This window comes from Acipenser ruthenus, chromosome 8 (genome assembly GCF_902713425.1).
Source record: "Acipenser ruthenus chromosome 8, fAciRut3.2 maternal haplotype, whole genome shotgun sequence".
In the NCBI taxonomy this organism is placed as follows: domain Eukaryota; kingdom Metazoa; phylum Chordata; class Actinopteri; order Acipenseriformes; family Acipenseridae; genus Acipenser; species Acipenser ruthenus.
The window spans coordinates 24,419,705-24,661,727 of record NC_081196.1 but is presented as its reverse complement, the minus strand read 5'-3'; the positions used below and the strand labels follow the sequence as shown (position 1 = coordinate 24,661,727).

The 242,023-nt window shown below is 42.0% G+C and overlaps 2 protein-coding genes across 4 annotated transcripts; both read right to left on the bottom strand.

Moving 5' to 3' along the window:
- Positions 1-489: 489 nt before the first annotated feature.
- Positions 490-128,462, bottom strand: LOC117407398 (integrin-linked protein kinase). 3 transcript variants are annotated; one of them, XM_034012376.3, is made up of 14 exons: positions 128,212-128,462; positions 127,985-128,107; positions 112,127-112,398; positions 96,619-96,784; positions 90,178-90,273; positions 71,060-71,156; positions 58,071-58,154; positions 53,084-53,169; positions 35,620-35,729; positions 35,238-35,365; positions 25,869-25,990; positions 11,805-11,904; positions 3,463-3,593; positions 490-1,625 (listed from the first exon to the last, which is right to left on the bottom strand). In XM_034012376.3, the coding sequence occupies exons 3-14, from the start codon at positions 112,213-112,215 to the stop codon at positions 1,476-1,478; spliced, it is 1,359 nt and encodes a 452-aa protein (XP_033868267.1). In that variant the 5' UTR covers positions 112,216-112,398; positions 127,985-128,107; positions 128,212-128,462; the 3' UTR covers positions 490-1,475. The 3 variants fall into 3 exon arrangements, with proteins under 3 accessions (XP_033868267.1, XP_033868266.1, XP_033868268.1); XM_034012375.3 differs by lacking the exon at positions 127,985-128,107; XM_034012377.3 differs by lacking the exon at positions 127,985-128,107 and having other exon boundaries at positions 112,127-112,271; positions 128,212-128,461.
- Positions 128,463-159,210: 30,748 nt separating this feature from the next.
- On the bottom strand, positions 159,211-185,072 carry LOC117407301 (splicing factor U2AF 35 kDa subunit). Its single transcript, XM_034012158.3, has 8 exons — positions 184,942-185,072; positions 182,232-182,319; positions 177,297-177,363; positions 174,813-174,862; positions 174,314-174,412; positions 169,222-169,355; positions 168,408-168,500; positions 159,211-160,041 (listed from the first exon to the last, which is right to left on the bottom strand). The coding sequence occupies exons 1-8, from the start codon at positions 184,983-184,985 to the stop codon at positions 159,903-159,905; spliced, it is 714 nt and encodes a 237-aa protein (XP_033868049.1). The 5' UTR covers positions 184,986-185,072; the 3' UTR covers positions 159,211-159,902.
- Positions 185,073-242,023: the final 56,951 nt, after the last annotated feature.

The window sequence follows — 242,023 nt, the reverse complement described above, 5'->3', positions numbered from 1 at the left end:
TTTTTCTAACTTGTAGGAGAAACTACCATTCCTCTCAATATATAGATTATATAGCACCTTTCATAGTGGACCACCATCACAAAGCTCTTTATAGAGGTAGGCTGTGAACTGTGAATTATATGCAGAGCCATTTACAATAGGACACGGATTTAACATCTCATCTGCAGGATGGAGCACAAGGAGGTTAAGTGACTTGCTCAGGGTCACACAGTGAGTCAGTCAGAGGTGGAATTTGAACCAGTGACCTTCTGGTTATAAGCCCTGGAATTTAACCACTGGACCACACTGCCTCCTAAAGTGTAAGATCAGAATAGATTGTCAAATGTTGTAGTCTGAACACAGTAAGTTCTGTAAATGAATATATGTTTAATTCAGTTAATAATTTATTTGGTTGGACCAAGACAAGTGACTAGAACTAGGGTAGTAACATTTCATTATTTCACTGTAATCCTAAATATTAAAAAAAAAAAAAAAAAAGATTCCAGACTATTTTACAATATAGCAATATGCAATGTTTAATAAGGCAACCAAAAAGTAGTTTATTAACAAGAATGATCTCTTCCACAGCGATGCAGAAAAACAAGGCAACATATTGTGTAGGTATCAGTTTCTAGACGCAGCTGAAATGTAAATAAACTGCATGGCCTCAAGGTTACAATGGAAATGCAATTAAAATTTTAAATTCATACATTTGTATAAGACATGCTTTATTCACTTTTGCATCTGCAGGGAGCAGACAGACAGGTCAGGTAGGGTACACATGAGTGGAAGAAGATAGGAGAATAACAGGGTGTAAAAAAAAAACCAACAATATTAACTACATATATCAAACTGAGCACCAGAGGACAAAGGCAGCAGCACCTTTATTACTTTCTTTCAATTTGTTTGGACGTCATCTTCAAGTCTTGATCTCCCCCACTATCTCCAAAAATACTGATGTTGATTTTTAGAATGGCCCATCACAGTGAACAAGTGTCAGACAATTCAAGATACAGAGTACTCTGAGCCCATTTTAAATTCATGAATTAATGACAGGCATAGGACTTGATACAGGGGGTACAGGCACTGTATGGGCTATTTCAGTTCACAGTAACTGTATCTGAGTGATGGTGGAAGACAGCAGTGGTATAAGTTGTCCCTGTTGCTAGGCTGTTGGCTTGATTCAGTTCCACTGTGTACTCACTTCTGACAGAGATAATGGTAAGCCTTTTAACTTATATTGCTCAGTGGCAGGTTTCAGTTAGTTAGTTTTCTAGGTTATTCCAGCCAGACAATGGGCTAGAGTAGGGGATAACTTAACGTCTGTTTCATTACTGGAATTACAACCAACACGACAGATATTAGCACAATGGTATGTTTAGAGCAACAAAAGTGTGGCAGAGCTGCTGGCTGAAGCTAGGTTATCGTGGCTTGCATTGGGTGCAGTAGTGAGTTAAGGCAGCAGTGGTTTGCGCAGGGATTATCAATGCTGCCAGTTACTTGTCCTGCATCTTCTCCAGAATGGGGACGATCATATCGAATTTGGGCCGCTTGGCTGGGTCCTCATTCATGCAGATCTTCATCAACTTGCAAATGTGGGGCGAGATGCCGGGGGGGATGGTAGGCCTCAGACCCTCAAGAGCAACCTGACAACAACAAACAGCAAATAAGTGGAGATCAAACCCAAAGTCACACAGGCACACAATTACTATTGTTGTCGATTAACAGCAATTTTAAGCTACATTAAAATGTACTTGCAATCCTATTTTAAGTCGCCCCTGAATTCGAGTCGCACCCGCAAATGTGAAGACCAGCACGGAACACTGAATTGGAGTAAGTCACCTACTATATTACAAATACAAATGGGAAAAAAATATGTACAGTACTTACAATATTGCTACCAGTTATTGCATATACAGTTACAGTGTTGATCACACATACATTACACTACAGCCCAAACCAAATAACATAACCTGCCATCTAGGCCTGGCTTAACCCTATATACTGCAGCCCTTAACACAGTCTGTCCTTCCAACGACGTGTCGACCGAGCCCGGGGTTTTTACGTCTTTGAATCTGCATAATAGGCTGGTGATCTGCTGGACGGGTCTACGCAACAGGCTGGCTGTGCAGTGCGGTGTCGACCTAATCAGGGAGCGCTGCTGCTGAACTCTGTGTGGAAGCTCTGTGGAGACGGGTAAATCAACACCCAGCAATAACACAGTCCTGAGCTCTCTATACTTTAACAGTCTCTGAAAAAGTCTATTTTTAAAGCTAGTTCCAGTACATTACACTACAGCCCACTATTTACTTTTTTTTTTCCAGTCACTTCTAGCACAGTCCCAAAGCAGCAGCTTGCTCCTCACACCCCACACCTTCTCATTCTCGCACCGCTATCAATGCACTGCCATAGGATGCAAGTATCCTGAATGAAACACAATTTAAATCGTGAATCCAAGTCATTCCCACCAAATCTGAACTTATTTATTTCGGCCAAGTGCGACTTTTGAGAAAATACTGTATACAAGTTTTAGGTTAGGTTCAACATTTGTAAAAAAAATAAATAAATAAACAGCTTACATCATGTGTACAACACAGTAATTATTTTTGCAATCACATACAGTAGTCATTTTTAAATTTATGCTGATGGAAGCAGGAATCAGGTAAAATTAAAAATAAGCACATTGCAGTACGGTAATTAATGTGTTTATTTTTTCCAAACATAATTCAGTTAAAACTCTGTCCACTCCTGGCAGCTGATGGCCCTTTTCAGCCTTTAACAACATTGGCAAGCCCATCTTTTGTTTTGTTAGGTTTTATTCTAGTTCTAATCCCAATACATAAAAATATTAAATCTTATTCCCTCTGTACAAAATATATATATATTCTTTTATAAATGTAGTCGTTGCCAATTATTTTTTTATTATTTTCTCCCAATTTGGAATCACCAATTATTTTATTATGCTCAGCTCACCTCTACCACCCCTGCGCTGACTCGGGAGGGCGAAGACGAACACACGCTCTCCTCCAAAGCATGTGCCATCAGCCGCCCGCTTCTTTACACACTGCGAACTCACCGTGCAGCCGCCTCAGAGCTACAGCGTCGGGGGACAACGCAGCTCTCGGGCAGCTTACAGGCAAGCCCGCAGGCGCCCGTCCAGACTACAGGGGTCGCTGGGTGCACGGTGAGCCGAGGACACCCTGGCCGACCTAACCCTCCCCCCCCCGGACGGCCCACGGCCAATTGAGCGCCGCCCCCTGGAAGCTCCCATCCTCGGTCGGCAAAGGAATAGCCTGGACTCGAACTCGCGACGTCCAGACTATAGAGCACATCCTGCACTCCACACAGAGCGACTTTACTGGATGCGCCACTCGGGAGCCCCCTGCACAAAATATTTTTGATCTACTGAATGTAAAAATGCCATCATGTGTGACGCAGGTCTCATATGCTTTCAGACAATTCTGTACAGAAGTCCCAACCTACCTTCATCCCAATCTCCATGTTGGACAAATCTGCAAAGGGAACCTCGCGAGTCACCAGCTCCCACAACAGCACCGCGAAGCTCCACATGTCAGCGGAGCGGCGGTTAATATCCTCCGGCTTCTTCTGCAGAGCTGCCAAGGAACGAGGGCAAAATACACAAAGACTCAGAGGGATCGGGGGGCAGGAAGTTAGTTTAGCCCACTCCAATACAAACAGCAATGTTACTACAGCTATGGCCAAAAGTTTTGCATCACCCTATATAATTAACTAATTTTGCTTCATAAAGTCAAATGAAACCTGCTAAATAATGTTATGTTAACATATTGAATTGCATATAGCTTTCATATACATTTCAAAATATAACATGAAATAATGTACTACTATTATGGCTTCCAGACTTTTGCAATATCATTTTGTAGTTTCTTTGATTACATGATGTTAAATTATAAATATGATATATAATATCACACATACACAGTGCCTATAGAAAGTCTACACCCCCTTGAACTTTTTTCACTTTTTGTTGTGTCAGTGCCTCAGAGTTTCATGCATTTAAATGAGGATTTTTTTCCACTTATCTACACACCATACTCCACACTGTTAAGGGAAAAAAAGTTTTTATTGAGAAAAAAAATTATATATTAAAAATACAAAACTGAAAGATCATAATTGGATAAGTCTCCACCCCCCTGAGTTAATACTTGGTGTTAGCACCTTTGGCAGCAATTACAGCTGTGAGTCTGTTGGGATAGGTCGCTACCAACTTTGCACACCTAGATCTGGCAATATTTGACCATTCTTTTTTACAAAACTGTTCAAGCTTTGTCAAGTTCCTTGGGGAGCGTTGATGGACAGCAATCTTCAAGTCATGCCACAAATTTTCAATTGGATTTAGGTTGGGGCTCTGACTGGGCCACTCAAGGACATTTACCTTTTTGTTCCTTAGCCACTCCAGTGTAGCTTTGGCTGTGTGCTTTGGGTCATTGTCATGCTGAAAGGTGAACTTCTGTCCCAGTTTCAGCTTTCTTGCAGAGACCAGCAGGTTTTCCTCAAGGACTTCTCTGTACTTTGCTCCATTCATTTTCCCTTCTATCCTGACAAGTGCCCCAGTCCCTGCCGATGAGAAACATCCCCATAACATGATGCTGCCACCACCATGCTTCACAGTAGGGATGGTGTTCTTTGGGTGATGTGCTGTGTTGGGTTTGCGCCAAACAACGCTTTGCATTTAGGCAAAAAAGTTCCATTTTAGTTTCTTCAGACCACAAAACTTTTTGCCACATGGCTACAGAATCTCCCGAGTGTTTTTTTACATACTTCAAACAGGATTCAAAGTGGGCTTTCTTGCCACCCTACCATACAGGCCAGATTTGTGGAGTGCTTGGGATATTGTTGTCACATGCACACTTTTACCAGTCTTGGCCATAAAAGCCTGTAGCTCTTGCAAAGTTGCCATTGGCCTCTTGGTGGCCTCTCTGATCAGTCTCCTTCTTGCTCGGTCATCCAGTTTGGAGGGACGGACTGTTCGAGGCAGGGTCTTGGTGGTGCCATACACCTTCCACTTCTTAATAATCGTCTTGACAGTGCTCCAAGGGATATTCAAGGCCTTTGATATTTTTTTATACCCATCCCCTGATCTGTGCCTTTCAATAAATCTGTCCCAGAGTTCTTTTGAAAGCACCTTGGTGTTCATGGTTGAGTCTTTGCTTTGAAATGCACTACCCAGCAGAGGGAACCTACAGGAACTGCTGAATGCATCCTGAAATCATGTGAATCACTACAATTTAACACAGGCGGGGGCCACTTAACTTGGTGTGTGATTTTGAAGGCGATTGGTTACATCTGAGCTAATTTAGGATTGCTATTACAAGGGGGGTGGACACTTATCCAACCAAGCTATTTCAGTTTCTATTTTTAAATTAATTTTCTACAAATTTCTAGAATATTTTTTTCACTGGGAAGTTGTGAGGTAGGATGTGTAGATAAATGAAAAAAAAACTATTTAATGCATTTTAATTCCAGGCTATAAGGCAACAAAAGGGGTATAATATATATACATTTTATTAGTCTCAATACCAAAATTCTACGTGATGCAAAACTTCTGTCCATAGCTGTATATTTACAAATACATCAGTCAATAAATAAAGCATTACACTAATAATAATAATAATAATAATAATAATAATAATAATAATAATACATTGTTTTTCTTTTCAGAGGGCATGCCCTTAACTTGTTAAATTTGCAGACGACACAAAAATAGGAGGAGTGGCAAACACTGTTGCAGCAGCAAAGGTCATTCAAAATGATCTAGATAGCATTCAGAACTGGGCAGACACATGGGAAATTACATTTAATAGAGAAAAGTGTAAGGTACTGCATGCAGGCAATAAAAATATGCATTATAAATATCATTGGGAGACTGAAATTGAAGAAGGAATCTATGAAAAAGACCTAGGAGTTTATGTTGACTCAGAAATGTCTTCATCTAGACAATGCGGGGAAGCTATAAAAAAGGCCAACAAGATGCTCGGATATATTGTGAAAAGTGTTGAATTTAAATCAAGGGAAGTAATGTTAAAACTTTACAATGCATTAGTAAGACCTCATCTAGAATATGGTGTTCAGTTCTGGTTACTTTGTTACAAAAAGGATATTGCTGCTCTAGAAAGAGTGCAAAGAAGAGCAACCAGAATTATCCCGGGTTTAAAAGGCATGTCGTATGCAGACAGGCTAAAAGAATTGAATCTATTCAGTCTTGAACAAAGAAGACTACCCAGCGATCTGATTCAAACATTCAAAATGCTAAAAGGTATAGTCAATGTCAACCCAGGGGACTTTTTTGACCTGAAAAAAGAAACAAGGACCAGGGGTCACAAATGGAGATTAGATAATGGGGCATTCAGAACAGAAAATAGGAGGCACTTTTTTACACAGAGAATTGTGAGGGTCTGGAACCAACTCCCCAGTAATGTTGTTGATCCTTCAAGAAGCTGCTTGATGAGATTCTGGGAGCTACTAACAACCAAACGAGCAAGATGGGCTGAATGGCCTCCTCTCGTTTGTAAACTTTATTATGTTCTTATGTAATAAGAAGTATGTTGAAGATTTAAAGTGGGGACTCTTGCTTTGCAAGCCCCACTAATAATAATCATTTGGATATAATTTGGGGATCTTGCGCCGTTTACAGTTTGCTTCTATCATGTGTACATCCAAAGTTATTAAACTTTCAAGTTGACAGTTGAGCTTTTATTTGAAATACAAACCAGCGTTTGGCGAGTGTGTCATTCAGTACGTTAAATACCGTAGCCTAAGTGTTGATGTTTTTAAACGCATTATCTTACGTGTTTTCACATTTGCACATTAAACGTTCCATTATGACTCATTAGCTGACTAATATTCTATCTAAAATTGAGACTGTAAAGAGATATTCAGGGTAAAAACAAGAACACGATTAAATATAAAAAGAAAATAACACGTTGATGAATTAATCCTTTAGTCTTTCTTCTCACACTGACATCAGTATGAGAAGACTGACATCATCGCGGCTGAAGATATTGTTGCAACATTGAAGCAGGGTAGCAACGTGGTTCTCCGAAAGGGAAGAGAGAAGGAAACTTTTCAAGTGAAAATTATGAAGCTTTGTGGTAAGCGTTTTTTTTTCCCCCTCGCAAATTATATTTTATTGTTGTATACAATTCATTAACCCTTTGCGGTCCTATGTCAGACCTGGTCCGACATCGCAATTTTCCTTTTCCGGTCCAATGTCGGACCCTGTCCGACATCATCAAAAAAACGCAAAAAACAGGTCTCTAATTGTTTTTTTTCTCCGGAAAAAGCAGAGAAAACCATTCAATGACCGAGTGAGACCGACAGGAGCCGAGAGAAGCCGAAAAAAATATATATATAAAAGGTGGGCGTATCTCATGAATACTGATAGACCCAACACTACATAGATAACATGGACATACACAAACAAGATAGCTGCTTCGGCATTCCAGCGCTCAAAGAATATCACAGACATTTGCATAGCTTTTTGAGATGTTATAGTAATAAAATAACAACCTGGATCGCATTATTGAGGAGTTTGCTGGAGATGCAGTACTGAGTGTCCTGTTGATATGCAGTGCCTTTTAAACCTGTTTTACTGTGAAAAAAAATACTTTTTAACAGCACGTCTAAAATAAACTGTGTGTGTGAAAATAAATTGGACCTGATGTGCCTGACACGCGCTGAATAAATGGACCGCTAAGGGTTAATCTATCTTGTAATTTTTATTTTACGAGATGAAGAAAAGAATGAAGCTTTGTAACAATGAAAGCTGCCATCCAGATAAAAAGAGGAAGCTTGTCAATAAGCCAAAGGTACGATGTTATAGGCTACACATTTTGTATTTATTTATTTATTTTACCAGGAAATTTACCCATTGAGCCCAAACGCTAATTAACAAGGGGGTCCTGGAACACAGACAAACAACACATTAATACTTGTGTGGTACAACATTTTTAAAAGATACTAAAAACAATAAAATATGTAGGCTAAATGTAGTGCTCAGGTTGTATTGGGCTGCTTCAACTCCAAAATAAGTAAACTCAATTTTAAACATTAAATTCCCTTTCAAGATTGTGCTATTTGGAAAGTGTGTGCTACTGCTTATACTAAAATACGTTTTATTTTTGTACACAGGCAAATGTCATCGCACAGCTCCCATCGCCGCAACCGCCTGTCTGCATTTCACCTATGCAACAGCAAACCCACATTGTACCTGCTCACCCGGCAAAGAACTCCATTCTGAAAAAGCTTGTGCTGCAGAACGAAAAACAAAGGAGGAGCATTAACAGCCTGAAGCGGCAAATTGTACATCTGCACGAAGCTGTCGGATCTGTTACCAAAGTTGCGAAAGAACACTTTATGCATGCAGAGTCACTATGACAATGAACCACTGGAGAGTACACGGATGTGTGAAGCAGTACCAGAAGAGCATGTTACATACCCTGGGCATGACAGTACAAGAGAGCTCAGTGCATTTCACCCAGGACCCCATTTTGGCTGCCATACCTGCCCCTTTACCGGACGCCGGTACCAGGTACTATGCAGTGCCACCGTCTGCCAGACATTGTAATCAATAGCATTAGCCTGGAAAAGGAAGTGGAAATCCATGCCTTGAGCCGAGGAAGAGTGGAAAGATCTTGCAATGTTGTTCAGGGCGCTCATTACAACTGAACGGCATCACGAGGGGGCATTCATTTTTTTTTGCAATTTGTTCAAATAAACATTGTATTCACAGTACATTCTTTATGTGTATTTATACATGTGTACTTACACACCCCAACGTAACGTAGAACACATTTCTTAACATCCCCCTCCCACAACACATTGAATAAGCGTTGATCTGCCTCCACCCATTCGACAGCATGTGAAATCACTTAAATTCCCTTCCCCCAGATTTATTTTTGGTGATTACTGGCACACATTCAAAACAGCGAAATATCAAAAGAAAACAACATGTTGATGAATTAATCCCTTAGTCTAAAAAGTCTAAATCAAAACAAAAAACAGCTATCTTCACAAATCTCTTAAATAAACAAAATTCGATTTTTTTTTTTAGAACGTTTTCTTTTACACAAAATATGAAACGTGTTAACTGTAAACATGTAGAAAAAAATAGATGGAGACTAGGGAGTCTGGTACAGCACAAAACATTGTCCTTAAATTTTAAAAAAATATATAGGCCTATATTGTATTGAAAAAAAATAATATTCAACACAAACTATACCGCAAATGAATAGGAATCAGAGAGCTGATATCGGGAATGTGCTAATTTAAAGCGGACGGGCAATATAGCCTATAACCTATCAGAAGATTTAAAAAAAAAAATCTTGCGGTGTCACAAGAGAATTCAGTAATAGTTTCTAAAGAAAACGGCAGGCATTTTTATTAAAGTGCATGTGTTTATTCCATTTTTCAAATCCTTGTTCTTAAAAAACTCCACATGGGGTTTGAGTTTGTCTGTGCAGGAGTGGGAACATTGTTTGTGTGTGTGTGGACCTAAATATTTAGTTTTTTTGTATTATGACAGTTTTACTGTGTCCTTAAAAATACATATTCCCTCTATTCGCTGGGTAGCAGCCTTGTTGCACTTTAATACATTACCTCATTACATAAGAAAGTTTACAAACGAGAGGAGGCCATTCAGCCCATCTTGCTCGTTTGGTTGTTAGTAGCTTATTGATCCCAGAATCTCATCAAGCAGCTTCTTGAAGGAACCCACGGTGTCAGCTTCAACAACATTACTAGGGAGTTGGTTCCAGACCCTCAATTCTCTGTGTAAAAAAGTGCCTCCTATTTTCTGTTCTGAATGCCCCTTTATCTCATCTCCATTTGTGACCCCTGGTCCTTGTTTCTTTTTTCAGGTCAAAGAAGTCTCCTGGTTCGACATTGTCTATACCTTTTAGGATTTTGAATGTTTGAATCAGATCGTCGTCTTTGTTCAAGGCTGAAAAGATTCAATTCTGGATTCAATTCTGGAAAACCATAGAAAGGGAAACATATCTTTGCAGAAAATATGCAAAAATAATTTGATAATATATTTTACTGTTAAGTTGCGTTTAAATGTATAATATAAATTTTAAACGAAAATATTTTTAATCCACATTTACCGTTTAAACGTTTAAACCCTAACAGCCCTATTTAAAATTACAATTTGCATTTCAGGCAAACTGAAATTGTTAGTGCTGAATTAGGCTATTATTGAGCACTTTTGAGATTGCATGTATTATGCCCCCTCATTTACAGTCTACATGGATAACAATCCCTTAACCTATGTTCTCACCTAAGCCAGGTTAAATGCTAAGGGACATGGGTGGGTAGCCGAGTTCGCAGACTTTAATTTTAACATCAGATATCGGCCAGGCAAATGTAACATTGATGTCGATGTGGTATCTCGCATTCCACTCGACATGGAAAAATACATGAGTGAATGTAGAGCAGGAACACCCCAGATGCAATTCATGCTGTTGTCAGATCTCCACAGGCTCAGACAAGCCTCTGGAATACAGCTTTACCACAAACACCTGCACTCTGGAAAGCGCCCTGACTGATACTCCACAGTCAACATGATCAGCCGTGAAACTGTGCAGGACTCAGTTGGAGAATCTGATCGTCAGAAGGGTTTTGTAGTGGAAGTCGAAGGGATCCAAAACCCAGGTGAGGGTGGGCAGGAATGGAAGCTAAGTCAGTTGCGGCTTTGTTGCATGAATGGGATAAGCTGAACATTGACCAAGACGGTATGCTGTATCAAAAAAATTCTCCCTGAGATAGACAACAGGCGTACAAGGCATTACATGAGGATATGGGGCATCTCAATGCAGAGTGTGTCCTCAGCCTCACTCAAGACTGCTTCTGTTGGCCCCTTAAGAGCAAGGACATTGAGCATTATGTGATCTGGGTCTGTCCCTGTATTAAGCAAAAGCAGCCTAGGTCGGTCTTTAACAGCACCCTTGATTTTCATCAGCACCACAGAACCTTTCAAGCTGATTTCAATTGATTTCCTTCATTTAGAGAATTTTTTTTTTTGGGGGGGGGGGGTTACATCTTGGTCGAATGGACCAGTTCACTGGGTTTGCTCAGGCATACCCTACACGAAACAAGTCTGGCAAAACAGCCGCCAACCTCATTTTATTCTAGAAATTCGGCATCCCAAAAAGAATGACAGGGGAGAGAATTTGAAAATCAGCTGTCCTACCAGTTATAAAAGTTGTGCAAAACTGTAAAGTCCTGTACCACCTCATACCACCCCCAAAGCAATGGGCAAGTAGAGCGCTTTAATAGGATGCGCTTGGGAATGTTAAGAACGCTCATTCAGAAATTCAATTAGGCAGATCACCTTAAGAAGATGACCTATGTATATAAAATCGCAATGAAACAGGGTACTCTCCATTCTACCTGTTACATGGTCGATCGCCCTGTTTACCCATTGACCCTATATTGAGTTTGAAACTCCCTGAGGAACCTGTAAGATAAAATGATCATGCCCATGTGGCACAATGGCAAACACACATAAAGGAAGCTGTGTAGACCTACATAGAAACTGTTTTTCAGCAGCAGTTTGTTCATCTCCACTGGTTTATAAAATTTGCTGATGTTTCATCGATCTCCTGTGTCGTGTGTAACAAAACAATTAATATTAATTATATAGTATATTATATTAATATAGCTAGCTTTGTAAACATATGAATAAATTAGAATATAATTTGTAAATATTTCATATATTTTATTACAGAGTTAAATTCAATATACAAAATGAATTAAAAGTAGTTGACATCAAGAAATAATAGCCGTACCTTCTGGGGCGATCCAGGCTGGAGAATACATTCTCCCAGGGCACTGGAATGAAAACTTAACATCTGCCATGCTGATCCTAGCAGTCATATCCTCATCAATCTGGGGGACAAAGAGACATCATTTTACAAACAAAGACTATGTTAGGTTATTATCATAACCCTGTGAAGTAGGGATTATAAACTTAACAAACTAACAACTAACCAGGGTGTGTATATAGACATTACACCAGCTGTAGCCACCAGATAACATGTGATGTGAAGAATACCAGGAGCCGAAACCAACCGTGGACTGTGTACCTGATAAGCTGCATGCAAGGACAGAGGGAGAACTACCCCAGAGCCAAGTACAGAAACTTCCAGAAAGTTTGTCTTAGGCAGCCCCTGCGGCAGAAGCAGCACCAATCACCAAGTTACAAATGGACTCACACACCTATGCGGCAAACTTTAACCAATAAGTGGTACTAATTGTACAATCATAATGAGGTATAAGTAACGTTGCAAACTGTGGCATGCCACTCGTGTAACCTCAACGGACTGGTGTGAATTTATTTCCCCTACATCACCTGGCGCTGCGAGCAGGGTATTCCCCGATCCAAGGTTCCGTGGTGAAAGTGACAGATGACTAGAGAGACGGTAAGTACCTTTGTTATTTGCCCTCTGTCTGCTCATTGGTTACTCGGTGGATTGTGGAATACCTAAGAACTATTGTTAAAAGGGGGAATCCACCGGCGTTGCATTTGTGTCAGTAGGGTGTTGTTGTTGTTATTGTCTAGACAGATTGGTATCGGTGCCTGACGGGATTGGGATGCTAAGGGGAGCTCTCCATTCGTGGGTGAAAGAGACCACAAGGATCGGCACTCGTAAGAGTGTCAAGGGAAATGTGAAACAGGGTTTCCATTTTTGTTCTATGTGGTCGGAACTTGTTTGTCTGATTGAATCTGTATTGATCGATCGCCGTTTGCAATTGTACATGTCAATTGAATAAGGAAGAGAGACTTGGTCAGTCTCAGGGTACATATTGGCAAAATTAGAGAAAGTTAAAACTAAAATGGAAAAAGAGGGCTGGTCTCCTGACCAGCCCTTGGAGGTCAGTTTGGGAAAATACAAAAGGACAATAAAACTGATAAGGGGACCATTATTGTAATAAATTAATATAAGAAAAGGCTGAGATCAAATATAAAAACATGCAGATGGAAGTGACAGATAAAATGCAAAGTACAGCGTTTAGAGGGTCAGGTTAAGTCGCTAGAAAAAGAAATAGTGGAAGTTACAAGGTAAAAAAAAAAAAAAAAAAAAAAAAAGACGAGTGGGACTAAAATGTGCACGTTTAATTGGCGCAGTTAACGCACTTGAGTCGAGTGAAGACGATCCTAACTGGGATTATATTGATTACGAAGCAAGTAAATATGAGAGTGGCATGTATGGGGGATCGCTTGCAAGCGCCCCCCTCCCCCGTACAGGAACTAGGCGCAGTAGTTAATGCAGCTAACAACCGCATTGAGTGGCACCGACCCAATGGCCACAAAGGATCGCACAGCACGTCAACAGCACACTGCGCCACCATACAGCCCCCGGCACAAACATTCAACCGCAACTGGAAACAAGAGGGGCTGTACGGTCACATATGTTGCATGTTCCCCAACGTATGGTCTACACACAAAAACGACTGCTGATTAGTACAGGGGGGAACCTATAATGGTCACAGGACCCCTCCATAAACCACACAGGCAATAGCCGTTCAAACCCGAAGCATTAGATGCACTGAAAGAGATAATACATGATTTATTGCAGCAGGAGACACTAACTGAGTGCCGTTCAACCACCAACTCCCCCGTGTGGCCAGTCCGCAAGCCAGATGGCACCTGGTGCCTTACAATTGATTACACAGCACTGAACAAAACTGCACCGAAAGCCGTTCCAATCGTAGCGAGTCCCAGCACTATACTCACTTGCCTCCGTCCCGTGCATAAAGTGTTCAGCGTGTTAGATATCACCAATGGATTCTGGAGTCTGCCTCTGGACCCAGAGTCACACGATCGATTTGCATTTACATTTGGTGACAGGCAGCTGACCTGGAAATGACTACCACATAATGGCAAAAGCAGTGGCACAATATGTGCAATATGTGGATGATCTGCTCATAGCATCAGCCTGCGCAAGACAGCATGCGCTAGTGTTAGCTAGAGTACTAAATGTTTTAGAACAAAGTGGGCTCAAAGCCAGCCCCAAGAAGGCTCAAATCAGGCAACCACAGGTCACATACTTGGGTCACCTGATATGGCAAGGAAAGAGACATGGCAAGTGACCGCAGAGAATGCATACGTGTAACACCTGCAAGGTAGCTCTGACTACGCCACTGAGGGAATTGCACCCTCAGAATTAAAGTTATTTTTTTGGAGGGCAAATCAGGGAAGAGTAACCAGGACACAGTTGTTGTCAATTAAAATATTGTTTTATTGCACAGAATTAAGAATTACCAGCAGATCATTACCATAGCACATAAGTGCTTTGTACAAAAAAAAACAATTAAACAGGGGTTTCGTTTAAAATCACAGTAAAAATCCAACAATAAAAACAAACACAAAACGCCAGTGCGTGCAGTGGTGGGAACATCGATAAACACTATTCCTAACGACATCATCATCACAGCAGCAGCAACAAGTACTAGGATTACCATTTATTTTTGTTCCGTCTCAGGTCCCCTCTCCTACACGCACAGACAGACAAGACAAATGGTGGATTAGTTTCAATTGCCGGGTAGTTAATTTATTAGCTGAGTGGGTAAGGAACAGTAAAGTGCTATAAAATAAATCACAGTGGGCTATAGTGATGTCAGATGAAGTGGTAGCCTCAGGGCCCCTCCCCGGACACCTGTCCGCCCAGGTAGCGGAGCTACACGCGTTAACTCAGGTCTGTATGTATGGCGCTAACTCAAGCTTGACCATATACATCGACAGCACCGTGTAACAAATTTTTTTTTTTTTTTTGGTTCCTGGGTAGTAAGTGTTATTTCCTAATTGCTTATGCCTCAAAAAGTATAGAAAATGGCTATGATTCCCCACAAACTTTGCTTTTGTGACCAGGACAGTGATATTTTGAAATTTACTTATTTTCCAGAACATTCCAGATAGATTCAGTGCTGAGTAAACTTGGAGTAACTTCTAGAACTTTCTAGAACTTTCCAGTAATATAAATAGTAGTATAAATACAGGGGCCTTAAGCCCACCAGTTCAGTTTAGTTCCAGCTGCCTAAGTGGATACATATCTGCATTTTTCTGATATGGCATCAATGTGACCAGTCTGTTCGAGGCAATCGGAATCGCCTGTAACCAGAATGAGTGGCGCCTCTTCATTGACAGCTCATCCAGGAGCCTCAAAGCCGTGCTGCTCCATAATGGTAACAAGTACCCGTCTCTTCCCCTGGCTCACTCGGTGCACCTCAAAGAGGATTACAACAGCATCAGGACCTTGCTGGACGCCTTGAAGTATGAGGAGTACGGCTGGGAGGTCATAGGAGACTTCAAAATGGTGGCATTCCTGATGGGTCTCCAAGGTGGTTTTACCAAGTTTCCCTGCTATCTTTGCCTTTGGGACAGCAGGGACACCAAGGCGCACTACCACAGGCGGGACCGGCCACAGCAGACCGAGTTCTCTGTGGGGAGGAACAACGTCAAGTGGGAGCCACTGGTGGACCCCCGGAAGGTGCTGATGCCACCACTGCACATCAAATTGGGCCTTATGAAACAATTTGTCAGAGCTCTAGATAAGGAGTCGGCAGCCTTCAAGTACCTTCAAGACTTCTTCCCTAAGCTGCCTGAGGCAAAGGTCAAAGCCGGTGTCTTTGTCGGACCACAGATAAAGAAGATCCTGGAGTGCAATGAATTCAACAAGAAGCTCACTAGTAAGGAGAAAGCGGCTTGGAACAGCTTTGTCGCAGTTGTTCGGGGCTTCCTAGGCAATCACAAGGCCGAAAACTATGTGGAGCTGGTTGAGACTCTGGTGAAGAACTACGGCACAATGGGCTGTAGGATGTCCCTCAAAGTCCATATCCTTGATGCTCATCTTGATAAATTCAAGGAGAACATGGGAGCGTACTCGGAGGAGCAAGGCGAGCGCTTCCACCAGGATATACTGGACTTTGAACGCCGCTACCAAGAACAGTATAACGAGAACATGATGGAAGACTACATTTGGGGGCTGATTCGTGAAAGTGATTTACAGTATAATCGTGAATCTCGAAAAACTACTCACTTCTAAATCTTTTGTAGTCATTTTTGTATTACTTTCGTATAAATACATGTTAATTTGGATTCATATGTTGTTTTTTTCTGACTTTATGTGAACGAAAAGACACAAATTCGCCCGTTTTCTCATTGGAAATAGGTAAATTTCAAAATATCACTGTCCTGGTCACAAAAGCAAAGTTTGTGGGGAATAGCCATTTTCTATACTTTTGAGGCATAAGCAATTAGGAAATAACACTTACTACCCAGGAACAAAAATTGTGCTACATAGTGTAGTCGATATGCTTTTGGGGTGGTGCACGATTATTCAGGTAGCTGGGAAAGGCGTGGGTGTGTAACAACAGGAGGGCAGATGAGGCAGCCAAGGCAGAGGCCCGGCAGCCGGTGCCAAAGCCCTATGCCCCTATCTTCACAGCAAGCCCGGACGTGGTGGATATCTGGCAATTACACGCTCAGAGTGAGACAGCTGAAATAACTAAATGGCAGCAGGTAGGAGCCCGGCAGGAGGACGGGATCTGGCGGATCCCCTCCACTGGACAGGTAATGGCCCCTGAGAGCATACTACACTCACTATTGGAGCTGTACCATGGGTCCTCTTGTGGGGAGGGATGGTTTGATTAACACATTAAAGAGAGATTGGCTTTGGCCTGGAATGGTCAGGGAGGTAGGGCTCCATTCTGGCCTGCGAGACAAATGGCATGGGCCTTACCAGGTGTTGCTTACTACCGATACGAGCGTGAAACTGGAAGGGGTCACTGGTAGTCAGTGGAAACACTGGTATCAAGTAAAACATATCTAACTGCAACTACTTCTGTTTCTTGTGTTCACAGGAAGGCCCGAGGACGAGATATTAACTACTTCTGTTCTGGCCCCTTCTCCTTTCTCAACCAGGCCGTCAATGATGTGTGAGCTGCACGGAGGAATGCATCTCGGGAGGATACTGTTGCTCCTGTGGATGAGCGGGGCCTGCGGAGGCCTCCCGTGTGAGGAGATGGACTGGCATTGGCAAACTAACCCTCCACCTCCTGGAGTGCTTCGCTTTAACTGCATAACCCAGCAACCGCTCAGCTTCTGCCGTCCAAAGAACGTCTCAAGGGAAGTATGGCCAATCATTCCCTTACAACTAACCTTAGGACATAACAGGGCAGTACAACGCCTTCAAACTAAATTGAACACATACACTGACCACCACATACACCGCGAGCACAATGAGGTACACATCTAAAATCACTAGCTCCTGCCCGGTGCAACACTGGTGCCAGGTACCCCAAGTGAAAAGGTTCTACGGTAGCATGTGGGAGGAGGATTGGTCTTGCATAAGTGAAACGGCAGACAACCCAACTCCAGGTAACAACCTGGGAACAGTTGTCAACCTGTCCGCGGTGATGTAGAACGAATTAATGATACAATAATAAGGGTAAGGTACAACTCAAGCAGCCTACGTACCATTATTGAGAGTGACACACATAGAGCTGACCACATAGAACCAGGAAGTTACAAATTTCTAGGGGTTATAAAATTTCCATCACAATTACTTTGCCATTGTAACGACAACACCAATACTCAAACAACGATAGTGATCTTTACCTGGGAGTACAAAGGGCAGGGGCCACAGCCATGGGAACCTACCGAAAGCCACAATTACACCGGCTGGGTTCCGACTGAGCTCAGACCAGTGGACAGCAGATGGGGCATACCATTAATAACAACAAAATTGCTGGAGGGCGGGGCAAGTGTTAGCCTTAAAACTCCAGGGAAGAGTGTCCAATCTATTATCACAACGAATACACCCACTACTGCTCGAATCAATAGCACCTGAGTTATCCACTTCTCCCCCATGGGTGTGGGGACATAGAGAATCTATGCGGGCGCATCGGTCCACACTGGGACTAGCATTCAATTCGACCTGTTAGCCCCACTGGGAATTCTCCAGCCCGATAAAGCGAGGATGGTCACCTCATTGCCTATTGTTAGAGCCGGGCATGTTACCCGGATAGTAGGAGTGGCATATACTAGCACTGGTACCCAGGGAACGTTGTACACCCAGGATTGTTGCACCCACTCAGACCAGGAGGTGCTATGCACCTGTTCCACTGACTCCATGGCCAGCCTCACCGATCAACCCTGGCACACTGAACTGTTACAAATGAATGAAACAATGTGGTGTATTGCAAGGCCCAATAACTCAATAGAGATCAACGGGAAGGTTTGCCCCTCTGTCGCACCATCAGTGTGCATGGAAGTGCCCCGTCGTGCCATACTCACCGTTGGGGGGCGCCACCTCTACCGCATACCCCTCCCTCCGACGTAATCTGACCTGGGACCCTTCGTGGCACCACGGCAACGATGAACTGATTCAGGGGCTGACAGCATTAGAGGAAGAAATAAAGAAAATGGTGGCGGAAGACAAACACCACATACACCATGCCCAAATGCAGTACACCCACATCACCGACACACTTCAGCAAGCAGACCAAGGGTATCAAACAGAGGAAGTCCAGGCGTGGTAGTCAAGAGCTCGATTTACTGACGAGGAGTGACTGGGGCAGGGGTCAGTTGGGGGTGGATTTGGGTGGTGTTCTGTCAAATAATGTGGGGGTGTCAATACGTTCCTGTTGGTACTAGTGCTATATAAGAAACACCGCTCTAAGCTTAGAACATTACGAATTTTGTACTGGACCAGTCGGGCACAGGAACCACTTGCAGGGGAAGGTTGTTGTTAACTAACTTGTATATATGTGTGTGTTATCTCCTTGTCGATTCAGGCACGTCCCGGGACAACAAACCAACTTCAGATGTCCTGACCTTGGCTGCCCACCCTGGGAGGAGCACCAATGTAACTTGTAGTTTTTACCCGCTTCTGTGCTCATGTTGCCGTGCTGCCAGAATCTGTCCAGGGCCCTGGGAACTCACAGCCCGTCGCTTCACTCCTCCCATGGGATGGACCATCGACAGGAGGGACCTGAGTCGAAATTTAAGTTTGTACGCTTTGCAGAAGTAAAGGAACTAGTAAGTAAATGGCCTCATGTATTCCCATGAAGAGCTTAAAGTAATCCTGCTGTATTTTCGACATAAGGTATTGAAGTTTTTGAGATGTTTTGTAGTTACCCCCCCCCTGCACTCGCCCATTAGGGCTGTAACTCAGGTCCAGCATTCGGGCCCGACCCTCGACCGTAAGAAGTTTTATTCCCCCAAATATGGTTGAAACCTTTTGGAGGAATAACAGGAGGGACTGAAGTAGGGATTATAAGCTTAACAAACTAACGACTAACCAGGGTGTGTATATAGACATTACACCAGCTGCAGCCACCAGATAACATGTGATGTGAAGAATACCAGGAGCTGAAACCAACCGTGGGCTGTGTACCCGATAAGCTGCATACCTGATAAGCTGCATGCAAGGACAGAGGGAGAACTACCCCAGAGCCAAGTACAGAAACTTCCAGAAAGTTCATCTTAGACAGCCCCTGTGGCAGAAGCAGCACCAATCACTAAGTGACAAATGGACTCACACACCTATGCTGCAAACTTTAACCAATAAGCGGTACTAATTGTGCAACCATAATGAGGTATAAGTAACATTGCAAACTGTTGTTCTGAGAGCTTGCCTTGTGGAATGCCACTCGTGTAACCTCCCGGGCTCGTGATTAAGCTTTTCCTTACCACAAAGACAACGGACTAAGCGTGCGACTCCTACCACATATAATGGGGTAAGAAACTCCTCATCTGCGACTTAACTGATTACAGTTAGTCTAGCCAGACACCTTAATCTGAAATTATAACTATCTATCTATCTCAAATTGGTCACATACTTGTTCAATAAAAAGTGGGTATACACCTTTAAAAGGGGGACAGTATAAAAACACACATCTGTCTAGTCGGGGGCGTTCCTATTTTGTGACTTCACTCTGCCTCTGCACCTGTGCTCCTGATTGGGTTTGTTTATTTTCCCTCCTGTTTGTTTTTCTTTGTTGTTTTTGCATTTTTACCAGTAAGAGTTGTTTTCTTTTTTTACATGTTAGTATTATATGTGCTAACTAAGAAACCTATGGATTCTGTAATCGCTGGATAAAGCAACCTATGGATAAAAAACCGTCAAAAAAACCCGTCAGCGGATATCTGGACTTATAATCAAGGACATCGGGCTCAACAATTATATTATATATATATATATATATATATATATATATATATATATATATATATATATATATATATATATACATATACATATACATACACACACACATATTGTAAATGGAAATTTATAATTTCTAAAAATTTCTCAAACAAAGAATTATAGGAAAAATCGTTTGTGGATGAGGGAAAAAACAAAAGTTACAAGAAATAGATTATTTACAATTATTTATTTCAGCAATTACCTTGACAAGGAAAATTAAATTAATAGCTAGTTGAGGCATCTTTAGCAATATTAACCTCTTTTAAACGATTAGGATATTTGTCAATTAGCTTTTGTCATGATTCTTTAGTGATCTTTGACCATTCTTCAACACAAAATTGTTCCAGTAAATTCGAGGACTTCTCTTGTGCACAGCCTTCTTCAACTCATACCAAAGATTCTAAATCAGATTTAGATTGGGGCTTTGACCAGGCCATTCCAGAACCTTGATTTTATTCTTCTTTAACCATTCTGAAGTAGATTTTGATGTGTGCTTTGGATCGTTGTCGTGTTGGAATGTCCAGTTGCACTTTAAACCAAGGTCTGTAGTAATGGGTTTCAGTTGAATGGCCAATGTCTTTAGGTATGCTTTGGAATCCATTTTATCATTTACTGGAACAAAATGTCCTGTGCCATTAGAGAAAAATATTAGGATATTACCACCTCCATGCTTGACAGTAGGTATGGTGTTCTTTTCTTTGTCTGCCAGACTTTCGCCAAACGTAACAACTATCAGCGTGACCAAATAGCTCAATTTTTGTTTCATCACTCCACAAAACCTTTGACCAGAACTCATATCCATCATTCAAATGCTGTTTTGCAAACTTTAAGTGATTGTCCTTGTGACATGCAGTCCTTGAGACCTTCACCATGCAATACTCGACCTATGGTTGAAATGGAAACCCCACCAGTCCCACTTCACTTTGAATATCATCTTTATTAAGGGTGCTAATAATTTCTAGGGGACTGTATATACAGTGCAGTGAAAAAGTATTTCCCCCTGTCTGATTTTCTGCATTTTTGCACATTGTATTTGATCAGATTTTTTTGTGGGTTGTAGTAGTATATAGAGGGAGAAAAAATGACACCAAAGTTTGGTGCTTCTTTCATTTTTTTGGTGTGCAAGGTAATCAAACATGCTATCTTCAGGTGTGAAAAAGTTATTGCCCCCCACTAGTTAACTCAACCCAATTAAAGGGATAATTAGGGTCAGCTGTTTGAGTACTTTGGTTAACAACCAGGCCTGATTTGGACCAGCCCTGCCCAATATAAATCTGACTAACTTTGGCTCTTACCATCAGAATGAAGTTGTCAGCACACAGGTTCTAGAGGCACATCATGCCACGAACAAAAGAAATTCCTGAAGACCTCCGGAAAAAAGTTGTTGATGCCTATCAGTCTGGAAAGGGTTACAAAGCCATTTCTAAGGCTCTGGGGCTCCACTGAACCACAGTCAGAGCCATATTGTCCAAATGGAGAAAGTTTGGGACAGTAGTGAATCTTACCAGGAGTGGCCATCCTGCCAAAATCTCTCCAAGAGCAAGCTGTCTTTAAAGACAGGAATTTCAGCTCTGCTGAATGTAGGGGTTCGAATGGTGGTCTTGTAAGAGCATCCTGCACTACACTGAGCCAGTAGGGGATCTAAATCTCTGAGCACCCTTCATAAAACTATCCCGCCAGGAAGTGTGGTCCTGGGGAGTCAATTTTGATATAGCACGCCCATACAGCTGCCAGGTAGACCTTAAGTGTGGAGGGAGATTTCCCTTCATTAAAAAGTCCAACAAAAATTGCAGTTTATCTGCCATGGGGCATGACGTGGGGTCCAGTGCATGCAACTGACACCAAGTACTGGGAGTGCATAGACGCTGCCCTGGCATGCTGAAGAGTGACAATGACCGTGTCAGATGACCTGAGGTGACTCAAATGTCTCAGCTCAGGGGCCAGATCCAGACCTGCAGGCCTGCTGGGTCTGGATGCCACAGAGTGCCCCGTGTCTGATACAGCAGGTCTTGACAGGCTGGCAGCTCCCACAGCTGACCGTACAGGAGCTGTGCCAGTGCCAAGAACCAGATCCTCCTGGGCCACTGCAATAAACATTGGACCGTCCAGTTCTGTCAATTCTTTTCTTTTTATGATTTCAAGGTGAAAAAAACTAGCTTGTTTTATGCTGATGTTGCATTCATACCTTTTGCAGATACTAGCTCTGCCAGCATAGTGACTGCCCAAACGTTCGCAAAGTACCAGCTAACTTGGGGAAAATGTGGCCTCGACTTGCACAGATTCTTCATCATACATTATTATTATTATTATTATTATTATTATTATTATTTATTTATTAGCAGACACCCTTATCCAGGGCGACTTACAATTGTTACAAGATATCACATTATTTTTACATACAATTACCCATTTATACAGTTGGGTTTTTACTGGAGCAATCTAGGTAAAGTACCTTGCTCAAGGGTACAGCAGCAGTGTCCCCACCTGGGATTGAACCCACAACCCTCTGGTCAAGAGTCTGGAGCCCTAACCACTACCCCACACTGCTGTCCTATCAGCATGTCAGGGACATTAAACTTAATCACAAACCATATATTACATATTCCACATGTAAAGTGTATATACTGAGACGTTTCCCCTAGTTTTCCCGATATTTCAATTAAAAACACATTTTTACCAATTTTATCCCTACTCTAATATATGTAAAATAACATTTCTGAGAAAAACGTATTAAGAAAAACCAAAAATGTGGAACGCTAAGTATACAGTACATTTGCGTGATTTGCAATTTTCCTGAGGAGTTTTTAACTAAAAATGAAGTACTTTGATCATAAGGAGCAGAAGTCTAGACATGAGTTTGTGATAAAAAAATAAAAAAATAAATAAAAAGAACTAGAGTTGCTGCAACTATAAAGGCTTCCATCCAAGCAGTTATCGTGAAATTTAAGCGCATTGTTTATTATAGATGAAACGTTATCATCACAACTGTGCTAACTGTCAATATTGGCACAAATATGAGAAGACTTTTGAAAATTGCCCAAAATTTTCATTAAATCCAAGATGGCTGCCACACCATGTGACCAAAGGCCGCCATATTGACCACGACACAACATCACATACTCCTCAACATCTGTGTCAAATTTTGTGCATTTTGGTGCAGCCGATAAGAAGTTATACGCAGTTTTATAGCCAGTTGCGTATGTTGATGTCATGCAGCGTGGACGTCATGATTTTCACAGTAGCAACTTCCCTTGAACAAGCGTAACAGATGACCATACTGAGATGTTTTATTCCAATTTTTGTTTCAAACGGATAAGTGGTTTCAGAGAAGATGTTTGAATTTTGATGATTTTACATTTTTATGGTAATTTTATGTCATTATCCCTCAACATGTATAGCAATTTTCAGAACTCTGCAGTAAGCGGTGTTTTAACAAATTCTGCAAAATCCAATATGGCTGCCGAACCATGTGACTTGCGCAAATTTGCTGAATATCACCGACTATCCCCCATAGGCATCTACCAGTGTACCGAATTTCGTGAGTTTTTGAGCATGTTTTGGCAGAAAAAATAAATAAAAATAAAATAATAATAATAATAATAATAATAATAATAATAATAATAATAATAATAATAATAATAATAATAATAATAATCCTAACAAAAACAATAGGCTTCCCCAGCCTACGGCTTGGAAGCCTGATAATAATAAACACAGCAATAAAAACAGGCTTCCCCAGCCTTTGGCTTTGAAGCCTAACAATAATAAACACAGCAATAACAATAGGCTTCCCAGCCTTTGGCTTGGAAGCCAAATAAAAAACCCTTGTGACAGAAGGTGATTGGCAGCTTTGACAGAATTGTCTTTCAACATCATGCAAACTGCATACAGTATGTATATGTGTAAATTGATCTATGACTAGAGGCAGTCCGAATCTGTGGGAAAATATGCAATTTGTAGTAATAATGGCTTATAAAATGCATATCAAGTAAACAATCATATCAAACAATTTATCGGTTTTAAGTACATCCAGTTTAATATAACAAACATTTTGCCAGTAAAATCTTTAGGAACTGTCAAACAAAAACATCACATCACATGAGACTTGTTATTGAGCCACATTTTCAAAGCCTTAACTCCTACTTTTTGAAGGAGACAACAGATCTGTAAATTGAACAAAACTAGAACCGAACAACTAAGTTCTATATTTCATCTCACTTTAGCAGTCTGTTTATGATAATTATAATGACGATGTAGCTGCAGAATATGGTGAACCTGTGGAAGACTGAATTCTGAGGGAGCCTATAAATTCTGCAGTTTGAGGAATTCTGCTTTCTGCAGATTTGGACTGTCTCTATCTATGGCTCTATTAAAGTACAGCGCAATATTACAAGGAAGCAATAGTATAAAAAAAAGAATTTTCAGGGGTGTTTGTACCCTTCGTGCCACCAAAAATAGTGATCTTTTAACCCTTTGCGGTCCTATGTCGGACCCTGTCCGACATCATCAAAAACGGGTTTTTAGTCGTTTTTTCTACGGAAAAAGACGAGAAAACCATTCAATGGCCGAGTGGGAGCGACAGTACTGCATCAGTGCTCAGAGAATATCACGGACATTTGCAGAGCTTTTTTCAGATGTTATAGTAATGAAATAATGACTTGGATCGCATTATTGAGGCGTTTGGTGATAAAACGAGTGATCAGGAGATGATTGATCGGTATGTACGACTATTATTATTATTTATTTCTCAGCATATGTGAAAGCTATAGTGAACGAAAGGGTGAGGCGGGGCTGGAGATGCCTAGTGAGTGATCAACAAAGCACTCACTAGGCATCTCCAGCCCCGCCCCACCCATATCATGCAGGGCCTTTTAAACCTTTTTGACTGTAGAAAAAAAAATACTTTTAAACAGCGCGTCTAAAATTAACTGCGCGTGTGAAAATAAATTGGACCTGACGCGTCCGACGCGCACTTAATAAATTGACTGCAAATGGTTAAAGTACTCCTGGCAAACCATGGATCACCATGTTTGTTTTGGAGCTTTTTAATCGGCAGCAAGGATTTGTGGGTATCTGATCACATGACCAAGAAATCCAGCCATATGCAAACAAAATGGTTAAAATGAGTATATATTGACTCATTACTCCCTTGGGAAACATGTCGTAAGAATAAAGGTAGCAAACATTTTTATAGGTGTCAATGAAAAAAAGGCCATTTTATTATAGCAGAAAAGGAAAGAAACTAACATAAAAATGTCCAGAGTGAATGCAGAGAACTCTTCAGGAAGTGTAAAAATCAGGGGGGTCCCGAATGGCGCATCCAGTAAAGACACTCCGTGTGGAGTGTAGGATGTGCACTATAGCCTGGAAATCGCAGGTTCGAATCCAGGCTATGTAACTGCCGACCGTGACCGGGGGTTCCTAGGGGGCGGCATACAATTGGCTGAGCACCGCCCGGGTAGGGAGGGCTTAGGTCGGTAGGGGAATCCACAGTTCACCGCGCACCAGCGACCCCTGTGTCCGATAGGGCGCCTGCGGTTCTGCAGTGGATCCATCAGATCTGTGTTGTTCTCTGGCACTATAGGACTGATGGCCTATTTCTTCTCATTTTCCATGCTTCCCTTTGGGAAATAAACTCACCATGATGCTCTTGCTGTTGAGATAATGTCGGGGGATCAATGGTTCCAGGGTGTGCAGGAACGCCATCCCGCGAGCGATGTCCAGCCCAAACTTCACAGCCTGTGTCTGATCAACCACAAAGTCTGAGAGCGAGAGAGAGAAAGAATAAATGTCTACATTATTATTCATTCAGCGATAATACAGAACATTAGGTTGTTACTATAACCCTAGTTCACTAAAACAGAAATGTAACCATTACCTAACGTGATTATATATATATATATATATATATATATATATATATATATATATATATATATATATATATATATATATATATATTATATCTATCTATCTTATAGCCTGAATTACCTGAGCACTTATATCAAGGCTACTCCTTTAAGAGCCCCCTATGCATCAGACGTCGTTTCTGCCCCCAGGAGATAAATATAAATAATAAATAGTAATGCATAAGGCTCAGCACCATTTTCTCTTCAGGCCTGCTGCGAGTGAATGCAGCAACCTTGAAGGGTAATGGTTTCAGGGAACCAGGGTTATGATAATAACCTAACGTTCCCTTTCAAGTACGAAATGTAACCATTACCAAATGGGATACAATACCCAAGCCGTCGCAAGTGAAGGACTTGCAGCACCTGCAGTTGTGCTAATAAGGAAGAAAAACTGCATTTAGCATTCTACAGTACAGTGAGGGAGCACCCTCATGCAGTGTATGTGTGTATGACTAACTACCCCAGGACTTAAAGTAGAACATAATAAAAATGTTTTAAAGAGCAGAATGAGAGTTCTGCTGATCTACGACATTCAGTCGGTAGAACCTGATAAGTTTGAGGCGTGGCAAATGTCTGCGACAGATACACCCTGGAATAACGCCCAAAGAGGCTGCAAAGTCTCTTGTGGAGTGACCAGTGACCTCTTCTGGTGGGGGCAGGTTGGCTAGATCGTATGCAATCTAGACCGTGTCTGCAATCCACCTCGACAGCTGCTGTTTAGACAGGGCTTGTCCGTGGAACTTAGACCTGAAGCAAATAAACAATTGCTTGGATTGCTGCCAACTCTGGGTGCGGTCAACATAATATGCCAATGCTTTAACTGGACAGAGCGTATGGAACTTTCTGTCTTTGTCAGACTAGAAAGGAGGTGGATGGAAGGCCTCCAGTTCCACTGACTGGTTGATATGGAAAGCAAAAATTCTTACATGGAGAAAAGTAGGATAAGTGCGGAGAGTAACCTTCGTTCTGGCCACAAAAAATAAACAGTCTTTTGCCGTTGACAGTGCTTGCATTTCACCTACCTACTTAGCGGAGGTAATAGCAAGCAGGGAAGCTATCTTTAAAGACAGGCATTGTTTTGTAAGCGCATCCAGCACTACATTAAGCCACCAGAGAGGGACAAGGCCACTTTCAAACTAAAACAACTACCTTTCCCAGTGCAGCTGGGCAATGTCCCTCCTTCCTGACTTGTATCTATCATTGATTCGTTCTGAATACTTTAAACACAAATGGAGGCTTGTTCACAGGATTTAAAGCTGTATTACAGTTAAGATACAGAGGATTTAAAACAGAATTGCAAATTGTGGTGAAATGTAAAAAAAAATGTCTGCACACAAAAACAGCTGAAGAATGTGCCTGACCATAAGGATGCTGTTGTCTAAGACAGCAAAGGAAAGAAGGTACAAGTAACTTAAGTGTGCAAGTACTGGTGAGTTACTATACATATTGACAGAAAAAAACGCCCAAGCATTTTGGAAAGTAACTGAAAACAATAATTTCATACAGTATATAAAGAGTGAAAGCCCTGAAAAGATTTACAGAAAACTCAAATAGCTCAAAATAAGCACCAAAAAATATAATTAATAAAAAATGAAAAACAGAAGTCCTAAATATAATCCATATAATTCACGCTGAATGGTGATTGGTGGGGAGGGCTCTGTATGTCATTGTCTCTGTGTATCTTTGTTCTCATTGGTATCTCTTGGAGGTAAGCAATAAATGTGCGCGCAGGGCGGTGAACAGCCAAGGTGTTCTCGGCTCACCACGCACCAGCACCCCTGTCGACTGGCCGGGCACCTATAAGCTGCCCAGAGCTGCCCTGTCCTCCGACGCTGTAGCTCTGGGTTGGCTGCATGGCGGGCCTGCTGAGTAAAAAGAAGCAGTCGGCTGATGGCACACATTTCGGAGGACAGCGTGTGTTCGTCTTCGCCGCTCCCGACTCAGCGCAGGGGTGGTAGCGGTGAGCTGAGCCTAAAAATACAATTGGATATTTCAAACTGGGATAAAAAAATGGGTAAAATCAATTGGTGACTGTGGCAGGGTGGCTAAGTTGTGACGTCAGGCCAGAAGCAGGAAGGAAAAACTGACACCAGGTAAGTACTGCAGTGACAAAAAGATGCTGCGCGTCATTTTATTTTTAAATAACAAAAATAAAATAAATGTTTAAACACAAAACACTTGCTCACAGTGCAAAAATAAATATTTTAAATAAAACAAATCACGAACACAAAACACTAAACAATACAGGTCAGGCTGGGCAGTAGCCTTCACTGATCCTGCATTTATCTGCTGTTTTAAATTTCTCTCTTCTCCGCTCTCGCTCTCGTTCCTCCTCTGAACACCCACCCTGAGTGCAGAGAGCTGCAGGCATTTATTTACTGTGGCCGAGGAGTTAATTACCAATTACCTCATTACCCCTCGGCCACAATCTGCATGAGGTTTTTAATCATTCCTGGCAGAGGACTAGCACTAATCTCGCCTCTGCCAGAACACGTTTAAAATAAAACAAAATAACAAAACATACGGCACTTTGCAGTCATATTTACAAAACAATAAACCATAAATAAAACAATGATAGTGTCTTCCGGCACTTTCTGGGGGGGACTCAAGCACTGGATTAACAGTTACCTTCAGCAACACCCCTGGAATAAAAATACTGATATCGCTAAAGATTCTGAATTCCGTCAGGCAAACAAACACCTAAATCTACAAGCTAAACATGCAGCTTGTTGTGACTTAAATTATGTAAATCATAAAAAGCAGATTTCAAGAACAGATCTGAAGAAACTGTATACATCTAGAACGGAGTGAAAAAACATCTACTAACTTGCTCTTAACCACTTCAACTCCAGATGTAAAAATGAAACCCCTTCCCAGGTACCAGATTTTGAAAATTATAATAATGATGTTTTCAAACCTGTAATTGCTATAAAATGTTAACATATGATAAATAAAACACAAATAAATGACTCAAACTGTGTTTTTCATTAACCCTTTATGCTGCTGTGTACTACATACCCATATACAATATAGATATAAAAACGTGTTTTTTTTTTTTTTAACAATGAAAACAAAAACGCTGCTAATAATAATAATATTACAATAATAAATCAGTAAACAGTATTTATCAAATAAAAATCAAAACAACATCAAAACGTGTGCCAGTATCGACTTGCTCTATTGCAATGTTCAATACAACAGAACCCGGGGCTGCCTTCGCAACCACTGCACATTTTTCTTGTGTCTTTTCTTTTGTTTTCATTTTCGTAGCAGACCCTGTGCCTTTTTTTTACGGTGCCTGCTTCGCTTGTGTTGGAGGGATAGTCACAAATGCGTGTACACAGCTACTTTGCGCAGGCATTGTGATGGATCTGGCTGAAGCATTGCCTGTACCCAGTGCTGTGTTTTGATAGTATTTCGTCACAGCACTGCCATTTCAAACCAAACAGCTTCCCGTTTGCAGCTGGCTTACCTGTAAACTAGCTGCATGCTCTTCTGTTTGTACAGTTTGTATTGTTCTTGGCTCCAATCCTCTTCATCATAATCGCTGAGTGATAAGTTAGCATCACTGTCGCTGGTATCGAAATCCTCCGAACCAACTTCACTCCTGTTGCTCATTATAGAAAGACCACATACGTTGCCATATTTAGCTTTCGCTAAAAACTATATAAACTATAACTAAACAAGTAAAACTAATAATAAATCAAAAATAATAAATTTAAAACACTAATATACACTACCGGTCAAAAGTTTTACAACACCTCAATTTTTCCAGTTTTTATTGAAATTTACGCAGTTTAATGTCTCAATTTACTCCGAAATTAAAGCATAGAACAAATAAACAATTGGAGATAAAAAATAAATCTGACCAACTAGGCGTATACCAGAGGGTATTGCATGGCGCTGCAAAATGCTGTGGTAGCAGTTTTGGTTCAGGGTGCCACTCACTCTGTGCAAGTCGCTGACTCTGGATCCAGCAAAAGAGCCCCAGATCATCACGCTTCCTCCTCCATGATTGACAGTTGGTGTCACACACCGAGGAACCATCCTTTCGCCTACTCGACAGCGTACAAAAACCCTGCGTGATGAACCGAAGATTTCAAATTTTGATTCATCGGTCCATAAGACCTTCTTCCAGTCTTCAGTAGTCCACTGGCGGTGCTTCATGGCCCAGGCAAGCCTCTTTTTCTTATTTTGCCATCTTAGCAATGGCTTTCTTACTGCCACTCGACCTGTCAAACCTGCAGCTCGAAGTCTTCTCTTCACAGTTGAAACTGAGACTTGCTTACTTCGACCAGTGTTAAGCTGTGCTTGAAGCTGTTGTCCTGTGAGCCGCCTATCACGCAAGCTGTTGACTCTCAGAAACTTGTCTTCTGATTCTGTTGTGGCTTTGGGTCTGCCAGACCTCTTCCTGTCAGAGTTTCCTCCAGTTTCCAAGTGCCTTTTGATGGTGTAGGAAACTGTACTCACTGACACCTTGGATTTCTTTGCAATTTCTCTAAAGGAAAGCTACACTTTTAAGGGTTATAATGGTCTGTTTGTCTTCCTTTGTTAACTGCCTTTTTCTCGCCATTATGAGAGAAATATACTACTTCCTGCAGTACAATACTGTCCAAATAATGCTTAAGAGGGTGTAGTAACACAGTCTGTTCCAACACTGCTTTTATACAGACAGAGGGTTTGTAAGTAATCAACAAAAGTTGGGACACCTGTAGGAATTGTTAGCATCAACTTTCAAGGCTTAATTTACTTCCATTGCTGCAGAACAGCTGTAAGTTGTTAACCCATTACTTGTTCCCTGAAAAAGGCCTTTTTGTATAACTCTGAAATGTACATTATTTTTCAGTTTTTGGTAACCTAAACTTTTTTTTTTTTAACCTCTGGCAGTTTACTGCTTACCTTTGTACCATTTCAGGTTATTCACTGGACTTGAACTGCTGAAATTTCAATAAAAACTGGAAAAATGGGGGTGTTCTAAAACTTTTGACCGGTACTGTATGTATATATATATATATATATTATATATATATATATATATATATATATATATATATATATATATATATATACACATATATACACACACACACACACACATATACATACTTGTAAAAGCTGAATGGCTTCCTGCAATATATCTCAGCCTTCTAAACACCCACAACTAGAGAGTGGAATTGAAAATGTCACCTGAGCCTCCCCCAATTTTCATTGCACATTCCACAGTACTAGCACTGCTTTAGAGAATGAAACCTGAAACGCTAGACTGAGAAACCGATCATAGAATAGAATGGGAAACTTGACGTACGCAGGTACGGCATGGCACTGTAACTGGGTTTTCATTTGACGTACGTGCACACGTCATGGTGTTGAAGTGGTTAAAGTATGGTTCGAGTACAGTTTTTCTTTCAAAGACGAGGAAACTAAAACACTGCTAATCTTTGTAAAAATAACTGTTGTACTTACCAATGGCACTGGCCGTGAGTATGTCACTCAAACATCAGCATTACAGACCAAAAATCACCAAAGTGGTTTTAGGACAATCCCAATACCGGATATACGAATGTACTCACAGCCAGATTTCGAAAATGGTCCTATAAAAAGTTTAAGCTGTAAATTTCCAAATTTCAAACAGGACAGCCAAGGCTTTTTCAAATTCCATGTAAAGTGGTGCTGGAGTTTAAGACGGGCACATTATTTTAGTTTCTGGACACAAGAGCGAACTCAGTCTCATGAATTACGTGACAAATACCAATGCAATGCAAAAAAAAAAAATAAATACATTTCTTCATGCAAGTCTTCAGGAACAAGTCCTTCCTGCTGTGACAGCGATGCTAGCAATACCTTTCCTACACCAAATCAGAGCAGCTGTTTCACCTTTTCAGTTACTAACAACGCTTCAGGACACTTACATGCTAGTGGTGCAAGCTTTACAGGATGTACATTTGTTTTTAATAAATAGTTTTATCACGTTATGGTCGATCCTGGACCAAAACATTTTTAGAAGGGGAGAAGGGGGGTATAAAAGATATTTGGTGTGTCTAATCCTTAAGTGTGTGATTTATAATACTGTTTATTGGTATTGCGTCTGGGAAGGGGGACATACGGGCACGTTAAGAGAAATTCAGCGGGACATTTTTTATTTCAGGGGGCCATTGGTGCAATGATGTGGCCTAGCGCGAACACTGTGTGTGTGTGTGTGTCTATATATATATATTATTATTATTTATTTCTTAGCAGACGCCCTTATCCAGGGCGACTTACAATTGTTACAAGACATCACATTATACATTATTTCACATTATACAGATATCACATTATTTTACATACAATTCCCCATTTATCTAGGTAAAGTACCTTGCTCAAGGGTACAACAGCAGTGTCCCCCAATGGGGATTGAACCCACAACTCTCCGGTCACGAGTCCAGAGCCCTAACCACTACTCCACACTTCTGCTAAGAAATAAATAATAATATATATATAGATATATATAATTACTGGTTTACCATACTGTTAGTTGTACCGTATGTGTATGCATATCAATTTGAGTAAAAACCTACAGATATCAAAACTGAATATATTACAGAGAATTATCATATTAACACTAGAACCGCCAAGATTTCGGACTACATACAACCACCGCACCCGCAAAATGTGCGGCTCCATTTTAAAACGGCTTCGATATGAAAATGAAAAACAAAAAATGAAAAACCAAAATGAAAAACAAAAAATCATATACAACTTAATATTTTTATTTATGAACATCTTACATAACATTTTCAGGCAGAAACACCGTATTTACATTGAAAATTTAACTTTCTTATTTTTTTTAAAGAAGAGCACATATACATAAACATGAAAAACTGTAATAAAATAAACTTTATGCAATAAACTTCTGTGTAAACTGGTGTAGAAAGCTGTATGCACATATAAAATTACAAAACATAAATAACTAGTTATAACTACATGGCAACTTTACAAGTAAAGTTGTGGGGCTTGCTTTAGGGAAAGTGGTCAAAATTTCAGTTGTTTATAAAAAGTTAGAGAATTTAGTTGATGTGGTTACTAAAACAGCTGTCTTGTTGGGAAAGTGGTCAAAGTAGCTGATGTGTCTGTGTCTGTGTTTACAACACAGCTCCTGTACGCAGGCACAGTCAGCAGGCAGACCGGACGTAGTGTTATATTTTCTTTTTATGTAGTATAAGAAACAATTAGATGGAAATTTACAAGTAAAGTTGTGGGGCTTGCTTTAGGGAAAGTGGTCAAAATTTCATATTTGAATAGCAGAGAAGTAGAGGAAGATTCCATATACTCTAACTTTTTGTCTTACTTGTTGGGAAAGTGGGCAAAATTTCAGTTGTTTATAAAAAGTTAGAGAAAATTTAGTTGATGCGGTTACTAAAACAGGTATACCTCTTGATTGGTAAAAGTTATTTCTGTTTTAATTTCAGATTTGAATAGCAGAGAAGTAGAGTAATATTCCATATTGTCTTACTTGTTGGGAAAGTGGTCAAAGTAGCTGATTTGTGTCAAAAGTTACATCGTTTACAGTAAATAGAATGTTGAAATTCTGAGAGTTTTTAAACAATGGGGAGCTTTAAATGTTGAAAAAGTCCCATTAAAGTGAATGAAGATGGACAAAAAAAGGACAAAAAGCTTAATAGTTTAAAATGTATAAAATATATCAAAAAGGAATAGTGTGCTTGTATACAAACACACTATTCCAGAACGGTCTCCACGTTTTAAAGTTTGAACTGTGTTTCTAGCTTAAACGGTGTAAGAGGAGTAGTGTGCCAAAGAAAAAGAAGAAGTAGTATGTCGAAGATTTAAAGTGGAGACTCTTGCTTCGCAAGCCCCACTAAAAATAGCATAACACAAAAATATAACATAACTTCTGCAACCTGAAGGCGCTTTCAGTGAAACAGAGTTCATAGGCTCTGTCTCTCTGTTCAGGAGTTCTATTACAGCTTTCTACTGTACAGCTTTCAACTGTACAAGTGCATTTGCCACAGACTGCCTTTTCACAACGGGCACAGACATCAAAAGTTCTGTTTTTATTGCATTTACCAACCTGGCATTGTCTTGGATTCCATGTGCCAGTGGCTGCAGCGCTGGCTGAAGGTTGAGGGGCATTTACCAGCCGGCTTTCGTGTCTCTTATCAAAATGTTTCTGCTGTACTTCCAGGGCTAGCTGCAAAATGAAGTTCCTCCGAGTGATAGTGTTGCCGGTGCACTCCTTGTACAAAACCAAAGCGTTGATGGCTGCCAGGTCTAAAACATTATAAAAAACAGCCACAGGCCACCTGCGAGTACCACTTTTGACAGAACACAGCCGTGCCTCTGATCCAGTATATCCACACCGTACTTCGTTGTGTTGTAAAATGCAACAGTCTCTGGCTTTTGTTTAGCACCAGTCCCGATGGTCACTGATCTGTGCAGAGCTTAGAATATGCACATTTTTTAAAATTTGCACTGTCACACTAAGGGTGGCACAGTTGTTCTGCCTGAGAAATGTAGTGTAAATAATAATATATGATGTTTAGAATGACTTTCATCAGTGTTTCAAGCACTCAACAGGATTATAATACGTTATTTCACAATGACTTTGATTTTATTACAAAGCCCAGACTAAATTGTCAGCTACATTGTATTGATTTCAATATGCAGCATAAGCTGCGGGTCTGGCGGTTGAAGAAGCAAGTGCTTATAACTTATTCATTTTTACAATTCTGCAGCTGAAACACCGTATGGGTATTTAATGCAAATATTTAGTAACACTTAAGAACGGACATGCATGAGATATTCACATACACGGAGATATTTAAATCTGAATTACAAAAGCCGTTCAAAAAGCGGCTATGGCAGTGCTAGTGTTAATAAATCCAACACAGGGCAATTCATAGTTTGCGCAATATTGTTAGAGCATCGAAGGGGCTTCTGGGTGCATGGAGGATGAAGTGTGGGGACAGAATGTCTGTGGCAGAGACACACTGTGGTGCACCATTTGGCCACCGGGGGGGTTGTCCAATAGCGTCAATGTTTGAGTGGAACTGATGACAATGAAAAACACATGTTTCTCAGTAGCAATCTGTGCATTACTTACTTGTTCCCTCATGCAGTACATTGTAGAGAGAGCCATAGGGCATCCAATGCGTGATGATTATTGGATGGGGGGCAGGTGGGGACTGGCAGGCTCCCAGCATGGGGAGCACATTGGGGTGGGAAAATATCCTATCAAAAAGAGAGAGAGAGAGAGAGAGAGAGAGAGAGAGAGAGAGAGAGAGAGAGAGAGAGAGAGAGAGAGAGAGAGAGAGAGAGAGAGAGAGAGAGAATATTTTACACCACTGCTTGGTTATATACAAACATTTTGGTAGTTATATTACATACATAAAGGATTAAAATGCAGTTATAAATAGATTCCCCCCCCCCCCCCCCAAAAAAAAAAAAAAGTTCAGACAGTCACTATAAAGGCTGCACTGAGGTACCTGAGTTTGGGATACTCCTCGTTGAAGTCACGACTCTTTCTTGTGGTCCAATCTCTCACCTTTAGTACCTTCACAACAATGTCGTTCCCCTGCCAGCGCCCCTTCCATAGCTACACAGCGGGAAAAAGATAGAGAATTACACTATGGACTCAATAGCCTTATGGTTAGGTAAGTAAGTACAGTTGTAGTCAAAAGTTTACATACCCCAATGGAAATTTATAATTTCTAGAAATATCTCAAATAAAAAAAAATAGGAAAAATCTTTTGTAGCAAAAGTTTTGCTTTTGTGGATGAGGAAAAAAGTTAGTGGTGGACAGGAGTTCTGGTCAAAGGTTTTGTGGAGTGATGAAACAAAAATCAAGCTATTTGGTCACACTGATAGTCGTTACATTTGGAGAAAGTCTGGTGAGGCGTATAAAGAAAATAACACCATACCTACTGTCAAGCATGGAGGTGTTGATATCCTTATATGGCACTGATTTTCCTCTAATGGCACAGGAAATTGTGTTCCAATACATGGTAAAATGGATTCCACAGCATACCAAAAGATATTGGCCAATCATCTGAAACCCTCCGCTACAGAACTTGGTTTAAAGCACAACTGGACGTTCCAACACGACAACGATCCAAAGCACACATCAAAATCTATTTCAGAATGGTTAAAGAAGAATAAAATCTGATTGAGAATCTTTGGTATGAGTGAAGAAGGCTGTGCACAATAGAATTCCTCAGAATTTGAATGAAATGGAACAATTTTGCAATGAAGAATGGTAAAAAATCACCAAAAGAATCATGCCAAAGCTCCTTGACAAATATCCTAATCGTTTAAAAGAGGTTATTATTGCTGAAGGTGCCTAAAACTGCTATTAATTTAATTTTCCTTGTCAGGGTATGAATACTTTTGATTTTAGCATTTTTGGAGTTTTGCTGAAATAAATAATTGTAGACATCTATTTTTTGTAACTTTTTTTCCTCATCCACAAAAGCAAAACGTTTTCCTACAATTATTTGGCTGAGAACTTTCTAGAAATTATAAATTTCCATTGGGGTATGTAAACTTTTGACTACAACTGTATGTATGTATACAACACATTGACATCTTTTTATTATTATGAATATTATTATTTATATTATTTTCATTGTATGGATATGGATGCCGATGATGCAGAATATGCATAGCAGCTAGTGCAATGTAAATGTTTGAGATATTTTATTTTAAATACATTGCCACTGACACTGGGTTAATGGCACTATAATGTTTAATTTAAATATACATTTCAGTGCTGGGTAGCTCTTCCTTTTCTCTGTGTGTACTAGGCAGCTTCATTCAAATTTCCTCTTATCAGTAAAAAAATAAATAACTGGGGATGACTTTGAACAAATTATTCTCTGAAGCATAGCAGCATAACCTGCGCAGACATGACTATGAATACAGCATTTTCTACAGCAGCGCACCGCAGTTTACAAAAACAAAACTAGAAGGTAAGAAACATAGAATATATAAATTAATAATATGGGTCAGAATACATTTCCACACAAAAATATGTCCCTTGTTAGTTCTGAGCTACCAGTGCAGTCATGGCTACGCCCAGACCCGGTGCCAGGAATTACACCAAACGAGGGGACACCATGTTTTCTGTGAGGGGTTTGTTTACATATACTACGTATAGGAAGATACACACACACACACACACATACATGTGTGTGTGTGTGTAACACAAACATTGCTTGTACCGGTATTTGATTATAAGAACAAGTGACATAAATAATAACCAACAACAGCAACAACAACTATTATTATTATTATAATAATGATGATCCCAAAGTGTTTTACAGTTTTAGGAGGGGGACTCGCTTCATCCACCACTGAAATGAGCAAATGACAACTAAATAAGCAAATAGCAACTAAATAAGCAAATAGCTATCAACAGAACAAAAAAATATAATGACAAAGCACATTGATTAAATGCAAAACTTACCAATGTTGTAAAGAAAACATCCTCAGTAAAGCTGCAATCTAAGCTTTCCTTTTGTATTAAATTTGTTCATTACTACTTCTTTCCACACAGCGGAACTTGTCAACTCCTTCTCAAAGGCCAGTTGTATGAGGTGTGCTTTGCGGTTGTGAAGTGTGCTCCTTCTCTGTGTTGTCCTTTAAAAGGAGTTTTCACACATAGCAGTGGATGCCCCAAAAGTCAAAGCAAGTTTTAACACTCGCAACACTTGGCATCGCTTCAAGGGTGCTGTGAAACATTGGTCCATGTAGGTGGTCCACTTTTCATTTGCATTTGATTTTATTTGCTTCTGAAGAAACTGACATGCAACTAGCAATTCAGATTCAACAATTGCCCATCTTGATTAAATTAACTAAGGGTTGCAAATCGGCAACTTGTAGAAACGTTGGGCTATTGGGGTCAGCAGCCTGTAGCGCTGCAATAAGTTTAGTACTGTGTTCATTAAAACAAGCTGAGAGTTTGAGTACAGCATCCAGCACACCATAGTACATCCTCTTAAGCTCACTTTCGTTATCAGTTTCACCTCCTGGCTGACCAACAGGTCCCTCAACCACAAAGTCTTCTAGGCACATGCTTAAAACTCTTTGTTTCTTACATAGCACAGCTGTTTCAACAGACTCCTTCATAAGATCATTAAAAACGGCGTCACAACGCAATGCCGCAATACACTCTGACGCACTACGAATTACTTCTACAGCAGAAAGATTGCTTTTTTCTACCTGAAGCATTTTGTTTGGTGTCCAGTATACTAAAAAATGTGAGGACCACGTGTGCAATGAATTTAAAGTCCATAGCCGACACCTGCTTTAATACAGTAGCTTCAATCTTAACTTCAGTTTCATGTCCTTGGACTTAACAACCCCAACTGTACAGTAATGCCCAGTCCAGTGCTGCTCAAGTAATCATTTAAGTTTCTCACCTTTGTAGAGAACAGCAACAGTTGGCTTCCTTACAAAGAGTTGCACACATTGAAGAATTCTTCTTCCTTTTCTTCCGAGGACAATGCATGCACAATGACCAAGTGTAGCTGGTTATTAAAGCAATGGATGTACTGCATCTCCCTTCACAGTTTTTTCCTGCAAAAGCTTTTGAACCCCTCCAAGGCTGCCAGGCATAACATTTGCTCCGTTGTAGCACTGGCTTAATATTTCAGAAGGGCATAGTCCTGTTTCTGTTATTTCACTTACAGTGGTGTTTGCAAATGCTTTTGCACAAAAACTGTCAGTTGTAGCTACAGTTAAAAGCCTTTCCCTGATTTCATCAATCGCAGTTACAGAACAAACTACAAAATCGAGATGTTTTCACGTCCAGTTGGGTCTAGTGTTCCATCAGCTTTTACAATATACCCTGAATCCACGATTTCTCACACTATCTCTTCCTTCCGTTACACACATTATTTCGATTATTTCATTCTGTATATCATAAGAGGTGTACTTAGCGTTGCCTGGTATTGTTTTATAAACTTTTGTCAGCTCTGGATTTTTTCTTATCCAGAGTGCCTCGTACTTTTCTTTCATTCCAAGCAGCCAAACGGTGCAGATGTCCCTTACTTAATGCATGTTTATTTAAACCTTTATTGGATTTGCGTGCTTCCAATCACACTATCCAGTAACAGTAAAGGCAAGGTCGGCATTTTCTGTTAAGAGATCCACATTTTTTAATCTGACATAATGGCGTACTCTAACCATTCTCTCTTGTTACACCTAGACAGATGAAACAATCTTTTTTTATCTCCAAAACTGCGCAACGGAAACTTCTTCAGGCATGGCTGAGCTGGGTTTTCCATACCTAAAACATCAGGAGTGGCTGCTGCTACAGGGGCCTGAAAGCTGTTTGTGCTGGTTGAGGGCTTTTAATCAGGAATCCCACTGTTAACTTCCACACCGCTTGTCTGATAGGAATTTACGACTAGCATCAGACTTGCTTTTATTCATCCACTTTCGGATATCCATCATTGTAGGTTGTACGAGATATGTTTACATACTTAAAACATGTAATTCTCTGAACCGCTCAGGTTGCGCCACACAAGCCCCTGCCACGTTTTCCAGAATGTGTGTTGTACTGCGTCGGCAATTATTTACGCAAATAGGGTGGAGACCCCCCCCGCCCTGCCCCCCGTGGCACCAGCCCTGGCTACACAAGTCAAACTCTGTGAAGGCAGTTGTGGGGACAGACCTGAGAAAAGGTATTTTGATACTTATGTTTGGTACACAGGCACCACCTTGTTTTAAATTTACCAGTTGTATTTTACACAAGAAGACAGTGAAGGTGGTCCAGAATGTGGTGAAAAATTGTGTGTGTGTAAGAGAAAAAAAATGGAACAAATGTTAAAGGGCCTTGATACAGGCAACTGCTCCCAGCAGAGTTGCTGCCGGCAGAACCGGAAGGAGAAGCGCCGCCGTCTCCCGTGGCAAAGAGAGAAGCGCCGCCGTCTCCCGAACCCGAGGGAGAAGCACTAAAGATGGACAATTTGGGACTTTTGGGGAGGTTGTTGGGATGGTGTGTGTGCTGCACACAGGGGGAGAATACATGGCAGATTTGGAAGGAAAGATGCAGTCCTGGAGGATACATGACTACATTCCCCAGAATGCCTCGGAGCTGATGGGCTATTATTAAATTAGGGACATAAGAAAGTTTACAAACGAGAGGAGGCCATTCGGCCCATCTTGCTTGTTTGGTTGTTAGTAGCTTATTGATCCCAGAATCTCATCAAGCAGCTTCTTGAAGGATCCCAGGGTGTCAGCTTCAACAACATTACTGGGGAGTTGGTTCCAGACCCTCACAATCCTCTGTGTAAAAAAAGTGCCTGCTATCTTCTGTTCTGAATGCCTCTATCTCCATTTGTGACCCCTGGTCCTTGTTTCTTTTTTCAGGTCAAAAAAAGTCCTCTGGGTCGACACTGTCTATACCTTTTAAGATTTTGAAGGCTTGAATCAGATCACCACGTAGTCTTGTTTGTTCAAGACTGAATAGATTCAATTATTTTAGCCTGTCTGCATACAACATGCCTTTTAAACCCGGGATAATTCTGGTTGGTCTTCTTTGCACTCTTTCTAGAGCAGAAATATCCTTTTTGTAACAAGGTGGCCAGAACTGAACACAATATTCTAGGTGAGGTCTTACTAATCCATTGTAAAGTTTTAACATTACTTCCCTTGATTTAAATTCAACACTTCTCCCGAGCATCTTGTTGGCCTTTTTTATAGCTTCCCAACATTGTCTAGATGAAGACATTTCTGAGTCAGCATAAACTCTTAGGTCTTTTTCATAGTTCCCTTCTTCAATTTCAGTATCTCCCATATGATATTTATAATGCACATTTTTATTGCCTGCGTGCAATACTTTACACTTTTCTCTATTAAATGTCATTTGCCATGTGTCTGCCCAATTCTGAATGCTGTCTAGATCATTTTGAATGACCTTTGCTGCTGCAACAGTGTTTGCCATTCCTCCTATTTTTGTGTCGTCTGCAAATTTAACAAGTTTGCTTACTATACCAGAATCTAAATCGTTAATGTAGATCAGGAATAGCAGAGGACCTAATACTGATCCCTGTGGAACACCACTGGTTACCTCGCTCCATTTTGAGGTTTCTCCTCTAATCAGTACTTTCTGTTTTCTACATGTTAACCACTCCCTAATCCATGGGCATGCATTTCCTTGAATCCCTACTGCATTCAGTTTGAGAATTAATCTTTTGTGCGGGACTTTGTCAAAAGCTTTCTGGAAATCTAAATAAACCATGTTGTATGCTTGTAATTATCCATTGTCGATGTTGCATCCTCCAAAAATTCAAGCAGGTTAGTTAGACACAATCTCCCTTTCCTAAAACCATGCTGACTGTCTCCCAGGATATTGTTACCATATAGGTAATTTTCCATTTTATTATAGTTTCCATAAGTTGACATATAATAGAAGTCAGGCTTACTGGTCTGTAGTTACCTGGTTCGGATTTGTCTCCCTTTTTGTGGATCGGTATTACGTTTGCAATTTTCCAGTCTGTCGGTACAACCCCTGTGTCAAGAGACAGTTGCCTGTAGTGAAGCAGGCATGTATATATAAACAGGTCAAACTGTGTGAGGGTGGTCTGCATGAAGGCTGCCTGTGGGAAGCCTGTGGGGACAGACCTGGCAAAACAGACCTAGGGAAAAGATATTTTGATACTTATGTTTGTTCACCAATAAATGGCTTAGCCGTCCGGTTCATTAGTTACAGCTAGAACTGTGCAAAATTTAGCTAAGCGCTCCTTGGTGGAGCTAGACTTTTGTTTAGTTTTTTCTGTTTTGTACTGAAAATAAACACACAGGCAACACCCTGTTTTAAATCTACATGTTGTTTCAAGTACTTCTTTTACACAAGAAGATAGTGAAGAAGGTCTCGAACAATATATATATAAATATATATATATACACACACACACACACACACACACACACACACACATATACACATATACACACACACACACTAGTAAGTTATATCTGTGAATTTATTTTTCTACCCAGGCCTCATTTCCTTTCAGATTTTAATCTAGCCTTCCCCATTCCATTTCTAGGTTTAAATTTAACAATTTAAATAATGCCTAATGCTGACAGCTAAAATTAATACCATTGTGCAATAACATGTGCTTGTACTTAAGGGCGTGAGAAGATTGCTCCATTTAATTTTGTAACATGCCATATGTAAGCTTGGTACACAAGAAGTTCAGTATGGAGAAAAATTTAAAAAGATGAGACAAAAATTGAAGTGTTATTGATCTGCAATGGTATGACCAAATTAAAGTTCTTAATTAAAGTTCGGGAGGAGGGTCAGACACCAATCTCCGCGTCACCAAATTGAATCACTCAATTTACACATTAGCGAATTAAGGTACTAAAGCACTAAAATGCCCTCTTCACTTCCCTCAGTTGCGTTTCAATTTCATCGTAAATGTACACATCATGGTCAACATTCTGGATTATTCAACCAGCCCTTCCCAGGCCAACTCCACGACAACTTCGGTCGGCGGTATTTACCACTCCAAACTTCTCTTCCCAGATGTCTGCGCCTCCTGTCTGCGTGGCTCCCGCCTGGCCGCTCGTTCCTCCGCAACTCCTGACATCAGAGACTGGACGATCTCACGGCTCCAGCATTATCTTCATAGCAACAACATCCCATTCAAATCTACAGCACGTAAGGAGAATTTGTTTACTGTATTTCTCTCCACTCTGCAGCATCCTTTCCGTCGCAGGCGCTATAACATCAGCACAGATCGTTGCTTTACAGCTCGCCCCCAGTGTTGCCAAGTCTCATGACAAAACAAACCCAACCCATGTCAGTGTGGGTGTTTCTACAAATTCCAACCCGCGACTCTCAAAAAAACAAGCGCGATTCCGCGTATTATAAGCAGACTTGAAACACCTCGCCCCGCACCCACTGCATTTCCACAAAGTGTGTCTACATCCAGAAAACTCAGAAGATGGGACCACAGCACCTGTCAATCAAAGGCTCATTCAGCAGTTCCTGAGCATTCTGGCTCCAACTATAACCTTTCAGGTTACCTCCCCTCACTGCAGGCGTCCAGCAGGGACCCCTCTGGTCACTATGGGTGTCCAGCAGGCCCCCATAGTGGCCCTTTTCTGTGAAATGCTGTTCTTTCGGCTCATCAGCAGTTTTGAGCACTTGGATCCAGAGACAGTTCTTACAGTTAGGAGCAGCTGCTCCCGCGATCCATCCCGGGGTTTCGACATACCCCACTGGTGTCCAACAAGCAACTGTAACATTTCAGGTTACACCCCCCCACCCCCCCCTTAGTGGCCATTATGGGCATCCAGCAGGCCCCCATAGTGGTTCCCTCTCTGTCTAATATTCCTTCTACCGTTTCAGCTACAAGCTTTCAACAGGACAACACAGCCCCCTTCTATTCCTTGCATCAAACGGCTGTCCAGCAGGGCCCCGCTCTTCTGTCCACTCCTCCTTCCTTCTCAGTGGTACAGCAGGCCCCTGCTTTCTCTTTTCCAGGCTCATAGCAAGCACCTGAATTCATTACTTCTACATTGGGTTCCCAGCAAGCCCCATTAGCAGGGTCTGTGTTCTCACCTGAGCCGGGCCCAGTTCTCTCTTTTTTTCCCCAAAGGTGCTCCCGCCTCCTACAGGCCTTGCCGGCACCCCTCAATTCCCCCAGCGCTCCAGTTTTTCCCTAAAAAATGCTGTACCCATGTCCCTTGGCCTATGCAACCAGATTTTAGCAGGTGTAGATATTAACCTCATTTCACTACTCACTAACACGCTAGATTCCGTCAGTAATAGGGTGGTCCAGTGTGCCAACCTCTCAGTTAAACTTAAAACCTCCGACCCCCGCTTATTCAAAACACTTCCATTTCCAAGTTCATTCTAGCTCTCAGCCATTTCAGGGACATCATATGCAAGTTCTGTCCCGACCGCTGGCGCGAGTTGGATGATTATATGTCGATCATTTTAGACTTCTCTGTTAGATTCAGAGGTTCCCATTTCTTTGAATACCACAAGGCCTCCTCTGCCAAAGCCGCTGCCCGTGGAACCAGAGGAGCTACTGGGGTGCACTGGACCAAGGTCTTCGGCATCTAGCATGCTCAGTATGCAGTTCCACCGCTCACCCCACCATTTCCTGCTGCCTTACTGACCCTCCACCCCGTCCCCTCATGTCCCTCCCTCGCAATCCTCCATCTTTTCATCCTCTCCAGATCAAAAGACAGTCAGTGCTGCAATACTACATACTCTGGATGCCGCCAGATTTGTAATAACTTCAATGAAGGAACCTGTCCTATTCTGCCTGTTACATCCTTCATTTCCGCTCACCGTAACTCCACCATACCCAGCATCAATAGTTTAATCCCTCTGTGGAAGGGTGGTGGGTAATTCACTGACACAGGAGACAGAAATGAGGCTGAAAACACCGCACAGGTGCCCAGTTTTATTAGAAACTTATTTTGGGTTCAGCCCGCAGATGGCGCTGTTGTCTGTGGCCTGCCGTACCAGCTATGGTAGCGACAGAGCCACAACTATACCGGAGCGGTACAGGGTACAGAGGTTAGAACAAAAAAATACTAATCAAAAGGCAAAAGAAACAGAGAAAACAAAACACAGTAAACAAAACTACAAAATAAAAAGTGCTGCACTCGGCAGCTTCTCCCCAACCGTCGCTACTCGTACGGCCCGGGTCTCCGTCCTACTCTAGCGGCTCCCTCAGCCTGCTATCCACTTTATCGGGGCTGCCCAAGAGTTTGTTTTTTTTTCCCCGCTACTGCTAAATCTTTCTTTCTTTGTTTTCTTATTTATTTGTCTCGCCGGGATTTTTCGTCCCGGCTGATTTTCCTCCAGCGCTTCCGCACGCCGTTTTACGTCTCCGTGGGCAGACCTGAGGGAACAGCAGAATGAAAATTATAGGGTCAGCAATTCCCCCCAAGACCCGCCTCCCAGCCACTCAGAGAGAAGGAAAGTCTGCACACCCACTCTTCCCCCTCTCCGTGTCACTGCCATGACTGACAGGCAGATATTGACGAGCTGCTGCCCTCTCCCTGCAGCACTATGAACACGTCAGAAGAGTCAGCACAGGTCTCCCCCTGTTACATATCCTCCCCCTCAGAATGGCACCACCGGTCCATTCGAAAATCCTACAACCCCATGCCTTCCCGAGAGAAAAAATCTGCATTTTGATGCAGTTTCCCTGCTCGGTGGACTACCCTGAAGGCATAGGGCTGCAGGGCCAAGTACCATCGCGTGATTCTGGCGTTGTTACCCTTCATCCGGTGAAGCCATGCCAAGGGGGCATGATCTGTAACCAGGGTGAAGTGTCGCCCCAGGAGGTAGTACCGGAGTGACTCGACTGCCCATTTTACTGCGAGACACTCCTTCTCGATGGTACTATAGTTCTTCTCGCGGGGAAGGAGCTTCCTGCTGATGTACAGGACCGGGTGCTCGCTTCCCCGCACCTCCTGAGACAACACTGCCCCGAGACCTGTCTCTGACGCATCCGTCTGCAGGGTGAACCTCTTACCGAAATCCGGACTGCATAGCACTGGCTTACTACACAATCTCCGCTTCAAAGCGAGAAAGGCCCTCTGGCACGGCTCCGTCCACTGAACCGTATTTGGGGCAGCCTTCCGGGTGAGGTCTGTCAAGGGAGCAGCAAGCGTGGCGAAGTCCGGAATGAACTTCCTGTAATAGCCCGCTAGTCCCAAGAAAGAGCGCACCTGGGTTTTGGTTGTAGGGACCGGCCAGTCAGCCAAGGCTTTCACCTTAGCAATCAGCGGTCTGATCTGGCCACCCCCTACTCGATACCCCAAATACTCCGACTCACTCTTCCCAATGGCACATTTCTTTGGGTTAGCAGTGAGCCCAGCCTCCCGCAAGGATTGCAATACCGCCGCTACCTTACACAGATGACTCGGCCAATCCTCACTGTGGATAACCACGTCATCTATGTAAGCAGCGGCGTACTGCTGATGGGACCGCAAAATGCGATCCATCATCCGCTGGAAAGTGGCTGGTGCTCCGTGCAATCCAAAGGGCATGGTCCTAAATTGGTATAATCCGAAGGGAGTCGAAAACGCCGTCCTCTCTCTGGATTCCGGGGTCAGGGGTATCTGCCAGTACCCCTTCGTTAAATCCAGTGTCGTCATAAAATGAGCCGTGCCAAGACGCTCCAGCAATTCATCTACCCGGGGCATGGGGTAAGCGTCAAACTTCGATTTTTCATTAACTCGCCTGAAGTCAATGCAAAATCGAGTTGACCCGTCCGGCTTATCCACTAAAACAATTGGACTATTCCAGTCACTTTGGGACTCTTCTATTACCCCCAGTCTCAGCATTTCATCAATTTCCGTTTTTATTACCTGTCTTTTACGTTCAGGTACACGGTATGGCCTCTGGCGAACTAGCGCCCCCGGCTCGACTTCAATGTGATGATGGGCTACTCGAGTCCGCCCCGGGACGGGAGAAAACACATCAGGAAATTTCGTCACCAGCGCCCGAGCCTGACATTTCTGTGTTGGTGTCAGATTCTCTGCAATCTGTACCGACCCTGTTTTCGCCAACACAGAAAGATCAGGTCCCAGGTCGGTGACGTCATCTGCCTGCGCCACTACCAATGCCTCCGGTTGCAGCCAGGGCTTCAGGAGGTTAACATGATAAATGTGTTTCTCTCTCCGTCGCTCCGGCTGGCAGATCTCATAATCCACCGCCCCAACCCGGCGTGTAACCTCGAAGGGTCCTTGCCACTTAGCCAGGAGTTTTGACTCAGAACTGGGTAATAATAGAAGCACTTTATCCCCCGGCTGAAATGTGCGCAACCGGGCTCCTCTATTGTATTGGGTCTCCTGTCTGTGTTGTGCCTGCTGCAAATTATCCTGCGCCCATTTTCCAACAGACTCCAGACGTTTGCGCAGGTCCAACACATACCGGACTGCATTAGTCGAATTATCCTGCTGTTCCTCCCACATCTCTCTGACCAGATCGAGCACACCCCGGGGTCTTCGCCCATACAGCAGCTCGAATGGAGAAAACCCCGTGGAAGCCTGGGGTACCTCTCTGATCGCAAAGAGAAGAGGAGGAATCAGCTGGTCCCAGTAACGCACATCACTACTAATAAATCTGCGCAACATGCTCTTAAGGGTCTTATTAAAGCGCTCCACAAGACCATCGGTCTGAGGATGAAACACCGATGTCCTAATGGTCTTAATCCCCAAAAGTTTACATGTTCCGCGGATTAGCCGAGACATAAAGTTGGTGCCTTGGTCGGTCAGTATCTCCCTGGGGATCCCCACCCGGGAGAAAACCTTCACGAGCTCGTCGGCAACAGACTTAGCGGACATAGATCGGAGGGGTATAGCCTCTGGATAACGCGTCGCGTAATCCAAAATGACTAATAGGTGTGTGTATCCCGCCGCACTCCTTTCCAATGGCCCGATTATGTCCATCCCAATACGCTCAAACGGAGCTTCCACTAGGGGCAACGGCACCAGTGGTGCTCGTGGGACGGCTCTAGGGCTAGCTTTCTGACACTCCCCACACCGTTCACAAAACCGTCTGACGTCACCATCCAACCCCAGCCAATAGAACCGTGTCACAAGCCTCGCTTTGGTTTTGTCCCTTCCTAAGTGACCAGACAGGGGAATAGCGTGAGCAAGCTGCAGCAAATCCTCCCCCGTCTGGGGTAATTTGTCAACACGATACAGCAGGTCTCGATTAATCTCAAAGTGAGGGTACATGGCGGCGCGTCTGGGCTCGACCACCCGACCATTAACCACTGCTGCCTGGTCAAAGAGCCTGCCCAGCACGTCGTCACGCCCTTGCTCGAGTCGGAAGTCACGGGAACGAGCTAAAAAATCAGCTCCCATGGCTTCCAGCTCTGGGTCGGGTCGGTCCGGAACGGAGGCAGCAGAGCCGGACGCCTGTGCCGGCTCCGCAGCCTCCCCCCCGACTCTTCACCAACCGCCCCCACCTGAAACCTCTCGGACTCCTTCCATCGCCAGCCCTCATTCTTAGCGGCCCGACGTTCCTGTTTAGTTTTTCGGGGTCTAAATCTATGGCAAAACCAATTCGGGTCACAGAAGGGGAAGATCTCTCCAATTACTTCCTCCTTCTTGGCCAATAGGGTGGGCGGGGCTGTCAGAGCAGCTAACCAATCCTTAAACTGCCCACAGTCCCGCCCCAGAACTACTGGTACTGGCAATCGAGGACATAACCCTACATGCACCTGCGTCCCCTGCTGGCCAATCGTTATATTCACACTTATCTTAGGGTAGGAGCGTACATCCCCATGAATACATTTAATATGCACCTGTCCCAATAACCGTTTATGCCCCAGTGAGATTAGGCTATCCTGTATTAGGGACTGACCACACCCTGAATCCAGGAGCGCCTGGGTTTTTGTACCATCCACTGTCACAGGAATAACAAAACCCGTCTGCTGAAGTGACTGAGGTAATTGAACAGGCTTACCTGGTCGGCTGAGGTCACACTCCATCACGGGGCAATCCCGCGCGAGGTGTCCCACCTCCCGGCACGTCCAACACCGCAGTGGGCTAGTTTCTCGCCCTGGAGCCTCGGCAAGAGGTGGAAACACCGGAGCCATCAAAGGGGCTCGACGGTAAGGAAACCGTGCGAGACCCCGGTCCGACCCCGCAGCAGCCCGCGGGGAACCCCACGCTGCCCCGGTCCCCGGGCCGGGAGCTCGCACAGCCCCCCCCCGCCCAAAACCTTGTACACCCCTTCCCCCCAGTCCCTTCGCCCTATCCGGGGCCGGTGGGGCCGATGATGCCGCAGTGCTTCTCCCCGGCAGCCTGGCTGGCGTTGGTACGGCTGCCCGGTACTGCTCTGCCAGTGCGACCGCCTGATCCATGGTGGCGGGTGCCTGCCGCTGTACCCACAGCCGTGGTTCCGGAGCTAGACACTCCAGAAAGCGCTCCACCACAATCACCTCCACCAGCCTCGCTTTCGTGGTCGCATCCGGCCGCAACCACCCCATGGCATACTCATTTAGGCGATAAGCGATGGTTCTAGGGTGCTCCTCGGGCGGGAAGCGCTCCTCCCGAAACGATAGCCCTCCGGTGTGGCCCCCACGCGATTCAGGATGGTAGCTTTTAGCGTGGGGTAGTCCATCATCCGGTCGGGAGACAGCGTCCTCGCTGCTGCTTGCGCCTCCCCCGTTAACTGGGGCAAGAGGTAACTGGCCCATTGGGCCTGATCCCACCCGGCAGAGGTCGCCAGCGCCTCGAACACCTCCAGGTAGGCTTCGGGTCGATCCTCTGCCGTCATCTTGGTTGGTCTCATCAACCGGGGGTCAGGTCCCGCCGGTCTAGCCGCCCCTTGCACCGCTGCCGTTAGGGTCTGGCGCAGGAGATTCATCATCTCCGCAAACTGGGAAGCATCCATGCTGGTGTGCACTGCTTGAAGGGGGCAGTGCCAGTGAATCCCACTTCTGACACCACGTGTGGAAGGGTGGTGGGTAATTCACTGACACAGGAGACAGAAATGAGGCTGAAAACACCGCACAGGTGCCCAGTTTTATTAGAAACTTATTTTGGGTTCAGCCCGCAGATGGCGCTGTTGTCTGTGGCCTGCCGTACCAGCTATGGTAGCGACAGAGCCACAACTATACCGGAGCGGTACAGGGTACAGAGGTTAGAACAAAAAAATACTAATCAAAAGGCAAAAGAAACAGAGAAAACAAAACACAGTAAACAAAACTACAAAATAAAAAGTGCTGCACTCGGCAGCTTCTCCCCAACCGTCGCTACTCGTACGGCCCGGGTCTCCGTCCTACTCTAGCGGCTCCCTCAGCCTGCTATCCACTTTATCGGGGCTGCCCAAGAGTTTGTTTTTTTTTCCCCGCTACTGCTAAATCTTTCTTTCTTTGTTTTCTTATTTATTTGTCTCGCCGGGATTTTTCGTCCCGGCTGATTTTCCTCCAGCGCTTCCGCACGCCGTTTTACGTCTCCGTGGGCAGACCTGAGGGAACAGCAGAATGAAACTTATAGGGTCAGCAATTCCCCCAAGACCCGCCTCCCAGCCACTCAGAGAGAAGGAAAGTCCGCACACCCACTCTTCCCCCTCTCCGTGTCACTGCCATGACTGACAGGCAGATATTGACGAGCTGCTGCCCTCTCCCTGCAGCACTATGAACACGTCAGAAGAGTCAGCACAGGTCTCCCCCTGTTACACCCTCACAAAGATTTCTCATGCAAAAATCGATCATGCCATATCCTTAATTAAAATTGCTGGGAAAAACGCTAAAGCCGATTTATATCAAACACATTTAAAATTATGGATCCTGCCCTCTGGCACCTCTTCGGAGCACAGTGGCGTTCCAAATTTTACTTTTCTGTTCGCCTGCAGAAGCAGCCCCAAGATATTCGATGCCCTGTCAGAAGCGCTGTGCTGGATCCTCCTTAACTACCGCATTCCTTTTGTGCTGCATCTCCTGGATGATTTTCTTCTCATTGATTTTCACCACGCTTCCCCTGCCCAGAACCTAATGATCTCAAATCCTTATTTTCAAATCTCGGCATCCCCTTAGCATCAGAAAAGACCTTGGGACCTCTCACTTCCATTGAGTTTCTAGGCTTCACCCTGGATTCCCAATCTTTTTCAGCCTCACTTCCCCGTGGGAGAAAAAAAAAAAAAAAAAAATCATATTCTATCTATAATTTCCACTTTTCTGTCCGGTCCCCCTCCTACCAAACGCAATCTTCTGTCCCTCCTAGGCCATTTAAACTATGCAATGAGGATAATTCCTCAAGGAAGAGCTTTCATCTCCTACCTTCTTCTCTTGATCCCTTCCATTGATTCCCTCAATGATGTCATACTTATGGATACTTTTTGCTGCTAGGAACTCCGCCTCTGGGAGCTCCTACTAAAAGAATGGAATGGCATTACTTTCTTTTATGACTGTTTCCTGCTGTATGAAGACATTCAACTGTTCACAGATGCAGCTCCCTCTCTGCTTTGGAGGATACTACAAGAGAACATGGTTTTATGCTCCATGGCCCGAATAATTCAGCACCATTCCTATACCCGATCACTCCTCATCATTGTACGAAATGTATCCAGTTGCTGTAGCCGCATACCTTTTTGGGGGTCTTCCTGGGACCAAAATTCCATACTTTTCTGCTCAGATAATTCATCAGTTCATTCTCAGAGCTCAACACATTCTCGGCCACCTGAATATAATCGCCGATTCTTTCTCGTTTCCAAATGCAGAGATTCAGAGCATTGGCCCCCAAAGCCGACCTGCTGCCAACTCGGATTCCTCCCTTTTCAGACCTGCATTCATGTGAGCCATCTGCTGCATTCCATAATTCTGCAGGCTCAAGAAACAGCTCTTCTCAGCATTGTTCCCCGCTCACTGCAAATGTACTGGTCATCCTGGAATTGCTTTAAAAATGTTCACATTGCATTCAACATTCCTTTCATTTTCAATGCTCGTAGTATCATCCTATATTACGTCCCTTAAGAATAGAGCTGTAAGAGTTTCCGCCATCAGAATTTCAATTTCCGGCATCCAGTTATTCCACAAACTCATTTTAGGCACCCCCAGCTCTACACTCAGCAACTCACAAATTTCACTAATCCTGAAAGGGCTTCAACGATCAGCATCTCCTTCTCCACCTGCTTGCCTATCTATCACCATCAACGTACTCTCCCAGTGCATCTCATTCATTCGCTCCGGTTACTCCTCCCAGTTTTTAGATTAAACCTTAGAAGCTTTTTTGGGGGCTGATTCGTGAAAGTGATTTACAGTATAATCGTAAATCTCGAAAAACTACTCACTTCTAAATCTTTTGTAGTCATTTTTGTATTACTTTAGTATAAATACATGTTAATTTGGATTCATATGTTGTTTTTTTCTGACTTTATGTGAACGAAAAGACACAAATTCGCCCGTTTTCTCATTGGAAATAGGTACATTTCAAAATATCACTGTCCTGATCACAAAAACAAAGTTTGTGGGGAATAGCCATTTTCTATACTTTTGAGGCATAAGCAATTAAGAAATAACACTTACTACCCAGGAACCAAAAAAAAATAAAAATTGTTACACAGTGTTACCTATTAACATTTAAACTACTGAGTACTTTGATATATGTTTCAATATTAACTAAATCAAGTTATTAATCAAACTGATAAATCTTGTTACATGCTGGTCATTTATTTATTTAAATGTTTGTATACACTGTTATTGTATTGATTACTGGCATGTTCACAATCGTCTTAAAATAATGCTAGAATATGTTTTGTTGGAAACTAATTTTTTTTAAAAAAGCATTTGTCTGATTCAAATTTTGCTGCAGATGGATTTAATTTTCATAATTTTTTTGTTTAAGTGGCGCAGCTGCGCTCTGAATTTTTATATTGGGGGGTTGCAAGCCAACGAAATGATTTTGCAAGTTGTATTTGGTTGTACATAGTAGTGGTGAAAAAAGTAACTTATGCAAGGCTCTCATTTCCTTCTGTATTGTGCACGTGCGTCTTTTTTGTGCATGACAGTTCAGCGTGAGAGGTAATGGCTGGACGTTTTAGTTACACAGTGTTCAGAAATTAGGATTTAACAGTTATGTTTTTGTGCACGTTGTACTGGCTTTACTAATTTAAAGGTTTGATAAAAACATCTGTTTAGTTTTTGCAATTTATTTTATTTACTAAAATAAAAGTGCTACAAAAAAATTATTTTCACTCAGTACATATTCTATGTGATTTCCATCTTTCACAATAGTTATTCAAATGAATAAATAACAGTTTAGATTAGGTTTATTTATAATATTACAGGTTTAAACACATTTTTTTTTAAATTTTACATTTTCCAAAGGAGTGCTAATAGTGGGCTGCAGTGCCAAATGCAGCTGAACATGTGGGCCTCAGGTAAAAAAAAGTTTGGCAACCCCTGTCTTAACCCACCATGGTAAAGGCACTGATCAGGGCTCTCTACTCACCTCTCCAGAGTGGTTTTCGTTGATCTTGTTACTCAGGGACAGCTGTTTAAAATCAATTCCTGCATGCTTGTTTAGGGTGCCATTTCCTACAAATTCAACAAAGAGGAAACATCATCAAACATGTAGGCAACATATACTGTGGTAAATGGATACTGCCATCCACCACTAAAGCCCACTGACTTTTTACAGGGCATAGAGCATTGGTTGGAATTATCAAGTGAAGGTTAAGGATATGTCTTGGGTACATAATGTTACTGCTCTCGCAGGTATGGATAGAACGATTAATTTTGTATCTATGAATCACAGGATTTCTTTTACAGAATATATGCTTTAATAAAGGTTTATATTGTGATACATAACTAACAGCAATACTTATCTAAATACTGTATATTCCAAATAGTTCTTGAATTGTGGATAAATAAAGTATTTAGTTGGTATGAATGACACTCTCATTTAGGTGCCATTTATTACACCAAACTGCGACGCAACAGAAGCACAAAACTGAGCAGAAACAAAACACATCAGGTTATAGCTGGCCTTTTGAATCATGTAGGGTCTGAACCCGAGCAGGCATGGTGTCAATGCGATTCTGTATTGCTCTCTGGCCCAGATGTGGTCATAGTTCGATGCGTTTTGACCGCAGTTCATTCACATTGTCAGGTAGTTTTCTGCAAATTATTTATCAAGGTATTCCCAGACATGTTTGATAGGGTTCATGTCAGGACTCCGAGGAGTCCAGGGAAGGAGCTGAACCCCTCTGGTCTCTTTCAGGTAGTGGTGATTCTGGACATATGCATGTGGTACAATGTATAAACTGCAAAACCACAATTCATCTCCAGCCCAGTGGTTAAAGAATCAGGCTTGTAACCAAAAGGTGCCCGGTTCAAATCCCACCTTAGCCCCTGACGCATTGTGTGACCCTGAGCAAGTCACTTAACCTCCTTGCGCTCTGTCTTTCGGGTGAGACGTAGTTGTGACTCTGCAGCTGATGCATAGTTCACACACCCTAGTCTCTAAGTCGCTTTGGATAAAGGCGTCTGCTAAATAAACAAATAAATAAACAAATAATATCAAAATGAGCCTATTAAAATTGAACTGTTGGAATTGGGACAGAGGTAATCAGAGATCAGAACGGTCCCCCAAAACTGTAGAGGTCTGTCTAACACCTGCCAGGCCCAGTGCTTTCTGTGCTGTACATTTGCATGGGTTAGCAGGGGGTTCTGTCAGGTCACTCGCCCGTTGTAGCCCAGCATATGCAGTACCCGTTGTGCTGTATGTTGGCTCATGTTCATGGAGCTGATGATGTTCCGAAGGCTTTGTCGTGGGTTGAGATGGACCTGGCGAGCAAGTGCTCGTTGTGCATGGTTTGTGACTGTCGATGAGCAGCCAGGCCTCCACTGTGCAGCGGTCAAGCTCTCCAGACGATACTTGTTATGTGATACAATAATGTTATGCACACACCCATTCAAATGCCCAAGATCTCTGGCAAATCAGCCTTTTACTTTGCCAACAGTCAGAATGCCCAGTTGCATGACCTTGTGTAAAGGCATATTAATCTACTCCTTCTGAGCTCCACAATGCAGACAGCTGATATTTATACCATCGTGTGACAGGGTGACTGGGCGGTGACGTCAGGCAGAAGCAGGAAGGTAAACACACACCGGGCAAGTACTGCAGTTAAAGTAAATGCCGCGGCGCTCCTTTTAATTTTTGAAATAACAAAAATAAAATAAATATTTAAACAAAAACACTTACTCACAGAGTGAAAATAAAACAGTAAACAAAAATAATCACGAACACAAAATATAACACAACACAGGTCAGGCTGGGCAGAGTGCCTTCACTGTTCCTATGTCTTTTAAATAAAGTTTTGTTTTTTTCTCTCGCTCCGCTCGCTCTCTCCTCTCTAACACCCCCACGGAACTGAGAGTGCTGCACGTTTATATGCAGGTGACCATCTCCCGATTTAGTAATAAATTAATCACCCAATTAATTCGGGAGCTGGTCACCTTCTGCATGAGTTTATTAAATTATTCCTGGCAGAGAACAAGTACCCACTCTCGCCTCTGCCAGAACACACTTTAAATAAAACAATAAACAAATCCTGCGGCGCTTCGCCGTCACAAATACATAAATAATAACAAAACATACGCTGCTTCTCCGTCATATAAATACATAAATAAAATCAAACAAAACAAATACAAAATACACTGCACAAGGGCGGAGGGGGACCCCGTTCTAAAATAAAATAAACAAATCAATGTACAGGGCTGCTTGCCCTGTTACACATGGATAGGGAGGTATTGTGGGTATTTCAGATGATACCACTATTTTTTTGGGGTGCTCATTTTAATATGGCAGGGCACTGTGTGTGTGTGTGTGTGTGTGTGTGTATGCGCATGTATTAGGGCTGTCAATTAAGCCTCAAAATAGCAATCAATTAATTGGGCACACAAAAAATAATCGTTTGAATAAAAATCGATGATTGCACCACCCACGTACATTTCGCTCTATCCCCCCCTCATGGGATTATTTTAACATCATTGCAGTCAAGTAAAAGCTTGTGCACAACAATTGAATGCGAGTGGTAATAAAAAAACACAACAGTCGCAACAAACCTAAAGCAAGTTTAACATACTATAAGAGTGTTACTAAAATATTTATTTCAAACAGATTACAGTACTTTGGAACGCAATCTATATAAACTAGACATGAATTTATGAAAAACGTCTTTTTATTTAGTGACAGCTGCAGCATCACGCATTGCATCTTGTTAATACTGTACAATCTAACTTTCACTATCTGTGAAACACACAATGCGGAAATCCCTGCCTAAAACATAATAATAATAATAATAATAATAATAATAATAATAAGTAGCTTGTCCCGTTTTTTAGTGCATCATTTTCTAGGATACAGTTAAATGCATATCGGCTAAATGCATAATTCGCTTAATTGCATAAAGCTATGCGGTCCCAAAGTCCATTGTACATTGCATTTTAATTCGGATAATTGCATAATGCAAACAACGTGTGAGTGTTTTAAAAAAAACAACAACAAAAAAAAAACACGTGCGTGTTTCAGAAATAGCAGTGACGTAGAGCGCATAGCAACGGTATTAACAATAGTATTGTCTACAAGGTGCTAGAAATTTCAATATGGTAATGCAGAACCTAACTCAAGAAAAGTCTAGAAAATGCTGGATTGTAGGTGAACTTTCTTAGAGTATAAAAGGGTTAGGCATAGGATGATTGTTGTTATTACCAATAAGTCAATACAGGACAAAGCAAAGATCTATCTGAAGACCTTAGGCAGGAAATTATTTGTCAAACCTGGAGAAGGATACAAGAATATTTCCAAGCATTTGTGTATTCCAATTTCAACTATTGTTTTTATTATCAAGAAGTACAAGACTCCTGGTACTGTCACAATGCTCCCTCAGTCTGGAAGAAAGAAGGTTCTTTCATCAAGAAAATGCCACTCGCAAGGACAATCACTTAAAGTCTGCAAAACAACATTTGAATAATGGATGAGAGTTCTGGTCAAAGATTTTGTGGAGTGATGAAACAAAAATCGAGCTATTTGGTCATGTTGATAGTCATTATGTTTGGAGAAAGTCTGGTGAGGCATACAAAGAAAAGAACACCATACCTACTGTCAAGGTGGAGGTGGCAATATCCTTCTATGGGGCATGTAAACTTTTGACCAACTGTAAATATAATATCTCTACACATATCCGCACACATACTGTATATATGTGTATAGTATCCTGTACTTATTACACCTTGTGGCAATGTGCCCCACCCATGTGTATTTTTTATGTTGTATGTAGTGTGTAAATATTGGTGTATTGTAGTTGGTACATGGGATATAATGTGGGTAATGAGCATGAGTGTTTAAAATGTATAATTGTATTTAGGCACAGGGATTGCACTTCACGTGCATTTAAAGTATTTAATAATACGTGAGCACGGAGTTGCACAGAATTAGTGCTGGGATTCAAGTGAATAATTAATTAGTAATTGAATCCCGGCACAACAGTATTATATATATATGCACGTTTCACTCACTCGGGGTTGGGTGTTTGGTGAGTAGAGAACGGGAGAGAGAAGGAGAGTAAAAGGAACTAAAAGAAACTAAAATAATGACTGTTATTTGATTTGACTCACCGTGTTTGTTTATTTATCCACTGTTTGTTTAGTGTTAGTCCGTTTTGTTTGTCCATTTATTCTGGTGTAAAGTGCCGCGTCCTGTGTTTTGCTCAACCTTTTATTTTTGTTTGTTTAATAAACCTACTGCGCGCAGCCAGTTTCAACCCCAGTACTGTCTGTCTGTGTGATTCTTTCTGGCCTGACGTCATCCCTGCAGCTAGCCTGTCACACACCTGTACTGTTTTATATATTTGAGGTGCTGAAATGTGACAATACCAAAAATTATTATAATGGACATCACCCCACACACACACACACAGTCTAGTAGATGTGATCACCTAGTGAATAAGAATTCTTATTGTAGCACTCCCACCCCCCAATAAAGCAACATGAGTGCTGGGCTGACCTGGGGAACCTTCATGAACTGTGGGAAGAGAAATAATTATTTCTTACACGAGTAGGACCCCAGTAACTCATATGGAGTGTTGGTAACTCAGCCCTACTATTTGACCCCTGTGTGGTCCAGTGGTTAAAGAAAAGGGCTTGTAACCAGAAGGTCCCCGGTTCAAATCCCGGCTCAACCACTGACTCATTGTGTGACCCTGAGCAAGTCACTTAACCTCCTGGTGCTCCGTCTTTCAGGTGAGACGTAATTGTAAGTGACTCTGCAGCTGATGCATAGTTCACACACCCAAGTCTCTGTAAGTCGCCTTGGATAAAGGCATCTGCTAAATAAACAAATAATAATAATAATAATAATAATAATAATAATAATAATAATAATAATAATAATAATAATAATAATAATAATACTGAAAAGTACAAGAGCCTCTTACTAGGACGGGTTCGAGTGGTTCCCTTCCAAAAGCTATCCTTGTAGGGGACCTTGGCAAGGCTCTGTCCCAGCTTTTCTGCTCGTTCTGGAGAAGAAAAAAAAAAAAAATACATCAGACACTAACCAGTAACAAATGTATATTTCACACAGTTAAATAAGCCCGGTTTCATTTTATTTGTGCAGGACGAACCCATAAGCATAGTGTTTCTGGAAGAGGTCTGCACTGTTTTTGCCTGCCTGACAGAGCAGTGTGTGGATCAGGCAGCCCCTGGTCTCTCAGAGGCCTGGAAATCCTCCACCTGAAATCAGCAACAGCCCATTCCAGGCAGCAGGAAAGCTCTGAGGCCTGAAACTGGTTTACCTGACAATCCTGGGACATCAAAGTAATTGACTGCTTGTTTCTATTTTACCACAGCCTTTACTGCACTGTAAAAAACATTGAATATGAAATGCATGATATGGCCTGCTATTCCTGTGGAATGTTTTTAATAGTTAATGCTTCTTGGTACTTGTCTCCCTGGTGCCAAAGTCAAGGACATCGAACTGAATTGATAAACGTGTAGGTACCTATAGAAAAAGGACCCTGTGGATTATTGTGCACGTTGACATAAATGCCATTACGAGATACATAAAATCAAGGAAAGGAAAATTTCAAATCTCTAATCAAGAAAATGAAAAAACTAAGGGGAAAAATGTCTGTCAGGTTTACTACCAGTTATTGGCAAAGGGGGATGAAACTTTTAGCAAGATATGAGCAATAAACAACTGGCTGGTGTGAGCAAGAAGGTTCACTTCAAAAACAACTGAGACAGTTTTCTGGGAAAACCAGGATTCTTTTTTAAAAGAATGCACCTAAATAAGCTGGGGGCGGACTTGACAAAAACACCCTTAACACAGTGATTGGTAGGTGAGGCTGCTAGAGTACATGCTAATAAATAATATTATATAATTATCAGTTTAGACACAAATTAATGCATGCTCATGTTTGTTAGCAGATCATATTTTACTTTATATAAAGAAAAAAAAGTGCAGATACAGGGGTCACTATCGACAAACATATCGTCAAGAAAAATATCACGGTTCCATGTGAATCAGCACACCCCTAGTGAACCACTGTGAATTTTCACTCTTATTCTGACAACAACTACTACACTTCTGTAAAATCTTGTGGCACCACTGTTACTTCAGCCTTGTCTTGTTGAATTCAAAAGTTGTCTCAAAATGACTTGCAACTGAACTCAGATAAGACAAAAGTTTTGCTGTTAGGTTCTCAGCACCAACTGGAGCTTGCAAATTCCTTAAAAATAGATTTGGGCAACCTGAACTCTAATATAAAATCTGATGTGAGAAATTTGGGGGTTATATTTGATTCTGAGTTTTGAGGCTTGTATTTTTATCATCTATGAAAATTACACCGTGTAACAAATTTATTTATTTTTTTTTGGTTCCTGGGTAGTAAGTGTTATTTCCTAATTGCTTATGCCTCAAAAGTATAGAAAATGGCTATTATTCCCCACAAACTTTGCTTTTGTGACCAGGATAGTGATACTTTGAAATTTACCTATTTTCCCAGAACATTCCAGATAGATTCAGTGCTGAGTAAAAACTTGGAGTAACTTCTAGAACTTTCCATTAATATAAATAGTAGTATAAATACAGGGGCCTTAAGCCCACCAGTTCAGTTTAGTTCCAGCTTCCTAAGTGGATACATATCTGCATTTTTCTGAGATGGCATCAAGGTCAAAGGAGACTTCAAAATGGTGGCATTCCTGATGGGTCTCCAAGGCGGTTTTACCAAGTTTCCCTGCTATCTTTGCCTTTGGGACAGCAGGGACACCAAGGCGCACTACCACAGGCGAGACTGGCTACAGCAGACAGAGTTCTCTGTGGGGAGGAACAACGTCAAGTGGGAGCCACTGGTGGACCCCCGGAAGGTGCTGATGCCACCACTGCACATCAAATTGGGCCTTATGAAACAATTTGTCAGAGCTCTAGATAAGGAGTCGGCAGCCTTCAAGTACCTTCAAGAATTCTTCCCTAAGCTGTCTGAGGCAAAGGTCAAAGACGGTGTCTTTATCCACAGATAAAGAAGATCCTGGAGTGCAATGAATTCCCCAAGAAGCTCACTAGTAAGGAGAAAGCGGCTTGGAACAGCTTTGTCGCAGTGGTTCGGGGCTTCCTGGGCAATCACAAGGCCGAAAACTATGTGGAGCTGGTTGAGACTCTGGTGAAGAACTACGGCACAATGGGCTGTAGGATGTCCCTCAAAGTCCATATCCTTGATGCTCATCTTGATAAATTCAAGGAGAACATGGGAGCGTACTCGGAGGAGCAAAGCGAGCGCTTCCACCAGGATATACTGGACTTTGAACGCTGCTACCAAGGACAGTATAACAAGAACATGATGGGAGACTACATTTGGGGGCTGATTCGTGAAAATGATTTACAGTATAATCGTAAATCTTGAAAAACTACTCACTTCTAAATCTTTTGTAGTCATTTTTGTATTACTTTAGTATAAATACATGTTAATTTGGATGCATATAGTTGTTTTTTTCTGACTTTATGTGAACGAAGAGACACAAATTCGCCCGTTTTCTCATTGGAAATAGGTAAATTTCAAAATATCACTGTCCTGGTCACAGAAGCAAAGTTTGTGGGGAATAATAGCCATTTTCTATACTATTGAGGCATAAGCAATTAGGAAATAACACTTACTACCCAGGAACAAAAATTGTGTTACATAGTGTTATCATTGCTAAAATTAGGTATTTTCTTTTTGTCTGATGCTGAGAAGTTTATTCATGCTTTTGTTTCATCTAGATTTTAAAATCTACTGGCATATAAAGCACTAAATGACTTGGTGACAGATTACCTAAGAGAAATATATAAATGAGATGAAAGTGAGAAGTAAAAAAAAAAAAGCTGAAAAGTGGCAGGAATCTGGGATCCACTGCCGTGTTGAATTTATTGCTGAGGAACACAAAATGAATGAAGTTAAGATTCAGATTACACCTGAAATTAGAATGTATCCCAAATAATAAGTGAACTTTAACTGCTGGCTCACAAACCCAGAGATGCCAATACTTGAGAGTGAACAAAACAGCACCTGCCAAGCAAAATTAGGTAAATCTGTACACTTTCAATTGTTCTTGTTAATTTCTGTTTTTGTGGCACCTTCCTTTCCCTCCTGTTTTTTGAGCTTTAATAACAAATAATAATAATAATAATAATAATAATAATAATAATAATAATAATAATAATAATAATAATAATTAGCCTAAACATTGAACCTACAAAAGAAGCCACACACAATGCTTTCAGTGCGGCGCACACAAGGCAAGAGCTCTTGAACTTGAGCTCATCCGCTAGTTTGGGCTTATTTGCAATACGAAGCATTTAATATTGTAAATGTTTATTTTAAGCACACAGTTGACATTTATGGGGTTTCCATGCGTTTTTTTTTTTTTAGCTCAAGACATTTGCTCGAGAAATATCTTGTGTAAAATGCTTTTTTGAGTTTCCGTTCACTCAGTTTATTTTACTTGAGTAAACCGGCTTTTCACCCGACGTCATGCAAATGAAAGGTGGGGGTTGATATGTAAATTAGCTATGCGTAAACTACTCTTACTGTCTTTGAAGGTTACTAGTGACATTGAGAAAATGTGGTTTCCGGGCGCAGATAACTGGCACACGAGTGAATCTAAGCTGTTGTAATAAAGCAAAATACCTTGTGCCTGGTTGGTTAATAATGTGTTTTGCTGCTCTTGCCCAAATTGTTTTTCAAATGTCATTAGTGGGGTGTCACGTCGTTAGTAGTGAACACTGTTTCAACTAACTTAGCTTATGACTCATACATTGAAAATGAACTTGGAGGTATAAAATGAAATTGACCAACAGGTATTGCAGATCACCATGGCTGAAAACCGGCAGAGACGTTTTTCCCTTTCATTCAGGCAATACAGCATATAGGGGGTCAGGTGATGCTGCGTATACTACCCTGGCTTAGAAACCCTACCCTTCCGGACAGCTGACAGCTGCTGAGGAAGCATTCAACACAACGCTTGGGCAAATACGGGTAGTGGGCACTTGAAAGGGAGGTGGAAGATACTAATGAAATGGACTGAAGTGCAGAGTTAGTTTGTTCCCAAAATTGCCACTGCCTGCTGTATCCTGCACAAACTTATCAACAACAAAATGAGGTGTTCAGGAATCAGTGGCTGCCTGTGAGACAGACGGGTAAGGTTACCAGTGTTGCCAAGTCTCACGAGAAAAAAAAGCGGCATTGCCTTTCAAAACAAGCTAACCCATGTTAGAGTATGGGTGTTTATGCAAATTCCAACCCGTGACTCTCGCCAGCAGTTTCAATTGGACAGCAGCGATCTGGTGAGGCTCATGCTGTCAGAGATTCTCTCCTTTCTTTTAAGTTGTGTTGGATTTACTGTTGTGTTAAATATTATTTATTAATGAAGCAAACAAATAAAACACAATCAATACACTCATTTGCAATCTTATTTGGTCAGTTCTGTTCAGTTATGTGGTTGTGCTGTTTTGGGCGATCGAGCTGAATCACAACATCCAGTTCACCAACTATATTAACGTGGAGGACAGACATGTGTTGTCTTCAAACATACAGACGTGCTCAAATTTGTTGGTACCCTTACAGCTCATTGAAATAATGCTTCATTCCTCCTGAAAAGTGATGAAATTAAAAGCTATTTTATCATGTATACTTGCATGCCTTGGGTATGTCATAGAATAAAGCAAAAAACCTGTGAAAAGAGATGAATTATTGCTTATTCTACAAAGATATTCTAAAATGGCCTGGACACATTTGTTGGTACCCCTTAGAAAAGATAATAAATAATTGGATTATAGTGATATTTCAAACTAATTAGTTTTTTTAATTAGTATCACACATGTCTCCAATCTTGTAATCAGTCATTCAGCCTATTTAAATGGAGAAAAGTAGTCACTGTGCTGTTTGGTATCATTGTGTGCACCACACTGAACATGGACCAGAGAAAGCAAAGGAGAGAGTTGTCTGAGGAGATCAGAAAGAAAATAATAGACAAGCATGGTAAAGGTAAAGGCTACAAGTACATCTCCAAGCAGCTTGATGTTCCTGTGACAACAGTTGCAAATATTATTAAGAAGTTTAAGGTCCATGGAACTGTAGCCAACCTCCCTGGGCGCGGCCGCAAGAGGAAAATCGACCACAGATTGAACAGAAGGATAGTGCGAATGGTAGAAAAAGAACCAAGGATAACTCCCAAAGAGATACAAGCTGAACTCCAAGGTGAAGGTACGTCAGTTTCTGATCGCACCATCCGTCGCTTTTTGAGCGAAAGTGGGCTCCATGGAAGAAGACCCAGGAGGACTCCACTTTTGAAAGAAAAACATAAAAAAGCCAGACTGGAATTTGCTAAAATGCATATTGAGAAGCCACAATCCTTCTGGGAGAATGTCCTTTGGACAGATGAGTCAAAACTGGAGCTTTTTGGCAAGTCACATCAGCTCTATGTTCACAGACGAAAAAATGAAGCTTTCAAAGAAAAGAACACCATACCTACAGTGAAACATGGAGGAGGCTTATGTTTTGGGGATGCTTTGCTGCGCCTGGCACAGGGTGCCTTGAATCTGTGCAGGGCACAATGAAATCTCAAGACTATCAAGGCATTCTGGAGCGAAACATACTGCCCAGTGTCAGAAAGCTCTGTCTCAGTTGCAGGTCATGGGTCCTCCAACAGGATAATGACCCAAAACACACAGCTAAAAGCACCCAAGAATGGATAAAACAAAACATTGGACTATTCTGAAGTGGCCTTCTATGAGTCCTGATCTGAATCCTATCGAACATCAATGAAAAGAGCTGAAACGTGCAGTCTGGAGAAGGCACCCATCAAACCTGAGACAGCTGGAGCAGTTTGCTCAGGAAGAGTGGGCCAAACTACCTGTTAACAGGTGCAGAAGTCTCATTGAGAGCTACAGAAAACGTTTGATTGCAGTGATTGCCTCTAAAGGTTGTGCAACAAAATATTAGGTTAGCGGTGCCATCATTTTTGTCCATGCCATTTTCATTTGTTTTATTATTTACAATATTATGTTGAATAAAAAAATCAAAAGCAAAGTCTGAGTTCTATTAAATATGGAATAAACAATGGTGGATGCCAATTACTTTTGTCAGTTTCAAGTTATTTCAGAGAAAATTGTGCATTCTTCGTTTTTTGTGGAAGGGTACCAACAAATTTGAGCGCGTCTGTACCTGTGATCAAAAAAAGGACAGGAATTAATTCAGTACTTTTTTTTATAGTAGTACCACAGTATATTATAGCACGGTATACTATACTACATCATAGTATTTTGCAATAGTACTTTAAGACAGCATATCTTTCCTAAAAGCTAGTGATACAGCAAAACAAATGTTTTGATAAGATGTACATATCTTTGGACCATATGCTTGTCTTCAAAAGGTTAACCCACTGAAAAATGTATAATTTGTAGAGATTTCACAAATAACTAAATCAGTAATTGTAGAATAAAAACTTTATTATTATTAGTTAATTTAATGGCATAAATAAATAAATAGGATACATGAATTAATGCATGTACATATATAAAATAAAATACAAATAAATGTTTCTGGATTAACTGCAAACACATCTGCAGCTCCTTCTTCCTCATATAAAAATCCTTCACACCCTATTGCAAGTTTGCATCACCAACTACAGAACACTTGCTGGTCAGAATTTTTGCAAGTATGAAGTGTGAAGCAACAAGCACAATTGCTGCTGAAATTGCATTTACAGTCAAGTTTTACTTTGACCAATGATATGTCAACAAATCGCCCATTCTCTAACTGACCTGCATGATTATTTCTCTTGGTGGCTCTAGTGTAGTTTACAGAACGATCCAAAGTGTGATTAACAACAAAAGATCAAAATATTCACCCACTGGATCTTTTAAGATTGTATTGGTAGCATGTTCTACAGCTAGTCGATGATGACGGACATTTTGTTGTTAAAATGGTGAGGAACATACAGAGTCCCACTAAATAAATTCAAAAGTACTCTTACCTTTATAATGAAATGCAGACACACCCCATGCTGAGCCCCAATCTCTGCAACTGTATGGCAGGTGCAAAAGCAGGTGTACATTAAAAGACATTTTCTAAGCCATACAGCATCTCCATTTTCTTAACAAATTTTTTAAGAGCACACTTTGCTGACAAAATTGTACTGTCTGTCATTTTATCTGCCAATAACAAATCAATAGCATAAACAAGGAGGAACCAATGACACAAATAATGTTTTGGTAGAAACTGGGAAAGCAAGGGTATTCAACAAAAAAAAAAATTAATCAAAATTTAGATGATGCAGTATAGTTTGGGAAGTGAGCACTCCTAATGGCCAATAAATCATCCAGCGCTGCATCAGAAAGTCCATGTTTCAATACAAGGCCCATTAGCAGAACTTCACTCTGTTCTCTTGAAATACTGGCTCCTGTCTGATTCAGTGGCCAAGAGTTGCGTCGCACAGTGAAGAACTTATCTGAAGCAGCAGAGAGCAGCAGCAACTGGCTGTGGTTGAGACGGAAAGATTCTGGCTGGGGATCTCAAGCACAATAGAAAGAAAGAAACACTGATGTACGGGTAAGTAAGCTGGGCTGAGTTGAGTGGGGGACGGAGTGGGGTGATGCTGGGACGCCAGAATCACCGTCGAGCCCTCTTGGTGTCGTGGGCTAGTCGACGAAACACTGAGGATGGAAGGTGCCCACTTGAAGACCCCAGAGATGTACCCTACTTAGCTCAATCCAGATGGTTGTCATGCTGATGTGCTAGGGAGACCGCACTGTGGTTGATCCCCGGAGCCAGCATCGCAGCCGTTGTGTGTGCTGATGCGCTAGGGAGGCAATAAGCAATAAACTTCAGCCATCAACACCAGACAGAAGGATATCTACATCATATGGAAGGAAGCGCAAATGGATGGAGACACAGATGGATCACATTAGTTTACTGTAAAGCTACGTCTTTGTTGGTGCTTATCTTGGCGAGAGCCGAGTTCAAATCAGCATGAAGTTTTAACATCTACTCTCGTGTAATGGAAATCATGAAGATCTGGATATGTCCAGTGACTGCTGTGAATAGTGCAGCTGGCAACAAGGGAAAGACCTTGTGACAGCCTGGAGAGACAGCTGACAGGAGGAAAGAGACCCCATTGGGGCTGGCAAGGGTTAGCTACCCTTGTCGGCAGTATCTAGCTCTTTGTTTATAGGATGCTGGAGACACCCGCCCAAGGCTTCTAAGAAATTAAAGAGAAAAATACCCCTAGAGTCTGCGAGAGCGGGGGCGGAAGATGACTCAACGTTGGACAACACGGTTAACGACTTAGGAACGGAAATGAATATGGAGAGTGAGTATGGAGAGTACTTCACAAAAGGACTAGTTCAAGATCTGCAGTTAGCAAAGACATGGAACTCCAGGTTTGTGTCTGCGGCTGGAGCAAGGCGACAACAGTCAGGGGTTTGAAGATTCATCAAAGGAGAATGAAATGCTTGAGGAAGAAGGGACAAGGTCCTCGCATTACGAAGTCAGTCAAGTCAGTCGAATGAAATCCAGCGACAGGAAGCAAACCACAGTTCGCAGGATATCAGCACCCCTGTCATAGACGTGAGGAGGACTTGCATGGATACAGTTAGTGATTAACCTAATGATCCTTGTGAACCCGGTCAGACAAACCAGCATAAGAGAGAAAAGAACCTCAACAGGCACAAGTCTGGAGTTAAATGGCCAAGAGCTTGTGAGAAAACTGCATGGGACACAGTAAACACAGATCTCTGCTTTGCGTTGGAAAGGTTAAGTGGAACAGTTGAAAAGAAGCTGGATAAATTTGGGGAAATCATCTGCGCATATGGAAGTGAGAGGTTTGGAGTTGAAAAGAGGAAGGAAAAAGTACAAACTCCCATGACTCCCAGCTTGGGATCAGGTCGGTGCTGAGCGGAGGCAGCCGAGCCAGACCCTTGTGCCAATGGGAGGATGGGGCCGTCACAGCAGCCAACCAATCTTTAAACTGCTCGCAGTCCCATCCCAGAACTACAGGCACTGGCAATCGAGGACACAAACCCAATTGCATTCGCATCACCTGCTGGCCAATTTTCAAATGCGCATACATTTTGGGATAAGTACGCACATCCCTGAATCTGAATCTAAGAGTGCCTGGGTTTGTGTTTCATCCACTGACACAGGAATTACAAAACCCGTCTGCTGGAGTGACTGATGGAATGGAACGGAACAGTCTTACCCAGTCGAATGAAGACACCTCTCATAGCAGGACAATCCCAGTCGATGTGGCTCACCTCCCAGCTTGTTCAGTGAACTGGTTTCTCACCAGGAAGCTTCAGCAGGAGGTTCAGACACAGAAGCCATCAAAGTGGCTCGACGGTAGGGTGGCTGCGCGAGACCCCGGTCCAACACTGCAGCAGCCCGTGGGTGACCCCACTCCGCCCCAGTTCTCAGGCCAGAAGCTCCCACCACCACACTCCGTCCAAAGACCTGGCTACCCCTCCCCCCCAGTCCCTTCGCCCTCCCTGGGGCCAGTAGAGGGGGTGATGCTGGAGTAGCGCTGTTTCCAGGCAGCTTAGTGGGCGTTGGTTCTGCTGCCTGGTAATGCTCTGCCAGTTGGATTGCCCGATCCAGGGTGGCAGGTGCCTGCCGTTGCACCCACAAGCGTGGCCCCGGAGTAATCCTGCAAGCAGTGGCGATGGCCCTGGGGTGTTCCTACACAGAGAAGCTCTCCTCCTGGAATTTGCGGCGGTAGCCCTCCGGAGTCGCACCCACGCCGTTGAGGATGGCAGCTTTCTGCGTGGGGTACTCCATCATTGTCGCTGGATTCAGGGTCCTCGCTGCCACCTCGTCAGCTGGGGCATGAGGTAGCTAGCCCACTGTGCCTGGGCCCACCCGGCAGAGATCGCCATAGCCTTGAAGATCTCAAGATAGGCTTCAGGTCGATCCTATGCCGTCATTTTCATCGGCCGTACTAATCCTGGGTCCAGGACCGCAGGTCAGCCACCCCCTGCACTACCTCCGTTAGGGTTTGGCGTAGGAGGTCCATCATAGCGGCGAATTGCTGCGGGTCCATTCTGCCTCCCTCTGCTATTGCACTGCTTTGATTGGACAGTGCCAGTGAATCCCACTCCTCACACCACGTGTGGGAGGGTGGATTCACTGATAGACACGGAAGACAGAAGGTTTACTTGAAAACACCGCACTGGTGCCCAGTTTTATTATTTTAGAAATTTTCTTTTAGCCCGCAGAGGGCGCGGTTGTCCGTGGCCCGAGTACCGGCGACAGTAAACCAGTAATACCAATACTGGTAAACAGATAAAAGCTGGCGCACTCACAGGTGCTCAAAATAATAATGAAAACAAAAGGCTAAATGAAAAGGGAAAATAAAACACACTAATAAAACTACAAAATAAAGGTGCTCCTTATGCAGTGCCCTCACTGCTGCTAAGCTGGTCAGCTCGGGATCTCCGCCCTACGCTGTTATGCATTATTTTTATTTTTTATTATTATTTTATTATTTATTATTTATTATCCAGCCCTTATACACTGGGGTGGCCAAGGTTCCCCTATCACTACACAAGTCCCCTCGGGTACGTAACAATATATTTTAACAAATTATTTACTTATTACTCCTCAGCTGTGCTTGCCTGTTTTGGTCGCTCGCTCCAACCACTGGCGTTCTTGCCTGGTCTATGTTTACACTGGTCTTCACAGTCAGCGTCTCCTGTGTATTCCCAATCACAGCCACCCGAATGCATAACCAAGCGCAGTACTTATGGGCAGAGTAATCCCCCAAGGCTCGCGTCTCAGCCACTCAGAGAGAGGGAAAGCCAACACACCCTCTTCCCCACCTCTCCGTGTCACTGCCATGACTGACAGACGGATCTACGAGACTGCTTCCCCCTTCCTGCAGTACCACACATCCCCCCACTAAACAACCACGTGACAATACAAACGATTGTAAAGCATGGGTGAATAAAACAAACACAATGACAAGCAAAAGACCTGCCGCTGTCTATCCTGCTCCAGGGAAAGGATAACATGTTAGGCAAATTTAATCGCCCTATTAGAATGTTTAGAAAAGAAATGCACTAGCAAGAATTATTTTTTAACAGACAGCTGCACACACAGTAATTATTGTGTAAGTTGTGCTTTTATGTGACAATACTTTTTTTTTTTTTTTTCAGGATACACATGCAAACATTTTCCATGCATGGAAAAGGAAGTCAGCTATCAGGACAAAACTATATAATGAAGACAGACTGTTTGCAAGAAGGAGTGCCACATTAGTAATAAATTAATAAATAAAAAGTTCTGAATAGAATATTTGTTTTAAATTACTTTAAATGAAAATATCTGAGTTTTTGTTTTATCTCTAATAAAGCATTAAGGTAAGCAATACTTCACTGTGTATTATACAGTATAATAGTAATTTTAGTACGGTAATAGTACTGTAGTACAGTAGGCTACACGTATTTTACCATACAAAGAAATACTAGTGTTACCATAAAAATACTATAGTACATTTTGAATACTATAGTAATAAAGTACTATAAAAAATACTATAGTACTTTATTACTATAGTATTCTCATTTTACTATTAGTACAGTACTGTAGTATTTTTATAGTAATACTATAGTACTTTTTTGAACGGGTACGTCTACATGTTTTCTGCAGAGAATATGGGTTTCCAGGGGTTCACATAACTGGTACACAGGTACTCACGTGGACCAATAAGAAAATGCAGACTTAGTTACTGTTGTGTAAGACGTACCATCAGTATATTTTTTACAGGCAAGCATTTATAAATTTATATTCTAGGAGAGTAGGGGGGTCTCCATGCTTTGTCAACAATGTCCGCGATCAACCCCTCCCCCGTTGCTCGCTGCACAAGTGAAACAGAAAACGAAATATATATTTATATTCATTTTTCACCAGCACCTTCCTTTCATTCCATTATTTCGGCCATTTTCTGCAATGTGAACTGTAGAACTGCACCGTAACTGTTTAATGCACAATACTTGTTTGTGGACCAATGAAATAGCAACTTGCCAAGACAGCCGTCTGCAGGCACCAATGGGGTACGTAATGTAAAAACAACCGCCTTAATGAAACTGTGCTATTTATTTATTTTTTTTGGTTTGTTTTATGTAAAAAAAAAAAAAAAAAATACAAATCCTTCCAACTGGTCACAAATGTGTTAACAGCTTAAAAACTATAATAAATAAACAAATAAAATAAATAGGGAACACTTATTCCCCCCGGATCTGCAGTGATCACATCAATAGCCCCGGGGGTAAAATCAGCTGAGATTTTTCATCTCTGATATAAACCTCTGCACACTTTAAGGTCAGCTAATGCCGGCATTTTGTTCCTCCCAAAAGGTAAAATTGAAAAGGAAGAGAAGAAAGTGCATTTAGTTATAATGGTCCCAGATTGTGGGGATGAGATGCTGCTTCGTTCAATATTTCAGTCAAGATTAAAGACTTACCTTTATAGTTAGCCTTTTAACCGGATTTACAAATATCATTTTTAAAATCTATTTTACTTGCTTATTTTTGTAATGTTGTGTTTCATCTATCATTCTTATTCATTTCTTGTTTTTATTTGTTTTTTTATTGATATTGTTAATTTGATTCTGTATTGTACATTTTGTAATTTTTTATATTTCTTGATACTGCAGACTTTTCTGTTTTTAACCAACATGTAAAGTGTTATATAAATAAATACAACTAAATTGAATGCTTGTTACATTACGTAAAAATGTAACTAGTAACGCTTTAGAACTGCTTTGTTAAGATTTTGTGTTTTAAGTTATAGATGATATATGTAACTACTGTTGATATCAAGAGGGAATCCCTGGTAACAACACATTCCTATTCAGATTTCCGATCCTTCTATTCCCCATCATGCTGGATCTCCCCTACCTTTCAAAATCTCCCGAAGGTGTGGTTTGGCCTTGTCCAATGGCGTCTCTCCATATTTGTTACCGATGCTGACCTGAGCTCCGTTGGTGACCAAGTCCTGGGGGATGGGAGACAGCAGGTACTTGTAGTTATGAACTGAAATCAGAGCTGTGCACAAACTACCTCCACAGAGGCACATGCAATTTCAAGATCTCTAAAACATGTTGTGTAAATGTTTAGTTCAGAAAAAAGTTATCATAGTACCTAGTAACTTTAAAAGAAAAATACTCCAAATCCTTAGAGATATATACACACTGATGCACAAAAGAAACACAACACATGTCTAATGAATCTTAATAAGTTTTTAGTATGAAACGTGACACACTGTAAAAATGAAGGCATTACAAAGTTAGTATCGGGTATGACCTCCCTGAGCATTAACAATCCTGGCAGTGTTGACGCAGACTTTACAGGACATGGCCTGTCTCTCAGAGCTGGTTTCTCTGGACTAGTTTGCTGACTGTTGAAGCAGAACACCTCATTCTCCGGGCAGCTTTTCTCACAGACATGCCGCCTTCAATCATGTCGATAGCAACCAGGCGATCTTCATTACTCAAGCGGGGCATGGTCGTATCATTCGCTGTTCTTGTGTAAAATCATGTCTTTTCAAATAGCTATTTATACAGATTAACCAACTAATTTTGGCAATTTTTTTGGCAACTCGGACACCAAACACAGAGCACCTGTCGTTTATGAAATCACACGACTTGAGCTCAGTATTGTGTTATCCCAAGGAACAATACTACTCAAGCAATCAACAAACCTATCTGCTCGCTATTTAAAATGTAAATAAAACGTAGACTGTTGCTTTTTCATTGTGCATCAGGAATATGAATATATATATAAATAAAATACATATATAATACATTACATACATAACATATATTATTATATATTACAGTATATACATGGGGAAATGGGAAGAATAATTACTTAGAAAATCGGAAAGAGAACCTTTAGAATACATTCGGTTTGTAGATGATATTTTGGGGGTTTGGACACATGGAGAAGAGTCTCTTTTCCAGTTTCATAAAATGGCAAATGAAATACACAGTAATATTAAGGTGGACCTTCGTGGGCAAGGAAAGAAATAGAATTTTTATATACCATAGTAAAACTTGAAGAAGGTTCAATTGAGAATGACCTCTTCTGTAAACCTACTGACATGCACCAGTATTATTTACACATGTCCTCTGCACATCCGATACACACTAAAAGGGCAATCCCAAAGGGTCTAGGAATAAGAATACAAAGAATATGCTCAAAAGAAAGTGACTATGTAAAACAAAGAAATGTATTAAAAACAAATCTTAAAGAGGATACAAAGAAAGAATTATAGAGATGGAGTTAAGAAAAGTGGATAAACTAAAAAGAGATGATCTACTAGATTATAAAAATAGGAGATAAAAAGGTCAAGAGAGTCCCATTAGTAATGACTTACTCTAAACTTTTGCCCAATATTTCTAAGATAGTTTGGAAACACTTGCGGATTCTACATAATTCAGAAAAATTAAAAAAAGTATTTAAGGCCCCAGTTGTAGCATTCAAGAGAAGCTAATTTAGGTGATATTTTAGTTCACAGTAAACATAAAAGAATAACTGTCAAAATAGGTTCTACGAACATGTGCACCAGTAAATGTAAAGTGTGTAAATACGTAGACAAAAGTAAAAATATAATTAAACATAAGAACACCACATATCCACTAAAAACTAATACCTACTGTAAAAATAGCAATGTCGTTTATGGAACAGCCTGTGAAAAATGTGATGAAATCAAATATGTTGGAGAGACTGGAACTACTTTATATAAAATAATTCATAACCACCTTTCATTAATTAGAAATAAAAAAATGAATGAATGAACCAATAGTACATCACTTCACCAGTCAGGGACATGACATAAATGATGTAAAGTTTGTAGTATTAGAACAGCTAAAGTTAGACAATGCGACATATAGAAGAATAAAAGAAAGTAAATGGATAAATAGACTGAACACGATTATGCCAGTGGGACTCAACAGAAAAGAATGAACTAATTAACTTAAATAAATATATAACATTTAAATAAATAAACAAAATTCATTCAAAAGTTGTGCATGCCGATGCGCTGGGGAGGCCAAATCTAGACTGATCCTCAGAGCCAGCATTGCATGATACAATAAAAATATACGTTTATATAAAGTAGTGTTAATTAGAATTAATACAGATTCAAAGATAGAAGTAAAAATTATGTCACAATATATAGAACACCATTACATCATGTAAGAATAAATCATGGATTTGAATGTAAACAATAACAAATAGTTGTCACCCTATCCCTGCCAGCCACCAACACATCTAAATAAACCATGTCATATGCTTTGCAATTATCCATTTTCGATGTTGCATCCTCAAAAAAAATCTCCCTTTCCTAAAACCATGCTGACCGTCTCCCAGGATATTGTTACCATATAGGTAATTTTCCATTTTAGATCTTATTATAGTTTCCATAAGTTTACATAGAATAGAAGTCAGGCTTATTGGTCTGTAGTTACCTGGTTCGGTTTTGTCTCCCTGTTTGTGGATCGGTATTACGTTTGCAATTTTCCAGTCTGTCGGTACAACCCCTGTGTCAAGAGACTGTTGCATGATCTTGGTTAGCGGTTTGTAAATAACTTCTTTCATTTCTTTGAGTACTATTGGAAGGATCTCATCCGGCCCAGGGGATTTGTTTATTTTAAGAGCTACTAGTCCCTTTAACACTTCTACCTCTGTAATGCTAAAGTTATTTAAAACTGGATAGGAACAGGTCGACATGTGGGGCATGTTGTCCGTGTCCTCCTTTGTAAAAACCTGTGAAAAGTAATCATTTAATATATTTGCTATTTTATTATTCATCCCCCTGCAAAGTTTTCATATTTTGTTGGCACCTGAGCTTAATCCACGACACTTTCAAAAATAAACTTTACATGTATAACCTACACAAACTACTCCACATTGATAAAGTAAAAAAAATGCATATTATTTGTTTGAAAGGTCACAAAATTAGTGAAATGGTTTCATCCTGTGTGTACTCAAAGTGGTTTAACTTGTAGATAATTTCCCTCAGGTATATAAAGACTTTAAAGCTGCAACTCGCATAGTGATCCAACAAAGACCATGAAGACCAAGGAGCTTTCGAAACAAGTCAGGGATAAAGTGGTAGAGAGGCACAGAGCAGGAGCAGGAGCAGAAGGGTACAAGAACATTTCAAAAGGTGCTGATTATCCCTCTCAGCACAGTGAAGTCCATCATTAAGAAGTGGATGATGCACCATACCACCCAGACCCATATCAGGTCAGTAGTAATATTACTATAGCTTATGTCAAAAATCTAATTTATGACCCTTTTGACCTTATAGGTATGAATTTATGAATATATAATAAGGGGCGTGGATTTATGAATTTATGAATATACAATGAGGGGGCGTGGACTCATGAATATATAATAAGGGGGCCGTGGATTTTATTATGGTTACAAGACATATATGCTTATTGAATATAGGTATATATTATATATATATCCCTATAAACTTATGGCACGTCTTTTATAAGATATGGACAAAAAATCTGTATTTAATATGTTATTTATGTAATCGGGATTGTGGGCTACCCAAGTTTTTATAAATGCTTATGTTAACTTATGCTTTGTGCAGACAGCATTAAAGTCTTTTTTTTACATAAGACACTCAATGAAAAAGGAGAAAGTTTAAAAAGAAGGTATTAAAAGCAAAAAGCAAAACCAAAAAAAGAAAATGCCTTATTCCCCATTTAAAAGCATTTAAACAAACATTACACACTGTTATCTCATTATATATATATATATATATATATATATATATATATATATATATATATATATATATATATATATATATATAGACACTTAATGAAAAAGAAAGTTTAAAACAGCGTATCATAAAATAAAACAGATATTAAATTAAATATTTATAAAAAAAGAACAAAACAAAACAAAACAAATCTACCAAAGTACAATTTCTGAAAAAGCTCTCTCTCTCTCTCTCTCTCTCTCTCTCTCTCTCTCTCTGTTTTTCCAAAAAAAACAAACACCTGCCCTGCACAAGTACAGCCCGAATTCTCTCCCTCTCAGACATCTGCCCGCTTCAAGATTCACCCGCTAAATGACTCCAAAAACTCGTTCTGTGACTTAAATATGGGGGCGGTTCCTTTGCACCGCACATGCGCACAAAACACACACCCAGTGAGAATATGTGCCATTCGATTTTACATGTAATGAACAGACTGGGGGGTATATATGTGCTGAAAGACGATAATAATTAGATAGGAAGTTACTTTTGCAAAATCATCAATCCTGGAGTCGTGTAGTCTAGTTTTGTTGTTTGGAAAACAGGTGGTTATCTCACTTGAATATACCGCGGCCTTCAAAAGAATAGACAGAAATGTTTTCACCCGTGACTGCAGGGTCCTAATGCCCCATGATTTCCATTACACGAGAGTAGATGTTAAAACTTCATGCTGATTTGAACTCGGCTCTCGCCAAGATAAGCACCAACTAAGACGTAGCTTTACAGTAAACTAATGTGATCCATATGCATCTCCATCCATTTACGTTTCCTTCCATATGATGATGTAGATATCCTTCTGTCTGGTGTTAATGGCTGAAGTGTAATGCTGGCTCCAGGGATCAGCTTATTTTGCCTCCCTGGCGCATCAGCACACATAACGGCTGTGATGCTGGCTCCGGGGATCAACCAAAGTGCGGCCTCCCCAGCGCATCAGCATGACAACCGTCTGGATTGAGCTAAGTAGGGTACATCTCTGGGGTTTTCAAGTGGGCACCTTCCATCCACAGTGTTTCGTCGACTAGCCCACGACACCTCAAGAGGGCTCGACGGTGATTCTGGCGTCCCAGCATCACCCCCCTCCGTCCCCCACTCAACTCAGCCCACCTTACTTACCTGTCCCCAGCCAGAATCTTTCCGTCTCAACCACAGCCAGTTGCTGCTCCTCTCTGTATTGTATATGTCCTATAATAATAATTATTTTAAACCAAACTTTTTATTTTTTACTATACCTTAATTTACACCCCATGATCATTTACAAATGTATTCATTAACCCCTCTTTAGTTTAAATCCCAGACACTTTCCATTATTTGAGTACTTTGTTCACCTTCCAGTTGGATTATATGGCCCTTTCACATTTTTGTTTTCTTAATAATACCCTAAATAAAGGGTGTGTGCAAGTGTTTGAATGTTTTAATGCATATTAACCTATGTGCATTTCTGTATTTTGGTTGAATAAAAAATGCAACATCAAGTCATGTATACTTCCAATAAATATTTGAAAGGTTCCTTATAGGGTATGCATTAACTACATCCTTACATTTTAATGGTAATGTTTATTTGAAGTACTGCACAAAAACTTGGTCTTATTTTGTCCTCATGTATTCCCATCATAGGGATGGCCCAGGGCCCTAGCTCACAGGCCCAGCATGGAGGCAAGGTAGAACAACACATGGGTGAGGGGAAATCAAAAGGAGGTTTTTAGAATGCATGGCTTTATCAGATAAGGCTATCCTGTCGGGACCCAAAGGAGTGAAGGGAGACACGGAGGATTCACTCTAATGAGTTAACACGGCATTTGACCAGAAGGGTCTCCAGCCCTTTTTACAGGCTACTGGAGAATACATCTGGTCTAAATTAGCCAGAAAGGCAGAAGGCGCAAAGGTCATTGAGCCAAAATGACCGGTATGTGTGCGGGGCTGTTTCAGAGCCTAAGAGATGCAGAGCCTTCCAAATAGGTATATTAGAGTTTTGGGTTAAATTAAATAAATACAACTGAAGGGGTTATTTGGAGGAAATAAACATTATCATTAAGGAGATTGTTTGTTTATTTTCGTTAAGATTAAAACCTGGAAACAATTCTAAAAACAAAAACTGTTTAATCATGTTTGTTTGTTTGTTTGTTTGTTTTTATTTTTTTTTAAAAAGCTAAAAATGAGAGAACATTTTTATCCTGAAGCAAATAAAATTAAAAATGCTAAAATGAAAGACATTTTAAAAATATACCGCATGAACATTAACAAAATGCGAGCATATTTTTTTCATGTAATACCGCGTAAAGAAAATAGAAATAACTAAGCCGACGTTTAACTATAAACAAACAAACAAACAGGTATATGTATTTGCTTTTGCAATTCTTGTTTATTCTTGTCATACCAATAAAAGCTTATTGAATTGAATATAACTGAATAAAACAGAACAGAGTTTAACATGTTCTAAACATGTTAAATATAGAGTAAAGAAAATATAAGTAAAGTATAGCATTCCACTAAAGAATAAGGTCTACGGTTTTTGTAATGTATTTAGATTCCCTGAAAAAGGCACGGAACAGTTTTTTGAGAGAGAGAGACCCCAGCTCTAACCAAAGATCTTTTCTGAAATGAAGGACATCCCTTTCTTCGAGGGAGTGGTCTGGTGAACCTGCCTATATCTTTCCAAAGAAATGGGGTCAGTCTCCAATACTTTATTGTGGATTTATTTTCTTGAGGTACATGTTTTACAATATCTGGTATGCTCTATATACACCCAAAAAACACAAGTGCATTATTTTTACTTTGTGTATTTAAGAATCATGAACAAACCCTGGTATTTGTGAGAGGATAGGTGCAGTCATCATGTACCTTAAATTAGAAACTCCTCCTTTTATAGATATGTTTTCAATGTGTTATTTTACTGAACATAATTACAATATGCTTTTACAATGTGTTCCAGGTGTTATGTTTTATTTTTTTAATGCATGTGGATATACAGGTTTGAACCTTAGGTGTCAATAATTACATAAATAAATACATCCTTATTTACATGATAAACACAGATATCTATACGCCCAGAATGCCTTATTTCTTTAAATTATTGTATACACTCTTTATTGTTGAGCTCTCATTAAATTGAATTTATTCATATACAAAATAATTAAATGCTCACCGGTATTGTGAATGTCAGAATATGACAGGTCGCCCCAAAGTTTGTGTTAAAAATATCCATACTTTAAGTTATACATACTTTAATTTTTTAATAATGGATTGATGCGTAGATTTGTTTAACTTCATATTCCCCCAAAATTGTTATGTTGGTAGGTTTGTAACACCGGGTCGTGTTATTTTGGGGGTAGGTGTTTTAAAAATGGTCCACCATGTACTGCGCTTGACCTGGGTATGTGTAAATGATTTTAGCTCAGAAAACAAGCAAATGTCCACCTGAAAGGGGTACGATGTACTGAGTTGGTCCCTTAAAGTAATTTTTATATAATATTTCACTATTCATCAAATGTATGTGAGTTTAACTGATGAGCAACAAATAGGGTTACATTGTAAACATCTAGGATTTGGGAGATGAACTATAATTTGGCTTGTTCTTAGTGACTTATGCAGTAGTCAATCAAAGCAAGGACAGCGTCCCATTTTCTGACGTTACACAGGTCAAGTTGCGGTACACATACCATATTCTGATTATATACCACTTACTGGTCCTATGCCAGAGCCACAAAAATAGAGGGAAACAAGGAGAAGAGTTATGTGTATATTTGAATAATAATAGTAGATTGTAGTCTACTGTCTGTTTAAACATCCCAAAGTGTTACAAATGGTACTTTGTGATGTATTATTATGAAAGAAAAGGTTTCTTTGACACCAGTCGGTACCAAAGAATCTTATGCAACGTGGGGCCGTGGTTATTTTTATTTGATGCATATCAAACATGTACAGTATAGGACTACAGAACTACTATTTGCTTATGTTTTACTGTTAAAAATAAGGTATAGATTGATCTTGTTCAGAAGCAGGTTCAGATATCTGCTGTCTTTATACATTATTCATATTGTTTCTTTCTGTTCATATTCAAATAAAAGCCTAAACCTTAATGTATCAATCCAACATTACAAATACTATAGTCTACCTATTTAAATATCTTAAGAGTTATTTGGGACTGAAGCAAAATAAACACATAATAAGCAATAATGAATAAATAGATTGGGTGTTTTGGGGTGTTGAGCTGGGAGATACAATTGTATTTGCTTTTATTTAGTATGAAAACAGCTCCTTGGATAAAGGCAGCCGGTAAATAATAATAATAATAATAATAATAATAAATAATCATAATATTAATCATAGGTCATCAAGTTATCGATTGTAGTATGCAATGAGAGTAATAATATGCAACTAAATTAAGGAATACTAACTTATTGTTGAATAGCTACAGTATAAAAAGATAATAAATTAATTACAAAGGATAATTTCTGAAAGACAATATTTAAACTGTTGATTATATAGAGTTGTTAACTACAAGTAGCCTACTAGGCTAGTACATGTCTAGCACATGAACATGTCTCGTCTTAAAAAATGTTATCGTGGTAAGGTCATCAGGCAAGTTAGTACCACAGGGTCTTCATTAACACAACCCTTTTTCAAACTGCTTTAATAATACATAGATAGGTATATAACGTCTAAATGGCAATAGATTGTCTATTTGTCTAACCTGCCTTTTATACATTTAACATGTTTTTGGTCACATGACAACAGAAAGACATACAACAATAGTGTTATGATTGATAGTAAAAACATCTCACATGTTGTCCCTAAATGAAAATGTTTAATTGCTTTATTCACCATATGCTTTTAACAATAATTATTGTAAGACAAACCATATTAGAACTATTACTTGTAGGGAAAAAGACATAATAATTCTACTTACAAGACAGGAGGCCCAGCTGAGAGGAGATATTTTCCCTTGACCTATTTAGAGGTCTGGTTGAATGTGTTAAATTGTTTATTATTATTATTTATTTCTTAGCAGACGCCCTTATCCAGGGCGACTTACAATCGTAAGCAAAAACATTTCAAGCGTTACAATACAAGTAATACAATAAGAGCAAGCAATACAATAACTTTTGTTCAAGTAAAGTACAAGTTTGACAAACCACAATTCAATAATACAGCAGGTAATAGTGATAGTTACACTTTTAAACCCCAAAGTTATCCCGCAGATTTATAAGCTTACATTTTGAAGAAAATATTTTTACACTTTTAGGACGTTAAGGTAAAAAATAAAAATAAAAATAAAAAATAAAATAAAAAAATCACAATGCTAGGGCAGCAGTGTGGAGTAGTGGTTAGAGCTCTGGACTCTTGACCGGAAGGTCGTGGGTTCAATCCCTGGTAGGGGACACTGCTGCTGTACCCTTGAGCAAGACCCTAGATTGCTCCAGTAAAAACCCAACTGTATAAATGGGTAATTGTATATAAAAAATAATGTGATATCTTGAAACAATTGTAAGTTGCCCTGGATAAGGGCGTCTGCTAAGAAATAAATAATAATAATTTAGATTGGATTTTTAAAGAACAGTAACATTCTTTGGAATAGTTAGTTTGTAAATATACTTGATTCATTGTTTGCCAAATTGACAAACACAGATTTATACAACTCTAAGCACCCTCTTCCTGAGGATATTTGGATCATTCTGTTACAGGCTATTTTAATTATGTAAATGTGCATTTTGAGTCTCTTACCTAAAGTCTAAGTTGCTTTATATATATATATATATATATATATATAATTTGAATTTACACCTTATGAGCAGAGTGGAACAACTGGGGGTCTAAAAAACGCAGATAGCATTTGTTAGAGGAAGTTGACCCAGAAAATCGTTTGCTAGGTGTAAAACCTTTTGGATAGCAACTTTATGATCTACCACATTAGCAGATGTCTTGTCTGGGACCGGGGCTGGAACAGCCTGTCATTGAGTCTCCTTTATTCACCCTCTTTATTGAGATCCATTTACACCGAATTTAGCAAGTAGTTGGAATTCTTAGAACCACTTGAAAGTTGAATGCTTGGTCTTAAGCACAGCAGCAAAAAACTATTTTTAGACACAGTGCATGGATTAGGGGTAAATTATCAATATACCAAAGGATTTTTAAGGATGACAAATAATACAACCCAAATAAATAAATAAATAAAATAGAAAGAATTATCTGCATGATGGTGTTAAGATTTGCAGCCTTGCCATACACCATATTGTCTCATTAACATTAGGTTTTGATCAAAACGTACCCTTGTGTTAAAAAAAAATAATAAAAAAAATAAATAAATAAATAAATAAATAAATAAATAAATAAATAAATAATAATAATAATAATAATAATAATAATAATAATAATAATAATAATAATAATAATCAATTGAATAGAAAGAGTGTTGCTATGGACCAGTGGGTTGTGGTGAAATGTAAAACCCAATGAGATGTTTCAGGAGGATGATGGGAGCCTGAACCCTAACCACCACAGCTACCTGTGAGTTTATTTTTACTGCTTCTGTCACCTGCCTGCTTATTTAACTTTAGCAATTGAGAAAACTGTAATCTCTGCATTTAGATTTTGCACCGAAAACATATTCCATCAACAGTTTCACTTCCCAATACAATCATTCTATTAACCTGAAATATAAACTGATGTAACTATCACTATTACCTGCTGTATTATTGAATTGTGGTTTGTCAAACTTGTACTTTACTTGAACAAAAGTTATTGTATTGCTTGCTCTTATTGTATTACTTGTATTGTAACGCTTGAAATGTTTTTGCTTACGATTGTAAGTCGCCCTGGATAAGGGCGTCTGCTAAGAAATAAATAATAATAATAAACAATTTAACACATTCAACCAGACCTCTAAATAGGTCAAGGGAAAATATCTCCTCTCAGCTGGGCCTCCTGTCTTGTAAGTAGAATTATTATGTCTTTTTCCCTACAAGTAATAGTTCTAATATGGTTTGTCTTACAATAATTATTGTTAAAAGCATATGGTGAATAAAGCAATTAAACATTTTCATTTAGGGACAACATGTGAGATGTTTTTACTATCAATCATAACACTATTGTTGTATGTCTTTCTGTTGTCATGTGACCAAAAACATGTTAAATGTATAAAAGGCAGGTTAGACAAATAGACAATCTATTGCCATTTAGACGTTATATACCTATCTATGTATTATTAAAGCAGTTTGAAAAAGGGTTGTGTTAATGAAGACCCTGTGGTACTAACTTGCCTGATGACCTTACCACGATAACATTTTTTAAGACGAGACATGTTCATGTGCTAGACATGTACTAGCCTAGTAGGCTACTTGTAGTTAACAACTCTATATAATCAACAGTTTAAATATTGTCTTTCAGAAATTATCCTTTGTAATTAATTTATTATCTTTTTATACTGTAGCTATTCAACAATAAGTTAGTATTCCTTAATTTAGTTGCATATTATTACTCTCATTGCATACTACAATCGATAACTTGATGACCTATGATTAATATTATGATTATTTATTATTATTATTATTATTATTATTATTATTTACCGGCTGCCTTTATCCAAGGAGCTGTTTTCATACTAAATAAAAGCAAATACAATTGTATCTCCCAGCTCAACACCCCAAAACACCCAATCTATTTATTCATTATTGCTTATTATGTGTTTATTTTGCTTCAGTCCCAAATAACTCTTAAGATATTTAAATAGGTAGACTATAGTATTTGTAATGTTGGATTGATACATTAAGGTTTAGGCTTTTATTTGAATATGAACAGAAAGAAACAATATGAATAATGTATAAAGACAGCAGATATCTGAACCTGCTTCTGAACAAGATAAATCTATACCTTATTTTTAACAGTAAAACATAAGCAAATAGTAGTTCTGTAGTCCTATACTGTACATGTTTGATATGCATCAAATAAAAATAACCATGGCCCCACGTTGCATAAGATTCTTTGGTACCGACTGGTGTCAAAGAAACCTTTTCTTTCATAATAATACATCACAAAGTACCATTTGTAACACTTTGGGATGTTTAAACAGACAGTAGACTACAATCTACTATTATTATTCAAATATACACATAACTCTTCTCCTTGTTTCCCTCTATTTTTGTGGCTCTGGCATAGGACCAGTAAGTGGTATATAATCAGAATATGGTATGTGTACCGCAACTTGACCTGTGTAACGTCAGAAAATGGGACGCTGTCCTTGCTTTGATTGACTACTGCATAAGTCACTAAGAACAAGCCAAATTATAGTTCATCTCCCAAATCCTAGATGTTTACAATGTAACCCTATTTGTTGCTCATCAGTTAAACTCACATACATTTGATGAATAGTGAAATATTATATAAAAATTACTTTAAGGGACCAACTCAGTACATCGTACCCCTTTCAGGTGGACATTTGCTTGTTTTCTGAGCTAAAATCATTTACACATACCCAGGTCAAGCGCAGTACATGGTGGACCATTTTTAAAACACCTACCCCCAAAATAACACGCCCCGGTGTTACAAACCTACCAACATAACAATTTTGGGGGAATATGAAGTTAAACAAATCTACGCATCAATCCATTATTAAAAAATTAAAGTATGTATAACTTAAAGTATGGATATTTTTAACACAAACTTTGGGGCGACCTGTCATATTCTGACATTCACAATACCGGTGAGCATTTAATTATTTTGTATATGAATAAATTCAATTTAATGAGAGCTCAACAATAAAGAGTGTATACAATAATTTAAAGAAATAAGGCATTCTGGGCGTATAGATATCTGTGTTTATCATGTAAATAAGGATGTATTTATTTATGTAATTATTGACACCTAAGGTTCAAACCTGTATATCCACATGCATTAAAAAAATAAAACATAACACCTGGAACACATTGTAAAAGCATATTGTAATTATGTTCAGTAAAATAACACATTGAAAACATATCTATAAAAGGAGGAGTTTCTAATTTAAGGTACATGATGACTGCACCTATCCTCTCACAAATACCAGGGTTTGTTCATGATTCTTAAATACACAAAGTAAAAATAATGCACTTGTGTTTTTTGGGTGTATATAGAGCATACCAGATATTGTAAAACATGTACCTCAAGAAAATAAATCCACAATAAAGTATTGGAGACTGACCCCATTTCTTTGGAAAGATATAGGCAGGTTCACCAGACCACTCCCTCGAAGAAAGGGATGTCCTTCATTTCAGAAAAGATCTTTGGTTAGAGCTGGGGTCTCTCTCTCTCAAAAAACTGTTCCGTGCCTTTTTCAGGGAATCTAAATACATTACAAAAACCGTAGACCTTATTCTTTAGTGGAATGCTATACTTTACTTATATTTTCTTTACTCTATATTTAACATGTTTAGAACATGTTAAACTCTGTTCTGTTTTATTCAGTTATATTCAATTCAATAAGCTTTTATTGGTATGACAAGAATAAACAAGAATTGCAAAAGCAAATACATATACCTGTTTGTTTGTTTGTTTATAGTTAAACGTCGGCTTAGTTATTTCTATTTTCTTTACGCGGTATTACATGAAAAAAATATGCTCGCATTTTGTTAATGTTCATGCGGTATATTTTTAAAATGTCTTTCATTTTAGCATTTTTAATTTTATTTGCTTCAGGATAAAAATGTTCTCTCATTTTTAGCTTTTAAAAAAAAAATAAAAACAAACAAACAAACAAACATGATTAAACAGTTTTTGTTTTTAGAATTGTTTCCAGGTTTTAATCTTAACGAAAATAAACAAACAATCTCCTTAATGATAATGTTTATTTCCTCCAAATAACCCCTTCAGTTGTATTTATTTAATTTAACCCAAAACTCTAATATACCTATTTGGAAGGCTCTGCATCTCTTAGGCTCTGAAACAGCCCCGCACACATACCGGTCATTTTGGCTCAATGACCTTTGCGCCTTCTGCCTTTCTGGCTAATTTAGACCAGATGTATTCTCCAGTAGCCTGTAAAAAGGGCTGGAGACCCTTCTGGTCAAATGCCGTGTTAACTCATTAGAGTGAATCCTCCGTGTCTCCCTTCACTCCTTTGGGTCCCGACAGGATAGCCTTATCTGATAAAGCCATGCATTCTAAAAACCTCCTTTTGATTTCCCCTCACCCATGTGTTGTTCTACCTTGCCTCCATGCTGGGCCTGTGAGCTAGGGCCCTGGGCCATCCCTATGATGGGAATACATGAGGACAAAATAAGACCAAGTTTTTGTGCAGTACTTCAAATAAACATTACCATTAAAATGTAAGGATGTAGTTAATGCATACCCTATAAGGAACCTTTCAAATATTTATTGGAAGTATACATGACTTGATGTTGCATTTTTTATTCAACCAAAATACAGAAATGCACATAGGTTAATATGCATTAAAACATTCAAACACTTGCACACACCCTTTATTTAGGGTATTATTAAGAAAACAAAAATGTGAAAGGGCCATATAATCCAACTGGAAGGTGAACAAAGTACTCAAATAATGGAAAGTGTCTGGGATTTAAACTAAAGAGGGGTTAATGAATACATTTGTAAATGATCATGGGGTGTAAATTAAGGTATAGTAAAAAATAAAAAGTTTGGTTTAAAATAATTATTATTATAGGACATATACAATACAGAGAGGAGCAGCAACTGGCTGTGGTTGAGACGGAAAGATTCTGGCTGGGGACAGGTAAGTAAGGTGGGCTGAGTTGAGTGGGGGACGGAGGGGGGTGATGCTGGGACGCCAGAATCACCGTCGAGCCCTCTTGAGGTGTCGTGGGCTAGTCGACGAAACACTGTGGATGGAAGGTGCCCACTTGAAAACCCCAGAGATGTACCCTACTTAGCTCAATCCAGACGGTTGTCATGCTGATGCGCTGGGGAGGCCGCACTTTGGTTGATCCCCGGAGCCAGCATCACAGCCGTTGTGTGTGCTGATGCGCCAGGGAGGCAAAATAAGCTGATCCCTGGAGCCAGCATTACACTTCAGCCATTAACACCAGACAGAAGGATATCTACATCATCATATGGAAGGAAACGTAAATGGATGGAGATGCATATGGATCACATTAGTTTACTGTAAAGCTACGTCTTAGTTGGTGCTTATCTTGGCGAGAGCCGAGTTCAAATCAGCATGAAGTTTTAACATCTACTCTCGTGTAATGGAAATCATGGGGCATTAGGACCCTGCAGTCACGGGTGAAAACATTTCTGTCTATTCTTTTGAAGGCCGCGGTATATTCAAGTGAGATAACCACCTGTTTTCCAAACAACAAAACTAGACTACACGACTCCAGGATTGATGATTTTGCAAAAGTAACTTCCTATCTAATTATTATCGTCTTTCAGCACATATATACCCCCCAGTCTGTTCATTACATGTAAAATCGAATGGCACATATTCTCACTGGGTGTGTGTTTTGTGCGCATGTGCGGTGCAAAGGAACCGCCCCCATATTTAAGTCACAGAACGAGTTTTTGGAGTCATTTAGCGGGTGAATCTTGAAGCGGGCAGATGTCTGAGAGGGAGAGAATTCGGGCTGTACTTGTGCAGGGCAGGTGTTTGTTTTTTTTGGAAAAACAGAGAGAGAGAGAGAGAGAGAGAGAGAGAGAGAGAGAGAGAGAGAGAGAGCTTTTTCAGAAATTGTACTTTGGTAGATTTGTTTTGTTTTGTTTTGTTCTTTTTTTATAAATATTTAATTTAATATCTGTTTTATTTTATGATACGCTGTTTTAAACTTTCTTTTTCATTAAGTGTCTATATATATATTATATATATATATATATATATATATATATATATATATATATATATATAATGAGATAACAGTGTGTAATGTTTGTTTAAATGCTTTTAAATGGGGAATAAGGCATTTTCTTTTTTTGGTTTTTCTTTTTGCTTTTAATAACTTCTTTTTAAACTTTCTCCTTTTTCATTGAGTGTCTTATGTAAAAAAAAGACTTTAATGCTGTCTGCACAAAGCATAAGTTAACATAAGCATTTATAAAAACTTGGGTAGCCCACAATCCCGATTACATAAATAACATATTAAATACAGATTTGTTGTCCATATCTTATAAAAGACGTGCCATAAGTTTATAGGGATATATATATAATATATACCTATATTCAATAAGCATATATGTCTTGTAACCATAATAAAATCCACGGCCCCCTCATTATATATTCATAAATCCACACCCCTCATTATATATTCATAAATTCATAAATCCACGCCCCCTCATTATATATTCATAAATTCATACCTATAAGGTCAAAAAAAGTCAAAAGGGTCATAAATTAGACTTTTGACATAAGCTATAGTAATATTACTACTCAGGTCGCCCTCCCAAACTGAGCAGCCGGGCAAGCAGGAAACTAATGACCTGTGTCTGAGATGGGAGTCAGTGTTCACACATCAACAATAAGCCGGTCCCTACACAGAGCTGGCCTGTATGGACAGGTGGTAAGAATGAAGCCATTACTCAAAAAGCTTCATCTTAAAGCACGTATGGAGTTGGCAAAAAAACATGTAGATGATACTGCAGACATGTGGAAAAAGGGTTTTGTGGTCAGACAAGACAAAAATTTAACTTTTCTGTCTAAATTCCAAGCGTTACGTCTGGCGCAAGCCCAACACTGCACATCACCCAACTGTCAAGCATGGTGGTAGCAGGATGATGTTATGGGGATGCTTCTCTTCAGCAGGGACTGGGAAGCTTGTTAGGATAGAGGGGAGAATGCATGGTGCAAAGTACAGGTCGAATCCTTGAGGTAAACATGTTTGAGTCAGCCAAGACTCTGAAACTGGGGAGGAAATTCACATTTCAGCAGGACAAAGACCCGAAGCACAAAGCCAAAGCCACACTGGAGTGGTTGAACAAGAAAATAATTAAATGTTCTTGAGTGGCCCAGTCAAAGTCCTGACTTGAATCAAATCGAAATGTATGGCAATACTTGAAGATAGCAGTCCATCAAAAAGATTCCCAACAAACTTATCAGAAATGGAGCAATTTTTCTGTGAAGAATGGGCAAAAATGTCACCATCCTACTGTGCAAAGCTAGTAGAGACCTATCCAAAAAGACTCATAGCAGTAATTGCTGCAAAAGGTGCTTCTACAAAAGTACTGACTTAAGGGGTTGAAGACTTATGCAACCAGTAAATTTCATTTTGTACATTTTCTTTGCAAGTTTTGCTGACATTTAACCTCCTATAACAGTGTTCAGTTTAACCACTACAGCTTTGAATAAAAAAACATTTGTTTGAAAAACTGTGCATACATTATTTGTAATTCAACAAAATGTGACATTATTGGTAGGGGGTGAATACTTCTGCAAATCACTGTACCTGCCTCCTAATTACCGGCAGGTGACACAAATTAAATCATAAAACAATTAAACAGTTCATCAAATTAAATAAACTAATTACACCTGTGTCTGTGCGAGCACAGCCACACCCACACACATTTATCTGGCAGGGGTAGAAATTAACCCTATCCCTGCCAGCCACCAACACATTTTCTTCAGGCAGGGATTCGCCCTGCCACAATGCATACATATACACATACACAACCAAAAGAATTTGGTGAACCAGACCCAAAAGACTAGGGGTATCAAACTCCAGTCCTCGAGGGCCTCACAGTCTTCTGGTTTTCATTCCAACTTAAGCTCTCAATTAACTTAATTGATCTAATTATTTGTTCAATTGGACATATTTAATGTTTTGTCAAGGTCTTTTGCATTTGATTATTTCAAAAATGCACTTGATTCAAGGTACACTACCTATAAAACATTTTGAGGCCTGGAAAGAAGTGTTAAATTTGTGCAATTACATAATTAGACCAATTAAGTAATTAAATGCTCGGGTGGAACGAAAGGTAGAAGACACTGCAGTCCTCCAGGAACTGAGTTTGACACTCCTGCAAAAGGCCAGTTTATTACAACTAATGTTGCCAAATGCACCTATTTACAATATAAAAATTTAAGTGTCAAGGTGTGGCAGGGCGAAAGCCCTAGATGTAAATAGCGTGTGTGGGAAAGTAAGGTTGGCAGGGATGTAAATCTGTAAATAAATCTGTCCCTGCCAACAATCACAGGTGTGGCCATTCCCCAATTAGGTAACTGAGTGCTAATTGGAGAATGGCCACGAGCAGCAGTGTGTAGTGGTTAGGGCCCTGGACTCTTGACCGGAGGGTCATGGGATCAATCCCAGGTGGGGGACATTGCTGCTGTACCCTTGAGCAAGGTACTTTACCTAGATTGCTCCAGTAAAAACCCAACTGTATAAATGGGTAATTGTATGTAAAAAATAATGTGATATCTTGTAACAATTGTAAGTCGCCCTGGATAAGGGCGTCTGCTAAGAAATAAATAATAATAATAATAATAATAATAATAATAATAATAATAATAATAAATAAAAATGAGAGAAAATCCTCTCTTTAGGTGGTGGTGTAAGGAGAAAAGCCAGTGAAGGCGTTGCCCAGCTTTGCCCATGTAAGTTTTGGATCTATAGTCCTTATTGTTGTGTTTAAACTCTTTATTTCGGCCCTCGTGCCTTGTTCATTCGTTTGTGTTTTTTTCTTTGGTTTTGTATTAAATAAATGTGCACATATGTGCTTAAACTGCAACTTCGTGACTGAGTCTCATTCCTGCCGGTAACAGCTTGGGCCGTGACGCTATCCTGCCACACAAGGCTACACGATTGTGTTAAAGGTGTTAAACATGGAAATTGAGAAATACTTCCAGCATACAATTTTATATCAGAATATCTACTACATTAGGACCAAATTCCCAACAGTACATACATAAAATACTTTCTTTTTATACATTATTTCTGCCTGTCTGTAGTAACTAAAACCTCAGATGTCCATATGGATTAAAAAGTGATCAGTTAGTAAGTTAAAAACACTATGCCACATGTTTGGACTGAGATGAATTAAGAAAGTCTTACTCAAATCAAACAAACTCCATTTGCTGTTTCTAGGTAATGATACCGAGCGTGATATAGTTTTGCAATTTCAACACAGGTCATGTTCAACACAGGAAACCTTATTTCAAGGGAGTTAAGAACAAACCTAAATGCATGCAACAACTGTGAGCCGTTACCCAATACATTACTTGGGTATAAATATCATATGTTAATAATATTCATATATTATCCAAACATGATGAATATGAAGCCTATTGTGGAGAAGTTCTGACCTCAGCAACCTGTTCTTGACCCCAGAAGCAGGCATAGTGCAGCGGTGTGTTCCCATGTTCATTCACTGCATTGGTGTCCGCTTTGCACTGGATCAGCTGAAACAAAGGTAAGCCATTACACACAGGTTCACAAATGGAATTACACAACATAATAAAATGATTGCTGAATATAAAATGATTAGAGCTTTATTACTTTAATGAGCTAGCCGTCTTTTTTTCTTTTTTTTAGTTTTTTTGTTATTTTCTCCTCAATTTTGTAGTGTCCAATTACTTTGTTTAGCTCACTTGTGCTTGTACTTTTTGTACAATGAGAAAACGTTGGCAGTTTCAGCACTACGCCGGTGGGCATTTTCAGGAGCTAATCGCTTTGCTGCATGTAGACATAATACAATAATTAATATAGTAACATAAATCAAACACTGTGACAAGACCTACTCCTGATGGATTCTACCAGCCCTCAGTACTGTATGTGGATGAAAGGTGCTGGTGCTGCTACCTAAATGTATGAAACAAATTCTCATGTATCAGTGATTCAGTGGTACAAACAGATTGATACATTATGATTGAGGGAGTATTGTGGTGAGGAATCATATCGTCATAAAGAACCACTGCCTGTGCTTGACAAGATGCTCGGATATATTGTGAGAAGTGTTGAATTTAAATCAAGGGAAGTAATGTTAAAACTCTACAATGCATTAGTAAGACCTCACCTAGAATATTGTGTTCAGTTCTGGTCACCTCGTTACAAAAAGGATATTGCTGCTCTAGAAAGAGTGCAAAGAAGAGCAACCAGAATTATCCCGGGTTTAAAAGGCATGTCGTATGCAGACAGGCTAAAAGAATTGAATCTATTCAGTCTTGAACAAATGTGGCGATCTGATTCAAACATTAAAAATCCTAAAAGGTATAGACAATGTCGACCCAGTGGACTTTTTTGACCAGAAAAAAGAAGAAACAAGGATCAGGGGTCACAAATGGAGATTAGATAAAGGGGCATTCAAAACAGAAAATAGGAGGCACTTTTTTACACAGAGAATTGTGAGGGTCTGGAACCAACTCCCCAGTAATGTTGTTGAAGCTGAGACCCTGGGATCCTTCAAGAAGCTGCTTGATGAGACTCTGGGATCAATATGCTACTAACAACCAAATGAGCAAGATGGGCTGAATGGCCTCCTCTCGTTTGTAAACTTTCTTATGTTCTTATGTTCTTCTTATGTTCTATGTTTACTCTGAGCAGAAGTGTGCGCCACCACCTTGTAATGTTTATTCTGAAATCGAGTAACGTCACCTGAAAGCAAGTGAGATTCCTCTATACATGCAATGTCAGTTTTTTTCCTTCGAAGATAATCTAAGCATTGCGCTCTCTTTATAAGGTGATTGGCCCCACGCAAATTCCAGGAACTAATAACTACCCATGGTCAAAGAGAGGAATAAAGATCCAAAAAACAGAATAAGATAGATACATAACTCTCACAGAAAAAATAAATAGAATATGCAGAAATGTAACTGGCTCGGCACTCATCAAGTAGTAACATACTGTAGTATAACCACATGGTACTGATAGGAACACAGCAAAATAAACTAAAGAGAAAATCCAATAGTCATGTCCACCTCTCCCCACCCTACCCTCCACCCACCCGACCTCCCTCCCCAGCGCACACTGCAATCCCAGTGAACCAAAATACCACGAGGGGAACCTAAAACAACCTCACATATACTAAAGAAAGAATGCAAGCTGAACAACTGCAACAAGCATAAAACTATCCCCAACCCCAAAAAGTTATATTATATTATATACATATATACACAAACACACATACAATATATATATATATTATATATATATATATATATATATATATATATATATATATATATATATATACACACATACATACACACACACACACACATATATATACACATATACATACACTACCGGTCAAAAGTTTTAGAACACCTCCATTTTTCCAGTTTTTATTGAAATTTACGCAGTTTAATGTCTCAATGTACTCTGAAATTAAAGCATAGAACAAATCAACAATTGGAGATAAATAGAAATCATGGAATCGTTTTGTTTAACAAAATTTAATCTAAATTTTTGACTCCTCAAAGTAGCCACCTTTTGCAGATATAACAGCCGAACACACTCGTGGCATTCTTTCTACAATGGAAATCAAATATTGTTCGGAAAGTTCTTCCCAACACTGTTGCAGAAGTTCCCACAAATGTGTTGCACTTGTAGGTTGCTTTGCTTTCACCCTTCTGTCCAGTTCATCCCGATGGGGTTTAAGTCTGGGGACTCTGCTGGCCATTCCATGATTTGAAGCCTACCGTCTTGTTCTTTTCTGATATAGCCTGGAGGTATGTTTTGGGTCATTATCTTGCTGTAGGATGAACCCCTGACCAACTAGGTGTATACCAGAAGGTATTGCATGGCGCTGCAAAATGCTGTGGTAGCAGTTTTGGTTCAGGGTGCCACTCACTCTGTGCAAGTCGCCGACTCTAGATCCAGCAAAAGAGCCCCAGATCATCACGCTTCCTCCTTCATGTTTGACAGTTGGTGTCACACACCGAGGAACCACCCTTTCGCCTACTCAACGGCGTACAAAACCCCTGCGTGATGAACCGAAGATTTCAAATTTTGATTCATCGGTCCATAAGACCTTCTTCCAGTCTTCAGTTGTCCACTGGTGGTGCTTCATGGCCCAGGCAAGCCTCTTTTTCTTATTTTGCCATCTTAGCAATGGCTTTCTTACTGCCACTCGACCTGTCAAACCTGCAGCTCGAAGTCTTCTCTTCACAGTTGAAACTGAGACTTGCTTACTTAGACCAGTGTTAAGCTGTGCTTGAAGCTGTTGTCCTGTGAGCCGCCTATCACGCAAGCTGTTGACTCTCAGAAACTTGTCTTCTGATTCTGTTGGGGCTTTGCGTCTGCCAGACCTCTTCCTGTCAGAGTTTCCTCCAGTTTCCAAGTGCCTTTTGATGGTGTAGGAAACTGCACTCACTGACACCTTGGCTTTCTTTGCAATTTCTCTAAAGGAAAGACCTACACTTTTAAGGGTTATAATGGTCTGTCTGTCTTCCTTTGTTAATTGCCTTTTTCTTGCCATTATGAGAGCAATATACTACTTCCTGCAGTACAATACTGTCCAAATAATGCTTAAGAGGGTGTAGTAACACAGTCTGTTCCAACACTGCTTTTACTTTTACTGTAAGTAATCAACAAAAGTTGGGACACCTGTAGGAATTGTTAGCATCAACTTTCAAGGCTTAATTTACTTCCATTACAGCTGTAAGTTGTTAACCCATTACTTGTTCCCTGAAAAAGGCCTTTTTGTATAACTCTGAAATGTACATTATTTTTCAGTTTTTGGTAACCTAAACTTTTTTTTTTTTAACCTCTGGCAGTTTACTGCTTACCTTTGTACCATTTCAGGTTATTCACTGGACTTGAACTGCTTAAATTTCAATAAAAACTGGAAAAATGGGGGTGTTCTAAAACTTTTGACCGGTAGTGTATATACACACACATACATACATACATACATATATACATATTATATATATATATATATATATTATATATATATATATATATATATATATATATATATATATACACACACACACACATACATATATACACACACACACACACATAAATATGCGTATGTATACCCACACAAAGAACCCATTCATACAAGAAGAAAATAAAAATAGCAATGACAATAATAGATGAAATGTCAAAACAACCCGACTGGTTATAGAAAGTCACTGCAAAAGTCCCATACATTGACATTATAACCACATTGACGACAAAAAATATATAATATACATATACATACATACACACACACACACACACACACACACACACACACACAGTTCCAGTCCAGTTCCTTACAATTTTCTATATATTGACGGTACCATATACCATAACAGCAACAGACAAGTTAGTCCATCTTCTCCTCCAGAGGGAACCGAAGGGCCTTGCGCACAGTAGAAACCGCAAGCACCGCGAAATCCTGGAAATGTTGGCTGACGAAAGCAGCAACCTCATCCTGAGTGTCAAAGGACAAGCACGCTCCGCCATAATTAACCTTCAGAACAGCAGGGTATACTAAAAAGTTATCAACTCCATGGGACCGACACTTCGCCCTGACCTCTCCAAACACCCTCCTCTTCGCAGCAGTAATGGAAGAATAATCCACATAGAAAGACAGCTTTCGACCTTGAACGACAACCGGGTCTGATTTTCGAGCAGCCTGAAGAATGCGCTGTCGGTCAGTGTAGCGTAGGCACTGAAATATCAAAGTATGGGCCCCACTGGAATCTCTATTACCATCGTAGTAAATGCGATGTGCTCTGTTTAGCTCGAGAGGGGGGTGATCGCCATTAGACTTCATTGCCGGAAACCAACGTGGAATTTCTTTTTGAAGAAATCGAACAGGGTCATCACCTTCGACTCGCTCCGGTAGGCCCACCGGTCTTATATTGCAAAGACGATTTCTGTCCTCGAGATCTGCCATCTTGTCTTGCATTGCGTCAATACGAGCGTTGCATTGATTAATTTCACCTTTTTGCTGGCGAAGATCTGCTCTGGTGTTGTCTTGCCTTGCAGTTAACTTCTTTACCGAGGACGCAATATCAGTAACCTCATTTTTAAAGAGCATTGAGGACAACAGTGATATCAGCCACACTTTTAAGAATAGGCCGCAAGGCTGCGTCTATTGCTTCCCGGCCCGACCCCTTGAAGGCGAGTGTAACCTCGGCCAAGCGCGTCTCCCAATCCGGGGCCACACTGACTTCAAGTGCTTTCCCTCAGGTGTCGACTGAGGAGAAGCAATGGATGCCTTGCGCGAAGCAGCCATGGTAATCCGACACTATACACTTTTTTTTTTTTTTGCAACATATAGGATTTTCAGTTTATGTTGTTTTAGTAAACTGGGGAGGCGCAGTTATTTTTTACATAGCTCCGGGAGGCTCACTATGAAAGTTTGAGAACCACTGCTCTAGAGAATATTATACAATACTTCAGAAACTTAAAAAAAAAACACACAACTTTACTGATTTTCCATTCCAATAATTTATATTTAAAATACTGTGCATATGTATTTATGTTTGTGTGTTTATATATATATATATATATATATATATATATATATATATATATATTAGACACACACACACACACTGATAAGAATATTCTACAACCAAGTTCTCATTACATTTTTATAGATAACATGTTGCAGTAATGAGAGTAAGATCATTAACTCTGTTTACTTGTACTAAAAAATACACCTTTCATTAGTTAATATAAAAGATTATACATAAAAAGAAAACTTGAATCTAAGACTGTGTTTGACCAGTAACTCCCACTCGGCCTGCCAAGATTAAATTTTGCTTATCTGCTAATGTCCAATGTTGCCTCGCTCATGAAGGCAACTCGATCATGGCCATATGCATGCACCAAAGTCATCAAATTAGGTCACAGCTTGTACTGAATTGTCTCATGACTTAACAGTTTCCCTGTTAAATTAAAACCTTTATACTTATATTGTTTCAATTAGATTGGAAAACTTGTGTTTAGCTTAAAGGCTGCTTCCCAATCAAGTTTACCCTTTTTGTAATAAGAAACATGACTGTGAACACATTCTCAAGCCAATTAAATGAGATGCTTGTTTTCTGCCTTTCCTCTCAAGGTTATTGGCCTTTGGCACCGGTAGCTCTCAGATAAGGAAAGCTTATTTCATTTCACAGGTGTCACTGGTCAGCAAGCTCAACCCAGCTCCCTTTTTACTCAGACTTACAAAGATTCTATAATAACAATTACTACCATCATACTAGAATAAACAGGACTAGAAGTTGCAGGCAACTTTAAGGCTTCCAAGCGTTTACAGCAGAACAAGATACGGTTTGAGACTTGTGAAAATGGAAATCACATGAACATTTTCTTAATTGGAAAGCATCATTTTATTGTGTGTGTTTTTTGTAGGATAACGGTTATTATTTTATAAATGTTGGTTTAGTATTCATTTTGATAACTACTTGTGATTCGTTGAGAGTGCATTGCGCGCTGTGGAACTTTCAGCTGCATATTTTAAATAACCCAGCTGTCAAATTTCTGTACAGGCCGAGATCACTGTAATGTTATGAACAAATGGCAAATAATAATATAAAAAACGTCAACTTTACACTCTTAAAAAAATAAAGTGGGCACAGTATTTATTTATTTTTTTTTACCATTATATGATTTACTGTTAGATGTGATAATAGTATTAAATATTGTTCCTGTCTTGCAGAGTAACTAACACGTATTTTGTAGACTAGATATCCCACCTAGTCATTCTGCACTAATAGTAAATGGATTTTATGAAAAGGGGACAACCCAACAGAACCAATGTTGCATGCGAGCAGGTGGATGGTTGCCGTGTTTACCTTGGTGACAATATCATGGTGCCCGTGGCTGGAAGCGAGGTGAAGGGGCGTGTCATCCCCCCGGTTCATCACATTGATCCGTGCCCCTCGCATGATCAGCATATCCACAACATTACAGCGGCCTTCCCTACAGGCCCAGTGCAGCGGGCTAAAACCGTGATCATCTCTGTGGAGGAGAGAAAGAAATGATTTACATTTTTTAAAATCTATCAAGTATATTAACAGATATTATATTTCATTGTTTTACACCAATAACTCCTGCAGTACATACAAAATTTCCCTGTTAATTATATTTATTCTGCAGCAAATATATGCCTCTAATATCCAGCAGCTAAAGTACTTTTTCACTGATGCCCTAAATGGTGCTATAATATTGGTTTTCAGGTCAAATAAAAGCATTGATGTGAGGATCACTCTTGTCGTTAATTACTTTACAAGTTACATTGTATTATTACTATGCTCAAATGATTTGTATAATATTGCTGTAATGGTATAAAACTAATGCTGGGACGGACACATCTTGCTCGTTTGGTTGTTAGTAGCTTATTGATCCCAGAATCTCATCAGACAGCTTCTTGAAGGCTCCCAGGGTGACAGCTTCATCAACACCTGGGTCGACACTGTCTATACCTTTTAGGATTTTCAATGCTTGAATCAGATCACCGCGTAGTCTTCTTTGTTCAAGACTGAACAGATTCAATTCTTTTAGCCTGTCTGCATACGACATGCCTTTTAAACCCAGGATAATTCTGGTTGCTCTTCTTTGCACTCTTTCTAGAGCAGCAATATCCTTTTTGTAATGAGGTGACCAGAACTGAACACAGTATTCTAGGTGAGGTCTTACTAATGCATTGTAAAGTTTTAACATTACTTCCCTTGATTTAAATTCAACACTTCACAATATATCCGAGCATCTTGTTGGCCTTTTTTATTGTTTGGTTCTGTTGTCCGAGTAACAATTCCAACTTCCTGTTGCTGTTGTCTGTGCTTGTTTGATGCAGACAATGGAGGTGTTGCCCACAAGTGTACGTGGCAAACATGAGCCTTCTCAGGGACCGCCGCGTTCACAGTACAACAAAAAACAGACCAAATCAGTCGCATAGCCCTCTTTGGAGCAGGGCATTGAAAACGGCTGGACCTGGACCAGCTGCATTTACACTACAAAATTTTTTTTTAAAAAAGACCAAAGCCGTCTCAGGTCGACTTAAGTGGCAAGTGTAAATGGAGAAAGTGAGGACAAACTTCAGAGGCTAAATCTCAAAATACTGATTTTATCCATTCCCATCATAACCCCAATTAAACTGATCTCACCAGCGGTCTGAATTTTGAATGACTTGAATGAAAAAAGGTGCATTACTGCATTCCTTCAAATTTAAAAACCCCTTGAATTTAAGACGCAGCCCAAATTTGCCACCCTCAATTTAAGGAAGAAATAAATATGCATTTACAAAGATACACGTCTTAAAATAGAAGGAATACAGTAAGTCATTAATGTCTAAACTGTACAGTTCAGCAGTCACATCCCTTGGCTATCTTCTCATAACAAAAACACTTCATCATGGTCTGGCAGCAGGAAGCCGATTCAACTGGGCTGAACACGATTGCAAATGCTATTTTTTTCCCAAATAGCACCCTAGGAAAATTGCTAGTTTTATAGAACTACTGTACTCAATCAGCTGTTCAGTTGTATGAAACATGATGTAATGTGTGTGTGGTCACCTTACCATCAAAGCATTTTCTCTGCTACTCTTTTCTGACTCTGTTTTTTCACACTAGAAAGCCTAACTATCTCAAACACCTAGCCTATTACATATTGCAGTATTTAAGTAGCAGATGATAAACTGTGCCAGAGCTCAGACATGGCAACTGAAGCCAGCTGTCTGCACCTCCTAACTCACACTATCCTACAATAGCATGCACTCCATTCCAGCACACAGCTACTGTAGCATATAGGTTTTCAGCATGCCAATTACTGGGCAGAACAATCCTTGCCTCTAAACGAGAGCAGATAGTGTACAGACAGGATCCCAAGATATGGATTTCAAGCTGAGACAAATAATACACATCAGAAATAAAAAAAAAAAAAAAGAAGTGTCACTGCAGCCCCAGTTTTCCTCCACATCTGGCGTTGCGCCCCCACACCCACCCATACTTTACACTATAGTTGATACTTCAAAACCACAAGGCAGCATAGCCTATGCTATAGAAATTATGCTTTGATTACAAGTGAATATATACATGAGATTATTTTAAATCAAACCATATGAGACCAAAACAAATTACTCCCCTCTACCAGTTTGAAAACCACTGCACTAATTATAATTTTATATATATATATATATATATATATATATATATATATATATATATATATATATATATCACACACACACTGTAAAAATAGCAATGTTGTTTATGGAATAGCCTGTGAAAAATGTGATGAAATCAAATATGTTGGAGAGACTGGAACTACTTTATATAAAAGAATTCAGAACCATCTTTCATTAATTAGAAATAAAAAAATGAATGAACCAATAGTACAGCACTTCACCAGTCAGGGACATGACATAAATGATGTAAAGTTTATAGTATTAGAACAGCTAAATGTTAGACAATGCGACATATAAAAGAAAGTAAATGGATAAATAGACTGAACACGATTATGCCAGTGGGACTCAACAGAAAAGAATGAACTAATTAACTTAAATAAATATATAACATTTAAATAAACTAATTTCATTCAAAAGTTGTGCTGATGCGCTGGGGGGGCCAAATCAAGACTGATCCTCAGAGCCAGCATTGCATGATATAATAAAAATATAAGTTTATGTAAAGTAATGTTAATTAGAATTAATACAGATTCAAAGATAGAAGTAAAAATTATGTCACAGTATATAGAACACCATTACATCATGTAAGAATAAATCATGGATTTGAATGTAAACAACAAGTAGTTGTCATGCCGTCAAAAACCTATAAATACCTCCAATGTTTTGATTCAAACATAGGCTCCCTTGAGAAAGATATGTACAACATATCGAAACGTTGGGCAGCTGGCTCTTTGAGCTAATATATATATATATATATATATATATATATATATATACACAGTGCCTTGCGAAAGTATTCGGCCCCCTTGAACTTTGCGACCTTTTGCCACATTTCAGGCTTCAAACATAAAGATATGAAACTGTAATTTTTTGTGAAGAATCAACAACAAGTGGGACACAATCATGAAGTGGAACGAAATTTATTGGATATTTCAAACTTTTTTAACAAATAAAAAACTGAAAAATTGGGCGTGCAAAATTATTCAGCCCCCTTAAGTTAATACTTTGTAGCGCCACCTTTTGCTGCGATTACAGCTGTAAGTCGCTTGGGGTATGTCTCTATCAGTTTTGCACATCGAGAGACTGAAATTTTTGCCCATTCCTCCTTGCAAAACAGCTCGAGCTCAGTGAGGTTGGATGGAGAGCATTGGTGAACAGCAGTTTTCAGTTCTTTCCACAGATTCTCGATTGGATTCAGGTCTGGACTTTGACTTGGCCATTCTAACACCTGGATATGTTTATTTGTGAACCATTCCATTGTAGATTTTGCTTTATGTTTTGGATCATTGTCTTGTTGGAAGACAAATCTCCGTCCCAGTCTCAGGTCTTTTGCAGACTCCATCAGGTTTTCTTCCAGAATGGTCCTGTATTTGGCTCCATCCATCTTCCCATCAATTTTAACCATCTTCCCTGTCCCTGCTGAAGAAAAGCAGGCCCAAACCATGATGCTGCCACCACCATGTTTGACAGTGGGGATGGTGTGTTCAGGGTGATGAGCTGTGTTGCTTTTACGCCAAACATAACGTTTTGCATTGTTGCCAAAAAGTTCGATTTTGGTTTCATCTGACCAGAGCACCTTCTTCCACATGTTTGGTGTGTCTCCCAGGTGGCTTGTGGCAAACTGTAAACGACACTTTTTATGGATATCTTTAAGAAATGGCTTTCTTCTTGCCACTCTTCCATAAAGGCCAGATTTGTGCAGTATACGACTGATTGTTGTCCTATGGACAGAGTCTCCCACCTCAGCTGTAGATCTCTGCAGTTCATCCAGAGTGATCATGGGCCTCTTGGCTGCATCTCTGATCAGTCTTCTCCTTGTATGAGCTGAAAGTTTAGAGGGACGGCCAGGTCTTGGTAGATTTGCAGTGGTCTGATACTCCTTCCATTTCAATATTATCGCTTGCACAGTGCTCCTTGGGATGTTTAAAGCTTGGGAAATCTTTTTGTATCCAAATCCGGCTTTAAACTTCTCCACAACAGTATCTCGGACCTGCCTGGTGTGTTCCTTGTTCTTCATGATGCTCTCTGCGCTTTAAACGGACCTCTGAGACTATCACAGTGCAGGTGCATTTATACGGAGACTTGATTACACACAGGTGGATTCTATTTATCATCATTAGTCATTTAGGTCAACATTGGATCATTCAGAGATCCTCACTGAACTTCTGGAGAGAGTTTGCTGCACTGAAAGTAAAGGGGCTGAATAATTTTGCACGCCCAATTTTTCAGTTTTTTATTTGTTGAAAAAGTTTGAAATATCCAATAAATTTCGTTCCACTTCATGATTGTGTCCCACTTGTTGTTGATTCTTCACAAAAAATTACAGTTTCATATCTTTATGTTTGAAGCCTGAAATGTGGCAAAAGGTCGCAAAGTTCAAGGGGGCCGAATACTTTCGCAAGGCACTGTATATATATATATATATATATATATATATATATATATATATGCAAATATATACATAATCCTACCTTGATGTGCTTTACCTTTAAACTTTGACTAGCCCTATCTACAGTGCCTATAGAAAGTCTATACCCAGTTTCAAAATTTTCACCTTTTGTTGCCTTATAGCCTGGAATTAAAATGCATTAAAATAGTTTTTTTTTTCATTTATCTACACATCCTACCCCACAACTTCCAAGTGAAAAAAACTTAATTCATCTTCTAGAAATTTGTAGAAAATGAATTAAAAATGAAAACTGAAATGGCTTGGATGGATAAGTGTCCACCCCCCTTGTAATAGCAATCCTAAATTAGCTCAGGTGTAACCAAGCGCCTTCAAAATCACACACCAAGTTAAGTGGCCCCCGCCTGTGTTAAATTGTAGTGATTCACATGATTTCAGGATAAATTCAGCAGTTCCTCTAGGTTCCCTCTGCTGGGTAGTGCATTTCAAAGCCTCAACCATGAGCACCAAGGCGCTTTCAAAAGAACTACGGGGCAAAGTTGTTGAAAGGCACAGCTCAGAGGATGGGAATAAAGAAAGTTCAAAGACCTTGAATATCCCTTGGAGCACGGTCAAGACGATTATTAAGAAGTGGACGGTGTATGGCAACACCAAGACCCTGCCTAGATCAGACCGTCTCTCCAAACTGGATGACCGAGCAAGAAGGAGACTGATCAGAGAGGCTACCAAGAGGCCAATGGCAACTTTGCAAGAGCTACATGGCCAAGACTGGTCAAAGTGTGCATGTGACAACAATATCCCAAGCACTCCACAAATCTGGCCTGTATGGTAGGGTGGCAAGAAGGAAGTCATTACTCCAGAAAGCCCACCTTGAATCCCGTTTGAAGTATGCACAAAAACACTCGGGAGATTCTGTAGCCATGTGGCAAAAAGTTTTGTGGTCTGACGAAACTAAAATGGAATTTTTTGGCCTAAATGCAAAGCGTTATGTTTGGCACAAACCCAACACAGCGCATCACCCAAAGAACACCATCCCTACTGTGAAGCATGGTGGTGGCAGCATCATGGTATGGGGATGTTTCTCATCGGCAGAGACAGGGGCACTTGTCAGGATAGAAGGGAAAATGAATGGAGCAAAGTACAGAGAAGTCCTTGAGGAAAACCTGCTGGTCTCTGCAAGAAAGCTGAAACTGGGACGGAAGTTCACCTTTCAGCATGACAATGACCCAAAGCACACAGCCAAAGCTACACTGGAGTGGCTAAGGAACAAAAAGGTAAATGTCCTTGAGTGGCCAAGTCAGAGCCCCAACCTAAATCCAATTGAAAATTTGTGGTATGAATTGAAGATTGCTGTCCATCAACGCTCCCCAAGAAACTTGACAGAGCTTGAACAGTTTTGTAAAGAAGAATGGTCAAATATTGCCAAATCTAGGTGTGCAAAGATGGCAGAGACCTATCCCAACACACTTAAAGCTGTAATTGCTGCCAAAGGTGCTTCCCCCAAGTATTAACTCAGGGGGGTGGAGACTTATCCAAGTATGATCTTTCAGTTTTGTGTTTTTAATATATCATTTTTTTCTCAATAAAAACTCTTTTCCCCATAACAGTGTGGAGTATGGTGTGTAGATAAGTGGAAAAAAAATCCTCATTTAAATGCATGAAACTGAGGCACTGACACAACAAAATGTGAAAAAAGTTCAAGGGGGTGTAGACTTTCTATAGGCATTGTGTGTAATATATATATAATATATATATATATATATATATATATATATATATATATATATATATATATATATATATATATATATATATATATATATATATATATATATATTGTGACAAACCAAGGGGCCGTGTTATAAATGGCAAGTATGTGAGGGCGGAACTGCTAACAGGGCTCTGTCCTCTCACTGGATTGCAACCAGAGGGGGGACTGCAATTCGCAAAATGGCCGCCCCAAAAAGACTACATGCCCCAACAGCCAGAGCAATGTGCCGAGGCGTGGCAGCCACACCCACAACAGTCATGGGGTGTGGCCGGCCAATAAAAAAGGGTCAATACAGACCAGGAAGGGAGGAGAGAGCGGAGTAGAAAGTGGTGAGGCATTGGGGAGTGTGCTATTACTGTTTTGTGGATTTTTTAATTGATTTACTGTGTATGACCTGGACCGACCGAGAACCCTACTGGCTGTGAACCAGATTTGTGAACTGACCCTTGATATCCCTGACCCTGTGGGCCGTGTGTCCAATACGGCACAAGGTAATAAACATACAAGCACCGTCTTGTTGGAACAAACTTTATTTGTGACTGTACCTTCTTGTGTGTGTCTCCCATACCGATTTGTGTACAAGTTCGCTTACCCAGCAAGAGCTTTGTCACAATATACACACACACACATACATGCAGTACCAGTCAAAAGTTTGAGTACATCTGCTTGAAACCAGGTTTTTCATGATTATCTATGCTTTTAACTGTATAAAACTTGTCTATAAACACTTAATATTTCATTATATGATACGTGTACTTATATAAGCTGATAATCATAAGTGAACTGCATTCAAAAATTTTATTTTTAAATGAAAATGTAAATCTTGCCAATTTCAATGAAATGGTCACCCAAAGCAAGGGGATTTCAGTCTGAAGCCCAAGTAAGTTAAAAGTCTGAAATGTGTATAACACGGTGTTAGAACACTGGCCTAAGTATAAAAGTGTCTTTGTTAGATGTTCTCTGAGTTAACTAGCATGTTACCTAATTAACCTTTTGTCACCAATTATTGTTAACAGGTGAGGGTCCCTGATTACTATAAATATAGGTAGCATAGGCACAAGTTTGTCACTCCTGAATGTAAGGGAGCAGAAAATGGCAAAATACGCTCAGTTAAGCAAAGAAAAAAACGACAGTCTGTAATTACTTTAAGAAATGAATGTCAATCTTTAAGACAAATCGCAAGAACTTTGCAAGCGTCTGTAACTGCTGTGGCCAAGACCAAACGATTTGAAGAAACTGGTACTCATGAGGACCGAACAAGGTCAGGCAGACCAAGGGTGACCTCAGAATCAGAGAACAAGTTAATTAGAGTCACAAGTCTGCGAAACCAGCGATTAACTGCCCCTGAAATACAAGCTCAGCTAAATGCTACTAGAAGTACAGATGTTTCAACATCAACTGTTCAGAGGAGACTGCGTGAAGCTGGCCTAACTGGAAGAATTGCTGCAAAGAAACCATTGTTAAGAGTGCAGAATAAGAGGAAGAGACTTGCCTGGGCCAAAAAACACAGAAACTGAACGTTTGAGTAGTGGAAGTCGGTCTTATGGACCGATGAGTCAAAATTTGAAATATTTGGGTCCAACCGCCGAGTATTTGTAAGATGCAGAGAGCGAGCGCATGAGTTCTGCATGTGTGGTTCCCACTGTCAAGCATGGAGGAGGAAGTGTCGTGGTCTGGGGTTGCTTTGCTGGTGACAGAGTTGGTGATCTTTACCAAGTCCATGGCAAGCTCAACCAGCATGGCTATCATAGCATACTTCAGAGGCATGCCATTCCATCAGGATTACGGCTAGTTGGGCAGTCCTTCATTCTTCAGCAAGATAATGACCCAAAACACACCTCAAAGTTGTGCAAGAACTATCTGGCGAAGAAGGAAAGTGAAGGACAAATCTAATGACCTGGCCTGCCCAGTTTCCAGACCTCAATCCCATAGAACTTATATGGGACGAACTGGACAGAAGAGTCAAAGCAAAGCTACCCACAAGTGCTCTACATCTCTGGGAATTGCTGCAGAAGAGCTGGGAAGACATGTCGAGTGATTTCTTGCTGAAACTTGTTAACCAAATGCCTCGTGTTTGTGAGGCTGTTATTAAGGCAAAGGGTGGCTATTTAGAGGAATCCGATTTAGAGACAATTTTCAATTTTCTTGAACATTGCTTTGATACTCATTATGTTTTGTTTTGTATATTGTAACATGTGTTTTCATTTTCAAGTATTTACAGAAATGTGTACGACGTAAAACATTGTCAATTCCAGCAAGTGTACTCAAACTTTTGACTGGTACTATATATTGCTCAGAGCGCTCCTGAGCATTTATCAGTGATCAGAGTGAGCGGACGGAATGGACACCTGCAGGAAACAAGTGGAGATGACAGGCAGGATTGACAAATACGTTTGTCAAGAACGATGAACTGGTTTCAACTTATGAAGTTATGTGTTAACTGGCTAAATAAGATAGTAACAATTGTTGTTTTTGAATTTGTATAATTTTTTTTTTTTTTTTTTTTTTTTAATGTAGAGCTGTTTTATAGTTATTAATGTATTATTATTATTAGGCTTGTAGTATTAATATTATTCATTATTAACATCAGTATTGTCAGTATTAAACACAGCCAGATATGAGGTTCAGTCCAAACAGAGCGCCGAACTCAGCGAGGTACAGCAGGGGACAGTAACTTCACACAGGGCCATTTTATCTACCATCACCTCAGAAACACAAACAAGCAAATAATTATTATTCGCCATTTCTCTCGTGGAGCAGAGCGTTAAGTCATTTAAATCTGCTCAGTGTGCTTTCTGAGCGTTCTCACTCTGAGCGGCTCACTTACTTAACGCGCCCAGTGCCTATAGAAAGTCTACACCCCCTTGAACTTTTTTCACATTTTGTTGTGTCAGTGCCTCAGAGTCTCATGCATTTAAATGATGATTTTTTTATTTTTTTTTATTTATTTTTTTTTTTTTTTTTTAAATTTAGTCGTTGCCAATTAGCTTTTATTATTTTCTCCCCAATTTGAAATGCCCAATTATTTTTAGGCTCAGCTCACCGCTACCACCCCTGCGCTGAGTCAGGAGGGGCGAAGATGAACACACACTGTCCTCCGAAGCGTGTGCCGACATCCGCCCGCTTCTTTACACTCTGCAGACTCACCGTGCAGCCGCCTCAGAGCTACAGCGTCGGAGGACAACGCAGCTCAAGGCAGCTTACAGGCAAGCCCGCAGGCGCCCGGCCAGACTACAGGGGTCGCTGGTGCGTGGTGAGCCGAGGACACCCTGGCCGACCTAACCCTCCCTCCCCCCCGACGACGCTCGGCCAATTGAGCGCCGCCCCCTGGGAGCTGCCGTCCATGGTCGGCTGTGGAATAGCCTGGACTCGAACCAGCGACGTCCAGGCTATAGAGCGCATCCTGCACTCTATCGAGTGCTTTTACTGGATGCGCCACTCGGGAGCCCAAATGAGGATTTTTTTCCACTTCTCTACACACACACACACACACACACACACCAACCATACTCCACACTTATGGGAAAAAGAGTTTTTATTGAGAAAAAAAATGATATATTAAATACAAAAAACTGAAAGATCATACTTGGATAAGTCTCCACCCCCCTGAGTTAATACTTGGGGGAAGCACCTTTATATTATATATATATATATTATATATATATATATATATATATATATATATATACACACACACACATACATTATATATATATATATATATATATATATATATATATATATATATATATATATATATATATATATATATATATATATACATACACATATACATATATACACACATACACACACACACACTGTATATAAGCCAATGCCCAAAAAGGGGCTTGGTGGACCCTCTGACAGCTGCATTCTATCTGGTTGGGGGTAGAGCGGGTAAACACAGTAGATGAAGCGTCTGTCCTACATGCCGGCTGTAAAGCTAAATATAAATTGTAAATCTACCCGCCCACCATACCAAACATGGAGCTTCTCTCACACACAGGCCTCATTTACTCCTCACATATATCTCTCTCTCTCTCTCTCATTAGAGAGTAATGGGAGGAATGCAATGCAATGTAAACACAAATTAAAGGAAATATGCTGCTCTCTAGCTGGAGGAAGAGGAAATGGGAAAGTGACTCAAGAAAGAAATATCATTCCATCTCTCCTCCCCTTCATGTTCCCTCTATTCCTGTTCTCTGCTTCTCCAGTCCCCTCCCTCACATTTCCCTGTTCTTTTTTGGTGTAATGGAGAGAATTTCCCAAAGCCTCACTTAAAGTCCATGTATGGGGATGTTAAAAAACCGCCCTGCTCCATGACTCAGCCAGCCAGCCTGCCACTCTCTTTCTCTCTCTAAGGCTAGGAATAAAGTTAACCCATCTGCACAAACACATGCAGACTAGCACTGTATTTACACTTGCGATCAGGAATAATGCTGGAAGAGGAGATACCAGCTTTTACAGTTACCATTTCCTACCAGGAGAGTTCACACAGCTTTTTTTATTCCATGATATTCAGCAACATAATTTCCTGCTTGCGGACACTACTGCTTGTACAGAATGACAGCCATTTAAAATAACTGTTTGTTTGTTCTTTTCATTTATGTGTAGTACTGTCAACATTGTTCTAAATTAACACCAGAAAACAAACAAATTGCAGTTCTGTACATCTGTATTATATATGGCTCAACAACTTTTGACAACAACTCACTTCTAGATTTACAATGTTTCATTGTTTCCAATGAGTTTTTGTTAAAAATATGGTGGTAATATAGTTAGGGAAAAATATACATTAAAATGAAAGGTTTTGAAAAATGAGAAATGTCAACAGAAATAAAATGTAAACAAGTCATTAATACATGTTAATTTATCCACCAGAAATATGTTGATCACTTCCGTACACTACCAAACAAAACAATAGACTTTCAATTAATTTCTGTTACATATTATAGCCTGTTTTTAAATACAGTACCCGGATTCTGCCGAGTCAACTGCCCGGTTTGAACGATCACCCCCCACCCATTAAATTATTTTCTTAGCTTTATGCAGTTTAATGCAGGGCTGTAGTTAAGATTCCATATGTCTACAGCATAATAAAAGGTAATTCCAGCTCCACTGGACAAAGGGGTTTGCTCAAACCCATGAGGCATTATTCATACCCTTTTACCTTTAATAAAATCCCCTACAAAATATCTAAATAACCCCCTAAAAATGCAAGCTCTGCCTAGTTTTATACCTACAAATGTTGTAGTAGGCTCATTCATGCAGTGTGCAATGGTAGTGATTTCAATTAGCCAAGAGAGACTTGGAGAGCCTAAAACGACACCTTGGCTTTAAATACACATTCAGACACAGACAAGCGAGAAAAAAAGAACAGTTATATGTTTCCTGCCACAACTGTAAATAAAAAATTAGCAACATGACAAAGTATATTCACTGTATGTACCAGACTTGTAGGACTCGAGTCGGACTCAAGTCGCATTTTTCATGACTTGGACTCGGACTCGAGCCGCAAAAGACTCGGACTCGAATATTCGGGCTCCATGACTCCGATATTAATGACGAGTCCTTTTTATTTTCTATAACACAAGTAATATTACAGTTACTAGGAAACTGTGCACAATAAAAACCCACCCAACAAAACATTATCAAATCACTGGATACATACAAATCCAACCCAGGCCAAATTTTTTCTCTTTTGCATGAAGTTTTATAAGGAACTAGAGTTGCGAGCAACTTTACGGCTTCCAAGCTGTTAGTGTGAAATGTAAGCGCATTGGTTGTTATAGATGAAACGTTATCATCACAAATCATTTTGGACACAGCTGACTGTGTCAATTATGGCCAAAATATTGGAACCATTGGTTAGATGATCAATGCTGAAATCTCATTGGCCCACAGCAGCCATGTTTTGTACTGTAGCAACTTCCCTTGAATAACCGTAAAAGATAATCATACTTACATCATTTATGCTCATTTTGGCTTCAATCAGAACTCTGCATGTTATATAACAACCATATATAGCAACATGTATAGCAATAACTCTGCAGTAAGCGGTTTCCGATACATAGGCGTTAACAAATTCTACAAAATCCAATATGGCTGCCGAACCATGTGCCTTGCGCAAATTTGCTGAATATCACCGACTATCATCCATAGGCATCTACCAGTGTACCGAATTTCGTGAGTTTTTGAGCATGTTTTGGCAGAAAAAAATAATAATAATCCTAACAAAAACAATAGGCTTCCTCAGCCTACGGCTTGGAAGCCTAATAAATAAATGTCACCATGGTAAACTAATTATTTGGCTTTAATGAGCCTCTCTTTAGTACTTTAAACTGTGTTCTAAGTTTAAGTACTGTAACGGTTTTCAAAATAAGCCGGCAACCGGCGCAAGCCACAATCTGAAATGATATTTGCGGCAGCTACTTTTATTTAAAAATATTATTTTGGGGTATTATCATTCAGTACGTTTGTTGTCCTATTATCACACTGTAAGATACAATACATACGAGCTACACACATGCAACAAAAAAGCACATTGCTTTTATCATATCTTAAAATATGTACTCATAGGTGCTTGTCATTTTGGAAGTTCATGTACAGACTTAAATAAGTTGCGATGGTCACCAAATGTGTGTGAGTAGTATTGTTGTGTAAAAATGTAGCTTAAAATGAACAGTTCCATTCAAGAAAACTATATAAGAATAAGAACATCGAAAAACAAAAATAAAAATACACTTAAGGTTTGTGTGTTGGACACTCTACGTTAACAAAATGCTGTGAAAATCATTTTAATGAAGTGCTGTAAATGCAGCAAAAAGCTCAATATTTAAACAAAAAGGGAAGTGAAAAGGTTACCGTATTAAGCTAAAATAAAAAAAAAAGGTTTTCTTTGTGAACTCCAATAAACCAACGTTATCTTTTGCCAGTCAAGTCGTAGAGTGCCTAAATAAAGTTTTGAGCCAGCATGAACAGATTTTTTTCATCTGTTGCATCTTCTTAGCAGCCACAACTATTCCAGGTGAAATAGATTCAAGTTACATTGTTCACCTTCAGAAGTTTAAGGATGATTTAATTCCGCAGCAGGTTCCCTCGTTAGATAATGAGCTGATAATATCTCAGCCAAATAAGCATTCTATCAAAGTGAAAAACAACATCCACAAAGTTAAACTTGAAGCTTACCTATAAACTTCAGGTACATTCAAACTGTATTCCAATTCCATCCAAAAGAAAAGAAGATTGTGACATAAAAGTTGAAAGGCATGCAAATAGAATACTCTAGCTAGAAACAATGAATCGAAATCATTTATTTTTGTATTTTGATTTGTGCATTCTTCCTTTTTGACTGCAAACACAAGTCAAAAAGGAAGTTAGAAAGGCCAAGAGAGATAAAAATCAATATTGCTAAGGGGGCTAAAACCATTTCCAAAATTTTTTTCCAATTTTATAACAGCAAGAGAACATTCAGAGAGGAGGTTAAATGTCTAAAGAGACACAAATGGCAAAATCATAGACGAAGAAAAAAAAAAATAGTAAATATATTAAATGATTACTTTTATAAATATTACTAATGATTACCGGATGAGATCCTCCCAATGGTACTCAAAGAAATGAAAGAAGTTATTTACAAACTGCTAACCAAGATCATGCAACAGTCTCTTGACACAGGGGTTGTACCGACAGACTGGAAAATTGCAAACGTAATACCGATCCACAAAAAGGGAGACAAAACCGAACCAGGTAACTACAGACCAATAAGCCTGACTTCTATTCTATGTAAACTATAATAAGATCTAAAATGGAAAATTACCTATATGGTAACAATATCCTGGGAGACAGTCAGCATGGTTTTAGGAAAGGGAGATCGTGTCTAACTAACCTGCTTGACTTTTTTGAGGATGCAACATTGACAATTGATAATTGCAAAGCATACAACATGGTTTATTTAGATTTCCAGAAAGCTTTTGACAAAGTCCTGCATAAAAGATTAATTCTCAAACTGAACATAGTAGGGATTCAAGGAAATGCATGCACATGGATTAGGGAGTGGTTACCATCTAGAAACAAGAAAGTACTGATTAGAGGAGAAACCTCAAAATGGAGTGAGGTAACCAGTGGTGTACCACAAGAATCAGTATTAGGTCCTCTGCTATTCCTAATCTACATTAATGATTTAGATTCTGGTACAGTAAGCAAACTTGTTCAATTTGCAGACAACACAAAAACAGGAGGAGTGGCAAACACTGTTGGAGCAAGTTATTTAAAATTGGATAGGAACAGGTCGACATGTGGGGCATGTCCGTGTCCATCTTTGTGAAAACCTGTGAAAATTAAACCAGAGAGTTCTTATGTTCTTATGATATCAAACAACGTCTGTTAGGTAAACTGTTCCCCCACTACTACCACTAGAAAATTGATTTGAGTTTGTTTCAAGGACTCGGAATCGAGACTCGAAGTCAAGGACTCGTTACTCGAACTCGAATGATAGTGACTCGGACTCGGACTCAAGGTTTGAGGACTCTACTACAAGTCTGGTATGCACCGTACATTGACTCGATGTACGGTGGTTGGGGTGGGGATATTTGTTGCCCGTTTTCCCTCACCCAGACCGGTTCCTTAATAAATATATTGTTATCCCTAAACAGATACATGCTAAAATATACGCAATTACTTCACTAAGCAAGCCATCTCACAAGACTAAGTACCCCAAAATGTTATCCATTTTTTACAGTACTGGTACCACTAAAAATTATATAGTCACCATTGCAGAAACCCATTTAGGAGGTACTCTATAATGATGTGCCAATATTAGTGTAACAGATAAAGATGGATGGAAAGGTACCTCCCAATATCCCCGGATTCTGATATTCTAGCTAAAGAATACTAACCAAGTTTCATCTCAATTTGAATAAGCACCTCCACTATAAAAACTCCCCATTTGTGCCTTCCACATTGTACTTGCCCAACACCCAGAAACTTGGCACTACTTACCCTTGGTTGAGGTCATTCTCTGTGTTGTCAAGCCACAGCCGTACAGCCACGGCATTCCCTTCCCGGCACTGTGTGAAGATATCGTCCATCTTTCCCTCTCTGTAGAGCTACTCCTCGTTCTAGCCGAGATCGGTTGGGCTTGTTCCTACAGGGCTCAAGCAAAGGTCGTCTTCAGGCAAGGTTCACTTTGCATTAATCCAAACTTCAGCTGGAGTGTACCATCCATCCAGCAGTGTCCCACAGTGAGGCCACCAATTGTCTTGGAACAGTCTCTATACAAAACATCACCGATATAAAAAACAAAGCTAAATTAGGTTCTTAGAATAGGTCACAGGAGTCCAGCTCAAGTGGTCCAGGGATGTTACTTGATTGCTACGTTAAAGACTTGCACTTAAATCAAGCTATAAAATGCTAACCAGATAAAATGTCTACCAGAAAGTATAATCCCTGTGTTGATTGGACTAACCTATAACAGTCGGCTCTTCAAATATTCATATGTGTCATTTAAGACTTGCACTTTGAGCAATTCCAGCTTTTAGCTTGATTAGCGCCTCCTGAACTTAATTAGACACAATTAATAAGTGCAGGGACAAACAGTTTTATATGTTCATGTATTCTTTCATTTTAAATTTACAAAAAAAACACATAACAACAACATTAGAACCATATTCCATCAGTAAATATGAACCTGGTACGCCATTAAAATTACTTTCTAAACAAAGCACTCTGCTGTGCATTTGACAATGTGTGTGTGGAAAATCTTTGATAGTTATTTAGACATTCTGTAAAAGGATTAACTACAAATGTGGTAATTTTTGTCGCTGATTACAAGTAATGTTTGAGCAAACATTTAAATATCCCAGCACTACAATTAGGGCTCAGAGGAAAACCTGGAATGGCTCACACTGCTACACAATAGATGCCTTAAATGATCCTCTGATATACAAATCATTTAATGAGCAATCCAGTTCTGCGGTACTTCAAAATGTATTGAAGCGCAGAGACTATTATCTATTTAGGGATAAGCCAACAAGCAGTCTAGGTAAGGTAGTAATGCCACCCACACGTTTTACATTGTTTGGTAGCCCAGAGTACACAGTCCATATTTGGTACAGTTGTTTTTTGTAGTATACTATGTGCTTTTTGTAGGCTAATATATTATTCTTAACTCCTGGGCTACTTTATTTTTTTTTTACTTTAACATGTTACATAGTGTAACGTCTTGCTGTAAAATAAAAGCACACACACACACACACACACACACACACACACACACACACACAACACAGGGTAATGGCCACGCCCCCTGCCCCTGCTGCTATGCTGTCTCTGTCTGCGTTCTGAGCAATACAATGGCTTTTATTACTTTTTGAAAACGAATTAATATCCGAATAAATATTTAAAATATGAGTGAATATCAGAACATGAAAATCTTATGTTCGTCTCAACTTCTGGTGAGGCGTTAAATAAGTGCAAGGTATTTTTGTCATTTCTAGCGAATACGAACACATGATTTTTGTATGCAAATACATGTCAGAAATATTTGTTTGAATATTTCTCCCAGCACGAATTATGTAATTTTATTAAATCAATAAAAAGGCAGCACTTTACTGTACTGTATTTAATCCCTGTATGCAGTGTTGGGTTTACAGTTTGAATAAACAGCACTGACTGCAACAGCAAGCATGGCTGGAAAGACAAAACCAACATGCATCAACACGAAAATTCAGTGTGTAAATCAAATGTCTCTGTCAGATGCTGTGTGTTTGCTAAAGCATGCTTGGAACTCTGTCAGTCAGCAAACAATGAAACGTTGCTTCAAAAAAGCTGGGTTTTCTGTAGTTGAGGAGGAGAGTGCTGACGAAAATACAACCAAGTTTATACGGTTTATACTTACTGTGGGAGAATCACATTAACGCAAATGTGCCCATTCAAGCAGTGGCGACTGAATGTATGTATGTATGTATGTATGTATGTATGTATGTATGTATATATATATATAGGACTGTAGGAATAATTCAATAATTGATAAATTAATGTTTATCTGGGTTGATTAGTTCTCTTAGTAACAATATTTAATTGACGTGTTACAAAGATCGAGCACTTAAGAACATAAGAAAGTTTACAAACGAGAGGAGGCCGTTCAGACCATCTTGCTCGTTTGGTTGTTAGTAGCTTATTGATCCCAGAATCTCATCAAGCAGCTTCTTGAAGGATCCCAGGGTGTCAGCTTCAGCAACATTACCAAGGAGTTGGTTCCAGACCCTGACAATTCTCTGTGTAAAAAAGTGCCTCCTATTTTCTGTTCTGAATGCCCCTTTATTTAATCTCCATTTGTGACCCCTGGTCCTTGTTTCTTTTTTCAGGTCAAAAAAGTCCCCTGGGTCTACATTGTCTATACCTTGTAGGATTTTGAATGTTTGAATCGGATCGCTGCAGTCTTCTTTGTTCAAGACTGAATAGGTTCAATTCTTTTAGCCTGTCTACATACGACATGCCTTTTAAACCCGGGATAATCTAGTTGCTCTTCTTTGCACTCTTTCTAGAGCAGCAATATCCTTTTTGTAACGAGGTGACCAGAACTGAACACAATATTCTAGGTGAGGTCTTACTAATGCATTGTAAAGTTTTAACATTACTTCCCTTGATTTAAATTCAACACTTCTCACAATATATCCGAGCAGGTCTTTTTCATAGCTCTCTTCTTCAATTTCTCCCATATGATATTTAGAATGCACATTTTTATTGCCTGCATGCAATACTTCACACTTTTCTCTATTAAATGTCATTTACCATGTGTTTGCCCAGTTCTGAATGCTGTCTAGATCATTTTGAATGACCTTTGCTGCTGCAACAGTGTTTGCCACTCGTCCTGTTTTTGTGTTGTCTGCAAATTGAACAAGTTTGCTTACTGTACCAGAATCTAAATCATTAATGTAGATTAGGAACAGCAGAGGACCTAATACTGATTCTTGTGGTACACCACTGGTTACCTCACTCCATTTTGAGGTTTCTCCTCTAATCCGTACTTTCTGTTTAATACCGGTTAACCACTCCCTAATCCATGTGCATGCATTTCCTTGAATCCCTATTGTGTTCAGTTTGAGAATTAATCTTTTATGCAGGACTTTGTCAAAAGCTTTCTGGAAATCTAAATAAACCATGTTGTATGCTTTGCAATCATCAATTGTCAATGTTGCATCCTCAAAAAAGTCACAATCTCCCTTTCCAAAACCATGCTGACTGTCTCCCTGGATATTGTTACCATATAGGTAATTTTCCATTTTAGATCTTATTATAGTTTCCATAAGATTACATATAATAGAAGTCAGGCTTATTGGTCTGTAGTTACCTGGTTCGGTTTTGTCTCCCTTTTTGTGGATCGGTATTACGTTTGCAATTTTCCAGTCTGTCGGTACAACCCCTGTGTCAAGAGACTGTTGCACGATCTTGGTTAGCGGTTTGTAAATAACTTCTTTCATTTCTTTGAGTACTATTGGGAGGATCTCATCCGGCCCAGGGGATTAGTTTATTTTAAGAGCTCCTAGTCCCTGTAACACTTCTGCCTCTATTATGCTGAAGTTATTCAAAATTGGATAGGAACAGGTCGACATGTGGGGCATGTTGTCCGTGTCCTCCTTTGTAAAAACCTGTGAAAAGTAATCATTTAATATATTTGCTATTTTTTATTCTTCGTCTATGATTTTGCCATTTGTGTCTCTTAGGCATTTAACCTCCTCTTTGAATGTTCTCTTGCTGTTATAATATTGGAAAAACATTTTGGAATTGGTTTTAGCCCCCTTAGCAATACTGATTTCTATCTCTCTCTTGGCCTTTCTAACTTCCTTTTTGACTTGTGTTTGCAGTTCCAAGTACTCTTTCTGTGTACTTTGTTTTTGGTCCCTTTTAAACGCTCTGAAAAGTGCCTTTTTTTGCAGAATATATTTTTTTAATTGATCTATTAAACCATTTTGGCACGTTACTGTCAATCCTGGATCAAACCATTTTTAGACGGGGAGAAGGGGAGGTTGAATGTTATATTTAACAAAAATAAGTTACTTTCACTATAAAGATATTTGTGTGTCTAATCCTTAAGTGTGTGATTTATAATACTGTTTATTGGTATTGCGTCTGGGAAGGGGGACATATGGGCGCTTTAAGAGAAATTCAGTGGGACATTTTTTTATTTCAGGGGCCATTGGCGAAATGGCGCGGCCTAGCGCGAACACTGTTGCATTGTTTGCTGACTGACAGAGTTCCAAGCATGCTTTAGCAAGCGCACAGTATCAAACAGAGACATTTTATTTCCACTGAACTTTCGCGCTGATGCTCATCTCTTTTCTCTTTCCAGCCATGCTTGCTGTTGTAATCAGTGCTGTTTTTTCAAACCTGACACTGCGTACAGGGATTAAATAGCCAAGGTACAGTACTGGGGTAATCGCTCAGTAACGAGGTGCAAATAGCTGATTGATCGATCTGTTAAGATTATACTGCAGTAAAGTGCTGCCTTTTGTATACAAATTTATGTGAGTGGCAAGGTAACGAGGTGAAAACAGCTAAGTTTGCCCAAAATATACGGTGTTTAACACGGTAGAAACTATGTCTTTGTTATTGAAATCAATAAGAATGGCAAAACGAGATTGGTCCGATTTAAACAGCTGCCCGAAATAACCCTGTACGGTGTAAGTGGTGTATACTGTATATCAGACTTGAAGTCGAGTCCTCAAACCTCAGTGTCCCGAGTGTTGAGTCCGAGTCACGAGTCCTTGACTTAGAGTCTCAAGTCTGAGACTTTGAAACAAACTCAAATCAATTTTCATTAAACTAGTGGTAGTAGTGGGGGAACAGTTTACAAGGGACGTTGTCTGATATCCATCTGAAAAATGCACAAATAATACAAATAATTAAAAAAAATTATTTATTTTTTCTAGCTAGATTATTCTATCTGCATGCCTTTTTCAACTTGTCTGTCACTATCTTTTCTTTTGGAATTGGAATACTGTTTGAATGTACCTAAAATTTAAGCTTCAAGTTCAAGTTTGTGGACGTTGTTTTTCACTTTGATAGAAGCCATGATTTAAACTATAGAGCCGGTGTAGTGTTAGAAAGTGGTGCATCGTCAGAATGTGGTATGCATACTGAAACGTGACCTGTGTAATGTCAGAAAGTGGTACACTGTCAGATTTTGGTACATGTGCAATCAATTGCGATCTGATGGGTTTTTTTCCTATTGTCAAAAAGAGGTACATTTACCATTAATTATACATAGGGCTTCTGATTTTCGTTTTTAACCGATAAAACCCAATAAAACACCCCCGATACAAAAAAATGAAAATCGGTGGATAGCCAAAAAACAACGGAAAAACTGTGGAAATGGTTAATCAATTCACGTTGACTTTACAGTATTCCCATTAAAAAATAAAACCTACTACAAAAATAATAATAAATACTAATTTCAAATAAACACTAATTTCACAGTATATCAAAAATGAAAGCCCCGTTTTTAAACTGGAAACAGACAATCAATTTCTCTAAAAAGGAAAAGCAATTCACGAGAAGTCCACCGCAAAGTTGCGCAAATAAAAAAAAATGTACAAGACCCAATGTATTGCATATAATAAATATTCACATACTATTGTCATAATGGTGGAAAAATACGATAAATTATATTAAAAACGACGTAAAAAATATGATCAATTCAATTAAAAAAAAAAGTTAAAGCATGAAAATAGTATAACCAGATTTGAATTGGCGCTTACTTGCTTTCTTAGTGGAAGTTGTTTAGGCATGCGTGAGCAAGCGCAGTGCGCCGAGTACCACTTTTAAATGCATACCTGAAAATAATACTACACCGGTAAGAAATTTAAGTTACTTTCACCTCTGACTTTGACTTCAATTCAGGTAAAATCTGGCAATCAGATTTAGACATTGCCAGAACTGTATATATGCTGTTCTTAAATAGTAAATTTAGTATTATTTTTATTATCTGTTTTGCAAAACAGAAACGTTATGTTTCACTTTCATTGCATTTGCACTTGTAATAAGACTGTAATACAATGACAGCTAGTTGGACTTGTGTGGGGGTGTTTACGCTACAACCTTACGCGCTACCAATTTCTTCTTACTATGATTGGCTGCAAAGACAACAGGGCTAACCAGTGATTGGATAATGTTTCATTGGGTGGGTTTTTATTGTGCAATGTCCTAGTAACTGTAATATTGTAATAGAAAATAGAAAATAAAAAAAATGACTCGTCATTAATATCTCCGAGCCACAGAGCTCAAACATTCGAGTGAGACACACAAGTTCGATTCCAAATCTTCTGCAGCCATGACTTGAGTCTGAGTCCGAGTCATGAAATGCGACTCGAGTCCGACTCCCGGACTCGAGTCCTACAAGTCTGATTATTGGGATTATTTTGATATATGCGCATGCGTCAGTGGTTCGTTGCATTTTGTCCATGTGATTACTTATGCTATTATTAATGTATTTTTAAAATGTGAACTTCGGTATTATAAATGAGATGTACTTTTAAAACATCGAAAAACATCTCAAAATAATGCAACATTCAGTATGACACCGTACTTAATACATTCCGATGTGTCGTGAGTCAGCATTTATACGAGGAGAAGATTAAATTACTTCTGGATTGGCTAGAAAGTCTGTGCGCAGTGCAGTTTATAAATATTTTGGTTTTGAGGAGGCTGATGATGGAATAGTAAAACAATATAACAAGACCTTGTTTTTCTCCATGGATACTGTGAAGCAAAGCACCACTAAGTTAAAGTAAGTTATTGCTTTTCTTATGTAAATACGTCTATGTGTATATATGTTTCATTTTACAATTGTGTTACTATATTTCTGTTTTTGGAAGACTTTGATATTATTGATATCGGTATACAATTTTCATATCATTGCCCACCCCTAATTTTATTTTATATATATATACTGTGTGTGTGTGTATATATATATATATATATATACACAGTACTGTGTACCTAGAAGAATTGATGCTGTTTTGAAGGCAAAGGGTGGTCACACCAAATATGGATTTGATTTAGATTTTTCTTCTGTTCACTCACTTTGCATTTAGTTAATTGATAAATATAATCTATTAACATGTCTATTTTTGAAAGCATTCTTACTTTACAGCATTTTTTTCACACCTGCCTAAAACTTTTGCACAGTACTAATATATATATATGGCTCAAAAGGAACGACGGGCATGCACCTCAAAGTGTTTGTCTATTCGCAGTCATTATGGCCGCAGTGCCCTTTCAGCTACAGCAACTAGAGACTGTATTACGAAGTGTAACCATATCAAGATGAAAAACATTTTCTTTGTTAACGCCAATACACCAATGTTGTCTTTCGCTATTGAAATTGCAGTGCGCTGCATCTTCTTTAATACATGCATCTGTATTAAAGCAGGACACATGTTTGATAAGACAATACTGTTAACTGAGATTTATTTAAGCCTGACAATATAGATATTTCTCCTTGTCCTTCTAGCTTTGCAAAAAAAAGCAGAGGTGCTAGATGAGTTACTTAAAATAGATCCTAAAAAGTCAGCAGGATGTGATGAAATTGATCCATTTTTTTTTTTTTTTTTAAATCAGCAGCCGATATCATTTTTATGCCTTTGTCTATCTCTTTAAGGGAGGTGACAGGTCAGATCCAAATTGCTATAGGCTATTCTCTGTCTTGCCTTGTTTATCCAAAGTTATGGAAATAATTGTTAACAAGCAGTTAAGTTCTTTTTTTAGACAGTAACAATATTATATCGGATATGCAATTTTGTTTTCGTTCCGGGCACGGGTGCATCACAGCAGCTTTGAAAGTTTTAAATTATATCACAACAGCCCTTGATAATAAGTAAACATGTGCTGCTATCTTTATAGACCTATCAACGGCATTTGACACTGTTGATCATGCCATTCTTTTGAAAAGGTTGAGTGGTATTGATTTCATTAAGGACTCTCTTGCATGGTTTCAGAATTATTTTTCTAATCGGGTTCAGTGTGTAAAATCAGACAGATTTGTCTCAATCTCTTACAGTTACAAAGGGAGTCCCACAGGGCTCCATTTCAGGTCCTCCTCTTTTCCATTTATATACATAATGTGGCTCAGGTAATAGGTGCTCTTTTATCCATCTTTATGTGGATGACACAATTTTATATTCAGTAGGCTCTTTCATGTCCTCAGTAATGGCTGATCTGCAGCATAGTTTTGATAGTGTCCAAAAGGCTCTTTCTGATTTACATCTTTTGTAAGCACTAGCAAAACTAAATTTATGATGTTAAATAGAAAAGAAAAATTGCAGTGGTGTTTGGAATGGTGACTAAAATTCTAACTCTTAAGATTGAACTGGGGCAAATCACAACTTATTGAGCAAGGTACTTTACCTAGATTGCTCCAGTAAAAACCCAACTGTATAAATGGGTAATTGTATGTAAAAATAATGTAATATCTTGTAACAATTGTAAGTCGTCCTGGATAAGGGTGTCTGCTAATAAATAATAAATATCTTGGTATACGGCTGGATAGTGCATTAACTTTAACTTGTAGATTGTCAATATGTGTGTTAAGAGTTAAGTCTAGACTTGTTTTTTTTATATCGCAACAAATCTTGTTTTAACCTACTCATTCTACGAAGTACATTCTAGTTCAGACGTCGGTTCTCCCCATTCTTGATTATGGTGATGTCATTTATAAAATGGCCTCCAGAATCACTCTTAGGAGGCTTGATGTCTTGCACCATTCAGTGATAAGATTTGTGACTGGAGTGCCTTATCATACTCACCACTGACATCTTTATTCTTTGATCAAATGGCCCTCTTTATATACGAGGCGCCTGACCCATTGGTATTTATTCATTTACAGATCTTTGCTTGGTATAACCCCTATTTATTTGCATAATTTGTTACACATTTCATTGTTATATTATAATTTAAGATTAGATGAATTTATTAAACTAATCCTACCTCAGCTTTCTACAGTCTCTGGTCATAGCTCATTTCAGTTTGCTGCAGCTAATGACTGGAATGTGTTACAACTTAAGACTAAAGTTAAATAGTTTTCTTACTGTGGATGCAGCGTGTGGAAGCGACATCGTGGGAGAAGTTCGAGTGGACAAGTACAACGCAGTTAGAAGCAGAAAGGAGGAATTGCATCTTTAAATTAAAGCTGGAGTTGCTTTAATCAGAAAACATTGCAGCTTAAAGCCTTACAGCTGCGTGTATTTTTCTGATAACAAGCTGAAACTCTGAGCAGCTGATTCAAATTCGTCGCCGTTCTGGGACACGGGGGAGGGGCGGAGCCCGCAGCACAAACACAAACAAAGGCAGCCAGGCTTCCCAGCGACAGCGTGTGGAAGCGACATTGTGCGAGAAGTACGAGTGGACAAGTACAACGCAGTTAGAAAGCAGGTTGACAGCTGCAGAAGCTGAACTAAACTTAAAAAAAAAAAAAATGCCAGTAATCTGTGACAACTGCATAATGTGGGAAATCCGAGAAAATCCAACAGAGCTCAACCAAGTTTGTGTAAAGTGCTGCACGATCCAGGACTTGCTTCAGCGATTAAGCCTGCTAGAAAAGGAGCTGGAGGAAATGAGACAACAACAGGAGCTTGAGGAGCTGACACACCCACAATTCATGGAAGTCTGCACCCCTAGCAGACTGAAAGCCACCACGGAGATGGAAGAGAGTCGAAACAGCTGGGTTCAGATAGGCAGAAGCAGGGAGAAAAAGAAACTTCGTCAAGCACAACCACCAGAAATCCAGAATTCCAACAAATTTGAGCCACTTCAACATTTAGATGACCAAAACCAACATCAAGAGAATGAAAGAAACAACATCCAGGACCCTATAAACAGTGCTGGCCAGGCAGCAAAAAGAAGGAAGGCCATGATTGTTGGGGACTCCATATTGAGAAACACAGCAAGTTCAGTTCACAGTTTGGACCCCCTTACTACAACAGTGTGCTGCCTTCCTGGAGCCTCTGTCAAACACATCACTGAGAATGTGGACAGGCTCCTAGAACGAACAGGAGACGACCCGGTAGTAGTTGTCCACATCGGTACAAACAACATTGGAAGAGACAGGCCAAGATCCCTGCAAAACAAAATTCAGAGAGCTAGGAAGGAAATTAAAAGACAAGACCAAAACTGTGGTATTTTCTGGGATACTGCCGGCACCTTGCAAAGGACCATATGGACAGCTGGAAATACAAAATCAAAATGCATGGCTGAAATCGTGGTGCACACAGGAAGGCTTCACCTTTCTTGAACATTGGAGCACATTCTACAACAAGGACTTTCTATCCAGGTGGGACGGACTGCACTTAAACAGAAAGGGTACCAATCTACTCAGAGAAAGGATCCTTCAAGAGGTCCAGAAGCATTTAAACTAGAAAGGAAGGGGGGAGAAAACAAAAAAACAGAAGGGAGACCACATCAAAACAAGGGCAACAACTCAGGTAAGACCACTATTAAATGTATTTATCTTAATGCTAGAACTCTCAGAAACAAAATGTTAGAACTTGAAGCTACTGCACTAACAAGTAACTACGATGTGATTGGTGTTACGGAAACTTGGTTGTCTGAGAGTGATGGAGACGAATATAATATTAGTGGGTACACACTGTATAGGAAAGACAGGCAGGACAGAAGAGGCGGAGGGGTAGCGCTATACATAAGAAATAGTCTTGAAGCCCAGGTGTTAAAATCAGGACAAAGAAAACAATGCAGAATCAATATGGGTCAGAATAATGGACACAAATTCAAAGGGCATAATAATAGGAGCATGCTATAGACCGCCAAATTCAGACGCTGAGCAAAATAATCTGTTGTACAATGACATTCGAAATGCGTGTAGAAAAGGAGAAGCCATACAGTGCCTTGCGAAAGTATTCGACCTCCTTGAACTTTGCGACCTTTTGCCACATTTCAGGCTTCAAACATAAAGATATGAAACTGTAATTTTTTGTGAAGAATCAACAACAAGTGGGACACAATCATGAAGTGGAACGAAATTTATTGGATATTTCAAACTTTTTTAACAAATAAAAAACTGAAAAATTGGGCGTGCAAAATTATTCAGCCCCCTTAAGTTAATACTTTGTAGCGCCACCTTTTGCTGCGATTACAGCTGTAAGTCGCTTGGGGTATGTCTCTATCAGTTTTGCACATCGAGAGACTGAAATTTTTGCCCATTCCTCCTTGCAAAACAGCTCGAGCTCAGTGAGGTTGGATGGAGAGCATTGGTGAACAGCAGTTTTCAGTTCTTTCCACAGATTCTCGATTGGATTCAGGTCTGGACTTTGACTTGGCCATTCTAACACCTGGATATGTTTATTTGTGAACCATTCCATTGTAGATTTTGCTTTATGTTTTGGATCATTGTCTTGTTGGAAGACAAATCTCCGTCCCAGTCTCAGGTCTTTTGCAGACTCCATCAGGTTTTCTTCCAGAATGGTCCTGTATTTGGCTCCATCCATCTTCCCATCAATTTTAACCATCTTCCCTGTCCCTGCTGAAGAAAAGCAGGCCCAAACCATGATGCTGCCACCACCATGTTTGACAGTGGGGATGGTGTGTTCAGGGTGATGAGCTGTGTTGCTTTTACGCCAAACATAACGTTTTGCATTGTTGCCAAAAAGTTCGATTTTGGTTTCATCTGACCAGAGCACCTTCTTCCACATGTTTGGTGTGTCTCCCAGGTGGCTTGTGGCAAACTGTAAACGACACTTTTTATGGATATCTTTAAGAAATGGCTTTCTTCTTGCCACTCTTCCATAAAGGCCAGATTTGTGCAGTATACGACTGATTGTTGTCCTATGGACAGAGTCTCCCACCTCAGCTGTAGATCTCTGCAGTTCATCCAGAGTGATCATGGGCCTCTTGGCTGCATCTCTGATCAGTCTTCTCCTTGTATGAGCTGAAAGTTTAGAGGGACGGCCAGGTCTTGGTAGATTTGCAGTGGTCTGATACTCCTTCCATTTCAATATTATCGCTTGCACAGTGCTCCTTGGGATGTTTAAAGCTTGGGAAATCTTTTTGTATCCAAATCCGGCTTTAAACTTCTCCACAACAGTATCTCGGACCTGCCTGGTGTGTTCCTTGTTCTTCATGATGCTCTCTGCGCTTTAAACGGACCTCTGAGACTATCACAGTGCAGGTGCATTTATACGGAGACTTGATTACACACAGGTGGATTCTATTTATCATCATTAGTCATTTAGGTCAACATTGGATCATTCAGAGATCCTCACTGAACTTCTGGAGAGAGTTTGCTGCACTGAAAGTAAAGGGGCTGAATAATTTTGCACGCCCAATTTTTCAGTTTTTTATTTGTTAAAAAAGTTTGAAATATCCAATAAATTTCGTTCCACTTCATGATTGTGTCCCACTTGTTGTTGAGAGACTAACAGATGTAGATTGGAGTAAAATAGAGAAAACATCCACAGAAAAAGGATGGCTGTTTATTAAAATAGTAGTAATAGAGGCACAAAACAATTACATCCCAAAAGTAGACAAATCTAAATCTAAAACAAAATGGCCAAAATGGTTTAATAGATCAATTAAAAAAAATATTCAGCGAAAAAAGGCACTTTACAGAGCATTTAAAAAGGGACCAAAAACAAAGTACACAGAAAGAGTACTTGGAACTGCAAACACAAGTCAAAAAGGAAAAAAAGTTACAAAGTCAAAAAGTTAGAAAGGCCAAGGAGAGACAGAAATCAATATTGCTAAGGGGGCTAAAACCAATTCCAAAATATTTTTCCAATATTATAACAGCAAGAGAACATTCAAAGAGGAGGTTAAATGTCTAAGAGAAAAAAAAAAAATAGCAAATATATTAAATGATTACTTTTCACAGGTTTTTACAAAAGAGGACACGGACAACATGCCCGAAATGCCGACCTGTTCCTATCCAATTTTAATAACTTTAGCATAACAGAGGCAGAAGTGTTAAAGGGACTAGGAGCTCTTAAAATAAACAAATCCCCTGGGCCGGATCAGATCCTCCCAATAGTACTCAAAGAAATGAAAGAAGTTATTTACAAACCGCTAACCAAGATCATGCAACAGTCTCTTGACACAGGGGTTGTACCGACAGACTGGAAAATAGCAAACGTAATTCCGATCCACAAAAAGGGAGACAAAACTGAACCAGGTAACTACAGACCAATAAGCCTGACTTCCATTATATGTAAACTTATGGAAACTATAATAAGATCCAAAATGGAAAATTACCTATATGGTAACAATATCCCGGGAGACAGCCAGCATGGTTTTAGGAAAGGGAGATCGTGTCTAACTAACCAACTTGACTTTTTTGAGGATGCAACATTGACAATGAATAACTGCAAAGCATACGACATGGTTTATTTAGATTTCCAGAAAGATTTTGACAAAGTCCTGCATAAAAGATTAATTCTCAAACTGAACGCAGTAGGGATTCAAGGAAATGCATGCACATGGATTAGGGAGTGGTTAACAGGTAGAAAAAAGAAAGTACTGATTAGAGGAGAAACCTCAAAATGGAGTGAGGTAACCAGTGGTGTACCACAGGGATCAGTATTAGGTCCTCTGCTATTCCTAATCTATATTAATGATTTAGATTCTGGTATAGTAAGCAAACTCGTTAAATTTGCAGACGACACAAAAATAGGAGGAGTGGCAAACACTGTTGAAGCAGCAAAGGTCATTCAAAATGATCTAGACAGCATTCAGAATTGGGCAGACATGGCAAATGAAATGTAATAGAAAAAAGTGTAAAGTATTGCATGCGGGCAATAAAAATGTGCATTATAAATATCATATGGGAGATACTGAAATTGAAGAAGAGAACTATGAGAAAGACCTAGGAGTTTATGTTGACTCAGAAATGTCTTCATCTAGACAATGTGGGGAAGCTATAAAAAAGGCCAACAAGATGCTCGGATATATTGTGAGAAGTGTTGAATTTAAATCAAGGGAAGTAATGTTAAAACTTTACAATGCATTAGTAAGACCTCACCTAGAATACTGTGTTCAGTTCTGGTCACCTCGTTACAAAAAGGATATTGCTGCTCTAGAAAGAGTGCAAAGAAGAGCAACCAGAATTATCCCAGGTTTAAAAGGCCAGGCTAAAAGAATTGAATCTATTCAGTCTTGAACAAAGAAGACTACGCGGCGATCTGATTCAAACATTCAAAATCCTAAAAGGTATAGACAATGTCAACCCGGGGGACTTCTTTGACTTGAAAAAAGAAAAAAGGACCAGGGGTCACAAATGGAGATTAGATAAAGGGGCATTCAGAACAGAAAATAGGAGGCACTTTTTTACACAGAGAATTGTGAGGGTCTGGAACCAACTCCCGAGTAATGATGTTGAAGCTGACACCCTGGGATCCTTCAAGAAGCTGCTTGATGAGATTCTGGGATCAATAAGCTACTAACAACCAAACGAGCAAGATGGGCTGAATGGCCTCCTCTCGTTTGTAAACTTTCTTATGTTCTTGATCGATTTCATCGCTCCAGATATCAATGTGCCTTGATTTCAGCATCTGATCACGTCGCCCCATGATCCACTATTTTACAACAAGCCTCAAATTGTAGCCTATACGTGACAGTAGTATTGATAGTCATTCTCAACTCCTTCAAGCGCCTGTGTTCTAAGTACTGTATTTGTAAAGTCCATGTGCCAAAACATATCAGAAAGCATTTTGGGATATTGGAGGATACACAAATGTAGATCGGTATTACAGCGTCCACATTTCTGACAAAACGCACTACCTGATGCGATCTAATTTAGAACCGGACTCGAGACTACCTCCTGAGGTGGTCTGGAGTCCGGTTCTCGAGTATGGTATTAAACGCTGCGTAGTGTGGACAGAACTAATACGGTTTAAAGGCATAATGTGGACAGGGCCTAACACTGAGCATGCGAACTGCAGCATGTTATTTCCCATATTACAACTGTACACAATTAGAGGAGCCGTCACCAATTCCACACACACTTGCAAAATATCTCAAATATAAAATGTTGAGTTCATTGCAGTCATCAGCTGCGTAGCTTACATAACCAACAGTCAGACAACAAACAAGTGAGTACAGACATTAAGTTACTGTTTTAGTATCACTTTAGTGTCTTAACAAGTTGTTGCATTTTGAATATGGTAGCAACCAACTTGCTCCTAAAGTGGAACCCAACAATTAGATTCGGCAACCAATTTTTGTTGGCCTATGCCACTGGCTCCCAAGGTAAAAAGTTAGTCTGGAGCCCTATCTAGGCTGCTGGTTGACAAGAAAAAAAAAACTTTTTCTTTCTTTCTTTCTTTCTTTCTTTCTGTTGCCAATAATTAGCTTTATATATGAATCCTAAGCAAAATTACACAACATCCTACACTTTGGCCTTAAGTTCAGTGGCCTTGGTGCCCTCTTCAAATTTATTGAACTTAAGTATACATACTGTATGTGGTAAAACATAAACATGTTTTAAATGCATTACTTATATAAATTACCTGGAAAAACTGAATTGTGCAGAATAAACTGGCCTACTCGTTTAATAATTCTGATTTGGTTCTGTTATAAATTAATATTTAATACTGTTATTTTGCAAAATAATCATGATAATTTATATAATTAACCCTACTGCTGACAACAATACAAAATGTATGTTATAATTATTTCCTCCGCCAGCATGTGTGTCTGATAATGCCAGGAGACACAAGAGATCAATAATACTGATCTATCAGCTAGTAATTAATATTGGTGGATGTTTTCAAATAGGGAGGCACTACCTTTCGTCCCATTCGAAATGGCAGGATGTGGTTTTGAACAGATTGTGCAGTTTATAAAATTGTAATTTACCATTTATCCCGAGCCGTTAAAAAAAACACACATTACGGCTTTATGCAGAATCGCAAACCCAACAAATCATCTTCCCAGGAGAAGTTTATAAAGTTTTCATCCCACCTCCACAGTCTGGCCCCTCTGAACCAAAACAAACAGCGTTAATAACGTCTCGATCAAATTTTAAAACATAAGACAGACTCCCGATTCAAAACAACAATAAAAAGAATTGATGCAAATATTACCTTCAGTTACCAATAAGCTTTTTGTTGATCGGGTATTCTTCGCGATTTGAGTTATGCTTAACTACGTCTCCCAAGGTCCACACCCTCAATTTGCTATCCTAAAAATTCTCTTCCTTTCTCGGTTATGAGAAATTATCACTCACAACAGCAGCCCTGCCTCTGCCTGTCCCAAGGATAATATTAAAAAGGATAGGACAATCAATCCCATGGTTCAATTATGCTATCCCATGTTCCAATGCGTGTAATCACTACAGGCGCCATTATCGGAGCCCACTCAAGGGGTGGAGGGTAACAGAAAAGCATTGGACAGACAGAGGAGAAACGCATTTTTGTAAAATGTTAAATTTGTAAGACAATTTAGGAACCAATCTATGATTATGTGACAGTTGAAATTGATTTTGTAATTATGTCATGTTACGTTTTCTTGAAAAAAATGTACTTTGTCGGAAGTGTGGACTTTATTGGGACCGTTACATTTTTCAAGTCAAGACAAAAACCCACTTTTATAAAATGGCTTTCTTATCTTAGCGGGGTTTAATATAACTTTAAATTTGCTCATTTTGTATTATGTGTATAATGTTTAAATCTGTATTTAAATGGGTTGAGTGTGAGTCGTATGTGTGATATGCTAAATGTATTAGTTTGTTCTTTCTGCTATCTACAGTGTTTTGCGATCATTTTGTATAAACCTATATATAAATGCAATAAAAAATAAATATAGCTAATAAATAGACCTCAAGGTTCCGTTTGAACGTACTAATAATCCCCAAAGAGTCAATATTTCAATTCTGATTTCATTAATGAGCATAATGGCTATGGGGAGCAATAAACTAATAAAAAATACTGATTTTTTTTTTTTTTTAATCACATTTTGCCTGCATATTTCACTTATTAACTTACAATTATTTTTAAAAAATATAATTAAAACAAGACTTGAACACATGGTATCAGACGAACGTTTAACCTATATACAGTATTAACCAGTGAAGACACTGTTTGGCGGTAGCAGTTATATGCATTACAAAATTATCACTATATATATATATATATATATATATATATATATAGATATATACTATATATATATATATATATATATACTATATATATATATATATATATATATATATATATATATACTATATATATATATATATATATATATATATATATATATATATATATATGCAATCCCCTTTCTGGGCTCCAGGCACTCGCCCCTGTCTTTGCTCTGCCCATCTATGGCATCATTGTCCTATCCTTTTTTACTAACCTTGGCCTGTCCTAAACGCTCACTACAAGAAACAGAAACAGACTTCAAAGCATGATTTGCACGGGAGTAAAAATCAGGTATCCTCAGAGTTGGTCAAAAGCGTCTAGTAACCTCTCAGACGTGGATTAGTTTTCATAATGAGAGCTTTTCACACTTGCCTGTTCGCCCCGGCGCATTGACATTGACCACCTGGAATATTGGTTACTTATTCCAGGGTTCCTTATTCGCGGTATAGTTGACAAAGCAGCGCGTCTTTTTTGGTATTATTATTATTTATTTTTTTAGACTTACAATTGTTACAAGATATCACATTATTTTTACATAATATTACATTATTTTTTACACATTATGTTTACATACAATTACCCATTTATACAGTTGGGTTTTTACTGGAGCAATCTAGGTAAAGTACCTTGCTCAAGGGTACAGCAGCAGTGTCCCCCCACCAGGGATTGAACCCACGACCCTCCGGTCCAGAGCCCTAACCACTACTCCACACTGCTGCCCTGCTACCATGTAAAAGATAACCGCTCCGTCTTTCAAATGTTTTGCCCCATTTACTCCCTTACTACGCTTTGCTCACTAAATATCGAGGTATTCCTAGATAAGATATCCTCTCCTCTTTGCATAAAAACCAAAGATTTTAGTGAGCAAGCCATACCCCACGAACAGCAGAACCCAAAAGTCTAACCAATAAAAATGCATAGGAATCGCTTTGATCTTACTTGTTGATAAACAGGGTCCAAAGTATGATGCTGAACTGATGTTGGCTTCTTATTCCCCGCTTCTTATTCGCATCCAGTAAATGTAACACAAATTGAATAAGTAACTGGGGTATTTCGGGGATTAAATTGCTCTGGGTCACCTATTTCAAAGTTGATTCTCACAGGGGGGGAACCCCTCTATGTTACCCATTTGTATTTACATACAAAAAAAGCAAAAAAGTAATGCAATAATCCGGTACGTCATCATATGCAAAGACAGTTTCCGCGCTAATCCAGTCTGTAGTAAGGAGGTGTGATTTCAAAACATGCCTTAATAAGAAAATAAAATGAAATAACCTCAAGTGTACTTGAAGCAGTGATCTATAATAGAGAACGGTGGACTGCCATCGGTAGAGTGTGCTGGTCTGCTGCAGAGATCTGCTGAATGCGGTGTATATTGGTCTTTGGGTGTGGGGGCCCAAGGCGGTGACGACCACACCGCCTCCCAAAAAAAATTCCCAATTAAAAAAAAAAAAAAAAAAAAAATCTCTACACATTATATCAATAAAACGGTAGGCTACTGCTCACCTTCAGTAATCAAGTAGGCAAGGTATACTGCATGTGTGCTGTCACTTAAGCGAAATAAAAACTGTTTGCAAACGTTATCCTGTTTATATCAATCTAAAATTAGATTTGACCGATCTACTTATTAAATCCACGTGTAACATTTCACATTTGGATCCTGCACATTCAGCTGCAGTTTTGAGTGCTCTTTAATTTTTTTGTGTAAATTAACTAAAACAACATGCCTAACAAAACATCATGACGTTTTTTTTCTAAATATTCTAGCCAAAAAGCAGCTTTATTTAATACCACATAAGAACGTTTACAAACGAGAGGAGGACATTCGGCCCATCTTGCTCGTTTGGTTGTTAGTAGCTTATTGATCCCAGAATCTCATCAAGCAGCTTCTTGAAGGATCCCAGGGTGTCAGCTTCAACAACATTACTGGGGAGCTGGTTCCAGACCCTCACAATTCTCTGTGTAAAAAAGTGCCTCCTATTTTCTGTTCTGAATGCCCCTTTATCTAATTTCCATTTGTGACCCCTGGTCCTTGTTTCTTTTTTCAGGTCAAAGAAGTCCCCTGTCTAACTAACCTACTTGACTTTTTTGAGGATGCAACATTGACAATGAATAACTGCAAAGCATACGACATGGTTTATTTAGATTTCCAGAAAGCTTTTGAAAAATTCCACCACATAAAAGATATATTCTCAAACTGAACGCAGTAGGGATTCAAGGAAATGCATGCACATGGATTAGGGAGTGGTTAACATGTAGAAAACAGAAAGTACTGATTAGAGGAGAAACATCAAAATGGAGCGAGATAACCAGTGGTGTACCACAGGGATCAGTATTAGGTCCTCTACTATTCCTAATCTACATTAATGATTTAGCTTCTGGTATAGTAAGCAAACTTGTTAAATTTGCAGACGACACAAAAATAGGAGGAGTGGTAAACACTGTTGCAGCAGCAAAGGTCATTCATAATGATCTGACAGCATTCAGAACTGGGCAGACACATGGCAAATTAAATTTAATAGAGAAAAGTGTAAAGTATTGCATGCAGGCAATAAAAATGTGCATTATAAATATCATATGGGAGATACTGAAATTGAAGAAGGGAACTATGAGAAAGACTTAGGAGTTTATGTTGACTCAGAAATGTCTTCATCTAGACAATGTGGGGAAGCTATAAAAAAAGGCCAACAAGATGCTCGGATATATTGTGAGAAGTGTTGAATTTAAATCAAGGGAAGTAATGTTAGTAAGACCTCACCTAGAATATTGTGTTCAGTTCTGGTCACCTCGTTACAAAAAGGATATTGCTGCTCTAGAAAGAGTGCAAAGAAGAGCAACCAGAATTATCCCGGGTTTAAAAGGCATGTCGTTTGCATACAGGCTAAAATAATTAAATCTATTCAGTTTTGAACAAAGACGACTACGCGGCGATCTGATTCAAACATTCAAAATCCTAAAAGGTATAGACAATGTCAACCCAGGGGACTTTTTTGACCTGAAAAAAGAAACAAGGACCAGGCGTCACAAATGGAGATGAATGGCCTCCTCTAGTTTGTAAACTTTCTTATGTTCTTATGTACCACCACCCCTATCCTCTCCAGTACCTGGCAGGGCCTGAGACAGTGGCTGTCCAGTTTGGGGCAACAGCCCCTCTTCCTCTTGAGCTATTGAAGTGGCGACCCAGAGTCCTGAGGTCATAATTCCGCTTCTGCCTGACCCCAGTATACTGCAACTGGTCCCGGGCGAAGCCTCCAGGCGTATTCGGGGCCTGGGGGCACACTGTGGGCATCCGGGGGCCATTCAAAGATCATCTCTACAGGTGTGCGCCGCTCACGTCCCATCATGAGTAAGGTGAACTGACAGACAGTGGAGTATTGAACTGTGGAGTGACAAGCCAGCAGCACCAGAGGCAGGTGGGTGTCCTAGTCCCTTTCATTAGTGGTGGTCACAGCCAGCTGCACCGCTAACATCCGGGTAAACTGTTCCACCAATCCATCACTGCGGGTGGAGCGGGATGGTCCTGGTCTTCTTGATCCCCAGGTGCCGGTACATCTACATAAAGACCTGGGACTCAAAGTTGCACCCCTGATCCAAACAGAGCTCCTGAGGGATCCCGAACCGGCTGAAGAATCCTTCTGGCCACTTGGTGAAGTAATCGAGGTCCACCAAGACAAACCAGTTCCCCTTCTCTGAGCGTGGAAATGGCACCTGGTACTGCTGGAGGGGGACATGCGACTGGCCCAGGGGTCCTTTCCAGTAGAAGGGCTGGAGGACCGCATCCCTCAAGGCCAGTCCAGGCCACTGTGACCACAGCCCTCTGGTTGCATGGCAGTATCGAGCCACCTCTTCCCAGGGGGGCCTCTGCTGGTCCTCCAGTCATTGGATCACTGGACACAGGTCCGGGTCATCTTCCCGGTGCCTTCTCCATTCAGTCCTCTCTACAGGTGCCACCATACAGCATTGTTCCTCCTTCCCTTTGAATAACTCGACCTCCCTGACCTCTTTCCTGCTGCAGTGCGTGCAGCACTCAAGGGCGCAGAGCCGACAGGACAGGGCGTCTGCATTACCATGTTTTTCTCCAGCCTGGTGTTGGATCCGACACGGGAAGGCTTGCATCTGCTCTATCCAGTGGGCGATCAGCCACTGCAGGGTTGCATATCCGCCCGGATGATGAAGGGGAGTCCACAGAGTTAGTGACAGAACCGGCAGGCCAACTCAACCACCGCCAGTAGCTCCCGTCGGGTAATGCAGTATTGGCGTTCTGCCTTGCTGAGCGACTGGCTATAGTATTGCCACTACATAATCTCTTTCAGGCCCTGGTTCGGACAAAACAGCGCTGATGCTCTCATCGCTTGTGTCTGTGTCCAGCAGGAAAGGGGAGTGGGGGCGTGCCCCAGGAAGCCTCTGACTTGGCGGGGTTGACGGGTGTGGGCCAATCCCGGACAGCCTCAGTCTTGCTGGCCTCCGTACTGACGCCTTCCTCTCTGAACCAGTGTCCCAGGAAGGTGACCTCCCTGCACATTAGCTGTCATTTTTCTGGGTGCTGCTTGAGCCCTGCTGTTGTCACTCGTTGGAGCACCTCTTACAGGGAAGTCAGGGCCGCCTGGAAGGTCACCCCATAGACCAGGAGGTCATCTAGATAAACCAGGCATTCTGTTGGGGGCACCCTAGCCAACACGTTCTCCATTAGCTGTTCAAACGTTGCAGGAGCGTTGCAAAGTCCAAACGGTGATAGTGCAGGCTGAAGTGTCTGGCGGCATTCTCCTTGACGACGCTGGTGTCTGATGCAGGTGGCGGCCTGGTGCTTCGCAGAGCCCGGGGAAGGGCTGAGGTCCCCCGGGGGTGCGCAAGGGGTCGTTGTCCTGAAGTTGTCCAACAGAGGGGTCCCGACCCCAGTTCGATGGTATCGGGGAGGGGGGGGGGGGGGCAGGTCCTCCCGGTTAGGATAAGTTCAAGGCCGGGCCCTCCCGCAGGTGCAATGTCCCGGTCCTGAGGTCTAGTTGCCCACCTGTGTAGCGCAGGAAGTCCTGGACAGCCGCTACCCAGACAGGGTGGTGTATTGTCCATCCAACTACTTCAATTGCGAGGTTGCCTTTCCCTTGCATCGGTGCTAGCTCTCCTGTCACAGTGCACAGCTGTACGGAGGTGGGCTCCAGCTGGACCCCTGGGTGGTGTGTGATCCGACCACCTCTTCAGCCAACTCTGCTCCCCCCCAAAGGCCTGGTCACACTCCCCCTTCTCAAGCACAGCCTCAACTTGTTCTGCATGAGCCATAGCGAGCTCTAGGGAGATTGGGGCAGCGAGCCGGACCTGCTGACACAGGGCAGTTGGGGTTAGTCTGCGGACAAAGGCCTCCATGACCAGGTCCTCTTGGGTAGCGGGTGGGAAATAGGGGCACCCTCTTTGGGACAGGTACCTGACATCAGCCACCAGTATGCCCAGTTTCTCTCCTGGGCCTCAGGTTCAGTTAGCAAGGCGTAGGCGCAGGATGACTGCAGGCTCCACTCTCCTGAAGCACCGCTCTAGGGCTGTGGCTAACACCTCATACTGAACCATCTTGTCTGGGCCCAGGTCCAGCAGAACCTGTAGCGCTTCCCCCTCTAATGCAATTGCCAGCTGTCCAGCCTACTCGGTAGGCCCCCAGCCATTAGTGAGCGCTGCCTTTGTTAATTTGCCATGGTAAGCCTCCCATGAGGGATTTCCCATCGAAGCGGCCTGCCTTCACTGCATTCCTCCCCGCCCCTGGCATCCTGTTACTCATTTTATATTTTTGCACTTTCTAGGAATCCAAAATAGTTCCACATCAAGCTTCTCTCTCCGGCATTCACCATGACTGCTGCAGTAATTAATGTTACCCGAACACGAAGGGTAGTTAGTCACTTTGTTTTAAAAGCTCAAAAAAAAAAATTTACAAACTTTTCTAAATCCTTAACACAACGATTACTTTAAACTCCATAACAAACTTGTAAGGTACTCAAAATCACCGTAGCCTCGCAGAGTGCAGTGGCTTCCTTTACTGTGGATGAGGGCGGGGCGTGGGTGAAGGGTCTCACGATTTTGACGTAATAACATAATGTGTGCTGCTGTTTCAGATTGGTTTATGTCCTGTGCACAGTAGTATTGCGAGCATGCAATGGTGAAAATGTCAGCGGACATAAGGAATTTTTAAAAACGAAAACAGTCAAGTTCTACCACAGACGCAGACAATGAGGAAATTCAGCCGAAGCTAATTTCACAAACAGCTGGCTCGGAAAATACTGCAGTCAGTGTGGAAATCCCTCATCAACATGAAAGGGAAAAAAATCGCCGACAAAGTACACACCGCAGATAAAAATGTAAGTAGTGCTGCTACTGCTGCTGGTGGTTTTTCGATTGATTTAAAACTTGGGGACCGATCATGTGGGCCTGTACAGGTGAAGTTGGGTACTTATCCCAAAAGTTCTTTCAGCAAGCAAAATAGATCATTCTCATCACCATTGTTCGATCGATATCCTTTTATTGAATACAGTGTACCTGCCGATGCTGTATTCTGCTATCCATGTATAATTTTTTACTGCTCTTCTGAATACAAGGATAACACTTTCACTGAGAAAGGGTTGCGAGACTGGAAAAAGATCAATGAAAAGCTAAACAGTCATTCTACCTGCAAGGTTCACTTGGTGTGTATGAGTAAGTGGAAAAATGACCAGGCCGCAAGTAAATTGGGCTCAGTTGTGTGTCACTTGTCAAACTCTCTTAAGATGACAGTTGAGGAAAACAGAGAATATTCAAAGAATTATCGATTTGCTACTTTATCTGTCATGCCAAGGACTGGCTTTTGGAGGGCATGATGAAAAGGAAACATCAGAAAACAGAGGGAATTTTCCTGAGTTATGCTCTCTTTTTGCAAAATATGACAAGCAATTTCAAAGGAAACTGCATGGCATGTTCAACGTGACAAGCCATGAAATTCAAAACGAGATCCTGTACATTGCGTCTGACCTGGTGAGGAAACAAACAGCTAAAGATGTGCGGAATGTAGGATTTTACTGCCTGATAGCTGATGAAGGGCGATGTTTCAAGCAAGAGAAACTTTCGATCTGTGTTTGCTATGTGGGCACTGACTTGAATGTGTACGAGCGATTTCTCATATTTAAGGACTGCTCACAATTCAGAAATGCAGAGGGGATGTACAGTGGTCTCAAAGCCGGTATACAGACAGTTGGACTAAGCGCTATTCCTATAGTGGGCCAAGGATATGATGGGGCAAGCGTTATGTCCAGAAACACAAACTGAGTCCAGCAGAAAATTAGTAATGACCACCCAACAGCCATCCACACCCACTGTATGGCACACAAACTGAATCTTGTTCTTGTGGATGCTTGTAAGGTAAAAAGGACCGTGTCAGGACTTTTTTGCATCTTGGAGTCACTGTACTGTGTTTTTTTTCCATGCCCGGGACCCATTCACTTTTCTGCAATGTACAGCACACACTTGGTGTAAAATCTGTTGAATTGATCAGTTTGAGTGATACATGTTGGGCGTGCAGGTGGAGAAATGTCAAAGCATGCAAGTCTAATTTGAAAGCTATTATCCAATGCCTTACGGAGCTCTCTCAGCATGGAAGTAACCGGAATTTTGTTGAGGCAAATGGAAAAAAAAGAGACAAGTAGAAAAAACAGATTTCATTATCTGTCTCGTTGTCTTTGATAATCTGCTGTCATTGATTCACATCGCTCACAAGGTGCTGCAGTCTGAAAAGGTCTTGCTCTCCACAGCAGCAAGAGTGGTAATGAGCACTGCCACAACTTTGGAAAAAATGAAAAAAGAACAAGCAGCTTCCCTCTGAACCACGAAATAACAGACAAAAATGGTACAAGCAACTTTTTTTTATCAGTTATGAGTGCTCTAACAGGGGAAATTAAAAGGAGGTTTTCTGAGGAATCGCTAGCACTAGCCAGAAGTGTAGATGGTATTCTACCCTGCGAACCTCAAGCAGTTGATAAGATGCTGGAAATATATGGGAAGATTGTAAGAGTGAATTCAAGTTTAGCGAAATCAGAAATGCAGGTTGCTCACACTGACATTGAATCGAGCTGACTGGTTGTGGGGCTAGAAAATGTAAGATCCACAGTGTCAGCTCAAGGTTACCCCAATTTTTTCAAGCATCTCCAGTTAGCTCTATCCCTACCTGTTGGTTCTGTAAAATCAGAAACCTCTTTCTCTGCAATGCGATGGATTAAAATCTACTTAAGAACAACAATGAGCCAAGAACATTTTTCTGCTTTGTCTATTCTGAACATTGAGTCGGACATTACAAGAAAAATCGATCCTGCAGAGATTGTGAGGCTGTACTCGGCCAAATCAAACAGGAAACTTCTGCTAGAGTAGCAAGGTAAGATCATGGTTTTATTATTCATTTTTGCGAGGTGGTTGTTTAGTTTGATATTATTGGCAATTTGATTAGCGGCTAATGAGTGGTTAAATATCACGTGAACAATGAGTCCAGTTATTTCTGTTATTTTTATTATTAGTTTGTTTAATTTGGTGCTTTAATAATTCAATATTGAACCGTGATATAATAGTTCTCAGGTTGGGAACTTGGGAGGGTAGCTAGCGTTGTTTGTGTTCGTTGTGGTTGTACGCGGTGTTATTATTGTAGAAGTCTCATCGTGTGCTTGCTTGTATGCACGAATCGCCCCGATAGATTTGGTGCTTAATTGATGTCCCTGTCCTCTTATAGGCTAACTTAGGTTTTTGCTCAAGAGGGGATTTCCCTTTAAAAGGGAAGAGGCTTAGACTTCTGTGTGACTTACATCATGTGTGTAGTGCCAGACCGGTTGCTGTTTATTGTGTTGCTGTGAATAGAATCTGAGCGACAATCGATTTAATACAAAATTGACTTTTTATGATTAATAAGCACATTATCTCATTGTTACTATAAACCCGCTACAGTATTATGAATATTGCGATAAATGCATTGCGTATAAGTAGACGCATATAATTTGTATTAGCAAAAGAATAGCACAGTTGCAGCCAGTGTCTAAGCTATTAAGTTTTAATCAGCCCCCCCAAAATAATATTTTCTCCCGCCGCCTATGACTGTGATACTTCGATATTTTTATTTGACCCTGATATTAGGTATTGTAGGATTTTTGCTATACGCTATCGCTATACCGTGGAACACTAATGTATATTGATTTAATTGTATTCAACATTTTCTCGCTTAATTAAAAACTTATATTCAGTAAGATTTAAATGCTAGCTGACTACATTACATCATCACTGTTTGACTTACCAATAATTGAATCACATGCTGATATGTCTGCACATTCTTCCCAGGTGGCACTTTGTTGTGAAAAAAACATCTATTTCTAGTTCAGTTTTGGTTATAATTAAGGCTGTGCTTTTTTCACTTGTATTTTAACATGGAAGTCCTCTAGTCACACGATGTTGAGAGCGAATGAATCCGAGTCAACAATCTGCCTCCCGACCTGTGAGGGCAAGGTATAACAGGAACAGTGTGCCCCGGACTGGATGGTTTGACAGTTCATTCCAGGGTCAGTTGGAAGGGGGGTGAAGCCACAATACTAGAAGTCAGCGCCTTACTGGGGTGGGCAATGTGTTAGTCATAGATTGGTGGAGATGTGATTGCACTCTCCACCAAAGGGGGCGTGACTGAAGGTATATCAGGGAATGTGGCCGAGCGATCTGTTCCTTTGTTATGGTTGTGAAAGACCTGTAAAGGATGATAAAAGCCAAAAGTAACCGTGAGTTTTTGTCGTGTTGTATCTGTCTGTCTATTAATTGTCACCCTTATGATTCATAGAAGACTAAATCTGGGAGCTGTCGCTATTCAGCCAGCATCAACCCCGGACTGCACTGCACTATTGTTTCACTGTTGCTGTATAAATCATTACAATAACAGATTCACGGCGGGTTTTATCTGCGCCGCAAACAATAATACAAATAATAATAAAACAGTGCATATATATATAGGGGCGGGACACTCCGCCACAACAATATATAGAAATTAGAAATGCAAATGTAAAAAAAAAAAACATTTGCAAAGAATATTAATGTATTTAACTTTTACTCATTATATACTGTGGGAAGAGGGATATCGTTTTTGTTTCTATCCTAGTATGTGCTGACCGTGATTTTGCTTCCACATATGCTTCAAGTTTAAGTTCTTATCTGCTTGTGGGTCTGCGGTTTTGTGCCTAGTAATTGTTGGTAGCTGCATTCAGACCTTTGCCTAGCCATGTTACGTAATCTTCCATTTTGAACAATATGAACAATCATTTTTGAACAATCATTTTTGTTTAATTAAGTAAAAAAATTTTACTTTGTGTGAAGAGATAAGACAGTTAAAACAGTAAATGTGAATTTATTGATAAGAAACGTAAGTTACAAATTACAGGTGGAACCCTAGTTAATTTCATGTGGAATTTAAACTTGTACAGACAAGCTGTTCAGAAAGACGTGATGCTGTATTAGCGCTGATTTAATTTCAAAAGTCATAAACTATGTTTCTTTGTTTTGGGGGAACAGCCACACAAATGTAAGTGTAAAACTGCAGGACCAACAGCACTGCTGTTTTGAGAATAGTGTTGAATCTTGTTTTCAGTACTTTATTTCAGTTTATAGTTTTTCCTTTTTTTAAAGTTTAAAAAAATGTTAAAGCAATGAACTGATATGTATGTGCATACAAATAAAAAACAGTGTTTCACTTGTTTGAATCAGTTTTACATTGAATGTACTTGTATATAACACCAGTACCGCTGTCAGATGTGCTTTCCAGAGTGACGTTATATACAGTGTAACACTCAGGTTTGGGGCTATCAGAAAAATACTCATTTTTAAATAAACCTTTAGAATGCAAATATATGTACGTGTATTGCTGTTTTGTAAACATCTGAACGCTGATTAATACGTTAACTTTAACTGTTGTTGAAATGATAGTGTGTTCCGGTGTTCTGAAAAACTGAGCATCCCCTCCAAATGGACTACTGCACATGCGCATTTCCATTTATGACACACCTCCAGAATTTGAGCTACCATCAGAATTCAAACTGCCATAGCAAGGTACAATCATTTAATTTAATTTAATTTAATTTAATTTGTGTTTTAAGCTGTCCTCTCCCAACAAGTGGGACACAATCATGAAGTGGAACGAAATTTATTGGATATTTCAAACTTTTTTAACAAATAAAAAACTGAAAAATTGGGCGTGCAAAATTATTCAGCCCCTTTACTTTCAGTGCAGCAAACTCTCTCCAGAAGTTCAGTGAGGATCTCTGAATGATCCAATGTTGACCTAAATGACTAATGATGATAAATAGAATCCACCTGTGTGTAATCAAGTCTCCGTATAAATGCACCTGCACTGTGATAGTCTCAGAGGTCCGTTTAAAGCGCAGAGAGCATCATGAAGAACAAGGAACACACCAGGCAGGTCCGAGATACTGTTGTGGAGAAGTTTAAAGCCGGATTTGGATACAAAAAGATTTCCCAAGCTTTCAACATCCCAAGGAGCACTGTGCAAGCGATAATATTGAAATGGAAGGAGTATCAGACCACTGCAAATCTACCAAGACCTGGCCGTCCCTCTAAACTTTCAGCTCATACAAGGAGAAGACTGATCAGAGATGCAGCCAAGAGGCCCATGATCACTCTGGATGAACTGCAGAGATCTACAGCTGAGGTGGGAGACTCTGTCCATAGGACAACAATCAGTCGTATACTGCACAAATCTGGCCTTTATGGAAGAGTGGCAAGAAGAAAGCCATTTCTTAAAGATATCCATAAAAAGTGTCGTTTACAGTTTGCCACAAGCCACCTGGGAGACACACCAAACATGTGGAAGAAGGTGCTCTGGTCAGATGAAACCAAAATCGAACTTTTTGGCAACAATGCAAAACGTTATGTTTGGCGTAAAAGCAACACAGCTCATCACCCTGAACACACCATCCCCACTGTCAAACATGGTGGTGGCAGCATCATGGTTTGGGCCTGCTTTTCTTCAGCAGGGACAGGGAAGATGGTTAAAATTGATGGGAAGATGGATGGAGCCAAATACAGGACCATTCTGGAAGAAAACCTGATGGAGTCTGCAAAAGACCTGAGACTGGGACGGAGATTTGTCTTCCAACAAGACAATGATCCAAAACATAAAGCAAAATCTACAATGGAATGGTTCACAAATAAACATATCCAGGTGTCAAAGTCCAGACCTGAATCCAATCGAGAATCTGTGGAAAGAACTGAAAACTGCTGTTCACCAATGCTCTCCATCCAACCTCACTGAGCTCGAGCTGTTTTGCAAGGAGGAATGGGCAAAAATTTCAGTCTCTCGATGTGCAAAACTGATAGAGACATACCCCAAGCGACTTACAGCTGTAATCGCAGCAAAAGGTGGCGCTACAAAGTATTAACTTAAGGGGGCTGAATAATTTTGCACGCCCAATTTTTCAGTTTTTTATTTGTTAAAAAAGTTTGAAATATCCAATAAATTTCGTTCCACTTCATGATTGTGTCCCACTTGTTGTTGATTCTTCACAAAAAATTACAGTTTCATATCTTTATGTTTGAATCCTGAAATGTGGCAAAAGGTCGCAAAGTTCAAGGGGGCCGAATACTTTCGCAAGGCACTGTATACTATATATATATATATATATATATATATATATATATATATATATATATATATATATACACAGTGCCATGCAAAAGTATTCAAACCCCTGACCAATTCTCTCATATTACTGAATTACAAATGGTACATTGAAATTTCGTTCTGTTTGATATTTTATTTTAAAACATTGAAACTCAAAATCAATTATTGTAAGGTGACATTGGTTTTATGTTGGGAAATATTTTTCAGAAAAATAAAAAACTGAAATATCTTGCTTGCATAAGTATTCAACCCCTGTGCTGTGGAAGCTCCCAGTTTACACCGATGAAAGAAATTGCCCTAATGAGGACACAATTACCTTACCATTGGCCTCCACCTGTGAACCATTAAAGTTGCTGTCACATTTTCTGGATAAAAACCGCACTGTTGAAGGATCATTGGTCAGGCTGTGAATCTGAAGGAAAATGAAGACCAAAGAGCATTCTACAGAAGTTAGAGACAAAGTAATACAAATGCATAGATTAGGGAAAGGGTACAAAATAATATCCAAGTGTTTGGATATCCCAGTGAGCACAGTTGGATCAATAATCAGGAAGTGGAAGCTGCATCACACCACCCAGGCACTGCCAAGAAAAGGCCGCCCCTCAAAACTCAGCGCTCAAACAAGAAGGAGACTTGTGAGAGAAGCCACAGAGACGCCAACAATCACTTTGAAGGAGCTACAGAGTTCAGTGGCTGGGAGTGGAGTAATGGTGCACCAGTCAACCATATCAAGAGCTCTGCATAACACTGGCCTGTATGGGAGGGTGGCAAGAAAGAAGCTGTTACTCAAAAAGTACCATCTGAAAGCACGTCTGGAGTTTGCCAGAAAGCATGAGAGTGACCCAGCTGCAATGTGGGAAAAGGTTTTGTGGTCAGATGAGACCAAGATAGAGCTTTTGACCAAAACTCAAAGCGCTATGTGTGGCGCAAACCTAACACTGCCCATGCCTCAAGACACACCATCCCTACAGTGAAGTATGGTGGTGGTGGCAGCATCATGCTGTGGGGATGCTGCTCATCAGCAGGGACTGGGCATCTTGTTAAAATTGAAGGAAGAATGGATGGAGCAAAATACAGGGAAATACTGCAAGAGAACCTGCTTCAGTCCGCTAAAAAACTGAAGCTTGGGAGGAAATTCACCTTTCAGCAGGACAATGATCCCAAGCATAAGGCCAAAGCAATATTGGAGTGGCTCAAGAACAAAAAGGTGAATGTCCTACAGTGGCCCAGTCAAAGTCCTGATCTCAATCCCATTGAGAATCTGTGGCACTATTTGAAAATTGCGGTCCACAAGCGTCGTCCAACCAACCTGAACAACCTGGAGCAAATCTGCCAAGAAGAATGGGCCAAAATCACTCTGACACTGTGTGAAAAGCTGGTACATATACTTACCCCAAAAGCTGTTATTGCAGCGAAAGGTGGCAAGATATTTCAGTTTTTTATTTTTCTTAAAAATATTTCCCAACATAAAACCAATGTCACCTTACAATAATTGATTTTGAGTTTCAGTGTTTTAAAATAAAATATCAAACAGAACGAAATTTCAATGTACTATTTGTAATTCAGTAATATGAGAGAATTGGTCAGGGGTCTGAATACTTTTGCAAGGCACTGTATATATATATATATATATAAAACATTAGGAACACCTGCTCTTTCCATGAAATAGACTAACAAGATGAATCCAGGTGAAAGCTATGATCCCTTATTAACATGTAACCTGTTAAATCCACTTCAATCAGTGTAGATGATGGGGAGACAGGTTAAAGAAGGACTTTTAAGCCTTGACACAATTGAGACATGGATTGTGTATGTGTGCCATTCAGAGGGTAAATGGGCAAGACAAAAGATTTAAGTGCCTTTGAACGAGGTATGGTAGTAGGTGCCAGGCGCGCCGGCGTCAAGAACTGCAATGCTGCTGGGTTTTTCACGCTCAACCGTGTGTATCAAGGATGGTCCACCACCCAAAGGACATCCAGCCAACGGCAGGCCAGTGGTCGAAAACGGCTCATTGATGAAAGAGACCAAAGGAGGCTGACACAAATTGTGCAGAGCAACAGACGGGCTACAGTTAGTCAACTGACAGTCCAGTACAACATTGGTGCCGAAAGACCCATAAAAGAATGCACAACTCGTCGTGCCTTGACACAAATGGGGTATGGCAGCCAACGACCTAACAGAATTCCACTTCTTTAGGCAAAACACAAGAAACTGCGGTTGCAGTGGGCTAAGAAACGAAAACACTGGACACTGGAGGATTGGAAAAACATTGGCTGGTCTGATGAATCCCAGTTCCTGCTGTTTCACGCTGATGGGAGGACTAGGGTATGGAGAAAACCACATGAGCACATGCATCCATCATGCCGCGTGTCAACATTGCAGGCTGGTGGTGGTGGTGTGATGGTGTGGGGTGTGTTTTCATGGCACACATTGGGCCCCTTGATAAAAGTGGAGCAACGTTTGAATGCCACAGGATATCTGAACATCATTGCCAATCAGGTGCATCCCTTCATGGCAGCAGTGTATCCATCTGCTAATCTGATTTTTTCGGCAGGATAATGCCCCATGCCACAAGGCTAGGATTGTCCAGGAATGGTTCCACGAACATGACAGTGAATTCAGCTTACTGCAGTGGCTTGCCCAGTCACCAGATCTCAATCCAATTGAGCATCTGTGGGATGAGATGGAACAAGCTATTCGGAGTAGATATCCACTACCAGCCAACTTGACACAACTGTGGGAAGCATTGGAGTCAACATGGGCCAGCATCCCTGTGGAACGCTTTCGACACCTTGTAGAGTCCATGCCCCGACGAATTGAGGCTGTTCTGAGGGCAAAAGGGGGTGCAACTCAATATTAGGCAGGTGTTTCTAATGTTTTGTACACTCAGTGTATATATATGCTTCGGTTGTTCAGATGTTTGTGACGTACTCCATAAAAAAAAACGAATTACATCCGACTGTTTCTCCTTTCGTTATACTATTTACAGTGTTTTGAATACAGCCATCAGAAAGATGGCTGCGGGGCTTCTAGGCATGAGTATATCACCTGTCCTTCTAGTGTTAAGGAACAGTAAGATACGTCACAGGAAGTAGTAGAAGACTGGAGAGACATCACAGATCACGGGCCGAGTACAGAGATGTAAGCAGGAGATGTTTGTAATATAATAGTACCACTTCCCACGTGTCTTTATCCACACGGAATACACTACACTTATAGAAAAGTTGATGGATCTAAATACTATTTCATGGACTTAACCTTGATCATGTTATAGGTTACTGTGTGGTTCCTAAAACAGCACATTTGTCTGTTGCCGGTTCAGAACTATAGAGCTATAGTCTACATGGTGCACACGTGGACTAGAATTCTGAATAGCTGCAAATGTTGCTTTGGGACAGCTAAATAACCATCACTTGTGGTGGACTGACCTGTATCTTGATGGTCCACTGTTCTTTTCCGTTTGTAATTGAAAGTATGAGGTGCATGTAGGTGATATTAACCCAGCTGCCTTTTCCTTCCACACAGGATGACCATGGCTATATTTCCCGTGAGTTCCATCGCCGCTACCGCCTGCCCTCAAATGTGGACCAGTCAGTCATTACCTGCTCGCTGTCTTCTGATGGGCTCCTGACCTTCTGCGGGCCCAGAATTCAGATGGGCACAGATTCCAACCGCAGAGGCCGCAACATCCCTGTCACCTGTGAGGAGAAGCCAACCTCTGCTGCTTCCTCTTAGGCGGATCCTGGAAAAGGCGCAAACCCAGGGGGGGGGGGGGGTGTGAGGGTTGCCAGAGTAGAACCTAAAGCCACTAAAATTTCTTGGCAATCAGGTTCTTCTTCCTTTCTCTCTGAACCAGAGAGCCATTTCATAGATATCAGTGCATATCAGGATTTTTTTCTCTTTTTATTTTAAAGTTATTATTGAAAGCATCAATGGAGACTTAGCAGGAGTTTAGAGCTTAGGGTGAGAGAAAAATCTGTGAGAAAGAAATCTGCTTGTAACCTGTTCATCCTAGATGTTCTGACCAATACATGGGACAAAATGTGTTAAATCTTTTGGAAAAACTAGTTTGGACCTATAAGGGAGATTCCACTTCTCCAGGTTAAATTCCATATAAGTGAAAAGTCGGTCTATTTTATGTAGAGTTACCAACAGCTGCAAGTTTTCAAGCAAAAATACAGTTGGATGTAGAAAACACTTTTGAATTAGTATGTGCTTACAGTCCCGTATGAAAACTCAAAAGAAGGCTATGGGAGGGAAGCAAGTTAAATGTACACTGATGTCAGTACGAGGATATTCATGGTCAGAGAGATTCCACATTTGGGACACGTTCCTACAAAGCCATCCACCCACAGTGCTTTCCACTCCTGTTCTGATCCTTTTGTAATCCCATCTTTCTTATGCTTTCCTGTCATGTAGTTTTACTTGTTAAAATCTGGCACATCATTTAAAATCTAATAAAGTTGTAAAATTAACAAAATGAAAAAGTTATATATATTTTGTCATTGTTTTAATGTATGTATGACATAAATAGTGTCCAAACACTAATGCAAATGACACAAGTACTTCATAGGAACTATATATATACACAGTGTCATGAAAAAGTATTTGCCCCCTGTCTGATTTTCTGCATTTTTGCAAATTTTTCACATTGTATTTGGTCAGATTTTTTTGTGGGTTGTAGTAGTATATAGAGGGAGTCTGAGAGAAAAAATTACACCAAAGTTTTGTGCTTCTTTCATTTGTTTGGTGTGCAAGGTAATCAAACATGCAAGGTGTGGAAAAGTTATTGCCCCCCCCCCCCCCCCCCCCCCAGTTAACTCAACCCAATTAAAGGGATAATTAGGGTCAGCTGTTTGAGTACTTTGGTTCACAACCAGGCCTGATTTGGGCCAGCCCTGCCCAATATAAATCTGACTAACTTTGGCCCTTACCATCAAGTTGTCAGCACACAGGTTCTAGAGGCACATCATGCCACGAACAAAAGAAATTCCTGAAGACCTCTGGAAACAAGTTGTTGATGCCTATCAGTCTGGAAAGGGTTACAAAGCCATTTCTAAGGCTCTGGGGCTCCACCGAACCACAGTCAGAGCCATATTGTCCAAATAGAGAAAGTTTGGGACAGTAGTGAATCTTCCCAGGAGTGGCCGTCCTGCCAAAATCTCTCCAAGAGCAAGGCGTAAAATCATCCAGGAAGTCACAAAGAACCCTAGAACAACATCCAGGGATCTGCAGGCCTCTCTCGCCTCGGCTAAGGTCAGTGTTCATGACTCCACCATCAGAAAGACACTGGGCAAAAATGGGATTCATGGCAGAGTAGCAAGGCGGAAACCATTGCTCACTAAGAAGAACATGAATGCTCGTCTCAAGTTTGCCAAAAAGCACATGGATGATTGTGACAAAGATCGAATGAGTCTTAGTGTTAGATCTCCCTCTCGACCTGTGAGAGCACGGTATACGAGGAACAGAGTACCCTTAATGAAATGCAACGACAATTTATTCCGTAGGGTAGATGGAAGTCGGTCAGTTCGGAAGGGGGCGGAGCCATGGCACCCGAGCTCAGTGACCCAGACGGTAAGCGCCGTGGCATCCGAGGACTGGAGGAGCGGATGCGCTCGTTAACCTCGGGGTCATGGGCGAGGGTATAAATAGGGGGCATGGCTTGAGTGATCTGTTCCTTTGCATATGGTTAAGTTAAATAACCGAGAAGGAGCCCGTACCGTGAATAAGCCGTGAGTGTTCTGTGTCTGTGTATTAACACTGTGTGTCTTGTGTGTTATTTGTCACAGAAGATTACTGAGCACGATCCGGAGCTGCAGCCGCAGGCCAGCGAAAAACCCGGACTTCACCACTCACCTTTCACTACCAACTGTCTTTGTGTTTGCACCTTTTAGCACTTGAATCATGCACGTCTTTTGTGTTCGTGTTTAGTGTGGGTGTCGGAACGGGACTTTGGGGTTGCGGGTCAAACCCGCGGGATTATAAATTAGAAGTGATACACGCCGCTGTATCACTTCCAGCACTATTATTATTTACAGGTTTTGCCTTGAGGCTCTGGACATTTACAAAAATAAATAAACACCCTTGCACCTGTACCAGCGTCTGTCTGTGTAATTATTCTGCACTGCACTCACCTGCACGTCATTACCACTTTGCCACAATGATCCACAAGAGTTCTGGAACAATGTTCTATCGACAGGTGAGTCAAAAGTGGAACTTTTTGGCCAACATGGGCCCCGTTATGTCTGGCGAAAACCAAACACTGCATTCCACAGTAAGAACCTCATACCAACGGTCAAACGTGGTGGTAGTGTCATGGTTTGGGGGTGCTTTGCTGCATCAGGACCTTGCCTTGCCATCATTGAAGGAACCATGAATTCTGCTCTGTATCAGAGAATTCTACAGGAGAATGTCAGGCCATCCGTCCATGAGCTGAAGCTGAAACACAGCTGGGTCATGCAGCAAGACAATGATCCAAAACACACAAGCAAGTCTACATCAGAATGGTTGAAGAACAAGAAATCTAAAGTGTTGGAATGGCCTAGTCAAAGTCCAGACCTAAACCCCATTGAGATGTTGTGGCAGGACCTGAAACTAGCAGTTTTCATGCATGAAAACCCACAAATGTCATTGAGTTGAAGCAGTTCTGCATGGAGGAGTGGGCCAGAATTACTCCACGGCGCTGTGAGAGACTACAGGATAATATAACTACAGGAAGCGTTTGGTTGCAGTTATTGCTGCTAAAGGTGGCGTAACCAGTTATTGAGTCTAAGGGTGCGATTACTTTTTCACACGGGGGCATTGGGTGTTGCATAACTTTCTTTGATAAATAAATGAAATATGTATCACATTTTTGTGTTATTTGTTCACTCAGGGTCTCTTATCTAATATTAGGTTTTGGTTGAAGATCTGATAACATTCAGTGTCAAATATGCAAAAATGCAGAAATTCAGACAGGGCAAATACTTTTATTCAGCACTGTGTATGTGTGTATATATATATATATATATATATATATATATATATATATATTACAGTTGTAGTCAAAAGTTTACATACCCCAATGGAAATTTATAATTTCTAGAAAATAAAGAATTTTAGGAAAAATCTTTGGTAGCAAAAATTTTGCTTTTGTGGGTGATGAAAAAAAGTTACAATAAATAGATGTCTACAATTATTTATTTGAGCATTCTTTCTGCAAAACTCCAAAATGTTAATTGAAAAGTATTCATACCCTTTGATGCTATGATAGTATTGTCTACAAGGTGCTAGAAATTTCAATATGATAATGCAGAATCTAATTCTAGAAAAGTCTAGAAAATGCTGGATTGTAGGTGAACATTCTTAGAGCATAAAAGGGTTAGGCATGATTGCTGTCATTGCCAATAAGTCAATATGGAAAAAAGTTAAGAGCTATCTGAGACCTTAGGCAGAAAATGATAATGTCATAAAGCTGGAGAAGGATACAAGAACATTTCCAAGCATTTGAGTATCATAATGTCAACCATTGTTTCTATTATCAAAAAGTACAGCACTCACGGTACTGTCACAACTCTCCCTCAGTCTGGAAGAAAGAAGGTTCTTTCACCAAGAACAAGTAGAAGAATTGTGAGGAAGGTTAATAACAATCTGAGATTGACTGCCAAAGATATTCAAAGTGAATTGGCTGCAGTGGGACTGGGATCTCCATTTCGACAAAAAGTCGAGTATCGCATGGCAAAGGTCTCAATGGTCACAGGCAAAGGAAAAAGCCACTCTTAGGAAAACATCACAAGGACAATTGTTAAAGTTTGCAAAATGGCATTTGAATGATGGATGAGTTCTGGTCAAAGGTTTTGTGGAGTGATGAAACAAAAATTGAGCTATTTGGTCACGCTGATAGTTGTTACGTTTGGAGAAAATCTGGTGAGGTGTACAAAGAAAAGAACACCATACCTACTGGCAAGCATGGAGGTGGTAATATCCTTCTATGGGGCTGTTCTTCCTCTAATGGCACAGGAAATTTAGTTCCAATACATGGTAAAATGGACTCTATAGCAAACCAAAAGATATTGGCCAATCATCTGAAACCCTCCGCTACAGAACTTGGTTTAAAGCGCAACTGGACATTCCAACACGACAACGATCCAAAGCACACATCAAAATCTACTTCAGAATGGTTAAAGAAGAATAAAATCAAGGTTCTGGAATGGCCTAGTCAAAGTACCAATCTAAATCTGACTGAGAATCTTTGGTATGAGTTGAAGAAGGCTGTGCACAAGAGAAATCCTCAGAATTTTAACGAACTGGAACAATTTTGCGTTGAAGAATGGTAAAAAAATCACTAAAGAATCTTGACAAAAGCTCATTGACAAATATCCTAATCGTTTAAAAGAGGTTATTATTGCTAAAGGTGCCTCAACTAGCTATTAATTTAATTTTCCTTGTCAGGGTATGAATATTTTTGAATTAGCATTTTTGGAGTTTTGAACAAAAAAATAATTGTAGACATTATTTACAAAAGATTTTTCTAGAATTATTTTTTTTTCGAGAAATTTCTAGAAATTATACATTTATATTGGGGTACATAAACTTTGACTACAACTGTGTATATATATATATATATATATATTGTAACACAGCCTCTCTGTCGTCGGCTTGTTTGCCCTTTAAAACACAGACCCAGACACAGAACTTCACAATGAAGCACTTTCGTGCACTTTTATTAAAAAACAAAATAAACAAACAAAACAAAAACCTAGCTCAAACATAGAGCCTCCCTTCACTTTAACATGTCCCTGACTGACACACAGGACGGCTAAGCCGTTTACCTGTCAACACACACTTTAACAAAACAGTTTACCTTAACTTTTAAACAGCCAAACTCCTCTTAAACCACCTCCCTGGTGATCTCTCTCTAATGGAGCTGGAAGCTCTCTTTTATAGTTTGTGGCTGTTCCCAATCAACACTAATTACCTCGTTTGGGAACAGCCACAGTCTCACATGTTTTTGGCAGGGAGAGGAATTAACCCTGTCCCTGCCAACCACCACCAAAACACAAACATCACCCAACTATTTACAAGCAGAGCCCTTTTTGTGTTACTATATATATATATATATATTGTAACCGGCCGGCACTCACGGTTGTTCGTTTGCCCCTTTAAAAGCAGACCCAGGACACAGGAAATGGAGTTTTAAGCGCAGTTGCGCTATTTTTAATAAATAAAACACAAACAAAATAAACACCTAGCTCCTTGTTGGAGCACTGACTACACAGGCAGGTCCCTGCCTAGCTCACAGGACTGCTAAGCCTTTTACCTGCCAGACAAACACACCAAACCACACAGGTTTAACACGAAAACAAAAAGGTTTTTACACTACCTTTTCTTTATACACTTGAGCATACTGTCATGCAGGCTTCTAAACACACCAGCAGCCCTGAACAGACTGGCTGCTTCCTTCATATACCCTGCACCTGGCTCTAATTTACAATGATCACCAGATGCATTGTAAATTACCAATAAAACAATTAACAAAATAATTACACAATTAACCAAAATGTGCATACGCACATGTTTTAGGCTGTGTTACAATATATATATATTATTTTACAATATATATATATATATATATATATATATATATATATATATATATATATATATATATATATATATATAATACATACCAACCAAATGCATCTGGTAATACATTAAGCCAAGCATTTACCCAGTTTCTCAAATTTATGATCTCTCGTAATCTGTTTATGCAAGAACTCCCCTGTCCTTTCATTCTCATGTTTCCTAACACTAATGGGAAGTCCTATAGGATGATTGTCTAATTCAGGTATATACATTTTTGGCATAGGTACACTGTCAACTGTGTTTCGGAAGAATGTATCGACAGCCTGAGAGTTTGCCTAGGAAATGGATACATATTAAGTGTAATTCGTATTAGATGCTCCAAAATATCGAAGTTAAGTAAGCATTGATCTTCCTGATCCTGCTGCATCTGTTCCAGTTGAACACCACTTGTGTCTTCATTGCTATCTGGTCTCTCAAATTGCATGTCTCCATTGTCATTATCATGTGTCACACTGTCATGCATAATGTCGTCCTGCCCATCACAATCAATGCAAAAATTGAATAATGTGCTTCTTGTTACATTGTTATTGCTTTCATGTTCTGAAGACTTATAATTTGTCTGCTGTTCGGGTTCAAGTGCCACATAGTGGATTCTGTGATTTTCAGCAAAGTGGCCTAAGTATATCTAACCTGCTTCGCAAACGTTTACTGGTTGAATACATGACTTGCTGCTGGTCCTAGAATGGAAATCACAATGTTTACTTTATATATGTTAGCGGCTGCTCTAAGTGTTTGCTCATTGCCAAATGAACCACTATGAGACATATTTTCCAGGTACTCTTCCCACGTTTGGTAATTGTCTACATAATTAATAAATGGACTCCCTCTGTCATCATATGGATTATGGCATAAATAATTGATAATGTCATTCCTAATAGCTGTTGCAGAACAAACTATTCCAAGACGCTGTATCTGATATGCTAATGCTGCAAACTGACAATCACCGTCCCATTCTGGGTCAAAAACAGTAGAAAAACCTTGTTCCGTGAACTCCCAAATTTGGTCATTGTGGTCTTTTACTACATACATTTTATGGTGTTCTGCACGTTTATGTCTCTTGTCCCTGTTGGTAGTCAAATGTTGTTTTTGTTTTTCTTGATCAAATGTATGGCTAGTTATATCATTAACTGGCAACAATTTTACTTCCAAAGTTTTTGAGTCCATTGATTTATAGGAAACCTTGTAGTAATGATGCTTCAAATTTCACCAATCAATGGAGGGTGGCCTTTCATGTATCTGTTTACCATTTTATCAATACAACGTTTGGTTGCTGCAGCAGCTTTCATTCTAACATTTTTCACATGATCTGTTCTTTTACTACTGTCCCGGGAAATTGGTTAGAAGTTGTTATTTTGCCGGAACTCTTCAATTCTTTCACCACTAGTTCTAAGAAAAAGATCATTTGACGTTCTTCCAAAATATATTTCAAAAGGGGATTTACAGCCCAGGACTTCTTTGGGGTCTTCATTGAGTGCACGTTGATATGCAGCTAATTCAGGCACCCAATTTACACCTTTGTGGCCCATTCTCATGAAGTCATAATGAATTTTATCCCTCAAATTACGATGACTTCTTTCAACTTTATAAAAGTGATTACCAGTAGACCATATCACCCTCAGTCCCAGGACTGAGGGTGATATGGTCTACTGGTAATCACTTTTATCCCGATTGTTTTCCACATGGTCTGGACAGCACCTTTAAATTCACAACCCTGATCAAATTGAAGGACTTTAGGCGGGACATGTTCGATGTAAATAAGATGTAGCATATGGACGACACTAGAGATAGACTTGTTTGAGAATGCTCTCAACCATAGAAAACAGCTAAAAATATCCATGACAGATAAAACATATCTGTCATTTTCACCATCTATAAAGAGAACACCTCCTTTACCCATATCCACTAAATCAATCTGATGTCTAATTTGGACATTGTGTGTACGTATCGGTTTCAAACATGCTCTGTTTCTAAAGCGAGCATGTCTCTGTTGGTGGATTTTGTTCTTACTGAATATCTCTTGAACTAGTGTGTCACTGAGTCCAACATAAACCTGTTTTAAAGCATGCTTTAACTTTCATGCACCAGATCCGTTACTGCGATGGAATTCATCTGTTATAACATTCTTAAATTCAGATGCTTTCAGAAATCGTTTGTTACCATAGAGTAGAACAGACTGACCATTTAGAAATCAAACATTATACTTTCCTTTTGACCGCCAAAACCAGACAACTGCTGCCTTCTCAGCTTGGCTATGCTGAGATGCGGGAGGAAGTAACAGTAGAGTTCTGTAAGCATCATCTGACACAAGAGGTGGTTTACAATCCCCTTGCACTGGCCCCCTACCTGTTTTGTCACTGACCTGTGCAGTATAAATGATCGCAACAAGCAAGAAGACTACAGACATAAAGATAAACTTCATATTTATCATCTCACCAGGTTGAATAAAGAAAACCCACATAATCGTAAACTAACTGTATTGATACAGAAAGTTCACTTCATGCTTCTCTAAGCTACAAAAACTACAACATTTCCAGTACACAGTGAAATCAATATCACCTATTAGTAGGAAAATATGCTGAAGTGCATATAAATGCAAGTGACCTTTGAGAAAGATCACCAATAACTGGTCTAATTGTTACATGCAGTTAGTCTGTACCCATTAGGAATGATCCATTTATCAATAATATGGTCAAGGTTTTGGCCATTTACTGTACACAGAAATACATACAGTATGTTTGTGAAAATAATGTATTTATTGATTAAGTATTATGATATGAAATCAAATTAACTGTAAAGAATAAAATGTATTTGTATTTTTTTTATTGTAGAACTTTGAATTTATTTAGGAAATTAAAGTTTGTATGGTAATGAGAATAGAAGTTGTAGAATAGTAGAAGTATATAACCCTAACAATTAGTCATCCAATACACAGAGCACTGTGCCAACCAATTTTCATTATTTTTATATTTTATCAATTAAGCTAATAATAAATATAGGTTACCACTGAAATGTCAGGTTTTTTAAGCAATGCACTAACAAAAGTCACAGGGCAGTGATGTCGGCTCCCTAGTAACAAGCCTCCTATGTTGTGAATGGATTCTTTCAATGCAGCGGTTTGGGCATTTGAGAAAGGAGAGGAAGATCCATGAAATGAATTGGAGACTTAAGTTGATGAGAAGCAATTACCCTCCGCAGTATGAATTTTTATACAAAAAATGAGAAAAAAATGTGTTGCGTAGAGGATTTATATTGGACCCTGACGCCCCTGATAAAACGAGGGAGTGGTTGTATAGTATTTGTTAGCCTATTTGTTTTTCTATGGGTCTCTCACTATATTGCAGACCTCAATATATAGCGGATTTGTATTGGACCCCGATACCCGTGATATATCAAGTGGGTGCTGTATATAGATTGATAGAGTTAAAAAAATAAGTTGATGTACACAAACGGTTTAAATGAATAATTAATCATTTAAACTTTTTTGTACATCAACTTTTTTTAAAAATTATTATTATTATATATTATTTTTTATTATTATTTTATTATTATTATTATAAGAACTTCATTCTTGTACACTGCAATTCAAACTCCTCTGAAAAAATTATAATATAGATTCAATGGCAAAAACTTGCGGGGCTCCCGAGTGGCGCATCCAGTAAAAGCACGTCGCGAGTTCGAGTCCAGGCTATTCCACAGCCGACCGTGGACGGGAGTTCCCAGGGGGCGGCGCTCAATTGGCCGAGCGTCGCCCGGGGGGAGAGAGAGTTAGGTCGGCCAGGGTGTCCTCGGCTCACCGCGCACCAGCTACCCCTGTAGTCTGGCCGGGCGCCTGAGGGCTTGCCTGTGAGCTGCCCAGAGCTGCGTTGTCCTCCGACGCTGTAGCTCTGAGGCGGCTGCACGGTGAGTCTGCAGTGTGTAAAGAAGCGGGCGGATGCCGACACACGCTTCGGAGGACAGCGTGTGTTCATCTTCGCCCCTCCCGAGTCAGCGCAGGGGTGGTAGCGATGAGCTGAGCCTAAAAAATAATTGGGCATTTCAAATTGGGGAGAAAATAATAAAAACTAATTGGCAACGACTCAATTATTATTATTTTTTTTAAAGTAACGTTTGGTTGCAAAAATAAATTGCAAGTTAAGGTAGCCACGCAACCTTAACTCTGCACCCTTATGTGTATGTTTCCCGTCACACTTGACATCACATGTGACATCTGCAATGACATCACTAAGCACATGACAAATTCTCCCTGAAGACTGGCCATACGGACATGACACTGGGAAATCATTGTCCTTGTAATTGATAATTGCATTAGCATTCCTACAATGTTTACTGTCAAACAACAGAATGCCTTGTTCTCATGTTGAGGTATGTAGAGATGAGATGTTTGGAAAGGAGTACCTGAAAACGAACAGGACATGCAATATGTCAAACCCTACCTGTATGTTAACACTTTCCATTGCAGTTAGTACTGTATGGTATACTGTTGATACATGTATGCTGTGGTACACTAAGCAGTGTTTTATGTCTCTTTAAGCATAACATCCATGCATGACAATCCACCTCTTGTTTATGTACTTCATTGTGTACTGTTAAATTTTCACAAGGGTGAACTGCAGAGCTGCAATTGTACCTAAACATTTTAATGTCATACCAGTATGTTAGCAAGCATTCATAGTAATCTGTAAAGTTTGAAAGAATGGTTAATCACAGTGCAAACATACATACTGTAGAAAATGCAGTGACTCCTTTTGCCACGTGCAACAGTGCAGTTAATACAAGAAAGCCAATGTTGCAGATTCCAGATACAGAAAATACTGTTTGTATGAATATTGTTGATAGCGTTTGGAGAAATATTGCTTGTTTAATATTAGCTCCAGTAAGTACTCTGGACTTCAAGGTAATGTTGCATTTTACTCACCCAAAATACATTTTACATAAGTAAATTATTTAATGAACTATCTGGAGCACCTATTACACTATTGCTTTTTTTAAATCACTGTAGTACAGTGGAAGCATTAACTTAGAGCAGCGGTTTTCAAACTGGGTTACGCGTACCCCTGGGGGTACTTCAGCGCTGTAAGGGCGGACAACGGGTTTTTTAAAATTATTATTCTTATTATTTTTTACCACGCGGTAGTACTTTGTGACTTAGAAATCAAATTAACAATGTTGAATCTCCTTTCAAATAAAACTACAGCCGTGCTGGTGTACGCTTCCTTTCTGTTCGGCGAGTTTAACTATAAACACCCAACCGGCTGCTGACAGCGAGTGAGCGTTGAGCGCACATGGCTAAATTACATATTTAAATAGCAGGACGGTGGTTCTGCAGTCTGTAGGCTAAAAAGAAAGAAAGAAAAAACATTGTATGATGCAGCTTTTAAAAATGTGTAGCATCTTCTAGGTACGTTTACTTTCTGTAGTTTAAATGTTCAGTGTTTGTAGTTTAATCAGTTCAGTGTGTTTTTATCAAAGTTTGTTTTTAAATAACAGTATTATTGAGTTGAGCATGCAGCTGTGCCGCCCTACTTCGACAGTGAAATCACTGGAGCGTACACGACTGTGTTATCTTTACTTGCAATGCTTTATGTGTTTATGACTAATTCGTTGAAGAACTCCTTTGTCGAGTGATTGCATTAGCCTACGCATGTACGCCGCTAATTAGTCTTAGAAAAGAAGAAATTAAGAAAAGCAAAAGCACGGTATTATTGTTATTACAAAAAATGGAATCAACGGATTATAAATAAATAAATAAATAAATAAATAAATGTATTAACTCGAGTTAAATAAATGACACATATTCAATGTGTTATTCAGTATTCACACAATTCCGCATGCTACCTGATTTCTTAAGAAAATGTGTGTATTTGTACGTTTTAAATAGTTTTTATGCAAAATGCCCCGTCTTTTTTTTCTCTACACCTGCATTTGTTAGAAGAAATGCACGACTTTTGTTGAATTACTTTCTGATTTTGTTTTAAATGAGATCCCTAGGTTTTGTTTTTCCTGTTTTTGGACTCGGTTTGCCATACCTATTGGTCTGGATTTTGAACATTTTACAGAGCATTTTCAGTTTTAATTTAATTTTATTAGTTTAACAGCAGTTTTCCATGAACAGTAATTGGCTGAACTCGAGCCCCTCCTCCTTCCTGTGTGCCTTCTGAGCCATCAAATCGAGGCTTGTTTATTTCTTTTAACGACCTGCTTTTTTTTTTTATAACTTGAAGTCCTATTGGTTCATTTTAAAATACAGAATAACATACCCTTGTGTATGGGCTGCATTGTTTACTAATTAGGGTGTAGTTTTACTGAAATCTGTGATAAAAAGCAGGCACATCCATCTCATTGGTAGGTAAGCATTAAAAAAAATCAGTTAACATCAATAAGTACTTAAGCCTAGTAATTAGAAAATACCTTTTTTCTGTTTTCATAGGTATATTATGACCCTATCTCAGATGGGGGTACGCGGTAGACTAGATTTTTTGGAAAGGGGTACGGGGCCTAAAAAGTTTGAAAACCACTGACTTAGAGAGACTGGCTCAAGCACCTGCATGAAGCCCTGCAGTGGCTTTAGAACTGGTGTCATTAACGAGTGTCCTCTTGTAAGCCATGCTTTATTTGCCGTTCCATTATTGAGTAATAACGGAAAAGCTGACTTCCACAGAAAACAATGGAAAGCACAAATAAGCATGTGGCGGAGTGTCCCGCCCCTATATATATATTTGTGCACTGTTTTGTTATTTGTATTATTGTTTGCAGCGTAGATAAAAGCACAGCTTATTTGTTATTGTTTTAGATTTTAAAAACCTCGTGAGGATGCGTGACTGATCAGCTAGTGATTATTTAACTAGCTGACAGTCAAGCATCCTTACTAAACTCGTGCAGACAGTGACTATCTCCCGAGTTAATTCATTGATTAATTGTTGCTACTCAGGAGATGGTCACTGTATATAAACCTACAGCTCTCTACCCTCGGAAAGAGTGTACAGAGGAGAGTATGGGAGAGCGAGCAAGGAGAGCTTAAAACAACTATTAAAAACAACTGCTAAGCGTGCTGGATACTTATGTGTTTGGCCAACGTGCCCTTTTGTTTCTGTTTTTGTGTTTGTTCAAATTGTTTCTTTTGTTTATTTAATAAAATAGCTGAGCGCCGTAGCGCTCAGTTTCACCACCACCATCCATTGCCTTTGTTTACTGTTACTCCTTCCTGGTCCGTCGCATCATCACAGCAACAGCTCGGTCACAAAGCAATACATTTACCTCACAGGAGAATAATAAAATAGTACAGTTGGTGCAGCATAATCAGGATACTGATGCTCAGGATTTCTGCTTTAATGGGATACAACTCTGGGAGATGGTTCTTCTCAATGCTATTTATGTTGTTAAACTGGGGATATAGTATTTTCAAATGATGAACAGAGATTGCTTCTCAGAACAAGACAGGTTCATGTAGCAGTGCAGTTAGTAGGATTGCTGGGACTTGCGTAAACCACACTGAACTCTTGCAGGAGCTACAGTCTCTGGTTTCTCAGGCTGCTGTTGCAAAGAAAGTTGGCATGTCAACATCGCAGGTGCCTTGCCTTGTGATTTCATCATTTCATGTAGAAATAAAAACAGCAATTAATTTCTTTTAGGAATAAAAAAACAACAATTGACTCTTTAAATGATGTATTTAACATTTAATCATGTGATTAAATATTTTAACTGACAAAGGGAGACCAGTTAAAGTTGTAAAAATATCAGTTAAAATGTTGTACAGTAGCATTTCACAAAACTGCGTAAGAGAAAACATGAACACACTTGCGCATATTGCTGCCACTAACAACCACAAATATTAATGTATTCAAAATACAGGAATTTATAGGCTTCATATAACAATTTATAGAGCTGGAAACATTCATTCTTATTGGACATCTGTAACTATATTGAATCATAAAAAACACAGCTGTGTACCAACATTAATACAAACTGTAAAGACACTACCTCAGAGTGTGTGGTGTTTATCTATGGCTTAAGGTTAAAATGTACAGAACTACTAGAAATAGGAAACCGTGCATCCCCAGGGGCAGTCTAAGGGGAATATCAGATCAAATGGTTTGTAAACACTTTGTAAAATAACTGTCACTTAAGTTTCTTGCACGATACACATGAAGAATCACAGAAGACAGATCCATAGTTTTCCCACTGGAGGGGAAAGGGAGAAACCACACACACAGTATGGAATCACTACAAAGTTGTTTTTATTGAGAATGCAAGCTTTTTAAAAAAAAAAAAAAAAAAGTTACAATTCCAACATACTGAACATTTTGGTAATTGTAAGACAACATATTCTAGGTGGAGAAACACTCCTGACTTCTCAGAATCGACCTGATCTCTCACGATCCCTAGATCTCCGTCGTTCACGATCACGACCACCTCTGCCTCCACGGTCTCCTCGGTCACCACGATCTCTGGACCTCGAACGCCTTTCACGGGACCTTGAGCGAGACCGATGTCTGACAAAACAAAAGCAGGTGCAAGTTTAATACACAAAGCCCAAAACTCATTAAACCCAATACCCCTTATAGGTAGAGTTGGTCGACACACCAGTATTATTGTTAATATCGGCATGAATATCACATTTTAAAAATCGATATACTGGTATATGGTACACCAGTCCGTCAGCGTCTATACACAAATCACAACAGCAACTAGTCTCCAGTTTCCATGACAAGTTCTAGAACAATGGGATTCAAAACTGTTCACTTCCAGCATCTTTGTTATAACACATAACAGCAACAGGTATTATGCTCTTATCTATCAATGGCAGCAAGCTTTGAATAAACTTTATGAACACACTGAACAAATAGAATAGTCAACATTAACATTTCTGGGCTACTAGATATTTAATTCTGAAACTTTTTCCCACTTTACCCAATAAATTCAAGACCTACCAGTAACTTAAATAGAATCACACACACATTCACTTTTCTGTATGAGGTTCCAGAACTTTAGATCAGCTGCATTCAAGTATATTTATTCAGGCTAGTTTTACCTAGAAAGTGACACCACCCTTCGCGAGTTAAAAGATTTCACCAAAAAAAAAAAAGAAAAAAAAAGGGGTTTAGTTAGTTTCCAGTGAAATAATCATGTGACCCATTTGTTCAATTATGGTACCCCTTTGCAGCCTCCATTGCTAGTGGTCTTTGGGTAGCTGCCATCTGTCACATTCGATTTTGCGTTATGCGTCCCCCTTCTTTCCTGACCTTTGCAAACCTGACTTGTCTCTGCTTACTTACACAGCTTGATTGATAGGCTGTTCACATTTAAGATAGAGCTTCATTGGTGTTGCAGCTGTCACTCACAGGTATCACATTCTCAGATCACTTGCATGGAGTTTTTTTTTTTTTTTAGCCCAAAAAACCCCCAAAACTTCCTATTTTAGTTAAGTAGATGTGTAAGTATTGCTCTTTTTGTGATAAAAGTACCAAAATTCAGCAGAAATGTACTTAAAATGTCAGATGTGTGGGCATTGCCACCACAAATTATGTCTGGTCATTTTCAAGTTGGCTGCTAAAATTACTTCTCAGCTTTATGAGAAAGAGGAGAGATCCAGACTAATTTTTGAAAACATGATAAATCAGCCTTTCCATCCTCCTCTCTCTCAAAGTTGGGACAACTTCATCTGGGAACAAAGTCCAACCTTATAGTCTGCCTGGATGTCTCTCCTTTACATACATAAGCTTCTTCCCGAGGCGGTTGCACTTGACAGGGCAGAGATTTCCAGACCAGGTAAAGCAAAGACGTTCCCAGACTATGACCTTAGCTGTGCTTCTTACATTCGAAAGCAGCAGCAGCAGGATGTGAGTAGAACCAATGTTGTGTGGGATACCTATAAGGACAGCCTAAAAGCAACAGCAAAGAGAGTCAAAGGGATCTGGAGAAGGGTACTCTTCTGTACATATTCCTGGTAACTTATGTACTCGAAGACGCGGACACAAGAATGTTTGTACATATAGCAGATGCAGTAAGATAATGGTGCACTCTGTGAACACAGACATTGTGGTTTTGGACATATCTGCTATACAGCAGTTGGACGTTGACAAGATTTGAATAGTATCAAATAACCCAAGAGCCCATGAGATCGCCAACACCCTTGGTCTCGAGAAGTCAAGAGCTCTTCCAGTATCTCACGCATACACTGGATGAAAGAGGTAAAAAGGAAGTCCTGGAATACTTGGAATAGCTTTTCTGACACCACTGCTGCATTTACTTCTTGTGATTGATTGTGGTGCATAAGCCAGAGAACAGTGTGTCTGTGTTAAAACTGTTTTGTAACTGAACTGTATCCCGTTAAGGCCACCCATGCAGCATTAGATAGGCTGCTCAAAAAGTCAATTTGTCAGCCGAGATGATTATTGGTTATAGTTGCATTGGAAATTAATTGTATCTTGTGGTTACTTAGTAATGCCCTGCCACGCAGCATTCTTTCACGATCACGGAAATCTCCGTCATTTGACAGGCCACACAAAACATGACAATAAGCAGGCTTGTGAAATATTTAGAGGTAATTTCTCAAAAAGAACCTATGGTGCATGGCGAGGGTAATAAACAGGGTATGATATTAAGCAAGGCAATATGAAACAGCTATCTGTTTTACTATTTTAGCATGTGGTGAAGTTGGTTATGTTGAGTATAATTATAGGTTCAATAAGTTAAACTGTGAAAGAAAATCCCTTCAGGTTTACCCACAGTAATTTACTATTGTTGGGGAAAAAATAATAAATTATTAGGATATATGTTTTGAGGTATAAATCACCCACCCCAACTTATTGGTGGACAATACAGAATACTTGACAGCCAAGGCTACTAGCTGGGCAAGATGGCAAACCTGTCCAGTTTTTTCTGAGATGTTTCAATATTGCTTTTTTAATTTTATTACTACATCAAATTATTTGACCCCCTATTTTCTCCCCAATTTGGAATGTTCAATTATTTTACCCCCTCACCATAGCAATTCCCCACACAGTTCAGGAGAACCGAATGTGGTGTGGACATCTTCCGATCCAGCTTCCTCTTTTACACCAAGGTACTCAAGAGCAGATGTCAACAAGCAACCGACATCTGGAGGACAAAGGTCAGCCCTGCATGTGGGTTTTGAGCTCGCTGGGCACCTGGCCAGCAGGGTTCGCTGTAGCGTGATGAGAAGAAACAGTCACTGCCAGTTTTGCCTCCCTAACCCACGGGAGCGTCGGTCAATGCAATGCTCCCTTCAGAATACCCAGCGACTCCGCACAGCCAGGACCTGCGCTGCACAACTCGCCCTGTACACCATGCAGCTGTGCTTTTACCAGGCGAGCCACTCGGGGACTAATTTCAATATTGCTTTTACAATGGTAAACTTGTAGAAATATGATAATTATATGAAATTATATTATGTAATATGAAAGGAATTGAAATGCTTACATTGAGAGTTGCAAAATTTGTTTCTTTAGAATTCAATTTTAAAATTGAGTTTGCCATGCCAGGCGGGAATTTATGAAAGACTGCTGAAATTGGTACACTGATAAAATCGTGATTTCTGCTTAAATGGGACAAAACACTGGCAGACGGTTCTTCCCAATGCTTTGTTTAATTGGGATACTTTTCAAATTATGGAGAGATCGCTTTACAGAGAAAAAGACTTTGCGTGTTAACATCACAGGTGATAACACATTACCTTGTGGTAGATGCGATTTCATTGTGAAACATTTAAATGGAGAAAAGACAGCAATTTGTTTAGGAATAAAAATAATTTGTCAAAGGCTCAACATTGACTAATTACAAAAGAAACATTTAACATATATTCATAATGTCATTAATTTTCTTTAAAAATTCTTAAATTTAGAAATCCTTTCTTGTGCATGTCATAAATGACAGCCTGTGGCAGTGAGCCCCGCCCATGTGTGTGTTGTGTTACAAGTGAAGTGTTAATGTTGGTGTATAGATATTGCTGCACGGGATATAAATGGGTCTATGAAGCACGAGTGATTTAAAATATATAGTTGTATTTAGGCACGGGGATTGCACAAACACTTCACGTGCATTTAAAGTATGTAATAGTATGCGAGCACGGGATTGCACAAATTAGTTCACATGCCGAGATTCAAGTGAATAATTAATTAGTAATTGAATCTCGGCACAGCTGTATATATAGAGGCATGAAGCACTCACTCGGGGTTGTATGTTCAGGGCGAAAGAACGGGAGAGAGCGAGACAACAACGAGTGCTGGAAGCACCAGCACCGTACTTGTTTTGTGTTCGTGCCGTTTGTTAGTGTCTGTTCGTCTGTTATATTTTGGTCTCAAGTGCCATGTTCTGTTTTGTTCAACACTTTATTTTCGGTGTGTTTATTAAACTCACTGAGCACCGCAGCGTCTCAGTTTCACCTGCCAGTACTGCCTGTCTGTGTGTTTCTTTCTGGCCTGACGTCACCATTACAGCCAGCCTGTTTACACAGCTGCTTATTCAGGATATTGTTACATTGGAGGCATCCCAGTAAAGTCTTAAGACATGTTACTAAAAACTGGAGCCACCATGGGACCATGTTTTGACAAATAATGGACAAAAATAAATAAAATGAACCTTTAACATAGATTCAAACCAAATCATCCTAAAAGTTAGGTCTATAGTTGAATCTCTGTTGGCAAAATATACCTGGTTTCCAACGAAAGCCAGTTCTGGTTTGGACCAGCAGTGTCTTTTAGGTGTGATGAGCCAAATTTTGCTTTGGATTCTGTACTGCTTCTAAACCACTTTTAGTACCACACCCCTGTACACCAATGCATAATTGTGCAAGTAGCAAGTGTTATACAAATTAGGGAAAGGAGCTCAACCAAGTTTGTGTAGAGTGCCGCATGATCCAGGACTTGCTTCAACGAGTAAGTCTTAGAAATGGAGCTGGAGGAAATGAGACAGCAACAGGAGCTTGAGGAGCTGACACACCCACAATTCATGGAAGTCTGCACCCCTAGCAGACTGAAAGCCACCAGGGAGATGGAAGAGTGTCGAAACAGCTGGGTTCAGATAGGCAGAAGCAGGGAAAAAAAGAAACTTCGTCAAGCACAACCACCAGAAATCCAAACATCCAACAAATTTGAGCCACTTCAACATTTAGATGACCAAAACCAACATCAAGAGAACGAAAGGAACAACATCCAGGACCCTATAGATAGTGCTGGCCAGGCAGCAAAAAGAAGGGAGGTCATGATTGTTGGGGACTCCACATTGAGAAACACAGCAAGTTCAGTTCGCAGTTTGGACCCCCTTACTACAAGTGTGCTGCCTTCCAGGAGCCTCTGGCACGCACATCACTGAGAACATGGACAGGCTCCTAGAATGAACAGGAGACGACCCGGTAGTAGTCGTCCACATCATTACAAACAACATTGGAAGAGACAGGCCAAGATCCCTGCACAACAAATTCTGAGAGCCAGGAAGGAAATTAAAAGACAAGACCAAAACTGTGGTATTTTCTGGGATACTGCCGGCACCTTGCAAAGGACCATATGGACAGCTGGAAATACAAAATCAAAATGCATGGCTGAAATCGTGGTGCACACAGGAAGGCTTCACCTTTCTTGAACATTGGAGCACATTCTACAACAAGGACTATCTATATAGGTGGGACGGACAGCACTTAAACAGAAAGGGAATCAATCTACACGGAGAAAGGATCCTTCAGGAGGTCCAGAAGCATTTAAACTAGAAAGGAAGAAAACAAAAAAACAGAAGGGCAACAACTCAGGTAAGACATCTATTAAATGTATTTATCTTAATGCTAGAAGTCTCAGAAACAAAATGTTAGAACTTGAAGCTACTGCACTAACGAGTAACTACGATGTGATAGGTGTTACAGAAATTTGGTTGTCTGAGAGTGATGGAGACGAATATAATATTAGTGGGTACACACTGTATAGGAAAGACAGGCAGGACAGAAGAGGCGAAGGGGTAGCACTCTACATAAGAAATAGTCTTGAAGCCCAGGTGTTAAAATCAGGACAAAGAAAACAATGCAGAATCAATATGGGTCAGAATAATGGACACAAATTCAAATGGCTTAATAATAGGAGCATGCTATAGACCGCCAAATTCAGACGCTGAGCAAAATAATCTGTTATACAATGACATTCGAAATTCGTGTAGATAAGGAGAAGCCATACTAATGGGGGACTTCAACTTCCCCCGTATAAAATGGGAGAACCCCGTGGGGAGCACGACAGACGAAATTGAAATGGTGGAAATGACAAATGACTGCTTCCTAACGCAATTTGTCAAGGCACCAACTAGAGGGGAAGCATGCCTTGATTTAGTCTTTTCAAATAACGAAGACAGAATAACTAAAACAGAGGTCAGAGAGCCATTGGCAAACTCAGACCACAACATGGTCTCATTTGAAGTATTTTTTAAAACCCCAAAAGTAATAACTAAAGCTAAGGTTTACAATTTTAGAAAAGCAAACTATGAAGGTATGAAACAGAGACTAACAGAAGTAGATTGGAGTAAAATAGAGAATATCCAGAGAAAAAGGATGGTTGTTTTTTAAAAATGTAGTACTAGAGGCGCAAAACAATTACATCCCAAAAGTAGACAAATCTAAATCTAAAACAAAATGGCCAAAATGGTTTAATAGATCAATTAAAAAAAATATTCAGCGAAAAAAGGCACTTACAGAGCGTTTAAAAGGGACAAAAAACAAAGTACACAGAAAGAGTACTTGGAACTGCAAACGCAAGTCAAAAAGGAAGTTAGAAAGGCCAAGAGAGAAATAGAAATCAATATTGCTAAGGGGGCTAAAACCAATTCCAAAATGTTTTTCCAATATTATAACAGCAAGAGAACATTCAAAGAGGTGGTTAAATGTCTAAGACACAAATGGCAAAATCATAGATGAATTAAAAAAATAGCAAATATATTAAATGATTACTTTTCACAGGTTTTTACAAAGGAGGACATGGACAACATGCCTCACATGTCAACCTGTTCCTGCTCCATTTTAAATAACTTTAGCATAACAGAGGCAGAAGTGTTAAAAGGGACTAGCTCTTAAAATAAACAAATCCCCTGGGCCGGATCAGATCCTCCCAATAATACTCAAAGAAATGAAAGAAGTTATTTACAAACCGCTAACCAAGATCATGCAACAGTCTCTTGACACAGGGGTTGTACTGACAGACAGACAGGAAAATTGCAAACGTAATACCGATCCACAAACAGGGAGACAAAACCGAACCAGGTAACTACAGACTAATAAGCCCGACTTCTATTATATGTAAACTTATGGAAACTATAATAAGATCTAAAATGGAAAATTACCTATATGGTAACAATATCCTGGGAGCATGGTTTTAGGAAAAGGAGATCGTGTCTAACTAACCTGCTTGACTTTTTTGAGGATGCAACATTGACAATTGATAATTGCAAAGCATTTGACATGGTTTATTTAGATTTCCAGAAAGCTTTTGACAAAGTCCTGCATAAAAGATTAATTCTCAAACTGAACGCAGTAGGGATTCAAGGAAATGCATGCACATGGATTAGGGAGTGGTTAACATGTAGAAAACAAATGTACTGAGTAGAGGAGAAACCTCAACATGGAGCGAGGTAACCAGTGGTGTACCACAGGGATCAGTATTCGGTCCTCTGCTATTCCTAATCTACATTAATGATTTAGATTATGTTATAGTAAGCAAACTTATTAAATTTGCAGAGGACACACAAATAGGAGGAGTGGCAAACACTGTTGCAGCAGCAAAGGTCATTCAAAATGATCTAGACAGCATTCAGAACTGGGCAGACATGGCAAATGACATTTAATAGAGAAAAGTGTAAAGTATTACATGCAATAAAAATGTGCATTATAAATATCATATGGGAGATAGTGAAATTGAAGAAGGGAACTATGAAAAAAAGACCTAGGAGTTTATGTTGACTCAGAAATGTCTTCATCTAGACAATGTGGGGAAACTATAAAAAAGGCCAACAAGATGCTTGGATATATTGTGAGAAGTGTTGAATTTAAATCAAGGGAAGTAATGTTAAAACTTTACAATGCATTAGTAAGACCTCACCTAGAATATTATGTTCAGTTCTGGTCACCTCGTTACAGAAAGGATATTGCTGCTCTAGAAAGAGTGCAAAGAAGAGCAACCAGAATTATCCCCGGTTTAAAAGGCATGTCATATGCAGACAGGCTAAAAGAATTAAGTCTATTCAGTCTTGAACAAAGAAGACGACGCGGCGATCTGATTCAAACATTCAAAATCCTAAAAGGTATAGACAATGTCGACCCAGGGGACTTTTTTGACCTGAAAAAAGAAACAAGGACCAGGGGTCACAAATGGAGATTAGATAAAGGGGCATTCAGAACAGAAAATAGGAGGCACTTTTTTACACAGAGAATTGTGAGGGTCTGGAACCAACTCCCCAGTAATGTTGTTGAAGCTGACACCCTGGGATCCTTCAAGCTGCTGCTTGATGAGATTCTGGGATCAATACGCTACTAACAACCAAACGAGCAAGATGGGCTGAATGGCCTCCTCTCGTTTGTAAACTTTCTTATGTTCTTATTTTCTAATAACTTTCATAAAATTACTAGCTTGTGTAATGCATCAGAATTGAAAATGAAATGGAACCGTCACACTGTGGTTTCACTTGTGAAATAAATCTACATTTATAAAAGACCATTACAAGCCAAAATATAAAAAGCTTATTTCACGTTATGAAGCTTACCTGGTTACTTTTTCCAAAGGGTAACGTTTCAGCTATAAGGGAAGCTAGCTCATGAAGCAAAACAAGATCATTACCCTCAGCATGGGAACCTCAAGTTTTAAAATGCAACTACCTTTTCCGACGGCGGCCATACAGTTCCCGACGTAGCTCCCTGGAAATAGGCTTCAGATGCATAAAGTTGCAAAACCCACCTCTGGTGCACTCTCTGTAATTTAAATAAAGATGTCATGAGACAAAGAAACTTCAAGAAAAATGCACTGAATAAGTGTGAACATTTACCATCAAAATACTTTTCAGTGGCAAGATGAGCATTTCAGTACCTTTGACAAAAACACAAAGTAGCAGTAAAACCAGAAAGTTTGGGGGCTCCCAAGTGGCGCATCCAGTAAAGGTGCTCCACGTGGAGTGCAGGATGCCTCTATAGTCTGGACGTCGCGAGTTCGAGTCCAGGCTATTCCTTTGCCAACCAAGGACGGGAGCTCCCAGGGGGCGCCGCTCAATTGGCCGAGCGCTGCCCGAGGGGAGGGAGGGCTAGGTCGGCCAGGGTGTCCTCGGCTCACCGCGCACCAGCGACCCCTGTAGTCTGGCCGGGCACCTGCGGGCTTGCCTGTAAGCTGCCCGAGAGCTGCGTTGTCCTCCGACGCGGTAGCTCTTGGGTGGCTGCATGGTGAGTCTGTAGTGTGAAAAAAAGCGGTTGACTGACGGCACACGCTTCGGAGGACAGCATGTGTTCGTCTTTGCCCTCCCGAGTCAGCGCAGGGGTGGTAGTGGTGAGCTGAGCATAATAAAATAATTGTCGATTCCAAATTGGGAGAAAATAAAGAATTGGCAATGACTAAATTTATATTTAAAAATAAAAAATAAAAAAAAAACAGAAAGTTTCTAGCAACCGAAAATCGTCTAGGAAAACAAGCCATGCCATTTACCCCATTTCATATTGGCGACAGCAGGCTTCCCTGAAGTCTGTCACAGGCGAAAGCTCAGCGTGAATAGGCTGTCCGTTGAACCATCGGTTGTTTAAATCCATCACAGCTTTCTCAGCATCCTCCTCTCGGCGGAACTGCAAAGATAAAAACAATAATTGCATTTCAAGCAACTTGAAATTAAGAAAATGTTTAACCACAATGTTAAAATGGCAGTTCTTTGTTATAGATTTGTTCCCATAAACGGTGTTTTTGCTTGACTAACCCCAAAAGTAACTAAGTGAATGTCTTAAGACGTGTTACTAAAAACTGGAGCCACCATGGGACTGTTTTGACAAATAATGGATTTTTTTTTTTAAGGAATCAAAATTCCTTAAACATTCCTTTCATCTATAGAGTTCAGCATCATGAATATTACAGTTGCAGTGACTGTTAACATTAGAAGGACCGGAGATATACCCATACCTAGAAGCCCCGCAGCAGTCTTTCTGACGGCTGTATTCAAAACACTGTGAATAGTATAACAAAAGGAGAAACAGTCAGATGTAATTAGTTTTTTTTTTTTTTTTTATTGAGCATGTCAAACAACTGAACAACCGAAGCGCGCATATATATATATATATATATATATATATATATATATATTTATAATTATACACACACACTTATTTTACTAATCAAAACAAGAAAATGTAAATAAACATCTGAACAGACATCGGTTTATAACATACATATTTATAAAACTGAAACGACAGCAATACATTTAACTAACAGCAATTGGTTTATTATCAGATGAGAAAAAGCAACTGAACATAGATAAATAAACTTAGAAAAATACATTTTACAGAAGCGCACAACACAAGAAGTTATATATAAAAAAATAAAAAATAAAGTAATTTATTTTTCTTTGACAAAGGGTATTCCTTTACCTTGAGTCTAAGGCTGTTCACAATCAACACAGATAATGCGCTTCTCCACGCCACCTTTCTGCACAGGGCACAGCTGCCCGAAGTTTTATTTATTGCACTTGCCAACCTCTGTGGCTCTCAGCGGGGTTGCCAGCTTCAGCTGTGGGTACACGCTTGGCAGTCTTCCCCCTGTTCCAAATGCTTCTTGCAAAGTTGCTGTGCTAACTGTAAAATATATTCTCTTCTTCGTAAATTCTTCTCCGTGCATTCTTTGTAAAGTACCCAACAGTTGATGGCTGCTAGGTCCAATACATTGTAAAACACCTGAACAGACCAGTGTCAAGAGCCAGCTTTCATGGAATACTTCCGTGCCATCTGATCCAAAACATCAACGCCATATTTTGTTGTGTTGTAAAACTCCACGGTCTCTGGTATTTATTTTCACTAGTCCTAACGCTAATTGACTGACCAAAGCAGTGCAGCTGGCAAGCAGGCGCCAGCCTTCAAAAGGCTGATTGAAAACAATAGATTAAGTCATTCACTCAGGCAGAGAGTAAAGACTAATCTGATTACAGCCAAACACATTGCGGACTGGTAAATAAAAATAATAAAGTAGAATACGGCGTCAGCTGGGCGCTTGCTCGAGCTAATCTGGATTGACAGAGAAGGTTTTGACGTCACAAAAGTGCAATACGACTTTTTTGTATGGGCCAAAAGGTAAATATTAGGGGTGGGCACCAATAGATATTTTGATATGATATCGTTCAACAGATATCAATAATTTCCATATCGCGATATTGTGGGATTAAAAAAATATATATTATTCACGTGCGCTCGCAGCGCAGTATAAATCAAGTTTATTTCATATTAAACATTCCACTGATTGGCATTTAGGCACCAAACACTATTTGCATGCTGCATTAAAGCACCATTGGCATTATTTTGAGATATACGCATGCGTCAGCATTCCCTCTAAGCTTTTTAGATACTGATAGCGTTTTGACAGAGTGTAAATTATCAGCGAGAAACCTTAGGCCACACAATAACCCTTTAATAATATTTTTATTGTCTTGTACAATTTTGAAACAATATTCCAACACAAGTATCTCAACAATTTTACAATTTGCTTTAAATTTAAACACATTTATTGTGGCTCTGCCTCCGATTCTGAATCATCTGCTGATTATATACCTATAATAAATATAGAATGTTTATGAAGCGCATATTTACCTTTATGAAGCCTGTCTGGGGATCTTATAAAACGCAGCCCTGTCAGTAGACTGCATGCTTGACTTTGTTTCTGAACAAAAAATAGCTGTAAAGCTGTAGATACAACCAAGGTGTCAAGCTACAGGCTTTCATGGCCAAGACTGGCAAGTGTGCATGCGACAATATCCCAAGCACTCCACAAATCTGGCCTGTATGGTAGGGTGGCAAGAAGGAAGCCATTACTCCAGAAAGCCCACCTTCAATCCCGTTTGAAGTATGCAAAAAAAACTCCGGAGATTCTGTAGCCAAGTGGCAAAAAGTTTTGTGGTGCGACGATTTTGGCCTAAATGCAAAGCGTTATGTTTGGTGCAAACCCAACACAGCGCATCACCCAAAGAACACCATCCCTACTGTGAAGCATGGTGGTGGCAGCATCATGGTATGGGGATGTTTCTCATCGGCAGAGACAGGGGCACTTGTCAGGATAGAAGGGAAAATGAATGGAGCAAAGCACAGAGAAGTCCTTGAGGAAAACCTGCTGCCCTCGGCAAGAAAGCTTAAGCTGGGACGGAACTTCACCTTTCAGCATGACAACAACCCAAAGCACACAGCCAAAGCTACACTGCAGTGGCTAAGGAACAAAAAGGTTAATGTCCTTGAGTGGCCCAATCAGCGCCCCGACCTAAATCCAATTGAATATTTGTGGCATGACTTGAAGATTGCTGTCCATCAACGCTCCCCAAGGAACTTGACAGAGCTTGAACAGTTTTGTAAAGAAGAATGGTCAAATATTGCCAAATTTAGGTGTGCAAATTTGGTAGAGACCTATCCTAACAGACTCACAGCTGTAATTGCTGCCAAAGGTGCTTCCACCAAGTATTAACTCAGGGGGGGTGGAGACTTATCCAATTATGATCTTTCAGTTTTGTATTTAATATATATTTTTTTCTCAATAAAAACTCTTTTCCCCTTAACAGTGTGGTGTATGGTGTCTAGATAAGTGGAAAAAAATCATCATTTAAATGCATGCAACTCTGAGGCACTGACACAACAAAATGTGAAAAAAGTTCAAGGGGGTGTAGACTTTCTATAGGCACTGTATATGCTCAGAGACATCAATGGATTTAGTTGACCCGGAACAGAATATAGCCATTGATGAGGCACTTGTTTTGTGGAAAGGAAGACTTCACTTTTGGCAGTACATAAATACAACAAGAGCTCGATTCGGAATCAAACTTTTCTGCCTGTGTCCCAGTGATAAAAGGCTGAGGGGATACACCTGTAATTTTCAAATTTACATCGGCAAGGATAAATATAATTGCATCCGTGCATTATCCAGAAGCAAGTGAACTCAGTTTATCTGAAGTGATTGTAGTTTATTTAGCTGCTCATGTACTGAACCAAGGGTGTCACATTATTGTTGATAATTGGTACATCTACAAGACTAGCATCATTTTTGCTTACACAAAATACACACATCACTCTGACTATTCAAACCAGAAGTACCAAAGGAAGTAACTGAAGAAAAACTGGACAAGACAGGCATGTTTTGTTAGAAACTGATTTATTGTTGGCGAGGTGGCACGACAAACAGGACGTGAATGTACCGACTACAAAGTACACAGCTGGCTTTGTAGAAAAGACCCATGTTGTTACTGGAGGAGCAACAGTATTTTTCAAAAAGCCATTCCACATTGAAAAGTACAACGAACTGATGGGAGCCGTGGATGCCTGCGATAAGGACTTCGATCCATATGATCCCAGCAGAAAGTCTTGCCTGGTTCAAAAAACTAGGCATCCACTTCATGTCCCGGATGATGCTTAACAGTAGAGTGCTGTATCGGCTTTCAGCAGGGGAGGGTAAGATTCCGTTCCTGGATTACCTCTTACAGTGCTGTGACGAAATACTATCAGAACACAGTACTGGGTACAAAGCAATGAAGCAGGAATCTGGCAGAGATCCATCACAATATCTGCTCAAAGTAGCCCTGTACGCACATTTGTGACTATCCCTCCAACATAAAGGAAGCAGAGACCACAAAAGGTGTAGGGTCTGCTACGAAAATGAAAACAAAAGGACACAAGAAATATGTGCAGCGGTTGCAAAGGCAACCTCGGCTTCTGTTGTATTGAACATTTCAATAAATGGCACAGAGCAAGTCGATAATGGTACACGTTTTGATGTTGGTTGATTTTTATTTGATAATTACTGTTTACCGATTATTATTGTTTAGCAGAGTTTGTTTTCATTGTTCAAACAAAAAATAAAAAAAAAACATTTCTCTACTGAACACGGGTATGTATTACACAGACGCATAAAGGGTTAATGAAAAACAGTTTGTCATTTATTTGTGTTTTTATAATTTTTTTAATTTTTTTTATTATTTTCTCCCAATTTGGGGTTGACTAATTATTTTTTAGGCTCAGCTCACCACTACCACCCCCCAGCGCTGACTCGGGAGGGCGAAGACGAACACACGCTGTCCTCTGGAGCATGTGCCGTCAGCCAACCGTTTTTTTTCACACTGCGGACTCACCATGCAGCCAAGAGCTACAGCGTCTGAGGACAACGCAGCTCTGGGGCAGCTTACAGGCAAGCCCGCAAGCGCCCGGCCAGACTACAGAGGTCGCTGTGTCAATTGTGTGCCGCCCCCTGGAAGCTCCCGTCCTCGGTCGGCAAAGGAATAGCCTGGACTCGAACTTGCGATGTCCAGAATATAGGGTACATCCTGCACTCCACACTGAGCGCCTTTACTGGATGCGCCACTCGGAAGCCCCATTTATTTGTGTTTTATTGATCATATGCTAACATTTTATAGCAATTACAGGCTTGAAAACATTATTTTCAAAATCTGGTACCTGGGAAGGGGTTTCATTTTTACACCTGGAGTTGAAGTGGTTAAGTATTGTGGGTTTGGTTTAACCGAATCAATAGTAAAGTAGCATTATTATTATAATAATCTACCAGTATTACTTACCTTCACATACACATTTCCGACCAAATGATCACCAAGATTATCACAAACGTTCATCTCTTCAACTTCACCATATTTCTCTTCCATCTCTGTAAACACCTCCTGAAGAACAAATAAAAAGGACAAACATTCATGTTAATATCTTACAGCATGCACACTGAACAAGGAAAACAAGTTTGTCATTGGCATACATCCACAGCTATTTGAAAAAAAATATCACCATTATCCACTGTATATCCATTGTATGCACATGTAAAAATGCAAGTCTGACAGACAAGGCACCTCCATATCAGTGTGACTAACTGACAATGGGCCTGGCCAATAGAAGGGATCAAGGAGGAATCAGACTGCAAACCAAACCATAACAATGAAAGAGGGCTGCATTTCTGGTGTTAAAGTTGTATTCACTTCATAATGGTTACACTTGAGATTTCCATACACAGTAAACACTCAATTCCCAAAATTAAAGAACATACAAGAAGTGTTTTGACATTCAGCTCACCTCAAAGAATTCATCATAATGCTCTTGCATCTCCACATCACTAACCGCGCCTGGTAAATGTAAAAACATAAATGGACATACTTGACAAACGACTCATACAAGAATTTCAATACAACTTTTCTACTATTTAGAAATAGTATATTGCTATATAAACAATGGATATGTATACAAAGCAATGAAGCTACATCTTGAACTAAAATTCAAACCATTCATTGCCTATCAACTGAATGCATGGGTAAACACTAGCTTAGCTAATTTTTTGATAAGCACTAATTTTGGACTACCTTACCTAAAGTAATTAGGTAGTCCAAGATTAGTGCCAATTGTGGTCTATGAAACCTGCCATATATGTATTGCATAAATAACAAATTTACAAGATTAAAATTGCAGTTGCAACTCAAACATTTATATATTCATAACAGTAAAGTTTAGGGCAGACAGGGGGAAGGTTATTAGACAGACATGTATTTCCATGTGGTTATTCATTTTTGGTACTGTTGCCAAATTACTGAATGAAACAACAGTATTTAATTGGAGTTTGGTGGTGTCTCTAGGCAGCTTACAGGCAAGCCCGCAGGCGCCCAGCCAGACTTCAGGGGTCGCTGGTGTGCGGTGAGCCGAGGACAACCTGGCTGACCTAAGTGTCTCTCAATCACTCTGAGAAATACGTCAATAGTAAACCCGATTTAATTGACAGGTTTTCTTTTTCTGTGAATCCAGTATCCTCCACCACAACTGAAACTGGTTGCATGTCAGTTGCGATGGTCTCAATAATCACTGTGTTATGTTTTCAGGCCAAGTTTTATCACTTTTCCTGCACTACTAGCATACGCTTGCATTGTTGTTTGTCTGGGCACCACCACCTCCACGCTCGATCCAGCAGCAGAAGCAGACATATGTACAGGGCAAACATGAAAATAAAATAACACTGCTCCCGTACTGCCACTTTAAGAGCACAGCCTACATTTTAATTGGTCTCCCTTTTAATCTAAATATGCCTAGACAGAGCTTCACTTATTTTTATCTCCCAAAGAGGGCATTGCTAGTCACGTGAGCAAAAAGCATGCTGGACATTGGGAGATGAATATCCAGTGACAACGATGCCACGTGACAAAGGTTTGGAAGTAGACAACTAAAACTGGAGTAGCAGTTATTTGCTGTTTATGTTGACTCAGAAATGTCTTCATGTAGACAATGTGGGGAAGCTATTCGACCTGAAAAAAGAAACAAGGACCAGGGGTCACAAATGGAGATTAGATAAAGGGGCATTCAGAACAGAAAATAGGAGGCACTTTTTTATACAGAGAATTGTGAGGGTCTGGAACCAACTCCCCAGTAATGTTGTTGAAGCCGACAGCCTGGGATCCTTCAAGAAGCTGCTTGATGAGATTCTGGGATCAATAAACTACTAACAACCAAACGAGCAAGATCTTGTTTGTAAACTTTATGTTCTTAAATTATACTGCTAAATATGTATTATTCTAAATATCAAGATCTATCCATTAATAAAATTGGCAATTCCAAATTGGGGAGAAAACTGGGGTAAAAATCACTGGCGACGACTAAATTATATATGAAAAAAAAGACGTATGTTATTGGATTTATGTCTACAGTTCACGTGGCACTGCACAAGTACGATGCTCATGATGTTGCTAATTATTATTACACATCTAGAGTTTTTTTTTTTTTATATTTTGTACAAAAATATTTCTTCACTTACCTAAAGTTTTGAAAACTAAATAACTTGTTTAAACTACTTTGAGAATAAGTAGGCTTTCCTGCTGCAGTCGCTTGTCTCGGCTAATAAATTTACACATTGAAACTTATTCTGTGTCCTTGAGTTTCCTGTATCAAAATACAGTAACCAGTTCACACTGAATTAAAATAAAAGCATACAAAAATGTGTTACTGTAGCTTTTAGGCAGCATTATAATAAAATCATAATGATACGTCACTGACAGTGAAGATAGCCTGAATAAAAGTTAATCTGCTTAACCTGTGTATCTTTACCTAACTTCTTCAGCTCTTTGCAGGGCTTCATTTTTTCTTGACTATCTGGCGAGTTGTATTACGTTTATTTTAGTTATGATAATCCACCTGCATACAAAGCTATATTTGTTTTTAAAAGGTGAAGCTAGGTGAGAAAGAGTTGTAATTGAGACTTGCCTTGTACAGGATGTTGAATAACTTCAATTTGTTCTTAGAAACAGGTACGTAGCATCAACCATTGTATACCATAATTATGATATTTGTGGTTACGAATAACAGGAACAGTGTCAATACCGTAATGTATTGAAACTGCAAAACCAGTATACAGACTCACCCATACTGTTAAGAGGACAGAGCAGTACGGATTGCATTCTAAAGGAGTGTCAGGTCTTGTTCTCTTAAAGTCTTTAGAGAGCAATTTGTAATGCTTTGTAATAAGAAACATTTACAATCAATGATGCAGGATTATGCAAACAAATTCTGGATTAAACTTACAGCGTAAACCATCAGCAGACTGGGCAGTGTTTTGAGGGTTACGGTAAATGTTCAAGAGGGCAATGGTCTGAAATACAAAAGAACATTTTTTGTAAAAAAAAATAATTACTTTTCCCAGCTAACCTTTTCTTTCTTAGGGCATATGATCCTCACAGCTGCATGCCGAGCGCTGAAACAAAACATGTTAATCCCCACTGTTGTCCTGACAATGATGAAGCTGCTGTACAGGAACAGGGATCATGATAATTCACAAATTATTGTACTGACCAAACAATTAACCACATAGCCTACATTCAAAACTGTCCAAACAATGAAGGCAGGCATATTCACCCTTTAATTGCACATGCAAACTAAAAGCAATACTCCAGAATCTAGCGGAAGACACATTATACAAGTCCGATAAGTGTTTTATTGAGAGATCACCATCACAAAAGGATACAAAAACTTATCACTGTCTATTCAGAGTGGCACTTACCTGTTCTGCTTAGCATTTTGTGAAAGTGGATTTGCTTCAGCTCTGCTAGCTGGGCTTAACACTTTTCACACTCCTTTTGCAAACCAAGGAAATATTTTTTTAGATGCATTTTCTTTAAATTAAAACATTTTTATGCACAAGCACACGAAATGATAAAATCACCCATCAATGGAATTTGAAATTAATTTGAAATTGAGCTACATCCTAGCATAAGAGTTGTGTTTTTTGTTTTTAAAAATCAGAAGCAGCTCTTGAACAATTAATTCAATTTGGCAGTAAATCGGGAGAATCCACACTTCGGGGAGGGCGGTGCAGGGTGTGTACTATAATCTTGTTTTGCCCTACTAGCAGCACTGATGCGATCCCACTTTGCCCTGCTTCCACCTTCTTTATGTAAACGGCTCAAAACCAATGAACACCCCGATTCCTTTCAAAAGGGGATATTTTATTTTATTTTTAACACTTTGCGGTCCATTTATTCAGAAGCAGTTATCTTGTTTGTTTACAGCCGTGTTATCTCTGTGGTGCGCAGATCCTCCCTTTTTTCCATCTTCCCTCGGCTCCTATCGGTCTCACTCGGCCATTGAATGGTTTTCTCTGCTTTTTACGGAGAAAAAACGACTACAGACCTGTGTTTTACGTCTTTTTGATGATGTCAGACAGGGTCCGACTTCGGACCGGAAAGGGAAAATTGTAATGTCGGACCTGGTCTGACATAGGACTGCAAAGGGTTAACCCCTAACCTAAAATATTTATCCAATGGTGGGACTTACAATGTGAGCTGTCTGTGCACTGTTTTGGGGGTTGCTGAGCACACTTGAGATAATCATGGCATGACCTAAAACAAAATGTGCTTGCTCAATGGAATGCATAGTTCAAAATAGAAAAAAGGGGACTTCTGGAAAAACACTAAATGGTCGACGTAAACTTATGCGTTTAAACTTAAGCCACAATCCACCACCAGTGAACAAAACACCAGCAACACAACCCATTTGTTGCTGTAGACAGTTTCTATACTGTAGCTCTGGTCAATTTCTTTTATATGTATTTTATTTATTTTTTTCTTTAAAACATGTTTTGTAAATATGTAGGTTTTTACCCAAACAGGTCTAGGTTTCAGAAAGGCTGCAAGTTTGCAAGGGTACCTTAAGCTGCAACTTAAAACAAAGTTATATTTACCTACGGTCTGATTAATAATTTACTTTTGCATCGATTTTGTTTGCGCAGAGTTTTGTGCAGATCTAATTGCAATGCACTGCACGACTATTAACCCTTTGCGGTCCATTGTCGGACTGGGTCCGACATTGCAATTATTCCTCACAGGTCCTTTGTCGGACTGGGTCCGACATCATTATAGCAACGCAATAAACGGGTGTTTAGTCGTTTTTTCTCCGGAAAAAGCAGAGAAAACCATTCAATTGCTGAGTGGGAGCGACAGGAGCCGAGACAAGTCGAAAAAAAAAAAGGCGTATCTCATGAATAGTCATACATGGTATCAGGTATCAGATAACGGGGCGTTCATAGTAAACAAGCTGGCTGAGTGCGTCAGCGCACAGAGACTATCATGGACATTTGCAGAGCTTTTTTCAGATGTTATAGTAATAAAATAATGACTTGGATCGCATTATTGAGGAGTTTGGTGATAAAACGAGTGATCCGGAGATGATCGATCGGTATGTACGACTATTATTATTATTATTATTTATTTCTTACATAGGTGAACGCTATAGCAAACGAAAGGGTGGGGCGGGGCTGGAGATGCCTAGTGAGTGCTTTGTTGATATGCAGGGCCATTTAAACCCGTTTGACTGTGAAAAAAATACTTTTAAACAGCGCGTATAAAATTAACTGCGCGTGTGAAAATTAATTAGACCTGGCGTGCCTGACGCGCAGTTAATAAATGGACTGCAAAGGGTTAATAATTAAATGCTTACGTTAAAGTTAAGGTTTTGGCAGGTGCCGCGTTAGCCTAGACTGAAAAAGCAATTGTGTAAATATAAATATTTCACTCATCCCATACCAGAGTTTTTAATTAGTTTTAAGGTATGTGGCACTTACAAGGTAGTAGGGGGCACCAATCTCTGTGACACGTAGCGCCAGAGGAGAGCAGTGGTACTTTGAGAAAGGATGAAAATGGTGCATTTTTACATGGTTTAACCCTTTGCGACCTGGTCCGACATCACAATTTTCCCTTTCCAGTCCAATGTCGGACCTAGTCCGACATCAAAGAGACGCAAAAAAACAGGTCCCTAGTCGTTTTTTCTCCGAAAAAAGCCGAGAAAACCATTCAATGGCCGAGTGAGACCGATAGGAGCCGACAGAAGCCGAAAAAAAAAGGGCGCATCTCACGAATACTGATAGATCCGGCATCACATAGATAACACGGACATAAACAAACAAGATAGCTGCTTGGTGATAAAACGAGTGATCAAGAGATGATTTATCGGTATGTACTATTATTAAGAGTTATTTGAAAAATATAGTGAACGAGGGGTGGGGCGGTGCTGGAGATGCAGTTCTGAGTGTCCTGTTGATATGCAGTGCCTTTTAAACCTGTTTTACTGTGAAAAAAATACTTTTAAACAGGGCGCCTAAAATAAACTGCGCGTGTGAAAATAAATTGGACCCGACGCGCCTGACACGCGCTGAATAAATGGACCGCTAAGGGTTAAGCATGTGCTAGACTAGTAATGGTCTGCTTGTAGTCTGACAAAGTACTCCATTAGTACAATGAAGGAGCTTTATTTCAGCACTGCTCACAGCAAGGAAAGAGTAACAAGAATAATGGACTTTGAGCACCGAGGACCCTGGAATATAAGGCTGGCTGAAAATGTGTGTGGAATTAGTGACCGCACTTAAATTGTGTACAGTTGTAATATGGGAAATAACATGCAACAGCATGCAACAGACAGCTCTCATGGATTACAGGTTACCCTTTTTAGTTCACAAAAACAAAAGTTTAAATTGCAGCATGTTCGTTCTGCTATTTTCGGTATTAAATACACCACAGCAAGCACATTGGAAATATGTAAAATATTAGAGTCACAATCCGAGAGCTAAATTTAGTGAATGGCAGGCTGCAGTACATTTCATTTTGAATTCCCTAAATATTTCTTTTTTTTCTCTCAGCAGTACACTTTAATTACAGGTCGCAAGTATTTCTAGCGTTCTGTTTTCACCTTTCTGGTCAGTTTGAGAAACTTAGCTGTTGCAGGGAAAGCTGACCCTGGTTTAGTACAAAACTCACACTACATAACTTTTTTATTCAGCAGACGCCTTTATCCAAGGTGACATACAGAGACTAGGGTGTGTGAACTACGCATCAGCTGCAGTCACTTACAACAATGTCTCACCCGAAAGACGAAGCACAAGGAGGTTAAGTGACTTGCTCAGGGTCACACAGTGAGTCAGTGAGTAAGTGAGGATTTGAACCAGGAATTTCCTGGCTACAAGCCCTTTTCTTTAACCACCGGACCACACAGCCTCCTTCCCCATTATGTCTTAAAGTAACGTCTTAAATTAGCATGCTTGCTTTGGCTAAAGAGATATTATCAACTAATCATCTAACTAGGGAATTTGCTGCGCAATTACATCGTCCTTAAACTCCCAACGATAAAAAAAGTTGCGGCTGCTAAGAAGACGCAAACCAAAATTATGTTTGTGGGACTCTAAACTTTATTTAGGCACTCTATGATTTGATTGGTGAAAGAGAATGTTGGTTTATTGGAGTTCACACACACAAAAAAATAATAATTCAGCTTGGTATGGTAACCTTTTCACTTCCTTTTTTGTTTAATTATTGAGCCGTTTGCTACATTAACGAGGGGCTGTAATTATTTGTGTGTTGACATGGCATGTCAACACACAAACCTTAAGCGGATTTGTGTTTTTCGCTGTTCTTGTTCTAAATTTCTTGAATTATTAATAATTAATAAATATTATTATTCCACTTTTACACAACAGTACTCGCACTTGTTTGGTCACCATCACAACTGTTGCATGAAACTGGGGTTTACTGTATTCTGCTGGTGTTAATACAGCACCTCTCTGAACTGAAGCATTTGTATCAGCCGACAAGGGCTCAGCTGATATTCCATTTTGCCTTTCTTCTTAAAGGCGTACAGCCTGTATACATGAACCCCCAATATCTCTGGCAAGCATCTGGGTACACATTTTTATGATATCACAAAAAAAGGAATACGCCTTTTTTTGGTTTATATGTATAGCTATTATGTACTATACATTGCCTTACAGTACAATAATACAAAATTGACAAAGATAATACCTGAAAATAATAATAAAATAATCATAATTTACTTGAATATAATTGGATACACCCAAGCTGGTAGACTACAGATATAGGTGTTTATTCTTAAATTAAATGTTTAACAAATTGAATATTCAACAAGCAAAAATGTTCGCAGGCATTTATTGCTCTCCACAATACAAAAAAAACTTACCTGGCTGAAAGTTGGCTTATTGTGCAACCTAGAACATCTGTCTCCATGACGACATGCCCCGATTTTAAAGTAGAATGAACAATTTACTCTGTTAAGAAAATAAAAATGACAAAGGCAATAACAATTAATCATTTCCAATCAAAATAGACACTTGAGGTTTCCGTGGCCCAAGCAGTGGCCCTGCTGGTATGTAATATAACTGCATTAGTATTACGCATCATAGGACTAGTTAAAAAACAGCAGTTTGTCAGTCCTGCAAACAAAACACTAAGAATACTTGAAGTAAATAAAAGTTAATAGAACTGTGTTTGAGACGCCAGGCTTCCTTACTGTGGAACATGAGATGTAAAATCAAGTCGCAAGTTGAAATCCTAGCACTCACCATGAATGATATAAATATAGGGCTGTATGAAGCTTCCCCAAGTCATTGGATACTGACTTGCAGCCAACATGGGGCCAGTTTGGCGTTGCAAATTCCTAAAGCAGTTTAGATATAGCTGGTATCAATATATGGCATTTACATGCTCAGCTGTGAAAGATTTTAGTTTATTAACAGGCCGACAAGAGTACTATGCTTGTTTCTAGCCAACCTAAATGATGAATACATTTGGAGTTAGATTTAAAACTAGCACATGGTGCAAGTAAATATTTTATTAGCCACAATGTTTGCAATTTTATTTAGCTTTAACTGTTTCCCCAGTTCAATTTCTAAATATTCCTTTAGTGTATCTTACTGTATTCATCAACCACATTCTTATTGCGACCTGACAGAGCAAGCAAAGACATTTTATAAAGTGAGACGGTAACAAACTCCTTCATTTAAGTACCAAGTACATGTTGCATCATAAACAGCAATACAATGCTATCAATAGTTTTTATTGGTACTGCAAACAATTCAGTATTCAGAAATAAAGAACAAACCAAAAATCTGCACTGCCTTTAAAACTTGTGTCCTGACACCTTATCTCTAGGGAGTCCGATTTTTGGGTGACATTTTCCAAATTCGGGTGATTTTTTTTTTAAAAAAAACAGGTAGAATTATTTAATGAAAAAAATCGGGTGAAATCAGGTGGATTTTTTTTTAAAATATGTAAATCAAGAAAGAATAAAAAAATTCTCGGGTAGAAAATCAGGTTTTATTTAGATAAAAACAAATGCTTAAGCACAGGGACGTACCAAGGGGGGTGCGAGCAGTGCGGTCGCCGACCTGTGGCAATTCAAAACAAAAATAACTAAATGAAAGCGCTTTGGCTGACAAATAATAATCTGCGCCTCTGCAAGTCAGCATCCGACCTGATGGAGGTGCCGATTGGCTGACAAATAAAGCCAAATAAAAAAAAAAAAGTGTGGTTCGGGTTACCCGACCGACCCTATTTTAGGGATGAAACGCCATTTTCACACTCCATCTTCATTATTATTTATCTTGAATAGTAGCCTATTTTATTTCTCACCAATACTTGTACTGCGTGTGCTCTCTGGCGAAACAGTAGCCTACTGAAAATGACGTGGCAACTGTTTTTAACGGGAGATTGCATTTTAGTTTTTAAAAAATATTATTATTATTATTATTATTATTTATTTCTTGGCAGACGCCCTTATCCAGGGCGACTTACAATTGTTACAAGATATCACATTTTTACATACAATTACCCATTTATACAGTTGGGTTTTTACTGGAGCAATCTAGGTAAAGTACCTTGCTCAAGTCAGAAGTCAGAGTCTCCTTTTCTTTATTCTGGGCAGGGAATCTTCCATAGAAAATCTACCCAACAGAGAGGTTGGCAGCATTTTCCAGTTCAGCATCCTCTACAATTAATTCTAATTATTATACTGAATATTGGTAACCTAAAACTTAGTTCCAATCTTCACATAATATAATCGGGTAAAACCCTAAAATCAGACGCCCTACTTTCTCTTGTGATATCACACGTTAATGATATTTGGGGAAACCAAAACAGCTTTTTGGATTGTCAATATCCAGTGTGTCTAATGACAATGTAAATGTTTCAATCATGTTTAAATAAATACCAAGTATTGCTGTGAAAGCCAAGAAGTAACATTCCAACCACAAAATAACGGGTTCGGTATTGCAGATGTCTGCAATGTAGCCTGAGAAAATAAACAACGGGTTAACACATTACTACTGTTCACTTCATACTAGGACTACTCTCGACTTCCTGTTTAAAGGAATGTACCATAAAATATCGAATTTAAAGATGCCGTTGACAAATATAAATATTTTATTTTGTATAAACCAGCCAAAATAAATTAGAAATGTGTTTTATGTTTTTTATTTGGATAAAATAGATTCGACGTTTGCGTAACAAACACAGTGCAATTAAACAATAGGGTATGTGTGGCCTGCGATTTCAGGTTGGAACAATCGACAAGGTTCAAATCGCTTCGAAGTAATACATAAATAATTTAAAACGGTTGAAGCCAAAAGGTAATGAAGTTTAAATCAATACAAAGGATCATTATAATTTTCATTTACACGAAAATGTATACACGCTAGCGTTAAAAGTTAAGGCGCACATGCTCATATATTTCTTCAGACCCCTAGTCTTGCGCTGCGGCTCATCATACACAACCCCCCTCGTCCCCAATGTAAAACATACCTTTAAATGCATATTTATATACGTTATCACAATTGATCAATACGGCTTACTCGGGACATCTGATGAAGTAAATTACAAAAAAAACGACTCACTTGTCTTTTTCTGTACCAAAAATGGAGGCCAAGTACTCCGCCATCTTCAACTGTGGTTACGCTTTTACGTCACAAATTATACACTGCCGCGCATCTGCGCGTGTGATTCTAAAGTAAGTAGAAATGTGTAGACCTCACTCATCATGGAGGAGTGCCAGAGAGAAGGGAGGAGTCAGAGATCTTTCCATCCAACTCGCTCATTTAACTGAATTTTATGGAGGATATATGGTTTGCTTTTTACATTTCCTTGCTGCGAAGACACTAGTAGTATGTGAGATGAAAGTAACAAAAAGTAATAATATAATGCAAACTCATCTATTAACACAAAACTCATCTATTAACAACAAAACAACATAACTTAAATTGAAATTAAATTTACTCAAGGACAAAAAACAGCATACCTTAAATTGAAATTTAATTTACCCAAGGTTCAGAAGTTCTTTATTTGAGCTGTGTACAATAGAACAGCTTCCATTAAACTGAAATTCAGTTTACGCTAGGGTGCGCAAGGTCTTTATTTGAGCTGTGTACTTTTGCGCCACAGTTTATTTAAATACGTTTTATTTGAACTGAAAAAAATAAGTATGTAAAAAAAATAAAATAAAATAATGTTATCTGTATAATGTGAAATAATACATAATGTGTATAGTGTGATATCTTGTAACAATTGTAAGTCGCCTTGGATAAGGGCGTCTGCTAAGAAATAATAATAATAATAATAATAATAATAATAATAATAATAATAATAATAATAATAATAATAATAATAACTGTGCAAGCGCAAAGTGTCAATCATTCCCCTCAGCCTCGCCCACTCGAGGAAATCGACACGTTCAGCCAATCACAGCTAACTTTAGTTGGAACCCAAAACTGACACTTCCTCTGAGCTTTACAGAAGGATCGGGGTGGAGTTAGTTACTTATTCCCGATTCGAGGCTGAAGTTAGTTACTTAGTCGCACAGTTACGTATTGAATAGTAGCACACATTCTAAGGCGGGAGTCACATAGGTAGTTTGGATGTGCCACCTCAAGTTGTGTATCATTTTAAGCTTGATCATTTCTCTTCAACATAGACTGCAGAGTGGCACAAGCAGGCATTCACAGGCTATGCCGTGAAATATACACACACACCCTTCTTTACCTGCATATTAGCGCACATTGTGAGGGCTTTGCCACCTCAAGCTGGGTGTGATGTTGAAGGTTAAGCAATTGTCATGTGAATAGAGTATGGTGCATAGTGGCATGAACAGTACTATTAAGTGCTATTTGTAAGAATTGTAAGAAAAAAGGCCTACTTTGATAGCAGATATTTAATTAAAAAGTAACATGTTGTTTTGAACTAAGTAACAAAGACAGTACTGGTATGTGAAATATACTCATTTATAATAAACATTTACAGGTACAAAATCATATAACTTATGAAAATATGTCTTGTGTTCTTTGAAATTTTACATGACGCAACAACACGTTATCAAGCAGCAGCTTGGTACGTGCGATGCACCACATTTCAGGAAATTAAAGTTCTCTAATGTTGCTATAAAGTGTGTTTTTTACATCAGTACTCACACCCGTATGTAAATTACATTACACATTGCAGCTTTTATTTTGTGATTTTTTTTTTTTAATTATCTGGAATTTCCTTTAGGCCATCACATAAAATCCAATTACTGTTTCTTTGTCTCACAGAGATAAAGTGGTTTCCACTTTTGACTGTTGCTCCAAAAAGTGTTTACCTAAAATAAAACACATTGTTTGTGTGTGAAGTACATTAATATATATATATATATATATATATATATATATATATATATATATATATATATATATATATATATATATATTGTTGTAGACTTTAATCCACATTAATGGAGAGTAGAAGAAATGAAACAAACATTTGTACAAAGATTTTTTTTAAAAAATAGTGAAAAAAAAATCATAAATGAAAGTTCAGATAGCACAATCTATTCATAAATTAACGTTTCAAGGATCTTAGATGTGAGTCTTTTTTAATTTGTGTGTGTGTGTGTGTGTGTGTTACACTCAGAGTCAGGTTTCGGTCAATCACCAACAAAAATAACCAAATTATCAAAGAATGAAATGAAATGTTCCAGCTCTTGCAGGTCTGATCTTGTCCCAGCTCTTGCCGGTCTGATCTTGTTCCAGCTCTTGCCGGTCTGATCTTGTTCCAGCTCTTGCAGGTCTGATCTTGTTCCAGCTCTTGCAGGTCTGATCTTGTTCCAGCTCTTGCAGGTCTGATCTTGTTCCAGCTCTTGCAGGTCTGATCTTGTTCCAGCTCTTGCAGGTCTGATCTTGTTCCAGCTCTTGCAGGTCTGATCTTGTTCCAGCTCTTGCAGGTCTGATCTTGTTCCAGCTCTTGCAGGTCTGATCTTGTTCCAGCTCTTGCTGGTCTGATCTTGTTCCAGCTCTTGCAGGTCTGATCTTGTTCCAGCTCTTGCTGGTCTGATCTTGTTCCAGCTCTTGCTGGTCTGATCTTGTTCCAGCTCTTGCTGGTCTGATCTTGTTCCAGCTCTTGCAGGTCTGATCTTGTTCCAGCTCTTGCAGGTCTGATCTTGTTCCAGCTCTTGCAGGTCTGATCTTGTTCCAGCTCTTGCAGGTCTGATCTTGTTCCAGCTCTTGCAGGTCTGATCTTGTTCCAGCTCTTGCTGGTCTGATCTTGTTCCAGCTCTTGCAGGTCTGATCTTGTTCCAGCTCTTGCAGGTCTGATCTTGTTCCAGCTCTTGCTGGTCTGATCTTGTTCCGCTCTTGCAGGTCTGATCTTGTTCCAGCTCTTGCAGGTCTGATCTTGTTCCAGCTCTTGCTGGTCTGATCTTGTTCCAGCTCTTGCTGGTCTGATCTTGTTCCAGCTCTTGCAGGTCTGATCTTGTTCCAGCTCTTGCAGGTCTGATCTTGTTCCAGCTCTTGCTGGTCTGATCTTGTTCCAGCTCTTGCCGGTCTGATCTTGTTCCAGCTCTTGCCGGTCTGATCTTGTTCCAGCTCTTGCTGGTCTGATCTTGTTCCAGCTCTTGTTGGTCTGATCTTGTTCCAGCTCTTGTTGATCTGATCTTGTTCCAGCTCTTGCTGGTCTGATCTTGTTCCAGCTCTTGCTGGTCTGATCTTGTTCCAGCTCTTGCTGGTCTGATCTTGTTCCAGCTCTTGCAGGTCTGATCTTGTTCCAGCTCTTGCAGGTCTGATCTTGTTCCAGCTCTTGCCGGTCTGATCTTGTTCCAGCTCTTGCCGGTCTGATCTTGTTCCAGCTCTTGCCGGTCTGATCTTGTTCCAGCTCTTGCCGGTCTGATCTTGTTCCAGCTCTTGCTGGTCTGATCTTGTTCCAGCTCTTGCTGGTCTGATCTTGTTCCAGCTCTTGCAGGTCTGATCTTGTTCCAGCTCTTGCAGGTCTGATCTTGTTCCAGCTCTTGCTGGTCTGATCTTGTTCCAGCTCTTGCCGGTCTGATCTTGTTCCAGCTCTTGCCGGTCTGATCTTGTTCCAGCTCTTGCCGGTCTTCGAAGTGCAAGGCAAAACAGACGAGCAACTGCAGATCAACTGACTGCAAATTTCAACCTGGGGCATGAGCAGCCAGTTTCATCACAAACGGTCTGCCGAGAACTCCACAGAGCGGGATACCATAGTGGCCCAACACCCTATTAAGTGACTCTACATTGGTGTTTCCATTTTTTTTGTCCACTACCTGTATTTTCAAATTTGTAACTGAACAAACAGTAATTAAAACCTGCAATTAACTCAGAATGCTAAATAAACATGTTCATTTAAATAACTTCACAACTTGAAGGCCATCTGTGTCAAAAACACATGTTTAGTACATGTTTCAAAAATAAGTAATGCGATATGCTGCATGTTCTAATTTACACTTACTACTTTTACTATACATATATCATTTGGACCAATCAGAGCACAGAAATGACTATGTCTACCAATTTTTAATTGGTACGTGTTCTAAAAAAAAATGACACAAGCTACGTATTTCCTTAACCAGGACAACTTAGCAAATACATAGCTTCTGTCAATTTTTTAGAACATGCACCGATTAAAATTGGTACACATAGTCATTTCTGTGCTCTGATTGGTCCAAATGAGTACATATAGCGAATATTTGAAACATGTACTACACAACAGGTTTTTTACCCAGATGTGCTGCCATACAAAACAGGTACAGTACACTATTTAACAGGACACAAATGTTAAGAATATAGAACAAAAATTCAAACAAAATATATATATATATATATATATATATATATATATATATATATATATATATATATATATATATATATATATATATATATAACAATGGTAATATTAACAGTCCCTTATTAATCTATTGTTCAACCTTTTTACATTTTTTGTTGATGTCCATGGTTTTTTCTGTAATGTATCTGCCTACTTTTGAAAATCTTGAGTTTTCAACTTCTACATTTTTCCTGCTGAGCCAATCTTTGTAGCAGCCGGTTAAGAGAGAATAAAGTAACTAAAAAATGTTTTTAAAAATTAAAAAGACCTTGTGACAGGTTGGCTAAGTGTGTGGTGTAAATGACCGTCAGACCAGTCCAGGTTTATTGGTATCAGCGCCCGGCTTTATTTCACCACAAAAAAACCAACAATAATAACGCCGGGATATACAGCAATGTGTAACCCGACAAAACAATAATAACAATAATAACGCCGGGATACACAGCAATGTGTAACCCGACAAAACAATAATAATAATAATAATAATAATAATAATAATAATAATAACGCCGGGATCCACAGCAATGTGTAACCCGACAAAACAATAATAATAATAATAACGCCGGGATACACAGCAATGTGTAACCCGACAAAACAATAATAATAACGCCGGGATCCACAGCAATGTGTAACCCGACAAAACAATAATAATAATAATAATAATAATAATAATAATAATAATAATAATGTAGCGTTTTCGCGCAGAAGCCAGAAGGCAAGGAAGGAGACAACACGCTTTCTTTCTCCGTTATAGGCTTTATTGAAGCTCTTCCAAAAGAGTGCCTTCAGCAACCAAAACCACAACAACTAGTTGGCGACGCAGCGCCTCCTTTTATAGCGTAGCTCCGCCCCTTTATGGTAATCGGGTACCAGAGCTCACACACACATCCCATTGGTCCCCAGCCACACACCAGGACCAATGGGAACGGACAAACAACAACCAATCACAGACAGACACACCAACACGCACAGGCTGCATTTCGATAGGTTGCGGATGCAACCCCGGTTCCCTGAAAGAGAAAATAACCATCAAGGTATAGGTATGGGACATTGCCGTCAGGCAGTAGGGATTGGCTGAGCTTTATGTCAAAGCTGCCGATAGGCCTCCGCGCAAGCTGCCGTGTAAGCCCGCCCCCTTGGGAGCTTACTATACGCAGCGCGCGGAGAGTCACTTCCTCTTTTGCCCTTCAGGCCGTGAAGGCCTCCAGAGCGACCTCGCGGCTTGATGGTTATTTTCTCTTTCAGGGAACCGGGGTTGCATCCGCAACCTATCGTTCCCTTTCAAGTCGAAAATAACCATCAAGGTATGGGAACAGTGTACCCAAGCCGTCGCGAGGGAGGATTCTCGGCAGTAGGACAGACTTACGTCATAACACAACTGCGTAGGCAGTACATCTACACATATGCGGAGCTGCGCCTCAGCGTCTATGCTCGCAATGACACCTGTCCCAAGGTGGAATAGTCACACCATATTGTATCTACTCTAGACGTCCGCAACCTGAGGCGTCATAGAGTGCAACACAGATGCTCCAAATGACGGAGCAGAGGATTCCAGCACATTTAGCCTGTAAAACCTCATGAAAGTATGCGGCGTAGCCCAACTGGCTGCCGCGCAAATATCAGACACCGGCACCCCTCGAAAGAGGGCCCAGGATGTCGCCATACCCCTGGTAGAATGCGCCTTCAACTGCCCTGGTGGAGGAAGGCCTGCAGATTCATACGCTAATTTAATAGCATCCACTATCCAGTGGGAAAGGCGCTGTTTAGACAGCGGCTGACCCAAAGATCTAGAACCATGGCATATGAACAACTGTTCTGTCTGCCTCACAGTCCTTGTGCGGTCAATATAACACCTCAATGCCCTCACAGGGCAGAGCATGTGTAACCGCTCTTCCTCTGGGGAAGAAAAAGGAGGAGGATGGAACGCCATCAACTCGACTGACTGGTTCATGTGGAACGGGGATATAACCTTTGGTAAAAAGGCCGGATTAGGGCGCATGGAGACCTTAGAACCGTCTCCTGCAAAACGAGTACAAGAAGGATGCACTGACAGTGCATGTAACTCGCTCACGCGTTTTGCTGATACCACAGCCAGCAAAAACGCAGTCTTAATAGATATGAGCTTCATATCCACGCTGTGGAGAGGCTCAAACGGCGCCTTGGCAAGGGCTTCCAGCACCACATCAAGGCTCCACGACGGTAAACTGGTCGTTCTTGGAGGCCGCAAGCGTCTTGCGCCTTTCAGAAACTGAGATGCCAAAAAATGGCAACCAGGTGATAACCCGTCAATGCGTACGTGGCAAGCCGAAATAGCGGCCAAATACACTTTAAGTGTAGAGGGAGACTTACCCTCGTCTAACAGCTTCTGCAGAAACTGTAATATCACTGCCATAGGGCAGGAGACCGGGTCATGGCCCTCAGCCAGACACCAACTCTGAAATAATTGCCACTTATACGTATATTGCGACCGAGTGGAGGGCGCCCTCGCACTTTGAATGGTCGATATAACCGCCGTCGAAAGCCCTAAGGCTGACAGGCGCTCCCGCTCAGGGGCCAAGCCCATAGCTGCATGAGCTTGGGGTTCGGATGCCATAGCCCTCCTTGGGCTTGGGACAACAAGTCCGCTCGCAGAGGGAGCTCCCTCGGGCGACCGTGCAACAACTGCACCAGACTCGGGAACCAAATCCTCCGAGGCCACCGAGGAGCGATCAGAATCACTGTCGCTTGCTCTACCCTGACCTTCTCCAAGAAGGCGGGGAGCATCGAAATCGGTGGAAATGCGTACAGGAGCCCTGGCGGCCATTCGTGAGCCAGTGCATCGACTCCTAGGGGGCTGTCGAGGTCCTTCACCGAGAACCATAGGGGGCAGTGCGTGGTCTCTCGCGAAGCGAAGAGATCGACTTGCGCTGTGCCGAACCAGTCCCAAATGCGCTCTACCACCCTAGGGTGAAGACGCCATTCGCCCGCAAGAGGACCTCCTCTGGACAGGAGATCCGCTGCGTAATTGACTCTGCCCGGCAGATGAACTGCACGCAGAGAGGCTAACCGCGGTTGAGCCCAGAGCAACAGCCGCGTTACCATCCGGTGAAGACCTGGGGACCGCAATCCGCCCTGGCGATTGATATACGCCACTACTGTGGTGTTGTCCGACCGCACTAACACGTGCTTGTCTAGAAGCACTGGCAAGAAGTGCCGAAGGGCGAGGTCCACTGCTCTGAGTTCCAGAGCGTTGATGTGGGCTGACCTCCAGGGTCCTGACCACACTCCACGGGTCCCTGTCCCGTTCCAGACTGCTCCCCAACCTTGGTTGGAAGCGTCGGTTGTGATAACTTCCCTTCGGAAGATGGGACCCAAGCGCACGCCCTGGCGGATGTTCGACTGAACTCTCCACCAGCGTAATGCTTCCCAGCAGGTTCGGGATACCCTCAGCCTGCGGTGCTTGTCTCTCCGCGGGTGCAACGCGAAGGCATTGAACCAGGCCTGCAGAGGTCTCTGGTGTAGTAAGCCCAAAGGAAGGGCTTGCGAGGCGGCAGCCATCAACCCCAGCATGCGCTGACAGAGCTCCATGCTGACTGTTTCTCTCAACCTGAATAGGGAGAGACACCGCTCTAATGAGGCAACTCTTTGTGTCGATAGGGTCGCTTCCATGGACACTGAGTCCAGATGCAGACCCAAAAACTCGGTCTGTTGGCTGGGCACGAGGCGGCTCTTGTCTGGATTGACCTTCAGACCTAGCCGCTGAAGATGGTCTGTAACCATCACTGTGTGCTGTGCCAACTGCTCCTTTGACTGCGCGCAGACGAGCCAGTCGTCCAGATAGTTCAGCAGTCGAACGCCTTGAACCCGCAAGGGGGCTAAAATGGCGTCCATACACTTCGAAAAGGTTCGAGGAGCTAGAGACAGGCCGAATGGCAGGACACAAAACTCGTAGACCCTGCTCTGAAATGCGAAACGTAGGTACTTCCTGTGACCCGGACAGATGGGAACGTGAAAGTACGCATCTGTGAGGTCTACGGTGGTAAACCAGTCGCCCTGCCGGACAGACTGGACAATGTGCCTGTGCGTAAGCATCTTGAACGACAACACCCGTAGGTATTTGTTCAGTACACGCAGGTCTAGAATAGGGCGGAGCCCGCCGTCCTTCTTTGGCACAAGGAAGTATTTGGAGTAGAACCCCTGGTCAGTCAGAGCAGGGTCTACTAGTTGAATGGCACGCTTCTTGAGCAATGCCTGTATTTCTGCATTTAGAGCTGAGGACTGAACCGAGTCCTTCACTGCAGTTACCACCACTCCCCTGAAGGGGGGGGGTTTTAACCGGAATTGAAGGGTGTACCCGGTGATTATAGTTTTGCGCACCCAGATGTCGTTGGTGCATTGTTGCCAGAACAGGAGCTGTGGAACAGTGTAGGGGTGGGTTAACGGCTGCCGGGGTTTCTCAGGGCTGCTTAGGCTGCGCTCACTCACGAGGGGCCTGACCAGAGCCACGAGGATGTGGTCTGCTACCTCCTCTGGGGCGCCACCCTCCGCGTTGCGGTCTCGCAAATGCGGGTTGGCTGCGTGCTGCAACCCCCGAGGGGGCGGTTTTACTGCCCTGTGGGTGCGCCTGCTGCTGCGGCGGCGCCCTGCGCCATTGGCGCTCCTGCGGCCGCCTTGGCTGGAAAGGCTTGCTTGGCCACATCTTAGCCAACTGCTGCGACGCCTCACGCGCCTTGACGGAGCGTTGCAGCATCTCCTCCACTGCTGGGCCAAACGTGTGCCCCGGGGATATAGGAGTGTCACAAAGACGGCCAGAGTGGGTGGCGTCAGACCAGACAGGAATTCAAACAAAGACAGTGGTTGTGATGATGAGCTGAGTGCAATGGCTGCACTCAGCGTTTAATAACAAAATAAAAAGGTTTAACAGTACAAAAACAGGACACGGCACTTGCGCCAAAATAAACAGACATACAAAACGACTAAACACTAACACACAGGTGAAACGGAGACGAACAAACACGGTGAGTACAAACAAAACACTTATTATATTTCACTTTTACAATTTTAACTCTCCTTCTCTCTCACCCGTTCTCCACTCTCTGAACACCTAACCCAGAGTGCAAGAAATGTGCGTCTATATATACTATTGTGCTGGGATTCAATTACTAATTAATTATTCACTTGAATCCCAGCACGTGAATTAATTCTGTGCAACCCCGTGCTCACATATTACATTTAACCAGCACGTGAAGTGATTTGTGCTCTCCTCGTGCCTAAATACAAATCTACACTTTTTAAATACACGTGAAACACAGACCCGTTTATATCCCGTGTACCAATCTATACACCAACATTTACACACGCAACATACAACACATAACACAAATGCACACAGGGGCGGGGCGCTTTGCCACATATACCCCCCCTTGTGCGCAGCACACATGGCCTCAACGGCCACCTCCCCCCTTAAAAATCCAGCAGTCCAGGACAAAGTCTCGGGCTGGGAAGGGAGGCTTCAGTGGGCCCATGGCTGGCCATGCTGTCAGCACCCCTGCCGGTAGTGGCACGGCTGACAGCCTGTTGGTCCCGTCCTGCAGCGAAAAAGCTGCGGGGGCAGGTGGTCCCCCGACCTCCCCCTTCTTCGTAGCCGGCAGCTCCCTCCTGTGGGGCTCCGGCCACAAGAACTCCTGCAGCGAAACTGCTGCTGGGGAAAGTGGTCTCCAGACCTCGTCCCCCTTCTTTGTAGCCGGTAGCTCCCTTTGGTGGGGCTCCGACCACAGTACTGCCGGCAGCGAAGAAGCTGCAGTGGGAGCAGGTCTCCGGACCTCCCCCACGATCTCCGGCAGCGAAACTGCTGCAGTGGGAGCAGGTCTCCGGACCTCCCCCACGATCTCCGGCAGCGAAACTGCTGCAGTGGGAGCAGGTCTCCGGACCTCCCCCACGATCTCCGGCAGCGAAACTGCTGCAGTGGGAGCAGGTCTCCTGACCTCCCCCACTTTCTTCGTGGCCGACAACTCCCCTTGGTGGGGTTCCGGCCACAGTACTTCCTGCTGCGATGCGGAGCAACTAGCAGCCCCAGGCGATGCGGCACGGCTGGCAGCCCCAGGCGAGGGTGAAGCGTGGCAGGGAGTCAGGACCAGCCGGGATGCGGGTGTTGGCCCTCTTCTCGGCCTCTGCGACCAGGCGATTCTTACCCATGCTTCCCTCAGCAGCCTATGCAAGGGCTGCGGAGGGCCGCCAGCTTCACGCCCTGGTCTTTCTGGTGAAGGGAGAGGCAGCTCCTGCTTCTCTCCCCCTGATGGTGATGGAGGCAGAGGCAGCTCCCGCTCCTCTCCTCGTGATGGTGGGGAAAGTGATACCAGCAGGCATTCATCCTCTGCTGGTGGGGGAAGTGATACCAGCAGGCATTCATCCTCTGCTGGTGGGGGAAGTGATACCAGCAGGCATTCACCCGCTGCTGGTCGACAGGGACCCAGCAGGCATTCACCCTCTGCTGGTGGACATGGCGGAGGCAGAGGCAGCTCCTGCTGCTCTGCTCCTGCCGGTGGAGGTGGCGGAGGCAGAGGCAGCTCCTGCTGCTCTGCTCCTGCCGGTGGAGGTGGCGGAGGCAGAGACAGCTCGGGCTGCTCTGCTCCTGCCGGTGAAGGTGGGAGCAGCGTGTAGTCTCCTGGCGACGGAGGTGGGAGCAGCATGTCGTCTCCCCCTTTTTCAGGGGACTGGTGCTGCTCTGCCTCTCTTGCAGGGGACTGGTGCGGCTCTGCCTCGGAAGGGGAAACCAGCAGGCATTCTTCCTCTGCTGGTGGAGGTGGGACCAGCAGGCATTCTCCCTCTGCTGGCAGCTTGGTTCCTAGGGTTATGGAAGCCCCGACTTTCCTCTCTTTGGGCTGTGGACGCACCGACTCCTCCCTTTTGGGCTGTGGACGCACCGACTCCTCCCTTTTGGGCTGTGGACGCACCGACTCCTCCCTTTTGGGCTGTGGACGCACCGACTCCCCCCTCTTGGGCTGTGGACGTTCGGGCTCCCCCCACTCAGGCGTAGGACATTCGGGCTCCTCCCACTCAGGCGTAGGACGTTCGGGCTCCTCCCACTCATGCGTAGGACGTTCGGGCTCCTCCCACTCAGGCGTAGGACGCTCGGGCTCCTCCCACTCGGGCGTAGGACGCTCAGGCTCCTCCCACTCGGGCGTAGGACGCTCAGGCTCCTCCCACTTGGGCTGTGGATGCTCAGGCTCCTCCCACTTGGGCTGTGGACGCTCAGGCTCCTCCCACTTGGGCTGTGGACGCTCAGGCTCCTCCCACTTGGGCTGTGGACGCTCAGGCTCCTCCCACTTGGGCTGTGGACGCTCAGGCTCCTCCCACTTGGGCTGTGGACTCTCAGGCTCCTCCTCATAACTGCGGAAGGGACAGTTGGCGAACAGATGATCCTGGTCGCAGAGGAGGCACCCCGGCGTTGGCTTGTTAGATCGCCGTGGATGTCTGGCCCTTAGGCGGCACTCCTCCTCCCTGTCCTTCACCTCTTTATCCTCCTTCCATCCCATTTTATTTATTTATATATATATTTTTTTGTAATCCAACACTTTTTTTTTTTTTTTCAAAAAAATGCGGTTCCTGCTCTGGCCTGAGTCCTGGAGGCGCTGTCGATCCCACGCAGGACACCACGTGTCACAAAGACGGCCTGAGTGGGTTGCGTCAGACCAGAAAGGATTTCAAACACAGACACGGTGGTTGTGATGAGCTGAGTGCAATGGCTGCACTCAGCGTTTAATAACAAATAAAAGGTTTGAACAATGGAATACAAAACAGGACACGGCACTTGCGCCAAAATAAACAGACATACAAAACGACTAAACACTAACACACAGGTGAAACGGAGACGAACAAACACGGTGAGTACAAACAAAACACTTATTATATTTCACTTTTACAATTTTAACTCTCCTTCTCTCTCACCCGTTCTCCACTCTCTGAACACCTAACCCCGAGTGCAAGAAATGTGCGTCTATATATACTATTGTGCTGGGATTCAATTACTAATTAATTATTCACTTGAATCCCAGCACGTGAATTAATTCTGTGCAACCCCGTGCTCACATATTACATTTAACCAGCACGTGAAGTGATTTGTGCTCTCCTCGTGCCTAAATACAAATCTACACTTTTTAAATACACGTGAAACACAGACCCGTTTATATCCCGTGTACCAATCTATACACCAACATTTACACACGCAACATACAACACATAACACAAATGCACACAGGGGCGGGGCGCTTTGCCACAAGGAGCATCTAACAACGGGGCCTTATCAGGCTCCTGTACCCTGGCCTGTGAGAGCCATAGCTGCCTCCTTGCTACTACTAGGGAAGCAATGCTCCTGCCCTGTGCTCGCGCATTTAGCTGAGCCAGCCTGACCAAAAGCTGTGCAACTGCACCCAGCTCGGTCCTGAGCCCGACGGGTGGGGACTCAGGCAGGTCGCGAATCAGCGCCGCCTGGTAGACTGTCAGGAGGCTGGCCACGTTGGACAGTCTAACTGCCTCTGTAGCCGCGGCATAACCCTTTTTTAGGTGGGCCTCCGTAATCCTACACTGCCTGTTAGGGCAGGAAGGGTCCTTAGCCAGCCCCGAAAGTGTCGGCGTCTTTACTAGCGCGGCGAACGCGGCGCCCACTGGCGGAAACAACGCCAGCCCAGCTTCGCTCGCCCCGTGCATGGTGAAGGCCGAAGCCTTGCGAGAAGGGGCAGGGGCGGAGGCCGGTGCTCCCCAGGTGGACTGCACCTCCTTAATAAAATTCGGGAATGCCGGGAGCATCCTGGACTGAAGGGGCGGAGCCGATGGCAATTCAAACAGAGAGCGACGTGTTGGCTCTGATGCGGGCCAGTCCACGCCTAGATGGCGGGCTGCCCTCTCCACCACTGACCAGATAGGGTCATTAGTATCCAGCACTTCAGGGTCGTCCTGCCCAGAGTGCTGGGATGCCACCTCAGGCTCTGTATCTTCAAAGAGCGGGTCTGCATCTTATGCGTCCCTTGAGACAGCATCGGCGTCCCACTCTACTTCCTGGGGAACTGGTGGAGGAACCATCGGCTGACTAGCGCTGGGTCCGGTAACCATCTCTGGGGCCCGAGGCGCCACGTTCGCTAGAGTCATGAGGAGGGATTGTTGTCCCATCATGAGCTCCATGAACTGCGACATCTTGGAGGTGAGCTCAGCCACCCCAGATGTGTCTTGATGCCGTCTACCCCTTCGAGGGGAGCGGGAGTGTCTTCTCCGGCGAGGCGATCGAGATCTGGATCGCGACTCTCGACGGGGGCGAGCCCCGCGAGAGGAGGGGCTGCGGGAACGTTCCCGAGCACGCCTAATTGGAGACCTTTGACCAGCTGTAAGCTGGGAAGATGGGCTCATAGGCTGAGACGTTGCCGGCAGCGACACGATAGACGATGGTGGGGCCGAGACGGTGTGGGACGAGCCCGAAGATGGGGAACGACCTCCCACCGCCTTCCTAGCTCTCTGGCGTAGGGTGCGTGTTTGAAACCCCGCACATAGCTGGCAGTATGCCCTGTCTGCCAGGGCAGATGCTGCATGGTCCGGCCCTAAACATGCGACACAGTCCTCATGAGGGTCGCTGGCAGGCAACTTGGCCTGACAGGTCACACAACGGTGGAACCCAGACATATTGACGTCAAAGACGAGAGCGAGGTGCGCGCCGTCGAGCGCCGAAGCACTGGGCACCAAGCGTCAAGCACCTGATGTGCGTGCGTCGAGTGCCGCCGCGTCGAGCGCAGAGGCGTCGAGGGTGCGTGCGTCGAGCACCGAGCGCCGAAGCGTCAAGCACCGAGGTGCGTGCGTCGACGTCAAGGGTGCGCGCGTTGAGGCGTCGAGCGCCGAAGCGTCGAGCACCGAGCGTCGAGCGTCGAGCGTCGAGCGTCGAGCGCCGAAGCGTCGAGCGTCGAGCGTCGAGCGCCGAAGCGCCGAAGCGTCGAGCGTCGAGCGTCGAGCGTCGAGCGTCGAGGCGCCAAGCGCCGAGCACCGAGCGTCGAGCGTCGAGCACCGAGCGTCGAGCACCGAGGTGCGTCGAGGGTGCGTGCACCGAGCGTCGAGCGTCGAGCGTCGAGGCGCGTGCGTCGAGCGTCGAGGATGCGTGAGTCGAGGCGCCAAGCGCCGAGCACCGAGCGTCGAGCGTCGAGCACCGAGCGTCGAGCACCGAGGTGCGTCGAGGGTGCGTGCACCGAGCGTCGAGCGTCGAGCACCGAGCGTCGAGCGCCGACGTTAATGGAAACGTGCACCGAGCGTCGAGCACCGAGCGCCGAAGCGTCGAGCGTCGAGCACTGAGCCCCAAGTGCAGAAGCACTAAGCACCAAGCGCAGAAGCGCTGCACAAAGCGCCGAAGCGCTGCACCAAGCGCACAAGCGCTGACACCAAAAGCGCCGGAGCGCGAGCGCCGAAGCGCGAGTACCGAGCGTGGAACGCAAGCACAGACGCCTAAGCGTCAGCTGACCCGCCAAGCGGAGACGCAAAGTGCTGGTACAGTGTCTGGTGCTGTGCAATACCTACCTGAAGGTGCTGGGGATTTTGCACGTTGGTGGTTGTCTTCCTCTGTATAGTGAAGGGAAAAACTTTTTTTTTTTTTTTTTTTTTTTTTTTTGTGGACGCTGCAAAGGGAAAGGGAGTGTAGTGCAATACCACGTGGCGGGAACGCGCCGCGGGGGGGACGGGACGACTGCAGAGCAGACTACCCGCACACACACACGGTATAGCCTAAGCTACCCGCACACACACACACGGTATAGCCTAAGCTAGACCGAGGATGCAATTGCGCGTGGCCAAGGCCAACGCAACACGCGTCCGACACACAATGTAATATATAAAAAATATATAATTACACAATAATACAATATATATAGAATATATATATAAAAAACCCACACAGTAAATAATAAAAGAACAGAGGAAAGACGGGGAGACCACGAAGAACGCAATGCCGAAGCAAAGCGAAAAGGAATATATAATGTAAACACAAAATATATCCTAAAATAATACAAATACACAATAATAACAATAATAACTGAAATAAACTCGGAGAAGGGGATAAACCAGCTTCTCAAGCCTAAGCTTAGTGAGTACAATCAGTTAAATTAGCTCTAAGTCCTACCGCTACTGATGCTGAAGGCAAAAGAGGAAGTGACTCTCCGCGCGCTGCGTATAATAAGCTCCCAAGGGGGCGGGCTTACACGGCAGCTTGCGCGGAGGCCTATCGGCAGCTTTGACATAAAGCTCAGCCAATCCCTACTGCCTGACGGCAATGTCCCATACCTTGATGGTTATTTTCGACTTGAAAGGGAACAATATTTATGAAAAACTGAAAAAACTAGAATTGTCAATTAAAGACAACCAGAATCCACTGGACTCTCCAATCACTGTACAGGAACTTAAAGAGAAACTGCAGACCCTCCAGAATAGGAAAGCCAGCGGGGTAGACAGCGTCTCCAATGAGATGCTGAAGCACAGCAGCCCTAAGCTGCAGGAGGCAGTTTAACCTGATACTAAGTGTGGGCTACTTCCCTGACATCTGGAACCAAGGGATTATATCCCCTGTCTTTAAGAGTGGAGACAAATTCGACCCCAATAACTACCGGGGCATCTGTGTGAGCAGTAATCTGGGGAAGGTATTCTGCAGTATCATTAACACTCGTATACTGGCCTTCCTTACCGAACACAGTGTCTTGAGTAAGAGTCAGATTGGCTTCCTTCCAAAACACCGCACTACTGATCATATTTACACCCTACACACCCTAATAGACAAACATGTAAACCAAAATAAAAATAAATTATTTGCTTGCTTTATAGATTTCAAAAAGGCTTTTGATTCAATCTGGCACGAAGGATTATTTTATAAACTCCTCCAAAGTGGTGTAGGAGGTAAAACCTATGACACAATTAAATCAATGTATACGGAAAATAAATGTGGTGTAAAGATTGGCAATAAAAGAACACAATTCTTCTCACATGGGCGTGGAGTGAGACAGGGGTGCAGTTTGAGTCCAACACTGTTCAACATCTACATCAATGAATTGGCCACAGTGTTGGAGCAATCTGCAGCCCCTGGCCTCACTCTGCTTGATACTGAAATTAAATTCCTGCTCTACGCAGATGACCTGGTCCTGCTGTCGCCCACAGAGCAGGGGCTGCAGCAGAGCCTGTCAGTGCTAGAGCAGTACTGTCAGACCTGGGCCCTGGCAGTAAACATGAACAAAACTAAAATCATGATATTTCAGAAAAAACCCAGATATCAGGAAAGTAGATACATCTTCACACTACACCACACCACAATAGAACACTGCATGCACTACACCTACCTGGGCCTAAACATCAGCGCATCAGGTAGCTTTAACCCGGCAGTGAATGCACTGAGAGAGAAGGCCCGCAGGGCTTTCTATTCCATAAAGAAAAAGCTTTATATAAAACTCCCCATTAGAATTTGGCTCAAAATTTTTGAAAGTGTTATCAAACCCATTGCCCTCTATGGCAGTGAAGTGTGGGGTCCGCTCACAGAGCAGGATTACACTAAATGGGATAAACACCCAATAGAAGCCCTGCACACAGAGTTCTGCAAAAACATCCTGCAAATACAGAGAAAAACACCAAACAACGCGTTGTAACGAATTGCACCTCTCTCGGGTTCGTTGCCCCTTTAAAAACAGTGACCCAACACACGGAAATGGATTTTTCTTGCGCGGTTGCGCTATTTTAATAAACAACAAAACAACAAATACAAAAACAAACACCTAGCTCTTTATGAGCACTAACTACACAAACAGGAACTCCCTGACTAACACGGGACAGCTAAGCTGTTTCCCCGTCTTTTCAAAAACCCCGGTTTAACACAGCACTTATGTTAATTCAATGGCTACTCGGAGACAGCACACCTCTCTGCCTCCTTCCACTCAGCAGCCCCGAGCAGACTGCCTGCTCTCTTTTAAACCCCCACACCTGGGTCTAATTCCCCAATACCGCCCAGGTGCGGATGACAATTAACAATAAAACAATTAAACAAAACAATAAGCAATCAATCCAAAACAATTAACAAAAAGGTGCATTCTTCTCGCAGGGAGGTTTTAACCCCCTCCCTGCTGTCTCTCACAACCTGCTTCCTTACACATCCCCCCCCTTGTCTTTACAAGACACAGGCCATGAAACGGCCACCTCCTCCCCTAAAACCCAACCACCCACCCTCGAGTCCACAAATGTCCATTTTCGCCCTCTTCCACGGGCGAACTCGAGGGTGGATTGATCCACGTCCCGGGTCAGCCAGGTAGGGACCGCGCACCGGCGACGAAGGACCCCAACGGTTTGACAGGGGCGACCAGAACGGCAACCAGGGCACTGGAGGCTGCAGCAGCGGGCAGAGGTCTGTAGCTGGGACCCAGTGCAGCGACGTCCGGTCATCTAGGGGGAGCGAAGCAGTGACCAGGGGGAGCGTAAGCGACGTCTGGGAGCAGCGCAGCGACGTCTTAGTGTCCGTGAGGAGCGGAGCAGGGGACCAGGTGCAGAACTGTGCCCGATTCTGCCGACTCCTGGGCTCCAGGTCTAGTGACGGGAGGTCCAGACCAACCGACAGGGTGTCCAGGCGCAAGGGGTAAGGGACCGGACGCAGCGACGCCGGACTGGACAGTAGGGGTGGTGGTCGGGGCTGTGGTGGAGGTATGTTTTCCACCTCCTCCCTGGGCTCCGGAAGCAGCGGCTCCTCCCCTCTGGGCTCTGGCAGCGGCGGCTCCTCCCCTCTGGACTCCGACAGCGGCGGCTTCTCCCCTCTGGGCTCCGACAGCGGCAGCTCTTCCCCTCTGGGCTCCGACAGCGGCAGCTCTTCCCCTCTGGGCTCCGGCTCTTCCCCCTCTGGCTCCGACAGCGGCGTTTCCCATACCTGCTCCCACTTCTGGAGCAGCAGGTCTATCTCTGTGGGCTCCGGATCAGGTAGCCCCCACTCCTGTCTCCACTTCTTTACCTGCTCTTTTTGAGCAGCCGTGTTCCGATTGACCATTTCAATCAATTCTTTAAAATCCATTATTTGGGTCGTAGGGGCGCCCACACACGCTGCCACCAAATGTAACGAATTGCACCTCTCTCGGGTTCGTTGCCCCTTTAAAAACAGTGACCCAACACACGGAAATGGATTTTTCTTGCGCGGTTGCGCTATTTTAATAAACAACAAAACAACAAATACAAAAACAAACACCTAGCTCTTTATGAGCACTAACTACACAAACAGTAACTCCCTGACTAACACGGGACAGCTAAGCTGTTTCCCCGTCTTTTCAAAAACCCCGGTTTAACACAGCACTTACGTTAATTCAATGGCTACTCGGAGACAGCACACCTCTCTGCCTCCTTCCACTCAGCAGCCCCGAGCAGACTGCCTGCTCTCTTTTAAACCCCCACACCTGGGTCTAATTCCCCAATACCGCCCAGGTGCGGATGACAATTAACAATAAAACAATTAAACAAAACAATAAGCAATCAATCCAAAACAATTAACAAAAAGGTGCATTCTTCTCGCAGGGAGGTTTTAACCCCCTCCCTGCTGTCTCTCACAACCTGCTTCCTTACACATCCCCCCCCTTGTCTTTACAAGACACAGGCCATGAAACGGCCACCTCCTCCCCTAAAACCCAACCACCCACCCTCGAGTCCACAAATGTCCATTTTCGCCCTCTTCCACGGGCGAACTCGAGGGTGGATTGATCCACGTCCCGGGTCAGCCAGGTAGGGACCGCGCACCGGCGACGAAGGACCCCAACGGTTTGACAGGGGCGACCAGAACGGCAACCAGGGCACTGGAGGCTGCAGCAGCGGGCAGAGGTCTGTAGCTGGGACCCAGTGCAGCGACGTCCGGTCATCTAGGGGGAGCGAAGCAGTGACCAGGGGGAGCGTAAGCGACGTCTGGGAGCAGCGCAGCGACGTCTTAGTGTCCGTGAGGAGCGGAGCAGGGGACCAGGTGCAGAACTGTGCCCGATTCTGCCGACTCCTGGGCTCCAGGTCTAGTGACGGGAGGTCCAGACCAACCGACAGGGTGTCCAGGCGCAAGGGGTAAGGGACCGGACGCAGCGACGCCGGACTGGACAGTAGGGGTGGTGGTCGGGGCTGTGGTGGAGGTATGTTTTCCACCTCCTCCCTGGGCTCCGGAAGCAGCGGCTCCTCCCCTCTGGGCTCTGGCAGCGGCGGCTCCTCCCCTCTGGACTCCGACAGCGGCGGCTTCTCCCCTCTGGGCTCCGACAGCGGCAGCTCTTCCCCTCTGGGCTCCGACAGCGGCAGCTCTTCCCCTCTGGGCTCCGGCTCTTCCCCCTCTGGCTCCGACAGCGGCGTTTCCCATACCTGCTCCCACTTCTGGAGCAGCAGGTCTATCTCTGTGGGCTCCGGATCAGGTAGCCCCCACTCCTGTCTCCACTTCTTTACCTGCTCTTTTTGAGCAGCCGTGTTCCGATTGACCATTTCAATCAATTCTTTAAAATCCATTATTTGGGTCGTAGGGGCGCCCACACACGCTGCCACCAAATGTAACGAATTGCACCTCTCTCGGGTTCGTTGCCCCTTTAAAAACAGTGACCCAACACACGGAAATGGATTTTTCTTGCGCGGTTGCGCTATTTTAATAAACAACAAAACAACAAATACAAAAACAAACACCTAGCTCTTTATGAGCACTAACTACACAAACAGGAACTCCCTGACTAACACGGGACAGCTAAGCTGTTTCCCCGTCTTTTCAAAAACCCCGGTTTAACACAGCACTTACGTTAATTCAATGGCTACTCGGAGACAGCACACCTCTCTGCCTCCTTCCACTCAGCAGCCCCGAGCAGACTGCCTGCTCTCTTTTAAACCCCCACACCTGGGTCTAATTCCCCAATACCGCCCAGGTGCGGATGACAATTAACAATAAAACAATTAAACAAAACAATAAGCAATCAATCCAAAACAATTAACAAAAAGGTGCATTCTTCTCGCAGGGAGGTTTTAACCCCCTCCCTGCTGTCTCTCACAACCTGCTTCCTTACAGCGTGCAGGGCAGAACTAGGTCAATATCCATTATTGATCTCAATACAAAAAAGAGCAATTAAATTTTGGCTTCATCTAAAACAAAGCAACCCAAACTCCTACCACAGTAAAGCCCTGCAGTACCAAGAACTGAGCCAAAAGAAGAGTCCCCTCAGCCAGCTGGTCCTGAAGCTCACTGCACTAACACACACTAACACCAACCAGCCTCAGGACAGCACTGCTCCAACACAGACAATTCGAGTGAACCAAATTATAACACAACACAAACAAAACTACCTCACCTATTGGGACACACACACAAAAACACAAAGCAAATTAGAGTGCTATCGGGCCCTAAAAAGACACTACACCCTGGCTGAATACCTGAGCAGGGTGAAAGACAACAAGCTGAGGCAGATCCTAACCAAATACAGGCTCAGTGAGCACAGCCTGGCCATAGAAACAGGCCGACACAGGCAGACCTGGCTGCCCAAAGAGGACCGGCTGTGTCATCACTGTCAACTCCAACAAGTAGAGACAGAGATGCACTTTCTACTGCAGTGTACAAAATACAGAGAAATAAGGGAAACTTTCTTCCCACAAATAAAACATCTCTACAAAACATTCCCAGACTCTCAGAAACTCCCAATCCTCCTTGGAGAGGAGTCCAGCTGTGTCCAACTGGCAGCCCAGTACACAGCCGCCTGTCACAGCCTGAGGGACAAACAGTGAGCACTCTACATTAGTTCAAGTCTTGTTATATTTCATTGTTGTTATTGTTAACTTATTAATAACGTGGTTATTATTTATATTTGTTTACCATTATTATTATCATTATTATTCTCATCAGTGTTATTGTCTATTTAATGTTCAGATGATGTACTGTGTATGCATTGCTTTGGCAATACTGTGAATAATGGTCATGCCAATAAAGCACCTTTGAATTTGAATTTGAGAGAGAGAGAGAGAGAGAGAGAGAGAGAGAGAGAGAGAGAGAGAGAGAGAGAGAGAGAGAGAATATAAACGGGAAAAGGGAATAAGAAGAGTTCAGTGTGTGTTTGTGTGGATATACCTGCTAACCCCTTCACCCTTTGTCTGTCCATAGAGCACTAACGGGACGCTCCGCGAATACGTCGGAGGAGCGCAGACCCGGAAGTGCTGGATTTTTACCCCACGTTTGGATACTGGAAAGACTGACTGTGTTTTTGTTGAGGTTACTTGTTTTTAGTTTCGTTTCATTTGGGACTGCAACCCTTTCTCCCTTTGTTTTGTAGGGTTACACATTGCTGTGGATCCCGGCGTTATTATTATTATTATTATTGTAGCGATCTGTGTATTTGTTTATTGTAACTAAATCCCGCTGTATTATGTTCCCTTTCCGCTCTGTGTTACTCTTGTCTGTGTGTGGTTCCCTTTCAAGTCGAAAATAACCATCAAGGTATAGGTATGGGACATTGCCGTCAGTCAGTAGGGATTGGCTGAGCTTTATGTCAAAGCTGCCGATAGGCCTCCGCGCAAGCTGCCGTGTAAGTCCGCCCCCTTGGGAGCTTACTATACGCAGCGCGCGGAGAGTCACTTCCTCTTTTGCCTTCAGCATCAGTAGCGGTAGGACTTAGAGCTAATTTAACTGATTGTACTCACTAAGCTTAGGCTTGAGAAGCTGGTTTATCCCCTTCTCCGAGTTTATTTCAGTTATTATTGTTATTATTGTGTATTTGTATTATTTTAGGATATATTTTGTGTTTACATTATATATTCCTTTTCGCTTTGCTTCGGCATTGCGTTCTTCGTGGTCTCCCCGTCTTTCCTCTGTTCTTTTATTATTTACTGTGTGGGTTTTTTATATATATATATTCTATATATATTGTATTATTGTGTAATTATATATTTTTTATATATTACATTGTGTGTCGGACGCGTGTTGCGTTGGCCTTGGCCACGCGCAATTGCATCCTCGGTCTAGCTTAGGCTATACCGTGTGTGTGTGTGCGGGTAGCTTAGGCTATACCGTGTGTGTGTGCGGGTAGTCTGCTCTGCAGTCGTCCCGTCCCCCCCGCGGCGCGTTCCCGCCACGTGGTATTGCACTACACTCCCTTTCCCTTTGCAGCGTCCACAAAAAAAAAAAAAAAAAAAAAAAAAGTTTTTCCCTTCACTATACAGAGGAAGACAACCACCAACGTGCAAAATCCCCAGCACCTTCAGGTAGGTATTGCACAGCACCAGACACTGTACCAGCACTTTGCGTCTCCGCTTGGCGGGTCAGCTGACGCTTAGGCGTCTGTGCTTGCGTTCCACGCTCGGTACTCGCGCTTCGGCGCTCGCGCTCCGGCGCTTTTGGTGTCAGCGCTTGTGCGCTTGGTGCAGCGCTTCGGCGCTTTGTGCAGCGCTTCTGCGCTTGGTGCTTAGTGCTTCTGCACTTGGGGCTCAGTGCTCGACGCTTCGGCGCTCGGTGCTCGACGCTCGGTGCACGTTTCCATTAACGTCGGCGCTCGACGCTCGGTGCTCGACGCTCGACGCTCGGTGCACGCACCCTCGACGCACCTCGGTGCTCGACGCTCGGTGCTCGACGCTTCGGCGCTCGACGCTCGGTGCTCGGCGCTTGGCGCCTCGACGCACGCACCCTCGACGCACGCGCCTCGACGCTCGACGCTCGACGCTCGGTGCACGCACCCTCGACGCACCTCTGTGCTCGACGCTCGGTGCTCGACGCTCGGCGCTTGGCGCCTCGACGCTTCGGCGCTCGACGCTCGACACTCGACGCTCGACGCTTCGGCGCTCGACGCTCGGTGCTCGACGCTTCGGCGCTCGACGCCTCAACGCGCGCACCCTTGACGTCGACGCACGCACCTCGGTGCTTGACGCTCGGTGCTCGACGCACGCACCCTCGACGCCTCTGCGCTCGACGCGGCGGCGCTCGACTCACGCACATCAGGTGCTTGACGCTTGGTGCCCAGCGCTTCGGCGCTCGACGGCGCGCACCTCGCTCTCGTCTTTGACGTCAATATGTCTGGGTTCCACCGTTGTGTGACCTGTCAGGCCAAGTTGCCTGCCAGCGACCCTCATGAGGACTGTGTCGCATGTATAGGGCCGGACCATGCAGCATCTGCCCTGGCAGACAGGGCATACTGCCAGCTATGTGCGGGGTTTCAAACACGCACCCTACGCCAGAGAGCTAGGAAGGCGGTGGGAGGTCGTTCCCCATCTTCGGGCTCGTCCCACACCGTCTCGGCCCCACCATCATCTATCGTGTCGCTGCCGGCGACGTCTCAGCCAATGAGCCCATCTTCCCAGCTTACAGCTGGTCAAAGGTCTCCAATTAGGCGTGCTCGGGAACGTTCCCGCAGCCCCTCCTCTCGCGGGGCTCGCCCCCGTCGAGAGTCGCGATCCAGATCTCGATCGCCTCGCCGGAGAAGACACTCCCGCTCCCCTCGAAGGGGTAGACGGCATCAAGACACATCTGGGGTGGCTGAGCTCACCTCCAAGATGTCGCAGTTCATGGAGCTCATGATGGGACAACAATCCCTCCTCATGACTCTAGCGAACGTGGCGCCTCGGGCCCCAGAGATGGTTACCGGACCCAGCGCTAGTCAGCCGATGGTTCCTCCACCAGTTCCCCAGGAAGTAGAGTGGGACGCCGATGCTGTCTCAAGGGACGCATAAGATGCAGACCCGCTCTTTGAAGATACAGAGCCTGAGGTGGCATCCCAGCACTCTGGGCAGGACGACCCTGAAGTGCTGGATACTAATGACCCTATCTGGTCAGTGGTGGAGAGGGCAGCCCGCCATCTAGGCGTGGACTGGCCCGCATCAGAGCCAACACGTCGCTCTCTGTTTGAATTGCCATCGGCTCCGCCCCTTCAGTCCAGGATGCTCCCGGCATTCCCGGATTTTATTAAGGAGGTGCAGTCCACCTGGGGAGCACCGGCCTCCGCCCCTGCGACTTCTCGCAAGGCTTCGGCCTTCACCATGCACGGGGTGAGCGAAGCTGGGCTGGCGTTGTTTCCGCCAGTGGGCGCCGCGTTCGCCGCGCTAGTAAAGACGCCGACACTTTCGGGGCTGGCTAAGGACCCTTCCTGCCCTAACAGGCAGTGTAGGATTACGGAGGCCCACCTAAAAAAGGGTTATGCCGCGGCTACAGAGGCAGTTAGACTGTCCAACGTGGCCAGCCTCCTGACAGTCTACCAGGCGGCGCTGATTCGCGACCTGCCTGAGTCCCCACCCGTCGGGCTCAGGACCGAGCTGGGTGCAGTTGCACAGCTTTTGGTCAGGCTGGCTCAGCTAAATGCGCGAGCACAGGGCAGGAGCATTGCTTCCCTAGTAGTAGCAAGGAGGCAGCTATGGCTCTCACAGGCCAGGGTACAGGAGCCTGATAAGGCCCCGTTGTTAGATGCTCCTATATCCCCGGGGCACACGTTTGGCCCAGCAGTGGAGGAGATGCTGCAACGCTCCGTCAAGGCGCGTGAGGCGTCGCAGCAGTTGGCTAAGATGTGGCCAAGCAAGCCTTTCCAGCCAAGGCGGCCGCAGGAGCGCCAATGGCGCAGGGCGCCGCCGCAGCAGCAGGCGCACCCACAGGGCAGTAAAACCGCCCCCTCGGGGGTTGCAGCACGCAGCCAACCCGCATTTGCGAGACCGCAACGCGGAGGGTGGCGCCCCAGAGGAGGTAGCAGACCACATCCTCGTGGCTCTGGTCAGGCCCCTCGTGAGCGAGCGCAGCCTAAGCAGCCCTGAGAAACCCCGGCAGCTGTTAACCCACCCCTACACTGTTCCACAGCTCCTGTTCTGGCAACAATGCACCAACGACATCTGGGTGCGCAAAACTATAATCACCGGGTACACCCTTCAATTCCGGTTAAAACCCCCCCCCTTCAGGGGAGTGGTGGTAACTGCAGTGAAGGACTCGGTTCAGTCCTCAGCTCTAAATGCAGAAATACAGGCATTGCTCAAGAAGCGTGCCATTCAACTAGTAGACCCTGCTCTGACCGACCAGGGGTTCTACTCCAAATACTTCCTTGTGCCAAAGAAGGACGGCGGGCTCCGCCCTATTCTAGACCTGCGTGTACTGAACAAATACCTACGGGTGTTGTCGTTCAAGATGCTTACGCACAGGCACATTGTCCAGTCTGTCCGGCAGGGCGACTGGTTTACCACCGTAGACCTCACAGATGCGTACTTTCACGTTCCCATCTGTCCGGGTCACAGGAAGTACCTACGTTTCGCATTTCAGAGCAGGGTCTACGAGTTTTGTGTCCTGCCATTCGGCCTGTCTCTAGCTCCTCGAACCTTTTCGAAGTGTATGGACGCCATTTTAGCCCCCTTGCGGGTTCAAGGCGTTCGACTGCTGAACTATCTGGACGACTGGCTCGTCTGCGCGCAGTCAAAGGAGCAGTTGGCACAGCACACAGTGATGGTTACAGACCATCTTCAGCGGCTAGGTCTGAAGGTCAATCCAGACAAGAGCCGCCTCGTGCCCAGCCAACAGACCGAGTTTTTGGGTCTGCATCTGGACTCAGTGTCCATGGAAGCGACCCTATCGACACAAAGAGTTGCCTCATTAGAGCGGTGTCTCTCCCTATTCAGGTTGAGAGAAACAGTCAGCATGGAGCTCTGTCAGCGCATGCTGGGGTTGATGGCTGCCGCCTCGCAAGCCCTTCCTTTGGGCTTACTACACCAGAGACCTCTGCAGGCCTGGTTCAATGCCTTCGCGTTGCACCCGCGGAGAGACAAGCACCGCAGGCTGAGGGTATCCCGAACCTGCTGGGAAGCATTACGCTGGTGGAGAGTTCAGTCGAACATCCGCCAGGGCGTGCGCTTGGGTCCCATCTTCCGAAGGGAAGTTATCACAACCGACGCTTCCAACCAAGGTTGGGGAGCAGTCTGGAACGGGACAGGGACCCGTGGAGTGTGGTCAGGACCCTGGAGGTCAGCCCACATCAACGCTCTGGAACTCAGAGCAGTGGACCTCGCCCTTCGGCACTTCTTGCCAGTGCTTCTAGACAAGCACGTGTTAGTGCGGTCGGACAACACCACAGTAGTGGCGTATATCAATCGCCAGGGCGGATTGCGGTCCCCAGGTCTTCACCGGATGGTAACGCGGCTGTTGCTCTGGGCTCAACCGCGGTTAGCCTCTCTGCGTGCAGTTCATCTGCCGGGCAGAGTCAGTTACGCAGCGGATCTCCTGTCCAGAGGAGGTCCTCTTGCGGGCGAATGGCGTCTTCACCCTCGGGTGGTAGAGCGCATTTGGGACTGGTTCGGCACAGCGCAAGTCGATCTCTTCGTTTCGCGAGAGACCACGCACTGCCCCCTATGGTTCTCGGTGAAGGACCTCGACAGCCCCCTAGGAGTCGATGCACTGGCTCACGAATGGCCGCCAGGGCTCCTGTACGCATTTCCACCGATTTCGATGCTCCCCGCCTTCTTGGAGAAGGTCAGGGTAGAGCAAGCGACAGTGATTCTGATCGCTCCTCGGTGGCCTCGGAGGATTTGGTTCCCGAGTCTGGTGCAGTTGTTGCACGGTCGCCCGAGGGAGCTCCCTCTGCGAGCGGACCTGTTGTCCCAAACCCAAGGAGGGCTATGGCATCCGAACCCCAAGCTCATGCAGCTATGGGCTTGGCCCCTGAGCGGGAGCACCTGTCAGCCTTAGGGCTTTCGACGGCGGTTATATCGACCATTCAAAGTGCGAGGGCGCCCTCCACTCGGTCGCAATATACGTATAAGTGGCAATTATTTCAGAGTTGGTGTCTGGCTGAGGGCCATGACCCGGTCTCCTGCCCTATGGCAGTGATATTACAGTTTCTGCAGAAGCTGTTAGACGAGGGTAAGTCTCCCTCTACACTTAAAGTGTATTTGGCCGCTATTTCGGCTTGCCACGTACGCATTGACGGGTTATCACCTGGTTGCCATTTTTTGGCATCTCAGTTTCTGAAAGGCGCAAGACGCTTGCGGCCTCCAAGAACGACCAGTTTACCGTCGTGGAGCCTTGATGTGGTGCTGGAAGCCCTTGCCAAGGCGCCGTTTGAGCCTCTCCACAGCGTGGATATGAAGCTCATATCTATTAAGACTGCGTTTTTGCTGGCTGTGGTATCAGCAAAACGCGTGAGCGAGTTACATGCACTGTCAGTGCATCCTTCTTGTACTCGTTTTGCAGGAGACGGTTCTAAGGTCTCCATGCGCCCTAATCCGGCCTTTTTACCAAAGGTTATATCCCCGTTCCACATGAACCAGTCAGTCGAGTTGATGGCGTTCCATCCTCCTCCTTTTTCTTCCCCAGAGGAAGAGCGGTTACACATGCTCTGCCCTGTGAGGGCATTGAGGTGTTATATTGACCGCACAAGGACTGTGAGGCAGACAGAACAGTTGTTCATATGCCATGGTTCTAGATCTTTGGGTCAGCCGCTGTCTAAACAGCGCCTTTCCCACTGGATAGTGGATGCTATTAAATTAGCGTATGAATCTGCAGGCCTTCCTCCACCAGGGCAGTTGAAGGCGCATTCTACCAGGGGTATGGCGACATCCTGGGCCCTCTTTCGAGGGGTGCCGGTGTCTGATATTTGCGCGGCAGCCAGTTGGGCTACGCCGCATACTTTCATGAGGTTTTACAGGCTAAATGTGCTGGAATCCTCTGCTCCGTCATTTGGAGCATCTGTGTTGCACTCTATGACGCCTCAGGTTGCGGACGTCTAGAGTAGGTACAATATGGTGTGACTATTCCACCTTGGGACAGGTGTCATTGCGAGCATAGACGCTGAGGCGCAGCTCCGCATATGTGTAGATGTACTGCCTACGCAGTTGTGTTATGACGTAAGTCTGTCCTACTGCCGAGAATCCTCCCTCGCGACGGCTTGGGTACACTGTTCCCATACCTTGATGGTTATTTTCGACTTGAAAGGGAACGATAGGTTGCGGATGCAACCCCGGTTCCCTGAAAGAGAAAATAACCATCAAGCCGCGAGGTCGCTCTGGAGGCCTTCACGGCCTGAATCGGCAGCTTTGACATAAAGCTCAGCCAATCCCTACTGCCTGACGGCAATGTCCCATACCTTGATGGTTATTTTCTCTTTCAGGGAACCGGGGTTGCATCCGCAACCTATCGTTTTGATCTAATGGTTGTTCATTGTGTGTTATGTTTTGATAGAGTTTTTCAAAATGGTTTTTCCATATATTTCCATTTTGTATGGCCAATTCTTCTTGATTTATTTAGTTTTTTCCAGTGTTCCCAGAATCGGTTTGAGTTAATGGACTCCTCGATTTCTGTCAGTTGCTTGTTGATGTGGTTATTTTTTTTCTGTTTTAGTGTGCGTTTATAGTAATTTAGAGTTTCACAGTAGCTGAGGCGTAAATCTTGGTTGTCTGGTTGTCTATGTTTTTGATTTGATAATTGCCTAAGTCTTTTCCTTATATTTTTACAATCTTCATCAAACCAATTTTCTTCTTTCAGTTTTTTCTTTTGAGTGTTCCGAATTATTTTTAGTTTGGATTTTAAAGCTTCCTGTCTAAATATTTCATTCAGGTTTTCTACAGCTAGATTTACTCCCTGTTTACTGTGAGTATGTGGTGTAACCAGAAAGGTGTTTAATAGTGATTGGATTTTTGGATGGCTGATTGCTTTCTGGTATTCTTCTGCACTGTTTGGAGCCCATCTGTAGGAATGATGGAGGTTATACAGCTTGCAGGGCTGTGTCTGTGTGTTGCTGGTCTGCTCTGTTCTTTTAAGGAACACAGTTATTTGACTGTGGTCTGACAGAGGAGATATTGGCCTGACAGTGACTGTACTAATAGAGGAAGGGTCGAGGTCAGTAATGGTGTAATCTACTACACTGTTGCCAAGAGCTGAGCTGTAGGTGTGTCTTCCTAAAGAGTCCCCTCGGATCCTACCGTTAATAATGTACAGGCCCAGGCCTTGACAGAGTTGCAGTAATTGTCTCCCACTTTGATTCATTTCTCTATCATAGCTGTTTCTCTGGGAGACAATAGGGCTGGAATATAGGGGTTTTTGCCTGAATATATGTTGGTCTCCCTGTGTGCTGGTGAAGTCAGGCTGCTTGCCTGTCCTGGCGTTCAGATCTCCACAGATCAGAACATTTCCCTGGGCCTGGAAGTGGCAGATCTCTGTGTGGAGACTGGTAAAGGTTTCCTCACTATAGTATGGGGATTCTGAGGGGGGGATATATATTGCACACAGGAAGATTTCATTTTCTGCAGAGACAATATTTCTGCTGATTTTAAGCCACAAATGTGACTCTCCCCGTTTAATTGGTTCTATTGAGTTGGTGAGCTCTGCTTTGTACCAAATGATTATTCCCCCAGAGTCTCTGCCTCGTCTGACTGAGGTCTTTTTCTGCGAGGGCACTATGATCTCCCTGTAGCCTGAGGGACAGTGAGTGGACACGTCTGCCCTGCACCATGTTTCCTGCAGGATGATGATATCCAGGCCTTTCACTCTCTCTATAAACTCTGGGGCTGTGCTCTTCAGCCCAAACACTGAGGAACTCAGGCCCTGGATATTCCACATTGTGATGGACAAAGATTTAATCATATTTATATTTGTAATTATTTATCTATTTTTTGTCTTAGAATTAAACAAAACATTTTGAAGAAAAAAAAAAAAAGAAAAAAAAAAAAGAATAAATATATATATATATATATATATATATATATATATATATATATATATATACATATTTGTTTTCTAATAATTCACATATTAATTATATTTACGTTTTGCTGCTGAAATCTCTACGTACAATATATATACTTTTTTCCCCCTTTCTCTTTTCCTTTCCTCCCCCTTTTCTCTTTTACAATCTATTAAATTTTTTTATTTTTTTTTAATAGTAGTGACTTAGCTCATAAGTCTTGTGCAGATGAGGTTCAGGAGGTGGTGAATCTCCTCCAGCTCTGTGCTCCCAGTCCCTGCTGGTCTGCTGAGGGCCGCAGCGTAGCTGTGAGCCTGCTGCTGGGATGGCTGGGCTGGGTGCTGGAATGGGCTGGCAGGACCGGACCTGGGTCCGCTGGGCTGGGCTGGGCGCTGGGCTGGGCCGGGCCTGGGCTTTCTGGGCTGGGCTGGGCTAAGCAGGTGTCGGTTGTGTTGTCCAGGCTGTGGACGGAGGCTCCTGGGGGCCCACCTGGCTGTCTGTGGGCTGTGCTGTGGTCTGTGGACGTTGAGGCCTCTCCTGTTGCTGTGTTGGGGAATGGCTGGGTCTCGGCCCAGGGTGACGTCTTTCAGGGTCTTGGCAAAGATGCTGACTCCCCGCTGGTGCAGGTGCACGTGGTCGTACAGGTGTTGCAGCCCGAGGGTGGGGTGGTGTGCCAGGTGCACGTTGGGTAGTAGAGCGCACCCTCGGGAGACTTCCGCGTTGATCTTCTGGATGGTGTATTGGTGGAAATCCTTTCTGGGCAGCAGGGTGGAGATGATGATTTTTGAATGCGGAAATTCCTGGGTTGCCCTCTCCGCCACTCTCCTGATGGACTTGGCCACGTTCTCCTGCTGGGCCCTCAGATCATTGGTGCCTGTGTGAATGATTATGTGTCCGGGGGAGCCGAGGGTGGACTCACACAGAGCCTCCAGGGCCTTCTCTGTGGTCGGACACCAGATCTTGGACACTGTGTGTTTTGGGAAGAGCCACTTCTCATCGATGTATTTCCCGTTGGAGTCCATCAGCAGGGCGATCTCGGTGTTGCGGTGCTTTGCAGCCGGTCTGCCCGAGGGGGTCGGGGCTGTGCCTGGGTCAGCGTGTGTGTTGGGAGTGTTCTGTGTGCCTGGGTCAGCGTGTGTGTTGGGAGTGTTCTGTGTGCCTGGGTCAGCATGTGTGTTGGGAGTGTTCTGTGTGCTGTTCGTGTGTGTGGTGTGTGTGTCAGGCTTTGTGTGATTGCCAGTGTGTCTGGCTGGGGGGCTGTCGGTGTTGTCTGTGTGTGTGTGTGTGTGTGTCGGTGTGTCAGTGTGTTTGGCTGGTGTGCTGTGTGTGTGTGTCAGTGTGCTGTGTGTGTGTGTCAGTGTGTCCTTGCAGGCTGGGGCTGGGGGGCACTGTGCTGTCTGGGTTGCTGTGCCTCCTGCAGGGCTGTGGGGGACTGTGAGTGTGTGCAGTTGCTCCCTCAGGCTCTGTACTGTTTTGTCTCTGTGCTGCAGCTCCTCTCTCAGTCCGGTCAGTTCTCTTCTCAGGGTTTCCCTGTCCTGCTGCAGCTCCTTCACCTCTGCCTTCAGTTCCCTGAATGAGGCTTTATATTCATTCTTGATCTGTATGGTCTGGTCTTTCAACTGCTGTGTGATGTCGCTCTCTGTGAGCCTGGCCCGGACTAGCTCCCTGAGCTCTGTCAGCTCCACCTCTAGCAGGGAGAGGCTTGCCTTCATGATTGCCACTGTGCTGTGGAGCTCCGGGGGCTGGGTGAGGAGGGGCTGGCTATCTCCAGGGACTGTGCTCCCCTCTGCTGTGCTCTGCTCTCTCTCTCTCTCTCTCTCTCTCTCTCTCTCTCTCTCTCTCTCTCTCTCTCTCTCTCTCTCTCTCTCACTGTACCTTGCCTGAAGGAACAGAACCCTGGGCCACGCCCCCTTTTTGTCAGCGAGGTCAACCGCGGTCAGCCAATACATGATTGCCAGAGCACTTCCCGTCTGGGTTGATGACGTTGCGTACCGTGGTTCCGCCCCCTTTCCAGGTGGCCGACTTCCACCTTTCCTGGGGATGTCTGTTCCTCCTCCCTAGCGCCCTCACCGGTCGGGGGGAGATCTAAAACAAAGGGTTCATTCTCTCTTTGTCACAGACCTTTATTTTAATAATCTTTGAACTTTTTTCTTTTTCTCTTTTGGTGGGCTCAAAGTGAATCAATAGTATTAAAACAGGAAGCAAAATAGGGGGCTCCCGAGTGGCGCATCCAGTAAAAGCACTCGCTAGAAGAGGTATGACACAGGCCCGGTTTTTGGGATTGAACCGCATAAAAGTCTCACGTTTTGATTGGTCCATGTCTGTCACATGAATATGTCGTCACACGAGTGGAAAAGCTTGCAGGCATTTTTAACATTGTAATCAGAGAGACAGAGTGATCTGCTTTCCACAATCTTACCATTAAACTATAATGTGGTATTACGCTGTACTGATATAACAAACTATGGGTAATTACTTTATATGAATTATCATGTTATGCACGAATGTAAGAATTGGCTTTCTGTGGTGGTGTACTTTTTTCTTTCAAGTAGCATAGTTTTGCACCAAAAGCGAGCAGAGGCGAAAAAAAGCACTATATACCCTATTCTTTAAAATATCACTTTGCAGTGCAAATTTGAGGAACACAACCACTTAGCAACTTGCAAATTGGTACTGCAATTTAAAAGCCTGTAGTGTCAAACTGGTAGTCCCTAACTGATTCAAGTGTTATTGGAATGATTCCTGCAAAGACTGATTTATAAGAAAAAAGAGAGATTAACAAACAGCATTTTGCTTTATATGCAGAAACGGGCAACTACAAGAGGGTGTCAAACAAGCTGTGAATGTCCTAGTAGGCTACAGAGAACCTCTGCTCGCAGTACCTGTTCTTAGATGTCCGAAACCACTGTATCGCTGTATAACTGTATACCCTATAAATATCAATTTTATTGTGTATTTGAGGAACACAACCAATTACAAACTTCATTTGAATTGCTGTGCTATCAGAATATCAGTGTATAACTTTGCTTTGGTATTTCAGTGTATGCTGGGTATCAAAAGGCCTTCACTTTTACAAGCTGTCAATTTAAAAAAGGCTGTCAAAGTTACAAAAAAATAGGTGTGCTCCTAACCCAATACTTGTCTTTTTAATTTTGTGCATCCAAATACTTGTAGTTAAAAGTTTTAAGTATTAAGTCTACTGTTTGTTGTTCTGTCCTAAACCAGCAGTTTGTCACCCAAATTTATTAAATAAACAGGGGGGGGGGGGGGGGGGGTCATCTAATTATTCTGCATTTTATTGTAACTGAGGTACCGTTCAGTTGAGTGAAAATTGTAAAGGGGTACTCGAGCTGAAACCTCCAGATAGAAGGGGTACAGTTTCAAAAAAAGGTTGAAAACCCCTGACCTACAGTATAAACTATCAGGAATAGATAAGGGAAATGTTGACTAATACAATACAATAGGATTTATTTGTAGTTGTTGAAGGGCACTGGTCTCTTAAACCCAGAAGTTCTGATAAACCCCAATGCCTCACTATATATTGATGGACATTACAAAAGCAAATGAGATGGTGTTTTTTTTCTTCTTTTTTTGGTATACCATGTTCCTAAATGTTTTCTTGGAGATTAAAAAATACATTAACTTTGATTCATGTACTAAGGGTTACTCTTAAATGAATTAATGGTCCAGTTTATGGTAAACTGCATGCATGACTTAGAAACTCAGCTGTCAGCAAAGCAGAATATCTCAAAAACTGAATTCGAAAATGCAGAATTTGGGACGTTATCTAAAAACCAGAGCAGCCCAGAAATTGGGATGTTATCAGAGCGGCCCAGAATTTGGGACGTTATCTAAAAACCGAGCAGCACAGAAATTGGGATGTTATCTGCAAACCAAAGCGGCCCAGAATTTGGGACATTATCTAAAAACCAAGCATCCCAGAATTTGGGACGTTATCTGAAAAGCAAAGCAGGCCAGAATTTGGGACGTGAATGAAAACATGGGCAGTCTATATGTACAACTGTGATTACATTAGATCTAAACTAATACATCCTCTAACAAAACTGTAATAGTGTGGAAGACATATATTTGATATTAAAATATATCGCGTAAACGATTATAGGTATATGCTAAAAAGTACGCCATTACAGAAAGCTAATTCTTACATTCGTGCATAACATGATAATTCACATAAAGTAATCACCCATAGTTTGTTATATCAGTACAGCGTAATACCACATTATATTTTAATGGAAAGGTTGTGGAAAGCAGATCACTCTCTCTCTCTGATCACAATGTTAAAAATGCCTGCAAGCTTTTCCACTCGTGTGACGACATATTCATGTGACAGACATGGACCAATCAAAACGCAAGACTGTTATGCGGTTCCATCCCAAAAACCGGGCCTGTGTCATACCTCATGTCTTAACTGTAATACAGCTTTAAATCCCGCTAGCAAGCCTCCATCTTGATTGTAATCTCGTTTTAAATCTCGCAAGCGGAGTCTCCAATAGAAATGTAGGAATGTGCTGTCACTCAGTAGTTGGGGCGGTTAAAGTATTCAAAGCGAGGAAGGTGGGACATTGCCCAGCAGCACAGGGAAATGTATTTATTATTATTTTTGTAGTAGGTTTTATTTTTTTTAATGGGAAAAGGGTAAAGTCAACATGAATAGATTAACCATTTCTACAGTTTTTCCGGTGTTTTTCAGTGTTTATTGGCTATCCACCGATTTAATTTTTTTGTATCAGGGGTGTTTTATCGGGTTTTGTTGGTTAAACCCGAAAATAAGAAGCCCTAGTTATAAGTTAATACATTGTGTGAAGGGTGTCTCTTATTGTATAAGAGATGTTATCTTGCTCAGTTTGAGCGAGAGGATCGCAAAGTGATTTTTGAAATCTGGCTGTGAGTACATTCGTATATCGGTGATATTGAGAATATCTTGCTGAAGACCACCTTGGTGATTTTTGGTCTGTAATGCTAATGTTTGAGTGACATACTCACGGCCAGTGCCATTGGTAAGTACAACAGTTATTTTTACAGAGATTAGCAGTGTTTTCGTTTCCTCGTCTACAAAAGAAAAACTGTGTCTCAAACCATACTTTAAGAGCAAGTTAGTAGATGTTTTTTCACTCAGTGCTAGATGTATACAGTTTCTTCAGATCTGTTCTTGAAATCGGCTTTTTATGATTTACGTCATTTAAGCCACATCAAGCTGCATGTTTAGTTAGTAGATTTAGGTGTTTTTTTGGTCATCACTCCCTCTAGTAAGCTAATGTCCTCGGGTTTTAGTGTTGGAAAATGACTATTACTTTGCTCCGTAGATGGTTCAGATTTGATTAGTTGCTTTTCTATTTCTGCAATTTCTGTGATTGCTCTCTGTGATTGGCTGATTTCTCATATGTGTTTTATAATTGTATTTATTGTACATCGATTCCACTAAATAATAACAATTATCATTATTGTTATTGTTGTTATTAATAGTAATAATAATAATAATAAGTGGTTAGGGCTCTGGACTCTTGACCGGAGGGTTGTGGGTTCAATCCCCAGTGGAGTGAGGTCAGAAGCAGTGGCAACTGATAAAGGTTTGCCGTAGTTCTAGGGGCCTCAGCTAGTCCTAGGCCCCACCCACTTTGTGACACCACACACACACACACACACACACACACACTTGTGAAGAGTCTCCACAGGAGACACAAACATACCTTTTAGCATTCTCTTGCTTGTGTCTTCCACATCTCCACATTAATAGTGTAATCCATAATTCTTAAAAAGTGATAATTTTGTTACCTTGGACTGCCCTTACACTGGTCTTGCATACCAGTGCATAAATATATTATTATTATTATTATTATTATTATTATTATTATTATTATTATTATTATTATTAATATTATTATTATTATTACTAGTAGTAGTAGCAATAGTAGTAGTAGACCTATTTAGAGCCAGTATGGGGACTACACCGGCTGCCCAATGGTAAGTGGAGAAAAAATTCAGTTAGCACTCCCTAAACAAAAGGGGGTGCTAACAATAACTGGCATCTAACTAATTAACAAAAAGGTTTTAAAAGGACTGTAAATTAAATGTTTAAAACTAAACCAAAACCAAAAGAAACGGTACAAAGCACGCCACTTAGAGCCCACTGGTCAACGAAAGCTGTCATGTCGCTAGTGGACTCTGCATTGGCGTGCTATAACACAACCCGGGACTGGACAAGGGCCCTGAACATGGCTCCACAGTCAAAGAGACCCTCCCCGGTGATCTTGCGCTTCCTGGTCTTGTAAATTGCCAGTTTTCCAAGAGCCAGGAGCAGATTCACCAGGAGGTCCCTCTTCATGGTGGAGCCACGAACAGGGTACCCAAAAATAAAAAGGGTGGGTGAAAAATAGCTGCAGCAGGCGGTTCTTTAAGAACAGAAAGAACGGTTCCAGCCTGGCGCAAAGAAAATATATGTGAGCTACCGACTCGGACTGACTGAAGAAAGGGCATGCGGTGTCCAAGTGACGCAGGATCTCTCCTGACGCGGGTGCTCCGTGCAGCACCCTCTATCCCAAGTCCCCAGCACCTCTAGGGACCAGCGGGAGTACAGAGTCTCCCACTGGGGATTCTCGCCCTCTGGGGGTCAGAGGGGCTCCCGCCAAGTGGTGTTACGGCCGGAGACGAGGGCAAGGAAGTGGAGGGTGCAGGGGCACCATCGCGTACAGGGTTCTCCTCGACGAAGATCGAAGGGGGGTCGAGGAGAACTGCAAGATCCTGCTCAGGTTATTCTCTAGGGGAGGTAGAGGGGGGTCCCACGCCTTTGGTTCAATCAGCAGGACCAGAGAACCGGGGGTAGGGAAGGAAGTTGGCTCCCCGGTCCTGAGGACCCCCTTGAGATACCTGACAGAGTCTGGGTGCAACGCTGCTTTGCACTCCCGGATTGCTCAGCGGGCCATCCCGACGGTCCCCCGAGCTGCACTGGCAACCAGCTACTCGGGATTCAGCCACCGAGCGTCGGCGATCCAGGAGACCCCAGACTCTGGTCACTTTGGCCGAGATCAACAGCTTCTGCACCGTGGTGTATTCCAATGCCTGTGCACCTAGATGGGGGTTGTGCAGCAGGGGCTCCAGAAGGAATTCCTCTCCCTCGGTCGGAACGGCGTCTCTGCCAATGTTGAACATGCTCCGGGTCTTGAGCAGGTCCTGGTAAAAGCTTGGGGAGACGGATTCCCCGGAGGTAGATCCAGAAAAGCTGCAGGTCATAGCCCAGGTCGTACAACTGGCGCAGGAGGAGGGAGGCCAGCACACACCTCTGCGGGGCCGGGTCTGCATACAGGTATCTCTGCAGGGTCTGTAGGCAGAAGGTGTGCACCTGACTCTTGATGCACACCAACCCTTGCCCTCCCTCGTTCAGAGGGAGGCACAGAACCCCAACAAAGACCCAATGCTTTTCAGCCCAGAAGAAGTCCGTCAGCTTCCTCTGGACCCTGGCCACAAACTCAGGGGGCTGGCTCAGGACGGTGAGTCGATGCCAGAGCATCGACGCCACCAGCTGGTTTATGACCAGAGTCTGTCTCCTGAAGGAAAGCAGTTTCAGCAGACCCGACCACGACCTCAGTCTTGCAGCAACTTTGTCCTACGAGGTCTCCGCGGGGCTCAGGTGGACTCCCAGGAATTTGAAGCTGTCCGCACTCCACTGGAATTGCTGGAACGCGACAGGAAAGGAGTCCACCTGCCAGGGACCCACTAACAACCCGGAGCACTTGTTCCAGTTGATCCTGGCAGAGGACGCGGCAGAGTAGACGCTCTGGCAGCGCCACATCCTCTCCAGATCAACCGGATCAGAGGCCACTAGGAACACGTCGTCGGTGTAAGCCGACAGGACCAGCCTCGTGTCCAGAGCACCAAGTGCCATCCCTGTGCTGCGGTCCATCTGCCGAAGGAACTGGACCCGCAAGCGCACAAACGCCCCCTGGGACCGCTGGAGCTGCAGGTCCCGCAAGGTGCTCAAGTTGGTCCCTGTGAGCCAGGCGGCTGTCCAGATCATGTAGGTCATGTAGGTCGACATCCTGGCCTAGCACAACGTTGACCACATCGAGTACCGTGGGAACGAAGGACCCGGAGAAGAGAGTCGCCACCTTACAAGATGACTCGGTGAGGTGGCTGAACAACACTCTTCCACCCCACTCCAGCAGCCAGTTGGCTTCGGCCTCTGGAGTCATGTGGGTTTCCGGCAGGAAGCAAACAGAGTAACCCCCCTTTTTCAGAAAAGGTCCTGAGGAAAAGGTCCTTGCCCCTGTTGACGTTCACGGTACCGATGCAATACATGATCTTCTGTCAGGATTTGTTGGCGACACTCACAGGAGATCCTGAGATCTCCCGAAGTTCACCAGCTGGTCGTGTAACTTACGGGCATGAATGTGCACACTTGTGCCCTAAATTCTATGGGCGTGACTGGCCCTGAGGAAGGATCTCACAGAGTTGAGAATTCTCTGGAAATCCCCCCATTTGTCCAGGGGCAGCTGTACCTTATCCCTACTGTGGATGGTGGCCTCCAAGAATTCCAGGAGCTCCGCCGCAGGGATGTCCGGAGGAGGGGCAGACAGACTCTCCAAGCCCACACTGCACGTGGACTCTGTGTTCTCCTCCCTCTCCTCTGGTTCTCCATCGCCCCCCTTGCGATGGAGAAGCACAACGCACTCACGTTAATTGGTGAGCCCCACCCCCAGGGGACGCGGCAGGAGAGACCAGCGGAAGAACCCTCGTGGGGACCGTCTTCACCCTCGATTTAGGGGGCGCAGATGGGCACTCGGCATACGTCACAGAGCCCGACGGTCTCATCCCCGGTCTGGGTCTTTCGAGGGCCGAGGCACAGTCTCAGGGCCGTCCTTCATCCTCGGAGGGAGGGGAACTACCCTCTCAGGTTCTTCCCCTCCCTCTGCGGCGGTCACCGGACCGGGCTCCACTTTCACCGCGGAGCCCAGGGCCACCTCGCTGCCAGAGGGGGAAGCCCGAGATAGTTGCTCTTTTGGGGGCTCCTCCTGCGCCCCCTCAGTGACCGTGACTGAAACCGGCCCCTTGGTGGTGGGTTGGGGACCGGTTTCATGGCCCCGTTGCACGTCAGGGAGGGGATCTACCTGTGGAGGAAAATTATAGAATTCTGACAAAATATATTTAACTGAATATGAAGTGCCTTTCAGTCTACAACAGACAGTGATTACATCAGCTGAAGCCTAACAGTTGAACCCCCAAGCTTCTGGACAATATTACCCCCCACCCAAGGCCCTCTGATAAGACTGGCTCTGTTTTGATCTTATCTTGTACCACTCCCTATCCCCCTGTCCTACTGGACTTTCTGATAAACACCGGCTCTATTTTGATCTTATCTTGCTACTGGCCATCCCATTGTTCTACTGAACTTTCTGGTAACACAGACACCAGTCACACCCTATTTTCCAGCTTGTACAAACTGTATAAATATCAACTGTAAACCCACTTGTGTTAACAGTCTCTTGTAGACTCTTCCCTGATTAAAATATCTGGAGCAACCTGAATCCTGAGTCTCTTTGGATAGAGGAGAATAAATCCACCCAGGGCACCACCTCCTTCTGCCCTCCCGGGTTCTTCCCCTCCCTTCTGCACCTCGGCGGCCGTTGTTTGCATGAGCTCTATGGAGCCCACATCTGCCTCAGGGCATCCCCTTCAGTGGCAGCACGAGGGCCGCAGGAGAGGGAAGCCTGTGGCAGCTCTTTTTCTGGGGGTTCTTCTTCCCCTCCCTCCGGCCCCTCAGTGGGGGTCGCCTGCATGGGCTCCGCGTTACCAGCGGAACCCACATCTGCCTCAGGGACCGAGTCCATCTCCTCGTTCTCGCCAGAGAGGTAAGCCCGAGGCAGCTCTTGTTCCGGGTGTTCTTCTCCCCCCCCCCGGCCCCTCAGCGGGGGTCGCCTGCATGGGCTCTGCGTAGTCTGCAGAGCCCACGCCTGCCTCAGGAGGTGTTCCTTCCACCCTCTCCTCGGCAACACAGGGTTAGGGACCTGTGTCGCTATTGGAAAGGAGTGGAGCCTGAGGCAGTTGTTCTTTTGGGGGCCCCTCCTGTGCCCCCTCGGCGACCTCCACTGTGGCCGGCCCCTCAGTGGTAATTTCGGGGCCGGCTTCTAAGATCTCTTGTGTATTGGGGAGGGGATCTACCTGAAGGGCTCACTCTACCCTCTCAGGTTCATCCCCTCCCTTCTGTCCCTCAGTGGGGTCCTCTTCCATGGGCTCCGCTTCCTCTGCGGAGCCCTGGGCCGCCTCGAGGGATGGGTTCTTTCCCCCCTCCATGGCAGCGCCAGGGCCCTTGTAGCCTGTATAGGAGGGAAGCCAAGGCATTGGGATATTTTGCTTTTGGGGGCCTTTCTTTGCCCTCTCAGCGACACCCCATGCAGCCGGCTCCTTAATGGTGGAGTTGGAGCCGGTTTTGCTGCACTTTCGTGCCACCGTGGGTAGGTTAGCCTGTGCCTTCCTCTTCCTAGAGATGGTCCCCTGCCGTGTCGTGGCGGTGGGGATTCCGTCCCTGGTGGCGCAGTGCTCCTGCCCCTTGGGGTGATTAGTTTTGCGAGGGAGTCTCCTTTCTGGGGACTCCCCCTGACCCACCGCCGGACAGTGTGGCGGTGGGCTTCATGTTATGTCAAAAAATGACATAATTGGTCTCCTCGAAGGGGACCACGAAGCTGCCCTTCACCGCTTCCCGACTGGCCAGGTGAATGGTCACCTGGCGGCGGAATGACAGCACGTGGCAGAGGGCCTGGTCTTTGCAGCCCAGGGGGATGGGGTGGGTGGCTGTCTTGAGCTCTCCCAGGGCTTGCAGATGGGGCGTGAGCAGGGCATCCTGTATGAACGGTGGCACGCTGGACAGGATGACCCTGCTGCCCAGCCCCACGAGGAGCTTGATGGGGATGAACATGCCCCCCACGCTAAGACCCCTCTCGATTGCGGTGTTCGCGGCGATCGCTGCTGGCCCCAATGCCTTCGCCATGGCCTTGACAAAGGCCTCAATCGAGACGGATTCTCTCAGGAGGCACCTGACCCTGTGCCTCCTGGTGATGTTTTTGAATGGGGGGGCCGCGTTGCTCGCAGCCACCTTTGCCCATTGCTTTGGGGCTGTGGTGCTTGCCCGCTCATTTTTATATATTTATTTAATTTTATTTATTTGGAGTGTTTGTTTATTCTTTACTCTTTATTTATTTTTGTTTAATAGAAAAACAAAACACACACACACACACACACAAAGACAGACAGACAGACCCCTGCACTGCAAACAGTTACCAGCGCAGGGGTACACAAAACACAAACAAACTTGAGGTGGCACATCCAGACTATTTCCCCCTTAGAATGTGAACTAATATTCAATATGTAACTGTGCGAATAAGTAAATAACTTTAGCCACGAATCAGGAAGTAACTAACTTCAGCCCGGTCCTTCTGTAAAGCTCGGAGCCCCCATCCAGAACTCCTTTGTTGAGTGTCAGTTTTGGGTTCCAACTAAAGTTAGCTGTGATTGGCTGAACGTGTCGGCAGACAGCAAGAGCAAGCCCCGATTTCCTCAAAGGACGTGGCGAGGCTAGGGGAATGATTGACACTTTGTGCTTGCACAGTTCAAATAAAACAGATTTAAATAAACTGTGGAGCAAAAGTACACAGCTCAAATAAAGGTCTTGCACACGCTAGCGTAAATTGAATTTCAGTTTAAGGGAAGCTGTTTTATTGTACACAGCTCAAATAAAGTACTACCACACCTAGGGTAAATTGAATTTCAATTTAAGGTTTGCTGTTAACAGATGAGTTTGTTGTTACTAGATGAGTTTGCATTATATTATTACTTTTTGTTACTTTCACCTCTCATAGTGTTCCGCATTTAATTCTGGCAACACAATAAAAGAAAATAGTAATATCTCCCTTTTCAATTTTCTTCAGGATGATCTTTTCTAAAATTTTACAACTCCTGAATTCAGCTTTTTATTTATATACAGTAAATGCTGCTTGGTAGCCATCAAAAAGTTGTCATTATCTGAAAGTTGTTAATAAGCGAAAAAACATAGGGTGTGATTGGTTCCTGTTAAAATGTTAATAACCAAAAGTTGTCTTTATCAGAGTTGCTAATAAGCGGCATCTATTGTATAAATGCACAATTAAAAATGCATTGTCTGTTTATTGTCTGTATCTATTAATTAATATCAACTGCTTCACTGCTTCATGAGCCATCGTTTACTCATTATTAAAAAGTGTCTATTATTAAAAATAGAATGTCTATTATTGAAAATAGTGTATATTATTAAAATACTTTGTATATTTATGTCATATTAATTAAGCAACTGCTTCATTTAAAGATACGTAAATGTACGTCTCTGTGGCGGAGTGTCCCACCCCTATTTATTATTATTTGTATTTGTTGCGGCACGGATAAAATCTTTTCTTATTGTTTTATAATTTAAAACCCATGAGGATGCGTGACTGATCAGCTACTGATTATTTAACTAGCTGACAGTCACGTATCCTTACCAAACGCGTGCAGACTGTGGCCGAGGGGTAATAAGATAATTAACAGCTAGTTAACCCCTCGGACATTTGCAGAGCTTTTTTGAGATGTTATAGTAATAAAATAATGACTTGGATCGCATTATTGAAGAGTTTGGTGATAAAACGAGTAATCCGGAGATGATCGTTCGGTATGTACGACTATTATTATTATTATTATTTATTTCTTACATAGGTGAACGCTATAGCAAACGAAAGGGTGGGGCGGGGCTGGAGATGCCTAGTGAGTGCTTTGTTGATATGCAGGGCCATTTAAACCCGTTTGACTGTGGAGAAAAATACTTTTAAACAGCGCGTCTAAAATTAACTGCATGTGTGAAAATTAATTAGACCTGACATGCCTGACGTGCCTGACGCGCAATTAATAAATGGACCGCAAAGGGTTAACAGCTAGTTAACCCCTCGGCCAGAGTATAAGAACCTGCAGCTGTCCGTGCTGCAGGGTGGAGTGTACAGAGAGGAGGTACGGGGAGATAGAGAGGAGACAGAAAATAACAATTGCTAAAACGTGCTGGATTAGCCAGCACGACACTTACTTGTTTGTCTGTCTGATTCGTTTGGCCCTCGTGCCCTTTGTTTTTGTTGTTTTGTTTAAATCTTTTGATTTGTTTATTAATAAATCAGCTGAACACCGTTGCATCCAGCTTCACCCGCCCATCCATTGTTTTGGTTCAGTTACTTCCTGGTCCGTGACGTCACCACACCTCACCACTGCAAGCCATCCTGCCACATATGGTGTCCTGTGTGGGACAAAACAACGCCTCCAACATCCGGACCAGGAAGGAAAGGACATTTTTTTTTGTTTTTTTCAAAAAAAAATTTTTTTTGTTTTTTTCTCTACTACGCCAGATGTTTGCCTTGCCTGTCTGGATGAGGAAGGGTGGTGCTTCCTATGTGGCGAGGTAAGGTATCTTCCACTCAGCCAGAGCCACGCATGGCAGGAGATGGAGGAGCCTGAGCGTACGGCGTCAGGGGGAGAGGGCCCGCTGGCTAAGAGGCCGACGAGTTCACTCTCCTCTGAGGGAATCTGGGGCTGGCTGGTGGAGCTTGGGAGGAATGCTGAAGAGGCCCTCCCTGATGTGATCAACCTCCTGTGGGCCAGAGATGGAGAGCGATGGAAAGCCTGGGAAAAGCAACACTGCCCAGTGTCCCTCCCAGAGTTTGCGGACATGGTAATCCGCTACCTGGCTGCAGATATGGCAGGGCTACCGCTATCTCCAGCTCCATCGGGAAAAGCCCAGCCGCTGCCATCTCCAGCGCCAGAGGGAGAGGAGTCATTGCTGCCTTCTCCAGCGCCAGAGGGAGAGGAGTCATTGCTGCCATCTCCAGCGCCAGAGGGAGAGGAGTCATTGCTGCCTTCTCCAGCGCCAGAGGGAGAGGAGTCATTGCTGCCATCTCCAGCGCCAGAGGGAGAGGAGTCATTGCTGCCTTCTCCAGCGCCAGAGGGAGAGGAGTCATTGCTGCCATCTCCAGCGCCAGAGGGAGAGGAGTCATTGCTGCCTTCTCCAGCGCCAGAGGGAGAGGAGTCATTGCTGCCATCTCCAGCGCCAGAGGGAGAGGAGCGCTTGCCATTGTTTCCAGCACCAGAGGGAGAGGAGCCATTGCTGCCATCTCCAACGCCAGAGGGAGAGGAGCCATTGCTGCTGTCTCCAGCGTTAGAGGGTGAGGAGCCCTCGCCACTGTCTCCACCACCACCAGGAGCAGAGCAGCAGCAGCTGCCTCTGTCTCCACCACCACCAGGAGCAGAGCAGCAGGAGCTGCCTCTGTCTCCACCACCGCTAGGGGCAGAGCAGCAGGAGCTGCCTCTGTCTCCACCACCACCAGGAACAGAGCAGCAGGAGCTGTCTCTGCCTCCACCACCGCTAAGGGCAGACCAGCAGGAGCTGCCTCTGTCTCCACCACCACCAGGAGCAGAGCAGCAGGAGCTGTCTCTGTCTCCACCACCGCTAGGGGCAGAGCAGCAGGAGCTGCCTCTGCCTCCGCCACCTCCACCAGCAGAGGGTGAATGCCTGCTGGTTCTGCCTCAACCGCCATGGGAGAACAGCTTGCCGCTCCCAGCTCCACCAGCAGAGGGTGAATTTCTGCTGGTTCCGCCTCAACCGCCATGGGAGGATTGCTTGCCCCCCCCACCTCCACCAGCAGAGGGTGAATACCTGCTGGTTCCGCCTCAAGCGCCGTGGGAGGACTGCTTGCCGCTCCCAGCTCCACCAGCAGAGGGTGAATGCCTGCTGGTTCCGCCTCAGCCGCCGTGGGAGGATTCCTTGCCCCTCCCACCTCCACCAGCAGAGGGTGAGTACCTGCTGGTTCTGCCTCAACCGCCGTGGGAGGACTGCTTGCCCCTTCCACCTCCACCAGCAGAGGGTGAATACCTGCTGGTTCCATCTCCACCTCCACCAGCAGAGGGTGAATACCTGGTGGATCCACATCCACCGTCATGGGAAGGACTGCTCCTGCCCTGCCTCGCACCGCCCAAGGATGCCTGCTTCGCACCGCCTGGGGCTGCCTGTTGCTCCGCATCGCCTGGGGCTGCCTGTTGCTCCGCATCGCCTGGAGAGCCACCAGTTACAGGGTACGAGGGAGAAGTGGAGTGCCCGCTGCCGCCTCCATGGCCAGGGGCTCCCCTCCCGAGTTCACCTCCCGAGGGTCCGCTGCTGCTGCCGTCACCTCCCGAGGGTCCTGTTTTGCCTGGGGTCACTACCAGTCCTGCCATGCGGCAGGAAATACTATCGCTGGAGCCCCATGAAGGGCAGCTGCCAGCCACGAAGAAGGGGGGGGGGGGGGGGGGTCAGAAGACCAGCTCCCCCAGCCGCACTTTCGCAGCAGGAAATACTATGGCTGGTGCCCCATGAAGGGCAGCTGCCAGCCATGAAGAAGGGGGGGGAGGTCAGGAGACCAGCTTCCCCCGCAGCAATTTTGCTGCAGGAGAACGGGTGACCGGAGCCCCACGGAGGGGAGCTGCCGGCCATGAAGAAGGGGGGGGCAGGTCTGGAGACCACCCCCAAAATTTTTCTGGCCAGAGGAGCCGGCCTGTGCGTGGTCCACTGGGATGCTACAGTTGTTGGGGTGGGAGGAGGACATCCCGCCGTGGCCGCCTCCGGAGACACCTTGCTTCCCCTGTTCCTGGGCCTAGACTGCTAGCCGGGACTTTAGGGAATAAGGGGGGGAGGTGGCCGAAAAGGCCATGTGTGCTGCGCACAAGGTGGGGCATGTGTGGCGGAGTGTCCCGCCCCTATCTATTATTATTTGTATTTGTTTGCGGCACGGATAAAAGCGCTGCGTCTTTTCTTATTGTTTTATAATTTAAAACCTGTGAGGATGCGTTACTGATCAGCTACTGATTAACTAGCTGACAGTCACGCATCCTTACCAAACACGTGCAGACTGTGGCCCGAGGGGTAATAAGATAATTAACCCTTTCCGGTCCATTGTCGGACTGGGTCCGACATTGCAATTATTCCTCACAGGTCCTTTGTCGGACTGGGTCCGACATCATTATAGCAACACAAAAAACATGTTTCTAGTCGTTTTTTCTCCGGAAAAAGCCGAGAAAACCATTCAAGCGACAAGAGCCGAGACAAGTCGAAAAATAAATAAAAAATAGGCGTATCTCATGAATAGTCATACATGGTATCTGGTATCAGATAACGGGGCGGGTCGTAAGTTAACAAGTTGGCTGACTGAATCAGCGCACAGAAAACACGGACATTTGCAGAGCTTTTTTGAGATGTTATAGTAATAAAATAATGACTTGGATCGCATTATTGAAGAGTTTGGTGATAAAACGAGTAATCCGGAGATGATCGATCGGTATGTACGACTATTATTATTATTATTATTTATTTCTTACATAGGTGAACGCTATAGCAAACGAAAGGGTGGGGCGGGGCTGGAGATGCCTAGTGAGTGCTTTGTTGATATGCAGGGCCATTTAAACCCGTTTGACTGTGGAGAAAAATACTTTTAAACAGCGCGTCTAAAATTAACTGCACGTGTGAAAATTAATTAGACCTGACATGCCTGACGTGCCTGACGCGCAATTAATAAATGGACCGCAAAGGGTTAACAGCTAGTTAACCCCTCGGCCAGAGTATAAGAACCTGCAGCTGTCCGTGCTGCAGGGTGGAGTGTACAGAGAGGAGGTACGGGGAGATAGAGAGGAGACAGAAAATAACAATTGCTAAAACGTGCTGGATTAGCCAGCACGACACTTACTTGTTTGTCTGTCTGATTCGTTTGGCCCTCGTGCCCTTTGTTTTTGTTGTTTTGTTTAAATCTTTTGTTTTGTTTATTAATAAATCAGCTGAATGCCGTTGCATCCAGCTTCACCCGCCCATCAATTGTTTTGGTTCAGTTACTTCCTGGTCCGTGACGTCACCACACCTCACCACTGCAAGCCATCCTGCCACAGTCTCCTTTTTAAATTATCAGCTTGTATTTATATAATTAGCTCAGTTCTCAATTACGGTTGCAATTCATGACTGAACAGTTTTGTATGGAGCACCATTTGTGCCAAAACTATCCGTCCTTTAGTTTGTCAATTAGTAAATTTGTCAATTTGTTTGTCAACATTAATTAATTTGTCAATTCACTAATACGAAAGGCTGTACTGATCTGCAAATTTCCAATCAACCAGACAAACTTCCCAACAACCAGACAAACTTACAACTGCCAATCTCACACTGTGCCGAAAACACAGCAAAAACTTTCTAGCCAATGGGAGCACCCACTAATATTTTAATCAACGAAAATCGAGCCTCACAAAACTACTTCAGCCAATAATATTTAGAAGGGCATTTCAAAAGATATTCTATTTAACAAGCTACTCGACTCTGCTGATTTTCAATAAGTACAGAAGAAAGTTTACAAACGAGTGAAGGCAATTTGTTGGATGTTTGGGCTTCTGGTGGTTGTGTTCTACAGAGAGTTAAGAAAGTTTACAAATGAGAGAAGGCCATTCAGCTCATCTTGCTCGTTTGGTTGTTAGTAGCTTATTGATCCCAGAATCTCATCAAGCAGGTGTACGAAATGTTGCTAGTTTTCGCCATGTTAAAAAAAAAAAAAGCTGGTAGTTTGTTTACTGTACTATATTGCTGTGTCTTGATAATATTTTATGTTGTTATGTATTTCTAAAGTAACCGGTCTTACCGGACTGTTAAATGATTTAATCAATATGCTTCTTTAGAGCGATGTTTCTGAGCATGCGTCAAGAACGGGACAGTGCTCAGAAATTAGCATTTTTCAAATAACTACGTATTGTCATAATTGGCTAATGTTGCCGTTTTCTTTAAAAGGCCTTGGGCAAATGTGAAATCTACTTCAAAAGTTTTATGCATTTTTTTAACATAGCGAAAACCAGCAACATTTTGCACGCCTGCATTGACTCTCCATATAATTTTTTTGCCTAACTCTCTATATACCACAATGCTTTGCGTGCAGTGAGAAGGCATACTGTAGTACTAGTTATTATCCTTGACAACCAAACCACGCCCCAGTCTTGACTGCTCATGAATATGCATAACAAAGTTGCAATTTCTGACAGCACTTCGGCGATAAAGAGCTCGTCAGGCCAGGTGAAAACATTGATCGTAGAAATAATAACACTAATAAATCTAGGTGAATCGCGTTTAAAAATGCAATAGTTTTAAAAAGAGAATGCTTGTAATAGGAAATTAGGCAGATTTTACATTATATAGATCAGTAAAGTCAGTTTGCGGGAAGGATGGTATGGAGGGAAAGACAGGAGGAAGTTAACCTAATAAGGCTGTTTATAGGACATTCAGCTTTAAATGAACATTTATATAGAATTGGAATGCATGAGAATGGGTTATGTATGAGATGTGGGGTTATGGAAACTGTGGAACACCTGATGGTTGAATGTGCTAGATATAGGGAAGTGAGATTAGAGGTAGGGGAAGAGTTGAGGGCTTTGAATATTCCGAATATTTTTTTTAGGGACGGCATAGGGGATGGGAATAGAATAGATAAGGGTATGGTCAGGTATATAGGGAAATGCATTAGGAAAACAGGGAGATTTAACCAGTCTAATCTCCCTGTTTTCCTAATAATAATAATAATAAATCAGGAATCAAAGTGTTGGGCTCACAATAACTAATGAAAACAAACAGTAGTTGGCAACAATAAGCTTCTGCGGAAGCTTGGCCATTAACAAAAAGAAGAGGAAGTCTATATAGAAGATTGTTGGTCAAATACTGTGCTTTCAGTAATTACTGTTCTGGAGTGTAGGTTCACGCCATACCAAAAGATGGCGCAATCGTATATGTTGATTACTGATATAATCACATATTATATTCCCGATTCGCACACGTGCAGAGACAGAAGAAGTTTAACGTGTGTGCCCTGTGTGAATTCTGAGGTGTTAAGAGCATAAATACAATTTTGGTTGAAGAGTTGTTTAAAAACAAATAATTCAGTTTCTTTTTACCTGATGCAGAAAAAGACTGGCCAATATAAAATTGTACTGCTACATTTTTTCAATTAGGGTTAGGCAGATTTAAATATTAAACTCAGTTTCTGAATTCGCTAAAAAGCCTGACCTGTCTTTTTTATGACGTTTTTTTTAAACCTAAAATTCTTCATTTTGTAAAACAAATGCTTTGTGTGTTACTTTGCAATGTGTTGTTTTTGTAAAAGCTATTTCACTGATATTTGTTTGTTTTTGAATAGCATATTCAAGGCTAATTTATTTGGCAAGTTCTATTGACATCACAAGAGTGTACACCATAACATCTGTTTTGCCAGTAGCCTACACCACTGTCAGGTGCACACACCAGCTCACACATGCACACAAGTCAATGTTATGCTTATCTACTCTTAAGCAGATTCTGTACACTGTCACACAGTGGGGCACGCACTAGCCTATTCCATGTACAATTTTCAAGTTAGTCATAGACTATTTGAGCACATGTCCCGTCCCCCCCCCCCAAAAAAAATAAATAAATAAATAAATACAAATTTAGTGATTTTAACTCCCCCTACACATATCCCAAATACTTCTAACATCAATCAAATGAAATAGTTATTTTTAAACATGTACCCTTTGCAGGGATGGAACCCAGACTGCCTGCAGTGAGTCCCCTTGACCAAACATGTACCAATACAGTGCCCTTAAGTACTCTTAACTCCTGCCATGTACAAAGCAGTCTGTGCCACCTTCAGTGCACACTAATGTATGAGAGAGACAGAGCCCTGCAGGACAATTCTGTTTAGATGACCCTACTAGAATGATGACTTTGTCCTTACCAAGTGTCTTGACCATCTACTGGGCTTATTATAGCTCATGGGGTACCAGTTTATCTCAAACAGGAAACCAGTGGGAGTGAGTGGCTGTCTGCTCTGGATACATTGTATCAGGGTTTTCCTTCTGCAGTCTCTTGTCCCAGGGGCAGGACCTCTCTTCCATTCTGTGGCTGACATTGTTTTAGTTTCCAGGCCTTCCTTCTGCCATCATGTTTGCTGACGAGGAGTGGAACGATGACTTCACTGCGCAGATGTTGACACAGACTGTGTCCCAACAAGAAGGGAAGTCGCGCAACAAGATGACATCTGTGAGTTGAGCCAAATGTAGACATTTCTACAGCATTTCATTTGATGCAAGTATGTTAATTCCTTAACCTATAGCTTTCTAGAAATAGAAGCTTGAAACTATATTCCATTACTGGACCAAATTAACAGCAACTTAGTTTGAATGCCCCGCAAACAAGTGTATTTGTGTTTAAAAACACTGAAAATAAATATAACTACTTTGTTTCCTCTGCAGGTTCCAAAAGAGGGACTGGCTAGGAAGAAGAGTCTCCTGCGGACACAGCAAGCGCTTGGCTCGGTCCTGGACTGGAACACAGCACCAGGTTCGGGTGCAACTGACAGTCAGGCAGAGGAGACCCCCCAGACAGCCACCAAGAAGAAGAGGAGAAAGAAGGTCTGCAAACATGCAGAGAGTGCAGAGCAGGGATGCTCCAGTGAGAACCTCCCGGAGAAGGGCATGCAGAGAGTGCAGAGCAGGGATGCTCCAGTGAGAACCTCCAAGAGAAGGGCATGCAGAGAGTGCAGAGCAGGGGTGCTCCAGTGAGAACCTCCAGGAGAAAGGCATACAGAGAGTGCAGAGCAGGGATGCTCCAGTGAGAACCTCCAGAAGGGCATGCAGAGAGTGCAGAGCAGGGATGCTCCAGTGAGAACCTCCAGGAGAAAGGCATACAGAGAGTGCAGAGCAGGGATGCTCCAGTGAGAACCTCCAGAAGGGCATGCAGAGAGTGCAGAGCAGGGATGCTCCAGTGAGAACCTCCAGAAGGGCATGCAGAGAGTGCAGAGCAGGGATGCTCCAGTGAGAACCTCCAGGAGAAGGGAGGGGGGGGGGGGGGGGGGTTCAGTGGAGAGGAAGCAAAAGAAAATAAAGAGTGAATTTATTTTCTCATTAGCATATGAGCTTTCTATATTCATCATTTTGAATTGAGTGATGCTGGTTTATCCTGCTGAGATCCCTAATATATTATCAAGAAACTGACATTTCATTTTAAATGCAAAATCCTAATCTATGCTCCCTTTTATGCTTGTTTGAAAGGGCTGGCCAAAGTTGTGTGCATTTTGTGGTTCATGTTACGTTGAATAGGCTCCATTTTTTTTTGTATTTACAAGCATGGCAGAGGATGTATGTGATTGAAAGTTATGTAGTTGAGTGTATCCAGTTGTGTAATTTTGGTTAAAAGCTTCTAGGGCTGTGTCTGAAGGTTTGTTCGCTAGCCAGGGATTCGAAGATTGTTTTAAACCTTTGAAGGTTCATCAGACGGGTTCACACATTGTATTTTTTTTTCCTATTAACAGGGGACTTTTTCGACCTGAAAAAAAAAAACAAGGACCAGGGGTCTCAAATGGAGATTAGATAAAGGGGCATTCAGAACAGAAAATAGGAGGCACTTTTTACACAGAGAATTGTGAAGGTCTGGAACCAACTCCCCAGTAATGTTGTTGAAGCTGACACCCTGGGAACCTTCAAGAAGCTGCTTGATGAGATTCTGGGATGAATAAACTACTAACAACCAAATGAGCAAGATTGGCAGAATGGCCTCCTCTCATTTGTAAACTTTCTTATGTTCTTATGACAATGTGTGAATACTATTGTGGAAGGGTGGTGGGTAGTTCACTGACACACAGGAGACACAGAGGTAATTGGGAACACCGCACACGTGCCCAGTTTTATTATGGGAAGGTAATTTCTTTTCAGCCCGCAGAGAGCGTTGTTGTCTGTTGTCTGCCTTACCAGCGATGGTACAGACAGAGCCACAACTATACCGGGAGCGGTACAGAGTACAGGTGCTCAAACACAAGAATAATCCAAAGGCGAAAGGAAAGGGGAAAATAAAGCACAATAAACCAAACTACAAAATAAAAGGTGCTGCGCTCGGCAGCTTTCCCCAACCGTCGCTACCCGCACAGCCCGAGTCTCCGTCCTACAATCACGGCTCCCTCAGCCTGCTATACAAATGTTTATCGGTGCTGCCCAAGGTTTTCCCCGCTGCCGCTAATTCTTTTTCTTTTCTTTTCGTTGGGATTTCCATCCCCGCAGTTCTCGATCCTGGACCAGAGCTTCCGTACGCTTAGTACGTCTCAGAGGGCAGACCTGAGGGAACAGCAGAATGTTATCTTATAGGGCCAGCAATTCCCCCAAGACCCGCCTCTCAGCCATTCAGAGAGAAGGAAAGCCCACACACCCACTCTCCCACCTCTCCGTGTCACTGCCATGACTGACAGGCGAATATTGACAGGCTGCTGCCTTCTTCCTGCAGCACTTGGAACACATCAGACGAGTCAGTACAGGTCTCCCGTTACAACTGTAAATCACACATTAAATGTGACTCACATGCAGAATTCTATCTTTTGATTTGATTAATACATATTACGTAAACAAAAGTTGTTATTAAAATCCGCTACCAAATCGTTCTACATGGCGTTTCTGCCGTGTATGGAGCTGGGTATTATCCAAAGCAGTGGGCTCGTACCTCTAGTGGCTGTATTGCTTCAGTAAAATATGTACTGAATACCTAGTGTACAATACAGTGTAAGAGAAGTGCTGTGGTAGAATATGTTTGAAACATACAAAATATACACTAACGCTAATAATTTTAATTTCGAAAAGTGAGCACTGACCGCCCCTTCCTACTCAGCTCATGTTATCCAGAAGCAAAACTAATTTCTTCGTTCACCATCTCGACAGCAAAGCGTTGTATAGCGTAAGCTGTATTGAAAGAAATGTCTCGAAACCCTCCTGCTGTTTGGGATTTTTTGTTAAATGCCCAGACGACCAAAAATAAAAAAATGAATGCAAACTGTGCAAACGACTCGTATCATGGAGGCATAACCAATCTCTGGGGTCACTTGACAAGCGTAAATTAATATTATTATTATTATTAGTATTATTAACATTTTTAGTAGTAGTAAAATGTAACTGATAACCTGCTTGGAACGGTGACTGTTAAATAAAGCTTTGTCCGCTGCAGTTGGTGCTGGTGAAATGCAAGCTTACTGTATATATGGCAAGCAGGCTCAGTTACGTGTAAATAAACAACGTGTATTTTTATTTAAATTATAAAAACATGATTACTGTTATATAAAATGTATTTTTAAGCTACATGTGAATGTTTTATTCTATGTATATGGATTACCTGTAAAATAGGATTTTCAATCAAATATAAACTCAGGCTTGTGCAGAGGAAGAAAAGAGCCCCCCTGCCAGACCGCTCTGCTGCCCTGCGAGCTTGGATGGAGCAGCGATTAGAATCGGCACGGTTCCGCTACATCAATGAGCAGCTCTACTTCCTCCAGCCAGGAGGCTTGCAAGCTGTTCCACACATTTAATGGTTTTTTTTCTGTTGATTTTAGTGTTGCTAACCTTGCTATTTACCATATTTACATATTTTCTATATATTTAAACGCTATCTATCTATCTATCTATCTATCTATCTATCTATCTATCTATCTATCTCCATTGATTTGTGAAACCTGCATATTCTACGTAACATTGTTGCTAGGTAATTCACTCCCATTGGCTCTAACATCAGCGCAAGAGTTTAAGATGTTTTGTTGGGATGAAGGTGATTAATTAATTAATTTAAAGTTAAATTGTATTTTTCTTTCAGAAAGGCATTCATTTAAGCATTTAACTGCCCAATTTGTGTTGTATTCGTTTCATTTTGATTTTTTTTGTACGTGTGTGTGCGAAGTAGTAAGGAGAAGAGAGATTGAAGAAAGGCTAGAGTTGGGCGGTTTAGACATCGCGTGTAGTAATGTAAATACTGTCGAAAAATATCCACAGTTCAAAATGACGAAGTCAGTTTCACAAAATTACGGCTGATACGAACTAAAAGGAGTAAAATAAAACTGAATATCTGACAACTGTATCTGACCGATTACAGAAAATGACTGGTATGTACTACAAATAATACCAAAACGGAGTCTTGTTTAAAATAGCAATCTGGTTCGTAGTGCAAATTAATATAAACTGGAAGATATGACACATTGATGTCTTCAGTATCTTCCATGACAGCAGGTGTTTTGTTTGATGTTGGTGGCGCAGTGATAACTGGTTAGCACAGGTGCAGTTATTTGCCTTTGTTCCTAAGTACCAGTAGTTCCCAATAGTGACATTGTGCTGGATATTGTAACAGCTTGGAACACTGATGGTCCAATCAGCATGCAGCATTTTAACAGTCCATTTTATAATAAGTATAGTACTATTAAGTAAAATAAATATATCATAGACATAAACAAAAGAAAACATTTTATGTCTGCAGTATTTGATGGAGCCTACTGTAAATATTGCGTGCATTTTGGTAGAAAAACAGTAAAAACTAAATCAGAGAAACTTGACAGGTTATACATACGTTCTTTATAAATCTGAGGTTCAGCATTTATAAAACTATTTACAGTGGAACATCAAGAAAATCAGAATTCCACAAAGCAACAGTAATAGTTGGCAACGATTTCGTATCTGTGATGTAACAAACTAAAACACCTGTACATCAGGAGCTGAATTCAGCTTATAAAGAAAGAGTGGAAAAAACAGGCAGAAGATATTTTATATTTGTATAACTCCCAAGTATTGCTTATTATAGTTGTACTCTTAGTATGTTACTTAAATGTAGTAGCAAATGTGTTCCAAACTTCACTGAAAGGAACATTTCCTTAAAGTATGTTATAAATTTGTTTGTATCTTGAAGACAGAGGTGCCGTCACAGATAAAAACATGTGGGGTGGGGTGGGGTGGGTGCGGGTAGGGGTCACTAGACTAATGTTGGATGAATAGACCTGTGCATAAATACCCTTAATTTTTTGTTGTATGTTGCAAAACACAAGGGCAGCTCTTACTTCTAGTAACATTGTATAAAGAGGTCAATGTAAAGCACCTGACTTTATCCTGAGCTTCTATTAGCTGAGGTATTACATACAGGAGGGTAAAATCACAAATCTGCAATTAAGATTCAGGGTATGTGAAAAAGTATGTGAACCGCTGGTTTTATTAGCTCAATTAAGTGGATAATTAGAATCAGGTGTTTAAATAATAGGGGTGAGTTTGGGAGGCCCCACCCTATATAAAGATCAGAAACTTTGTTAGTTTGGTCTTCACCATACAGGTGTGTGGAAACACATCATGCCACGATCAAAATAAATCTCTGAGGACCTCAGAAAAACAGTTATTGATGCTCATCAGATCTACAGTCTACAAATGGAGAAAGTTCAAGACCACAGTCACTTTACCCAGGAGCGGTCGAAAAAACACTGCGGTTGAACAGAAGAACCTCATCCCAACCGTCAAGCATGGTGGTGGGAGTATGATGGTTTGGGGCTGCTTTGCTGCCTCAGTACCTGGACGGCTTGATATCATTGACACAACCATGAATTCTGCATTATATCAGAAGATTCTAGAGGAGAATGTCAGGCCATCCATCCGTGAGCTGAAGCTGAACCGAAAGTGGGTCATGCAGCAAGACAATGATCCTAAACATACAAGCAGATCTACAAAAGAATGGCTGCAGAAGAAGAAATTCTGCATTTTAGAATGGCCTAGTCAAAGTCCGGACCTAAACCCCATTGAAATGTTGTGGCAGGACCTGAAGCGAGTTGTCCATGCAAGAAAGCCCTCAAATGTCACCGAGTTGAAGCAGTTCTGTAAGGAGGAATGGGCCAGAATTCCTTAAAACCGATGTGAGAGACAGACCAACAGTTACAGGAAACGCTTAATTGAAGTCATTGCTGCTCAAGGGGGTGCCACCAGTTATTGAATCTAAAGATTCACATACTTTTTCACACAAAAAAACACCCAACTTCACAGAGTTCCCTTCTCTTTTGATTAACAACAAACTCACTCCTCACAGTACCACACCCAGTCTTCCTCCCCCAGCTGGGTAAAACCTGTCCCATTTATAGGGCTCACAATTATCAAACTACCAGCAGGTGTCAACAATAATTCAATCCAATAAGCATTTCATCATTCTGTAATGTTGAGAGCACCCTCTAGTGGCTCTGATAATGCTACACAGGGAAAATATACTTTGACAGGCGCTGGCTCACATAATGACTGTGTAATAGGAACAGAGTACCCTTAACTAAATGGCACGACAATTTATTCAGTAGGGTAGGTGGAAGTTGGTCATTTAGGAAAGGGGTGGAGCTACGGTATCCAAACTCAATGACCCAGACGGTAAACGGTGTGGCATCTGAGGATTGGAGGAGCAGATGTGCTCGTTAACCTAGGGGTCATGAGCGAGGATATAAATAGGGGACTTAGCATACGCGATCTGATCCTTGGTAAATGGTTAGTGTTGAAAACCTACAAGGTGTCTGTGTGCTATTTCATGAACCGTGATTTTTGTCTTGTGTTTGTTAGTGTTTGGTTAATGGTCGTCTGTTTTTAATAGACTACCAGTTGCACGATCCGGAGCTGTAGCGAAAGCCAGCATAAACCCGGACATCACTTTCACCCCTGCATTTCACGGAGAACTGTATTACACCACTTGCACGTATTCGCTATCACTAAGAACTGTGTTTGTGTTATGTGTTTAGTGTTAGTGTATAAAACTGGACTTTTTATCACTCCAACATTATTATTTACAGGTGTTTGCCATAAGGTTCTGGACATTGTTAATTAAATCAATAAACACCCTTGCACCTGGAAATCATTGTCTTTCTGTTTTATATTCGCTCTGCACTGCACTCACCTGTATTCACTCATCATTTTGCCACACATGGTTGTTAGAAGAGGGATGGATTATGCAGCACTGTCGGCGCTGCTGGAGCAGCTGGACAGCACACGCTCTGCTGAGGAAAGATGGAGAGAGGAGAGCTACGCGGCGCTAATTGAGAGGGTCGGACTGAGTGCACAGACAGCACCGGTACCCTACATGACTGCCACAAAGGTGAGGATTCACAAAATGATGGTGGAGGATGACCCAGAAGCCTACTTGGTGGCATTTGAGCGGTTGGCTAACACAGCGTCATGGCCCCGAGAGTTCTGGGCAAGCCAATTGGGACCCTGCCTGATTGGAGAGGCACAGGCAGCTTACCAGGCTATGTCGGATGATGACGCCGCCCAATATGACCTGGTGAAGCTAGCCATCCTCCGCATTTTGAAT

Excerpts from the sequence above, each read along its gene's own strand:
- LOC117407301 (XM_034012158.3), bottom strand. The coding sequence starts at position 184,985 with ATGGCGGAGTACTTGGCCTCCATTTTTGGTACAGAAAAAGACAA. Across the intron at positions 174,863-177,296 it reads GTCTGCTGATGGTTTACGCT|GCGCGGTTAGTGATGTGGAG; the intron begins GTAAGTTTAATC and ends TACATTTACCAG. Across the intron at positions 174,413-174,812 it reads ATTATGATGAATTCTTTGAG|GAGGTGTTTACAGAGATGGA; the intron begins GTGAGCTGAATG and ends TTTGTTCTTCAG.
- LOC117407398 (XM_034012376.3), bottom strand. The coding sequence starts at position 112,215 with ATGGACGATATCTTCACACAGTGCCGGGAAGGGAATGCCGTGGCTGTA. Across the intron at positions 58,155-71,059 it reads CCTTCGGGAGATTTTGAAAG|AACGAGCAGAAAAGCTGGGA; the intron begins GTAGGGGAGATC and ends TTTCTTCTCCAG. Across the intron at positions 35,366-35,619 it reads GAGGAGTATCCCAAACTCAG|GATATTTTCCCACCCCAATG; the intron begins GTACCTCAGTGC and ends TCTTTTTGATAG.